We start from the raw sequence: 271,985 nt of genomic DNA on the forward strand, positions 1-271,985 counted from the left end.
AGCATAACTCTGCATCAATGTAATTGTCAACACAACCTTCTTATACATTTCAGCATGTGATAACACTTCTACACGTTCATGTTCTTTGTTTTGTGAAAAAAATAATATATTGCTCTAGGAGAGTGCAAGACTGCAACTCACATTCCCGCTCCCCTTTTCAATATTGCATACATAGGAATAGTTTCTGTTAAGGTAATAATTACAAGAGGTATTAGCTCTGGGCATCTCTGAAGGTCTATCTTCTATTCATGGGAGCATTGTTCTATTCAGAAGAGATGTAACATGCCTCTCTCACACAACATTCTTCCTCAATCGCTCTTCTGTACAATGATGGATAGAAAGAAATGGATTTACTTTTCCCTGGTGACAGTTCTTCACCCCTAATCTCACACAAATATCTCTAGCATGCAGTATTAGCAAATAGTTCACAAAATTCTCTGGACCCATTTAGAAGCATAATTAGTCTTACATATTAATGTGCAATCATAAAGGTCCCATGGAATACAGTATGAAAGGGTTGAAGGCTACCCAGCAAGAAAGAACTTCAGAATAAGTTTCCTCTTATTAATACATGTGCAATCATAGGGAGGATTTCTGCAAGTGATAACCAGTAGCTGTTACCACCAACTGCTGATATATAGATGAACAGATAGATTGGTATTTCACCTTAGGAATCATGTTTTAACCTCTCAACTCCATCTGCATTCACTATGCAGTGTTAAACCACTCATACCTTTGGATCAAACTAAACATTCACAATAAAATAAATAAATAAATAAATAACATAATAACAATAAAAAACAGCCATGTTGCAGTTTCCTTTCATAGGTAGAAGGATTGTTTCTTCCATCCGAACAGAATTTTTTAAGAGCATCTTTTCAAGTTAGCTGAGTGTAACATTTTCCTGGCTTACATGAACTTTCTGATGTCATTACATAGCCAGCTGACTGTTTATGTTCATTTAGTTAAAAACAACCAAAAAGAGAAAGTCTTGAATTTGCTACATTACCAAAAGATACTCATGCAAATGGTACAACAGAAGGCTTAAAGTTCACGCATTAAGACTACAAGAAAATTAATTAAATTCACATAATACCACTCAAATAATAAATCTAAATCAGTTTCAGAAGAAAACAGAGTGAGGGAGCTGGGCTTGTTCAGTCTGGAGAAGAGAAAGTCCAGGGGAGACATTACTGTGGCTTTCCAATACATGAAGGGGACCTACAACAAAGATGGTGAAAGACTCTTCACCAGGGCCCATAGTGACAGGACAAGGGGTAATTGTTTTAAGCTCAAATAGGATAGATTTAGATTTGATACAGGGAAGAAGTTCTTCACTCAGAGGGCGCAGTGGCATTGCACAGAGAAGTTGAGGATACCCCACCTCTGGAAATGCTCAAGATCAGGCTACTTGGGGTTTTGGGCAACCTGACCTAGTGGTCAACACTACAGTCAGTCCTGTTGACTCAGAGGGCCAAACTGCACCCAGATGAGAAGGCTGGCTGCCTCCTGCTTTACTTCCACTTCACTACAGATAAAATCCAGAATCGCTGCAGAGGTAAGACAGGTTCTAATGAACCTCTAAGATTTTTCAGAGTGCAGAAAATGGGACATCCTGCTGAAATCAAAATTGGCATGCTATATATATATATATATATATATATATATATACATACACACACGCTATTTCAATCTTAAAATGTGTAGGAATAACAAACCATTTTCCTCTGAAAAATGGATGAGACTGAAGCACAGGATTTATCTGTGGACAAAGTTTTGTCTCCATCACAATGCAAAGGCTCTGGAAAATGTTTCAGATAAAACAGAATTGCATCAGTTATGCTGTAAACTCAGAAAATTATCTTGGGTAACAACATGAAAACATTTCAATTTGATCAGGGTTTCCTGACACCCATATAACAGTCTCAGTTCATGTAACTCAAAGCTAAGAGACACACTACACACAAAGACACGCAAACTGAGACTTTCATAAAGTTTTTTATTGTTTATACAGTTGGTAACTATTTACTGCTAAAGGCAATATGCACTAAAGGAGTTTTGGGGGTTTTTGTTTTGTTTTGTTTTTTTTCTCCCTTTTTTGGAGTTGATACCACATGCTTCCACAGACAAAAGAAAAAAAATAAAAATCTGTAAAAACCAAAGCAGCCAGATTCATTTTGGAAAGAAGCTTGCAAAATCCCAATGAATCACATCTGCAGAATAACTGCAATACTGAAATAAAGTAATTCCCACTAGTTCCTAGTTCTTGTGTACTAATGTAAAAATTTATTCCTTTGCTTTAACGTAACACTGTCTCTAGCAAAAGCTTCTTCTGTCTTGTCTACCATCTAACTCCCACTGTATTAAAACTGGTTAAGCATTCCCACTCCATCTGTCAATCTAACATCCTCATCTCATGAGATTCTCTGCTGACACCCCTACAGAATTTAGTAAATAAGATGTGACTGGGGCAGCCAAATGAAGCAATAACCTGCAACTCCTGCAGTAAATTTTGCTGGCTTGGAAAGATAAATATCTTGGACTAAAATAGCCCTGCAATGACTTCAAGGAGTTGCACGAAAGAAGCAGCTCCACATATCTGTGCTTTGAGCAGCTAAGCTGTCTCATTTCAAAGCAATTCCACAAGTTGGCTTTAGCTGCAAGCATTTCACATTTTAAGAAGTGCTGTGTTTTGGTTTTTTTTTTTTTTTTTTTTTTTTTTATTGCAGGTCTGCAATAGGAAGCCACACATATTCAGAAAATGAACTCAAGAAGCAAGTCAGACTAGACTTAGCCACAGACTATTCTGAACTCAGACATGGAAGTTTGACAAAAGCCCAGTCTACCTCTACAAAAGCAATGAAAACCCTTGGGAAATCCAGGAAGCCTGTCTTGTCTCTCACTTCATCTGTTCATTGGAGGAGTTGGGGGGAGAATTCCATCTGTGCATAGAAAGTTCCCAAATCCAATACTACAGACTGCATGCTGTTAAATTAGTTCATTAGTACAGTGTTTTGGAAATATGCCTCTAAATTGTGTGGGAAGGAACCACCAGTACCACGAAAAATAATCTTAGATCTCACTCTTATGAACTTCTACAGAAAGCTGATGATCTCAAGCACCAGAGTAACTAGTAGTGCAATTACAAACTCATCATATTCAATTCAATGAATAAACAATATATAAGACATGCCTTCAGAATACAGTTGACTTGATTTCTTGTTAAAGATCTGTATTCAGCCTAGTAAATACAAACAGCTCTTCCTAAATTCAGTTATGTATATACAATGAAGAAGCCCACTTTTTCCAATTTCAGACTCCCGTCTCAGTATCAGCACTGATGCCTCATCTTTATGTTTCCCACTTTTACTTCTTACCCTTAAGTATGATCAGCCATAGTAAGAATTCACTTTCACTCTTCGTGATGGACAATTACTGCTTACTTTGTAGTGTGGCCACATAAAATCATGGCTTAACCTGGCTTTTGACATCCCTAGGAGTTGCTTTCTCTCAATGTTGACTACACTGGCTAAGGTCAGACTCTTGGCAAGGAATGGGATTCTTACCAACTTTTCACTTCATTTAAAGTATTTCTCCATTGGCAGCTCTACCTAAATGGGACAACCCTGCTTACACCTAAGAAAACTTAATTATTTCCATTCCTTGATGTTCTATATAACTTACAGCATCTAATACTACTGTTTTCTTTTCCCAAACTTGAGACCTGAACATTATTGATGCCAGTATTTCTATATACAAATACTTTCAACATCCAGTTTTACACTCTATCTGTATTTCAGTTGCTGATATTCTCATGACTTGAAAACTCCTGCCCACATGTCTTCAATCTGTGGACTGAAGTTTCAAGAATGTTATACTCATCAACAAAAAACCTAATCAAGTCTGGACCTGCAAGCACTCAAGTGCAACAGTGTTCTGCACAGAGATGGAAGTCCTCTGAGTGCAGTAGAATCAATAGGGTGTGTAAAGTTTCTTATGTGCTTAAGCACTTTTGGGTCTGTCCTTAATTTTTTAAGCAAGTTTTCTGCCAAAATTGCAAGAAGTTTCACAATAATCAGCAGTTCTTGGGAGATTTCCTCTTCTTGTTCTAAATCTTATAAGAACAGCTGTTCTGGAGAAAACTTGGCTATATCTGAATGTCCACACAGGCTCCAAAACCACAGGTGCAGGCTCCAAGCCAGCGATGCATATGCAAGTCTCCCCTTCAATAGCATTCAGGTTTTCTCCTTTCTCTGATGACAAAACCACTACAGAAGGCACAGGGATCAGTAACTGAGCTTCAGAGCTGAGCATACATACTGGTCACATTATAGCCAACACTATTAATGAGATTTCAGATTGAGACAGTTTAATGAGACTTTCTGTACTGTTCCCACAGTACAGGCCTGTTGTATTAAGCTTAGAGTGTCTTTGTTTTAGCATTGCAGGTCAGTAGGGAAATGGCCAGCAAAGAACTAGATCATTCGGTGTGTGGGCAAGGTTCTCAGGGGGCAGAGGGCCACCTCACTGTATTACTAAAAAAGACATTTGCTCAAGGCATTGTTACAGTATTACACGTGCTGTAATCAGTAAGCACTGGCTGTAACAGCTGTGAGAGCAATTCCTACTGAAGCTTGTTCTTTGTAAGCTTTAGCAATCATCACTAGACATGAAGCAGACACTGCTGTTTTCCAGTTACCGACCAAGTTCAAGAGAATTCACAAGGCTTACTCTCAGCTAAATTCCTGGGTTAAAGAAAAAAAAAAAAAAAAAAAAAAAAAAAAAGATATTCTCACCTATAGTCTTAGCAATTCCTGCACCACTTCACAGCATACCTGCCTTCGATCTTCTCCAACAGAAAATATGCTATTAGTCAACCTTTCAACAAGCCAGACATTTTTTCCTTCCATACATCACTGAGAACAAATCTGGATGAAGTTCTGGAATTTTTTTTTTTTTTTTACTTGTTCACATTAATTTCTCAGAAAGAATATTAGTTTGCTCATATAAGTTTCCCAATGTATCAAGAGAATTAAAACCGCATACTTATTTGAATCTTGTGCCATGGACACTTTCTCCAGAAGTCATCATAAATCCATGTCAACAGTCAGTATCCAGAAAATGAGAAAGGTGAAACAATTTTAGATAGTAAAGTTATGAAATTATTGGATTTGTGGCTAAATCATTCACTGAGAATGTTTTTCCTCAATCAGTTTAAGCATAAATTTGCACTGGGGATCATCTATATCTGCTTATCACATTGTTGAAGTTTCCAACCATGCTTGTTACACCAAACATTTCTAGTTATGTTTTATTAGATACTAAAGAGACGGTCTATTTCATGATATGACTCAAATGCAACCAACTGCAAATAATAGTCCTAGCTTGAAATACAGTTAAAAAAAATCAACTCTGAAAAACTGCTTATTCAAAACTCAACATAGGCTACTGGATTCAGCAAACAGGAGAAAATACAGCAGCTGATGAGAAAAATGCATTCGAAATATCCCTTACACATATTCCAACAGCTGTAGGTCATTCATATACGCAAGCCATTATAATCTTTCAGGTAAGAGCAGAGTCCAGTAGAACATCAGGTCTATCTGAACTGAAATTTCTATGGCAGCAGCAATTCCTAGAATTTTGCAGTGTGTGAGGTACAGGATTTTAAGTGCTCTCTGATGCTCAAAAAAAAACCAGAAAACCAACACCTTTTAAATTCCTCATTTACTCCTTGCCAGCTATAGAACTTCTATAACCTCTAAGGAGAGAACTTTGATAAGACAACAGAAACTCAAATATGCTTTATGGCAGTTTTTCATGCTCATTATTATCCGCTGTTTCCCTTGAGGCCTAAGTTGCATTGCACTCCAAATTCTACATGAAACGATTAAAAATCAAGAGAAATCAAGCCCCAAACAAGCACCCCTGAGCTCTCTCATACTATTAGGTGAAACTAAAACAGAGTTCATGGACTGCTACAGCAGTAGTGTCAGTAAGTGCATTTACTCGTATCCACCCCATGCAATCCCCAGTCAGAGCTCATCACTGGCAGTGGACAGCAGCTCTGCATCAAATACTCCTGGACTCATCACACATAATTACAGTGTGTTTCTCCTGTCAGCCTGTGGGTGGGAGTGAGACAGGGGACCCTACATGGTATGACTCATTAATTTTCTGAAACATTTCCAGATAGCCAAACCATTCATCACAATCCTCACCCACAACAAAGTCCCAAGTCAATTCTCCATCAGTATTTTCTTGGCTTGCAGCTTCCTTCCTCTGCTTCACAGCAGCAGCGCTAACAGAGAAAAAGACTGCAACCTGCACAGCACAGATACCGCACTGCTTGAACATGGGAAGGATCCAAGAATGAAAATGAAGGGTAAAAACAATTGATTTTCTAAAGGATAAGTGCACGTCAGGATGCTTGGTGCATGTTTACTACAAAGCCTTTACTATAAAACTGACATGGAATTGAGAGCTCAGGAAGACCAGCAAATGCCTAAACTGCAGAAAACAAGTTAGAAAGCAAATGCCATGAAAGTTATGTAAGAAGTTTGTTTCTCCTCTCCATGTTCAAGAGGATTTGTCCTTAGCAAGAGTATTACATAAAGGATGAACCTAACAGAAATGAATGACAGAAGATTATGTCATTTTAAGCTTTGCTGCCAGGGATGTTGTTTTTCTTTCAGTACAGAACTCCACTTAATCAAATTCTTTAGAGCACTGCTTCTACAAATTTCTCTTCTGAAGTTCCCCATTCACATCGAAAAGAAAACAATGCCATCCACCAAAGCTTATACATTGGTCTCATTCTGTACCATAAGAAAGTGTTATGGTAAGGTAGTGTAACAGTAACATAAATACAATCAGCTCACTTATTTCACAACTGAAAAAGAAAAAAGGAATTTCTCTGAGCTTTTTATTTTAAAGTCACAAAATGAAAAAGAGAACGTTTCTACTGACATGACCAGCTGTCATTCTGATATGCCTTTTGTTTAAACATAAGTAACACTGGGAAAAGGGAGAACAGAAAGAAAGGTGGATGTAACATAGCATATACCTACGAGTGGCAACACTCCCAAACCTGCCATATACATTTATTGCATCATCTGTGGCATAGTCAAAATTCATTAGCACTGTATGCACAGTTGTGAGTATAAGAGAGTAAGCGCGCGTATTTGCACATCTGCTTTCAGTCCCTACACTGAGGAAATCCACACAGCACACACATTAAATGTCTTTAGCTACAACCTGAACCAAGGTGTGAAAGAGACAGAACATTAGAAGATATGTTCCTACCTTCCATAAAAGGAGCTGCAAAAATGAGTCACTAAATACTAAGACTGTTTTTCACTTCAATTAAAGTGTCAGAAGTGTCAGTAAAAGTTTGGTTCGGGAGCTGAAACCAGTAAATTAATATGGAAAATACAACAGATAGGTATTCTTCATCGGAAGTACCAAGTGGTATCACACCAGCTTGTTGAGAAACAACTCAAAGCTGAGACATGCTATACCCACCTCCTGTGAAGATAAGTGGGATCCTCTCTTAAATCTGATTAACTAGCTGTAGATATGCAATAAGCAAGATGATCTGATTTTCTTTACGCAGCTGTGTGACTATAATATGCAAACAGAAGGTGCGGGGACTATGGGAGGCCAACTACATTCCTTGTAATGTTAAGGACAAGAAAAAGGCTACAAAGCGCTCTCTGCTCTCCCCATTCACCAAGCTCTGCATCACATAACAAGCCAATTCAGGTTCCAGTGGCAGAATATCCCAGGGGCCAAACGATGAGAGCAGTTCCCAGCTCTAATCCACCTGGCAGGAATCTGCTCTGCACAAAGCATCACCAGAGGGCCTAAGTCACGCTACAAAGCTGATTCAAGCAGTGGTTAAATTAACCAAGGCAAAAACGATACCTATTAATGTCTCTTAACACCAGACTGCAAAAGAAATAACTACTTTGATCACAAGCAACTGCAAGTTAGAGACTGTCTTTAACTTCACTCCCATAAGAATCTCAGTGGTGACAGCATCCTATTTATAGTTTTATAGAAGAGTTTGGGTAGATGATCTGAAAGTCACAGCCAGCTTCACTTCTTTTTATGTCCTATAAAAAGGAGGCCTCCTTTTAAACTTTCTGACTCTATAAAATGTAATTTTGTAATAAGAAGAAAGCCAGACAACTCCCCAGCTCTATTTACACTTAGACTTTTGCATTACTGCTCCATTTCTGGTTTTGAAGCAGCACCCAAGGGTCTGAAGGAGAGTCTAAACAATCAATGGGAGTGGTATTTGAAATCATTCTGTTAGCAAAAGAAAAAAAGAAAGTTTTTGAAGACAAATAATGTACTCCACATCTATTGATATCCTGTGCCTTCAGCTAGTTCTCAGCTACATTAGTAGGGTATTCAAGAGTCAAATCTTCCTACATTTTCAGTTCTTCTTCATGGGGAACTTCTATGCCAAGTCAAAGTCAAGATTAATTTTAATGAATACCATAAATTACTTGGGAGGGAATAAGCAAGGAATAGCAGAAATTTTCAAAACTACTGGAATTCTACAGGCACCAAAAAAAATAATCTCCATGCAAATATTTTCTCAGTCCCTTGCTCTTGTGACATAGCTTTAATTATTAAAGTTTTCCTGGCAGGACAACATTCCTCCTCCAGATCTTTTCATGCCTTGTACAAGTCTCTGGGGACAACAACAACAGCAAGTCATCGGTATACGTGAAATTCAAACAGTCAAGTGACTATTCAAGCTATTTGCCACTGAGGTCATCTTCTGAGTTTTCCCAAATATTCTGCAACACCACAGAGATGTTATTTCACACAGAATGCTTGGAGTATCTAATGATCGGCGCTGCGTAGATGCTGAACGTTGAATAATTCCTAGTCATGACTCTTTACACAATATCAGGTAGCTTATAAGGCAAAAATGATAACATTATCTACAACAGAAGTATTATCTCAATAATAATGTGTTATTTACTTCCATATCATGGTTTTCTTTAGTACAATAAAAAAAATCACTTCTTCAAACTTTTCTTTCCACTTATTACTTGAAGGTGCTAATCATTATTACAAACATGGAACAGAAGCAAAGCATCTGTATATTTATATTACTTACAGTATTATAAATATTTAAGTGCATAAATACAGGTGATTTTATAAGGAAAAAAGAAGCAGGCAATTTTAGCCTCTCTCCTGAGAAGGTCTCACATCTACATACTCAAATCAACTCTGCTCCTTTATCTTAACATCACTGAATACAAACCAAAAGCCACCTTTCCAATCCCAATGCTTAACAATCAAGACCAACATGCAATGACGTTTTTATCAGCAATGCCATTTTTCCTGTCCAGTGTAATTTCCTGCCCCCTATCCCACGGAACCTTCCTGCCAATGTGTGTTCTGACCTGTACGGCTGAAAAAAGCCTAATGCATAAGTTTGATGATGACATTTCACAGCAGCCAGAAATAAGCGAAGCATCCAAGTATATAAGGCCTCCAAATCCTGTTCCAGAGGACATAAGCCATTGTACTGCATCTGGCCAGAAATGCTGGCAAGTACTGGTGAGATATGACTTATGGAAAGTTAAACCTCAGCAATAGTCCAGCTTAAGAGAATTGTTTTCGTTTACAGTCATAGACCAAACATAAATCCATTGTTTACTGCTTGGCTGTCCTTTCCTCAGCTGTCCAGCTTTGAGCATCAGAAACCTTCATGACTACAGGATCCCCCACAAGTCTGATTTTTATTCAGGTCTCAAACTCCCAGAAGCCAGTACTGTGAGAGATTGCGTAGTACATTGGAAGAGATCATTCATGATTGGAACAAACTGAAACACGAAGAGCAGGTAAGAAAAAAAACAAACTATCTGAAGGATTGACAGGAACCACATGCAGAATGTTCTGCAACAACACCCTCCATTCTTAATGTCCTCTTTCAGCGTTTTATAGATCAGATGTCTCAAAGAAGAACAATTAATTTTCCATTTCCTATGGCCTCCTAGCCTTAAAAACTAGTGAGCAGTCTCAATCAAGCCCTCCCTTGAGTTAGTACACATCTACCTACCTGTCAAATGCAACCACACGTTACCTCACCCCTGGCATACCTCACCCCAGCATACCATTATGTCTACCACTTTATCAGTAAGCCATGTAAGGCTTAGTGTGAAAACCATAATTTTGTAATCAGTCTACTAATAATTTCAAAATTACTAAGTGACAATGCATGCAATACAGCTGGCACTCATATTTCCTAAGGTCATAAGTTAGAAACACTTGCTTTGAATACATTGCTAATACTGAACAAATAGGAAATGAGAAGGAAAAAAAAAAAAAAAAAAGAGATAGAAGCCCTTCCGAAGATGAATTATTTGGGACAGTAAAGTTGTGAACAAGTTTCTATTTTTCTATTTCCCCAGTGCTTAAATTACAAGACCTAGAAACTGTAAGGGGCACAGTATCAGCCACAGAGGGAGAAGCCATGAAAGCTTCCAGTATCCCATAGGAAAGCAAGACATCATGGACTAAGGCTTAAGTAACTGCAGTTTCACCGTGTTTTTTCACACCACAGATTCAACACATGTGCCCACTACAGACTCCACTTTACTACAAAGGCCAGATTTATAATCTGAATATTTTGCATTTCTGAAAGACTTAACTTTTTTGTAATAAAAGCTTCAGTGTCATGTTCTGAAAATAGAACATTTTCTCCATCTTTTGGAAAAACATTTGGACTTTGTCATCCTTAAGAGCTGTCAGAATTTTAAACCTATTAGGCAGTTCCATAAGACCTGGGGGATGGGAAACAGAGAAATAAACTAAGGCTGAGGGTGGAGTATGGCATTCCATAGTTCAAATGGTATCAAATATATCATTGCACAGACATTTGTTCCCAGATCTACCAGTTACTGCATGCCAGGAACTACAAGCAACATGATAGCAGTTCCTAAATTTGTCCATAAGAAAGAAGCCATTGGGGCTTTTTGCAAAGGCTTACTGTTAGAGGACAGAAAGAGTGATATAGTCAGAAGTCCCAAACCTGAATTATTTTGAAGATGTCCATGGCAAAAGAGAAAGAGAAACAGCCCTTTCCTACCAGATTAATTCCACAGCTAATTGAGACAGTTCAGACCAACAGCTGTAAGCAACATCACAAGAGGAGCACAGTGCCGCCCAGCAGGACTACCTCAGCTGCCCTCCAAGGGACTGCTCAGGATAGCTTAATGAACACACACACAGACACACACACAAATGTGTACATACACACACAACTGCATGTAAGAACACCTTGACACTCAAGAGTTTCAGAGTTTCGTAACTGCCCCTTAAAGGGGAAAAGAAAATGAAAGGGGAAAAAAAAATAGAAAAAGCCACACAGACAAAAAAGCCCAAACTCCCAATTCCCAAAAGCTCTGACAAGGCAGAGCATCTGTCTGGCATCTGCTGAGTCCATGTCAGAAACTTGCTTCGTTTCAACTGATGTTCAGAAGAAAAGGATGGAGTTGTCTTTAGTTTCCCTGAAACAATGAGTATTTCAGTCATACTCCTGCAGTCTTTTTATTTGCTGTTGTTTCTTTGTTTCCCCAGCCAACTAATTTGTTCTCATCTTTGAACTAAATAGAAAAAGTGTGGGATTTTTTGCTGGCCACCTGAATGTAGGCAAGCTGCAGAGGCACAGAGGGGTACAGGCCAGGGCAGCAGGATGACATCTTGTCAGCCCCTCACCTACACACAGTGATGTTAGGCACTGGCAAGAACTGTACTGATACTTCTTAAATGTAGCACAAAGTGTCTATATACATCATTCACAGGAAAGCTTGACTGCACTACCACTGGAAATCCAGACATCAAGCTGCAACCACAAGAAGACAAAGAATCAGATTATTTAGGACTTGATGCTACTTTTCTTCACTGCATTCCTGGCCCCTACACAGTTCCCACCAGATGTCAGACTCCCCTGACCAAAAACCACTAAGATTTTTGCCATACTTTTTCGCCGAGTACTACATAATTTTCATCAAAATTTGTTTGAACAGCCCAGTGGTTGTTCCCATAGAGGATGCTACTAGTGCTGACTGGAGAATGTAAATTAGTGGCAAGAGAGTTGCATGCTGATTAGCTGTTAAGATTGTCTGTGTATTCAGATATCATCAAGTATCAAGTATTTAAGGACTCAAATACTTTGTTGTGCAATGTCTTCTTTTTTTCCCTCTAACACAGGCTAACGCCTACAAAGCAAGAGATAATGAAAATGAGAGAAAGTGGGGTGATTTTCACACCAGGAGGAATTACCCCCCCTGGGAACGTGCCTCATAACAGTATCAGTTGCTAGGCCAAAAACCACATGCATGAAAATAACAGCAGGAGAAAAAACAAGGGGGAAATATTTTCACATAGGCTCAATGGCGTGGCTGAAAGAGTCGCAAATAGCAGGCTCTTAGCTTTACTGAGGTATCCAGGCACTGCCAAAGGCACCATGCAACAAGAGCGCTTGGGAAGCTTTTGAACAGCAAAGATTCAGACCAGAGGCCTGCCAGTCGCCCACATCAATAGCTGAGCCCATTCTGAGATCCAGCAACAATAAGGAGATCTGTGCCAGTTAAGACCTCACAATTCTAAGGGGCTCATTTTGATCAGTAGATGTACAAGAAAAAGATTAAATCAAGAGTGGAAGCAGAGAATAGTAAAAGGTGTCTCATACCTACATATTCAACATTGTTTATATGGCTGGATGGAATAAAAGCAATCAAAATCCTACTTCAGGCTCTGTGTGTCGTGCTGCTTTGACTCATAAATAATGAGAACATTTCCAAAATAAACTTCAACTGAATATGTCATAATACTGTTATGTTCAAACTCATTTTCCTGTGAGATGAAGATGGTGATGCTCCTCATTCTGAGGGTCACAAAAATCTCCAGTCTCTGAATTCATAGAACAAGTTTAGGCTTTGACACCCTATTTTCTGAGTAAAAAAAATAAAATCAATACACCAAAAAAAATTATTCTACATAAAGCTCAAATATTTAGTTGAAGTGAGCTGAAATCCTATTTGTAAGAAAGTCAAATAAGAAAAATTATAGATTTAGTTTCTTTTATTCACTACATTTACATGCTGGGGGAAAAAAAAAAGCCTCTAAGTGCTAAGATATGACAAAAACTTGAATCAATTTATTCAAATTTGGGTCTGTTACAAGAGTTATTTTTGCAAATCTTTATAGGCACATTTGCCTGCTTGCTTATTTGCTCCTCATTTATATTTGTACTTAGAAACTGGATCCTCAATAATACCGAATGGGTGAACTCAATATAGTATGCCAATAAAGCACTGCTTTTATTTATTTATTTTTAACTGGAAATGCTTTATGTTCTCCTAATATAAAATTAAATAAAAACTTCAATAGGACTTCTGAAGAGTCATAACATTTTCAGATCAATTCTATGAGATCTCCTGCTCAGAGACATCACTGTTAAAAGTCTATGAATGAGTCCACAAAAACGTATTCTACAGTCCAAACTCTAAAACTTGAGGGCTGATGTTAACTACATACAGACTAGTAAATTGTGCCTGTCTTCTCCAAGGCCTTCTGCAGAAGCACTCAAGAAAGCACAGAGAGATACAGTCGGCAGCCTTTTTCCACAATTTAGAGAACAAGAAGCCTGATGGTGCTCATATATGAAGGAATGGGAAAGAAATAAGACCCAGTTATGATGATCACACTCTTGTCAGCAGGATACAGCTACCTTCTTTACTGTATTTGAGGCTTTTTCTAAAGTTAGCATAAAATGAAGTCCAGATCAAGTTAGTGCAGTAGACACACTCCAGCTTGAAAAATCTTCTGCTTAATCCTCTTCTGGTTAGCTTCATTTTACCAGCTCCAAACCTAACTCCAAGGTCAGCTACTTCAGGGAAAAAGGGAGCATTTCTCAGTTTTAAAAGGTACTTTTCTTGGTGCCTGGTTATCAAGTGTCTGCCATGCAACTTTCCACATTCTCCTTGCCATCAACAGAAACCTGCACAAAGCTACCTTGTGCTAAAATCTCAAGTTTCTCCTCATTTCCACAAGAGACACTAGCTGCAAGCATTTTCCCAGGGTTCCAGCCAAAACTTTCATTCTGCTTCCTTGTGCCCTCATTTGGGAGTCTATCGTCTCTTTCTGCCCACTGTCATAGTGCAGCTATTGTTTTGAGAGATGATTTCATGCCAATACACCAAAAGATACTAGTATGATGTAGACCCTGTTCTTCAAAGCCAGACAGATAAGATTTCCTTTATCAACACGTCGTATGAAGATGGTAGTAGAATTCTTACCATGACATCCTAAAACTTAAATATACAGTTTTTCCAATTCCCAGAAGCCTTTATGGAGATAAGTTCATGTTACAATCATAGCACAAAAGCAGATTTAAAAAAACAAACAAATAAGCTTTTGTTGTAGCAATAAGTGTGTCACCATGTACCTTCCACATAGCCAAAATGTTTTAAAACCTGAGGAGTCACCAAGGCAAGACTTGAAGAAACCTTGGACCTGAATTTAATACTACTGCTTTACTGCCTCCAGAGTATTCCAAGAATTAGCTGGAGGGAAGGGTGGCATAATTTTTAAATGTATGGTTGGTGTAGGGTGTGGATGCGTGTACACATACACTCTTGGCACACACCTTCTCTTTAGACCTCCCAGTATCATGATGGAACAGAATGACCAGCAATAGAAGAACATGATCTTATCAACAGTTTGCATCAATTATACTCCAGAAATCTTCTACATGAAAGGTTTTATGTTGAGACAGTGCTGTCCTTTCAAATGCACTGAACAGTCTGTATAATGACAAGACTGGTACAAGCTCAAAGTAGTACTATGGAGACAAAAAAAAGAAAGAAAGAAAGAAATCCCGAGCATGCTGGTTCAGATTGAATATTCTTTAAAGAATCTTTTGTTTTGTCAAATTCCCAATAACTGTTAACTTTAGTGAGTTTTAAATTCAAAATATTGTTGTATTCTGGATCACACCAGACATACCACTTGAACTCTTGATCATACTCCTATGATACTGAATTGATTTGTTGATCATGTATAGATGTGGAGTCCTCAGTATAGGAGAGAAGTAGACATGTTGGAGCACATCCAGAGAAGGGCCACAAAAATGATCCATAGAATGGAACATCGCTCCTATGTGGACAGGCTGAGAAACCTGGGGCTGTTCAGCCTGGAGAAGGCTGAGGGGTGACCTGGTAGCGGCCTATCAGTATCTAAAGGGAAGCTACAGGAAAGAAGGGGACAGACTCTTTAGCAGAGTCTGTAGCAACAGAACAATGGGAAATGGCTTCAAGCTCAGGGAAGGTAGATTCAGGTTAGATATAAGGAAAAAAATTTTTACAGTGAGGGTGGTGAGGCACTGGAACAGATTACCTAGTGTTGTAGATGATGCTCCGTTCCAGGAGACTTTTAAGGCAAGGCTGGATAAGGCCCTGGGCAACCTGATCTAGCTGTGGTGTCCCTGTTGCATTGCAGGGAAGATGGACTAGATGGCCTTCAGAGGTCCCAGGTACAGATCATTCCCTTGTGGCTGCCAGCCCCTAAGGGAGGTTAGGGAGGATGTGACTCCTTTCTGTCCCATGGTAACGTGCTTCCAAGCTGTGCTCCTGGGGCTGGCTATGCTTCTTCACCTCAATCACTGGTTCAGGCTGTGATTTAACAGTTCCCATACACACCACTACAAAAAAATTATATGCATCTGTTCTTGTTCAATACCCAATAGTTTTATGCAGTTTTTAAACGTCATAGTAGAGTTATAGAATCATAGAATGGTCTGGGTTGAAAAAGACCATAATGATCATCTAGTTTCAACCCCCCTGCTATGTGCAGGATTGCCAACCACCAGACTAGGCTGCCCAGAGCCACATCCAGCCTGACCTTGCATGCCTCCAGGGATGGGGCATCCACAACCTCCTTGGGCAACCTGTTCCAGTGCATCATCACCCTCTGAATGAAGAGCTTCCTCCTAATAGCTAACCTAAACCTCCCCTGTCTCTGTTTAAAACCATTCCCCTTGAGTCAAAATCATCCCCCTAGTGTCAAAAGAAGCAAGTGATATTTGTAGATTTAAAAAATAAAAAATAGATCCCTACTTACTTTTGTGGCAAATTTGCCGCAAAACATGTTAGATTTCAAAGGAAAAAAAAAAAAAAAAAAAACCTTGACCCTGAGAATGATGGGTATAAAAGGACTCATTACTTGACTTTTTGTTATTTTAACTAGAGAAGTTAGTGAAGATGTTGTTGAGATAAAGCAGATTTAGAATAGCATAGTGATATCAAGCAGATCCACTACCAAGACAAATTAACAGTATATTTCCACAGCCTCTATGACAGACAAGTTTTCATCTATTAACCTCCACTTTCTGAATTTCAGCCAAAGAATTCCAACAACCTGCATACCAAGGAATTGACGATTCCACACAAGAGCACAGATGTTACTGACTAGTCTGTCCCAGACCACTCCATTACTGAAGGTCATTCCAAAATTCCTAATGTACAGACTCCTAACTCATCGTGACTTCTTATTTCCAGAAAGTGATCATAAAGATGAAAAATGTTATATTCCAGATGAAATGCATACAGTGAGTCACGCTGAAAAATAACTTTGATGGGCTTTATCCAGGAAGGTGAAGACAGAGGGTCTACAATGCTTATCAAAACAATACTCATAATTACAGCAGCTATTAGTAAGGGAAACAAAGCAGGAGGATTCTACCTCGGTAAAATAAAAAAATATAATTCTAGTTGAAGGCATTTCAGCTCTGCTTCCCTCCACTTAGAACCAGTAAGGATTCGCATTTCCAAATCTTGTGATGGCACAGCACCCACACCGCTCTCTCATTCAGGTTAGCATCAGCTTCAAAGCACACAGTCCACTGAGACATGGGAAGAACGTCCCCAAGAAAACAGGAGACAAGGAAACTGCCTGAGAATGATAAAGAGCCAATATTAAAGCAAGAAAAATTCATTAGGCCACTTAGTATTACATCAAAGGAGACAGATTGAGAGCCTTACAGAGAAGCAGTTCAGGCAAGAACAATGACATTTACTTGCTCGTATAATTTGTGTATAGGGAGCACAAGCAGGAAAGAATTACAGGGAGCTGAAGAGATAATTTTATAAGTCAAATAATCACATATCTTGCTCTGAGATTTGACTATACTGGCTTTTGCTACAATACTCAGTAGTGTTTCTTATCAAGTCATTTATAACAAGGTTTAAATAGCTGATCACTAGTCACACATCCCCTAGGAGTGTCCAGAATCCTAGCACATGGAAGAGAGCTGTAGTTCTGCCTCTATAATGCTACAGAATGCCGACTACGCTGCCAAGAATGCAAGGTCTAAGGAGTTGCAAACTAGAATACAGTCTCAAATCAATGTTCTCCGCACCACAGTGCCAATAATGACGTGAAAAAGACTCTTGCTTGCAAAGTACATTTTTTGCAAAGATACTGTAGTGATGAGCACTAAGAGTCTGAGAAAGTCAGTAATTCTGTCCTCAGGATTTGGTTTGAATAACACACAGTAAACGTGGCACAGGACTGCATGTTGAACAGTAAGGAGAAAGTGAAACACTGAATAGCTGTTCATTAAGACCAGCACCATTCATTTTGTTCACTAAAGAGATACTCAGAAGAAAGACAGCAGTGACCACGTATTTAATATGCATGCCCATGAAGGGGAATTGAGCTTGCAGAGACAACAATATTCTATTCTTTTAGCAGGCCTGACCCTGCAAATTTCATCATGTTCTCCAAGGCTGAAAACAGAAACTTGTAAATGTAATTATTCAAATAACCCTCACTTCACGAATGTTTAGCAGTCTTCAGTGAAAGCAGATTCCAAGGCTCTGGGTATTGCATGAGTGAAATAGAAACCCATCTATTTCCATAGCAGGAGTACAGAACGGCTCTTGGTAATTTTCTGTTTTTAAGTTTGTATGTGCAGTTCAGTCTAACAAATGCTGTGAGCACCAGGCAGGAGATGAACAGCCAAAGGACTAGACAGTCAAAGAAAGCATATGCTCAAAAGAAAAACAGTACGGAGAAAAAAAAAAAAAAAGAAAAAAGAAAAAAAAGAGGGAGAAGACTGAGAGAAGCTTTCTTGGGCTGCCCTGAAGTTAAATAGCTTGACTGGGTTTTAGCAGAAGCTAAAACTCCAGCAGCAGCCGGTACACTGCTGAGATATTTACATATACAGGAAATGATTATTTGCATTAATATTCATCCATTTTCTTACGTTTTCTGCTGTTCAAGAGGGCACCAAGCTGGATTTTCTGCACTGTAAATGTGGAAGGTCTATTGGTGTAGAAAGTCGTGTATTCTAAGATGAATACACTGAACCTTCCTCAATTCTGCATAGTAATAAAATTCAATTACAGATTAAAAATACAATAATAATTTTAAATTAACTGATGTATCTAAGAAATGTAAGTCATTTATTTTCCCATACCAAACAACTGATCGTTTATCCTTTGGGTTATGGAATTTGCTTCTATTAACCTAAGAGAAGATAGCAAGGTTACCCTTATGAAGTGCACTGAATTCCTAAATTACGCAGCTTCTGTAAGAGATTAAAGGTATAACTTTAATCAACAAAAACCACTAACAACAAACCAGGAGTCACTCTATCACACTACAAGCATGACCCTAAAATCTGAGTGTGGGAGGACAAAGCCAGCAAATGCCTTAGCTCATTTTCCTGTTGAGACACCACCACCACCACCAGAAATGAGTAAACATAGTCTACCAAAACACACACTTATGAAATATCTCAGTCCAGGATTTAATAGTTAAAAAGGTCATATGCAGATAGAATCTTGCCTCCAGTCTGAGCCACTGTTGAAGGCTGTCAAACTCCAGGTGATATCGGTAACAGAAGAATTACACAGGAATGTCTGTAGGCTTTAGCACACAAATTCAGCAAAGGAGAATGCCAGGCAAAGACCCAGAAAGCCACGATCTATCCATTTCTCAGTAGTTACATATTAAGTCTTTTTGCTCATGACATTTAAGCAAACAATTCCGTTTTCTTTTTATAGACTTCAGTTTCAAAATGTACTTTTGTATTACGAACATAGTAGCAGGAAATATTATGACTAAAATATGATTTAACACTATTCTTTCTTTCTACAGAATGAATCCTTTTGTATCAGATTATATTCATGAACACTCACACACCTACTTACCCAAATATTTTCCAAATGTATATTAGCTTAAAAACCAAACTTGAAGTCTAAAAATACAACATACATCAGCTGAACAGAGTACTGGAAACTTATCTCTTGTTGAAAGGGCCATCAGTTCTTTTCTGTTCAATGCTTTGTTCTTTCTAATAATGAAAACCACCTTTGTTCTTCTCCTTTCACACCTATGATTAAATCCACAAGAGAATTGCTCACCAGAAATATACAAAATTCATTCAGTGCATTCAGGCAGCAGAATAAGCCAGAACAAATTGATGAGGCCAGAGAAAGGGTGTCAGCTTGATAAAGATTAAAGGCATTATCACAATTCTCTAGAATTTTACTGAACATTATACAGACACAATGTGTGAATAGGTGTCTCTAAAGCTGAAATCAGATACAGACTGTGGGAGACCAATACATTCTCTTCACATTCTCCTCATCATGCAAGAGATCCAAGGTCAGTGAAAAATGTATTAGAAAAGAAACTGATGCTTTGAGGGCATGGATTGAATCAGAGATCTTCCTTCTATCTGCTGATCAGCAGCAAAATAATACTTAAGGAAATAAAGCCTCTCCATCCAGCATGGATCAGTGCCAGCTCCAACTAAACTACTGATTCTTGATTTTAATTAAAGGAGGAACACTTGTACATCAGCGTAAAACTGGAGCTCCCAAACCATAGCACACAGAGTAACTTCCAGGTAACTGCCGAGAAGCAGAGAAGAGAGAAGCATGATCATTTGAGTACCAAGGGTCCAAAACCCAAGAAGTACTTCCCTCTAGCTACAACTAGCCCAACTGTGCTGACGAGAACAGATGGTGCCACCTCCATGAGGGGCAAGGAGGAGGGCCATGACCAGCACCATCCGCACAAACAAGAAGTCACAGAGAAGCACTGACAATATCGTCACCGCTATTGAAATAACTTTCTACCCAGGATTATGCTACCTATGTGACTAACTATGGAAGCTACAGTAGCAGTCTTCAGGGAGTGAACAATACAAACACATGCTGAGAGAGACTTCTTGTTGCGGAAAGACTTCACTAAGTGTTTGTGGAACAGCCGTATAAAGAGCCTCAAGCACACAGACAGTATCTGTAGTGCCCCAGAACAAGCAAAGCTGAACAAAAGTCCTGGCTTTTAAGTTTTTGGCTTGAAAATATTGTGGGAAAGAGAAGAGGTGGGGAAAAAAAAAGGTATTTATGGTAACTCTGTACTTTTTGCCCACAAGGTAGAGAGGCTGTAATTCCAAATATGAAGGATGCGAGACAGGTCAAAAATTTTTAAGCAGTGCAGAATTAGTGGTTTAATGGGTCTGCTAAGTGATGGCACGCTCCCAGTAAAGAGTTCTGGCAGCCAAAAGCCTTTAATCCAAGTGAATAACTAACTGGGAATAATGTCAGCAAAACAGCTGTCCGGATGCTACACTGCTCAACTTGAATAGAGGAACAATTGCCTACAATTGGAAAGCAATACATTTCAAACCAACCTCAAAGTGAAGAGCAAGAACTAACACCACAGTTTAACTACTATCTGCCACCATCTTCTGCCTTAAAAACGAGGATATGAAAGAGGACGGCAGAACCAAACCAGGAAACAACTGTTCTCTTCAGAAACACAGCAGCGTAACTCAAGGAGCAACTTGAGAGGTATACAAGTCTCTCCCAAAGAGAAGATGTAGTAAGCTAGTAAATATTCATTCTCAATGCTTCACCCTTTCTACCTCAGTGGAAATGCATACTAAATGGTGGCGCAGAACAACTATTAAGAAAAGAAACAACTTCACAGAATCTGTCTACCAAAGAAGCTATTTAAGAATCTTTTGAACACCTTACTGAAAGTGGCATGGCAATCTCATACTTCCAGCAGAACAACCTGCACCTCCGCTGCATCATGATCAAGCCTGCAGTCCATATGCCAACCAGAGCTCCCCAGACAGGGAGAAAATAAACAACTACTACAATTTTACAGTGAATTAGAAATGCCTGGTTTAGGTTATATTCTCTGAAGTGCCTATTCATTATAGGTTGCCTTCTCTTGATGCTCTTCATCCAAAATCCCTCCTCTTAATCTTTTCCCTTTACAAAACTTTTTTTTTTTTTTCCCCTCTGGACTGGCTTGCCCCAGTGTTGAAAGAGGATAAAGATATTTCAAATGCATTCATCAGAAGCTCCAGGAATAGCAGCTGCTTTGAGCCAAGACCTTACCCACACCTGGTTAAGTGCCAACATACACTACAGGTAATAAGAGATAACAGAAGTCTTACATAAGAATTTTACTCAAGTTCCTATGGTAGCTCTTCAATTGGTGAAGCAGCTTGAACAGTTGTTAAAAAAGAAGTACCTATGCTAAAACACAGGAACAATAAGAAAAATCTTGATAGTATACGCACCAGAAGATACAAGGAGATTGGATGATTAAACACAAGTTACTCCAGAGAGTTTGCAATAGCCATTTTTCCACATAAAGACATCTAAAACACTCCGGGCACATAGTATGCAGCCAGCTGGCAGCATCCATGTGACAAAGATGCACCTTTTGCCACCTCATCTGCTCTGTATTAACTGACAGATTCCTTGGCAGCCATTTACAGAAGGCAAAATCCCCCCAACCTTGCCCACACAAACAGTGAGTAAAATGGCCCAAAGCGCGGAGCCATCCAAAAGTCCGATTTGAAGTCAGACGGGCTCTGATGAGCAAGAAAGGCATTCTGCTTTATTAGCAAGAACAAAGTCATGATTCTCTCAATTTTATTAGTCCAAATCCTCTATCCAGGAGCAAATCCTCTGTACTAGGAGCAAATGCTATACTTAGCACACTCCAGAAATTCCCACATATGCTCTTTCCCTCCAACAGTTTCATCAGACTGCTGGTATCAAGAAATCCTAGTTCTGAGGACAAGCTCGCTGATCCACACACACTGCTCTGAGTGTGTTTTTTGTAGATACTTTCATAGAGATCCATACATGCAATTGCACATGGAGAAATCGTCAGACTGCAGCTCCTTTCATCTCATGCCATTGTCCTAATGACTGCACAATATACTGGTAGAGAACACAGGGCATGAGAATACACACTTGGAGTGACCTTCTCCCTGGACCAAAGGCTTTCTACACCATAAAAGAGTCATTGTTCTAACACACTTTTCATTGAAGAAATTAAACATTTTCCTCATACTTTAAGTAAACACCAAGTACCAACAAATCTCCCTTTGCCAGGCACAGCTCTACTGACACTATCACATTTACTTTACCAACAACTTATGCTTTGTACACAGTTGTAATTACATCTGAAGGCCTCTTCCTCCACAACAAAATAGGAGCTTATGTTTTGCTCCTCCATTCCATTTGGTGTTTCAGATATCCACCTCTTCCCTCTCAATCATAAAAGAAAACCACAAACTTTCGTTTTCTTTATAAAGCGGTTCAGTTTGTCTGCATCAATTGCCATCTATCGCTTTCCCACAAGCTGGACAGAGCTTGCCACCATACACTAGGGCTAGAAATAGTGGCAGAATCACTATGCTGACTTCTAAGAAGCTGCTGAACCTAGGGACTGCTCCTCCAGGAGCCCATGAATAACAGTAGATACTATTACCCTGAAGCTTCACTTCTGTTTGAAGCACCCCTGTCATAAGCACATACTGGAAAACACTTACTACCCATAGCCAGCATCAACCCCCTGCTCTTCAGCAGCACCTATTCCCTTGTAGCATGAGCCATGGGAAGCTTTCACATTGAGGTCCCCATCCTGTGCCAAGGCTACCAGCAGTGCTACTTCTGGTAGCCCGCTTCTTATAGTCATACAGAGTGTGTACTCAGGTCATATAGGGGCATGATTCCCCTTCCCCTGAGCAGACAACCCCTTATACTCCCCCTCCCAAGAGATGCTAAGATACAGGAAAAAAGCAGAAAACAAAAGCTTTCAGCGCAGTTTGAGATCTTTGAAGAAGTCTGCTCTGGCTCTGATGTATTGATTTCCTCAAGCCCCTTCATGTGGGAAGTTAAAAAGCAAGTTTCCTCCACACAGCTCTAAAATGAAAAAGAAAAGCCTGTATGGCATTGTAGACTTAAGCACTGCGCTGAGAAACTAACAAATGCTGAAGGGGGAGTGGGGAACCACAACACCAGAAGTGCCTACAACTAGAACGTGCTCTCAAGCGTCTTGGTTGAAATCCAAAAAAGAAAAAAAAAAAGCAAAGACTTAAAACTATTATACTGCATTACAACTTCAGAGAAACTAGCAAACTACAATGAAGAGAAATTAATGGTTAGACTCCCAAGCTCTGGAAGACTCAAACTGCCAGGAATGTTGTCTCAGAACTACCCCTGTGAATTTCCATGGTTATCCCACAGCCATTTACAGCAGCTTTGCTTACTTTCTCCCCTCAAGCTACTCAAGAGAAGCAAAATGACAGGAAGGAACAAAGTAGCAAAGTATTTATTACAGAGACACACTTTTAAATAACAAATCTTTTTGTTTGGGGTACTCGGAGAGAACCCCAGCACCAACTGAAGCACATCCTTCAGAAGGGCAGCTGCAATTAATTCCGTATTATGTTCTTTGCAGAGCACGGCACAGAGCGAGCCTCTGCTAATGGAAGTGGCTGCTGCTCTCCAAAAGAAATAATCACTGAGAGATACATGAAGGAGGTGAAATTACTCTGCAGCTCCACCAGCTTTATTTTTAACACCCGGCTCCCCTTACACTCGCCTTCACATAGGGAATGTCTGACCTCTCAGCTGTGCTACGCCAATCTAAGAAGCTCAGGATGCCAGGAGGTGCAGTGTAGCAGCCACCACCTCCATGCCAGACGTGGCTATGTGCCACACTGTCCCATGGAGACGTGCAGTTCCTTGTGCCCATGGGCAGAGTGCTCACTCAGCAGCAGTGGCCATCACTCCAGCACTTGGCCGAAGGGCAGTGCAGGCAGGGTGGCACTGATCTGAGAGGAGAAAATACGGCCCCAGCAAGCCTGGAGATCTGCATGTTCGTAATTAAAATATTGTGAGGGTATTTCTGCTTCTCCATAGAAAGGCAAGCTGTTTCTAATAAAACATAATTTGAGTCGCTTGAGCTTTGTTGATTTATGCCTTTTTTTCATGTTACTCCAAAATTGAAGGCCCCTTGTCAAAATAAGAATTGGTTTTGGGAAGGGTGGGATGTGAAGCTAAGGGTTTGTATCATTTCTCTCAGCTTTCAGAGAGTCACCTTTACAACTCACTGACTCTGAGACTTCCTCTTCCTTGCTGGTGCCATTTTTCTGGAAAATAGTTCATTCCCTTGGCTACCTTCAGTCAATCCAAACCCTGACAGAAGATGCACACTGCACATCTGTGCTCCAAAATAAGGACTTCCCTTTTATCCAGACCACCACCTTAAAAGACAACACATCAGATTCAGGAAAAAGAGAAACAGAAGAATTTTTACATACTTGCTGTCTCTTTTTTTTTTTTTTCCCCCCCCCCTGTTTAGATTACACATTTATAGTTATGCTTCTGAACTTAAAGAAAGCTTTGACTTCTCTGTTGCTTTGACTTCTCTGTTGGTACAATACATGCAAGTTAGCCCACTGAAATGAATCTGAACAACATTTACCCACACGGCGTTCAGCTGAATGTTCAGGACACTGCCATCCTTGCCTACAATGCCCTGACAGAGACAAGTCAGCTATTTCTATCTCTCCTCATTCCTCCCTGCCATTCCACAAACCTAGTCAGAAGATACTCACTGCCAAGTAGCAAACTGGGAGGGAATATAACAGAAAAATGTAACCCCCAAATCCATACCTATTCTATTTGTTCTGAGACGTTGTAGGAAGACCTGCACATTCTGTCAGAGCCATGACCTTCTGCTGGAACTATAAGGGCATAACACAGCCCTGTGAGTTCACTGAACATACTGCTTGCAAAGCAAAGCACCATGAAGAGATTTTAATCTCAGCCCTGTGTCCTCTGTAGCCATGCAACCATTCTCCTCCCACTTGCAAACAGTTATTTATGGGCATCAGCCTACTCTTACGCAAAAGAAAGGCTTCTTCAAGTCAGAGTAAAGGTTACCACTATTTGTGCCAATCTGCAGCCTGTTCCTGAAGCACAAATTCAGCTGAGTTTCTTGGCTCTCTAGTTTTAGTTGCTCAGCTTTTTTTCCCCCTTCAATCTCTGCTACCTTTGGAGATGGCAAGTTCCAGTATTAGAACATACACTTGTTTTCATCTTCAGATCACAGTATCTCCAGAAGTCCCATCCTGTGTAAGCAACTTCACGTGATGCAGTACTATCAAGCACTGTCAGTTCCTAAAGGCACTGATTTGCATCCTTGTTGGATGTAACAGAACTGACATAAATTTCGGGAACTGTTACTTGTTATTAATCTTTTTACAGATTTCACATCCTCATGTTGGGGAGAAAAGTCTGAATCACAGCAAAGTACAATGAGGAACAGAAAGCAGGAAACAGCCTAATTTAAAAATTAAATATGTTAATCTGTCCAGAGACTTCACTACTCATGACTGCAATACTGAACTAAAAATTGACCAACGCCTTGAGGAAAGGAAACAGTAGTAAGGTATTCTCAGGAAGAAGACTTAAATTTTTTTGCAGCACACTGAACATATACGACCACTTTCTGTGTAGCTTGTAAATAACCACAGGGCTGGAATGAAGGTGGGAAGATTCTGGAGATTGGAAGAGACATCACAGAGAATTTTTCCTTTTATGCTGTTCCTGAAACTCACTGTGGGATCACAACATGGAAGAATTCCTGTGCTATTTCCAGCATGAACCAGGATCATAGAGAAATGTCTGTGCAGGCGAGATTAATGGAGATAATTTCCCTCTTACCCTACTCATTCAACTGTAGAAAGCAGAGTTAAAGAATTGCTTTTCCATCACGCAGCTCCTCAGTCTGTAAAGTGCCCCATGAATCACTGCCAATGATGCCAGAGCCAACAAGGCACAGCAATATTATTTTTTTTTTTAAATCTTAGCTTGTCAAAGCTGATTTCAAAATCAAACTGTCTCTGACACTAGGCAAGAAATCTAAAAGCAGCAGAACGTAGCACAACAGGGCTTCTCTTCAAATAACCAAATTAAGAGAATTCTGTCCTTTCTTTAACATCCAAGTCACTAGAGTGTTTTAAAGTAATTTTAACATGAGGAGCAAGCATTGTTAATAACTCCGTCATTAAGTTAGGCCTTCTGCTAAGGTAAGATTATTACCAATAATCATTGAATCATTCATAGAATGAATCATAGAATGGTTTGGGTTGGAAGGGAAATCTAAGACCATCTAGTTCCAACCCCTGCTATAGGCAGGGACGCCTCTCACTAGACCAGGCTGCTCAAAGCCCCATACAGTCTGGCCTTGAATGCTTCCAAGGAGGGACATTCACAACTTTATCCACACCATAATATATACATATATTATATAAAACAGTTAACAGTTTTGAGCAAGTTATAGTAGACCTGATCAGAGTATCTATGAAAGCAGAGGATTATTATAACCAACTAATACCACAAACAAAGAACCACTGAAGGATTTAATAACCGAACTCTCAAGAATTAAGCTTGCCTATCATCTCCTCAAGACGCAAAAAGCAAGTGGAACTCATTTTTTATTGGTCAATAATAGTTATGCAAAGTGAATTAAATAACAGAATCTCACCAAGCAAGGCAACCAGTCACGTTTAGTTTTCTAAGATAAAAGAGGTTTAGTAGAAGTAGTTAGATTGAAAGCCAAACACATTTTCTGCTGCCTTGAGGAGTTCCCACAAAGGAAAGCCAGTAGCGTACCTACAAAACACTCATCAAAAGCCACAGGAGTTTTGCCTCCTTAAAGAGAAGATCTTGTTCGTGTAAATAGATGCTTAAATGTGACGATACTGTAAGCATCCAGTAAAGCAGGATTAAAAATAAAATTTAGCTACATTCACTCGTCTACTTTCAAGAAAACGCAGACCCATAGAATTATTCAGGTTTCTGGGGTCCCTGAGGGCCTCTAAGCCCAAACTCCTATCCCACACCAGGGCAGAAGTCAGCCAGAGCTGCTCAGTTGGAGCTCTTTTCAGCTGGGCATCAAGCCACCCAGGGATGGGCAGCCTGCACCAATGCTCAGCTGTCTTCATGAAGTAAGGAGAAGCATCTTTGCTAAGTTAGAATCTTTCCTCTTTTAGTGTGTGACAGGTGTCTCATTCTCCCGCCCCATGCCTCTGTCCTCTCAACAACCTGCCTCAAGCTGCTAGGCTCCCTGCCATGCACTTCTTCCCCAGCGTAGCTCCCAGGGAAGGTACACCAGTCCCAGCCAGCTCCAGGGCTCTCTGCCAATCTCTCTCCAATGTCCTAGTGTCCTTTCTGTGCCGTGGGCCCCAAAACTGGATGCAGTATCGCAGGTGTGGCCTAGCAAGCAAATAACCACTTCCATCAACCTACAAAGAGCCAATCCTTCCTGCTGCCAGAACGCAGCTGCCCCACATTTAGCCTGCTGCCCTGCTGGTCCCCTCCAGGCCCTCCCTGCACTTCCCCAGGCAGCCACTCCCCACACTGCACCACAGCAAAGGGTCATTCAGCCTGTCCCAGGTACACTAAGTACATTTCTGTTTAATAAATAAGAGGCAGTTTAAGTCAGGGTGTGTTCTAGTTCATCACATTCTTACAAACCTACCTCTAGGGCATGTGGTGCAGCCCTTTCACCTGATACTGTTCTCAACATAGCTTGAAGAGGTTTCAGCTATTAACTTTGATATTACAGTACCATAGTAGCTGTAATTATCATGACCAAGGGGACTGAGTGAAGCAAGGGAGCACAGTAGTTTCATTCTTAAATGACACATTGAAGGAGGGAAAACTGAGATCTTCACATTCTGCATGCCAAAATGCTCACACTTCCCCCATGCAGCTTTATCAATCACTCTTTCCAATGATGCTTTCACCCCCAGTAAATCTTGCTTTTACTGTACTAGTCTTACACAACTGTTCTTGTTGGGATATTTACAATATTAATACACAGAAGTGTTCATCTGTGGATGAAGAGCTCATGGACTGGCAGCTTCCGCCAAACCAAAGATAATATAGCTTTTATAACCTGTTGTGAAATAACTCTTCCTTGATTGACTAAAACATTCTAGAAAACAATTCTGCCATACTGACCATCTGCTTATTCTCCTAGCAAGAAAGATTCCAGCTTTCTAGATGATATTTTCCTTTAAAATAAAAAATGTAGTTAACGCTAGCAGAACAAGTGGAAAGAGGTTGAATAGTTGCATCTTTGCAACCAATTAGATAAAGACATTCCATACTCTGGTTTTAAGGGCAGATCTTTTAACTGTTTTAGAATTTTAGTAATGAAAGGAGAAATAAATTCAGTTTAAGGAAATTAGCAGCTCAACCCTAAATTTCCTGACATTATCCCTTTATCAATAGTATTGTTGTTCTCACCATTCTCACCTTTGTGTTAAGCACTACTTGTAACATAGCTTACACAGCTCTCATGACAAGGGAATTGGGTCCATGTACACAGGACACACAGCTGCCATGCAACTCAGGGAGGAAAACATTTCTAGAAGGTGATGGTTTAGTACGTCATAGAGTTTGGACATGTTCTTCCAACCCTTAAAAACAATTTAGTTTTCATTCCACTGAATGACTAACATAGCCAGAATGAAGAACACCCCATCAGCCTCATCTGCCTTCACTAAATGCTGCCCTGGAGATGTAGAGAAAGAATGAAGAATTCCATTCCAAGTCATAATAACTGCAGTAAAATTACTCTGAACACACATCTATCTTTTGACTTTTTGTGATTGACTTACAGACATTATGAAAAATATTAATCTAACTTTAGCTGTCCACAGATTAACCAGCTGGTCCAAGCCATTCATATTGGTTTCTTCCAGTCTGAGGATCATCCTCCTAGAATCATAAAATGGCTTGGATTGGAAGGGACCCCAAGAATCATCAAGCTCAACCCCTCTGCCACAGGCTGGCCTGTCAACCTCCACATTTAATACTAGGCTTTATAACTTCCACCATGATGAGAGATTTGTGACTAGCACATATCAGCTATAGTTAGGCACTTAAAGACAGCCAAGATGGATACTAATCAGTCAATTGAAACTATTTTTCAAAGCTCAAGGACTGTGTTCAATGCCTACTGAAGTAACTGAGAATCTCTGCTATATTTCCCCAGTGGATGTGGGGTTGCACACAGCAGCCTTCCCACAAGCTGGACCCTCTTACCAGCAGGGCAGACATCTTCATTGTACAAAGCTATAGACCTGAAGTACTACCAGGTCAGGCACTGTTGGCCTAGATAACTACACTTGCTCCTTTGAGTTCATTCCCAATACATTATGTAAAGTACACAAGTAAAATACTCTTCCAGTAGGAGAATAAAAAGAAACACAAAGAAAACAGGAAAGACTAGAAACTGAAAAAAAAAAAAAAAAAAAAGTCAGCTGTAGGCATTGTTTGCAACATAACTCACCAACTTTCCTACAAGATTTGCTTAATAAAACCATGTAGTCCTAAGCCTTATTGCACCTTTCTACATCTGAGTGGTTGTATTCAGATACTTTCACAGGCAGTCAGACTGGCTTCTCCAGAGCTGCCTGCTGCAGAAAACATCTGCTGGATTTAATCTATTCCTGAGTATCAACAAGACTGATGGTCCCAGTCTTGCTGGGGCACCATGGTTGTGGGACTAGAGTCCCTAATCAAAGATCTTAAAATCCCCTTGAAAGCAAAGGAAGAGTTGATAGTCTAGACACAAAGATACAATTCTGCAAGAGACAAGTTTCTCATATATGCAGCCAATCAGTAGGCTTAACCAGTATATTCAATAGGAGGAGCTTTATCTCTGATATTCCTCCAAGTCAGGGCATGCCAATCAGTGTCACACTGTATTTTGAAGGCCATATAAACTAATGTGTGTATTCCTCAGGTTCTAGACTCCTTCAGTAGATAACCCAATCCACTTCGTCATATAAGAATGACTTTGTCAATGAGCTACTCCCACTGACTTTTAAGCAATGGGAGACAGAAGCCTCAGCCTTCTAGAACTGCATCCACAGAAGGGAGAGACGTCCTAACAAAATCTTGTTTCCAGACTTCTGATGCAAGACAGTAACATGAAATTTACTTGCCTGGATCACTGTTTTTATACCTCTCACACTGCCTCATAGTAATGGCGGAGCAGATGGTGGCATGGCTGTTCTGCTGCACAAAAGGACACATCTAGAAGCACCAGGTAATACACCTGGTCCCAGTTCTAGAAGCAACCAGCTTAAAGCTGCTGCATTCAGAGAAATCTATTGGAGATAAAGAAAAAAAGCAACCACACAACCAACAAATGCCTCTGGTTCACAAGCTTCTTCCTAACAACACAACTCTCCAGGGAAATACATATGAAAGTGGCAGAGTTAGAAATTACTGCAGTTTAGCGCATGCACATCTACAGGGAATGGCAAAGTCAAACTCCGACCATAGGGGACAGAAAGCATGCCTTGTTTATTGTTACCAAACAACAATAAAGGAAGCATTCTTATCAGCTGGCAAAGTTTCTAAGGAATACAAGTCTATGGAAAAGCCATCCCTAATTGAACCAAGTTTCAACAATGAGGACAGAGCATATTAATGAGGCGATGAGGAGATAACAATACCCTGAGGAGCTGCACCAGTATTAAATGTGGCTTTATTACTGTGTTGCTGTTACGAATCTTTGCAGCAAGAACGACTGTTTATACAGATGTTCTTTCAACCATCAGTTATTGTAGTTTAAGCAAACACACTGGGAACCTTGACATTTTAAAATTATGGGCCATTAGATTAAATTAGATTTGTTATTTTGCTTTAGTAAGCCACTACACTTTACAAGGCTGATACATTCTTTCAGTGAAACTGAGCTGTGTTAATTGAAACAAGATACTGCACCTTTAATAATGCAGGCTGATGGAGCTGCCTCGCAGGGTTTTTCATCTGGTGCCTTTATTTTAAGCCTTCTGAGTGCCACTAATATGGTTCACTTTATCATTAAGAGGGCATTCTTTGTGTAAGTAGCACATGCCAAGTAAAACTAAAATAATAGAACTGGTTTACTGTTACACAGGGGGAAGTATGGCTGATGTTTGTGCAGAACTGAACGTGTGAGCAAGGCTGAATTTCAGTTTCCTACCAACAGTGACTTGTGATCGGAGCAGAAAGTCCACAGAATCTCCACATCCCAGCTCCTGCCACACGCAGATCACATCAAACCTGTCACAACCGTGTCCAGATTTCGGGCCCTTCTGCACACTCAGGTGGACTTCAGTGCTTCTGTTCCATAGCTCAAGGGAGGCACAAAGGGGATGGGACTGCTATGAGGAACCACCCACTTCATTGCAAGCAGGATTCTCCCATTCTTTGAAGAGCGGAATAACAAGAGCCAGGACTTGGATGGTATTTAAACTGGGTGAGGACCCAGCCCTGAGCCACACAGCTGGTTCCTTACCAATAACAACGTGCAGCTTCAGATCTGCACATTTCTGCCTCAGCCTTTTTGTGTGGCACTGCTCTACTGTCTGACAGACTGAGCTCTCTGCTAGCACCCTCACTGCCAGTCCTCCACATCCCATACCAAGGAGGTCAGCAGCCAGCTTACAGCAGTTGCTGCTTGTTTTATTCTCATTTGAGAGAGACTTCCTTGTAAATGCTCAGCACAGAGCTGAAGGCCACCACACACGCGAAGATTGCTAACACCTCTGGGGCAGCACATAGACTTCTGAGGGACAACTGCAGAGCTCAAGGAGGTGAACCTAGCAGCCATGCACGACACAACCTTATTTCTGGTTTTCACTCAAATCAACAGGGCATAGTACCTACAATAAATAGATAACATCTTAGGGATGTTACAATTGATATTGCTTTTCAATATCCTTGGGTTAACGTACCAAGTTCCACACCATTTGCTCAGTCCAAGTCCTCCAGATTTAGGATGGTGAATGCTAACCACACTTTTCTAAGAGGTGTAAACCCTCATACCTTAGAGCTTAACCCAAAAGGAAATACTATGCACAAGGCACATGGGACCACTGCCTTCACAGGCAGCTGACAGCCTCACCACACACATCACACCTTTGCCATCCGTGCATCAAGAAGATGAAAAAAGTGAATAAGGAAGGAAGTGTGAGAGGTTACAACCAGCTTTCTCTATCCACATGGCTCTCCTGGGCCAGCACCAAGTGCAGAAGGAGTTAAGCCTCCTCCTGCTCCTCTTACCGACCCCATCACACCAGCACAGGCACGAGAACTTGGGAAGGCTGGGAACTGCCCAGGAGGGAGGTTTCCACCTGACCCACACTCGCTGCTCCTAGACAGGAAGGCTCGCACTCCCTTCATTATCATCATGCCCGGAGTGATTGCCGGCAGCCTCGTTACCTACCGACCTGCTTTGTTGCCGAGTTCCTGCCATCCTTAGCAGCCAGAACCAACAATCATAAGGCACTGTGTACCGTGCAGGGTCACGTGCCTCCCTCCTGCTCCTCTGTTGTAAGGAAGGATACACAGGGACCACCTCATTCATCTGCCCTACACAGCTGCCTGCACGCACTGCACTTCTCCCTTGAAGTGTACATTGGCACAGAAGTCCTTCTTTCCCCATCCCTCTCCGTTCCCATCTCTGGTCCTACAGCAACCAGCCAGCTATGTCAGTGTCTGACACAGCACTGCCCTTTCAGATGACGTTGGAGTCAACCATTATTCCTGAGAATATACTTGAGAATGTAGGAATCCTACCGTCGCGGTGACTTTACCAACCATTCGCCCAAGCACCGCAGGACAGCAGAACATAAAGCCGCAGATTAAACTCAAAGCCTGCAGCTGACGGGAGCTCTTACCCGGCTATCTCGGTTTATGCCACATTCGCGGGTATTCTGCACCAGCAATACGGCGCGGAACTACTCAAAGCGTCGCTATTGTTACACGCCAAAATATTTAACTACGGCATCTCACCCCCACCTGCCCGTCTGCGCGTTCCACAGCGCGAGCAAACCCCGAGCGGGACCCGCGGGGCAGCACCGCATCGCCCACAGCTTTCGGGAGCGACACAGGAGGGGATGCGGGCAGCCCTCCCACCACGCGCCGTTCCGCGTTACCTTCGCGGCCGGAGGTGCCCCGGGGGGTCTGGTCTCCAGGAAGGCCGGGGAGCCCCGGTGCCCCCAGCCCAGGAGGAAGCGTCGGCTCCAGCACCTGCGCTGCTGTTTACGGCCGCCCCGCTCAGCCCGAGCCAGGGGGCGGGCGAGGGAAATACGATTAAGGGCTTAAATCCGGCGCGGGGGCTGCGGCGCGGATGCCGCAACGCGCAAATCGCGCGCTCCGAGAGACGCCGGAGCCCCGCGGCAGCTCGGGACTGCGGCACGGCGCCCGCACCGCGTTGCCATCGCCTTACCTCGATCCACTTCTGCGCCTCGCCGAACGCCGGCTCGGGCTGCGGGCAGTCGGGCGGGGGCTGCGCTTCTCCCAGCTCCAGCGCGGGGCTGGCCATCGGGGAGCCGCGAGGAGCGCCGAGCCGCCGGCCGGGGAGCGCCGCAGCCTGTGCCGCTGCCTGCCGCGGCGGGGCCGGGCGGCTGAGTTCTACAGCCCGGCGGCTGCGGCTCGCCTGCGGTAACCCCGCGCCTGGTGCCGCCTCGGTCCTTCCTCCCTCCCGCCCTGCCTCCGCCCCGCCCGCCGTGCTGCCGGCTAAAAATAAAACAGACGGACCAAGCGGCTTTGCCTGCAGCCCGGGCACAGAGCCCGTCCCCCCGGGGGCGGCCGAGCCCTCCCCGGCCGTAGCCGGCGTTGTGCCCGCAGCCCCGTCCCTCAGCTCGCGGCAGCGCTGCGGAGGGAGAGCGGCGGGAGATGTCAGTGATGCCCGAGAGCTCTGCGCTCCCAGGTGTGCTAAGAAACACCGCACGTGAGCGTGGGTTTGGGGCGAGGGAAGAAGAAAGGGAAGAAGAAGAAGGCAGAGCGCGTCCTGCAGACCTGCGCGGCTGATAGGCGGTGCGAGCAGTCCCAGCTCGAGCAGAAATGCTCCTAAGCCTGAAGCGAGGCGTAGAAGTTTCTAGAAACTGGCAGGAAAACTCTTTCAAAAGGCCTTTTTAAAACCAAACCCTAAAAAACCAGCCCATTCATCTAGTCGTGTTGGAAAGATGAGCTAAAGTTAGTCGTTTGTATTTATTCCAGCTTAAAAAGATACCCGCTTGCTGGACACCTGCGTGCTGAGCACGGGGGTGGGCGCGCATTCGCCCCCAATCAGTGCAGTATCTGAGCGGGGCTCCTCGGAGCACCTGGCTCAGCCAGTGCTCAGCCGTAGGCGGTGCCAGCAGTCTGCAAGCTGCAGGACTTCAGAGTTCCCTTCGTCCAGGTGTGAGTTTGCCTCAATTCTAAAGGTCCGAATCTTGCTCGTCGTTATGCAGCAGTTAAGGAAACAATGCTCACTGTTCAAATAATCTCAATCTGCATATTTAGCTCTGTTCTCATTCTGAGAGTTTGTTTTCGTTGCATTTAGCTTTGGACTCTGTTTATGGTTTGAAATTGGCTGGAGCAGCAAGGTGCCTGAAATCAGCACATAAGGATTCTTCTGAAAACAGCAACGAGATGAAAACGCTGTTTTCGGTACGCTAACCTCAAACATCTGAAGGAAACTAACAAGTATATTTAAAGTACTTCTGCCAACACAAGCCATTTTCTGATTCTTGTAATATTTAAATAACACTGATATATATCAGGCACAATTAACTTTGTTTTCCTAAGGCAGAAAGCTGACAATTTAAAATCATTATCATCTTTCTTATTATTCTGCAATCCCAACTGTGTGGCTGTGCTGTTCACTGCTCCCCATTCCCAGCTTGTGGAGAGCTACTCGTGGCTGACCACTGCTGCATGCTGTGTCTTGCTTTGGAAGGTGGGCATCCTTCTGCCATTTACACACCCTGTTTGCGTGGATCACTAAAGCTGATGTGCCTCAGTGCTCGTGCACCCTCTTGCATTCAGGTGTATACTTTTTAAATTGCTGAAATCTGCACCAAGATGTGTAATGCAGACCTTCAGAGAGCCCTACTTTGTGTTTAAGAGAATAGGAAAACTGTGCATGGCAGCAGGAATCTGGCCACTTCTTCACTAATCCTAATCCTGAACCTGCTTCCATCCGGTCAGATCTGAGCAGCATCCTTACCTCCCTGTTCCCATGGCAACACGGCTCTAGCATCAGCCCAGCTTGCTTTATTTTTTAAGCCACCATCTGCCTGGGGAGCAGCAGGCCTTTCTGTAAGCCCCTTGACACCAGTTATGGATTTTTGCAAAGGTTTTTCTTTCCCTTTTGCAGCCACCCTGCTGACTGGCATAAGAGGCAAAATATGAAAACAAGCACTTGGAAACTCCAGGAGGGTTTTCTTGATGTCGTTTTGCCACTCCAGCCAAAACAGCAACAAAATAGAACAATTTTCCTTGTAGCTGTTGTTTTAAAATGAATGCTTCAGTTCAGCCCCTCTGGTTTTCTTTCCAGTAAAACCCTAGCTCGCATCTCAGCAGTCCTTATCACCTCACCACAATCTGCATCTGTGCTCATTAGACAGGGGAAAGCCTTTGCAGGAGCAGACAGCAGTGCCAAGCTGTGTGCTTTGTGCAGCTTTGTACAGGTGCACTCGCCCTGCCTGGAGGCAGTGTGCTCACGGTGAGTGAGGGAACTGCGCCAGGGAGCTGTGGGACAGTGTGCATGGGGTGGTCATGGGAAGGTGAAAGCAGAGGAAAGGGGCTCCTGAGTCTGTCAGGGCTTTGCTACCTTGAACAGAAGGGAAAAAAAAAAACAGGCTTTTGTGAAGCTGGTTTGGTACTGGCTGATGTGGTCTGCCACCCAATTTTGTTTTCTCTGTTGGGAAGAGAAACTGTTTTATTCCTGTCAGCAATCAGTCTAATGTCTTTAAGCCTGGGCTGCACCAAATGAGTATCTCTTTGGTTGTTTCCTCGAGCGCTTACATCCATTGAATTGATTTGCTTGTCTCTTCTCCCTTTATCAAACCACTGAATGTCCTGTGGACAACTTGAGCTTGTAGAATACTCATTTTAGAATGAGTTCCTTCAGGGTTCCTTCATTCTCTGGGGTGCAGAACAAGGGTAGGCACATCCAGCAGCCGGTTAGTTGAGGGCCATCACAGTCACAGGACTGCAAAAAGCAAAGCAGCTGTCTGGTGAGTGTGTGCTGACGTGGAACATCATTAATCTGGATACTCCTCAACTCCTCAGGCATCTTAGAATCATAGAATGCTGAGTTGGAAGGGATGTTTAAAGGTTGTCTAGAAATCCCGTCTAGTCCATCTAATACTCCTGGAGATCTGGAGATTTTTTTACTGACTACCGAAGTCAGGATGAGCACTTCAGACCTTGTTGTGCATGAAGGGGTGAACGGAGGGGTAGGCTGAGTGAGCAGCTAGGAGAAACATTCACAGCAGCATCGGACAGAGCAGAGGGCTGTGGGAGAAATCTTCACCGAAAGTTCAACATTTTCTTCATTGATAAAACTAGATTCAAAGATAGTTCCACTCTGCAGGCTGTCTTTGAGAGCAGGTTGGTAAGGGTGTCAATTTAGGAGCTAGAGAAAGCCTAATTTTGAAAAATGACTCAGAGGAAGGCTGTTCACGTTTGAGAGGTTTTTCAATTTTTATTTTTTTTAACATACAAGCTACAATAGAAGTAACACTGGAGCTATTTTTATTTTTTTTAACACACAAGCTATAATAGAAGTAACACTGGAGCTTTAGTTATTTTTGTTTCCCATGACAATCAGTTATTCTGAGATCACGAGAGCATGTTGGTTTTCTCAATCACTCAAGCAAATGTTGTGACTCTGCATTTTATTTAATTGGGGCATCTGCTGTGGCACATTTGCAGCATTCAGCATTTGGCTGACAGCACCTGTCTGTGTGTTCCTGCCGTGCTGCCTTCCATCACAGTCACTTTCTCTGCACTGCCACTCACTCAGCAGCATACTGTCTGTCTTGGCATCCACGTTCTGAGCCATTCAGAGGGGTACAGGGCTGGCTTGGTCTCCTGTGCTTGCTCTTCCCTCTGAGAAAAGCAGCATTACCCCTTCTCACCCTGTCCTGGGAGAGAGCATGCAGCCCTTTTGCGAAGCAGGTTTTCTTTACTTTGTAATTATAGTTTGATTTTTGAAAAGTAAAGCACCTTATTTTACTAATTTAATAGTGGCTGAGCACTATTTGACACTTCTCTATAGTTCTGTCTTTGCATTTAATTATTTCTTTAGATTTGAAAAGCTGTTGATTATTCAGGATTTGATTCACTTTGAAACACGATGCTCTTCAGCCGTGAACCCCACAAACCAGACTGCAGGCTGTTCAAAATGAGAGACCGCGCTCATAAATGCCTGTAAGTATTCAAGCTGAACTCCCCTTCCAAAGCACAATTCTTCGGGCTCTTCTCATCCTCTCTGTTCCCTGTGTACCAAATCCCTGATCCGTATCTCTGTTCTGAGTGCTGATACTCTTTAGGTGTGGGATTTTCCCTGCCCGGCCCCCTCCCTGGCTGTGCACTTGTTTCTCCTTCCCAAGGCCCCAGATCCCACGCTGATGGCTCTGCTGATTGCACGGGGCTGGCTCAGCTTCGCCTTTCATCCACAGCCACACTCGGTTCTCCTGCTCACCCAAACAACCATTTCCTTCCTTCTTTATATTGTTCTCATCAAGACCTGCCTTTCCTCTGGGCTAGGAAGTTCCTATATCCTCTTTAAAAAGCATCATTTTTTTTCACCCCCCTAGCCCAGCTGACTTCCTCCCCACCTCCCACAGCCCCCATCTTGGCTCTGAACTTTGTCCATCCCTGTTCTGCCTCTCCCCTCCTCATGTTCCCAAGCAGTAGGTGGAGGAACAATGTGCCAAAGAGAAGCTGTGAAAACCGCTGAGAAAAAAGGGCAGAAGGAACCCAGTGAAAGAAGTAGTATCACAAGCAAGTGATGAGTGCCTTTCACCAGTGTTATCAGTGATCTTGTTGGACTGCTAAGATAAAAGCTCTGTGCCTGTAGGGCTGTGTACCTGCCAGCATGGTTTCTCTAAAGCAGAAACAGCAAACAGGTATCATTTATGTGCTGAACTGGAAGCAGCACAGAAGGGCAAAGAAGTGTTTCCCTGCCAGGTTTCTTCTGAGCTTGACTACTTTTCAGCTACTTCCCCACAATCTACTTCATTAAGAACTGGAAGTGGACCCAGGGTGTTCTTCCAACAAGAATCTCCACTTCCAGGGTGTACCTGCAATCACCCTACAGCTGATTTTGCACTAAGTAGACAGAGCAGGTTGTTCAGATGTCCACAAACCATTGTAGTGAGCCGTAGCTTCAAATGAGGGCTATAGGGTTGCATTACTTGGGAATGGGAAGGGCTGTCAAGTATGAAACACCATCTAGTGAATAAAGTTGAAAACTGACAAACTGGTGTCAAATAAGATGAAAATCAAATTTCTAGAACTGCAGAAATGGGTGATTTGGAAATCAAGTCTTAGTTTCCAAAGTAAATTCCTGTGTTCTGATACTCATTTCCTTGATATATATTTGTATTAATGGCGACATAACCAAGTAGATCACCAAACTATGCTGTTGTATTAAACGTGCAAAAAGGACAAAAAATAAAAATTAAAAAAATCTCTCACTGGTTAGAGAAGCTATTTGCTAGGTAGCAACGTTTGGAAGTTTGACAAACCTGGAAAAAGCCACATCACTTTCAGCCTTTAATTTTAGCAGTCACTTGCATCATCTAGAAAAAAGTAGAGAAAGTCTTCTTTTTTGTTCTCCTACCAGGTTTAAAAAGAAAAAAACCTATGCCTGGAATTAGTCCTGGGCTTCATACAGACTTGTTTGGGATATTAGCTGATTGATAGTGAATTACAATATTTATTTACTCAAGGTAAAGGAATAGGCAGCTAAAAGTGGAAAATGGAAAGGAAGAATAGGCTAAAAAGTAGTAAAAAAAAAAAAGGTGAGAAAAGTAAAGAGTGACTTTATGCAGGACAACAATTTATTTTAGTTAGAAACATTACAATTTAGTTTCTTGATACAGGAATATATATATTTACCTATGTATTGAATTTTTAAAGGACAACATTTAGCCAAGGACTGTGTTCATCTGGAGGCAAGAGAAAGCTGTGCAGGGTGAGATCTGGGTGAGCTTGCTCCCTGAAGGCAGGCTGTCTTGTTCAATGATCTGCAGCCTGGCAGCCCTTGCAGAACAAGACATGCATCAAAGCTGTGGAGGTGCTTTGGTGTAGCACGTACCATCTGGGAGAGACAGCATCCATCATATCATCACAGGCATGTAGTCACATAATCATAGTTAGGATGTCAAAATCAGACATCAGCCCTAGCTCAAAATGAAGACTCTTATGTTGTCTTTACTTTGCTCCACCCGTTTTAAAAGATAGAGTATTACTTGCAACCCTGTCTGAATTACAGCTGTGAGATGTGGACATCTCCCCAGACAGCAGAATTTCTTGTACATCCATCCCTAAACTGCAAGTACCAACAGGCTGATAAATCAGATTAATATTACTTCACCATTTACACACACACATCAGGTAAAAACTCATTCACTGGAGCTTCTAATGGAAACAGAATGCTTCTTAATATATGTGAGACATTTAGGCATTAAAGAAACACATAGTACCATAGGTATTTGTTGGGCCTTCCGTAGGAAAAGTTACAAAACTTTTAGTGCTTCTCAAGAATTGCTGTTTTCTAGACTTCCTGGGGATCAAACTTCACTTTACTAAAAACTCTGGGACTTTTTCTGAGTCTTGTCCTGCAAGAGTGTGAGTCCAGGAGGGCCTGGCACATCTCTCGGGGTTGGAACTTGTAAGCAAAGGTGCAACACGATCCCAGAATGTAGATTCACTCTGCCCTTCTGCCATCTGCTCAGATGTGAGCCATCTCCAACCCAGGAGTGTCATCACTGCACTGCTGGCCAAGCCTCAGAAACTCAAGTGCCCTGGAGCAAGTTTTGGATCCAAACTGACTCTCTTCATGGCTGCTTTTAGGAATGGATGTGGTGACATCATCTACTGCACAATGAAGGTTTATCTCCTATTTAAATCCTTGTTGACAAAGTATCAGGGAGGAGGAGGATATTAAACATTGTTGAACTGCAGTCTGGACCACTATGATTTACTACTTAAGAGCTGCCCACCCAGATGAAAGTGTAGCTGATGAGATTGCCAAGAAATCACTGCTATTTTGTGTACAGCCAAAAAACTTCATGAGGTCTCTTCTTAAAAAGAAAAAAAAAAAAAAAGCAAAATTGGAAAAAAGAATCCTTTTAAGTTATTTTCATAAGTTTCTCTTATTACTTTTTTTTTTTTTTAATTATGTCTTTCTTTCTAGCCAGGGAAAATATCTGGAGTTTTTCCCAGTTTAGAGGCCCAAATGCTCCTCTCTGAGCCTCTAAAAAAAACTCAAAGGTTAAGAAAACTTCATCTGATCATGTAAAAGAAGGGAAAGAACTTTCTTAAAGTTGATAATCCATGTTACTGAACTGATTTCCAAAATCAGTTGACTCTTATTCTCAGGCTCTTTTTGGCTGCTGTTGGTGCTGCCTATCACACAAGCTCCCGATCTAGTTGGAGGGAAGGAAAGGCAAACCATAGGTTGCACAGTTGTCATACCTGCAGCCAATCCAACCAGCACTTGGGAGGATATCTACATTTTTTCTTTAATCAATGCTTTTCAAAAGAACCTTATTTACTAAGCTTTTTTCTTAAAATATCATATTCCTGGATTATATCTTCTCCATATTGATGATCCATGCTCAGGAATCTGAATAGGGATTTTCATAAGACTTTAAAGGAATTAGATGCTCAGATCCCATCAAAATTAATGGGATCAGGCACCTAAGTCCATCCATGCCTTAAAAAATTCCAGTTCTAAGACACCAGTGACACCATATTTGCTTTGTGTGCTGGCAGGCCAGCAAAAGATCGGAACAATGGATGGCAAGTCTTCAAGAAATTGGAGCACTAGCTTCAGAAAAGCCTTGTAGAAATAAAATCTTCAAGTTTAGGCCAAATAGTGCAGGGAACACCAGCATCACTTTGCAAACTTGGCCAAGGAGTCTCCAGATAATGATGTATTTTTCTGAAGTTCTAGGTTGGAAGGGTCCTTAAAGCTCTTCTAGTTCAAAGCCTGCTCTGCCACGGGCATGGACACCTTCCTCTAGATGAGATTTGTGTCTACTGTACTTCAGGCAAACTTCACTGTAACATTTCATTTAAATGTTTCTCTTCATAGACCACTTTGCAACCAGAATATAATAAAGAGATTTGAAAAGGAGGGAACAATCAACTCAGGAGTACCTTGTGAGACTGAACAGCATCTTACATGCAACAGTAAAACTGGGAAAATACGAGCCCATCAGGGATAAAGACTTTTAAATCTTGTTGGCAGTCGAGACCTGTGGGGTACTTGTTCCAGTGATTAAGGAAAGACATACAACGAGTTCTACAGAGTGAAAGATTTTCCAGCAGTGTGGCTAGGCTATCGTCTGTGGGAGCTCTTCTAACATGAAACTTGTCTTTTTTGCTGCCTTGCTAGGAACCAATGTTGCCTTTGTACTTTGGAGTAGGTTGGCAGCACTCGAGTGTTCATGATCTCAGCCTAGGGGTGGAAGACACTTCAGCAAGGAAAGTGGAGGCTCAAGTGTTGAGAGCATCTCCTTCTAGATAAACAGTGCTTCTTCAAGGCATGTGCTGAGACAATCCGTGGGCATATCCCATCATCACTAGTTTGGTATAGTCTTCTCTTTCCCTTTCTGCAGTAATTATTTCAACAAAATGCTGAAACACTGTAGAAGACTTGAAAACAGACACTGAAAGCAACAGAAGGTGCTCATGGCAAAGAACCCAGCTGGAAACTTGTGGTGGTGGAGGAAACACGTGGAAACATGCTGGAGGTGCTGTGCTGGGGAAAAGGGTAAGAGCTGCACATATGCTCCATTAAGCCTGCCAATTCTTAGGGCTGCTTTTCTCAAAAACTGCGTGACTTTTACTTTCTGAGGCCTTGAGAGTGCTGGGGACTCCAGGAGAAATGTAGGGGAAAGATTGAGATGCAAAGAAAATTCTTCATCTCTCATGTGAGAAGGAGGAGAAAGGAGAGTCATCTTGCTATTTAGAAAGTCGTATTTATATACATTTACATTTGTATCTTTAAATACTCAAGATTGTAGAACCCCCAGAGGAGAGAAAGAGAGATGAGGTTTATGAAGCCTGTCTGCTTCCACAGGAATGCCAGAGTCCCAAAGAGGAGGCCATAATGTCTGGAGAACACATAATAATGTCCAGGATTCACTTCTTATCTTCCTCTTAAACTTCTGGCCCTTGATATAAGAATTGTAATGACTTTATTGGAACACTCTGTGTCTCAAAGCTTGTGATAATACAAAAGCCATCCCATGGCTGATTTCTTATTACAGAAACACTGTTCAGAAGGATGGAAAGAGATGTTTACACCAACAGATATCCTTGGTTTATAACATGTTGAGTGATTGCAAAACTTCAGGCTGAATTCCCAAATCCATTTAAGTTCTCAAGTGATCATAATATAGTTAACATATCCTTTACAGAAAACATGCACAAAAATAAGGAAATGAATGCTTAAACACACAATAAATCTTTCACTCTCCACAGAATAAGTGCACTATTCTTATCAGGTATAAACCATGGTCTATTTCTTCATAATCATAGTAATAAATCTGGCTCAGTTATTGTATATATTGTACTATCTGTGTATTTACTTTCAAAGAATATTGCTGTAAATTTCCTAAAGATAAAGGGATTCACTTTTTTTCATAGGTATTTACAAGTTACCAGTTCTGGTCAATAGTAGCAGGAGTTCTGTTGAAAAGGAAGCTATTAGATGGCAATTTCTCTTAAAATTATGTATGCACCTTTAGTTAGCATTTAATAAGTGGGATTAGAAATGCAATATTGATATTGCTTTTAAAGTCTTTATGTAGTGAAGAAAGAACTTAAATGTTTTGGGGTACTGCTGAAACAGTATATGTTATATAGAAGAGTTGTGTTACATAGAAATATACCTTTTGTTAAACTGTCAGTGTGCAGGCTGCGTAGGATCTGGGACATATGTCACTGCTTGCTACATTGCTTTCAGGAGTGTGGTAGTTGTTTACGCAGAGGCATCTTTCTACCTGAAATATCTATGAAGTCCATTTGGCTGCATTGTGAGCAGAATGCCCCATGGAAAAGCTGGGCTGCTGGGCTGTCTGTGCTTATTTTGTGATGGGTTTTGACTCTGTTAACCAAAGTAATTTGTTTATGCCCCTCTAAAATTTGATGAACTAACAAGGCCTTTCTTGAAGGGTGTTTCAATCAGTGATATTTTTGGAAATGTTTTGTGTTTACAAATGGAGTTGCTTGAACAGGTATTTACCCTGGTATTACTGAGAATGATGTTTGCTGAGCTACCAGTGAGTGCACTGAGGGTGGTGACAGAACTGTTTATACGTGGTGCTTCTAAAATAGAAGTGTCCTTATCATGCAGAAGTTATGTGCAGTGGGAAAAATAATAGAGGACACCAGCTACGACTAGTAATTTTTAAGCAATTGGTTTTAGTTAGCTCCTGCTCCGAGCATTTGGATTTGTGCTCACTCTAAAAAAAAAAGACAGAAGCCATGTTTCCTACAGGACCGTCTGCTTTGCTGTGGATGTTTAAAGTCTACCTGGGTGCAAAAGCAAATGAAGACATTCCCAGAAGAAAAATCTGTCCAGGAACATTAAATACAAAGATACCACATCTGCCCATGTGGTGTCCCTGCAGCTCCTGTAAGCTGGTGCAGCTGATAAGAGCGCACCACTGTGTTTTTGCTCTCCTCTTACATCACACTCCAGGGAATGTCATTGGGATGCCATTGAGACCAGGTGCTTTTTGATCAGATCCAGTATAATGCTGCAGTGTTCTTGAGACTAGAAATCATACTTTTGATTTAAGTTGCATCTCAGTGCTATTGATGTTTTTGAGTTTTGTTTTGTCTTTTACCTTTTATATGTGGGTTATTTATTTATTTATTTGTTTATTTAGAGATAGCTTAGCACTGATAACATCAGACAAATTATAGGCAGGAAAGGAATGCATTTGGAAAGTTACAGTGCCATCTATAGAAGGAGCATCAACCTGCAATCTCAGGCCTCACTGCCTTCAACAACCTTATTTTGTACCTTCAACAATCATCAGCTGTTTTAACCATCAGCTGCAACTAAATAGTATATCCAACAGAAAACTGAGCACTGTACTGCACTCTTAGGCACGACTCCAGTCCTCGCCTACATGTTTGTTTTCCTTCCTCATTCTCGCTCACCTTATCTTTTCTGCCAACATTGTCCTGGTTGTGTTTGGTTTTGGTGGCAGACTTTCATCTCCTGGTAACCCAAAGCTGCCTGGTGGTCTCGCTCACCCTGCCAAGGAGACAGATCATTGAGGGTGCTTAGATGGGGCCTTGTGCAACAGGGAAATTGGCTATACATCAAGCCAAGGAGAAAAGTTGAGGTGCTGACTTCACAGTGAACAGTAAGGAACCAGGTGGAAGAGTCGGATTCAAGTCCGTATTCCAGCAGATATTTTATGGCTTATACGCTTACATTCATTATTGCTCGAATGTATTTACATACAGAGAACATTCACAGGAAGAGAGAGAACCATTCACCACAAAGTGCCAAGTGGTACAGTACTTAAACTAAGTAGCTAATGCAATGCATGGCTGAAAAAACTCTTGCCCCTTGCGCTGGCTCGGGGCAGCTCAGTAGGCCTCACACTGCCCGCATGCTAGCTGAACTCTCCCTGCCTGGCACAGCAGGCAGAAGGGGGTTTGTCAGTGCTTGTCAGTCCCTGAGGGATCAGCCCTGTGTGCTTTTCTTGCAGAAGCTGGAGGCAGATTTGGACATTGGACATTAGGCCTCATTGACCCAGCTCACCTGCTCTCCTCCATCTGTTTGCTGTGGCTTGTCACTGTGCATCCATCAGCTTTGGCTGGGAAATGCTCTTTCTGTGTATTTTAAACCATTAGATTTTGGTGAGGTGGGCAAAAGAAGACCATGGATCTAATATGGTACCATTTAACATCACTGAATGTTTTGCCATTGACTTTGACTGGTTTAGAGTTGGTTGTATGAACTTGATCAAACTGGATAAATTGTTCTTAAACCAAATGCAAGGAACAATTAACTCCAGTTGCTTTTATGAAGACTTCTTCCCCAACCTTGCTTCATTCAGACCCTGATTCTGGAGGACATTAGCTCAAAAAAATTAATTTCACTGCACACCCAAAACAGTGTGCTTCTATTTTCAACACTGGCAAATACCTACTTGCAAAGAAACTCTTAGGATAGAAAAACAAAAGGAAACAAAACAGATATCCACATATATTTTTGAAAGAAAACAGCTTGAAGTCTTTCACCACTGAAAACTACTTTTAAAATATATTTGCTGTTTACAGAAAAATGCTGTTATCTTTACAAAAGCATTAGATATATTAGATTTGGGGAAAATATTTTGAATGAGCAGGGAGAATTGAAATTTGCTTTCTAGGAGTAGGGCTTATGATCTTAGTTCCAGAGGGGTGACAAAATTGTTGTTAAATCACAGAACTAGGCAAGACAAAATCTGGATGCTGCCATTCACAACATATAGACCATTAAGGCTTTCAATGCTGTTCCCTTGTCTATCTGCTAAGTGTTTTTTTTTTCTTTTCTTTCTTAAGTGCTCACCAGTCTGTAGAAAGTAGCACGGAAAGTGTGGCACTTTTTTGCAAACCAAATATCCTACAAGCCAAATTAGGCATGGATTAGTCTTACCCAAGCACTAAAATTTTAAATACTTACTCTTGGTTATATAGACACCTAATGTAAAGTAATTGTCTTAAAAGAAGTAAACCCAATCACAGGACAAGATGGTACACCACGAGAATAAGGGTACGGCAATGGAGTTAGCTAGGGGAAGCCATTGCTTCTCTGTATAAAGTCTTCTTCATCAATTTGGTTGACCAGGAGTTCAGGATGTGCTGTGGGACCTTGACAGCTAAAGCCAGCACCACAGTTTACAGCATGGTCTAATCTTTATAGAATTAAATATGCAATTCAAGCTGAGGTCTTAAACCCACATGGACTTCTTTGGACAGAGGTCCTCATGCACAGTGAAGGGTTTTACAAGTGAGACCTGGAGTGGGAAAAGAGGAACTGTCTTAAGAAGAATCCTGTTCTGGAGAACAGTCCCCATGTGACTGCATCCAGCCACATTGTAGCATACATAATGCTGTGTGACTGCTGCAAAGGAATGCAGAGCTGGGCTGCCTCTGCCTGCTGTGTCTCATCCCAAAGGCTTCTGGACCAGCAGGCTTAAAGATGCACTACAAGGAGTACACTGCAACAACCACCAGGCAGCAGTGAAACTTATCACTGATTCAAGTACAAAATCTGCATGTTGGAGTGCTATACAGTTCTAAATACAAAGGCCAGTCCAGACTGTGAATAATTTTCAGATTAGACAGAGTTCTTAATGAACCACAAATGAGAAGTCTGTCCATCCGTACTGTGGGCAGTGGTTGCATAGCTGAATGCCGTAAGTACAGATTTGTAAGGGCATTGCTGCATGTACTTCTGCTTTCTGGTGGATTTCACTGATCATACCTCACTTGCAAATAAAATATGCACAGCATTTATTTTGCTCTAGATAAGAATGAATATAAATAAATCAGCAAGTGGGGATTGGAAGCCCTTTCTAGCTCCTGTATCACATTTCCCTTCTGAAACAGAAGTCAGCCTGAAAGCTTCAGCCAAAGCTTGCTTTGGAAATAAGCATTTTTGCAGACTGCTGACTGTGGAACTGCATTTACTAACGAGTTACAGTCACACAATGGTTTGCCTCTGTACTATCTGGGTCACAGGCCAGAATTCTCCTGAATGCTAACATTTTCATTTAAGCTGCGTTTGTCAGTGCACAGCAGAGATATTTTCCTTCCTAAAGCTAGTCCTAAATGGGAATGCTGTGTGTCACATCTGATGTCACTGCTTATGGTTGACTGCAGAGTCAGAGATGAGGCCCTCTCCCCATGAGCTCCAGTATGGTGGAGCACCAACCCATAGTGTCACCTCCCACTCTGTAAGGTCACAGTTGTTGGTGCCATTAAGTGACTCCAACAGACAACTAGCCAGGTACCACAACCAAATTTAGCTAAATCCACTCTGCACCCAACTTTAGGCACCTCACTGAAGAGCCTAATTTAAGTAAGGGTACAATAAGCTTTGCCTAAATTCAACACAGTCGGTGACCAATTGACTTTTTGCTCCTAACAAGAATATTCTTCTGAATAGCAGCTCTATCTCAAGCATTTTAAAGGAATACCATGCAAGATCTATTGACTATCTTCAGGTTTTAAGATTTGTATTTAGCATTAAGGGTTTTTTAAAAATTATTTAATAGATTTATCCATGCTGCATGCTGCACCTTTTACACAGTGGGGATATGGTATTAAATCTCACTTAGGAAGAAATGATGCTGAGTCCTGCTGGGAGATTTGTTTAGGTCAGTGCAAAAAAACCTAAAGATGAACTGTGTGACTGGTTTGGTCCCTCGCTGCCACTCTCCTCTCTGGAGAGAGCCTATCCTTCACCTGTTGGTACCTTGTACCTGTTTGTCTGTACGAAGTTATTACATGCATATAACAAGCAGCATATCTTGGCCTGAATGCCAGGAAGAATAGTCGGATCTTGCCACAAACACAAAGAATAGCTGGGATTGGATAAACCATACCCAACTTGTTATTATTTCTTAAGGAGTTCTATAGAGCTTATTTCTTAAGAAGCTTTCCAGCAGCATTCTTATGGAAAAAAAAAAAACCCCAAAGAGAGGGAAGTTGCTCTGTTGGTGGTCACTGCTGATGAAAAGTCTGAAAACCTTCTGTCTGAGAACAACAGCAGAGACAGCCCACACAGGTCTGAGCTCCCCTAATGCACACAAACATTATCTATTATATTGCAGTCAGCAAATATGTTAAAAATGTATACTTTATTTATACAAACTCATGCTTCTGCTGTAGCAAAAAAAATTTTGGAAAGCAGTTGGACTTGTGAACACTTACACTTCAGACCATAGTTACACAGTCGGGATTCACATTTTCTGCCGGGATATAATTTATAAACATTGGATTTAGTCAGGGAAAGTCTTCATAGAGGTTAACTGTAATTTCCTGTTGTAAATGGAGTCTGATGAGTGAGGATATGAAATCTTGGAAAAGTTTAATCATTCTAAGAAAGGCTGTCCCACTTGATGGAGTAGAATTTGTACAGCTTTGCAAAGAATTGGCAGTTTGCTAATTCTCTGTCCGCTCCAGAGTGAAAAAATCACAAGTGAGGGGCTTCTGCTTGAAAGCAAATGGATTTTTGCCCTCCTAGTAGGATGAGATCAGGCTCCGAATCTAAACAGATGTGGAAATATCATTATATTCCTGACCAAGGAATTTATGTCTATTTGTACACAGCCTCAGCTCTATGTGCCCAGGCCCAGCTGAGGCCACTGGAAGTCCTAGACTTGAGTCAATCTTTTCTACAATAATTTGCAATTTTGATTTTTGAAACTCCTCAGCTTTCCCACATACCTAACCTTTCTGTGGGATGGGAGGGGGGAAAGGAGGGAGAAAGTACTATTTCTTGAATTATGATGCAATAGAAATCTACCAAAGATTGAGGGGGACTCAGGATTAAGTGTTAATACAGACCCTCTTTTGCAGACAGACATGAGTTCACCCGACTCTTCTCAAAGCCAGTCAAGCTGTGGTTAGCCTAACAGTCAACTTTAGCTAATAAGCCGTGCTAAAAGGTAAAATATATTAACTCAGGCCCATAGCCAAACTAGTGCAGATATAAAACTCTGCCTGAAAAACAAAACATACATGGTTATAAAATGAGTTTTAATCCCAACTTCGCCATCAATTTCATGTACTACCTTAAGCAAGTCACTGAATCTATGTCTCAGTTCCTTACTTGCACAGTGGGGACAGTAAAAACACATTAAGAGTGGAAGCTGTTCTGGTAAGATTTTGAACATGCTTATAAAGTCTTATAAAGTCTTGAAAAGAAAATGCAGTTCAGTCTAGTTACAGTGCCACAGTTAATAATGCTTCTCAGTCTGACATTGAACAAATGTAAGCAATTGAAGCGTCTTTTTTTTTTTTTTTTAAGTTGTATTGAGTTTAAAATGCTAACCCTACCAAAACACATTAGCCCAGCCTTGTCCCTCCAATGTCATGCAGCTCTCCTCACTTTTTATACCCTGCTGCAGGCCTTGTAATATCTGCTAGCCGCATCTGAAAAGCAAAAACTACGTAAGGAATTTTCAAATCAGTTCTATATTCCTCGTTATCCACGCATTGGGCTCCATCTACTTTTCTGAGGCATAGCAATTTTTTAAGGAGCTGAGAAATGTCATTAAACCATCTTACAGCATTTGCAGTGCTAATGGAAGGATGACCTATGAGAAATGAGCAAGAATTGTCTCTTCTCCCATTTTGCCCATCAAGCATTCTTTGACTTTCTCCTGCACTCCAGTAAGGGTCCTGTACGTCCTCATAAATTGCAATGCTCAGAATATACCTCTGGAGATGGTTTAATCCTATCCCTTGCTCAGAAGTATTGGGCATACTGGATCACATCATCTGTGGCTTTCTCTAGCTTAGCTTTGCAAGCTTCCAAGGCTGGAGATGGGTCATCATTTCTCTGATGACTTTTTCCCAGTCCTGAACCACTTCCCTTTAAACAAGTACATATCTAGTGTCCAGATGTCCCAAATGGAACCTTCCAAGATGCATTCTGTGGTTACTGCTATCAAAAAGCTAGCTTTATCATCCTTGTAAATGCCATTGAAGCAGTTATATGGTACAATTAGATCCTCTCTTAGCCTCTTCTATGCCAGACTGAAAAAGTCAACCTCAACCAGCCCTCCTTGCAGGCCATGTACTCTACATCTCCAGCTGGATCCTCTCCAGATTCCTCCACATCCTCTTTGGACTGAGGTCCCAGAACTAGACATAAGTCCAGGTGCAGCCTCATCAGTGCCAAGTAGTGACGGATAGCACCTTTCCTCCATCAGCCAGCCTCACTCCTTCCAGTAGAACTCCCAGTGTAGTATGCAATTTGTCTTACTTATGATGAGAGCACACAACACGTGGGCTTATATTCAATTTGGCACCTGCCATAACCCCAAGGGCCTACATCCCAGCCTGTCCATACATAGAGTGGCTCCAGCCAGGTGATGAGATCAGCAACTCATTGCATTAAACTGTGAGGTTCTTTTCGCCTCGTGCTCATTTGAGATCCCTCGGGTTTGAAGTATTTGGTGCATCAACCACTCCCAGTAATTTAATATCACCCTATACAATACTTTAAAAATGAAAAAATACAAGTGATATTTTAATTCCTTTGGTCACAAAAGAATTTAAATGCCGTTACTTGGCTTTCAGAGCTAGGATTTTGTCTTCATTTTCTCAAGTTCTTGATTGTTCTCACTCAGTTCATAATCTCACTGAGCTTCAGACCTGTCATCAGTCTCTCCTTAGTTGTTGGTAGCAGCAGAAGAGGGAACCTGTGACAGTGAGGTTTACTGCCATTCTGTCTTTTCTCCCTAGTTCCAGCACACAGACTAAGGGTATCAGCCAGCCACTTGAACTCCCCAGTGCCTGTGCATCAAAAGGCAGCAGACACTAGTACTCCTGTTCCCCTTTTGAGGTTATTTCACTATCTTAAGTATTTATAGATTGATCTGGGCATCAACAGTTGGATGCTACTGGAGTTATTCCCACTCTTCCCTTACTCCTGTAAGAAAATAAACATTGAAATAGTAACATATAATGTAATGGGATGAAGTGGTGTGTTTATTAACTGCAAACAAGCTATGGACCTAAGCCAAAGGCTATTGAAATGCATAAGAGGCTTCAGATGTTGCATCAAACTTGAATTAACATTTGACTAAATGGGTGCTTTAGCTTGTGAGTGGTCCAACTGGAAGGAACAGTATATTTCACATCACACGCACCTTCAAATAAATGAGTGGCTGATCTCCTGAATCACACTTATTGCCATAAGTTTCCCAACACTGCCACCTGCAGAACAGGCTAATTACAGCTCCCAACAGAGAACTGTTAAGAGGTTGAGCGCAGACAACACTGGATATGATTTTAAGTTGCCATGTGCATGCCTGGACAGATAAACCTGAAATCCTACCTGAAAATCCTAAATATTTCTGAAACATTTCTAAGGATGGCTCTTTATGTCAAAAATCCACTTGTGGAAGGCTGCAGAAAAACCACAGTAACTTACTGATTCAAATTAAATAATTTGCACAATAAAATCCTCACATCTGGAAGGTCAGCAGTGGCAAGAACCAGTCACTGATTTCTTTTAGAGATGCATGGAACACCGCTATCAGGCTTCGCAAGCTGCCTGCCTGATTCAGTAGCTGTCACAATGAGAGTTCTGAGGTGAAACATTTGGGGCTTTGGTTGAGCAGACAGAAAGAGCTGATTTAATCATGGAGGATGTGCAGGAAATTAAGATAACAATTCTATTCAGAATTAGAGATTCAGGATTAAAATTGAAGGAAAACAAGCACAGTGAGCTCCACTTGAAGTAGGATGCGGCTAAGAGTGTCAAATTATTGAAGACCATATTTTAATTAAAAGAATGTTTTTTGATCATAGCTTCTTGAAAGAAAAGCCTACAGCAATTTGCACTCCTTGGTCCAACACTTTTGCTAAAGTGTGATGCAATAGACAAAGATAAAAATTGAAAAGCCATTTGCAAGCAGGTAAAGCTAGCTGGAAAACATGCATTAAAAAAAGTTTATAGAGTGTCTATAAACTCAATGACTGAAAACCATCCTTCACTACTTACAATTTATTCTAGATGGATATGAAGTGGTGCATACATGCTTCTGAGCATGCTAACTTTGTAATGTATTAACATACCTTGAACAGTTGAGCTATTAATACACCAAAAGCTCCCATCTATTCAGCTTTCAGATACTTACCAATTGGATCCTTATCTCTGGAGACAACTATCACTGTTCATGAAACTTTGGCTCTCCCTAGTAATTTATCTTCCTTTAAGCAGGTCATTTTAGGGGAGAGTTCAGTGCTTTGCCAGACACCAATGTTAATTTTAAATAGATGAAAACAATCTTGCTGTTGATGTACATGAGGGGATTGCTAGTCTTCCATCTTTTGAAAATGTACCCAGAGCCAAAGGGTGACAAAGTAAAAAGTGAATGCCTCAACACTTTTCCTACTTCTCCAAAAAAAAAAAAAAAAAAAAAAAAAAAAAAAAAAGAAATTATTCAGATGTCTGCCATTCAGTAGACCTGAAGTCTAGAAACCTCAGCAGAAGACTGGGGAAAAAGAAGCTTGATAAATGCCACAGTGATTTCACTAGCTCTGCTAGATACACTGCTAGATTAAAAAACAAACACACACTGATGCAATCACTATAAGAAATATAGTCAGAACTCAAAAGGCACTTTCAGGTAGCTTCAGTATTGCCTACGCAGTAGCTCACAGGCACAGTTACAATAGGTACCCAAGGCAACAGCTTAAACAGTGACACCCCCTGCAGAACAAAAGCACAGTCCTACAGGCATGGCACACAGCTGGCTGGACTCCACTCTTTCTACTACATCTGATGGTTGCTGCTCCTTCCAGCCCCCTGTGATCCTGCCACAAGCAGTTCCCTCTCTGGGAGACCTTGTTGCTAGGCAGCCTGAGTCATAGGGAAGGCAGAGATGGCTCCAGGCCTCTGCTAGTGCAGGAGGCTGTAGCAGAAGTGCCATGGAAGGCCTTCATCCGTGTTTTGTCAGCTTGAGAAGGATGCTGTCAAAGAGTAACATGCAACAGTTTACCTTAGCAGGTGCTTTCAACTTTCCAAAACTGAAAGAGGCTGATGTTTAGAATTGAAGTACTCTAATCTTTTAAGCTTCAGAATCCAAATTTACTTTGATAATGCTTTAAGAGTAGCAATGAGATGCAACTCAAAACATCACTTTCAGCCTACACTTGGCTTTAGACAAAGCTTCTATTTTGAATTACTCTTCAAAAAAAAGCCTGAAAGCCAGGCTTACAGGAAACACGTAACAGCAGCTACCTACAGAACATATGAAGTTACCAAGCACCACAGAACAGAAATCTACACTGCTGACAGGTCCCAGCTAGGACAGTACGTTTGTAGGCCTTGGTTGAAGGACACTTTATTCTTCCCTACAGTTATCTGAAGTTTGAGCAAGCAAGGAGCTGCAGATGAATATGTAAAAAGCTTTCATTTAAGAGGTTCAGAGTGTTGAGGCTAATGAGTGTTTTACCTTAAATCTTTTTTTCCTATCACTTTCTTCCTATTCATCCAACCTGAAATTTCTCCCTACAACTCAAAATTCAGTTACTGTGGCTTCCCAACCTCTCCACACTCCCATTTTCCAGTCACTTTGGAAGAAACATGTAACCTCTTCTAAGGTTCAGCTTAGCACAGTAAGAAGTTAATAAACCCACACACAAGCTGCGTGGATTATGTCAGTATCAGACAAATTACTTTTTGCAACAGGTAGGAAAAAACTGTTCTCATGCTGCCTCCTACCTGAGGATGAAACGATATCAGTTAAATGGACACTGCTGCTTCTATACAAGTAACCTTCCTGTAAAAGCAGATTGTTTCAAGTTGTCATTTCAGCATTCATTCATCCCACCTTACCAGTAGACTGTAAGTATAAAGAAGGATGTGAAATTACAGCTGAAGAGTTTGGGCATTAGGAAAAGCTTTAACAGAAGCATGGTGGAGGCCTGGCCTACATTATCCAGACACAAAGGCATCTCTTGCCTCAAAGGCCTTTAAAGACACTAGAGAAAACATTTGCCTCAGCTGACCTGCTCTCCTTAGGCAAATAGTAACTTCAAGCCCTGAAAAGAACTTTGAGTGGCCTTCACAAAACAAGGTTCGTAGGATGCCACAAGAAGCCATTTTAGGACAAGAGGAATGATCACTGTACTCCGTTTAGTCTTCCAGCAGAAAGTTTTATTCTTGTTAAGGACAAGGAAATATCAACCAACAGCTCCATTAATAGACGCAGATTAAACAAGCCCTGTTAAGCACCTTCTACTCAACATGTGAAAAAACAGAGTCTAAAGACATCATGTGTCCAAACTGTTCACATTAAAACTTGAGCTCATCCTTTATTGTAAGCTCAAGTGATGTTGCTTCTGTGTATAGCAAAGGGTGGAAACAATTTAAGTTACCAGAACAGCTGTGTTTAACAAGTACTGAAGCACTGGAGTTTTGACTGCATTTACTAGTGTGCTATTAGAATGCTTTCCTTCAGAGCCTCAGGCAGACTTGCAGAAAGCCACAGCAGAAAAACGGACTTCTCCTTTTTCACGTTCTGTAAATTGTCTGCAGATCTTAGCAGAATCCTTAAAAGAAGAGAGCTGTTTAGATGACTGGAACACATTTACTTAAAAAAAAAAAAAAAAAAAGACCCTAACTTACTGCAAATTCTCTGGGTCCCCATAGCTAAGTTACATGATCTAATAACACCAGTTAATACATACACTTAACAGATATCTAGCTCTGTGGTATAGTACTGCTTTGTTACCAGCTTGCACAGCAAGTAGGTACAACCACTATACACTGAAAGAGTGCCCCCCATCCTTTTAGAAGCCATACTTCCAGGGAAACAGCAAGAACTTTTACCTTCAATAGCAAGTCATCTGAGCTTGTGCCATGGTTTACAGGAAACGGTAAACGCCCATCTGTGAAAGAAAGGTCCATCACTCACTAAGCTTGAGTATGCATTAGCAGAATTCATTATAGTGATGTAAGAAACCAGTACACAGACTGTGAGCACAGAATAAATTGTCAATACATGTTTAAGTGAAAAGGGGACCCAGTATTCCCAGCTCTACAGGAGATGTCACTTTACAACAGTATATAGGCATTCAGTGCAACTCACCTCCAGCTAAAATTTTTAAGTAAAACTATAAATTGGCTTTGACAATACCATTAGAGAGCTACACCAGTATCAAATTCCTAGCCAGAGACACCAACACTGCTATACAGTGCAAAGCAAACCCTGCCTAACTCCAGAGCACTCAGGAGCTTACCCAGTTCATACAGATGTCCATCCACATTAGCAAACAGGATGAAGTGGAAGTTCACACTGTTGTCCTCAACCTTAGGACAGACCATTAGACACGTTAATTAGACTAAGAAAAGCCTACAATTATATTTAGAAAAATCCCACTTGTAGCTACAAGATAAAGGAGCTGTCTAGAAGAACACAAAATAAAGCATTAATAACCTGATTCAGCTTTAGTAGCCACTGCAAGGCCTCTATACATTACTATATATTAAAGTGCCAAAGCCTTAATATTCAGCCTCCCAGATGCAGCCTGAACCCAATTTTCAACGTGTTTGATAAAGAAATCCTGCATTCACCCATCAGTTATTTAGCCTATTTCATGAGTTGTGACAGCTATATGCCAGACAAGAAATGGCACTGCTCTACCACTTTCAATATCCTCTTCTCCCAAGATTCTACCCATTCATATCTTACCCGACACTGTCCTTCTTGTGCAACAGAGTTGTGGACTTCTTGTATAGCCTTAAGAGAAAGCACACAGAAGTTATTGCATCCCTTAAGTGACAATGCTGACAATTATTTGTGTAGTTCACACACCTTATTATTTGCAAAACGCTTAGCTCTCTCTTCAGGAGACAGATCAGCTGTTTCATCAAGAAACTTCTTCAAGGCAGATCCCTCATCTGCGCAAGATTAAAGATTTTCTTCAGCACAGTTATAGAAACAGTTATAGTTCAAACAGCCCACACCCACTCAATGCTCACTGTGTTAACTAGGAACAATTACTTTCAGCCTGGAACAATCTCCAGTATAAGCATATTACAACTACCACTTCAAGTTACCAGAAGCTATGGACGACAACCTGCACAAACAGCCAGAGTCCAAGTGCCTCAGGGTATTCCAAATACTTGTCTTGAAACAGACTTACAAATAGAATTTGACTTTTTCCATTTCTCCCTGCAGGTTTGGAAGAAGGAAAGTCATGTCTTAAAGAAATTATCCTGTAGCTGGTATCTTTCATTTATGCACACTGTTACAAGACATTTCTGTCTTTCCAAAATTGTGACTCTACAGACATACACGTCACTTGCTCATGCTAAGCTTGCTTTGGCTTTCCAGAGCTTGAATTAGTAGTACAGTACTAAGAGACAGAGTTCCTATTCTTACCTGAAATACATGCTGTAACACTCATCTCATTCAAGAGCACGCGCAGAATTCTTTCAGAAGTAAAGCAATGGGGATCTTATCTTTCTTTCCATACATCCTTTAACTTTGTGTAAGAAATACCACACAACCCAAGGTGTTCAGATTTTCAAGACAATGGCAGGAATTTATTTTATTTTGCAGTTCTCTATTCTGAACAGTAAACACTACCTAGACTCAGTGACAAACTGTTAACAAGAATTTGTAATCTTGTTTCCTAGGAAACAGGAGCTTCCAGCCACCCATTACCTAGACTAGTTTTGTATCTTTTTACATAGGAGAATCAAAACTGTCCTCTTCAGAAAATACACTTCCATGCTATTACCACCCCATATGGCTTTTCTCACAGAAAGGTGGGCATGTTTAAAACTGATTTATAGACTACATCAAGCAAGCCCACTTACACTAGACATAACTAGCATTAAGAACTTTCTGTTCAGTTGACATCAATATCAATGTCAATGCTCATTTCTAAACATAATGTTTCCTACTTGCAAATACATTGGTCAGTCCTGCTCTGTGCCCTTCCCCATCCTGCAATGCTTATCTACCAGGATAGGAGTCAAAATAACTTCACTTCTGCAATTTGTGCTTCTCTCCAGGAGAGGAAGGACGCACTTAGAAACTAAAGTTATATAGTGTATCTTCTATAGTCCACAACCACTCAACTTTCCACTGCTGTAAAAAAGCTGGGAATTCAAGTATTTTAGAATATTAATACTCACCAAGTTTAACTTTGTCTTTGTTATTAGCAACCGCGTGTATCAGACCAATTGTCCCACAGGAGTTACTGACAGTCTGCTTCAGGAAATACACCTTGGAACTGATTTCTTGGTCCTTTATTTTCTCAGTCTGTTGTTTCCTAAAGTTCTCATGCTGTGAACATGTAATTGTTTTCAGTGTTTCACTATAGCATTATCTTTTTGTTGTGCAAAATCACCACAGAGACAGGCATACAGGAGAGCCATTACCAGGACTAGACAGAAGAACTTACCCAGAAAGTCATCTTTGTGGCACAGGTCCAACAAAGCATTATCTGTCTATCCTGGATGCAGGCCAAGCCTTAATGGACTACCTACATGACTTAATCACATCCTAAAGCATTGTTCTTGGTTTCTTCATCTGTGTTGTACACTGGAAATAGCTTGAAGGGGAAGTCATAATGGATAGGCTCTTTATCTCTTCTCTCAATTGTTTTACCTATTTGATGGGACTACTCAGCATATCTATACAATACCTTGCTTTTGTACCTTTACACCACTTTCCTTCATTAATCCATACCCATTAGAACAGCATGTAGATCAACATAAAAGGTTATAACCCTTCTTTCTGAAGATTTGTTAAGCACAGTTCATTTTGAAGTGCACCTCCTTGTAGTTCCTCAGCATGTTGCACTATAGGCATTACCACGCAGCTGTAGCTCAGGCCTCCCTGGACCCAGTGAGTGATTCAGCAGGACGCAGAATCACCACCCCTCACACTCAAGGCCACTAACAGCACTTTCTTTAGTCTGGTACACAGAGAAAAGCACAGAAGGCATGTTAGAATAAGCACCCTTATGTTTTTTTTTTTTTTTCCTTATTTTTCTCTCGTTGGAGCTGACTGGAGGCCAGGCACACCACATCACCCCACTGCAGCCCAGCAGAGCCACACCCACCACCACCAGCTGATGCCGGCAGATCGCTGCGGGCACCGGCTCACAGCAGGTACAGCCCGTCTGCCGACAACGGGTTTTGTTCCAGGAGCAGCAGGGCCGCACACAGCCCCCCCCAAAGCTGGGCACCTACCTGCTCGGTGAGGGGAAAGAGCAGCAGCAGGGCACAGGCCGGGCTGGGCACAGCGCCCAGCGCCTCCTCCTCGAAGCCCAGCACGTCCACGAAGCGCCAGCCGGGGCTCACCCCGAGGCGGGACAGCACCTGCGGAGCACAGCGAGCGAGTGGCGGAGCCGCTCCCCGCACCCCCCCGGCCGCAGCTCCGTGACACAGCACAACGCGGCGCCGCCATCGCCGCCCAATCGGGGGTGCGGCCCCGCGTAGCCCCGCAGGTGCAGCCACCGCCGTCCGGGAACGCCGAGGGCGGAGTGCGAGGGAACGGCCGGGCCGCGGCGGGGACTCACTTTGTTCAGCATCTGGAAGACAATGAGGGGGAGAAAGGTGAGTCAGCGCGATCAGCGCGATCAGCGCGGCCAGCCCACCCCCGCCCCCCGCGCCCGGCCCCCGCGCACCTCGGGGTTGATCTCCATGGGCTGCCACGCCATGGCTCAGGATGGAGGCTGCCTGTGCGCCGCTCCGGCGATGTTCCCAGCACCGCACAGCACCACCTGCTCACCGCTCCGAGCTGTCGTCGACGCTGCGGCGCGGAGCCGCCCACCGGCCGATATATAGAGGCGGGCCGGCCCACTCCGCGCCGCCGCGGGGGGAGAGGGCGGAGCAGCTCGGGGAGGACCCCGGCCCGGCGGTGCGGGGAAAGTGCTAGAAGCGGCCGGCTTCCCCCCGCTGTCCCGGGGCGTCGGGCCAGGTCCCAAGGACCGCAAACGGGTCCCACGCCGTTACTGGGTACCGGCGTCCCCTGACCCGCCTGCGAGTGGCGGTGGTGAGCGGCTCCTAGCGCTGCCCTGGATGAGAGGCCGGCTCCCCAGAGCAGGGCCAGGCCTTGCCCTGTGGCTGCCCCAAAAGCGCTGCCTTGCTCGTGAAACGGGGCTGCGGTTGTCAGGAAGGTGTTTGTCTGCATTGGGACGCCTGGAAATTCAGGCCCCGCTGCATGTGTCATGTGCAGTGTGCATGGCAGAATTGATATTCAACGCAGGTGTTAGATAGTGGCTAAAATCACAATAAGATGATAAGACCGCTGTCATCTGCGTGCTGACTGCAGCCATGTAGTCTGAATCCGTTCCTCAAGAGCAGTCCGCTGTGGTTAATGATAATATACAGGGCTTCTTATCTCTTTGTTCATGACGTGAGGGTTTCTGCATTTCATGTCTTTCATCTAGGATGTCTATGAGCAAGGAAACAAAGCCATCCTTTGCAAGATATCAGGAATCTCATTTGAGGAACCCAAATAACTGCCCAGTTTGCTGGTAAATAGCTAGAGAGAGCCTTGTCAGTGAACTAGGGATGCCTCACCGTTATCATGATAGAATTGCTTGAGTTGGAAGAGACTTCTAAAGGCCATCTAGTCCAACTCCCCTGCAGTGAACAGGAACACCTACAGCCTGATGATGTTGCTCAGAGATCCATCCTGCCTGACCTTGTGTGTCTCCATGGACGGGGCATCCACCACCCCTCTGGGCAACCTGTGCCACTACCTCACCACCCTTATTGTAAAAATCTTTTTGCTTATATCCAATCTAAATCTCCTCTCTTTTTTCTTATATACCCCCTTTTAGATACTGAAAGGTCTCTATGAGGTCTCCCTGGAGCCTTCTCTTCTCCAGGCTGAGCAGCTCCCGCTCTCTCAAGCTGAATCTTTGAAACAGTGTGAATACTGAATAAAATAATCAGCTGAGTATCTTCAACCTGCCTATTTTTTAGTAATTGCTTCCTTTGTTTTCCATCCTGTTTCAGAAAGATTTGAAATCCAGTGCAGCAAAATTTCTAAGCACATACCTAATTTCCAGCAAATCTGTATAAACTTTACATCTACTTTAAGCTAGTGGAGTATCATTCCAGCCTTCCTTGTGTTGCACTCATGTATTTGAACGGAGACTGTTCATCAACCTCACTCTGTTCACAGTGAACTCCTAGGGAAAGAATTTTACAGTTTAATCTTTGACATGTGACTGCAGCGGGCCCAAGATGCTGTGTCACATTGGGTGCACTTGTAGCAAGACCTGAGTAAGAACAGGCAGGATAGCAAGGTCTTGGTATTTTTTATGCAAAACCGGGATGTTGCCAGACATGAGAAAGCCCCAGGCAATCTTGCTAAGTCTGATCTCCCTGCTTAGAGCAGAAGGTCAGTCTAAAGGCATCTTGAGAGCTCTTCAAACTGATGCATCTCATAACGTTTTGATTCCTTCCATCACAGTAAAGGCAAGGACAAAATACACTGTGCAAAACTAAGGAATATGGACGAGGGGGTCACAGTAAGGGGCAGCAGCCTGTATTGCTGCTTTTTCCACTTTTGGGTTTGGCTGAAATTGTTGATATCCATGTGCAAGCTCAAGGTGGTCCAGCATATTTTTTGTGTACATTATATCTCTGACTGCCATGCTTTTTGTGATCAACTGTGCATGTGCTGGAAGATGCAAGTATAGCAAAGCAACTTGAATTAACATGTATGATGCTAATGATTGCTAATACATGTGTAGGAGGGACTGCATGCAGCTTCTCCAAAGCACAGGTCTTGCAGCCTGGAAAAAGGAAGGCTGAAAATGACAAGGAAAATCTTATTTCTGGCTTACTTAATGGCAAATGGTTGTTAGAACTTCAGCTTGTCTCCAGTAATTACTATTACTCAGGTGCTGGATGCTTGGATGCTGGGGTTACAGGCATCCCCGGGATGGCCCCTGTATCTGGGCTGTTGGGAAGACTGCAGACAACAGGGCAGGCATTGTTGCAGTCTCTGAGTGCCGCAAGCAGTACACAGGGGCTGTAACAGGAGTGACCATGTCTAAAGGATAATCTGCAAAATCTATCAACGCACTATTTTAAAGTAAGCAGTAAATATAACTGGTAAATTCTGCTGCAGTTGCATAAAGATGTCTGCCTCTGGGAAGTGACATAAAAATGAGTGCTGTATCATGTCCATTACCTAACGCTATCCAGTACCTACTTCCTTGCAAACAGGAAGTTTCCATACCATCTTTCTTCAGTGCAAGTAGATGTAAATGGCAAGTTTAACCCAGTACATTCCAATATTTCATTAGAATCAACTCACCAGAAGAATCAAATGGAAATATTTATAAACCAAACAGAGATATTAGCTTTGGGTGGTGACAAACTGTCATCTATAAACAGCAGTTTCTCTTCTTCGATTATAAAGGAAGCCTGAGGGACCCAGCTCAAGGGTAGATGTCTACACTATGGGCAGTGGCTTTTAAATATATGAACCTAACCTTAACTGCCTGGAGAGGAGAGAATCCTTACAGTTCACTACAGTTAATTTTCTGATAATGTCTGGTTGAGTATGCATTATGACAGCAACGACAGATGTGGTTTCTGTTTTGGACTTTACAAATAGCAAACAGGACTGCTGTAAGCCTGCTGAAGCAAGTTGTGGTTCACAAGGACTGCACATGTATAACTTGCTTGAAAGCATGATGAGCTGCTAGACTGGCAGTCATGTGGTTGTGAAACAAGACAAGTTCCTATCACTTAGCAACTATTATGCAGTACGGAAAGCTAATAAAGCAGTCTTTATTTTACCACTATTTTCTTCTATGTTAAGATATCTACTCGTGTCAATGTTTGCATCATTGTGAAGGATGGATGTAGAGGAGTTGACCACAACTGCACTTGCATACTGGTTCCACTAAATGGGCATGTTACATTTTCTGTATCACTGCTCCAGCTATACCACATGACATATATAGCTTTTCAAAAATAGAAAACTGGGATTTACTGAAGGAAGCCTTTCTCCCAGAACAGATGCTGGAGAAAATCCTATGTCTGATGCATTAACCCCAGTAGGCAGCTGAGCCCCACACAGCTTGCTCACTACTCACATTGGGATGAGAAAAGGGGAGAGAATCAAAAGGGTGAAAATGAGAAAGACTGTGAGTTGGGATAAAGACAGCTTAATAAATAAAAGGGTGTGAGAGGATAGAGAATAACATTAAAAAAAAGAGACAGAAAATCAAGTGATACTAAAAGCTGTCAGCACCACCTGACTGACAGCCAGCCAGTTCCTGAACAATGGTCTCCTGGAAGAATTCCCTGCACAAAGTTCTTATTGCTGAGTGAAGTGTTACATGGTGTGGGATATCCTTTTTTCAGCTGGAATCATCTGTCCTGGCTGTGTCCCAACACAGCCTCCTGCCCAGAGTACTTGCTGTGGGGGAGAGTGGGAAGCAGAGAAGGCCTTGACGCTCTGCAAGCACTACTCAGCAATAGCTAAAGCATTCTTGTGTTATCAGCACTGTTTTGATCACAGATCCATAACACAGCTGAAGCTGGAAAAAATTAACTCCATCCCAGCCAGACACAGTACTCTATGTTTTAAGGTACCAAACATAAAACATGACAAACATATCTGAAGCCACAATAAAGACAGTGAGCATTTGGTATCTGCATAAGTTCGTAATGCCTCCCTTTTCTTCTAGTAGATTGTTTGAAGCACAGCAGTAATTCATGTGTATTAGTGCCACAGCCATTAGAAGATCAGATGGACCAAGAGGACAAGCATAAATGACTGTTATTATAAAGGGGCTGGGTCCCTGGATATCTTTGTGCAGGACCAGGGATGTGTATATGTATTTCTGAATTGCAGCCAGGTTCTTTTAAATACCTCTGTGAGGAGTTTCAGTGACTGCAGCACAACACTGTGGGGTGATGCATGTCCAATTTGGCACCAGGCAATCAGTAGCTTCTCTCCGTGTCGGTGGGACAGGAGCTATGGTCTAAAAGGTCTCCAGGTGTCAAATGGCAAGCAGGAGTAAGACTGGGAAGAGAAAGAAATTCAAAGAACGTCAGAGCTGAGCTAGGAATAGGGAAAAAAAAAAATCTTTTTTTACTTAATCTTTGATGCTGAGCTTAGAACAGTTACTTTCTCCTATCCCCTTCTCCACAAGGAGGTGATATTTTGGCTAGGAGATGGAATGACTGGGAGCTGCTGATACGGAGAGCTACTCTGGGTCTAACAAATGATGAGGGAGAGGAGTAACACTAAAGCTATGCAGATAAAAGAGTCAGGATGATGGGGTGCTCTGCCAAGGGCTACCTTTCTGCTTATTGAGTACCAGCAATGACTCTGCAATTGCTATGAACTACAGCCAAGTTCTCCAGCATGTGAAAAACAAACAAACAAACAAGAATCTCTACACAGTGCAATGGCTTATCTGGAAATCTGTAGGTGGAAATATTCCCTGGAGTGCTAAAATGTAACTTTAAAGGACTGCCTTGAGCATCTCAGTTCTGAGGAATGTGGCTGTGGTTTTCCTGAATTCACATTTGTCTGGCAGGATGCTTATGATTTTTTACCTCGTAGCAATGCAAAATTGTGTCCACCATATGGTGATGGTGTCTTTCAGAGACACAGCAATAGCATACTTTGTTTCATGGTAGAAGGAGGACAAACAAGGAGTGGCCCTTTTTTCTTTCCACGAAGAAAGGCAGGAGGGACAATACCTGTTGATAAGGGTATCTTAGTTTCCCACCAAATGATATACTATCTGTTTTTATTTGTTAGCTTGTGAAAGCTAGCTAGGCTTCCAACAGATGAGGAAGACACCTGGATAATCAGCACGTCTCTCAATTTCTTTACATACTTTCTTTGAGTGTTGTTAGCCAAACACTCTTTCTTCAGTAGACAAGAACAGTCCATCTTTCCAGTCTGTAGAGGAGAAAAATCCTTCTCTTTGTTAACTTATATATTTGTGGGAGTAGGACTCTTTACCTAGAGATGTAAAATATGCATCTTAAATAAGAGGACCACATTTTATGTAGTGTTTTAGAGTAATACATATAATAGATAATAATGAATTCTTGTTTTGATGTAATGGCTGGATGATAGCTGTGATAAACACATACATAGCTACTTACATTTTCATCCAGTCAATGCTTGCCTCAGATTAACAGGCACAAGAGAAAACAAGATGAGCCATGTGAATTAAGCTGCTGCTTGAAGGAGACATGAATAGCAGCCCTCAACCTGTGCAGTGCACGTTCTTGGACAACACTGAGCCTCTTGCCAAGGGCTATGTTGTGCCAGGCCATCTTACGCTGCTTCTCGCTTGTGATCTTCAATTGTTTCAGTCACAACTCAATTAGCAAGCTCTATCTTTAGGCTTGCTTTGAATACTCTTCACCGATACAGAGCATCCAGAAGGCATCCACAGCCTCTCCTTTGGATTGCTGGAGGAGGTTACCTTAGAGAGACTGAGCTGCTCTTGAAACAAAATAAAAATAATAGAATCACAGAATATCTCAAGTTTGAAGAGGCTCACAGGGATCAAGTCTGATTCCCAGCTCTGCATAGAACCACCCAAAATTCAAACCCTATGTCTGAGAGCACTGTCCATGCCCTTTGACACAGCAGCCTAGGGCTGTGACTACTGCCCTGGGGAGCCTGTTCCATGTCCACTGCCCTCTGGTGAAGAACTTTTCTTAACACCAACCTGACCCTCCCCTGATGCAGCTCCATGCTGTTATCTCAGGTTCTGAGCTAAGCGCTGCCCCTCCACTCCCCTCATGAGGAGCTGTAGACCTCAAGAAGGCCTCCCCTCAGCCTCCTCTGTTCTGGGCTGAGAAAACCAAGGGACCTCAGGTGCTCCTCATATGTCTTCCCCTCTAGAGCCATCTTCTCCATCTTTGTAGCCTTCCTTTAATAAATTTAAGTCCTTCTTATAGTGGTACTCCACAATCAGCTCCTGAGTTGCTCCAAATCAGTTCCTGCTCTGCTCTTATGTCCAATGAGATGTAAGAAAATGAGAGAGCTGAGGAATATTTTCAATCAGTTAGAAGAATGTTGAGACAGTGACACATTTAGTACATTAAAGTGTAGAGATGCACTTTCTCAGGTATAATTGTATGTGGTTCTGAGGGAATGGCATGGGTCACCTGCCAAATTCCTCTTTACATCAGCGGTCTCCATTCTCAAGAATTAAACCTTTACAGGGAAAGAAAAGAATGTATGCCTTAGGGAGCTACTGAGGAGGAACCTAATTTCTGGAGCATGTTTGTTGTCATCTGTGGTTTCTTTACAGTCTAGCTTGGCTGCTGTGTTTCTCAGGGGCATGTGAAGAGCAAATGAAGAAATTGGTGTGCTTGCTGTTTGATGAAGTTAGAGGTAGGGCTCTGCCAGAAGGAAATAACAGAAGCAAGTGTGTCTGCTGCAATGAAGGAGCTAGCTGCTTGCTTGACAACAGAGGAACCTATAGGCAAGACCTCTCTTGTGAAAGAGTTTTATTTTGAAATATTATCACACTTCCAGTTAAACAGCACAAGCCATCTTGTACTGTGTCCAGGAGATCAGATTTTTTGTGAGTGGAAAGGTATGGAGGGAAGAGGGGCTAGTGATGGGATTAACCAAGATAAAAAAGGCTGTCCTTCATTCTATCTTTTCATACAAACATATATTTATACAAATATTTACATTTAGCAGAATGCTAAAGAAGCTGACAATGGAATTCAGTGAACAACAAAGCTGTTCAGCTTAACTTGTTCACAGAATGCTGTAAGATGCCTGCTTTGTTCCAGACATCTTGCATGGTCCTGTTCTCTTGCTGTATCTTAGGAATAGTCTTCTGGTGAAAATTTCCTCTCCAATTTTTATGTATATATTTACCCAAACCAAATGAATCCAAATAAATTCTGAAACAAGGTGTGCTCAGCTCAACACGTTCTCCTGAAAAATCTGTCTTGATAACAGGTCAGGCAGTACAAGTTACCCTAAAATTTTATGCAACAACTAGGACATGCATACCACAATAAGGATTTTCTCCCTAACTTATATGTGCATACTCTTGATAAGTGAAGGGATTTTGTTCTTAATTAGAGAAGCACCCTGAAATGAAGCTTCAGCCATAGACCATATATGAGAAGTTCAAAAGTATTTCTTCTGTTAGAACCTGAACAAGGATGTTGGCACACAGCTGCTGCCAGTGCAGTAGGTGAAGATCAGTGCCAGATTTCCCTGGATTGCCTCAGAACCTGTCTGTGCATCTGGTCATTTCCTTAAGTGGACAGCCTATGCAGAACTGGATGAAAAAGTCATTTTCTGCATATAAGCAGTCCTCTTCATCAATCCTAAGGCCTTTGCATTTCTTAGAGTTTCTAGCCACATAAATATATATTCAGTGTGCAGCTCTTGGGGGCTGGTGCCTTGGGAATGACTCAGTAGCACAGCTCTGGCATTTTCTCAGTGTGACTGCAGCAGATGCAGAGCCTCACAGACCTAGGTCTGTGCTGCTGTTGCTTCTCCACTCTATAGTAGTATGTAGAAGCATTAAACAGAACCAACTCCTGTGTTAATTTCAAATTAAGAGTAGCTATTCACTTGCACTTATTACGAGAAAGCTTTGATTTCAAAACATGTAAGAACAAGTGACTTAGTCCCACATTAATAACCACTTTCCATAAGTACATCTGGCAGAACACAGCCCTTCAATTCAGCTTTAATTCTGTCACAAATTGTTTTACATGTGGTGACCACCCAGTGCATGGTAATGAAAAGCAGTTGTGCTGTACTTGGTGCTTTTACTGGCTGAGAGAGACAGCAGCTCTGGAGCCCAACTGCTCTGGCTCTCCAGTGCATGCCACTGGAGGAAGGTTATTAGCCCTGGCTCATCTCCAAGCAATTACATTAAATACAGAATCACAGAATCACAGAATACACAGTGAAACAGGTCCAATTGCCCCTTCTGAGCTCGCTCTTGCCCTACGCTGCTTGCAGAGAAGCACTATGCAGTGCCATCTATGCATCTCTAAGGCTGGTTGCAAAGACCCCCAGATCATCAGCGGAGGGGAGTAAATGGAGGTTTTCTTCCTCTCTGCTCTAGGAATTTTTCCATATTCTTCAAGGAGGAGAGCAGAGAAATATTTAGACAGTTTTCATCACTAATGGAGAAATATCAGTTTAACAAACACTGTTTTGAAATGTTGAACCAGACCACATATAGTTATGAAGAACATCATCACTGGACCTTCAAGCCTCACCTGTTTTAGTGGAGGTGTTTAGTTTGTGAATGTGCATGCCAAAATAAATTTATTTGTCAATGGAGAAAAATATTTAGATGGTGAGAAGAACTACGTATGGATCAAAACCACAGTGGGACTGCATCATATTCTGGAGCTGTAAATATAAATGCAAAAGATGCCACTCCTTCCAGTGTATGTTTATACACAAAGGGCAAAATTCCCATTGAGTGCATTTATAGCGTGGGCTTTTCTGGCTATATTCAGACCATTAAACACTGCACTTTTGTCTTTCTTGTTTCAGAGAAAAAGCTCTGCTGTTAGTAAGCTTAGCATTCCAACTTTCTAAACCATTTTTTTAATATTTGTTAGTGAATAAGAATGTGTATACATGTGCATATATAAATGATGGAGACAGTCATTCTGGCCCAAGAAGTGGGTTTCCTGATGGTCTCAGTGGGAGCTGTACTGCTGCACACCTCAAATGCACACTGGGAGCCAGAGCCAGCAGTGCAGTAGTTCCAGGGAAACTCCAAGGTGCCAAAGCAATGGGACTGAAACCCAGCAGCTGCTGGTGATGCAGAAGCGTTTGCCTAAAACTTAAAAGCCATGGTTTATTTTGTGTTCTTCAAACAACCACATTCTCAAAATATGGAAAAACTCTAGCCTCAAAAGCAAGTGATATTCCCAAATCTCTATTTCATATTCCTACTTTTCAGATGTAGAAAAATATCAGAGATGATGTTTTGGTGGCCATCAAAAAGCAGAAGTTTATCTCCCACGTTCACTGTAAGTGTCTGAGGCAAAAAAAATCTAGCTCCATTTTAGCTTTGCAAGTATGAGCTACTATCTTTATCTGACTACCTTTAGTTTCTCTCTTAGGACTTCTGAGTATTTTTCAAGTGCCAAAGCCACATAAAACAGCAAAGCTTGCTTAAATGTCAGCTTTGAAAGAACCTACTGTCTTCTATCTCAGTGCCTAAGCAGCTGCTGTCGGATATAGAAACTCTGCATCTTTTCTTACAATTTTTCCTTGCTTGGCTGCTCTAGTTAGAAAGAAGTCCAAAATGTATAGTTTACCTGCAACAATCACTTGTTGTGTCGAAAGACTTGTAATTCTCCTTTTCACATATTTGGGAAAGAAGTCATCCTTCTCACCTTTCTCCAGAACTTACTGGAATGATTTTAAAAAATTATTAGTTCCCAGCTTTATTTCAATATTGGAGTAATCTTACTTGAACTTCTGATGTCTGGCTGTCATTGCTTTTCTGTAAGTGACATGGAGAAGAACCCTACACGGAGAGAACTTTCTTCATGGCAGAACTAGTTCTTCACTATATTTTTGCCCAAGGAGCACTTATCATAAAGAATCACAGCATGACTGAGGTTGGCAGGGACATCTGGAGGTCATTTGGTCCAACCCTGTAGCTCAAGCGGTGACACCCAGAGCAGGGTGTGCAGGCCCATGTCCATGCAGCTTTGGGATCATCAAGGAGGAGGCTCCACAGCTTCTCTGGGCAACCTGTGCCAGCACTATACAAATGGCTCAAGAACTCCAAATAACAAGAAAAATACATGATTTCACACGTGTGCCTGGAGTACTGAAACCTCTCTAAAAAAATAGTGCATGTTCAAGCCTGCAATGAAAAAAATGTAATTCCAGTCCAGTACTTGAATCTTCTAGGTGCATGTGTGTAGTGTTGCTCATTGTGGAAAATCATTTGATTTCATATTTTAAGGGGGAGAGTTGATGTAACTATCAGCCATGTAAAAATGTTAAGAGAATCAGTTCCAAATAAAATCACTGTCCTACTGTAGCAGAATTTTCCTCAACAATTTCCACGTTGGGCTTGGATTTAGGAGTAATATATTCAGCAAAAGGTTATTTGATGTTGTAGGTTATTCTGAAACACCAAACTGCAGTTGCACCGCTAGATGGTAGTCTTGCTTATTCCGTGTTCACCTTTTTTTCTGATCTGCACGGAGAAAAGGCAGGATCACCGCATACTTTTGACTATCCCCCTACAAGGAATAACCCTTAAGTAAAAAAGCTGGTATATAAAAGAAGGGAAGAAACCATTAGCTTCTCCTGAGAGAACACATAGAGGCACAGTCAATCTCAGCGTAAGTCTGTAAATCTGTGCTGTGCAGAGGAAGGGCGGTTGCAGACAGCTATTTGCCAGGAGAAACTCATATGGCCAGTCAGTCCTTACTGCAAAGTTGGATGGACTTAGACCAAAATAAATTTGCAGTCGTGGATCAAGCATAGAAACTGCAGGATGATGATAAAAATATTTTGTTATGAACCAATAATATAGAAAGGTCTCTTTACTTTCTGTTATGTTTACAAATGTTGTTTTACTAAATGGAGATAATAACTGCTCTGTATCAATTCCTTGATTAATTCTCACAACTACAGGCACTCTCCTTCAGTCTCCCTTTCCTTGACTCCTTCTTTGAGACCTGACCTTGAATGCCTCCAGGGACGGGGCATCTACAATCTCCATGGGCAACCTGTTCCAGAGATGAAGAGGTGTAGAGGTAATAACTGCTCTACATCAATTCCTTAATTAATTCCCACTACTACTTGGAAAGTTAACACATCAGATGGCTCTAAAAGAAGGCATCTATATTTGATGAGACTGGCTGAGCCTATGCAGGCAATATATCCACCTGGAAATGTTGCTGAGAGTGAGTGTATTGAGCAGCTGTCCATTTAGGATGTACACAAAATTTGTTATTTAGTTTCCTCAACACTTCACTTTTATGACTATGCTTACTACATTGCAAACCAAAGTACATTACATGGACCATGTAACTAAATGTTAATCATAATCTTAACTGCGTAACAAAAACCACAATGCAGTGCTTTTACACTTCTCATCCAAGGAATGTGAATATACGAGTATCTTGCCTGGCTACTGCTCCAGGAGAACATATTAATAGGGTATTCAATAATAATCTTGGGCAACTCAATAGTTATCTTGCATCTCTTGAACAGAGAAAGTGCAAACTCCAGGGAGAGTTCGGCCCCAATATGCCTTCAAAGTCTCTTTGCATAAAAGCTTTCCCTCCTGCTGGATGATGTGCTCTGATGAAGAGGAAAGCACCCTGATTTGCGGACACTGTCTCTGAAATCTTTGGGTGTCTCAGAACCTTGTCAGTCCTTCCTGAATTGAGCACAGTGATACATTTCTATTGCAGATTTGGAAGGTTTTCTTTGAATATCTGCCATAGTTAAGGATCTGAAGTAATGAATTAAAACATGAGTCTTAGCATATAGAAGTATTGTTCTTTTTATGCAAGCCTAGACTAAATCATGTCCACATTTGATATAAATGTCAGTACCGCCATGAACAAGAAGAATACATTTAGGAGTAATTATTAAATTCCAAGTAATTATTGGAGTATAATTTCCAAGTGCTTTGCTCTGAACTATCGCACCTTTATCTAATTGCTGCTTTTCCTTTTTCACCACTGCAGTGCTTATAATTGCATACTTTTTCCTGTTCTTTAGGCTGACAGATGTCAGCGTGGTCTTCTAAAAACATGAATATTTCAAATTAAAGATACTATATTCCTATTCATCTTAATGGTCCATTAAATTGTACTTAGATCCTCAAAGCTCTGCTGTTACAAGGAGCATAGTTATAAACTCATGAAAGAAAATACCAAAGGGTGTGGGATGCATGGGAAGAATCATCATCCCTTCTAGACAAATAAATTCACCATTAGGAACACTGCCGTAAGTTTTGAAGCAGACTTGGGCACTCTAATAGGATCGCTGAATGTGTTTTCATTTAAGAGAAAATCAGACTGGCCATTTCATTATTGTAATGGTTTTCTTTGACTTCTTAGTGCACGTTTGGTTACTCTGATAACAGCACTGTATTGTAATACAGACTGCTTTGCATCTGTTGTTCCACGGCCTTCATGAGATTATCAGAAGGTGCTGGAGTGAAAAATGTGCTCGTTGCATGCTTTCCACTCAAATGTTACTCCACGTTAAAATCTTTGCTTCAGCACTGAGCAGTTTCTTCCCCCGTAACCTCAAAACCTTGACAGAACAGACAAACCCCCCAAATAATTGCTAAGGATTTAAACAGAAGGAATTTCCCATTAGTGTACTCATTTAAGCCCCACTATTAGCTACTCGCTGCGTCGCTGTGAATCCTACTGCTGCATCTCAAGATGTGCTCAGGGACTCACAGCCCTATCCTGTTATACTGTAACCGTGTTTAGAGCAGGGAGGCTCAGGACTGGCCCTCCTGGCCGTTCTCCGTGCTCGGAACACACCCCGCACCGCTCCTCTGTGGCCGGGAGAGCCCCGAGGCGTTCCCTTGCAGGTGGGAGCCTCGGGCACCCAACATGGCGCCGCCGCCCCCAGCCCGGGCGCCTCCGGCGGCGGCCCCGCCCGCCCGGTCCCCTGCGGCCCGCGGCGCTGGGCGGCGGCCAGGGAGGAGGGAGAGGAGGGGCGGCGGCGGCCGGCGGCCGGAATCGTTTCCTGGGTAAGGCTGGGAAGCGTTTCCGGCAGGCTGGCTGCATCCCGCTGCGGGCTTCGGGCGCCCCGGGAGCGGAGCGGCGTCAGGTGCGTTCTTCCCGCGGCAGGATTGGGAGGGCCCGCTGGCAGCGCAGCGCGTCTCGTGGGGTTGGCGGGGCTCTGGGTACGCGGCCGCCTGCGGTGCCGCGGCTCCGCTCCGCCCGGCGGAGCCCACAAAGGGAGGGCCCGGCCGGCGGGCGCTGCTCGAGCTCCGCTGCCCGTGCGGGGCCGCATCCCTGCCCGCAGGCGGTGTGCTGCAGCCCGCGGCTCCCTGCCGGCGGGGCGAGGGCGGAGCGGGAGCTGCTGCTGTTCCTGCTGCTACTGCTGGCGGCCCGGGCGGCAGCGCGATGCCGGCGTTCCCTCCTGCACAGCTAGGGAGCTGCGGTGGATCTCGCTTTGTTGGGTGTGGGGAGGTAAAACGGCATGAGAAGCGGGTAAAGTGCCTCTAGAAGTAGCTAGTGTAGTTGTTATTATAATTTATTGAATGTTAGACTGAGCTTTTTGAAGTTCGGCTCCGGTTAAATAATACTTGAGGTTTGTACACAGCATTGCGAATGGGAGTATGTAAAGAAACAGTCCTCAGAACAAAATGTGGACCTGGTGTAATTCCTCTGAACTTCTTAGCTTAGGTCTCATGACAACAGTGAAGCTGCTTCCATCGCGGCTTGAGAGAGAATTCGGACAGATGAAATAAAATGAAAAGTGTCATGGTTTGTATTTGTACTTGCTTGCTTTGCCTGCTTGATCACTGTGCTTTAGGTTCTTGGCCAGGCTCCTGCTTGTTAGGGAGAATGACTGTGATTATGTGCTTTAAATGAAAACCAGACTGCGTTCTCAGTGTAGGTTTGCTAGTAGGCATTGTGGAAGCTGCTGGTAGTTTTGCAGGGTGATGATGTCTGCAGCAAGTTGTGCAGGATACCAGTACCTGCAGCAAGTTGCAAGGCTTTGTGTCAGACCCTCTGCGTTATCCCAGAGCAGAGATACAGGCTGCTGACTGCAGGCTTGCTGTGTCCTCTGGTTTGCTGATGTGTGTCTCCAGTTCATTCTAGATCTGATATATGGCACCATTCTGCCATCTCATGCTGTAGCACTTTTGAAAAGCCTCAATGAGTTGACTGTCTTGTCTGAAACTATTTTCTGCCAGCCTTAATTAAGTTTAGTTGAAATGTGTGCAGATGTTTTGGCACTTAAAAGGAGAGACATCCTCATATGATGATGACCTTGTGACAAAATCTTGGCTGAGTAACTTCCTTGTGTAGAGCAGCCACATTAAGTGTGTGGGTATTTTGGTTTTTCCTTTGCAGTGATGAGTGTTTGATGGAGTATTTCTGGGTTCTGTTCTTGTTTTTCTGCTGTTTTAGAGAAATGAAGGTTCGGAGAGGACTCTTCAGGAGGAACACAGGGATGCATACTGTGGAAACTTGGATTACTTCTTTTTCTTGTTTTTCCATTTTTGCAAATATGTTAGGAATCAGTGACCCAAAATGTTCATTTTTACTGGGTCCCGGGTGGATTCTGCTGTCCTTTCTTATCAGGAGGGCAGTGCTTTCCTTAGGAAATGCTTAAGCAGTACTGCTGAGCATTGGAGCTACAGGGAGTTGTGATTTGGGGGGCTGGTTAGGAGAGATTTGAGTACTAGAGATTGCCTGCTGCAAGGATTTCTTACCAGAGGCTGGGCAAAGACTGAAACAGATCTTACTGGGTGGTAGGTGACGGTGAGTAATCAGTGGATGAGATCTCTGCCAGATAAAAGATCCATACTGTTCAGAAGCAATATGTTAGGATGTGCAATTACACTTGGAATCCATGCTGAAAACACACAATACTGTAATGTATTTGTACTGCATTGTATATAGATCTCCTGAGGGCAAAGATGAGATTTTGCCTTTGTCCGCTCTACTGTGAGTGGGACTTTGCAGCTGGGAGCAGCATAGCAGGAGGAGAACTTGCTGGGTGTGTTAGCTCCTCACTGGCCACACTGCTGCCATCCTATTGCTGTGGACAGGTGAATGTGGTGGTGAAGGACTGGTGGGATATGTGAGGGCTCTTGGAGCATGCCGGGTGCTTCAGTTGGGACAGGTGCAGAGGGTAACTGGGGAGAAGAAGCAGCAGTGTTACCAGAGGAGGTGAGAAAAGCCAGGCCCTTCTAGCCAAGCAAATGAGGGCTGAGAGAGGGGATATGATTCCAGTCTGCGAATACAGCAGGGATATAAACACTAGAAGAGGAGAGGAGCTATTTAAACTAAAGAACGATGTTGGCATGGGAACAAATGGATGTAAACTGGCATGAATAAACTTAAGCAGGAATTGAGACTGTTTCTTCCCTAAATGGAGTGAGGTTCTGGAATGACCTTCAAATGGGAGGAATGGAAGCAGGACCCCTGACTGCCTCTTAAAGATATATCGAGGAAGTTTGTCATGTGCTTGGCTGTGGTATTAAAAGAGAGACTTGGTGACTCAGGAAACCTTTTCTGTATGCTGTGCTAACTGGATATAGATTTTCTGTGCCAGTGCTTCTTATTTTAAAAATCTGACATTCAGAAATGACATTAAAATAAAATGCTTGCTTTACAGATTGTATCACTGCTTAGAAAGCATTGCAGTGTGCTTAGTGGATGCTTTCTGAGATATTTTTGCGAGTTTAGGCTTTTTTCTTCCAAAATGCTAAGTGTTGACTTAGTACCTAATCAAGTCAAAACTAATTGTTTTTTTTGTTTTTTTTTTACATCAAAACTGTGCAAAAAGGGACAGTTCTTTAGTCTAAGTGTGACCTGTTTGAGCTTATCCTTCAGGTTAAAAAATAAACTTTAGAAAACATTTTTATTAGTTGAAGTAATTCACAGATTCTCAAAAACAGAAATTGAGAGGGGTAGCAGATCCAGATGGTATGAACTGAGAGCAGTGCTCTAAACTGTGCTGTGGTTAGAGGACTTGGATGAATGAAATGTGAAGTAACTTTGAAGAAAGGTCTAGTGTATGTCATTGCGCACGGGATTTGTTTCACTTACTGTTTTGCAGAACAGCTGAGATTTATCTTGAGTAGTGGTTACAACAGTTCCACTTGTTCAGAAGCCTGTAGACCATTCTAAAAATATTGTGTGTGCAACACTAAATACAACCAGCTGCAGATGCTATGCACTAGGTCCTATGACTCTCATAAGTACATGACAGCTTCTAGAAGATGTAACAAATATAAAAATGGAAGAGCAGCTGCAGTGAACCTACCAAGAGTTAGTCTAGTGCAATGGCCACACAGGATGCGATGCTGCCAGAGGATGCTCAGCGGGTCGCACCCCTGAGATGCCTCTGAGTGCTTCTGCATGCTTCCCTTCCCTTCCTGTCTGCTCTGAAAGAAAGTGGCCTTGTGCCGTCACAGAGAAGAGCTCTTGCAGGCTGACTTATACATTAGGCTAATTTGTGGCCCACTGAAATCAAACGTGAAAATTCACTGAGGAGGAGTGAAGATGGGTGCATTTATGATGTTCTCCTCTGACTCGCATCCCTTTTGTGGGAAGCAGAAAACCCTGGGACGCGTATATCTAGTGTATAAAGGTACAGTTCTTCACCTGGCTCTTCCCGAGCATAAGGGTGCTTTTTGCTGTATAACCTTCCAGTCTACCTCCCCACCAAAAGCAGAGATCTTCTGCTGACCTCCTGCTGCCCCTCTGAGCTGCTCTGTGGGCTGATGGGCTCCATATCTCAAGGGCAAGCACCCCAGCACCACTGGACCTGTTACCCTGTCCTTGTCTTGGTATGGATCTGAACAGAACATTGCTGTCCTCAGAGCTTTAAGAAGCAGGGGTTACCATTGAGAATGCTCTCTGTGGTGTCCTGCTTTAGTTGCCCTTTTTAAAAAAAAATATGTTCTGCAGGGAAAAATAGGAACAGGATGACTTTATGCAGAACCCCCTCTATATGTGCTCTCAGAAGCTCTGGTTGTTCTCAGCTGGGGATTGTTGGAGCTGGGTATACCCTCTGCCTTTCTCAGAATGTCTGGTGGCTTTCTATCCCGAATACTTATCTGATCTGTCTGCAGCCCCCTGGGATCTTATTGCAGGCACCGTGACCTTTGGTCAGGTGTGCTGCATGTCTGGACCTTCTTCAGGTTGTTTGAGATTTCCCTCATTCTCTTTGTTCTTGTCTGGGCTCCTTTGTTTGGCGACTTAGTTTTCAACACATAGGTGAGCTTTGGTGTTACGTAGTGGTGTAACCATGCTTTGTTTTCTTAATGATTTGTAACATTTTATTAGCTTTCTGGATTGCTACCAAGGTAGTTTCCTGGATATGTGAATATTAAGATGTACTGGCGTGTGATCGTTTTGGAGTCCATTAGTTGTGTGAAGTCATGGTTGTACCTTTCTCTTGTACATCTTTTGCCACTTGTGTTTATTTGTTAGTTCACAGCTCGGTCTCACAGGATTGTCTGGAATTCCTCACATCCCCTCCTTGTTACCCAGATAGCTGTTCCATCAGCAATGTTCCTTAGCCCACTGCTCAGACCCCTTCGTGATCTCATGTGTGTGTCGCAGAGCTCAGGTCTCAGCACAGATGGCTACAGAACTTCACTGGTGACTCCTGCTCACTGCAGGAAGAGACTGGGTACCCTTATCCTTACCATTTCCATTTTTCAGCCCTCTTTCTGTCCACACAGGACCTTTCCCCTTACTTCTCTCACCTTAGTTCCCTTAAGAAACCCCTCACCTCTGGGGGAAGGGAATTTGAAGTCCTTTTGGAAATCCATGTAGTTTGAAGCATATGGCTACACCCTATCTGTGTTCGGCACCGTTGAAGAACTTCGGTAGTTCCAGGCCTTGTGCATCTGCAGGCCGCTGCTGAGCCGTGTGGGTCTTCTGTGTGTTCAGAATGAAAAAATGAGGCTCAGTTTAGTTGAAGATCTAGGGTGGATCTCTAAGTTCTGTCTCCTACGGTTGCATGGATTTTCTTTTTTTAAACTGAAATATGCTGAGCTTCTGTCTCCCCTGAAAATGTGGCATTTTTTTGAGTAAGTGCTCAGATTTTTCATTTCTGCTGAAGAAACACTGCATCTTGTATAACACTGATTAGTGCCTTTTAAAGCATTCTGCATAACAGTTAGCATGATTAAAAAGATGCAGATTTCTGCTTTTATCGGTAGTCTGTGTGCTGCAGTTGATAGAAATCTAAAACAGGTCTGAGATGAATGGAGTCAGACATGGTTTACTCTTGGGTATTTCTTCTGAATGTAAACTGTTAGTTTCAGTAATAGTACAGTAAGACTAATGCTGCTTGACAGAGAAAGGTTTGCTACAGAATGTGCAGGTTTTCACTTCTGATCTGAATGCAAGATAACCAATGCTTGTAATTCTGGTTTATTTTGCTTTATGAATAGTGCTGGTGCTGCTAAAGTACTCCTCAGCAAACTTATGTCAGGCTTCTTCTTGACAGCTTAATCTTTTGGGCTTCAGAATTTAAAAACCTCTGCTGAAATCTCAGTGGTGTCCCTGTGTAACAATGCCAGAATAGAGTTGTAGCCTTCCGATTCAGTCATCTAGCTCTTACTGTTTCCCAGTCTTTTATTTTATTTTATTTTTTTTCCTTTAGAAATCTTTCTTTCCTTTGTCTTCCTTGCTGGGTTGTGTTGTACCCCAGGTAATGTATCCCATCAGACAAGCATCAGCTCTGCCTGCCCTCGGGAAAACCCTTGTTTTGGAAGCATCAGGCATGCTCAGCTATGATATGCTTTTGAGCAGTTCTGCAGTATTTAGTTTCTTTGTTGAAGGGTGTGGGTTTTTTTTTTTTTTTTCTTCCCATTAATGCAAGCACAGTTTAATTTTCACAAGGAGCGAAAGAAACATTTCTAAACATCTGCAGATATCCAGTGTAGAACACATGTTTAAAAAACACCCGTAAGCTTGTTACAGGCACTAAAATGTGGTTCATACAGGACTATATTAGAACTAATTTTTCTTGTTTTTGTTAGTTGGATGTGGGGAGAGGTTTCCTGGTGTAATTATTGTGTGTAAAGGACAGATTCCAAAGGGAGAGAAACTGGCAGGCACAAAATGTTCTTTACCTTTATGAATCAACTTGTTAGAACAGAGTAAGCCACCCTAAAGTTTTCCTATTTTGTTGTTGTCTGTTTGTGGAAACATATAGCTTCTTTGTAGCATTTTCAGGATAGGATGTATTCCACTCACTGAATTACAGTAACTTGGTGTGACTAATATTGGCACAAATTAGTTCAGCCTTTATTGGAAACTTCTTAAGTATAATTTCTCAAATGGAATGGAGGGAGGTGCTGCAGGGTGCTTATTGGCTAGCTGCCTAATTTAGAAAAGTAGGAGCTTGACATTAAGCCATCCTATGTATTTAATACAGAATTTCATTATCTGGAACTGGAGGCAGTAGCTTAGGTAAATATGACAACTAGTTCATTGCTACAGTGTTTACATTTGCCTTGTTAATTCTGTTTGCAAAGAGGATTATTGTCAGGAAAGGATGTTTCTCTGCAAGGTATGAAATTGTGTGGCTATGTAAGATGAAAGGAAATCACAAGGCAGAGGAATATGGAGGAGGTGTTCTCTCATAAGGAGAATTCAGTGCTATCCTGATTAAATTGAGATTTAAACACAGCATAATGGAAAGATAGTTTAATTTGATTATTTACACAATACAAAGATATATGTATGTAGAGCGTGATGTACAAACTTATGGAGCTATTTGTCTGAAAGTAAATGCAGTAGGAAACCTAGATGATTTTGGCATGCATCGTACTTAGAAAACCTTAAGCACTATGTCATCATGTAGCCTTACAAAGTATCCTGTGTGCCCTGGATCTAGTTTCCATGGCATGCATATAGGTGTAGGGCCAATAATCTTAGAAGAGGAAGGAGATCTTGCTGGTTGCTTTGCCTTCCCCACCTACCACCACGGAACACCAACGGAGCTCCTGCAAGCCCTGTGATTTCCAGTGGAGCTGGGAGCATGTATTGGGTGTTAGTCCCCCAATTTTCCCAGAGTGCCACATCAGCTTCAGGTTTTTGCAGAAGGCAGAGCTGGTAGGCACTTAGATGTTAACATGAAACTGAATCAAAGGTTGAAGCCTGATTCATGGACAGCTGCTGGAGTGGTGTGAGATGGCAGTGAGAGATCTCTTTGTTAGGTGGAACAAGCAGAAATAATTTCCAAAAGTCATGCTGGCTATCCTGTGGGTTGTGCCTGCAGTCCTCTGCCACTGAAGATGGTGCCCATGGTTTTGCTGCAGGGAATTCTTGCTGGATGCATCACCGGGCTGATCCTGAAAGAAACAAGCATAGGGATAAGAGATATTTATGTTTCTATTGAAGCATGTTAGGACAGAGTTAAATTCCGGTAACCCTTTTTTCTTAGAATGCTGTAAAATAATTCAAGGGAAAGTTATATAAATATCTCTTGCTATTTTCTCTAAAAAAAATCTCACCAGCCATTGGTGCTCTCCTTCCCATTGCTGGGATGGGAGCAGGATTGATCCCGATGGCTGCAGGATGGAAGCCTCTTTGTCTGCCTGTTGGAGATGCTGAGGAATTGAAAACACGTGCAGAGATGTAGAACTTCACAAGATAGCAATGTGCAGAGGGTGTGTGCTTCTACAAAATACAATTCCCACCAAGATTTTCTGTTCATCCAGGCTAACAGGATGAAATCATGCTCTTCATTACTTAGCGTTAAATTCTTATTAAGCTGTGAAACTTGAGAAGAAAATGAAACAGTATGAAACAAACTTTGCCCTTCAGGAAATTAAATTTTATTTTGATATTAGTTTTTCCCAAAGGTACAGATATGAAGGTCAGCTTAAAAAAACAGTAGAAATGACACGTATACTGATGGGTAAAGAAGAAGAGAAAGGTGGTGAAGATTATGTCACTTGAATCTGAATAGTGGTGAGAACTGTGTACCTGAGAAATAAGTCATATTTTTAAAGTCCAGTGAGAACCTACTTGCATGGTTTTGGTATTTTTTTGTTTTTCTTTGTTTTGTGTTTTCACCACACTTCTGGAAAACAGTGAAACAATGTGAGGCCATCAGTATAGGGAGGGGTTTAGCTAACACTCCTGGATGTGGAAAGCTTTGTTTTTTCTGGCAAATAAGATAATTTTTTTTGAGGAATTTAAAATGTTAGCTTAAAAGGCCATCAGATATAAGAAAAATGTTTGAAGAGACTTGTGTATGTGACAACAGAAGCAAAATAACTTCAAATATTCAATCTTTGTTCCTCAGGAATATTTGAGATTGGATTTATTGTTATATAAGTTTGTGGGCTGATGAGATGACTACCCAAGGAGATTAAAATAACTTGGTGAGAAGACAGTATTTGCTTTAAACATGTGCTGTTACTTAAACATGTGCAAGAACTGCTAGCAAACAATGCTTGGCTATATCAATGTGTTCTAGCCTTATTTTTATGATCTTTACATGTTGTTACATCAGCGTTTATCTAACTGCATTTTTTGCCAATTCTTGTTTCTTCTCAGCTTCATTTTTGGTGAATTCTCCTATGTATTTCCCTTTGACACAGGGATATGTTAAAAAAAAAAAAAAAAAAAAGACTAAGCTTAATGATCAGTATATTCTGTATACCAAAACAATTTACAGAAAGCAGTTTGGGGTAGGTGTATGGGCATTTAGAGGCTAATAGGTCTCTCTTGAAGACCTATGAGATATATTCTAATGTGATAACACTGGGTGCAGATCATCAGGCAGTCACATAAGTGGTCCTGGGAGTAGGGTCTGTGAAGTCTGGCAGTGTACTGACAGTCTTGCAGCGAAATATAAGCCGGATGCAGGGATAATGCAATGAATTGAAAGTAACCATAGAATCACAGAATGGCTTAGGTCTTAAAGATCATCTAGTTCCAACGCCCTGCCATGGGCAGAGTTGCCACCCACTAGATCTGTCTTCCCAGGACCACATCCAGCCTGATCTGGGCATTCCTAGTTCCCCTAGTGGGGAGGGTGGTTAAGGGGGGAGAATTGCTAGTCTCCTAGGGACATCAGAGCGCTGTAGGAGATGTGGAGCCAAGGCAGACCAGGAGTGATGGGAACTGATGCATTTGTACCTCAGGTGGGAGTTGCATTTTATTTGTTTCCTGGCCTGTGTTGAGAGTCACCAGCACTGCCACATCCTGGCTGTGAAACACAGGCATGGCTTATGGTTTTTCCAGTGTCTTTGTTCTGGTTGGCAGCCAGTGGGTAGCCACAGATGCAGTGGTGTCTTTTTTTTTTTTTTTTTTTTGGTTGATAGCTAGGAAGAACTTGAGTTCTTCCTAACTCAAGTTTTTGTGAATGTGTTGAATGAAATGGTTATTTTCCTAAATTTAAAGCTTGGATTCTCCTTCTTCGAGTTCTTGTGGCTATAACTGTGATACACCGAAGATCCATTTGAGGACAGATAACTCAAGCAGAAGATTCACTTTGAGGGATTTGACCTGCTCCTCTGCTTCTGCTGTGTGCTTCTGAACAATCTGGAAGTGTAAATATGGGCCTGGAAAAAATAACAGTGAAGCTGGTTGACAGTATTCCAGCTCACATTAGGACTTAAATTAAGAAACATGAGCTTGTGCTATAAATCTGAGATTTGGGCTTGTAACCCCTTAATTTTTGACCTGATAAATCCTGTCACTCCCAGCAAGCTGTTAAGGTTCATCTCACTAAGTGCCAAGGATGTTTTAAATCCATGGATTATTTAAGTTATGCCCGTGCCAAGGTTTAAAATAAGACTGCTAATACACAGAACACGCCAGCAGTAAAACCAGGAGTGGATAGTATGGGATCAGTTCAGGAGACGTAGTAAAACTGGGTTTTGACAGCACTAGGGTTCTTCTCTGAAACGAGATTACAGGAAAATATTTTTGATGTAGGTAAACACCGTGGTGGGATAACATTCCTTGCCAGAGGCGGTGTGGAAACTGTAGAAGAAAGGATTAAGCTGAACTTAGATTTTAAAAAAGACAAAGATACTCTAAGGTGTATAGTGTAAGTGTATGGTGATGCATGTACCTGTGACTCCAAAATGAAGGTACTGATGCTCCCAAACACTGCTCAAGAAGGATGCTTGCCAGTGAACTCAGGTAGAGGCAGTGGCCAGCATATAAATTGATTAATTTTAATTACACAAAGGGGCTGGATGATGAAATGAGCTGCAAGACTCAGAGTGAAATAAGCCAAACTTCCACACACAGAACTAGTTGCTAACCTTGAGATAAAACTGCACCATGGAGCATTAGGAAGGCATGCTTTATACCGAGTACATTATAAGTACCCTAATGATGTTTTGTGTGTATGTGTATATATGTACACATGGATAGTTTTAAAACTGTTGATTTAGTTTTTTGTTTTAAGACCTGTATTAGTCCTGAAAGATTCTAAAAGTAGCTAAATTTGATAATAAATATGAATTGTTTCTGAGAAATGAAAGTTTGGGTCTAGGAATTTCAAGCTATGCTCCTTTGCATTTTCCTTGCAATTCCTAATGTAGAGGTGTCTGTAACATTTATTTACTGCTTCTAACTCAGAAATGTAAGATAACTCAAATGCTTTCATGGTACAGCAGAAAGTTTAAGAAGATCTTGAGAGATGCAGTATAAAGCTAGTAAAACAGTCACAGCTGGATGATAAAAATGAAAACAAAACCCAACATTTTTCAACAAGGTGTTGTCTGGATGTGGCAGGCTTGGGGATGAGCAGCATTTCTGCCTTTCTCAAAAGCTTTTCATTAAAGAATCCTTTTTTTCAAGCAGAGCAGTACACACATTAAAACTTGGCTCCTCTAGAGAAGCTTTCTATAATATGATACAGAAAGTATTTGCATATTGGTAGTGGTATGGAAATAGGTGGTAAAATTACCTGTGCTTTTGAAATGGATGTTTTGAAAGTTGTGAGTTGTAGCTGCTTCGAAGGCACCACGTTATCATCTCAAGTTCAATAAAATGCTTAAACTTAAAGCAAAACAGTTACCCTAAGGAGCTCCAGCTGGGGAGAACCTCTCAGTTTTGCAATTGCAGAGAGCAATGCAACTGAAGCAGGTTGGTGCCATGGAGTGGCCACAGGATATTAATGGGGTTAACCATTGTACTGAAATAACAGTACAGGTCTGGTCCAGTGGTATGTGACCTCCACTAATAAAAGCTTACAGGGACCAAAGAGCTTGCAGAAATGGGATTAGAAGTGGTCAGCCAAAGCTGTAGTTACCTGGCTGCCTACCTGCCTTGCTCAGCGCTCAGGAGGCAGCAGGTGGTAGCCACCAGTGGTGGCTCCTGCCTCCCTGGTGAACCTGAAGTGCGTCATGATGGAGTACCCCCCGAAACACTGATGGGAAGATAGGAATTTTTTTTAACTGCATTAAGGCACTGAACTAAAATGATGGATGTAGATTGTATGTTAATAGTGGTTACGTTACCTGTTGCAGCAGCTGTTTGGACAAGTGGCACAGTGAAGTGGTAGGAACGCCATTGATCTATGGCAAAAAGAAATTGATGCATGCATTCTGTTAAGAAAAATGTAGATGTTTAATTTTTTTTCTTTTGGAGGGAAAACACAAACTGAATTTTTAGCAAAGTACTATGTTTTGGGACTATTAAATGAGAAGCTCTAGAAAAACCTTGTGTTTGCTTGGGTGACCTTAACATGTTGTTTATTCTCCACTTGTACATCAGCCCTGTCTGTACTGAAGAAGTTTTGTGGATTTTCTGTGTTCCATGTTTGTTTGTTTTTACCTTGAAACAATTTTTAAACATCTATATTGCACATTGGGGTGCTGAGTTTTCATTCTTTGCTATTTCTTGATTTTGTTTCTAGTAGAAGACGAATTTGTGCAGAAGTGATTTATTTCCCTAAATGGCACCAGTTGGTGTGTTGGAGGCATGACACTGCGTGTTTACAGAAGAAACAGGAATGTGATATGTAAGGTTTTAAAACAAACGTTGGAGGAAAGAGTAATTAAAAGCCCAAGGGACGAATTGCATTGTAAGTTTATCCATAGGTAGGCTATGTCAGAGTGATTTTCTTTAACCTTGAAATGTGAGTTAGAATACATGCATTGAGTTTGTCAGGTCTTTATTCAAACAGTTGTTATGGCTTGAAGTGGAAAGAGCAGCATAGGAAATATGTTTTTCATCTATAACGTAAAGGGGTTCATCACCATTGTCAGTGATGCCTACTGTGTTACTTGAAAAGTAACATAGAGTTGGGGTAAGACAGGGCTGTGAGGAGTGCTGTAACCATGGCTTACCTATGGTCACTTATGAACTCTTATGACTGTGACTTAACCGTGACACTGAGCGTACTCAGTTCTGTGGAAGACACTGTTTCCGACTTCCTCAGGGTTGTGGGTCCCAATGGTTTGGGATACTGCTAAGTCACCACAGGGATTTTGATTGTCTGGGAAAATGGCTTTACTTGCCAAAAAGAGCTTGTTTATTTTACTTAGCAAGGTGTAATTCTTCTGCCTTGTTTTTGCATTTTAAGCAGTGTCTTAACACCTGTAGGACTTTGATTTGTGGCCAGCTTATTTTTCCCACTGATGCTGATGGGATAGATGAACTACTTCCCTCTGATGCTCCTTAGGCCTGATTCATGTTTCAAAAGCATGTCACTTAGTTCACGTGAACGTGTGTCTTTTTTCCACCTCTACTATGGGATTTATGGACTGTGCTGCCTTTTCCCCAAAGGGGCTGTGAAGGGGGAGCTGTGTTTGGATTCATGTCTCACAACTGTGCACTGGCTGTGGTATGTGTGATGCAGCACAGCCGTCAGAATGGAGACATTCAGTGCTGAAAGCAGTTACAAGGCATCCAAACAAAGGGATGCAGACGTGGATCTATGCTGTGAAGGTGCCCATCTCTGCTCTCTGCATAACTGCATTGTGCTTAATCACAAAAGTATCTGCTTGAATTGGCAGTGCAGAAGAATTTAAGGCATGTTCTAATGTCTCATTTATGTTAGGATTCCTGCATATATTAAATATTTGGTAACTCTGCTGATGTGTTTGAGAGAAAAGGTGGAGGGTTGTGGCTTGAGTAATACTGTGCAATTGGCAGTAAAATAGATTTGCATCTGTCTATCCTTACTGAGCTGTAGCAGGAGTGGAGACGTAGGTGTCCCTAGGCATCATTTTCCTTAGCTCCTGGGGAGACTTCTTCAATGCAAATGCCTTCTGTGAGTGAGAAGTTGCCTATGTAGACAACAACTAATGCGTCAGTAAGTGTGACACATCCAGGAGTGGGGACAAGTGGAATTCATCTGGCTGGTTCTTCAGTTCAGCTCTTAATATAGATCTTGTAAGATGAAGGAAGACTTCGTAAATGACCTGGAATCACTGCCAGAAAAAGCTGACTAGAAGATAGCTTTCTAGCCTCTTTTGAAGTAACTTACATGTTTAATCACTGTTTTTTCCCCATCAGCAATTGCTTTGTTCAGTGAGGAGGGTGAAGCCCAGCAGCTCATTGGCCACTCAAGCAGCTGCACTGATCTGGAAGCCTGCTTCTGGCACTCTGCACTGAACTGAAGCTCTTCATGTTGAAATGAAGAAACTTTCTTGGAAATGTAAGTTTCAAGGCATTTTTGGAATAAAAAGAGACTTTTTTTCTTTTATGTACCTTATTCCCTCGTATGTGCTGTTTGAAGTATGATCAACATTGTGATACATCAGCATGCTTAAATGTGATCCAGAAAATGTATGTGGCTAAGTACAACTGTTTTTTCATTAGTTTCTTGCTCAACTCTTGAAAACATTAATATTGAGATACTCTATTCCAATTACTTTACTCTCCTTAATGCAAAAGTTTGAAATGTGCGGAGAAGTGAAATGAAGAATAATGTGCATCGTGCTAGAGCAAAGCAGAACATGATGAAGGTATTGCAACTCCTGTCACCCATTTCTGCCTTTTGAGCCAAACTTGGCAGAGATGGTGACATGGTTAATGGAGAGAGTGGCACTGGAAAGTGTTTTAACATGACAGCAAACTAATGAGCTGTATTTATAAACATAAGTATCGTAACTATTCATATACATATGATATGATCATATACATATGATATTAGTTACTGATGGTGTTAAACTCTTATTGTTAGAAAATCAGTGTGTGGCACACTTGATTGTAGAAGGGTTCCTTTCTGCTTAGTGCTGCTAACTAAGGACATGTATATTGAATAAGTAAAATAGTGTGGGAGAGGCGTTGCTTGCATTACTTTTGTACTGTGCAGGGATGGCTGCAGTTTATCTCTGTCAAACATGGAGATGCTAATGGCCTTCTTGACTCAAACAGAAGTTGTATAAATGAGTACTTCAAAAACTCTTATCAGCTGTTAAGATAAAAGTTATGCTGTGGTTAATGTGAATTAATGCTGAAGGAATAATGAAGAGAAGAAAAATGGAATGTAAGATATTGTTTTAGCTCAGCAGCTGTGGTCTCTATGATAAAGGCACATGAATTCCTTCACATGAAACAAACCACAGTTGAGGAATTCTTTTAAATATTTTAGCCTATTTTGATTATATATTCCTATTAAAAATACTTTAAGCTCTGAAAGGAAGTTTTCTTTACTCTTCCCGATGCTCTGTGAAGTCCTCTGAGGGAAAAGGAAGGGAGTGTTCAGAAAACTATTTCTGACATTAAATGGCTTCTGAAATGCTGAGTGGATAAAACCTTGAATTTGTGTTTTGGGAGTAGGCGTTTGCAGGGCAGGAAAGGATTTATTTAGAAGTGTCTGGTCCATGCAGGGCCATGGAAGTGTGCATGGGTCTGGGGTGTCCATCAGACTCCAGCATCGATCCCTGGCCTCACTCTGTGCCAATGGTGGGATTGGCAGGGTGCTGTTGCCTAGCTTGGGACTGACTGCTCAGCCACAACCCATCTCCGGTGCTCCTTTCTCACCCCGCGTGCTGTCGAGCTGAACAAATTCCAATGTTAGTGGAGCTTGTAATCAATTAGGCACAAGGTGAAAAGGATAAGAAAGAAATACAAAAGGCAATAGCTGAGTGTGAAGCATCAGCACGAATTCATTAAGGGCAATGTGATTGATGGCTGCCCAGCATCTTGTTTGTGTCTGAGCAAGCTGTGCCAAAGCCATCCGTAGCATACGCTGCACACATTAAATTTGTTTTTATCCCCACATCTAACTATTTGCACATCCAAGGATGTTCTCTACTTCTATAATAACCCAACCTGTGTCACTGCTCTCACCCATGTAGACGTTTGTTTCACTCTCGTGCCCCAGGAATTTCTGGTCTGAAAAAACAAGTTTAATCTGAATTTTTAGGTCTCTTAACTTCATCCTTGTTTAGTTTATATCAGCAATTTTGTACAGCTGTCTGGGGAATTGTGAACACCTCTTACAGTTTGCACTCAGTAAGCTTTTTTCTTCAAAATTTTAAATAAGGCAAATGTGAAGTGTGTGAATCAGACTCTCGAAATGCTTCTGTAGTGCTTGCTGTGGCTCAGTGTGATAGGGGAAACAGAATTCTGGAGGGGAAATCTGTCATTACGGCAGCAGGAATAATTTCTCATTGAGACTTGCTATTCACATGCTGCTTTTATGCTTCCCATTTCAGTCTCTAAAAGAGTCTGTGTATTATATGGTGAACTAAATGGCTTTTTAATAAGCTCGTAACTACTGTCTCCCAAACTCTGTAATTTAGACGCTTAAGTGAATAATAGCACATGATGTATAATAGCATGTTGCCTTCAGTTTTCCATACTCTAATAGAGGGCAATGATGCACAAATGTATAGTTAATTAGGTCTTAATTTTCAGTTCTTTGCAGTCCACTTTGTACAGATATCTTTATTTGTATTGCACTGCTGTTGAATCGCTGGAATAATCTGAGCAGTTAGACTATCCAATTATGATTGCAGCGAGGTTAATAAATGAAACTCCTCCTCCAGACTTTGGTTTTGTTTTGATTAAGGCATACGAGCACAGTAGGGAAGAGCTACTGTTTTTTAATGTATCCTTCAAATTGGTTTAGTATATGAAGGTACACCTAATAAATCTCCGATGGAAGCCGGTTTCCAAACATGGCTTGTATCTGAATGGGAATGCTGGCTCCTAGCACCTGCCGAAGACAGTTGTGTAAGGTCACCCTGTTGAAAAGTAGAGAACAAATTGCATTTGCTTCTGGATAGGACTAACCTGGCACCTCAGTAGAGAGGGATTTGCCAGTGTCTTGGGTACTTATGGTGGATGGGATTTCATGTTCTCATTTTTAGTGCTTTTCTTTATTCTTCCTTTTTTTTTCCCTCTCTCCCAAGATTCTTCTGCAGTGAAATGTTGAATAGATGTCAGATACCTCTTTTCTTATTGATGTCCCATTTGGTTTCCCATTGTCCTGCTTCTTGCAGGCATAGCCTTTCATTACAGCTGATGGGTAGATTTTCTGCTTGGACTATATCATGCTTTCATATCCTCATTTTGCAAGTGCCTGCTCTTTGCTTTTTGTTCCGTACTTGTCCAAGTGGCACCTGCATCCTGAGGACAGGCCTAGGGCTGTTCTGAAAGAATTGAAATTGAGCTGAAAGGATTACTGTTTTCATCAGCAGCCCATTCATCTTAGATTTGAGACAAGCAACTCCATTTTATGTTTGAGTACAGATAGCTGTTTTTAGAGAATTGATCTTTTTACACACAAACTATTCCTGTCAAATCTTTATTTTGTTCCAATCTTGTAAGTTTTAAGTGGCCTCTGATAGACCTGGGAAACACTTAGATCTGGACAAGCCATCTTTTTCTACAAGCAGTTGTCTAAAGAGTTCTTATGTTAGGGAGCAAAATCTAATGCAGCCTAGAGATGAATGTGGAGAGGGTCAGCAGGCAGTGGAGCTGATGAGCTTTGAGAGGAAACAGTGGAGGATTTTCAGTTGCATCTTCTTTACTGATGACGCTTACATCTTCCAACCATGCAGACCTATCGAGTGCTGGTAATTTACTGTTGTGTAGGGACAAGTAGAAAAGGAAATACAGGTATTTTACATATGCACACAGTATTATTGTTGGCATTGCACTTCTCTAGCATCTGTACTGAAATAATTACTGGTGAATTATTTATTGATTGATATTATATCCCTCTCTATGGATTGTCTTCACATTTTGGTGAATTACTGAGGATTTTTTTCTAAGTATGGAGTGGCTTTCATCATGTTTAAGTGTTTAATCTCAGTGGAATTGGTATCAGGAAAGAGAGGGAACCTGGTCATCATCTTTCTGTTGGTAAAGAGGTGATGTCTGGGTTTTTAGTAGTGAAAAAATACGGGTAGAGACACGCTTTTCCCAAGCCAATGTCTCAAACCAAAGGAACTGTTAAAAGGAAATCCTGTGAAGAAGATGGGACGTTGATGACCTGGAAGAAATTATGCACTGGAGAAGAGAGCAGCCTGAAAATGCAGTAACTTGGACAACAGTACTGGTTCTCTTGTAGGTGAAAGGAGCAGATATTTGGACTTGCATGAACGTTAATACTATATTAAAAAAAGTATGAATTTTCTTTAACGATTCCTTTGAGTAGAAAAATGTTTTGAGGAAGCTGCTGCAGAGCCTTGCGTTAGTAAGTTGCTGTCATGGGCTCCTAGAAAGGAGACTTGGGTGGGTCGGGGTTCCGAGTGGCTCTGTGTGTCCAATGGGTCTCAGCAACCGCAAGGTTCCTATCCCAGAAAGATGAAGGCTGCAGGCTTAATGACTTAATGACCAAGTGGTCTGCTTGGTGAAACACGAAGATACACGTGAGAAATGTAACAAATCTTGATGGTTTCAACAAATCTTGGCCTTCAGAGAGAACTTTTTTTTCCATGTTGAGAGTTGATAATGTTTTCTTTAATTACGAAAGGCGGAAAAAGGCTTAGAGTTTTTATTTTTCTTCAGCTTGAAAGAAATTCTTATGGACTCCTCCCAGAGAGCAGTGAAGTGCTTTAATCCATGGGGTATTGATTTATCTAAGCTTCAAGCCAGGACATTAGTTCTCTGAGAAAACAGATCTTTGCCCACTAAATATGCCCTAAATACGTACTTCCTGAGGTGAAAGGGTTGAGATGTCTTTAGCTGGACGTGCAGAACTGAGAGAATTAGTAAGGAAATCATACATTCCCAAATGCTTAATATTCAATTTTCAAAACAATTTAAGCTTCTAGTGATTTACATAGGGGATTCTGTCGTGTCCCCTGTGGAGTAACAAAAAGAGGGGGAGAACTCTGCGGTTTGAGTAGATGGTCTGTCAAATCTCCAGATAGGAAGTGTATCAAAGTGTCACAAAAATCCAAATTCTAGAGCTATGTAAGAAGTGAGTCAGTGATCAAACAGCATTCAGTGGTAACTATGCAGCTCTTGGGTGCTGTTTACATGGCACTGTCTTCCCACATGCATGGATGTTGGAGGTTCTGACAGACTGTGTTCTGCATGAACACAATCTCACAGGTTATCTCTGATCTAAAACTTGCGTTTTAAGTATCTGATTGTGGCTGTATGGTAATTTTTCTGGGTCCTTTCCCAGAGCTATACATATTTCTTGTTTCTGAAACCAGAATGGGTTTAGTAGCATCTTTTGGGGTGGTTGCACACCAGATTACTCTATATGAGTTTGCCATATTGTCTTTTAGAAGGCATTTATTAGAACTTCATTGTTCATGTCAGTTCTGTTCATGCAAGGGTGTGGAATTCATGGTTCTGTTTTCTTTTGTGTGGTAGGTTTTTTTTTTTTGTCTGTTTTAAAACCATGGCTGCATATTTGAGCTTTTTTTTTTTTTTTTTTTTTTCTGAGCCATTCCAAGTCCCTTTCGAGAATTTATGGTTTAATTAAAAATCCTGTAAGGTTTTATAACTTAGGTAAAAGTTAGCATTTCATGTGTATTAATCTACGTTTGTTAATGCTGAATTTCATTGATGTTGTATTTCTTATCCATCCGTATCACTTAATTCTCCGAGAACTCCTGACAGTCTTGTCAGATCCTGCTTTACATCAGCATGTCATCTGCTGATGTTACTACCCTCCGTCTCTCCCCTCACGGCCTTGTTTTCAGTTCACTGATCTGTGAAATATTCTGTAGCACAGGGCTATGGGAGATTGCTGCTAAACTCAGCTACCATGCATATTAAGCCCTTATTTTTCTCACCTTTGTCCATCTCTTGTGTGTGTATCCCTCTTAACTGATCATCCCCTGGGAAAACACATGGCAGTCCTTGTTTCCATCCTCTCTAGACCGAGTAGGGAGCACAGAATGTGCCTTGTTCAAAATGCTTCAGGAAATACTGAATGTCAAAGCTGCTCTAAAAAATGCTCTGCTCACCAGAGTTATTAGATGTGGTGACCAGAAAAATTTGAGCTCATGTTACAGTTCTTGGTGGTAATCAGAGCAATCCAGTTCCTTTGGGTTCTTTTGTGAATTCATTTTGTAAAATACATCTGCACTGATAATCATATGAGTAATGCGGTAGCTCAAAGAATGAAGGCAGGGTCCTGCCTTGGTGACAAGAATTAGGGAAAAAAATATTTTAACTAAAATTAAATTGCTTTTTTTCTTTGGCCAGTGCTTCTCAATTGCTCTGGAAGCACTGAAAACTTGCTCCTGTATTCCAATCTCAAGACTTCCTCTTCCTTCCTTATCAAACTTCATGCCAAGAAATACACCAACTCTGATGACTCAGGCATGAGAACTCTATTTCCTTCCATTTTTAGTTCACTTCTCATATACATGTGCATATTCTATTAACTTTTTTTTTTTTAAGTCAGTTTGGTGTTAACACTGGGCAATAAAGATGAAAGTGTGCAGTCCATTCCATGGTGTGGAGCATCGCTTTTATGTGCTGGTTGCCATCCTCTGGTCCAAAACTGATGGGTAGGGCTTCAGTAGTTTTAGTTACATGATCAAAAAGTATATGCTTTTAAGTACAGCTTTCTGAGCATTTCTGTGCATTGTAGTTAAACTCTTGAGTGCTGAGGGCATAGTTCAATATTAAATTTTAATGATCGACAATGGCATTTTTAACTCAAAATGTATAGTCACTATCCTGAGGAACCAAGGCTCTGTGGTTTTATTAAATATAACATCAGAGCAGAATCCATAAATGTGGTGGACTTGATGTTAGGATGGCAAAAGTCTGATTTGATAAAAACACCAGTTTGCATATAGCTCTGATTTTGGTGTGTATGAACTTTAAAGATTAAATGTTCATAACTATTCTCTCTTCAAATGTTAATAGAAAATTTGGGGTAGCTTCCAACAATAAAATTAAACTGGCTGACTTTCCTGTGAGACTTCCTGTATTTCCTGCTTCTGTTCTGGCTTAAAGTTTATGGTGTTAAAAAATCACCCTTTCTTGTATTGTTTCCTTAGCCAAAATGCAAAAGCAAGGAAGCATTGCACAAGGCTAAAAAGAAAATAGCACTAATACGAACAAGAAAACAAATGAAAAACAAAAAAACACCTTCAGCACAATCACTTTTTTTTTTTTAATGATATTGGTCAGAATTTGAGGTTTCTGCCATTGTTTTTAAATAAAAATGCATTTCTGTGCCTGCATGTTAACATCTCAGCACTTACATGTGCAGAGAAAAGGTTGAGTTTGTAAGAGAAAGGAAGTAGTCAAAAGAAGACGTTCTCTATAAAAAAAATTTCTTGACTTGAGGAACAACTGGAAGATTAGCCCAGATAATGGTGTGTGTGTTACTTACTTCAGGGAAGTTTATCAAGCAGCATGTGAGCACACTGCTGAGATCAAATGGTGATTGAGTGTTAATCAATAATTCTATTCATGTGGGTCCAGTATTTTCCTGCTCTTAACTTGTTTCTGTATATAGTATTCTGATTGGACCCATTATTTCTGTTGCTGTCCAAGATAGTAGCCACTTTCTTCTTAATTTAATTCGTCTTTTCTTTGGACAATCGATGTCAATTACTTTAGAAGCATTGAAAATGTGATGCATTGCATCAAATTGATTCTGGCTTTTATTTGTGATCCTCCGCATACAGTTGAGTGGTGTTCACTCGGGGTAGTTATTTCTTTCTTTTGCAGTGCTTGAAAATCTTGCCACCTCACATATTTACCATTAGGTGATGAGTTGCAGTGGAGGTGGAGGTGTGGAGATGTCTGGAAAAAGAACAGCACTTCAATTTTTGTTATAAAACCATTTGCTGAATGAGAGGAAGTCCTGCAAGCAGACTCACAAAAGGAAATGCTTCATTTTATGAAGCTGGCACGCTGAAGGAAGAATTAGGATTCTACAGATTTTTTTATTTGCTAAACCAGTACCCAGCACCTATCCAACTAAAACACTTCAGGGCAGAATTGCACGTGCTGCTTGAGAGTACTTTGTCTTGTTCAGATAAGTGTTGCTGGAATTTTCCTGCATTGCGCAGCCCACCCACTCTCTGTTATTGTGGGAGGATTATCAGCATTGCACACAACTGTGCAGTGGGTGCAGAGGAGGTCGGAGCTGGTTTCATGTAATTGAGTTCAGGCTAGAAGCACTGTGCTGCAGATTGGGTGGCTCCAAGCAGCCTTAGCAGTATGGGACAGTGCTACATGGGGGTGTAGCTCTGTGCTCTAGAATCAGTGTGCTCCTGTACGTTAGCTGACATTAGCTTTCCTTTTGCATTTACTGTTTAAAAGAAAAGACTTTAAAGGTTAAAAAAAAAAAAGAAAAAAAGAAAAATCACTTGTCAAGGCTGTCAGTGCTTACTGTCTTTACATTTTTACTCTAGTATGTTATAGCACTGTACCTGAAGGTATTTAAGCCTTACTGTTTTATAAATTTTCAGTTTCAATGGGGTAAACCTGCTGATATAGTCATCAAATTTGGGTTAACATGAGGAGGAAGCTAAGACTCCTGAACAGAAATACAATTGTATATAAGAGGTTAGGAAGGAAGCAATGTGTTCTCTGTTACAGTTTCAGAGATCTTCAATGAAAGACAGGACTTATGGTTGTTTTTTTTTCAGGCTCTGAGGAATGCGTTCCCATATAGGTGGGGTACCTTTGAATGCTTCTAACAGCTTAATCAGTGCATAAAAACCACCCCAAAGGCTGCTTTGTTAGTGGAACAACTGTGCTTCTGTGGTATGTGTTTCTGGCTGAGTTTAGGTAGGGGTTTTCTGGAGGCCTTTTGCATTTTTTGTGGTAACCCGATGAACAAAATATGCAGACAGCACACCCGTGCTGTGTTCCCAGCTCTTCAGTTTTGTCAATTATCAGCAGTCTAGAAGAAAGCATATTACTACCTTTTTTCAAGATATGTCTTTGACATGTGTTTTTATGCTCTGCAGTTTGTAATGTAAAGAAAAATAATGGCAGTGTGCTCTTAAAGCATTACTCAACAGCAGTGTAAACCAGATTATACTGACGTTTGTGGTGGTGATGCCTTTTAGGCAAGCTGCTAGATTTGGGCTGCAGTGTTAGCAGTGTGGGTTGCTGCCTAATTGGACGTCTGTGCTAGAAGCAACTGGATATGTTTCATGATTCCTGGAGAAGCAAAGCGTTCAGCTCCCTGGGGTGAATTTCCTCTGATTAGCTGTCAGACTCCTCACTTTCAAAAGCTGGTTCTTATCTGATAGTACAAAACAGTCTGACTTGTCAGGTTGGTGCTGAGAAGCAAGGAAGATCCTGTTTCTGCTTGTGCCTTGAAGAAGCTGGGCACACAATTTATGAAATGCTTCTGAGAGGTGCCTGAATCCAGTTTGTTACCCTGCAGATTAGGGACAGGTGATCTGGACCTGTTGCTGCATTTCAGAATTACTCCTGCTGTGGTAATGGATATATGTTTGTCTGGCTAGCTTATTGTGCTTCATGGATGCTCATGGAAGTAGTTCGTAAAAGCAGAATGCTAATGCTTTAAAAATACTTCACATTTCAAAGGAATCTAAATTTCTGTTATGCAGATATATAGCTGTAGAACCTTCACACTGCCTACAGCTGGCTTGTGTTGTTTGTTTTTAAATCCAGTGGAAGCACAGAGAGACCATTGGTGGCGTTCAGTTCCATTTTCATCAGGAGACTTTGTGGGTGATGATATACAACCTCAAAATCCAAACCCTTTGTGGAGAACAATGGAGCAAAGCACTGGTGTGGTGTTTCTTATGAATAGCCTCGTTCAGTCACTTTTCTTTTTGTCTTTATTATTAAGGATTTAGCCTAGGTTTTTTGTGGTTTATTAAGCCATGCTCTGCTCTTTTCTCTTAAACCAGCCTGCAGTTTGTTAGCTGGGACAGCTGAATTGTGTGTATGTGCACTCTCCTTTCATTGTAACAGCAAGCTAGATGTATTTTTCTGCCTTTTTTTTTGTGTGTGTGTGGAACCATAAGAACTGTGCAGGGATTTTCAGTATGTCCATATGGTTTCTATATTATCTAAGTAATTGGTTATCAGTGACATTAATTCAGTGTTAGGTTGAGTACAAAGCAGTTTATGTATGAAACAGTTGGTCTGTATGGCTAAAAAGCAGGAATATTGGCAGAATCTGACCAACAAAATGAAAACTCTGGCAGAAGTATGCTGCTAACTGAAAAGTGCAAAGTGATTTGCTTTTAAAGGAATTAGTTCTTATTTAGACACTTAAAACAGAAGTTAAGGAAGAAGGCAGGCTTTTGATGCTCACTAAGCACTTTTCAGCTGACTGCATTTCTGTCAGTAATAACTGCTGTGTATTAAAGAGAAAAGTACCAGAATGGAAGAAGTTCTCAAGATGGGAAGAATAAGAGCTTGTTTCAGTTAGTGAGGGAAATTGTGAAGACCAGAGGAAAGGCTAATTGCAGGGAGATCATGTTGTGTTAGTACTGCTGGTGGCCTTTTTATGGCTGTGATTCTGGGGGACTCAGCTGCCATGTACTGTGGAGTTAGAAATTTTATATTTGGATGGAGCTGGGCAGCCTGGTCTAGTATTAAATGTGGCCCTGCATGTGGCAGGGGAGTTGGAGATCTGTGATCCTTGAGGTCCCTTCCAACCCTGGCCATTCTGTGATTCTGTGACCCAGAGCAAGTTGGAGATGTCATGGAACAAAGTGGGATCTGAGGAAGACATCCAGATGTTGCTGCTGGCTACTGAACATCTGTGAAGGTACTCCTGTGCTGTGCAAAGGGAGAGACCAAGTTGCATGGTAAAGTTGTGCAGCTTGGGGAGAATTCAGGCCCTGTTGCTGTTGTGGGAGGCACCTCACCTCACTCTGGAGGGTGAACAGTAGCTGAACTGAGTACTGTTGTGGATAGGTACATGCAGGGGGTGATTTCCCTTATCTATTAATCGGGAAGGGTGCTAATTCTTTTCTGGAGGATTCTTCTAAGTCTGGGCTTTCACAAAACTGAACCTTGATGTTTGTATTAAAAAAAAAAAAAAAAAAAAAAAACAACGAAGATATGAGGTTCTTGTGTGGCTACCTATCCCGCTGTCCAAATTACTTCTCTACATTGTTGTCTTTGGGACTATTGCAGCTGAAATTGAATGAATTGTTTGTAATGCATTTTACTGTTTTGTTTGTTTGTTTGTTTTGTTTTTTTAATGTCTCAATATTTATTTTAATTCTTCATCTCTGCTAACTTCTGTCTTTTCCTTATCTGCAAACTGGATATAATGGCTGTCCCTCTCTAGACATGTTTGTCTCAACATACATAAAAATGCTTGTGTGTTGAAGTTTGCAGCGGCTTGAGAATATTAGCACGCAGCAGTGGGAGCGTACAGGAGGTGCAATTTTAAATTGGCAGTCAGACACAGAAGTACTTGGAGTGGAGGGGATGCCCCAGAGTAACTTTGGAGAGAATGTAGCAGAGTGCCCACCTGAATTGTGGTTTGTGATTCTTTCAGGCATGATTTAACATGCCCAAGGGTAGAGGGAGGAAATATTTGCAAGCTTTGTGGAGTGCTTTTCAAAAGATAGTAGTAGATCTTTCAGCAAAACACATTCTCGGAAGAACAGAAATTTTGAAGCAGCGATGTTCTGTGAAGAACGTTCCAGAAGACTTGGTTTGGAAATACAGAGGTGACTGCAATATTGTTTGCAAAGCATACCTCTGGCTGATGTGTGTCTCAAGGTGTCTGTGATGTCTCCCTGTTTAAACTCCTAAGTTGTGTTTGGTTGGTGAGTAGGAAGTTGAAATACTTTGTTTTCTTTCTGTGATGTTGAGATTAATTGGATTTCTGACACTAAGGGAGGAATACAAGCTATAGGTAGAATATGTTAGGCACAGCAAAACTGTAATACAAACTCTTATTAAAAAAAATATGTGTGTAATGTTATTCTTAACTAGCCTGAATAGTAAGCATTTTAGCAAAACTGAGCTAATTCATAGGCCCTTCAGTCCTGCTGAAACTTTTCAAGTGTTTTCTCTTTCCCTTATTTTTTTGGACTTCTGCCCAATGGCATTTCATGTTCTTGACATAAAGCAGTGAGGGAAAACAGTGTGCCTTTGTCTGTGCTCAAGCAGTGCCATTTTGGGGATGGGGGTTGGCAGAGGAAGTGGATGGCTGGTGCTTACAGGCCTCTGGAGGAACCAGGCAGAATGGTTCCCATTGATGGGGCCTTGCTAGTAAATACCTTTCCAGGTCTGTCACTGCTGTTTTGCTTGGCTCTGTGAATCGTCTCAGTTATTGAAAGCCTCTGGCTCTCGGTACTCAAGGATGTTTGGTATAGAGTCTGGGTTTCTCAGCCTCCTCCCCACCATTTTGTAGTGGTAGTCAGTGTGTGAAGATTGCTTGCTGTGGGGCTGGAGGCAAAATACTGCCTGTCCTGCTGCAAGAACTGCTGAATCCAGGCTGATCATGTGCTGATCAAGTTTTTGGGGCAGAAGGCTTGTGCTTCAGATATTTCTACCTGACACAGCAGTAGTTGACTTTGAGACAGACCACTCCTTAGCTATGACTCCTAAGTAGGCACAGCAAGGATGCCTGGGTTGTCGTCTGCTTCGTCTTATTTCTGGGCATCACGAATGTGGCAACACAGGGGTCTTGCTACATGATGAGGTTTTTTTCTTTCCTCTAATTGTAGTTATTTTGGATTGTCTCGCTACAAGGTAAACCAAGTACTCTTACTGTACCTGGGTAGTTCTCAGAGTACCGTGTAGTTTTACTTGGGAGTTGTGAATGCATTCTAAAACTTGCATCAGGAAGGGGGAGGGTTTTCTTTCTCCTATATAAAAATAGTCTTAGCTAAGGAGGAAAAAGAATTCCCAGAAGCTTGCCTCAATGTAGTGGGCAATAACTGTCCTGTGCAGAAGTGCTTGCTGCAGGCTTGCCTGTGAGCTCCCAGAGAGAATGCGTTCCGTGTTTCTGTGGCAGCTAAGTGGGCAAAGTGGGAGAGAAACAGTCTGCAATTTCTCTGATAGTTTGGAAAGTTAATCTGTGATATTTGAGGCTAAAGACAAGCTGTTACCTTGCTTGTCTTACTTACCTTACTAAGCTCATGGGGCTGGCATCCTCCTGGGAAACAGACACTGGTGTGTGTGTATTTGTTCTTTAGTGTATTAACTCTAAGATATGAAGGTGCAGGGAGAAAGAATGTTACTAAGTTGAGCAGTATCGTCGTTTACTCAGTAATGTTAAATACAAGTGCATAGCTTCATTAAAATTCCCTTCAGCCTTTGCAGGAGAGCTGCAAAACTAAGAGAAAGTTGATTTTCCTTCACTGTTTAGTCTCTTAAAACTTCTGAATCAATATGTGCAATTTTCTTACATAAAACTCACTTCCGCGCATGATTTTTAAGGAAATAAATATTGTTTTCCTTTTTTTTTTTTTTTTTTCTCTGCTTAGGAATATTGTTGAGCAGAGATATTACATGACTTTGCAGATAAGATTCATCTTCCTCATCCTTTTTAGTGTCTCTTTTGCTGACTAATATCAGTGTGGTGTAGGTGCGGTGGCTGGAGCTGCATATTGAGTCTAGAGTGTTTGCAGAAGGCAAAAGCTGCAGGGGAGCTGTTCTAATAAAAGGTATTTCTGGAGATGCAGTCTGTTCAACTTCAGCAGTAACCTGCTGCAGAGCTCTTCTGAGATTAATTGGTGGTGTTAAATAATGAATAGTGCTACCTGCAATGATAACAGCGCTCCTCGTGCAGTAGCTATTGGTTCTCTATTAAGTGTCTAGTCCCCATTTGCTTATGAGCCTGAGAATGAGCTTGTGCCTACTCCTCCTATACAAGCTGTGTTTTAACAGATTGGTAAGGTGACATCACAGCGGAAATGCAATCTTTATGCATTTTGCTTGGCATGTAATGCATGCTTTGCTCTAGTACTTGTGCAGAGTTTCTTTTAGCAAGATAACCTATGTGACTATGTTGTTGCTGTGTTGGAGAACTCCATCTGAAGTTACTCAGTAAAGGTTCAGCTCTATTCAAGTCAGTGATTTGTTTGCTTTTCTTTTCTTCGTACTTAAAATAGTTGTAGTGATTCTGCTGTTTTGGACCATGGGGAATGAAAACATTCAAATTATAAACTGCAGTCCTTTTACTTACCAGTTACCACAAAAATCTAAATAAAGAATGCTTTTCAAATAGTGTAAATACAGCACATTTACAGCTCTCATTTTCTTAAAATGTGATACCGTTGTTCAGGTCTCTTTAGTAATTGATCAGTTAATATCTACTGCACATACTCAGAATAGAAGTGCCGTAAAAGTGTTGCATTAACACTATTTGCAAAGTATTCTCAATATGTCAAAACTTTTCTGCTGCTGATCTACACATCAGTTTGTTGTTGAGATTGGCAGTGATAAATGAGACAGAAAAGGCTGCTTCATTCTCTTTATAGAGCTGCAAAGCACTCAAGATTGTATGGATTCTGTCGCCTACAGAGCTGTTCTGTAATTCCAGTGGGAAATGCAAGCCAGTGACATGCAGAAGTTTAAAGTTACAGCTAGAAACTTGGCAAACATAAGTCTGGAAATGCTCTGCTTCTTCTGAGTGCTTCTTAGACTCTCCCCAGTCTTGCTTTCTGACACCACTCGTATAGAGAAGCTGTAATGCAGGGGAGCTTGATTTCTGGCTTGCTTTGGCCTCTGCAAGAGGCATAGCACTACTCAGACTAGTTTTTAGGAGAGGAGAGTTGCTCCAGGTTTTCCCTCCGCCCTTAGGGACCTGCCAACCCCCTGCTTCATAAGTACTGGAAGGCAATTTTCTGCAAGAGAAAATCCTGCCTGTCTACCTGTGTGTGGCAGCATGGCATTTTTGTCACTTTTCATTGTTTTCAAAGTAAATATTAATGCATTTTTAAAAGCAGTCACTGATTTCAACAGGTTTACATCTGCTTCCAGTCATCTCATATAATGCAAATCACTTTCTCTTTTTTTTTTTTTTTTTTTTTTTTCCCTCTCTTGCTGTCTGGCTGGTGGTAGTAACCTCACAGAAAGGCAGCTAAGCATGTAAGAATTTTAAATGAGTTTCCATCTGGTGTTGTTTTTGGCTTTGTAACAGGAATAAAAATGTTTTGCATTTTTACAAAGTGGAGGATTTTTTTCCTCCTGATAATTAGAAATTCAGTCTAAAAAGCAAAATGGAAATTTCCAGATTTCCTGAGACAGATCACTGAGCTGTGCCCCTACATCAGCACATTGCTGAGGGAATCCAAAAAGCATTTGCACCGTGTGACATATGGGCAACCTGGCATTTTAATAGGTCAGTCTGAGCTAATAAGGCTTTCTAGCATCTCTCTAAGCAGTGTGGACGTGCTCCTAAGCTGTTGAGTTCTTGGAATCTTCCACATTAATTTTACCAATCATCTCTAAAATACAGTCCCTAGGTGTGCATTGTGTTCAGTTGTTAGGTTGGATAATTCCATGCAGCGCTTCTTTAGGCGCTGACACATCCATTACTACTTAACTTCCTGGCATAGGTTTGGAGAAAACAAGGGATACTTCTGGACTGGGAGAGGATTGCCACCTTCTTGAATTCTTTATCTTCTTGCTGTCTTGCCCTTCAGGCTCTGGCTGTGTGAAGTGGTTGGAATTTCTTGTCTGAGTGCTGAGATTTTTGCAGGTGTTGCCAGTTTTGCTGGCTTTGTCCTGTGTCCAGAAAAGCAGGCACCTTTCTAATGAGCAGGATGGTATTGCATAAGGATGAATGAGAGATGACTGATTTTTTTTCTATGTTTTTTATGGTTTTTACACTGGTAAGGTTTAAGGTTGTGTAGGATTCCAGCAAGTTTCAACATTCATCTTGGCTGTGCTGGGTATCAGCTATTTTTTCCATTCTTTTTCCTTCCAACTGGTTTGTTCCTCTTTTGATATTGTTTTGTTTCTCTGGAGGTTTCAGGACTTTGGAGGCTCAGGCAAGGTTAATGCATGTCTCTGGTATTTGTCCTGATACCGAGGCTGTGCTGTTCCAGACAGGATGGTCAGCCTCGGTGCTCCATCCAACATCTGGCAGCAGAGACAACCAGGCCAGCTGAGCCCCAGCAGTTTGATGCAGAGGCAATATAGGCATTGAGGAATTGACACACCTTGGTTGGTTCATGTGGAACTTTGCAGATGGAGCAAGCCCGGAGCCTAGGGTAGGGTTTTGTATTTGCAACCCCAACGTTGCACGGCAGTACTGGTGGCAGGATATAGAAAGGCATTTTACCAGATGCTCAGTTTTAAGATGCCCACTCTTCTTCCTCGGTTACTGTCATTGTGTGATAGGGTGCATGTGGCAGCAGTGCCATTTTGTACTGTGCTCAGCTCTGGTGCCTCATTGGGGAAGGTTGCTCTGTGTGGGTCCACATCACGTCCTAGGGACAGCAAAGGAGGAATGACATAGAACAGATCTCAGCTACAATGCCTGCTGCCTTTCTCAGGTCAAAAGCATCTGGGGAACGAACATGCTTAATTTTTGACAGGATGTATTTGATGATGTTTTGAGTTTGTTTTCTTGATTCTTTGCCAAAAGAGAAATAGTTGTTTCAGTTGCAATTTTACCCAAATTCTGTGATGAGAAAGTAGCTGAACTCAACTATCTTTTTTTTAATTGATTTGCAATTATATTCATTTTATTTCTTGTCCTGCATTCTTAAAAGCCAACTCAGTAGATCTAGCAAGTAACCTATTGGCTGTGTTTTTAAAAGCTTGCAAAATAGTAGATGGCAGAATTGAGCTAGGCAGTTCTTTCCTTATATTTGTGCTAATATGATCGTGCATTTCTTTTCCTCTACTAAGTCATCAGAATTGAAGGCCGTTCTCACTAAGGCCTAGCAGGATAAAGAAAAGTTGAATTTAGATGCGATATTGTTAAATAGTAATAGTCTAGCACTAGTATGAATGTAACTTGAAATATGCTTAATTATGTTTGGAATAATTTCAGCTGTAAACTAATACTATGGGTTTTTTTAAGGCTTAAACATGGTGTGGCTATTGGCTATTTTTCTTTCTCTCCCCACAATTAAAGGAATATATCATTTAATATTTATTAAATTTGTTATTTATTTCCATGTCTCTTCTACAGTTATCTGAGATCATCTATTAGGTTGGAGGCTCTACCAGTTCCTTTCTTCAAAGGAAGTGAGATTGACAAAATAGTGCAGAAATGTTAAGCTGAAGATTGGAGAATAAAAATGAAAGTTTGAAGTCAGAAGCTGGGGACTTAAATGAAAGCAGAGATGTCAGTGCACGCTCTGCTTGCAAAACTTATGAGCTGTGTCCATGTACACAAAACTGATTTAATGTGATGATGAATGAGGAGTTGGAATTCTGCTGCTTTCAGAGGAACAATGCTGTTGTTTTCTGTATTGTTTTATTTTTTTAATTATTATAAATTAGAGTTTTAAGTGCAATTACTGAGCTTTGCAGCACTTGCTTTTAAGAAGTGCCTGCAATTTTGTAAGCCAGTTTGGTTCTGAGCGCTGCAGAAATAAGAGCTTCAACTGAATTGCTTCAATTATAATTGAAAGGGAGAGAGGATGAGTGGGTATTTCTACAGAAGGTTTTCTGGGAAAGGAGTTCTCAAAGACTGAGGGACATCCTTTTAGTCAAATGGCTTTGAGTGGGAGGAAAATCAGTATTATAGCTACACTGCTGGTGGGTTACTTTCCCTTTTTTATTTTTTATTTTTTCCTTCTTTTTCTCTACACCTTGTATGACATTACCTTGCCTCCTTGTTTCTGCAAGCTCTGGAACTTTTTTTAATCCAGCGCCAGGAATTAAATATACTATCAAGGTTCATCCTATTTCCTCTGCCCCCCTTTGCATTCTTCTGGGTTATTTCCCTATGTAGGTTCTCTCTAGAAAGAGAAATCGCCTCATGTACAGAACACTATCTCTAACCTAGCAGCAAAGTGAGCCTTTTTTCTTTTAGAGCTTTTTTTTTTTTTTTTTTTCTGAACCTGTTTGTCTTCCTATGATGAAGTAAATATATGCTTATTTTCATGTTGATTACCTGGTGCAGTTCCTTTATTCACTCTAAGTTGCAGCAGTTCACCACCTTAAGGACCTACGACACCAGTTTGGCCTTGTGTTTTTTTTAGGCATCAAATATACATTGTACTGCAGTAGTCTGTCAAGAGAACATGTTGCAAAATGTGAATGGATTTTGAGAGTAAATGCTACTAATACTTCTCTAGTGTAAGCACCAGGAGTACAAAGGTATTCTGCTGTGCAAAACTACTGTAGCTGCTATCGGATTTAGTTCAATCACTGCATTTGGCAGCTGTTCTGAGAGCCGGCTCTCACAGCTGGGTGCGCTGCTGCAGCCTCTGCAGAGAGAGCGGAGCTGTTGGATGTGAGCTCAGGTCTCTCAAGCCGTGCAAAACTTACTCTCGTGCAACTGCATCAGTGTTATACGGGCTTTTCCAAAGCATCTAAGTAGATGAGTATGGGTAGTTTTATTTAGTTCTCATAGGTACTGTCCTTTGAGGGTCTGGTTATACTCTGCAGGACACAGAGTGTCATTTCCTGTAAATGCAAAGGGAAAGAATTGATCAGTCTTGAGGTGTTCTTCCGTTCCTGAAGCAAGAAATTGTACCAGCTTACTGTGTGTTTGCTTGCAACTCAACCGTAACACAAAAGGTGGTGAGGGTCAGAACTGTGCAGTCTTGAGAGGTCTTGCTGTTGGAAATTGATTGTGGCGTTCACTACTACTGAGCTGGGGCAGCAGTTATCTGAAACACTGGCTGTGGTAGGGAAAGGATTGCTCCATATATACTTCAGCTGTGGGCTGTGGCATATATTATTCCTTGGTTTGTAGATTGTTCAGTTAGAGGTTTATTGTTGATAATAGTTGTATTCTATCAAACAGAGTAGAACTACTGCGTGGACTACTTAAGAAAAAATGCTCTTGCTTGAAACCATTTATAGACCCCTGGGTTTTCTATTGGTTAAGATTAATCTTAATGTTAGCTTTATGCTAATATTATGTGCTCTACTCAAACATGAGTATTTATTACCTGTTTACTCATATCCTTTGGAAGGTTAAACTGATGCACATAAATTACACAATATTCCTGCTTCACATTTAGGGAAAAGAAAAAAAAACAAAACAACTTATGTATAGCTTTTTTTCTGTATAGCTTTTTTGTTATCAATTACTTTACCTTGATCTGAAATGAAGGAAACCATAAGAACACAAAACAACATGTATAGCTTATGTTTACTGGGGGGAACATGTTCTCGGTGTTTTATCTTTTTATCAGAGGTTCTGGAGATGTTTTGCAGACTTCCAACAACACTGTTTCATCCTGTAAACTAGGAGCCAAGCAGCACGATTTCAGACAGCAAGTTGTGTTACAATAGTAGGTGACACTGCGCTCTTCACTCATCTTGCCTGCCTCGCATAGGCTGCTTTGGCTGAAGTCCTGAAGGTTTGTCTAAGCTTGCAGAGAGGATTTGGTGTAAGAGTTGGGATGTGAGTCACATCCTTATTTGTGAGTAATAGGTGACTTTGTTCTTGTATGGCTCTTATCATGTCCTACTTGCTTGATTATTGCGTTATTGTAGGGGTCACTGCTTTCCATGTAGCTCGGAGCGAACAGTGCTGTCTGTGTCAGCTGCTGCATTGTCTTTCTGGATCTTCAGTGGAAGAGGATCTGTTGTCTGTGCTGAAATTAGATCCTTGCTGACTGTCTTGGAACCCTGTCGGAAGTTCCTACAAACCTGTATGTGGATTTCTGTGAGCTTCAAGGAAGGTTCCCCTCTCCATTTTCAAACAGCAGTGAATAATGAAAGCACAAGTTGGCCAGGATATGAGTTATGCCTGCTGTTGAGGCGCGTATGTCATCTGAGTCCTTAGTGCTGACAGTGTTCTTGGCCCCCTGTGGGCTTTAGACATGACATCTTTCAGTTAGGTTTAAAGGCATGGCAAAGGATTATGGGCATAGTTTCATACCACTTTAGACTGCTCCAGATTTGTTGTTAAAGGCTGTTGTTGACAAAGCTGTCAAAGGCTGTCCATATTGAAGTTACTGTGAGACACCTGATCCTTGTCTGTGGCACTCTTGTGGCCTTCAGTACAATCTGACTGATTTGAGGACCCTAGTGTAAATGAACCCCTCAAAAAGGAGAAGGGCTTTTGGTCTGCCCAGCACAGATCTGACTTATTGTGGTAGCCCTGAAGCCAGCAGAAGTGGGGAAATTGATCCTTAACAAATAACTAGATTACTGTGTTGATTACACTGTCCCCACCAAAGAGCATCAACACAACCCAGCTCTTACCTGGACCAGCCATTGCTTTGAAGCCTCCTGCTTGGGGTGGGGAGAGGGATTGCCAGCAAGAGAGGAAGAACTCAAAGATCGATTGGGATGAGTGGTGCTTGGACTTGGACCAGCCATAGAGATTCCCTTCTGGCAGTGTCACTGCAGTCAGACAGCTGAGCCATCCAAAGGCCAAGTCCTGCTGGAAGGGACAGTTGGCTTAATGTAGAATAGATGAGAAACTCTATGATTATAGGAAGCATTTCACTTTGCTGAACAGCAACGTTTACTTTCTGTGGATGAACGTATATGAAATAATTCCTAAAGCTGAGACTGTCATACCCAAAGTTTATATTGTTGAGCTCAGGACTCTTTATTCAGTTGAAGTTCTGCTTTGTGAAGTTTGACATTTCCAGCTTTTGTTTATGCTCCTCTTAAGTTCATATTGTGCTTTATAGCAATACTAACTTTCACTGTTCTTGTTGACTACAGGAGTAAGCTGGTTTTTAAATGAAGGTTCAAAGTTGGTTGGCCTTGCAGACTTCTCAGCTGTGTGTGTAGATCCATACATATAAAGACGTGCATGCACAGGTGTTATTTTTTAAAAGGAAGTCTTGGAGCCACTGGCTTCATCCCAGGGGTTATGAATGCTGCCAGCTTCCTCTTTGGGTAAGCTAGGAACAGTGGGAGTTCTTTCTCTAGGCGGCTGTGGGCTCAGCTGGGACTGTGAATGCTCATTTCTCACAGTGTTTTCTGTCAACTCCTGATACCTTTTAGGCTTTCGAAGTATCTAGTATCTAATGTTTTAGCTTCCAGCCACCTCTATTAAGTCTAGGTGATGTTGTAGCCAGGGACATCAATCCTAGAGTTTACCGAAGTCTTCCTCAAACTCTTATTAGTACTTCAGCTCAATTTGCTTTATTACATATTTTGTTTCTTGTTGTGGAACATCTTTTTTTAAATGTCATAATGCATGGTATCTTTTGTCACAGTTTAGTCTGAGAGGATCAATACGCAGAAAGCTCCAATTTTTTTCTGTCTAAAACAGTTATTCACATGCTTCTGGTTATTAGTGGTTCTCATTTATCGAGTTGGACCCCTCTGCCTCTGGTGAAGAGGTCACATTTTTTGCTATATTGATTAACTTAACCATTTTGAGTAAATTTTACAGCTCGTGGCTGCTCTTGACCCTGGATTCCTGCAGCACCTCCAAACAAGATGCTGAGCATAGTTTGCATTCCTGATGCTACACAAATGGGTGTGTTGTGAATTCGTGGGCGCTAGGACAAAGCACAGAAATGTGTATCCAGGAAAGTCTTTTATTAAAAAAAAAAAAAAAAAAAAACCAACAACAATGAAACTCAGTCTTATTATGTGCTGAATTTAATTTGGACTCACTGTGTTGACAGTGAGGTTGCTCATGCTATAGTTCTATGTGATATTTTTTGGTTTCTTATGGGAATGGATGGCTCTGCATGAGTAGGGAAACGTGTGTGGGAAATCAGTGCAATTCTTTGGAACTAAGATCTTATTTAAAACAGCAGGATTGCAAGAGGTTTTAATTGTTTCTGGTGATGAATAGGAATATAAGTGAGCTAGGGTTAAAGTGAGGGAACATTTTCATTTTTTTTTTTTTAATGTAGTCTCTTTTTAGAGCATGTGGTCATAGCTGCTGTCAAGTCTGTTCTGACATGGTATTTCTTGTGTTTTAATGTGTAAATTATTGTAGCAGTGTACGGAGTATTTTACTGTAGTCTCAACAATATAGCAGCAAGATACTAATTCTGTAGTTCTTCTTTTTGGTATGGATGTGAAGTGTAAATATAGCTATTTGGCAGTGTGTGTGCAGTGTCCTGTGAGAAGACTTCCAGTTCAAGAGGAAGTTCATTTAGAAACTTCCTGTTGTAATGAAGTCATAGCCACCTCACACATGTGTGATTTTAGCTATAAACACACACACGTCTTCTTGATGAAATCTCTGAGTCTTAAGACTTTAAGAATGGAGAACTTGGAAAGAATCTAACTGAGCATAGTATTATAATTGATCTACAGGCTTACTGTTGTTAATTTGTTAAACACATTTTAAGTGATTGTTTTTTGGAAGAACTTCCCAAGCAAACAACCTCATTTATACTTTTTTTGAATAAATGATAAGAAAAAAGATCTTGGAATTTTTTGTTTATCTGATGAATAATTGCCACGTTCTAACTTGTGAGCATGTATTGTATTTCTTGGCTGTCTAGAGTCGTACACCAGCAAAGTCATTACTGACATGTTGTTCTTAACGAAGTAGAAGGACCAAATGCAGTCCCACAGCATGTAACTCTTTGAACATCATACTTTCTATTTCAAATGAATTAAGAGTATACTTGTGTGTTGTGTGATAGAAGCTGGCTAAATTTATGGGAATAAACTTCAGAAGCCTAAAGGCAGACTTAAACAACACTCTTCTGAAGTCAGAAGTGCTACTAAGAACAATGGAAAGCACTTGGTCCAAACAGGATGTAAGTGAATGAGTAATGTCTTGGACAAATGAGCATTGAATTTTTTCTCATCCAGCAGTTGTCCATGGAGTTTGCTCTCCAAGTTTCTTCTGTTACTTCTGTTAGCGATGGTTTTGTGTCTCCTGCCTGCCTGTTTTTCTGTGGGAAATATGTTTTCCTGTTATTATTACATTAGCTAGTGATTTTTTTTTTTTTTTTTTTTTTGAGGAGAAACTGCAGGATTTCTTCTCAAGCGTGTTTTAAAAAAAAAATAGTGCAAACTGTGTGGACCAGCTGGTGGCATTAGCCTCATAGCAGATCCTGTGATGCACTGGAAACACATTTGGTTTTTGAAGGTGATCAGAAAATGAATCTTTCTTTCCATCAGGCAATTCCACCACTGATGGATCTCCCTATCATAGGCGAGGAATTGGGCAAATATGGCAGAGTGCAGTCTTGACTAAGAAAAATCAATCTAAACATATTTAGCTCAGTGAGAATTGTGAGACTGCAGCTGCTGTATTTTCTTCATCCTTTTCACTTCCTTAAGACATCAACTCTGATTGGTGAGTCAGCTGGCCAGCAGAGGTGACCAGGAATAAAGGAATAAGCTAAATAGGGATTTTTCTATTAACCACAAGCTTTTTCAGCTAGATGTATTCCCATGTCCCTCCTAAAACCCTGTTTTGTTGTTTCTTATTTTATTTTTTAAATTAAAATCAATTGTTCTGTTGGAGATAATGGAGATAGGACAGGTCTGATGGTTACTCCTAACAGTGGTCCTGCCGTAATTCTACTAAGTCCATTTAAACGATATGTTCCAAATCCTCCATAGGCTTGCATGAGATCTTTGATGCAGGAAAAAAACGTAATGTTGCTGCCTTCTCCTGTCCCCAAACTGAAGTAGCCGGTGCTTGTAAGGGAGAGGAGAAGATCTCCTGTTACAGCTAAGCAGCAGTCCTGCAAAAAAGTTTGGAAAATGTGGTCCCAGTGTGCAGACACAGTGTAGTGGTTTCTATTACTACACGCTGCAGAAGTTGTAGTTAAGGGTTTTTTGATTGTCTTTTGGCTGGCTATGAAGTCAAATTTGTGAGGGCTTGTAACAGTGTCATTACAATTGATTATGGCTGAAACTTGAGAGACCTGAGCCTTTTATTTTGCATTTTTTCAGTTCACTTAGTTTAAGTGAACTGAGTCTGCCTGATCTTTCATGAAAGCAAGATGGTCTCCTGTTGGGCAAACTTGCATGCATAGATTTCCTGAGTATATGAAAATAACATAAAATAAAGGGTATATGAAACGATGCACATGCAGACAGACACCCTTCTAATAGCATCTTAAATGTGTTGTGTGAATGGATGCCCAGGCTGATGTGAAAAGCAAGTGAAGGGCAGCGGTAATGGTGGGGGCTGACCAAGCAGGACACAGACAGGCAGAATGGGACTGGGAGGCCAGGCAGAATGGGTCTGCTGAGTGCCTTGTCACAGGTCTCCTGGGCTCTGTAGGTTGCCTGTATGGGCAGTGACAAGGATGCTCTGAGATAAAGCATCCTCTTGCATGCTGCTTGAACTGGAGAGTACCAGAGAATGTGGGGGAGGAGGGTAATGGTGCTTAGAGCACAAGTGGTAGTGCATTATTTGGTGTTTTTTTGTTTTTTGTTTTTTTTAAAGGAGCTGACTCACACAATCAGATTCCAGTGCAGTTCGCTAGTCACAAGTTAAGACTGAGTGTGACTCCATCTGAATTTGTCCTGATTTAGCTAATGCTTTGTGGGATTGGCTTAATGATGGGAAAGTACATCTCCTGGGAGCTGTGAGCAAAGGACTGCCTTGTTAGAAATTGGCAATTCTGGCTTGGGGAGCTCTGAATAGAGTAGATGATGTATTTTAACATCATCTTGTGAGAGGAAATGTTGCGTTTCTGTTTGTGTCCCGTGTCCTGGATCAACTCTCCCTGTTTTGCTGGGTTCGGTCTGTTAGTGTATGTGCAGAACGGGAAGGGAAAACTTTTTTTTTTTTTTTTTTTTAAAAAAAAAAAAAAAAAAAAAAAAAGGTGTATTGCACCCTAGAGGGGATGGATGGCTTAGGCGGAACCGCTGCTTCCTTCTCCCATGGGTATGATGTGTGGTAGAGTGACTGATCTGCATTATTCATCACCTCTGGCTGCTGCTGTGATGTGGGAGTTTATCACGTGAGTAGTGATGCTGTGGATTGCTGCAGGAAAGGTGTGTGTGACAGGAATGCTCATTGCCCTCAGGTCTTTCTCCAAGTGACAGATAAGATCTGGCCTCAAGTATGGTATGTCTGGTGAGCAGCTCAATCATTTGGAAATGCTTTTATCACAAACACCTTCTGGATTAGCATCTTTAGTTGCTTCTATCTCTTCTGTTTGATTGGTCTCTGTCACATACTGGCATGAATTCTCAGACTTTCCATTTCTCCCTTAAAAATTGATGGTTCCTAACATTTATTTGGAAAATTGTTCAGCTAGGTAAGATGCATCCCACTGTGTGGACCATTAAGAACAAGATCTCTAAGAGGAATTCCAGGCTACTTTGTTTACAAGCATTGGTTAAGGTTTCCTCTTTTTCACTTAATTTTTCTCCTTATTTTCTACTCCTCCAGCATGAGCATTTTCAAAGCATACCTGTTCTGCTAGCGAAGCATTAGCAGCTGATCATGCCTTTGTCTTCTGTAAACTTTAAAGCTTGGGTCATGGAGGGGTAAGCAAGCAGAAAATAGACTTGGTTGCCATCCACTGGGAGAGAATGCACTGTGGAGGTGTTTGGGCTGTTCTGCAAGTCAGTATTGAGCAGTACATCCCCTCTGGGGATCATGCTGTGCTTTCTGCATAGTAACCTAGAGCCATCAGCCTCAGTCCAGGTGTTTTCTATAACAGTATTGTAATGGCAGTTTTTTGTCTATTCTATGCTCATCTCTTGTTTTTGTTGTTGTTGCAAGTTCAACAGCAGACATGGTTGTAGATGCTGAAAGCTGGAGGAAAAGGGTGGGCCTGGGGATCGGAAGTGGGAGGAGAAAGGTTCTTTCTGCCTGGGGGATGCTGGGCACACTGCAAACCCTATCCCAGAGTATGGTACTTGTACATGGGACCCCATCAGTCAATCAGTCTGCAAAACGTGATTGTACCTTGGATGTGTGCAGGGCTTTGCCCGGAGGTTCCAGTCTTTATTCTGGAGCAGGGAAGCAGTGTGTGGCAGAGGCGCCTAAGGAATACCTTTATATGGACAAAACTGCGGTTCTGGCTGGAAAATATTGGTGGATTTCTACTGGAGGTGTTCAGGAAGAGTATGGGGCAGGCATCTGTGAATTCCTTCTCCTGAGGTGGAATCCTGACAGGAGTCAGTCCAGTGGTTTTCTTCTGCTGCTTCAGTGTCTACGATGTAGTACAACTCAGTGAGAGGTCAGAGCGGAGCAAAGCAGTAGGTTGTGCAGTCAGGGGCCAAAATAATGCCCTGGTGTTTGGGAATGACTGCTGGCAACCAGAAGGCGTAGGCATCACTTGACTGTGAAGGGCTGGAGTGAAGTTGCCAAAACGAGAATATAGATTTGGTCCAGAGTGACCTGAAAGGCAAATCTCTTGGCTCTGCCCTTTCTTCTCTTTCTCCATTTGTGCAAAACTCTTAAAGAGGAAAAAAAACCAGAACCTTCCAATTTCCACTTTGAGCATTTTTAATAAAAAGAATCACAAAAACAAAGAGGACAGGCTTGGGTGTGATTTGTAAATACTGAGCCATCTCTTCTGTGGTGGCCTTGTGGCTGCCATCTGTGTGGGCAGGCAGGAGACCCATCCCAATGTTCAAGCCTGACATGGGATATCCTGGCCCACCTCTTCCCTTCCCAGGAGTGTGTCCTGGTCCTGGGGCTTCTGAGCCCTTTATGCAGTGTCTCCTGTTACGTGTACCCCGAGCCAGAGTGTGGTGATGGATGCTCAGAATGGGAGTGAGAGCTGGCTCACAGCACTGGCACATAACATAGAGACTGTATTTCAGAAAGCCTTGATAATTCCAGCAGATCGGATCGGGAGGTTGTTGTCCAGAATACTTTTTTACTGGGAAGGGAAAGGGTAGGACTTCACTGTAGATGATGGGTAGCTGAAGCTCTTTATTGATTGTACTTTTCAGAATTTATAAATAGCAGCATGTGTATTTTGTTGTTTAGGCACTAATTGTGGAAAAAAATGCTTCTGAACATAGTGAAATATGATGGGGTATGTCAGAGCCTCTTCCCCTACGTCTTCCTGACTTTCAAAAACTTGTGAAGGTTAAATGTCATCTAAATGATGCTCTCTTCCTTTCAGCCCTCTAGGGCACAAAGTGAATTAATGTGTAAGATTCTTCCTTCTGTGGGTTTGGCAAAACCTGCTGTCAAAGAAGCTCCAATTTCTTTGCAGAATAAGATAGATACTAAAAACGTCAGGAAATTCTTGAGGCAATGACAGCAGCTTTCTCCCTTACCCCTTTTTAATGACTCTTTTTACCCTTCAGTATGTCATGAGCATCCTTGACTTGTGTCAGACTGAAGCTCAATGTGATAATACAGCTGGCAGCTTTCATACTTGAAGGAAACAACAACTTGTTGTTGTTTAACTATTTCCACACTAAAGCCCCTAGAAACTGCAGAACAAAACTCAGCTCCTTCTTCTCACCTACTTTTCCTTTTGAGAGCCCCCAGCAGACTAGTTACAAACAGACAGTGTGCTTTCTAGAAGGAAAGACAGAATAATTCATCCCTAAAATAGCTGATAATGCAGTACTTATTAAATATTGATGTCATGCTGGACTCTTTCTATTCTTCTATTTTTAAACTAGGGGAAAGAGTGGAAAGTTTAAAAGAAGAGTAGGTGAGATCCTTCAGTCCCTGCTTGAAAGACAACTTAAGGCAGTTCTCAGTCTGGTAACAGGAATGCAGCATACCCTGCATGTCTGCGCAGAGAGAACTGGAGGACAGTGCCTGTTACTGCCTTCATACTGCTGTCATTTCACTCATCAGTGTATAGGTAATATCCTAAATATCATGCAATCTCTTAACTGCTTCAATTCTGAAAGCGTGGAAGATGGTCTGAGGGTCAAATATTGCAAATTGCAGGGAGGTGTCATCAAGTAGATGTCACTGTTTTGAGAGAGCTACAAAAGCAAGATTTGCGCTAACATTTCAACAGCGCTGATAGCTCCCCAAATGTTTCCTTGCTGGCTGCTGTTACTTATTTCTATTACTTCTAGCAGAGATGCTGTGATTTGTGCAGGGTCCTGTTGCTTGGTTTCTAAGGCTGGTTGAAGAGCAAGACATAGGTCCGTGTTGTACGGAAAGCCAGGAACATCTGGCTTAAGCATATATGGCTGTCGCTCCATCTCTGCAAATGAAGGAAATAGAGACCGTTGACATTGCTTAACTTGCACCTGGTACTTCCTCAAGCTGCCAGTTGTTTATTTTATTGGTTGCAAGAGTGCGTCTCTACTTTGTTGCCTGTGGGTGTTTATTATGTACTAATTCAGTTCTGAAGATGATAGTAGATTGCCCCTTCCCTGGAGTTGTTCAAGGCCAGGTTGGATGGGGCCCCGAGCAGCCTGGTCTAGTATTAAATGTGGAGGGTGGTGGCCCTGCCTGTAGCTTGAGGGGTTGGAGATTCATGATCCTTGAGGTCCCTTTCAATCCAAGCCATTCTGTGATCAGTGCCTGCATGTTATCTGCCTTCCAATTCACTGCTTTTAATGAAGTCCTAAATAAATAATTTTGTTTTGCGTAGGTTTGCAAGGCAGCTTGCTGCGCTGTTGGCTGTCCAAGGTTTTCTTTGAAATACTAAGATATGTGAGCAGGAAGCAGATTGCAAAACTAGTCCTGTCTTCATCCCACTATCATTGTTTTCAGACCGGACAGTTTTCAAAGTAGGCAATATGGTGAAAGCATGGGTGGAGAGGTGGAAGAGTCCTGCGGGGTGTGGAGAGAAGGGAAGGACTGCTGGGATGGGAAAGTTCCCAGCTGGAAATCTAAAATGCTGGTGTGCACTGCTTCAGGAATTTGTCAGCGTTATATCCCTCTGGATTCAAAGTCAGATGTCTCTTGTTGGAACTCACAGTTGCAGCTTCCTGCTGATAACTGTTCATGTGAGGAAGAGCTCTCCCAGGCACTTTGCAGAGGCACTGCAAAGCTCACCTTCCCTGTGGGAGCTGGCACTCAACTCCAGTCTCCTTCCATCTCCTGTCCTCTGCAGGAAGGGAACAAAGCCACTGTGGGCAGTGATACGTAGCTACTGCACTTTGACAAAGGCTGCCAACGTTGCAAAATGTCTCTAACCAAGGCTGCAGTGCAGCCTTCTGCCTTGGCTGTCTGAGAGCTCAGTTACTCCCACCTTCAAGAGCTGTATTTGGTATTTCAGACTTTTATCTCAGAACTGGCTGCTGAACCTACATCAGTTTTAGTAAAAAAAAAAATTTCTCATTTCAGACATAAAATGCTTTTTGAGTTGTTGTCTGGTTTTTATTGAATTAAGCACTGTTTCTGCTGCAGTTATGCTAGGCTTGATCTAGGGCAAATTAAGTTTCATGTGCAGGGTGAAGAGGATTAATTATAAGAAGAGCCACACCAGCACAGATGGATGCATCCATTTGTTTCTCTCAGGAAGAAAACCCTTAGAATGAATGGAGAATACACTAGCCTGTATGCCCGGTCTGTGGAGAGGATTGAGGTTCTCATGCTTACCCCAGAAGGTCTTTTTATGTAAAGTCACGAGTCTCAGACAGAAGGAAATGACGAGTTTCTTGGCTTTGCTGGCATGAGGATGTTAACATAATACATGTTCTCTCTCTTACACTAAAGTCTGATTGCCTGATACAAAAGTCCACAACTGTGCCCATTAGATTGGGTTAGAATATTAGCCTAACGAGTAGCAAGCATTGTTCTGTTTCCTTCCTGCCCTCTGGAGAAGGTGTTCGGATATTTCTTGTTGTTGTTAAAGCACAGTTTTATTCAAGTAAAGTTTCTTGAAGAAATCAAGAAATTACAAATCTTAAAATAATTTTTCACCTTGTTTATAGAAATATTCCTTTCTTAAGTTTCCAGATAACACACGATTTCAAAGAGAATGTTTTTATCTCTCTTAAATGATCTCTTCTGTCTTGGTGCTTACTGGGATTTATGGTTCTTGAATTCCTCTTAGAACAAGGACAGGAAAAAACAAATCTCTTTGAAATGGAACATGATTTGCCTTACTTTAGACTGGCTTTCACTTTTTAAAAAAATGTTTTTGAAGCTGTACAGCAGATGAGATTTCTATCTTCGGTCTTTTGCATATTTATTTCCCCCACATCTGGAGAAAATATAAAGTTGAATACTTTGAATCCTAGAGCATAGCCTGACTGACAGATCTGCTGCTGCTGCTGCTGAAGCAGCTGCTGATAGGGAGATAACGTCACTTCCATTGCTGTGTGGCAGTAATTCCGATATATTTTTCAAGACCAAATCCACAGCATTAATGTGGTCATTTATCGGAGGATGGGCAGGCTGAGGTCTGACTGTTACAGCAAACTGAATTTGCAAAAATAAATTATATACCTGTTGTTTACTGAGCACTAGCATAACTGAGAAGATGTTTTGCTTTAATTTTAATTTGTAAAGTGAATGAATGTGCTGTGTAGTGAGGACTTCTTGCTGCTTTTTTCTAACCTGCGGGCTCATCTCCTTCATCTGAATTCACTTTCTGACCGATGCTTGGCATTATGCATACAGAAACCACAGCTCCATGGTGCAGAGTGCAGGAGAGTTTAAAATCCCTCCTTGATTCTGCCATAAACAAAAACTTGTAAAATGTTATGTTTTTGCTTTGCAGCTTTCTTCGTTTCTTCATTGTGACCTGAGAGAGTGCCGGTGCCGAGGTACCAAAGACTTGGTGTTCCAGTACAGACTTTCCACTGGCGAGCTGGGAAGAGTAAGTCTCCTGCTGCATCTCGTATTAATGAATTAAATAAGTGCTAATATGTCTGAGAATCTACTGGGGGTGGAGAGGGAGCTCCTTCTGTGCACTTCTTGTTCCATATCTCAGATGATGTAGCCTCACACTTCTTCCAGCATAGACAAGAGGTACCATAAGTACTGGGTAGAAATATGAATATTTTCATAATGTTTGTTAGTAAGGATGTCCCAGATCCTCTAGTACAAAAGTAGTAATCAGTTTCTTTTCTCTTGCATACTGTAGCTTTTTTGGCTCTTTGTGCAAAAAAGCACTATAACTTTGCCTTCTCATGTGAGAAAGGGTTTTATGCATCAGAGGTGTCTTATGGTAGTGCCATTCCTCTGTAGTGCCCGTGTATCTGCTGATGTGGACACTCTTGGTGGATCTCAATGTTCTTTCTATAGCAGAGGTATGGTTTCCTGTGGTGTGTTTTGAATGCTTGTAGTCTTTAGTAAGATTGTGAGTGCTTGCAGTTGGGCTAAGATGGAATCTGATTCAAAGATGGAATCTGAAAGCCCTGGTTTATGAGTTCCTGATTATGTGCTGTAGTTTCCCAATTAAGGTAACTCTAAGTAGAATAGTGACATTTACTAGCCAAAGACTTGAACTTGACACGTTGAGTAGCAGAACAGGAGGAAAAGCTGGAGGGCACAAATAGGAAACCTGGCTTTGTCAGATGCGGTGTTTGTGGCAGAAGTCATAGTAATTTTTGTCCAATCCAAAAATTCAAGAACCTATGCCCATCATATGTGGGAATAATACTTGCTGTTGAATCAAGTAGCAAATGGCTTTCCAGATGAGCATGAAGAGGTGCTTGATGAGCATGAAGCAGTTGAGCATGAAGCTGAATCCAGCCGCTACAGTTCTATGATTCTGTGAGAGGTTGTAAGTAGTAATTTCCTGCTGGGGCACAGTGGTTGTGTATGACCCCTTTTTCCAGGTAGTTTTTCCAGAGGAAAAACCTGGCCTAGGATTGGAAAAACCCAGGCATATGATTTTAATAATTTGGACAGCAGTGTTTTGTTTAACTAGTTCATGCTTGATGTAACTGTTTGAGTTTTTAGTTAATTTGATTATTTTTTTGAACCATTGGGAAACTATTGAAGGAATAATGACTAATTTGATCAATAAGTATTCTGGGAATTCCTCCTTACAAATGAATGCTTTTAGACTAAGGAAGGAAATAAGAGTTATGCAGCAGAGTACTTACTTCTGGTTTTATCTGACAATGCTACAGTAGTCAAATTCTGGTGAGGAGGTGCTTGAATTTGGAACAATTGACCTGTTTACCATTTCACATCAAGCTTTTTGTGTCACCTTGGAGAAGATGCGTGGTTTTGCTATTGAAAGGAGCTCTTAAGTCTGTTTGCTTCCCCAAATTGCAAACTTTTGACTTTGCTGAAAGTGCGGTGCTTAGACATTGCAGAATCTAGTAGCCCATAGAGACTACCAGAGCCATGATGAAACTGCAGTGCAGTGACCCCAGGAGCAGGACTGGGTGTGTGGCCCCAACGGGGACACAGCCTTATAGACACTCATCTTGCTGCGTAGATCAACATAGTCAGGAACACCCAGCTCCTGGTGTAATTTGTGCAAATGCAAACATAGCCTGTGCCTTCCCTCAGTCCTATGTCTAGCTGACCAGGAGGAAAGTTTTTAGTGGGGTAATATGGATATGTCCCGGGGCCAGGGCTGGCCTTGAGCATTCCCGGGAATGTGGCCAGATCTCTGGCTGGAGAATTGTGCAGCTGTGCATGCTGTTAGTATTTACATATGCATCAAGTGTGCTATTTATGATATTTGCAGGGTCCAATTGAGTTTCAGAAAAGAAATTAGAGGAGTATAGAGGCAAAGGGTGTAGGGGAAGGTCAAAATCATCTGCTCCTTTGCAGGAAGGTGAAGCTTATGTATTTAATCCATCCAGAAGGCTGTATTGGAGTCCTGCTCTGCAGTAACCCGAATGAGCAGCTAAGCCCAAATCTTGCTGCTTGCCTGCTCCTTCCCAGCAAAGTGGGGAGAGAAGTGGAAAGGCAAAGTGAGAAAACTGGTGGCTCAATAATGAAGCAAAACTGCGTGTGCACGTTTCCTGCTTGTACAGAGTGACTCCATCAACTCTGCAAAGTGGTCTGGTGAGCTGCTTTCCTTGGCTCGTCTATGTGTCACATCCAGCCCATGGGATTCTGGAACAGCCCTTGTAAGGGCTGGGTTAGTGCCTCTGATGGGGTTATTGCCATCACTTGCCATTCTACATCTGTTCTCTTTTCTGTGTGAAGATGAACTTCCTGTCATGTAACCTAATGTGCACCAATGCTTATCTGCTTCACATGAGTGTTTCTCCCAGGCATTTTATCTTCTGACACAAAACCATAAAACCACAACATCTTGTCCTTGCTACATGCATGGAATATTTGTGATTAATGTGGCCTTGTAGTTACTTGAAAGCGGAGCACATGTTTAACATTTCTACAGCATATGCTTTAAGATTGAAGTCTGTGCCAAGAACAAACTCCAGGTGGACACAGCAATAGCTCAGGCTGTGCTTCAGATACATCAGCATCTGCCTCTGTGACCCAGTGGCATCTCTGCTGCTACTAAAGGAGTTCAGCTTGCACAGCTGTATTTCTGCTGAAGAGTTAATTTCTTTAAGATGCGGGCCTCTTTACTAGAGACTAAACTAGTTTCTTGTTTCAGAGACTCGGCAGAAAATCAATGGTTGCTCCTACCTCAGATTGCATGACCTCTCCTCTAGTTAAGCCGTTTCTTATTAAAGGCTCATTTAAAATTACTGAATACAAAGCTATACGGTTGGTGGAATCTAACCTTCAGGTCCAAATGTGGTCCAAAATACATATATTCTGCCATATTTCATAGGGAGGCCAGGAGCTGAGTTTCTTGTCCCATTTCAGTTGACTTCATTTTGGCCTGCTTCTGCACTTGCAGCAGAGGAGCTGAGATCTGACCAGCTTACCTGTAGCACTTGTTGCTTGGCGGGGGGGTGCAAGCCCTTTCCTGTGGCTTAGCAGAGCTCCGGAAAAGCTGCTGCTGTCTCTTATCTTCACTTGAGACTGGAATAATAGCCACTTGTTTGTGGGAAGTTTATTTACAAAATAAAGTTTTGTAAATAATGAAGTACAAAATGTTTTCTGGTGTCATAATAGCAGCACTGTACAGTGGGATGTAAAGGGAGCCTTGGGGAAGGTCTTGGTTTGCAGCAGGTAGGTGGGATGGACTTACATTACCACTGTTATCATGCTTCATTACTACCTTTTCCAACTGGTACTGGCAGCAGAAAATGTAACAGTGGTTAGTGCAGGACATGGCTCAGCCATTTTTAGAAAGTTGGGTATATTGTGCTTCCACAAATAAATAAATTTATTTCTGCCATTATCAACTGACCTTGCAAACCATGGATATAGCACTCATCTTTCCAAGGGCATCATGGAGAGACTGGACCAAATCTTAGCTTGTTGGTTGGTTTGAGCAGCTGGGTTTTCACCCACCTGTCTCCCTTTTTTAACATTGTAAAATGGTTCCCTGAGATTAACTATACTTTTTAAAAGCATATTAAAAAAAAAATAAGTTAAAGAACCAAATAATAGCATATTTTTTTGTTATCACTTGTAAGAGATAGTAGGACTAAACAAGTACTTTGGCAAAAAATCCTGTATCATTTTCAGTGTAATTACTACTTGGTAAATTTTTTCAGAATTTTTTTTACAAAGTTCTAAGATTTTGTTGAAGAGTGCAGTTGTAGTCTATAGGTATAGTTTCTGTAGCTTCACTGTACGAACATGTGTTTAAAAAAAAAAAAAAAGTTGTATGGCAGATAGAATGGTGTGTTGAAAAGGACCACAATGACCATCTAGTTTCAACCCCCCTGCTACATGCAGGGTTGCCAACCACCAGAGCAGGCTGCCCAGAGCCACATCCAGCCTGGCCTTGAATGCCTCCAGGGATGGGGCATCCACAACCTCCTTGGGCAACCTGTTCCAGTGCGTCACCACCCTCTGTGTGAAAAACTTCCTCCTAATATCCAACCTAAACCTCCCCTGTCTTAGTTTAAAACCATTCCCCCTTGTCCTATCACTATCAACCCATGTTAACAGCCTTTCCTCCTCCTGTTAATATGTTCCCTTCAAGTACTGGAAGGCCACAATGAGGTCTCCCTTGAGCCTTCTCTTCTCCAAGCTAAACAAGTCCAGTCCCCTCAACCTTTCTTTAGATGTACAGCTGTTAAGTCAGTAGAGGTGTATGAAAACGCTCTATCTGATGGCTCTACTACAGAACCAGCCAAAATGGGAAACAAAGGAGAGTTTTATTATACGATGCTCTATTTTGTGATGCTGCAGGGCTGTTGTCCATGTGAGTTCCTTGTGACTTTCAGTTTCTTTTGTATCTATGTGGGGAAGGAAAAAAAAAAACAACCCAAAAACCTAACCAAACAAAACCATCAGCACCTTCTTCCCCGAAATGAAAAAGCAGGACTGAATCGTTTTCATTTCCAAGATGCAATCTAGTTGCTCATTCCTACATATAATCTGTATTCCTTCATTAAAAAAAAAAAAAAGTACTGCTAATAATGTTAGAGTGGTGTCTGTTGTCTAGTACACGGCATATTGAAATTTCAGATGCTTCTTTCTTCACTACACCTAGACAAAATGCTTTTAAAATTAAAAATAATTCTGAATTATGCTTCAGAAACAGTTTGTCTGCTTTCAGTCATTTCTGGTTTCAGCTTCAGAGAAATAAGTTGTGCAGAAGGCAGACCAAGTAATCTGTTTACAAAGTTTTTTCCAAATCCTTTTAGGTGAAAAGGTGAAAGTCATCTTATGGTTTGAAATTTGATGCTCAGAATTTTAGTTATCTTGTTTTCACTTAGTATTTGTTCACTGGATGTGCTTGTTATTCAGTAATCATGCAGTTTTATAACCCCGCTGGATTCTTGTCTTCAGGTTGTGATTGAGATTCTCATTCACCTCTTGGGGAATTCCACAACTTGGAAACATTGGTTTCACAAAAATAAAATTAAATAACTTTAAAAATCACCCCATGGGACTAAAACTCTGGAAGGTATCTCTCATTTGGGTACTTAGCCCCATCATATTATTCAGTTCAGAACTTCTTAGATGAAGATCCATTACGTTATTGTAAGCTAATTTTATACCCTTTTGGAGGTGTTCTTGGACTGTGTCTCTCTGATGTGAGGTATGTTCTAGTTTTCAACCTAAATTTAGTAATGACTGCTTTCCATGCTCTTTCTTCTTGTGCCAGCATTAAAGTTTTTGTTGCTTCTCTAACCTTCATTTTGCTGTAAGCCAAGCTCTTAATATCCTTGTACAAGATAGAAATCTGTTACCTTGATTATTTTCCAATTTCCTGTGTTTTCCATTAATCTCTCTGGTGTGTGAGGGACCAGATGCTGCTGCACTGCTTTGGATGAAGTCTGAGCATTACCTAGCACAATGGTACCAGTGTTTTCCTAGCTGTAACCAGAGAACAAATTTGCCTTCCCCATGGATGCATCCCACTGGAGGCTAAGCAGAGGTCAGTGCCCTGCTGATGTACCTAGGTTTCATTCTTCCATCGTTTCCAAACACTTGCATTGTGGCTCAGCACTGACAGCAGAATTTCTTGTTGATCCCCTGAATGACTGACCTTGTGCTCTGTGTTATTTCACTTAATTACTTTCCTATTAGACTTCAGCTTTCAGTTTTCCTTTTGGGGACTGCATCTTTTTCCTTGCAGAAGAGCTTCCACATTTTGTATCAAGCAGATTTCAGTAATGCCTTTCATGACAAGGTCATTAATGACAACATTAATTACAATTTTTTTCATCATCCAGTAAATTCTACTCTTTTGTATAATTTGTATTTCCCTTTTTCACCTGATTGTAGCAAAAGGTGACTAGAAGTTCCCCGTTTGCTTGCACTGAGCCATTTGTTTGGACCTTTCTTTGTGTTCCCTCTTGTTTACTCTTAAGGCAAATGTTTTGTGCTTCCCTCTGTGCATCGGAGTTCTTCACAATACCTTTGATAACTGTCCATTCCCTAAGATCTTTGAAAAATACCATGAGTGAATTTGCCTTGCTTTGTCTGGGCTGCTGAAGTTTGCCTAAGTGTCTGAGATCAAAATCACGTGTGAAGAAGACCTGTGCTAATATCTTCACATAGTCTTCCATTGCCACAGGTAAAAGAGAGGAACAGTTGATGCTGTGGCTCTTTTGCATTGCTGACTGGATATATAATGCACTGATTTAAATAAAAATAGGAATTGGAACTTTGGTGACAGGAGGAATCAATAATAAGATTTGAACATAATTTTTGCATTAGTGTTTCACTTTGAAGGTAGGAAGAGTAAAGACTTCTTGGGATAGTGCCAAAAGAAGTCAGAAGGTAGCTGTGTGAGTTGTGGTAGACCAGATACTCCGGGGTAACCATTTAATGAAATCCTGGTGCAGGCTATATGCTCTTATCGCACTGCAGCTCTCCTATCCTTGCACTCTGGAAAGCAGCTGAGCTTAGTTTCACCTTGTGCTCAGCTTGTCTTTGGAAGACCTTCCAGTGATCCTGGGAGCAGCTTTGGCTTGAAGCCCTGCTCTCCTGGTAGTGTGTTGCCATGCTTTTGCTCTGCACAAGGGTGAAACACAGTGAGCACAGCTGAGGTAACATGGATGGAAATGGGCAAGCTGGATAAACTGTTTTGCTGAAGTCATTCTCCTGTTTATGTTTCAGTACTTAATAGAGGACACCAAAATGAGAAATGTGATGGTTTTGTTCTTGTTTTCGCATTTGAACAGTTAATGAACTTTTTTAGATAAGCATATTCATCAGCTTGGAGAAGTGTAGTGCATCTCATTAGTTAATTGAGAGCTGGCAAGCCTAGGAATAAAGACATTTTCAGAGGTTTCTAATCCTGCTTTGTCTCCACTTCTAAGTTTTGCATCCATTCTTAGAAGGACAGCAGCAACACTGTGTTTATTTATTCCTACAGCATGCAGGAAAGATGGTGGGGAGTGATGAAATGCTGTAACAGAAACCCTGGTTGTGCTTGAAAACTTCCCACAGAAAACAAAAGCATACAGGCACCTGCAGCTTCAGAAGAAGTGAACATCTCTGATTTTGGTGTGAATGAGATTCCAAAATGACCATTACAACCCTGAATATTGCCCACATGTTTCAGCCTTTGCTGGCAGAGCTGTGCTGGCTGATGCTAACTGCTGCTCTACTAACTGTGCTCTGTATGCAGCGGGGCCTGGCATAGCCTGTACAGCTTGCTGGGATCCCCAACTTTGCATTGTATATGTACAAATGTACAAACGTAACTGTACAAACACTGTATGTGTGTATGCAAACACGCCTTCATTAATCTCAGAATGAGCCGCTAGATGCATAGTGTGAAAATTTTGGGATTTATTCTTCTTTAGTGCCTGAGCTCTTTGCTATAGCTGACCTATCTGTGCAGGGCACGTGTGTGGATTTTGAAACAATGAAAGGCATTCTCTTCCCTGTTCCCAGCATAATTATTTCCTGATATTCAAAGCCATACTTTTCAAGGCAAGATTGTGCTTTTGTCAGAATATCACCCCAAGAGTATGGGAATGTGATTTCTTGAGTAGCCGTCTCTTGAGAAACTTCACACAGCTCTTCTTTCCTGCTGTGCAGCTGCTCATTACAGCTGCTGGATGATGGAGGGAGTCTCACTTGGGTGACTTCTGTCATTTCCAGTCTTTTGTCTTTTTTCTTATCCTTTTTCTTAGACTTGTGACAGTAGGTCTGCTGGCAGTCTGTTGTATGAGCTTTAGGTAACCAGTATGCATGTATGTAGACCTGTATTTGAATGCACACATAATGTTGCCTGTGGGGGTCTAGGGAAGGCCAAGGAATTAGTCAACAACCACTGCAAACTCTCATAACTAGCAGTATAGCAACATAGCAGGCAAATATATAGAAGTGAAAACTGATATAGGTTTAACGTTCATTAGAAGTGTGGAGGTTAGATTGTTTATCCTGGAGGCTGTACTGAAGCAAACTTGACCTATCCGTCCAGTATTTGAACTCATAATAAATTTTTTTTTTTTGAAAAAAAGAGAACTCTTTTTTTGTTCCCCACTGGTATTGGAAGAGCCAGAGTAAAGTGAACTCTTATACAGCAGCAATAAGAGCTGCAACAAGCTCTGTAAAAAAAAAAAAAAAAAAAAAAAAAAAAAAAAAAAAAAAAAAAAAAAGTGGTAGCCTGAGATGAAAGTTGGGGCAGCCTGCTTTGTGATGTGTGCCCTTGGCTGCACAGGATGAATGGCTGGAAGGTTTGTCTTACAGCTCTTAGGAAGGCCTTGGTATTGAGTAGGTAGTAGGTAGATAGTTGTAAAATTCATTCAACTGCAAAGATCTAAAAGTCACTATGAGGCATGAAAAAGAAGCCATGGGATTTCTTCTCTTCAGACTAAAATATTTTATGCTTAGTATTTTATTGGCTCAGTAGCATTTTGATTGAGGTTTAGGGTTTGCAGCATGTTACTCTGGGCTGACCCCAACACATGCCATGCATTTCTTGGTCACTTGGGGATTTTGTTACTGTGGGAAAACTGACACACTAGTGTTGGACTACATTGCTGTAAAGACAAGAATGGTTTTCAGAAACAGATTCAAAGCAATTGGCATTGTGTGGCATGGATAACTTTTGCTTCCATAGTAAATATAGAATATTGATAAACTTGTTGCTTATTGATTGTTGCATGATAATTAAAATGACAATGCTGTTAAATTTCACCTGCTGTCTGGCTGTATTTATAGCTGAAAGCAATTTCTGTCTTGCAGTGTTTTGTTTGGATGGCATTGTGGGCCGTATTAAGTTGCTGTATGACCTGAGACATCTCTGTGCCTTCAAATTTATATAAGCTTATTAATGGAGGCCAAGCACTAATAATAAATTTATGCTGCATGTATAGCACAACAGTTCATCTACTCTCACAGCACGGCCATGAATAATTTATAAATGTAGTTAGCCTGAAATTTGTGAGGGTCATTAGCATTTTAATGAAAAAGATACAGCTGTTGTACTAAATCTGTGCTTTCCTCCTCCCCCAGCTGAGCGTTTCGATCTGTGCTGGGAGCAGCTGACAGCGCGCGGGGATGTGCTGACGGCATTATGGGCAGGCGCTACCCAGGGGCTCACTATCGGCCAAGCAACTCATGTATGTATGCAATTGGTCTCATTTATTGGTCACTTGGTTGCTTTTGAAGGCTAAGTTCATAAATTTTGAAGAAGTATTTATCAAAGGATGCTGACATATTGTAATCGATGCCAGCTCTCCTGTGTGTATACCCAAATGGTAAGTATACTGATTAATGGTCAAATTGCAGAGGTGTCTTTGAGAACTTTAAGAAAACTTAGGGACTTGAGTGAGCCTGCTGCGTTGTGCTGTGTTTTGTGATCAAGGTCTCTATTCATTTATTGTAGCATTCAAAAACTTAGCTGCTGTTTCTCCTTGCTCCCAACACAAGTGTTCAGTACCAGATACCTTCAGATTGGCAAACAGCTTGAACATCACTGTGCACAATTGCTTTAACTGCTTACAGCTTACACTAACAGCTCCAGTTCAGATTATTTATGTATGTGAGGTCAATCTTATTCACACTGAATTTTCCTGAATTACATCCTTCTGGATTATGTTTATGTTGGGTATTAATGTTCAGATATTGTAAATGCTAACACTGGGAGAATAAATGGCTGTTACAACTTTGAGACATCTCTGGTGGTCACCTGCAGGTCTGTTTGAATCACTTGATGTTATCTCTAGGTGCTAGCCTTTTAAGCCTGGCCTCCCAAGCATCCTGCAAGGCATGAAATCTACATCTCAGCCTAAGCTTGAAGTTCAGCTTTGAAATGATCCTTTGTAGCAACAGGTAGTAGGATCTTTCCTATTTCTACCTACAATAAATGGCATTTATTTATTGCCAGAAGAGCCTACAATGTGTTTCTTGTTGTCTAATTTAACACCTGCAGGCAGCGAAGAACTGGCAAAGTTCAGAAATTTGCATCAGGAACAACTGATGTCAGAACTCCTTGTTTGAGGGCAAGGATACCAAAATATCTACTTCATTATAGTTTTATTCTTTTGTTTATCCAGGTTTTCCCTTCTCTTAACCTGTCACGGTTATTAAGTCTCACTTGTTTTCTTTTTTTGTTTTGCTGCTACTTCCTGGTGCCTAGCATAGTAAGTGCTTTGGGCATCCATCAGTAGAGCACTGAAACTGACCAGTCTTTGGAGAATTAGATTTCTGGTAGCACCTTAGATCCTGGTGAAAGTACTAGTAAAATGTATCATTTTGCTTTTGCTTTCTTTGCATAAATAATGAGTAACGGCAGCATCTCAGTTATTGTATTTCAGTAATCACAGTTGTTGCCATTAAAGGAAGAACTTTACCCTCACTTTCTGATGTTTATTATGTAGTGTTAAGGAATTGGGGCAGTTTTAAACCTTAATCAATGACTTTCTATTTTGTCTATACATATGTGTATAGACATACTACTACCGTTCTGTAAATAAATAAAATCTGTGAGGAGAAGAATTAGGCCCATGTGGAGTAGGGCACTCTTGGCCATTTATGATATTGACTGTTTTGTTGAATGATTTCATAACTGTAGTGAATATAGAGCATTGCGTACTCTTAGAAGAGTAACAGAAGGTTTTATATGCAAAGAAATATAACAATTCAAATAGAAAACAGCTTATTTGAAGCCCACTGCTAGGAAACATAGTTGAAATGCAGATGCTGAAGGTAGAGAAGAAGCAAGATGTTTAAAATGTAGAACTGAAAGTAGTGAATTTAATAGGTACCTGCTAATTTTGGCTTTTTAAACATCTAGTTAAAGAACAATGATGTTGCCTGATTACTGGCCATGAAGAAAACAGTCTTGGGTGTATCCCTGGCTCTACTTAACACTGCTTGTGTTGACTTGATGCTCAACAGGGAGCCTCCCTCCTTGCTGTACTGTTCTTGTTGTTTTTCTTATGAAAATTATGGACGTGAGACTGGAAAGTCTCCAGCATGGAGAAGCCTGGCTTTGTAAACAGTGTTCCCCTTCACAAATTTTCCTGAGCTTCGTTCATATTTTTATCTCTTCCAATATTTACTCATAAAACCACTTTTCTGCATCAGTTGCAGTAACTCTCCTGAAAAGACAGGAACTGTGTTATGTAGCTTCAAATTTACTTTCATACTATGGCTAAAATCTTGGTTCTGTGCACTCTGTTAACAAAGTCTTCTGTATAACTGGAAAAACTTTCTAATGGGATGTTGGCATATTCTGCCCCCAACATAATCTCATTTGCTTTACGTGCTTGTAGCATTTTGTATGATACTGGAATCAAAGCAAAGGATTTTGTCGGAATTGGTTGCAGTTCCACTTTGCTGCCCTGCATGCAATCAAAGGCATGGATGGGCACAGTTTAAAACATAATTAAATGCACAGCAGTTATATTTTCTTAGAGTGATATGAAAATGCAAATTAAAAAAAAAAAGCCCTCCTTTTTTGTTTTCTCAGAGGACAAGTGAGGAAAGGCAGGAATTTCTGGGTGGTAGTTTTGGTAGTCATTGACCTCTGGAGCATGCTGGGTGGAGGCCCAGTCCCATGGTGGCAAAGACCTGCTCGCTTCTGCAGCTCTCTTCAGCCTTTGCTTATGCAGAAGAGAGCACCATGTCTGCCTTGCGCAAGTCACCATGGAGGGCAGAGGTGGAATTTTTTTTCCAAAGTATTAGGCATGTTTTATTTAAAAACTGCTTAGACTAGTGTCCACGTAAAATGATTTATTGATAACATTTCTGCCAATACAATTAGTAGAGTTGAAAGAGGTTATATTTCAGAAACTTCTGATGGAAAACCTTTTGGTGGAAATAACTTTTTAATGAAATATTCATAAATCAAGGATGAGAATGAAAGGAAACATCCCCTGTGGGATGGCACTCCCTGGACTGTGGAGGGGAGATGTTTGGGTCTTGGTTCTTCTTGACTGTCTCCCATGCTAGAGCTCTTACAAACAATTCAAAATACTTGAGGGCAGAGAGAGCAGGATTGATTTCATAAACCTGGGATTTGGTTTTCCTCCGGAATACTCAAAGTCCTGCTCTTTCTATTTCTCTTCAACATTGTCAGGGAGTGCCCAGCTGCAGCCTTTTTTGCACTGAGGTGTTCTCCCACTGCTAGTCTTCCAAAGGAATATTGATGAATGAAAATACTGAAAAGCTTTAGCTTTGTTGCAGTAAAATAAGGAAACAGATGCTGCAATGACAACATAAACAGCAATAAAACTCAGGATAAAACCTGAAGTTTACAGTCTTACAGCCAATCTCAGCAATTACATCGCTATAGTGATGTACGCAAGCTGGTGTGAGAACTTTCATGGCTTTGCACATTTGGAGTGGAGCCCCTGCTAAAACAATACAAAACCACTCCAGGAAGGTAGCCTGACTGTAGGAAGTGTACAGTTCCTGGTAGAGGTGTCCTGGTACCTCTCTGTCAGCAAAGACCTGCCGCATATGTCTTGGTATTTCCAGGCGTTGGTCTAACAAGCACCTGAGTGAGTGTCAAGTGTCACCTGAGTTCATGCTCAGGAAGGGCAGTTTTCATAAGGTTGTTGAAAAGCAGCTCAGAATCATTGCTGAGATGTGGAAAAGCCAGAAATACAGACAATTAAAGGAGTAAAATTTACAAAAGCACTCAATGGCATATACGTTGCTCTCTCAGTTGATGCCTCTCTCATTTGACTTTCTACCATTCGTAGAAACCTGTCTGGAGACTTGCATGACAATTTCTTTGATACCTCTTGAGAAGTCCTGACAAAACCCAAAGATGTTCTGGATCCCACAGATAGGAAGTTAGGTCTGCAGCACTGACCTCCTTTGACTTGGAGTCTACAGAGGGAGAGGTTCCTTTGTGAACCACATGGTGCCCTGGATGCATAGTGTCACTTCTGCTTTTTTGTTTCTTAGCATGGTTAAATACTATACCAAGTCACTGCAGTACACCTCTGGCAGTTCCATTTCTTTTTAACAATAGAACTGTTCTAAAGCTGAAGGTTTTCTGTAGGACCACACATTATGGAGTTGTATGCTGTATGCTTGTCCCATCACAAGAACTTCAGTTCCCTGTAAACTGTACCTGTAAAAGCACCCTGTGACACTCAATGAGTATGTGGGTAGTGACAGCACAAAAGGAAGGAGTATTTTGGTTAGCACATCGAGAACTTAAGACTCATTGAAATCCAGGCCAGTTCTTTCTCCACTCGTTTGAAGGCTTTTACAGCTAAGTTTGTTGAAACTGAGGACACTTTTAGCCATACTTTAGAGGAATATAAATGTCATTCAGAGCCGTTGCTTTTTTATGTTCTCCTTCCACTTTATTATGGATTGATCCATTTAGTTTATGGCGATCATAAAGCAAGTACACTTTGATTTTATTTATGAACGTGTTTTGTTTTATATATGAGCTCTATGGGTAGAAGTTTCTCATTGCAGCACAACAACATTCTCAAGCAACTCTGCTTGCTTCAATAGGCTGAGATTAAAGTTATTCCTATACTCTAGTGCCATAATAACATTTAGGAGAGTTACTATAGAGTATGGCCCCCTAAACAATCTCTCAGATGTCCGACAGCTTTAGAAGAACTGCAACAATTGGTTCATAAACTGTTTTCCTATTTGTCCCATTAAGGTTTTGTTGAAGATAATGTGTAGCCTTATTGGCAAATGTTGAGCCTGGCTGAAATTGTTCTTTCTATGATAAACTTTACTATAGCTTAGCTTTTAATGGAAGAACAAATTATGAACTAGAAACGTGGGTATGTTTTCAGGTTTGGTGAAACCTCTGCTCTGAAATGCATTCCATTACTAAGACAAGGGAAATGTGGTAAGGACATATGAGTCCAACTTGAAGATGATTTCAGCAAATGTATTTAACAATGATGTAAAAATATATGATGCAATAGCCTTGCTTAGGTGAGATACAGAATGTTTTTAATACATGGAACAGAATTCCATAAATCTGTAATTCTTTCTTCCTGATAGTCCATATCATCTTATTTTATGAAACCTGGTGATCAGTGCTCTTTTCTGTTAGTAAGACTTGGACTTTAATTTTGCTCACTTGTCTCAACTTACTGTTAGTGATTTGAAGTTATTTGCAAACACTGTGATTGAAATGAGGAGTTTTGATTCTTCATATTTAGACTTTTGATATATCAATATTTTAATTCTTGTCTCTTTTCGTATAGAGTTGCAGAGTCTTCTGAAAATTGGCCCATTAATTTAGTTTTCTGATTTGCATTTTTAGAGCTCAACTTAACAGTAAGTACAATCTTGTGGTAATAAGAAAAAAAATTCAAATGTATTTTGGGATCTCAGCTTTGAGAACAGTGGGTAATTGCTGGTTCAAAGCTATTACTGCCAGACTAGGTAGTTTGAGGGTAAAAAATGTTTCTGGTTAACCTTGATAAGAGTGTAATGTATAACTAGCCATAAACTTATTATCTGCAATTCAGGGGCCAGCTGAAGTTGTTGCAGGTGAAATCCTGAACCCAGGCCATCAGGAATTTAATTAGTAACATGCATTAATTTAAAAAGAGAATCTGAAGTGTTTGCATTCATATGCATGCGATTAGAAGCTGATGGTGCTCACGTGTATGCAGTGCTGTTTGTGGGAATGGCAGAGTGTTTGCAGGCTGCAACAGCAGGGCCACAAACAAGATATGTGGGAGGGGTTAATGATGATCATTCTTTAATTTTTTTGTTTTGTTTGGTTCAGCGCAACTTAGCTCATCCATCCGATCTGATAGTGTGTCAGTTTGTGGGTTTTTTTTTTTTTCTTTCTTCCTTTTGTTACTAATGCTGTGACCTATGCTCAGTCACATTTCTACTTTCACTGCCCATCCCTCCTGACCAAAGGGCTTGGTGTTGGACTCGTGCCATTGAGAACAGTTGGAACACTGATACAGGCAATAGATGCTGCCAGTTCTTCAGCCCAGTTTGGGAATCAATCATCTCTTTAATAGTTTTACTTCCTGATTTAGGAGTTGTCAAATGATCCAAGTTACACTGATGTGGAGGCTGAAAATTCCTTGCTCTGAATTTGATCTGAGTCACCATAAGTCAGTTTATGTGCTCAGCTTGTGAGCACCGATTCTTTTCCACAGTTTAATGAAGCACCTGCATACTCTGTTCTACAGGGCATGTTGGTTGCTTTGTTTCCCCAGAGACAGATTTATTGTAGCTTTCTTTTTTGTATGTTATCATGCTTCGGTTTTGGCAATTCCAATCAGATTTAACTGCATGTTGTTTAGCTTAAGGGACAGTAAATGCTATTTTTGTGTGGCACTCAGTACTGAAGTTTCAGAATACAGAAGATTAAATCTATCTTGGTTTATTGATCTCAGCTTCAGAAACCTAAGTTACAATTTCTGAGTTTGTCTCTGTATAAGAGGAAATGAATGTGTGTTCATTCATGTAAGCTTGTTCTCTAGAGTAAAGCATTTATTTAAAGTAGAGCTCTTTTTAACTAACAAAGTCTGAAATATGATCTTTACTGTAGAAACTGAGTGATAAATACATTGATTTTTTTTTTTTTTTAAAGAGAGAATATTAAGGCTCTGGATTTTAATTTACACACCAGGATTTTAAAAAAGACAGGTTTAGTTAGCAGATGTGGCTATAACCACATAGCTTAAATGGCAGAAGGTCCTGATAGCAGTGCTTGCCGTAGCCAACAGATAACGCACACTCCATCTCCTTGCAGTGACAGCACTGATTGTGCCTGCCAGACTCTTCCATTCTGCAGGGGGGTGGAGGGGGAGGGGAAATCTGATTAAAGGAAGAAAATCAAATTTGAAGAAGACTTGGTGCCTTGTTTTTGCAGCACTAAATGCAGGCTTAATCCTGATTGCATGCTGTGGATACGCAGTATATAAATGAAAGTGCTGCTCTTTGTTTCTGCAAGTGATTGCTCGACTCAGGAGCACTCTGAACAGCATGAGTTTGCCCAGGGAGTCCACAGCACTATGCTTCAGGCACTCAGATATATGCTGATTATTTACATCTGTCGGTCTTCATAAAATTATGAGGATGTGAGCAATAAATCTAGCATTTTTCTTGATAATATTTTTTTTTTCTTTGTAGGTGTTAGAATCTGTCAGTGAAAGGCATCTTGTCCTTAATTCTTGCTAGATAAGGAATCTGACTGGAAGGATGGGAAGAGGAAGAGAAAAAAAGACAAAAGGCAGTACCAGAACTAATGGCAGGACTTAAAATTGTCTTTTCCTTAAAAACAGTTTTTAAAGATGGATCAGCGTTATGGGTTTCTGTTAATAAGAGCATCACAAGAACATATACCACTGCCAGGCTATTGGCAACGTGGTCGGCTCTAACAGGAGAGGTGTGATTCTGAGGCAGCAGAGGCTGGCAGCGAGCCTCGTGGGGAAGTGGGAGCAAGGCGGGAAGCTGGTTCCTGCATTAGCAAGGACTGGAGGGGTGAGAACAGCCACCAGGGTGGGGCAGGGAAGGCAGCCCAAGGGGTGCCCTGCTTCAATGATGGCAATGGAGTACATGGTCTTGACAGACCACTCCTGTCCTCAGCAGCTCTGTGATCTGCATGGAGCAGCCTGCAGACAAGTGAGAGGGCATGAGCAAGCTGCTTGCAGCTCAGCTCCTGCCCTGCTCTTGTGTTCCCCAGCTGTGCTGTGGGGTCAGGCTGTGGAGCTGGGCTTGCTTTGCTGGCTGTGCTGAGCTTCCTCCTCCCACTCCCAGCTGGGCCCAGCAGAGAAATGGTGCTGCAGGAAGAGAATCACTTCCCATGGGAGCACCTTCAGTTGCTCTCCTCTACCATAACTCTTCATCCAAGTGTTTTTCTTTCTCCTTTTTCCTTCTAAAAACATTCAGTATCCCTTGGATATTGACCTTTTTGTGTAGGTGACGCTTGACAGAAAGGAAGCTGTTAGTCCGCGTTCTGATGTCAGCTTCATTAGTGTAAGTCTGGACTTCACAAGGAGGTTTTCAGCTGATATCTAGCTTTTACCATTTTGCTGGTTCTAACTGAGGAAGAATGCAGATGCAAGAAGACTGCAGTAGGATACTTAATTTAAATTGGTGTTTTAACCAGGTATTTACTCTTTGAAACTCAAGGATTAGCTAATACCGAGTTGGAATCGTTCTCTCCACCTGATTAGGCTTTAATGAGGTAAAGTCCATAGGACTTGAGGCTGTAGCCCCACTGCTTCATTTTGTCATTGAATGTTTTGCCTTCAGCGGATATCTTTGCAGATAGGATTTCCTTGATGCAACTGTAGTTGCAGGTGTATAGAAATGTGTATGCATTGTTTGTATCCAAACCAAAGACCCTAAGGCAAAAATAGCTTACCTCCAGAGAGATGGACCCACACAGGAGGCCACTACCCAGTTGCTTGTTAGAATTCTCTCCTGTTGGATCTGCCCTGCAGACTGTGCTCACTAGTTTCATGTGCTGGGTCTTATTCTGCAAGTCGTTCATGTGTTGATGTCTTACTGCTAGGTTTATCTTACCAGTGCTGGTGTAGTTTCCTGGGTAAGCAAGTGAAGAATTACTGGGGAAAACCCCCAATTTTCTAACCATTTTTTCCTCTTGCAATGTGTTGTGTAAAACTGGAGACTATTGTAAAGCATAAATTAAGAAAAGTGATGTTTGTGTTAGTTTTAATTACTTGGTCTTATTAGTATCTCCCATACTTTAATGCTTTTCAAATAGCTTTGAAAGCTCCAGAGATCATCACTGCTATGTTACCAGAGTTTGTTTAGAATACTTAGCCTTTTGGGAGCTTCTGAAATGTGGATTATTTTGTATTTTCCTTTGTTTTTAATTCTTACATGATCCCTCTTTTCAGATTTCAAATTATAATCTATTTCCTGATGCATTGCTGACGCCCCCGTGAGCCATGTCAGAAGTACTTCCAGGTCAGATCCCCTTTAAAAGATTCTGCTTTGCAAATATATAAAACTTTCTCATTTTTCTTCTTCTTCCCAGGCCCATCTTTTGCTTTCATTCTGCATTTACAAATGAAAAAGAGCAAAACCTTTCATTTATTATTGACAGCACCTTTTTGAATAAACTCCCAGTTTGGCTTTTTAAAATTAATTCCTATACAGAAAAGCCTTATTTCAGTTAAAGGCAAATCAGTCTAGCATTAATGTTTTTTTTCTGTTTGTAATGGCATTTTCTGTCTCTTTCTTCAAGCTCAGTAAGGCACATTACGTGATTGAAAAACATAAATAAAAGCCATTCAAGTAATAGTGTTACTTATATTATTGTTATGCTTAATGAATTGGGACTTCTTCCTGTTAAGCACATTACACTGGTGAAAGTGTATAGTTATGCTTCCATTCATTGAAAGTATATTTCCGGGACTGATATCTTATGAATAGCAAGCCAGAATAATTAATGAATTGCTATGGTAGATCCTCAACCTACCAAAATACTGTCTTAAAGCACTTCAATGTTGATAATATTTTTTCTATTGTTGGTTCTATACCAGAGTCGAGTCTTTTTCTTCTTGAGATGCCCTGTTTTCCTTGCTTACAACTTACTACTGTACATGTGCTCTTGCTGCAATATGTATCATTGCAGTCATGCTTGATCTGCTTGTCCATTTTTGCTCGTGTTTTAGCTTAAAGAAAGTTGATTACTCAGGCTCTGATGGGAGCCGTTGCTCAAATTGTCTGGGGTGCAATTTGTACAGCTATAAAATAGAGTGTAATAAAACTAGGTTGGGGCAATTGGAAGCACCCACTAGTCTGGCAGGGAAATGGTGTGCCCATCCTTTGCTTTGCTCCTCCCTTATCATGAGTTGAGCCATAATCTCATTGCAATGGGAGCACTGACCTCTTGAATGCTGGCATGGCTGAGATGGTCAGGAGTAAGTGAAGGCAGTGCAAGCCTTCCCAAGTGCTCCTTCTGAGAAGTTTGTTTCCACACCAGAAATCTTGTCTGAAAAGCCAGTGTTATGTGACTGACAGGAAAATTGTAATGCACATATTGGCACTTCTGGATGCTTTGTTACTGATGAAGATGTAAAGAAGAACTCTCTACAGGAATAAACTACCAGCAACCACCATAAACCTAAGAACAGAAACACATTTCAGAAGTGAGCAGAAAGGTAAAATCTGTTTACGGTGCCAGATGCTCTGGCAGATGTGACAGTCCAGGATTGAGCCCTGCTCCTCTCCTAACCCCAGTCAAAGTCAGTGAAGGTGGAGGGGCAGATCTCATGCAGGGATGAAAAGGTTTAGCACGGACACAACTCCAAAATGTCATAGAAAGCCCTAGCTGGGTGCTGCTGCTTATTTCTGTTGTCTGCCCCATGTGGCTCATGAGCAGAAGTACAGGAGGAAGGTGCATTTCCTTGAAATTTTTAAATATAACGCTGAGATGGGCGTCCTCTGTGAAAAATGAGGGTATTTGAGCATCATGGTGCCCTTTTTTTTTTTTTTTTTTTTTTAAGAAAAAGAGGAGTGGCAAGCTAGCTTTCTTTTTCCTTGTGCTGTTCTGTTCTGCAAGTTAGAGTTTCTTATGATTGTTTAAGCTTTCCCTTGCATTTGAATATTTTCCAACACTTTACTTAATCCTGGTCTTTCTGCCCTTGAGACCTAAGTGCTGACTTTGTATTTTATCTCTTTTCTTCTCTGTTGTAGTTTCCTTTCTTCCCACCTTCATTTCTCATTGAGAGAGGTTGGTGCCAGCTGTGCCTCTTGTGAAGCCTGATCTGGTGTGCAGTGACAGGAGGGGATGGAATGTTCCTCTCTGCATACACCTCCTGCTGCTGCTGCTCTGGGAGGCAAGCTGGTGTCCAGCAAAAGTTTCATGTGCACATTTTTCTGCATATGATCAGAAAGCAGCCTAATTTAGTGCCCACTTTATAAACAGTGCTTGGTAACAAAAGACTTTAGGTGGAGCCTCTGGAGGCTTTGCTCCAGTCCTTGAGCCACGTGCCAGTGTTTGTCGTAAACCAGTGGGGGAGCTTCATCAAGCAGATAAGCAGAAGATAGTACATGCTGCTTCAGTGTCTCAGTGAGCTTATACTTAGGGTATTTTTGATATGCGAAATGCTAGCTGCAGGAGGCCAATGAAAGATAATCTGACAGGCAGATACTTAAACTTTATCTAGGAAGATTATTTTTTAAGTAACTTGTTCAGTGGTGGAAAATAGCGGCAAACGTTTTATACAACAAATCGCTTGTAGTCGAGGATGAGAATAAATGTCTTGTTTCAGATTGAGGCTGTTTTATTTACTGATGGAAAAAACACCTCTGGAATGCAAAATAAAACATAATCTAGCACAAATAGGTACTGTGCAATTCCATGAGTGCAGCAGATCAAAATTACTCTGCCTTAAAAAATTTGTTCTTATTTCCAGAATGTCAGATTTTAACTGATTCAGGACAAGAATTTAAACAGCCAGTCTGCAAACATGGGCTTCTCCATGCTTTTAGATTAAAACATGTGCTTTGATAAAAACTACGTTGGATCAGACGTGAACTTTCTATTTGCACTAGTCTTGTTTTAAGATGAGATGCAGGAAGCGATGTGTACTGATGCATTTGAGATGTGCACTTAGAGAATTTCTTTCAGTCTTATGATGGCTGTGTTTTAGAAATCTTTTGTGGCTAAAACTGAAATTGGCAATAGGATGTTTAAACATTACCTAAACACAGGCTGTTGCAGTGTGCATGGGCAGTTCTGAAGCTTTTGCAGTTGAATACAGAGGAGGCAATACGGGCAACTGTATACTCATTTATTAACATTGTGAAGTGCTCCTTTTTGCTCTGTGTTTATGCTGATATGCTTTTAAAAACCAAATGTTTAATCTCCTGCAAATCTGTACAGTAGTCTATTCTGTCGTGTCAGATGTACAAGATGCAGCACAGCTCAGCAGGAATGATCTGTCATCAGCTAGCTCAAATGATAATTTTTCATTCCTAGATAAGCCTCAGACATATTTTTATGTGCAGTACAAGCAGTCGGTAATACTTGAGAATTAGGAGCAACAGAAAGGGTGCTTCATGCTGCAGCAGATGGGAGAGATTTATTAATTGGTGTCTTACTTGGTTGGCAGGTGTCAAAAACAGTCACTACTACTGTGTGTGTAAGTTGAGGTGCTCATGGAGTATTTGTACATATTAGTGGGAGCCACAAATAGGCAGTAAAGGAACAAATGATGGTTTAAACGAAAAAGAAAAGCGTTTCTTCATAATCTAAAAATCTATTCCCTGAAGAAACTTCATATTTTTCAAAACGTGAACTGTACCTCAGCTGATCAAAATCAGAAACTTGCCTACAAGTAGGCAAATAATGGTTTCTATTTAATACTGAAATATATGTACTGCCTCTTAGGATGCACTTAAGTTTGAAGTTTGCAAGCTATAGAAATAGTAAGCCAAGTTCATCTCTGAAGTGGACCTCTTTTTTTCTTTTCCTTCTTTAAGCTGATTGAACTAGAGCAGGATATTTTATGGAGGGATCCAAAGCACTCCACCCTGAACTCAAATACAGTTTTGTGTAATACAATGCTGCATCAAACAAGATGCACCAATTGTTTCTTCATCGTTCTGTCTTCCTTGTCCCTCCTCTGCTGTAGAAGCAGAGAATCATTACGGTTGGAGAAGACCTTTAAGATAATTCAGTCCAACCATCAACCCATCACCACCATGCCCTCAGATATATAAAATAATTACAGGGTTACTGAGGAATTACTGTACTATGAGTAGCCCTTCCGGCCATAAGGGACCCAGTAAACACCCTCACTAAGAGCCTGCAATGCTCAAAACTTCCATTACCCTTTCCCATAAAGGGGTGGGAAAAAAAAAGTGAAACTTCAGGTGTGAGGAGGCAGTGGCTGAGTGGGCAATCATACTGACAGTAACTGAAGAAGGAGCAACATCTGTGCACAATCTATTGAGAAATGTCTCTGATTTACTGCTTCCTAGTAGTGGGCACCAGAGAAGTTCTTCCCCTTTCGCACCCCCCGAGGTAGTGGTGAAGTCCTGGAATGAGATGAGAGCAGGGGGCAGCTCCTGGGCCTTGATGCATTTGCTGAGGGCTGTTCTCCTTGTCCCCAGCCAGCTGGGCATGAAGGAGCTCAGACATGAAAAAACACATCACTGATACAGGGTCAAGCCTTCTGCTTGTATTCTCAGCTTCGTGGTGATGATCTCTTTCTATTTCTCTGCCTGTTTTTCTCTATTTAATAAGCTAAGCTGTTGTTTTTTTTTTTGTTCTCTTACCCACTTAGATTATAATTATTTTACCAGAAGCCAAAATACTGTATAACACAAGTGTTTCATCGCTGCCTCTCTTGCTTTCCTAGTCGATTCCAGTGTGGACGCGCTGGCGGTGTTTATGGCAAGCAGCAGCACGACGGACGTGGTGAATCGCAACGGCCCCGCCACGCCACCCAACACCCTCAGCCTGCGCTCCTCTCACAACGAGCTGCTGAACGCTGAGATCCGGCACACCGAGACCAAGAACAGCACTCCTCCGAAATGCAGGAAGAAGTACGCGCTGACTAACATTCAGACAGCCATGGGCCTCTCAGACCCGGCAGCACAGCCCCTCCTGGGGAGCAGCTCTGCCAATATGAAACTGGTGAAGAACGGAGAAAACCAGCTGAGGAAAGCTGCCGAGCAGGGCCAACAGGATCCCAACAAGAACCTCAGCACCACAGCCGGTGTCAGTGTGACTTCTGAGAAGTTTGAAGGCAAAGAGCCGATCCCACAGGACTCCTCCAGCTGTGAAATATTGCCCTCACAGCCCAGGAGGACCAAGAGCTTCCTGAATTACTATGCAGACCTGGAGACGTCTGCCAGAGAGCTGGAGCAGAGCTTTGCTGTGATGGAAGATAAATCTGCACAAAGCAACAGCCAGGCTTCCACCATTATTGTCAATGGGGAAGTCCTGCCCCGGAAGCAAAACAAGCAGTCAAGTCCAGAGGACGGCCAAACTGCCACGGTATCCTCGAGCCCTGAGACTAAGAAGGACCATCCTAAAACGGGGGCCAAAACAGACTGCGCACTGCACAGGATTCAGAACTTGGCTCCAAGTGATGAGGACTCCAGCTGGACTACACTGTCCCAGGACAGCGCTTCACCAAGCTCTCCTGACGAAACAGGTAGGCATCGGCAGCTGCTTAGTGTTCGGAACATGGGGCTGAGCCTTCCCAGCTGGCAAAAGGAAGGAGTGGGGCAGTTCTGCAGTGTTTTTATAGGGGTGTGGATTGCATCCAAATGTGGATGCTGCTTGGCCAGCACACAGGTCCCTTCCATTTTGGTCCTTTGGTCCCTTACAGTTTGGTTTGGAAAAGGCACCATCAAATGCTTTAGGTGGGATCCTAAAAGCTGTGAGACCCAAAGTTTCACTGTAACTCCAAACTGCTTCAACATTGTCAGTAATACGGAAACTTCACAACTGCCGTTTTATAAATAATCACCCCAGCGTTCAGTGAGTCTGTGTCGTGAGATGTACACAATTGCCTGGAGATGCTCAAGTATTGTTGTTTGCCTGCAGATGGCAAGGAAGAACTTTTCTGAGTATGAAGTGTTGCTTTTGAGGAAATATTTTCAGGTTTGGTAGAGATTTTAGTTTTCTAATTCAAATCTTCTTGAGCCCTCAGTCATTTGATGATATGCTTATATTTAAAAGGGAAAGAAACTTAATTTGGGTCATTTAATTAATGTGTTTCATTGTTGTGGTTTTTTTTTTTTTTTTTTTTTGTTGGCAATGCAGTTTCATGAAGTAATTCAGAAGTTGAAATCATGGCATATTTTGAAATTCTGGGCCCATTAATTACTGGAACAGTAATGGTGACTGTTGCATGAACTTTGCTGTGATTTACAACATGTCTTTATTATTTTTAAAACCGCAGAGCTCTCATTTACCCTAGTTAATGGGCTTCATCACTTAACGCTTTTTTAATATCCAAGCCAATCTTTAAAGACACAACTTTATCAGAATGAGGGGAGGCAGTGTAATTCTTGAGGGTGATGTGGAGCTAAACAAATTTATCTTAACTTGTTTGTATTTAAAGTGATTTCATTATTACTGTATATAAGTTTTGTACTGTTTGGAGGCTACAGTGATCCAAATTCACAGCTTCCTTACCTGTCTGTAGCATTTGTGACAGCGTCCTTTGGATGTGATTGTAACAACAGTGAGTTTGGGTTTTAGTGTGAGAGTTCAGTCACAGCAGAAAGTCCCTACTGCTGTGTGGCAAATAATGGATCTTTCGATCTTTTTTGATGTGTGACAAACCTTTGCTACTGTAGAATTTTTTGTATAGTCATCTCTTCCTGTGAAAACTGAATGTGTTTTCCATTTACTGAGATTGCTGTTTGAATTAGTATTATTTCTCAAGATATATGATATGCATGCCATCACTGATAACATTTTCTGGAGAAAACATCAGTATGTTTTAGATAACAGTGCTGAGTTTGTTAGCTCTGTCTGTGCACTTGCCCAAGGCTTGACAATGGAAAAATATGGATAGAAAATTTATGTTCAGTGAAAATTAAATTAGCATAATTCCAAGTAACTTAATTAAATAAGGGTCAATCAGGATGAGCTAGTACAAGTTTTGTCTCTTTTAATTAACGTGTTTAATTTCTTCCTTCTGAGCTGTATGTTACCATTGTGTGACATCTGAGCTCTTTTGGCACTTGGAAAAGAGGATTTTCTGAGCTCTTTAGGGTCTTTCAGCTGTGCTTGGACTTCATAGGATGGGCACCACCGGTCTCCTCACTGCCACCACACCTGGGCAGAAGGAGAGCATTATGTATGGTCTTCAGTCCTTGTGCTTCTGCAGTAAATGCCAGCAGCCAAAGGAAGAAAGGCATCCAGGAGAAAAATCTGCAAAAGCAGACAGCTTTAGTTTATATGGCTTCTGGGAAGGAAAAAAAGATAGAGTTTCAAGAACAGTTAATCCATTAAATAGTGCAGTGCAGCAGATGCGTGGAGAATTATTAATGTTCAGTCCAGAGATTGTATTTAGCACTTTAGCATACATAGGAATGTGATAGAAATACCATTTACTTCTCAGTACATGGTTGAAAATTGCAATATACTGCTTTCACGTCTTTTAAATTGCTTCATCTTCTTCCTCCCTCTGTGAACAAGTCACTATTCAAATCTTGGATAACTGAGTGATTGAGGGTTTGCTTGCTTTGTTTTTGGAAGTATGTTACTCAAAGACCCTGAAGAATTGGTTCTTATTTTTTGTATGCACTAGGAACACATTCCTGTTAAGACAAAATCCAAGGCAGGAAACTTCTTTGTGATCTAATGGAAAGGTGCTTTTGAAAGATTTGACACTTTTTTGAGTGGGGAGGGAAAAAATGAGACAACCAATTCAACCTTTCCACTGCAAGAAGGAAGGCCCTTGGCAGATGGATTTGTATCCCTAAATGAGAATATGAATCAAAGAGAGGAGTCAAAAGGCCAATTCTCCTCCTTTCGGGCAGCACTGCTGCTGAATGTGACTGCTATTGAGCAAATGCTTGCCTGCTGCTGCTATCTCAAATCTAGGATGTCAGTTTAATGGCTGGTTACAAATAAACAAGTTCAGCTCAGCACAGAAATGGCAGCAATGAGACTCACCCTTGGGGAGGGAGAGTTGGGATCTTGCAAATGGAGCCTGATATTCTGAAATAGTAGTGTGTGTGTGGATAGAACGGCCCTCTAATACAATAAAAATTGCAGCAAATCAGGAACTAGTCAGAAAGATTTATACCAAGGCTGAATTCTGCCCCTGATTTTGACCTGCATCTTGGACAAAATTAAAATGAATGTCCTTTAAAAGCTTCAGTTTTCCTTTGCAGTACCTATCTGATAGAGACAACAAGGATGTTATTTAGTACAGAACATGTTTTCTGTGTTCCTGAATGTAGAAAATGATTTATGGTAATAGAAATACAGTCAATTATGCTGTAGATAAGCACAAGTCCTGTAATATAGGGGACAAAATATACTACCATTTGAACAATTGTAGGATTCCAAGTAAACATCTGACTTTAAGAAATAAGAGGTTTTTGGTTCATACCCACTGTGCATCCTAATAGCCCACAAATTTAATAGCAGGCAGTCCTTGTTTTCTTCTTGTTTTTTTTTTTTTTTTTTTAATCCTGCCTGATGGTGATAGCTGTGTATCAAGAACACAGGTTTTATAGTCACAGACTTGACCATTTGCTTGCAAAACAGTAAAGATGACTATTGCTGCATATCAGTATTTGTACAGGTACCATTCTATATGGGGAGTAACTAGTTGTATGTTTATATTCCTCTTAGCTGTTCCTGGGAGAGGATTTTGGGGAAGAAAAGGCAAGTCAGTTTAAGAGGAAAAAAATGCCTGAAGGGTCATGTGGTTATTTATACAGTGTTCAAAATAATGACCAGCATCCAGAGTCTACTGGTAGAGGGTAAACTGAACTTGATAGTAAACTGAACTTGAGAGGTGATCAGGTGACAGAGAGCTGTTGGAGAGGGTCCAGAGGAGAGCCACAAAGACGATCAGGGGACTGGAGCACCTCCCTTACAAAGACAGGCTGAGGGAGCTGGGCTTGTTCAGCCCGGAGAAAAGAAGGTTGCGGGGGGACCTCATTGCAGCCTTTCAGTGCCTAAAGGGAGCCTAAAAACAGGAGGGGAATCAACTCTTTGAAAGGGTAGATAACAGCAGGACAAGGGGAAATGGTTTTAAGTAGAGGGAGGGAAGATTTAGGTTAGATGTCGGGGAAGTTCTTTACAGAGAGAGTAGTGAGGTGCTGGAATAGGCTGCCCGGAGAGGTTGTGGATGCCCCGTTCCTGGAGGTGTTCAAGGCCAGGTTGAATGGGGTCCTAGGCAGCCTGGTCTAGTATTAAATATGGAAGTTGGTGGCCCTGCATGTGGCCAGGGGGATTGGAGATTCATGATCCTTGTGGTTCCTTCCAACCCTGGCCATTCTGTGATTTCCTTCTCAGTGCAGTAGCTGAATCCTTGGCTTCGGTGCTCAAGTAAGTGCTCTGGCTTGAAACCCAAAGTTTCTGTGATAAAACGGGTGATGAGCAACCTTTTGAATTTGGACAGCTAATAAAAATAGATGTATAAATTTAATTAATGTTGTGGCATGAATTATTGCTTATGTAGCTAGAGTGTGTGGTGAGGAAACACAGGAAAGGGAATGCTGGAATTGCACCGCCACCAGAGTGAAAGCTATGGAGTAGTTTGCAAGATTTTCAGATCACTAAAAGTAGCATAGTGTCTCTGTAGTGTAGTTTACATTGTTTTGTCATGTTGAGGAATAGCCTAACATGCTTTTCAAGCAGGGCTTATTGTATCTTTAACAATGCAGAAGACTTTTCTAAGTGTCTATAGGGAAAACTTGAGTTTTAGAAAAGGTAAACTGCTTAATGTCTCATACTTTACTTAATAAACTATTTTCAGAAGCTTTTCAAGCTTCTGTTGTTTCAGGAATGCAAAAGTGTAATCCCAGAACCTGTGTGTACTCTCACGGTATGAATGCATCTTCTTGCTAAAGTTCTTCTGTGCCTAGGGTTGTGTTTCTTTTCCAGATCTGCTCTGAGACCGTGGAAAGAGTTGGGTTTCAGGCAGACACATGACCAAGCAAAGAGAAAGGGAAAAACAAACTAAGGAAGGGAAATCAGAGAAGGTAATGGGAAAAGTCAGATCCTAATAGCCCTTTCAGAGGGATGTTAAGAAAGATGCACAGAAGAAAATCCACCAGTAACTAATAGCAGACTAACAGTCCCTCCTTAGGGGGAAAAAAAAGTTTTCAATTCATAAAGTTGTGAAAGTGATCACAAATTATGACCAAAATTGATCCAGCAAATCTCTGTCTCAGCACTTTTTAATGGTGCATAGAACTCAAGCCAAGTTTCAATCCACCTGATTGATGCTTTAGAAATGAGTGTAAAAATCTATACGGGAGGGAGGGAGAGCTTGTTGTTACCTTTGGAAGGACTCTCAGCCTGTGGACTGCTGTTCCTTAGGGCAAGCTGAATGTTTGAGAGTAGCTGGCAGCAGAAACAGGTGGGCTGCTTGGGTTTTGCGTGCTGACCAGGCACACCAGATCTGGCTAGGTGCTTGTTTGTTTTTAGTGCTACAGCAGATGTGATAGAGGAATAATACCGCCATGCAGCAGGAGTCCCTCGTCATTACGTTGTGCCTGTTTTATGGAAGCTCATGCAGCTGATCACACTCAAGTTCAAGAGTGCTGCAATGCAGGGGGCAGGTATAATTTTGTGAGTCTCCCAACTCGGAAGCAATTCCTGCCTCACTGCCAATAAAACCCTTGTTGAGTGCAGATCAGAGCCTGAGCTTCTCCAAGCTGATGCAGCAATGCCAGCATTGGGCCCCAGTAGCAATGGTGGCTCTGTCTCTCTCTGTTCTTGGTGGAGGAGGAGTTGTGGGATAGGGAAAAAAGTAGAAAGATGAGAACGTGGCTTGGAGGCTGATGAGAGAAGGGGGGAGGCAGGGGGGGAAGGCAAAAGGATTACTGCAGTTGCAGAGATGAATGAGGGCCTGGCAGTAGCTGGGAAAAGCTGGACAAACCAGGAATCAGAAGCAGGAGTGTTGGTATTTATTAAATTAGGCAAATAGGGCTACGCAAAGACAGTGGTTATAAAAAGGATGGTCCAAAACTTGCTTTGAACTCAGCCCTTGCTTAAAATTGGTATTTGGTCCCTGCCTTAAGGGACATGAAGCTTTTTTCATGCAATCCCATGAAAGCACATACATTTGCAATTAAGACTCAATTGCTTGATATCAAGATGTGTGAAGCCCCTGGGCGCTCAGCATTAGGCTGTAAATGTCCAATACCAGGATGCCACAGAATTCAAGATAATGATATTAAGAAGGCTTCCTGTACTGTCTGAGATCTGGATTTCTAAAGCCTAGCAGAGCATGTCCTTCTGTTTGTTTGCACGGCAGATTTATCCTTGATACTTCAGAGATGAGAAATTCTTGAGCTGCGGGGGATAACAGCCCCACATCTCAGGCACGTATTTTTGCTGTCTGCTTGCTGTCTCTGGGGCATTTGGAACTTAAATCCATTTTTATATGATATTACGTTACTGGGATTGTTTCTAACCGCTGTTTATTATGTTGTTAGTGTTATGCCTATATCATTTCATATCCTGGACTAATTTATTACTCAATATGTAAGTCTCAGAACTTCAATAAATTGTCTTAACGCAGCCACTTTTTTTTTTTCCCCCCAATCAGTGAAGTAATTTAACTAAACTCATCCTCCTGTTTTCTTAGTAGCTTTTCAGTCGAGATTGTACAGGGTTAAATTTAAAAATTAAACACTTCCTCAATTATTAATTCAGATATGGTTGTGATACACTAACATAGGTACAGTAACACTGTCACTACACTGAAGTAATAGTTATAAATCTATGGAGTTCATTTGTTTCTTGTTTGTGTGCAGATGAGCATTGCAGGGTAAGATACTCTACATCGAAGGCTATAGCTGCTTTCATGTTTTAGAAGTGGATTTTGGCCTTTCTGTGAACCTGAGAAGTTTCCAGTAATGAACAAAAGAGCCCTTCCCTCTTCCCCTTCTCAAAATAAATGCACAACTCAGACTGCCCAAATTAGTTTTTAAATTAGAATATATTCCCACCCAGACTTTAATTTAATTTTACCTTTACTCGGCAAGAAAAAGAAAGTCAGTTGCCCTGGTCATTTTGGCTGATATGATTCTTGGCTTTGCTTAAATTATTGATTATAGTAAGGGGAGGGACTTTCTGATGAGAACAGTGCTCTCGCTAATAGAAGCTTTTCACTAAATCAATTTCTACCATTGCTGCAGTGCACCTTCAGGGAGTTGGAGGTTATCAGCCTTAAGAAGAATTTTGTCCTCAATGAGTGGATCTTTGCCGTACATTTTTCTAAACCTTTCCTTTTCACATTTATGTGGGCAACTAAGGAAAAAACCCACCATAAATATATTACCAGGGTTGGTTTGCAGGGTGAGGGGCTGTTCTGGTCCAAAGTTGAGCTGATTAAATCTTGATGTGATTGATATCTGAGTGCTTGTGGGCTGAAAGTACTGTTTCAAAAGCTTGTCTCCTGAGCAGAGTCGGTCAGAAAATACATCACTGTCTTGCAAGCTGGAATCAATTCAGTAGAGAGTACCCTGAATGCATACACTGCTGCAGTTTCTCTGTAGCAGACTCTCTCAGGTTTTCCTGGCTTACTAGAAAACAGCAGTCATTTAAATGGTCAACATGTGGTGTTTCCTCTATTATTTCTATCTTAGTTGATTGAAGTGGCTTTTCTTTTCTCCCACCCAAAGCACTGTTTCTTGTTAGACTAATTAAGTAAGTGTCTGGTTAAGCATAGCAGCATATTTTCCATATTTGAGCTGGAGACTGATTTGGAGGTGCTACACAGAAGGAGAATATGAAGCTGTTGGGACGTGTACAGAGCAAACTTTAAGGATGCTGGTAGCAGATAAGTACATGTTGAACTGTATGGGAGCATCTGCTAACTGTAAGTAACACTTTCTCTTCTACTTAATCAAAGCTCTGGGTTATAACGTCTCTTAGCTCTAGTTGTTGAATAGTTATTTGTTAATAAAAATTTAACATAAGATCAGCTGATACCTGACAAAGCTTAAGATGCAAGATAAATACTGTAGAGTAGTGTTTCCGGCTGCTTGTCAAGTAGTGAATTGACAAGTGATGTTTTAGGCTTGTGTTCTGTAGGACTTAAAGGTTTTTACATAGGTTTAAAATCCATGATGAAATGGACTTCTGTTTTCTCCTTTACATGTCACAAATAGCTCCCATGGGGCTGCTTTATTTAATGCAGCCCAGGGTCAGAGGGGAATCTGACTAGATAAAGTGCAGCACCTCTGTGCATTCCCTGCAGTTCAAGGTAATGCAACTTACGGTATACAGAGTGAGGTTTTGGGGTTAGAAAGTTGAGGTGTTTTACAGTATTTGATTGGTATCTCTCAATGAGCATTGACTAGTATCTTGGACATGTTTCTGCTAATTTTTAATGGACGCCAGTTTTGCCAGTCCTAAATCAATCAGTTGAACTTGGTCAGAAGAATGATCTTTGGTCTATACAAAACCTTACTATACGCAACTTTGTTTTCATCTGTATTCACTCCAAAGGAGTAGTAAGAAATAGTGATCTATGTTGGCTTTTGTATTTAGAAAAATAATAAAACAAAAATTAAAATGCTTCTCATTCTTTCTCTGTAGGCAAGCCAATATAATTTATCACGCACTGTAGCCATAGCAGGTTTTCGAGGTAATATTTTGTGTTAAATTACCTTGTTTTCCTTCATGCTTAACTAAACCAGAATAATGAGATAATGAGTCTCCCCTTTTTTTTTTTCTTTTTCCCCCTCTGGAGCCTGTCAGCGTATCAACCAAGGAACTTTAGTCTCCTGACTACACAAATTTCCCTTGGTTAACTGTTCAAACATAACCAATGCTTTTTTAACAAAGGCATATGAAGAATAGGAAGAATACATAAGAAAAACAGAGATTTCAAGACTGAGCTTCCACTTGCATAGAATAAGAAGTTTGATTTTTATTTATTTAGTCATTCATGCAGAATTTGTGGTTTGCTGGGGCTTTTTGGGCGGTGGGATGGATGGTTGTTGTTTTTTTTTTTTTTTTCAGAACTGGATGTGCTGGGCTTCATAAAATTCTGTTCTGTGTATGTATAAGAAGCAAGGTTCTTTTGCAATTATGAAAATGAATGTGTGATCATTAATCGAAAATATTTTTTCTGTATTTCTCTTGATTTCATATCATCGTGGAGTTCTCCTGAATAACTGTATTCTGGATTTTCATACATTAACTATACCCAGTGTTTAACTTTATGGGAAGTTCTTCTACACTTAGATTAACTAACCCCAAGACTGCTTTATAGGGAAAAGTGCAGTTTCTTAAGATGATTACGTAGGGAGTAGGTAGTTGCCCCATTGAAGTTACCCCATTCTCTGTTCCTCTGTGACTTTTGTCCACTTCAGCTTCACAAGGTTTTAGTTTCAAGGAGCTGATCCAGAGAACAGCAGAGCACAGTTCAGCATGCTTAATGTTTCCCAGAGGAAAGCTGTCTGTTCTGGGTGTTGAGGTGCTTCTAACCTGGGAAGCAATTCTTAATCTTTGACAAGCTTCAGCTGCAACAATGCCAAATGAACGGATGGGCTGGGACTCCAAAAGAGTAGTGGTTTCCCAGGAACAGTGTGGAGAGGGGAGGGCTCTTTCTGAAGTCTCGGCCAGAAGTAGATTGAGATGCCATGTTTGACCAACCACTTCTTCCAAATCTCATTTACTTTGGTATAATAATTATTTACCAGTATTTTAAAAAAAGATGACAATCTACCACTGATTTAAAAGCTGCACTCCCTGCAGAACACATCAAAAACAGCCTAGTAATAGTAATTTCTGGTTCTATTCAGGCATACAGCTTTACTGTAGGTGAGGGATTACGTAGAGCTTTTGCAAAGCAGGTCTGTTTTGTTTCCCTCAAATGCTGCTCTTTTTAGTAACAACACATTTATTTTATTTTATATCCTCTTTTTAATCGCAAAATAATGCTTATAGATATCTTGCATTTATAAAGGCTGTTTGTTAGTACTGGTGAATAAGAATGGTTGTTTCCATTTACACCAAGGAACCAAAATGAAAACAGAGCTGTAACGTTTCCCTTGAAAGAAAAACACCCTGACCCCAAGCAGTAGTCTGAAAAGTGTGTGTCTTCAGAAACAAGAGTACATTTAGGTCATTGTGCATCTTCTAGGATTAAGGTAGTATTCTTATTTAATTATTTCATCTTTTTTTTTTTTTTTGGTAGACATAGGATTTTTGTAGACATTCTACAGTTTCTAGTGAAATTTTTCTTTTTTTGTGTGTGTGTGACTATCTCGAGATTTTTCTCTTAAATTTAGGAGTTGGGGACTTAAGTATCAAATATCATGATACAGTATGAAATTCTAAAACTTTCTGTCAGTGCTGAACATGAACATACATTTATAAGAGTAGTATTTTTTTTTCTGTTCATTATTTGGTGTTTTAAAAGGAAACTTTTTGAACGTCTTGCAGCTTTAATTCTGCAGTGGGAACAAATGTAATACCTCATGCTATAATAGACTGAAGGCTTTCTGTGGAGCATGGTTTATTTTATGACTTACTGATGGGTAACGTGGTGGTCTGAGTTTAGAAGAGAGAAAAAAGACTCATTCTGGTTGCAAATAGGTCAATTTAAAGTCAAGCAACTGAGGTTATTTTGCCTTCAATTCTTTTTCGTCTTGGCTTATCACTGTACAGACGCTATGCCAGGATTGTATATTGTGCTGCCCATGGTCTTTTATCTGGGCTAAACCTGTTCAGAAGGTGACAGGATTCACTGGGAAATCACCATCAGTGAAGAAACAGTGAATTCCTAACTGCATCTTGCATCCAGTATCTTGCTGTGATCTCCTTTCTATTAATTTTTGCAAAACACAAATAAGATGAGAAGCAAGCCTATAAAAACTTACTGATGTAGCTCTCTTGAACCATAATAATGGTCTTATGTAGTAGCCTGTGTTTTAAGCAGTTAATGACATTAGCAATCATGTAAGGGGAAATAGGTGAAGTTAATCTCTCCCTCTCCACCAAAACACCTAAATGTATTTCTCAAGCAATGGGTTCTGCATTAACCAGTAGATCATATCTGCTCATAGTGCCTGTTCTTCTGAGCGTTTCGGACACAGTCTTTTCCTGGTTCATATCCATGTTTAAACGAGCTGTATATATTTGCCCGTGAAAAAATGTCCATCTATTAAATTGTTCTGTACAATTTAGTGTAAAAGTAGTGACGTCATCCTTTTAATCATCCTTTTAAATAAGTGCTAATATAAAATTGAAAGTTAAAAAAATGTAGAGGGATTATAATATTCAGTCCTATAACTCCTGCATTTCTACTGTCCACTTTTCCAGTGCAAACACTACGCTGACTGAAAGTTCAAGCTTGCAACTGTGGGCTATGGGGACTGCAGTTCAGTTTTGTAACTCACTGGGTAGTTCATCAGCTTGTAAGGATGGCCATTCTGTCAGAAGCAATCCACTAAAGGAGACAGTAGCAAAAACTTATGGGTGGAATAGAAGTAAATTAAAAACAAAACCAAAAACAGAGCTAGTGTACAGTGAGTGGTTCTTCTTACATCATTTCTGTTTTAGCAGTTGCTGGTTTGGGGCTTTCAAACCTGGTATGTCATTCACTTTATCTTTTAATTGCTATAGATAGACTTTTCTAACATGAATTTATTTAATCATTTTCGATCTCATTTGTACTTCTGGCATCCACAATATCCTGTGACCATGAGTTCCACAATTTAATTATGTGATGCATGAAAAAGTACTTCCCTTTGTTATAAAATTGCTCTCTGATAATTTTGTTAGGTGCCCCTTGCTTTACTGCTATAGGAAGCAGTAAATAACAGTGAATGTTCATTTCCTTTCCATCCTTGCCTTCTTCACACCCTCTGTGACTACAGATCAGTGACATTCATCCCTCCTTCCCTTTTTACTCTTTCTCCAGGCTCTACCACACTCAATGGCTTCTTCTGAAGAAGCACTTTTATATTTGTGTTATCTGTTTTTATGCTTCTTCTAGCTCAGCTACATCCATTTTTATAATAGAGTGAGTGGATTAGTCCCATGGTAGTGCCAATGCATGTTAAAGCTGCAGGCATAAGGGGTTCTGTCTTTATCTTAGTTTATAACATAAAGTCAAGCTATTATTTTCAGAGTTCTCTATGACCTTGTTCCTTCCAAAGTAACAGAAAGTAATTGATTGCCTGTCACTTTGTATGAGTGTTTTAAGTAGCAGTAAAGGAACTTTAAGAAATTAATAAAAACCAGGACTCAGAAATGTGTGTGGCCAGGAAACTGAGGCTGTGCATTAGAAAACATTACACTGTTTGTAACATCTTGTGATGACAGTTAGCCATGTTTTTTCCATAATGTTAATCAGTCTGGATGTCTTGAGTATGTCACGTGCTGGAGATTTCTGTGTATAGTTTTGACTGTATGTTGTCAGATTTACATTTCCGCGAAGGAAGTGTTTGGTTGGAGGGAGATTCGGGTTTCACAATAAAGAAACTTTTGTTCTTATGTTTCTGGCATAAGCAACTTTAGGGGAGAGCTTGTGCAGAGTTTTTCAAAGCAAGTGGCTGTTTGGATAATATACTTAACATCAAATAAGAAAGCAGGAGGTGCAAATTGCAAGTGAGATTCTGTTGTGATTCTGCAGAACTGAAGAATTCATCCTTTTTTTCCTTTCAAATGCTTATCCAGTATGAGGCTCCAGCTAATGGGTGTTAGGTTTGTTTCTGGCTAATGCTTATTTAAGTTCAATTTGCCAGTATCGTCTGTGACACAAGCTATTTTTGAATTTTCTTCTGATTCTTGTTAGTGGTTATTTCACCAATATTGGTTGTCTTTTAAAATCTAAATTTCTGAATCTATCTTCAGTTATGTTCATAAATCCATCCCTATGAAAAATAAACACGAAGTTCTAGAACTGGGGTAACATGTAATAGAAGAATGCAAATAATGACTTGTGCTGAATGGGTTGTATTTTCAAGACATTATTTATATTTCTGAGTTTGATTAATGCCAAAGATATCTGTATGTTATGAATAAAGCCTTAATAGAAAGCTTATAACAATGTAGAGATGGGAAATAGTTACAGAAGCCTCTATGCTATGGTGGCCCCTTTGTTCCATCAGCATGCTTCCCTCTCCCATGAGATGTGTATCATTAAGGTTAGGAAAGACCTCTCAGATCATTTACTATGCCTTCTAACCCTCAGTGTCACATCTCCGTGTTTCTTAAGCACTTCAAGGGACAGTGACTTCACCAGTTCCCTGGCCAACCTATTCAATTCATTGCCATTCTTCCTGAGAAGAAATATTCCCTAATATCCAACCCGAACCTCCTCTGGCACAACTTGAGGCCATTACTTCTCATCCTATTGTTGTTACCTGGGAGAAAAGTTCAACCTCCACATCACCACAACCTCCTTTCACGCAGTTGTGTAGAGAGTGATAAGGTCTCCCCTGAGCCTCTTTTCCAGACTAAACAATCTCTCAATAAGACTATTACCTGAACCAAGAATCCTTTTTGTAAAGGTTATAGTTTAAAAGGAGAAAAAAAGTCTCGAAGCTGGAATAATTGGAATCAGGTGTGTTTAGAAGCTTCAGCAGAGCCTTAGCTCCTGGTGTGCCTGAGTTTTTCCAGAACATCTTTGTTTTAAATGAGCTCTAGGCCATGAGGTCTATAATGCACTGCTTCCTTGTGCTTGTGCATTATTTTGTGTTCATGTGCCTCTAATTCTAAGAGAGAATTTTTGTCATAACTTCTTCTGTCTTTTTCTTTGGAGTAATAGATAAATAAAATAAGGAGATGTGGGAACATTGGGTTTCTGGATTCTGTGTTGAAAAAAGGAACCCTTCAGGTTGTACTCTAATGCGCATTTGACTATAGCCTTAAAGTTGCTAAATAATGCATTATATAGATCATTAAAATCCTGTTAATGATGGCACTAAATTGGGTAGGATGTGGTAGGAATACTTTTTTTACTGTGGAAGGTAGGACTAAGTTTAAAGAGCATCCCTTTGTGTGGGACAAAAGGGAACCCAGTGCTTCAACATGCTGGGAGGGACAATGATGGGTCTGTCTTTGTGCCCTTATCTTACACTTGGGTTTGGAGAGCTTGTCCATGGCTCTGGGCAAGCAGTTTCAGGCATGTCACACCTCTTTTCCTTCCCCTTCCCCACTATGTTTAAAATTGGGTTCCAAACCCTCCTGCTGTGTGGGTAAATCCATTGGTTTTGTGGTATTCTAAAACAGCTGCCATACTGTGCCATGCATCCACATTGTCTGAGGGATGTGCAGAGCTTGTGCAGGAGATAGGAAACAGCTCTTCTTGGAGTTTTTACTTATTTTCCAAGTGAAACATTTAATTTCAGAGAGTAACTCAGTTGTAATTCAATTTTATGTTCTGTTTTCATTGAATCATTAAATTCAGAAGAAGATATTTTTTCTGAGTGCATTTGCACAGTGCTGTGAATGAAACTATCAAAGATCAGTTTCAGCCAAACCATCATTGGAATTGTATGTCTGTGCCACTGGCCAACTTCAGTGGCTCTTAATTAGCCAACCACATGCACAAAACCCACTTAAGAGAACTTCTTTAAATCTTCAGGCTATATCAGTGTATTTATGCAATACATTCTCCAGAGCAATGCAGTCTTGCCTTTGATTCTCTACATTGTTCCCTCCTGAATTTGGTAGGCTTCATCATATTTCACATTAAGAAAATTATCAGCTTCCTGGTACCTCGCTTCTTATGCAGGTTTTTTTTTTTCCTGAAGTTTGTATTCTGAAGGGAAAAGAAAATGCTGACTCTGAATTCCTTATTCCATGCTCTATCTTACCATTTCTGTCATTCAGACTAAAAAGATTCACTAATGTCAGCAAATTTAAACTCCTTATATTCCTCCATTGGAACAGATCTGTTACCTGTGGCAGCACAGTGGACTCCATCGTTTCGGTACGTGACAGCAAGTATATGGTAGTGAGGTAAGGGAATAAAATTACAGAATCACAAAATTGTAGGGGTTGGAAGAGACCCCTAGAGACCACTGAGACCCCCCCTTCCCCCAATCTGTCCTTCATGGTGTGTGTCTGGTTCAGTAGCACCAGCAAAGAGCTGAAGGTCTGAGGGAGACCCCAGGACCCCTCATGTCTTCATTCAGTCCAAGTCAAGCAGAGAATTGTGGGTCAGGAGGTGCTGAGCTTGGTAACGTCTGGTACTTGTAAAACAGGCTTCTACCTGGACTTGAAGCCTTGTGGTGCATTGCTTCCTGTGTGGAGAGTCAAGGCTGCTGAGGTGCTAGCACAGCTCTATGCTGCACACGGGCACCACCTGAAGCCTCGCAACACTGCTGCAGAAGGTGATGCTGGCAACGCAGAGTCCCTCTGACACAGAGCTTCCCTCTGCTCTGCAAGCATCTTCATGTCAGGACATCTGAGTTTAACTGCTTCTTGTGTTAGCATTATAGGCTGAATCTTGCTGTTTGGTTTGATTGTTCCAGATTATTTTTACTCACTGCTCCAAATGAAATAGTTAACAGTCTCTTCTGTGAGTGGCTTGACATATATCGATTTGCATTGATCAGACAGATTCAGGCTCTGTATTTTAGTAGAGAAATACATAAATTCAGAGGAGCCACTAAACTGATTTTTCCCTGCTTTTCTGCGAAATAATTGGCAGCTGTTGCTAAGACATGAATTTTCTGGGATAGGATTCAGGGTGGGAGGGGTTTACATTGGGAAGGCTGGGCTCTTGTGCAAATTGATTTTCCTGTGCACATGGAGTATGCTGCGGCAGAGCATGTGCAGGCAGCTGCATGAGTCCTGCATCCCTGTTCTGATGGCTCATCCATTTTTTGTCATTAGATCAGACAAAAAACCCTTCCAAAACAGTACAAAGTAGTTGAAGAGCACATGCTTCAGTCTTGCTCCCTATGGGAAGTGTCATAGGAAAAAGAGGTACTGTGCAAAAATCAGAAAAGCAGATGTAAAATACTGCTGGATCATTTTAGTCCTGAAAGCTAATTTACAGGACCACTTCTACTGGTTTGTTGATGAGGAAAGAAAATATTGATCTAAATGAATTTTGTGTTGAAGAATGCCTCAGTGTACTGCACCATGCACACTCACCATGGATTTAGAGCATATTAGACTGCTGTGTTGAACAATTGTTATTTTTAATTAAAAGCTTTTGCCACCTAGTGGAAAGAACTAGTACTTCAATTAAGCAAGAAATACATAATGCTGGTCACATACAACGTATTTTTACTAGCAGGAATAACTTTCTAAAACAAATTATTCTGATTTCCTGCAGAATGTAGAAGAAATCTTCCAAGGGGAATGGTGCACTTTGTTCACATGCTGTTTGAGGCTGTATCTCATTTAAGCACAAAGTTCTTAACAGGGCATTCATTTGTGCGATGCTCTCTTGTTTGGGTCTCCTTTTTACCCACTGCAGAGGTATCTGTCTGCTCTTCCCTGGATTCTGGGCTCAGCCACTGTGCTGAGTTCCTCAGCAGTAGGTTGACCCTGACTGGCAGCTAAGCTGCTCATTTGCCCCCCAGCAGGATGGGGAAGAGACTCAAGGGAAAGTACGGAATAATCAAGATAAAGATAGTTTAATAAGTTAAGAAAAGCAATGAAACGAGTGATGCAAAAGCAGTCACTCATCACCTCCCACTAGCTGACCAATGCCCAGCCAGTATCTAGCTGCCTACACCCTAAGAGAAGCAGAGAAGGCCTTGACCCTGTGCAAGCTCTGTTCAGCAACTGTTGAAGCATAGGTATGTTACCAGCACTGTGTTGGATGCAAACCTTAAAAATAGTACCATATGGGCTGCTATGAGTCACAGAATCACAAGAGCTGGAAGGAACCTCTGGAGATCCCTGCTAAAGCAGGTTGTACAGGACATCCTGGCAGGTTTTGAATATCTCCAGAGAAGGAGACTCTGCAGCCTCTCTGAGCAGGCTGTTCCAGTCTCTGTCACCTTCACAGTAAATATAGGAAATTAATTCCACCTCAGCCAGACACCCTCACAGTTGTCTGACTCTTACCAGCTCATTTATCAAAAGAAAGGGATCTCTTGTGACGCTATATAAAGCTTTTGCAAGAGCTGTAGAACACGTAGAAGGAACTACTGTGCCTTCAGGCAGTGATTCCTCTGCTTTTGCTGAGGTGCTCCTTCCTCCATGTCATCATTTCCTGGTGAGGCATGGGGCTGTGCTGTCATTGTTGTGCTCTCCTCCATCCAGGTGGGATGCACCTTACCAGAGCATCTCCTTGGCCCACAGCAACCCTTTGGGGCACCTCCAAGTCTTATTTCCTAACTTTGTCAGATTCTGCTTGTTTTGTGGATGTTTTTTAGTTAGCAGATGGTTAGTCCTTTCTTACCTATTTGGGCCCATTTTCCTAGATGGAGCATGTGGAGCTTTCTTCACAACATTTCTGAAGTACTTTTTCCAGCCCCTGCTATTAGTAACAACTATTACAAGTGCAGAAGAGCTAGTTTCCTGTAGCTTCACCTCTGGTCTGCAGGCTGTATTGCCCCAGAATTCTTCGTCTTACACAGAACAGGCAGTGCTGTCCTGGATGGAGCCACCATCAACCAATACTTAAAGGACACCGAAGCTTTCTTCTCCCAAGGCCCCTGGTTTTCTTCTATTACCGTGCTAGTTCTATGGTTCTTGTATCAGGGTTTTGGTATTTGAAAGGGAGAAGATACCAGGGCATGGAAACGAATGGGTTGAATGTTTTGTGTTGTTTTGTTTTTCTTTCCTTTAATGTTTTCTAATCTGCTTTCCTTTCTTCCTTGAGATTAGTCATGTCTGCTTGAAGTCCCTGTATGCCTGTAAGAACTCAGCAGGATAAAGAGCACACCATATTTTAAAGAAGGAAAGAATAGCACAGGTGCTTAATCCTGAGCTTCTTTAGGATTTCTAAGTTATCAGGCTCTTCTAATTATGGTTTATGTTGCTGGTGGTCAAAATGGCAGTTCATCTTGGCACAGATTGTGCCTGATTATAGGCACGTCTGTAAATTCTGCATTTCAGCACTTCTTCCTGGAACCTCTTTGGAAATCTACCTCTTCTGAGTTCCCAAAATGCTAGCAACTGGTTCTGCAGTTTGATGAGGAGGGCTGGGTTGGCATGACAGCCCGTTGCATGCTGCGAGGAAAGATCGCACCAAATGACCAGCTTCTGGCTGTTTGTCACTCCTTGTTGAATAATGTTCCCCAAATTAGACAGGTTTTTCTGATTTATAACTATTTGTCCTAGTGACTTGCGTTTTTGCTGCACTTATGTCTGAGATAGCATCACTGCAAGAAGCATGAATGCTTGGGAGAGGCTACCTGCTGGCCGTCATTACTGTGAATTACGAGAGTGAGAGGTATTGTGAGTTATGCTATAGAGCAGAGTGAGAAGAAAATTTGTCTTTTGAGTGTATTTTCCTGAGCAGCCTACATTTGCACATTGAGCCCACTTCAGGCAATAAATGTTATAAAAATATTCAGGGTTCATGTTCTTACTGTTTTGCTGTTTCACAGAGAATGCTCGTTTATCTTTGCCTACATTAATTAGCTCAACATATCTTCCTTTCCTTTCTTATGTCTTTCTTGATGTTTAGAGTGCATATGAGAGTAGATGGAGGGAGTAATGTGCTCCATTTAGGGTAAAAGCCCAAATCTGTTGAAATCAGTGGGATCTTCATGACAATTTCATTTCAGGTCTTTTCTTTCCCTTTAGCTTGATTTTTCTTTAGGCCCAGGAGATAAAAGGAAAACATTTTTATTTCAATATCTTGGAAGTTCTGAAGAGTAAAAAATGCTTTCCTCCCCCTCTTTCATTTTTAATAAAACCTCTTTATCCCCTTCTCTTCTCAGTTCCTATCCACTGTGCCCAGAAATACAGCATCTGCAACATGCATATTCTGTTGTCAGCCAGCAGTTTCCTGTTGCTTTCACCCCAGCAATGAAAAATGCCATCAAATTTTAAGCTAGTTGCTTCCCATTGCTGCCAGAACACTATCAACAACATGCTGTTGTATCCTGTCACCATCCCTTTCTTTGCAATTTTGCCATTAGAATCTTTTACTTTACTAATGAGGCTATGTTGTTGTTGTTGTTGTTGTTGTTTGTTTGTTTGTTTTTAATTTCTTTGTTGACACTGTATGTGTACCAGCTGCTGGAATGTGAGCAGTGGAAGAGCCAGAGACAGAAAAACGGATTTCTGAGTTTAATATTGGCCAGACTATTTTTTGTAGATTTGGAGAACTCTGAATATGTCCTGGGTTGGACCATTGTGCTCCCAGCCTGAACACCGAACACTCCAATTAACATTTCAGTGTGGAAATATGCTCCTGAGAGTAGCAGTTAATCAAAGTCTAGATCAAATCCTGCATTTGGATGGTATCTCTTTTCTTTTGAGAATCATTATAGGTAGAACAGATATAAAACAGTCCTAAGAACTGGGAGAGGTAAATGAGAAGTAACTACTTTCTGAAAGGAGAAAAGTGAGATCTCTCATCTTTGTACAGAATGGGTATTTTATTTCCTAACCTATTTAGATAATTTGGATCAAGTGCTTAGAAGTATTGTTGAGTCTTGCAGGTAAATGGTCTCACTTGGTCATTCAGCCACCACACAGTGAAAGGAACCCTTCTTTGCTGAAAACAGGGACTGAAAACCAGACACTTCAACAATTCCAGTTAAGCTGCATTTGCATCAGCTAGAAACTGCATTTACATCATCAGCTGCTTCCAAGTACAAGAAATTATGCTTATGGAAATGAATCTTTAAAAAAACAAACAAAAAAAGCCATGCTCAAGGACTTCAGTGGAGAGGCAGTGACCACTCTGTTCCCTAGCACCTTGTTTATCATCACTTCAAAGAGAACTTGGTGGTGGCTCATTTCCAAAAACAGAATATAAGAATGTGATTCTGTTTCTTACAGCATATATGTGCTTTTGGCTTCTAATTCTTTTTTACATGCTTCTTTTGCACAGTAGTTTGCAGTTATTAGTTTCACTATGATTTTTTCTAGGGGTGTATGTCCACCTGGCATAGCCTCACATCTGCCTTTTGGAAGGCACAAGTCATCAGGATATCACACAATGCTGCAGCAGCAGCCTGCAATTCTTGGTGTATGAAGTCAAAACAAAACCTTTCATCTGCAAATCAGTGAAAAGCATGGAATAGACCGTGAGTTGCAGTGTAGAGCTTCACCTCTGGGTATGACTAGGGAGGTACAGCAGAAAGGTTCCCAATGGTCATAAATCGTTTGGTTTTGTTGCATGCAGGTTGTGAGATGCTACATCAACATACAGATTCCTGCTTCCTTTCTCCCCCATCTTGTGGCTGTCCCATTTTCCTAGAAGATTAGAACTGAAAAGACTGTTGAATGTAACAGAGTATCAGTGTGGTCCCATTTTTTTTTTCCTCAGTGTCCTGAACTCTGCTCTGCTAAGGGGCTGTTATTACTGTGGACTGTATAACAAGTAGACATTTTGACTCAATATCATACTGTTTAGCAAGATCTTCGGAATTCAAAGGAAAAGTATTTTACTACACATCATTCTATAGTCAAATAAAGAAAATTTGTCTCCTGTAGTATGTTTCTGCTGCAGAGCATTCATCTATCCTGTCAGATTTTGTACGTTGGCTTTTGCTTACATCTTCCTTGTGTTCTATATCTTGTGATGGGTCATTACCTTCCACATGCATGGTGAATGCTTTCACCTGTTACAGAAGAGGGCAAGCTAGGTTGGTTTTCCAGTCTGTGCTGGTAGGAAGTCACAGCCTGTGAGCAGATTAGCCCTGTGTGATCTTGAGGTGTGTTTGCAAACTAGTTGTAGGTGGGACAAGGTTGCGTTTATTTCAAGTAGGTTTGCACAGCTGACTTTTGTTTCCTTAATTGGCTAGTTCAGTAACTGGTGTTTCAGTGTGAGCACCTGTGATCTGGCTTCCTCCTGTTCAGCTGCATTAATCAGTTGATGATTAAATTTAACTCCCTATTTTATCTGAGAACACACGCAAGCATATTTTTGTATGTTTTTTTTGTTAATGGATAATTTTTTGAGTAAATAACTAGTACTCAGCCAAGTGATATTTTCTTACTCCAGAATGCACCCAGCTGTTTTACCTGATTTCTTTCCAAGTGCTCATTAATGCACAAGTGAATTTATTATATTCTGGCTAAATGTTACACAAATATTGTTGTTTTTAGTCTCTGGATTGACAGTTTTCCTCTGCTGCTAGTTTTGTACAGTTATACTTCAAGGTCACTTCAGTTTAGGTATTTCTGGTAGTATATTGTTGCGGTAAATAATTGTGTTGTTTGCATCTTTGGTTGATTTGTTTAAAAGAAATAATTCAGCCACATCATAGTACTTCACAAACAGCATATGTAAATACGTGTGCATACATATGTACGTTTATATGACAAGGACAGAAGCAGTGTATCTCTTCTTAAAAGTGAGCATAACGACATTTCATGTCACGGCACTGTTGAGGTATGGTTGTTTAACACTAAACTATATAAACCTGAACTAATGTGAAACTGTTCCTCGTTGTGTAATAAAGGCTTATCACTTTTCTGTTCCAGCATACACTGAAAGGCCCAATATGTATATTTTATGAACACTAGCATTATTGTGATATTTTGGAATTCATGAACCACTTGTTTAAACTTACTCGTGTGTATTTGGTCTTGTGCATACTTCACTGTGATACTGAGATAATTAATCTTTGTACATAACAGTATTTTGCATGATGCAGTTAAGTTATTGAAAGTTTTGTTTTTTTCAGTGTTTTTTTTTTTCTTTTTTTTTGCTAGAACAGTTTGTATGCCAGTGTCAGCCCCTCAAGTCTGCTTGAGAGCTGGCGAAACGTCAGTCCAGGAGGTTATTGCAAGTTGACAGCCCTTAGAGCATAGCAGCTGGTTAACACGTAACATAATGACACCTCCACAGCACTTTTAGCTGGGAGGTTTTAAAGAGCACTGGCTCTCTTCCCAGCCTCTGGAAAGCATGTATTCCCCAGGAGAAAATTGCCCTTGCTGAGGTGCAGCTGTTTTTCACATAGATTATAAAGGCAGGTGCTTCTGCCTTTATAAAAAGTACTGTATTTTTTTTTCCACTGGTGACATTTCTTATACGCATTTGTAATCTCATGTAAATTTGGGAGTTTCTCTAATTATGATATGAATTGCTGGCACATTCTTCAGTTAATAAGAGATTTTTCAGCAGAGCCAGCATTTCATCCCTTTGTTGGCACTGCTGATTGAGTTTGGGCTTTTTTTTCCTACCCTACTGTAAAACCAGTTCAAAATAATGTTACTTCTGACAGCCAGGGTTGTATGCAAAATGGTCACTACGTTCTTTTATTGGCATTGTTTTGAGCAGGTAGACTTTTGGATGTTGTAAGTAGAGGCATTGCAGGTTCTGGTTTTCTGTTATTTTTTCTTTCTTTTGATAAGCTGATTTTGATTAGCAGAAATGCAGGCTCTGCTAGCATGCATTGACAAGGGAAAGAAGTGTAACGAAGGGAGCAGAACAGGTTGCACCACAATTCCAGATATTTCTTTATATGCTGTGTTTTAATGTACCTAAAGCTAAACATTATTAGAAAAGCTAGTTTATAGGGTAACAGCCATATTGGAATAACTCTTTGTTAAGTTGTCCCTCTCATTATAGGTTAATTCAAACTTCAGAGGCTTTCTTGCCTTGAGATCAGTAAGTCAAGGTTTTTCTTTGGTGTTCCTGTCCATAGGAATAGTACAACAGTAGTACCTGCTGTGCTTTGTTTGGATCAGGTGAAGACCTATGAAAAAAAAATTCATATTTTTTTTTAACATTGATTCATTTTCTTTTTTTTCTTTTTTTTTTTTTTCCCTGTTCCCAGCAGATATATGGAGTGATCAATCATTTCAGACAGACCCAGACTTACCACCTGGATGGAAAAAAATCAATGACATTGCTGGAATCTACTACTGGCACATACCTACGGGAACAACTCAGTGGCAGCGTCCTGTGTCTGTTCCAACAGATCTTCAGGGCTCAAGGAAAGGATCACTTGGTTCCATCACTCCATCTCCTACTCCAGAAACTGAGGTAACACGCTGTCCTGATGTGTGCTGTGTACCATTAAAAAAATAAAAATAAAAAGGCATACTTTATTGAAATGTTTGAACGTTCCTAAAGTAAGCTTTAGAATGTGAGGCCTGATGCTATTCTGAAGTATAGCTTCTTGTTGACAACATATTGTAATTGCCTACTTTTCATGTGTATTTTCTAATGGCTATGCCTCATAAAGCATCCTAAACTTTGGATGTGTAGGTTGAAATCAAACATCATATCTCGCGTAAGTAAGTCAGTGCGTGATTGATGTGAAATGACTGCAGTTGTCTAGTATGTGCTGAAGCGTTACTCCATTATATGGGTACATAAAATTTCTGCACATTATAGCTATCTTTTTGCTAGACTATTTGTAATTGCATCTTCTTTTTGGTTCACCTAGTAGAAGTAGAGTATCACACAAAAAATTCATTTGAGACACCAGCTGCTTTACAGGGTAGTTGCTATTAAATAAATATCAAGTATTCTCCAGTGTAAGCCTCTTAACATCTTGTCAGTACAAAATATCTGCACGAGTAGATCACTGTGTTGCAGTCAGTCTTTAACTAGAAACAGAAAGAAATATGTTCTCTTTTTCTACATGGGCTGAAAGAGCAATATATGATACTGCCTTTTAAAATAATCCTTAAAGGCACAGTTGAGAAGGTTGATTGAATGTCGTATACGCAGAAGTATAAAATAAATACTGAGAAGGAAGAGTATGCTTCAAAAATGGAATCACATTGGTTTTTAACGTTGAGTTGACTTCTGTGGAATGAACCATTAACGCGATAACAGATTATTTTGAAACGTAATCCTTTTTTGTTCTACCTTTCCAGAAGAATGTCTACAGCTTTATGGAATCAATTGAAGTCTTTGTACTAGCTTTGATTTTTGTATCAGGCAGTATTTGGTTATTATTTTTTTAATGTATTTAGGTATGACATTTTTTGTGTTTTTGAATTTATTGGTACACGCACCAAAATAACTTAGGTGAAAGGCAAGGGAAGTTAAGGACATTCAAATGTGTGTTACAGTTTTGACCCTGAAACTTTAATCCTGTATAAGCTTAAACATGCACATTCTTGTTTATTATTTCAGAAAGATTGCTTCCACACGTTCACAAATGTTACTCATAAGGTTGCCAAACTTGACCACACCATTTTAGTTATGCTTCACATCAGTAAGGTGCCTGTTCACCAAACTCATTGGAAATCATTTCTGAGAGGTTCATGGAGAAAGAACATCGATTGATATCAATCATGTAGAAAATAAGACAAAAAATCAGAAATGCTCCATATAAATTCCTGCAAATTCTTCCAGCTTCAAGTTTCTGGATTGTATGAGTGAGGGATATAACTTCAACATTAAATATTTCTCTAGAATATGGACAACATATGGGCTTCAATAGGGAAGTTGTAGACGTCTTTCATGACTACCCAGAAATCAGTTAGGTTAGTTAAATTGCAGAAGGAGAATGCATATATTCTTTGAGTTATTTTTCTACCTCTGTTTAAAATGTCTTTGCAATGAAAATACTAGACCTGCTGGTAATGTGGCATATGAACCTTTAATCTTTTATAATTTTGATTTCTTTAAACAGAGATTAGTTGTAGCAGCACAGATCTTAGTACAGTGTGAATGTATAAAATAAGACACTTGAAGAGCTATTCTAAAATGCCGTATATATGAGTATGTAATAACTCATATTAAGCTTATTTAGATTTTGATGTGGACGTGCTAATGCACTAAAGAATTTGATCCAGTCAAGCATATGCATTTCTATGGCAGGATCAATACAATATACTGTATCTTAAAATATTATATAGAAAATAAGCAAATTCCTGATACTTATATTGATATGTTAATATTATATGCCTATTTTAATTGTAGATATAAACTGAGGAATTCATCTCTTCAAGGTTTCTATGTTCACCAATAAGCTTCTAACATGCTACTATTTAAATAATACTGATTTTTTGGCTATCATTACTAAGATAGCACTGCAACAAAATACCAGCACACTGATAGAATTAATTTAGAAATCTGTGTCTGTCAGTCTGACACAAAAGACGTGGTATTTGATCTAGAATGAGGCTCCCAAATGTCTGTGTCCTGGTGCTGCCATTGGCAGCAGTGGTTGTGGTGGACAGGTTCCAGTTTGAGGCTGGAGCACTTGTGAGCTGTGTACTGCTGGTTCCCATAGAGCTGCTCGGAGTACAGGCTTCCAAAATTATCTGTCTTGGAAGGGCTGCCTTAGTTCAACCCTATGGGCAGGACTTTGTATTGTTTTCTTCTGAAAACCTTTTTGATGGATGAAAGGGCAATCTAGGATTGAAGGTTGGTGTGGGTAGCATTTCTTATTTGTCCTAATGGGCTTTTGTCACTCCATAACAATTATTTTATCACTTTCGTTTGTGAACCATCAAGTGCTAGTCTTGAGTTTGTTTGGGCTATTCCAGCTTTTAGGTTAGTCAAATAAACGTACAGAAACTTTTTTTTTTTTTTGTTCCCTGAGTAATGCTATTTTTACCTTTTGTCTTGTTCCTTCTTTATTTATTTATTTGTTATTTATTTTAGCTTTGTGTCCCTGTCTCTTAAATGATGTGACATACAGAAACTTTGCTTCATTTGGTAGAATGTGGCTCACAGCTGAGAGCAGTCAAGAAAGATAGCCAGTTTTATTCCATGCCTGGTTGCAGGTATTTAGCATGAAGTACAACAGTTACTTAGCATTGAACAGCAAGTTACAAGAAAATGAGCATGGAAAAATGGTGCCGTAATGCGCACAAATGGCACAAAGGGCTTTAAAAAATGAAAAATACAAAAACGTCTTACTCTTGCTTAGGCTGTAAGACAATTTTGCTTTTCAAGATAATTGGTGAATTTCAATCCAAACCAATTACAGGTTACACATGATATGAAAATTCTGCACATTTAGCAGAAGTGCTAATAAACACTAAGTATGGCTAACCTGGATTATCTCCAGGATTTCTACTCCAGCAAAAGCACAAAACTATGGACAGACGGTTAAAGTTCACTTAGTTTTAGTTGGCTCTTTTCTTCTCTGCATTGATGAATGACTTCCTTTGCAAATCCTCATGTTTTGTATGTTTTCTTCCAAATTTTAGAGAAATTACTGCCTTTTTCCCATTTCCTGTGCAGAGAGAAGGGGGTTTAATTTTCAATAAGAACTTCTTTGAGGTCCCAGTAGAAAACATGGTGATGGTAATTGTCTTCTTAAAGTCTGATTCATCACACACCTGGATCACCTCTAGAAGTTCTTCCATAGGTAACATAATTGCCAACAGCTAATAAATTAAAAATGAGGGGCTTATTAGAAAAAGCTAACAACTATTAAGTCAGAGGCATGTTTGGGAGGAGTTACTAATGGGAGTTGTTTGTAACCAATAATTACTCCAGGGGAAATTTCCTGAGAGCACTTCTGAGATGTAAGATCCATACTGTGAATTAATGCATTCGGTATGTGGGTGCTGCTTGGCCTTGGTGCAGAGCTTGTCTTGGGAGGGGCTATTATTAATTATGGGAATTCTTGATGATTTGGGGAGCTACAAGAAGGTGGCTTCCTTGTGGGGGAGGAAGGGGAACAACTCCAACATTAGTTGCTCCTCCCAGGCTTTGCAGGGAAGGACAGAACTCAGACTGCCATAGTGTTAAATGCACTATTGCCTTATTAATTGCACCACTGAATGCATCAGAGCTATTAGAAAGTTAAATGAAAAATGAGAGAGTGGATGGTTTATTTTGTTTTCTTAAAAAAAAAAAAAAAAATCCTAGATTTTACAAAGGTACTTTCTTAGCAAAAAGTCTCTCTGCACTCCTTATTAACCCTTCTTCCCTTCACTTTGTTCCTCGTGCTTTTTCCCTAGAAAATATTTGATCTTTACCTTGTATGTATCTTCTCCTTTTATATATCATTGTATTGCAGTGTTTCTAGTTCCAGTAGCATTAGTCTCTTAACAAATGTGCCAATCAAATGGAAACCCTTGTGTTTCCCCTAAACTGCTGTTTACCAGGCTGTAGCAGCTGTGGCCAACATTCATATTCAGATTTATTTTGCTTGCTTTTAAGATCATAGTTAAAGAATAATTTCATTGTTCGTTCCTAATTTATATTAACTTTCCTTGTTTCAATCATTTGTTTTGGTAAGTAACTGTTAGAAGCATGTCTTCTCTTCCCTTTCCTCCAAATGCCATGGTATAGTAATTAGCTGAAGTTTGAGGTGATCTGTTCCCTAACCCATCCTGTAAATATCAATGCTAACAACAGTGTCTTGTGTTTTTTTTTTCTTTTTCTTTTTTTTTTTTTATCAATGTGCTTCTTCCTGTGTGAATAATTATGTGTCTAGAAACAGCCATGGAGTGATTTTGCTGTACTGAATGGGGGAAAGATTAATAGTGACATTTGGAAGGCAAGTATATTGTCAGATTTTAGAACCTTTAATACTATTACCCTTGTTTTTTGCATGGCAGTGGCTGTTTTTTCCCCTTTTATTTTTCCATGAATGTCATTCATAACTTAGGCTGAAGTGAATGGGGGTACTGCTAGGGATGTGTAGCTCACAAACATGCTGCCTTTTCTGATCTTTCCACATGGAATGGAATCAGTCTAAACTTGCAGGGCAACTGCCATGATATAACAAATAAGATGCCTGCACTGAATGAAATGCAGCTTGAGAATATATATGCATGCCTCTTTTCAACTTCAGCCAGAAATACTGTCGCTTCTTTGCAGGGAGGATTTAATTTCCCTTTGAAATAAGAAATAACGTGACGGTGTCCTTAATACTGCATTGACCAAACTGCCTTTATCTCTAGGACCTGCATGCAGCCACTGTGAACCCAGACCCAAGTCTGAAAGAGTTTGAAGGAGCAACATTGCGCTATGCCTCCTTGAAGCTCAGGTACAATGACTTCAGAAATTCCCATGGAGTAACCAGTTTCATATGGTGCTTTCCTTAATTTTTACCTTATTTTTAAGTTGATCTTTGTTTGTTTTTTCTTTAACAGAAATGCTCCACAGTCTGATGATGATGATTCTTGTAGCATCAACAGTGATCCAGAAGCCAAGGTCTGTAAGAAAATACACTGTGAAATAACAATTAAAGATTTGCAATTGTGAACGTAACTTGCAAGCTGCAGAATGTCTCCCTAGGTTGTGAAGTTTAATATACTCCTCCTTTTGGCACAATATAGGTTGACCATGCAAGACTAATTTTTTCAAAGGAATTTGCAATTTAAAGTTTTATTCCATTTGGTCAGGAAAGTGTGACCAAGAGCCAAGAAATTGCATGTTACAGCTGAAGAGTAAGTGGTAATAACTGACCCCTTGCACAACCAGGAGAGTTTTCTGTTCTAAGTAAGAGAGGGGCTTGTTTTTTGTTGTGCCTGGACAGCTTCCTGGGGCTTTCATTGATGGCAGTGGCTCTTTATTCTCAAGCTTGTCTCCTCTTTAAATACTCCTTGCTCAAGTGGCTTCTTCAGCTCTCAGATACTAACAAGGAAGCTGCTTTTTAGAAAAAGGAACTTTGTATTTTAGAGAACAGAGAATGCAGTCTAGTTTGAGGATAAAATTTATGGATAAAAATGAGACTACTATGTGAACAAGCACCATAATTAAATCAGGGCCTTCAGTGATGTAATCTAAACTTTCTGAGGAGAAGGAAGCAGCAGGAGGTTTTGAAAGCTTGTGCACGTCTCCAGATTGGCCTTATTGACGGTTTTGCCATGTGCTTGCATCCATTTTTAAGAATGTATGTGAATCTCTAAAATTGGAAATCCAACTAGTTTAAATGAGTGCCTTTGCTGCCATACACCTGCAGTGACTGACAGGAGCAGAAGCTACTTAGATGCAGAAAGACAGTATAAAACAGATTTAATAATTATAATAGCATTAACGATGTATTTTAGGAGAGAAAACAGACTGATCAGGGTACTTAAAAGTCTTTGTCATCTTGATTATTTGGCTTGTGATGTTTAAATCAGATGTAAATAAGTTTGTTTCGCTTGGCAGGCTGGCAGTTAAAAAGCAAGGCTTCAGCTGCTCTCATTACAATGACAGGCACAGTAAATGGAGTGGGGGAGTGATGAGCATTAGGTACCAGTCTTCAGAAAGCTGTTCCTTTCAAATGTCTTACAGTGTGGAAAGCATTGCAAGTAGCTGATATTTTGGTCTAACTCATTACTGGATGATTAGCACTGGGGGAGTCCTTGTGTGGAGTGTTTGTGTGGACAAGGAACACTGGTCATCATCTCCCTCCTGTCTGACTAGCTATTTAGCTACCACACAATTTGTGAAACTGATAACCATCCAGTATCAGCAAAGTGAAATGAAGCCAAGAGCTTGTCCACAGCAACTGGCTTTTTTTCTCCTGTGTAGGCCAAATTGTGCTGATGATGCTTAAATGAGTAATCTGAAACATTCACTGAAGTGGCTGAAAGGAGCAGGGCAAGAAATGGAGTAGAATTATACAAGTGTTTTATGTTTATTGCATCACTTGAGCACTGATGTGCTATCTATCACTGCCTGACGGGGCTGTTATAGTACAGCTCAGCCTGGGCCTTACTCTGCAGCTCCAGAGGCTGAGGGCAGAGCTGCCAGCTGCTGTATGGCTGTACCTTGCAGAGATGGGAGGTGGGTCTGGGAACACCAGGAAAATCTTTGCCTCTGGAAAAAAATCATGGAAGGGCGGATGTGGTAGGAGGGTTCCTTGTTAGTCCATTTTATCCAACTTATTGTGAGAGTAAAAGAAGTGCAGTAGGATTTAAAACAGATGACCTAACACTTGGATAAATCAGATTTCTAGCTTCTTCAGCCTCCCTGCCACATCACTTGCCTCACTGCATTGGCTTGAAGCTTGCTTCTGCAAGGCAGCAAGCACAGCCTCAGAGAAGGAAGCTTTGTAACTCATTAAACTCTCTGTTGCAAGAATTTGTCAAAATGGGCCTTGTTAGAGAGATGCTAGAGACTTTAAATCTGTTTAAGCCTATTCACGATAGTGGCCAGTACGTTAAAGGAAAAATAAAATTAAAAATGTCTTTAGGTACACAGATCAGTGCTGCCTTTCAGTAAAGGGAACTGTGCCACCATGTGGAAGTCTCTAGTAGTTCCCTTCCCCGAAGATGGTCTGCTTCTGAAAGGATTGTAGTGTTGTAAACAAGTCAACGTTGGGAAAAGCATGTCATAGAATTCATGTAGTTCCTGTAAGAAAAGTTATTTACTCAGCTTTGAGTTGCACATCCTTGGCACGTTGGTGCAGGTTTTCTGCACAAGACCATAGAAGGGAAGGGAAAGGGGAAGAAAGAGGAGGATGATTAGATTGAGCTTCTCCATTTCAGTGATTTATTTTTGTAGGAATTTCTTGAAGAGATGGCTCGTTGTACTTGACAGGGATACTAATTCTGCATGTGAAACATGTGCGGCTGGAAATGAGTTTTGAATTGGTGCTTCCCAGGAGACAGATCATAACTTTCCTGGTTAATTTATTCAGAAACCTGTGCATTCCTACTTGAGTTTCAAGGAAGATGAAAAGATGCTTTTATGAATCCTGGACTATAAACTCATCTGGGCTATGTCTTGTTTTTTTTCCCTGTGCAGGTGCAATCAAACTGAACCTCTTGGGAAATCTGTCTCTGTCCCTAGGGATGGGATGATAAATAGAGGAGTCGTGCAGCTCAGTTTCTCCTGATTCTATACAGAATCAGCCTATTTGACTGGACATTTGAACCTGCCTTTATTTTTTCCATTTAAGTGTGGTTTTCTGCATAGGCTTAATGTAGTCTTGTATGGATTTTCTAATTTCCTGCCTCCATATTAGCTTGTTCAGCAGGGCTCTACTTTTCATCCTTGCCATTTTAAAGTAGCTATATATTGATATCTAAGAATTGTGAAAAAGTATCTATACCTGTTGAAGCACTAGGCAATTGCTTCAAAAGTCTGTTTTCTAATTTTAAAGCCAGTAAGTGTTTAGGATCTTGAAAGGAAGAAGAGATCATTTCTACATTTTGTAGAGGTGCGAGATGCTGCTCAGTACTTGAATGTACTGTACAGGTACTTGAATGTGATGATTTACCCGTAAGTGAATGGAAAGAAGCTGAAGGCGTGGAAAGTGATGAACGTGGTGATGAATTGTTAAGCATACTTGGGTGTTTTGAGTGACATGAGGCTGTCTTGTGGTTGTCATGAATGTGGCCTGTAAATATCACTATTGAAATAACTTCTACAAAATACTAAGTAGCTCCCAAAGAGTTATCATCTTTTTGATGTGTCTATTGCTATGAAGGTAGGTGTTGTGTCTTTTGGAGAGATCCCATTTCTGCATGTTTCTTACCTTCTCCAGAAACAGATATCCTGGGTAGACTCAGGGCCACTAGCAAATAATCAGTCTGTCCCCATGATGATGGAGGTGGGCTAGAGATGAGTCAGATTTCTGATGCAAGTGAAGATCTAACCAGAGAAAAGTACTTTTTGTCATGTCTAGTAAGAACAAGAAAGGATAAACTTTCCATGTTAAAGGAATCCCATTCAGAATAGCTTCTAGATTATTGGTGCAGACAGGAAATAGTCAACACTTATCCAGTAGGTTCACCTCATACTGCATCTAATTTTCTCATGAGCATATGAAGCTCTACAGAAAACTTTAGTTCAGTCCATCTCAATTAAAATCTGAGGTTGCCACCTTCTTAAAAGGTGAGTACCTGTTTCTCAGACTGTTGTAGCAGCTCTGTGTTTTTTGGCTTTAATGTTTAGCAATGTTTGATCAGGTTTGTTACTTCAGATGAGTTTTTTCCAATATTATGTAGAATAGATCTAAAGTATTCATCCATTGGGGTGCATTAAAAGGAGTGTGGCCAGCAGATTGAGGGAGGTGATCCTCTCCCTCTAACTCTGCCCTGGTGAGGCCACATTTAGAATACTGTGTCCGGTTCTGGGCTCCCCAGCCCAAAAAAGGTGGGGATCTCCTAGAAGGATTGCCACAGAGTTGATAAAGGGCCTGGAACATCTCCCATATGAGGAAGGCTGAGTAACCTGGGTCTGTTCAGCCTGAGAAAAAGAAGAATGAGGGGGGGATCTGATTAATCTTAATAAATATCTGAATGAAGGTGAAAAGAAAATGGATTAGGCCGGGCTCTTCTTGGTGGTGTGCAGTGATAGAACAAGGAGCAATGGCCTAAATCTTGAACGTAGGAAGAACTTCTTTACAGTAAGGGTGACCAGAGCATTGGAACTGGTTGCCCAGAGAGGTTGTGGAGTCTCCTTCTATGAAGATATTCATAGAATATCTGATGCCTACCTGTGTGACGTATTGTAGGGTGTGTGCTTTGGCAGGGGGAGTGGACTCAATGACCTCTTGAGATCCCTTCCAAATAATCTTGCCAGTAGCTGAAAGTTTCTTGTGAGCAGCAGAATTATATATTCTGGGGATTAGCCCAAGGAGTACTTATAAAGTTCTTTCAAGACTAAACTTCAGCCAGTAGAACACCCAAGTGCATCTTTAGAAGTGCCGTTTTTTGCATTGATGGAATACTCAAAATAGAAGAAAACATAATATTCAGTGCATGTGGATCTTCCTTAAACAATGTTTGTGAGTGTTTTAAAACAGAGGAAATAGAATATGAGTTAAGTAGTTTCAAAAATTTGTTTCTGTTTGCTATTGGCTTATGTTAGACTTTCAGGAGGTAGCATGATAATTTGGAAATAAAATATTTTAAATAAATAAAATCAACATAAACATTTCAGAGAAATTTGAAGAGGTTTTGGGGGGTTGTGGTTTTTCCTTTGTTTCAAACACAAAAAGGCGCCCTTAGCTACCTCCTCTTCTCACTTTTCAGGTAGTCATTTCAGTAGCTTTTAGAACTGAATGAAAATAGATTTTCTGTTTGAAACGTCCAGTGAATAGTTGAAGAGAGGTCAGTCACAACAATCATTATAGCAAAGCAAAAGTTTATCTGTCTTTCCTTCTTTGCAGCCTCTCAGTAGAAAAGGTGAGCAATGAGGAAAGCAATTCCTAAGCTGCTTGGTTGCTTCTGAATTTGGCTGCCTGCCATGAGCATTAAGGCACACTCCCAGCTGTGGAGATGCTGCAGATAAATGATGCAGGTGTGCTAAAGCATTCTGCTTCACAAGCAGTTTTAGAAACAGCAGACTGAAGCACTAAAATACATCACTTCAACTTTTTCTTAATGCTTTTTCATTTTGTGTATTAGATGTCTCGAAGAATGTGTCTGTGTGTTCATTCTTTTGCCATGACTGACACATTTTACTACTAACATCTATTGTATCATTAGATGATGCTGTAAGTAATCATGTTATAGTGTGATATATATACTTACACAGATTTTCATCTATATGTTATTTTCTTCCACCTTGTCCTAAATGTAGTCTTACTTTATAATCAAATACAAAGATTAGTCCAAGAAAGAGGAAGAAACAAGTGGTTTTTCCCAAATCTCAGCAACTGACTTTTTAGTGATACAAATAGCTGCAATAAGTTTATCTGTTACAATATATGCATAAATGTCTGGGATAAAATATTTTAATTTCACGAGCACTTCAAGATCCTGTGGTATGTTGCATGTCCTTCACTCCTAGAAATCCCATCTATCTCTGGGATCTTAATTAGATGTGAGCCTGTTCTGGTGGATCAGGACATGGATGACTGAGCAGCAGGAAAGATGTATAGAGAAAGATTTTCTTGAAGCCTTTCTCAGAAAAATGTATATCTAAAAAAAAAACAACATTCTTTGTGGGGAAAAAAAATGGAAGGTGCTTTAAAATTTAACATAAATCTCCAGGTTTGTAGATCAATAATAACATCTTGAATTTCAGGATATTATCAGTATTTTATTTTTTAAGATATACTGTACAGAAGGGTTACATCAGGCTGCTGCATTTCTACAGGAGTGGGAAAAGAAAAGATGAAATATGAGCATCCTTTTGTCTCAGGTCATGCTTTTCCAAGTGCCATGCAGTCTACGTGTGGCATAGGTTACATGGGCATGCAGCACAGGCTGGCTGGAGCTTCCTGCCTGCTCCCAGCAGGACTGTTGCCAGGTGACGGTGTTCCTTACATTTTCTTATTTTTAATTAATCATAATTTATTTGGTACTTTGCAGCACAGTGTCAGCTCTTTCAGGGCTAGCATACTTATGTGTATAACTTATAAAAGGAGTCCTTGAGAGCAGACAGAAAGTGGGAGCAGAAGCTGTCTCAATCATATTCATGTCCCACGAGTGGAAAGCTCCTCATCTGTTCTGGGATCAATAGATTCAGTGTGCAGGAAGCTCCCAGTTTAGCTCAGCCTATGCTGCTATTGCTGGCCTCTTTGCTAATACATCGATGAAGTAATCACAGCTTGCAGCCTTTCATACTCCCACAGGAGACTGATTATTTTACCTCTAAAGCAATGTATAGCCTCTGCCAGCTCCAGCTTTAGAGCAAGACTGTTGGTTGTGAACTAACTTTTGAATATCTGTTCATCACGTTACTGCTACAAAATGAACTGATCAGAAGATAAATTTGTGTTTCTCTTCAATTATTCATATTAACTTGCCAGTTCAGAGCAGCTTGGAGAAGCAGCCTTGGCTTGCCTGTTATGTCACAAAGTTTATCATTCTTTAATGAAAAAATGCTGAGCATGTATTGATGTATATATGTATTTATGTATGTTATGCATATACATGTGTATTACGTATACGCAATTTAAAAATAGCATGGTTAACCTTGGTGGGTTATTTGTCTGTTGTGAAAACAAGATTTATGGAGGAAGTTAATTTAAGAATAAATTGAAATGGAACATAGTGTTGTATGACAGAGCAATGTTTAGATAGCTCTAACCTGTATGCAGATTTATTTTGGTATTAGTTCTCAGTTGCACTATAGAGTAAAAGAAGTTTCCAGTGCCAATATTTCTTGTATTTCAACAAAGAAAAAAGGAGTGGAAGGTAACAATTATCACTTAAGAATATAAAAACTTGAGATATACATTGCATAGTGATACTATGTCACTCCTCATCGGGTGTACAACATTCCATAGCTCTGCAGTGCTGCAGGGAGACAGTGGGACAGTGAATGGGGCCTTAGGCATGGGAAGCCACAGGGGCTTGTGACTCAAGGTTTTTCGACTTGAGATTCATATTCATTTGAGTCTCTTTCAACAAGTGGAATGGATCAGAAGTGATCTAACTCAATGACTTTGCATGCTGTGATAAATATAATTGCTACCAAAAAAAAAAAAATTGCTCTTAAAAATGTTTCTGCAGACATGAAATCTTGACAGCTCAAGACAAGTTTTTTTTACTATGGATTCATTACATTTGAGAGTTCACGTAATGGCTTATTCTTTTAAATTTTTTTTTGCCTTTCTGTGTTTTTTCTTCAAGTTGAATATCATGCATTCTACCTTTGAAAGTATGTATAACTAAGTGCTTTGAGCTGTATTAAAACCTCTTACATCCATCAGCCTGCAGAATAGAGCCCTCATCAGAAAAGTAAATATGTAACACTTACGGTTAAAGATAACAAACACAAACATTACTTCTTAAGAAATGAATGCACGCATTCTTCCGTACCTTACAAACTCCTGCAGGGCTTGTCTTTACAGACAAAGGAAATGTGTATTTGTTGGGGTCTCTTGTGTGTTGAATACACAAGTTTTGCTCAAGTTAGTCTACAGTTCAGTTATTCTACAAGATAGACCCTAATTTGAGCTTTTTTTAACAATCATCCTTTGTTAGTTTCTGGTGAAAAGTGTCTGCCTTTTCTTTACAGAGGAAGCATATTTGTTATTTCACTATAATGAAACTCAAAACACCATTTGTAGCTCAAAGCAGAGTCTATAGGCCCATTTCTTTAGGGTATGAAGTCAAGGTAACTGCGGAGCATCTGAAATCTAAGCCTATTTTTTACTGAGGTGATGTTAATTTTCTCTTCAGAACTGTATTTAGCAAATGGTATTAGTAGAGAATAATGATGTCTGTTCCATTCTGCTCAACTGGCTAGGTTTTCCATTTGATTCAGAAATACCATAATGAAAAGAAATTGGGATTCATAAAAATCTTGAACCAGCACAATGGTCCTGCAATGCTTTCTTGCCTTGATAGAGCACATTTGACTTCTGGCTGTGAGCCAGAAAGCATCACTGAAACAAATATTAAACTGGAAGAGAGCCACTGCTGTCAGCCTACGTGTTGGAGTCTGAGTGTCTGGAAAAAATGGGGCTGCAGTGTCTTGGAGAAATGACAGCAAGGGACTGTCAAAGCAGAGAGTTCAGTATTGACCTGCTCTAGAGATGTAACATATTTAAAAGGTTTATTTATAGTGTTATTAAAGCCCTCACATTTTGCTCCACAGAAGTTGAGTTTATTGTCATCTGCTTTCAATAGCAATTATTATTTCTTAATTCTGTTGTGATTTGAAAATGTACTCTTGGTTTTGTATGATACGCATGTTTTCAGCAATTCAGATAAACCATCATGAACTGAAAAGCAGAAATGTTGAAAAATGCTTACTAGTATTGTTTTGATTCTGCAGTTTGAATTTTTGGTAATTAAGAATTTTCATGTGACAACTGAATATTTGGATATGCAGCAATCTGTTCACATTATTTGAAGTACTGGCTTGTTCATTAATTGCGTAGCAACATCTCTTTATTCTTTTGTTACTCAGTTTAGCTTTGATCATTTCTAATACTTTCATCTGAAATCAATGCAAGTTTTCTTGATGTGTAGCAGGCAAATATATTGGAACTCATTTCCCAGGATACAGTAGCTATATTTTATCTTCCAAAGTATAAAGCAATGTGTTAGTTTGCTTTACTTTTAAACAGTTCAAGATGATGTAAGTGGAATTTTCAGAAGTGTGCTGGCTGCACAAGAAGCGGTTAATTATCTGACCTACATGCTGCGGCACAGGCACAAGTCTGCTCAGTGGCCTGTGATAAAAGACCTTATTAGATGCTGTAATGATTTACTCGTATGTTTATCTGCAGACAGATACAACCTTTAAAAAGGAAAAGCATGAAGGGAAACAAAAGAAAATTGCTCATATTAAAGTCCTGTGGAAGTAGAGAAGAAATTAATAGCATAGATTTAAATCCCCAAGGAACATACACTCAAACATAGTTTTTCACAGCACATACCAGCAGCTGTGTGATCTAAAAGCAATTTAGATTGCATTTAATCTGTGTTTTAGGCATGTCCCTTAGTTTGTTGTTCTCAAGCTGATGTTCTAATGTAATTTTTCCTTGTCATTTGATCTGGTCTTCCCGTGCCCTTATGATCCATCCAATTTCCCATACTACTCTGACTTCAGTCTTGCAAAATTGATCTCTTGTCCGCTGCCTACTGGAGGATTGTATTTGCTTTAGTTTTCCTGATACATTTTTTTTCCTAACAGTACCTGTTTAGCACTAGCTAGAATGTGCTGTTGCTTGTGTGCAGAGATGCATCATGATTCCACATACCTGGAAAAGCTCTTCCTGGTGCTCCCATTGAAAGAGCTCTCATGGAGCAGAACCGTACCTGGTGGTGGAGTGGTCTGTGACACCAAAGAGCAGGAGCATGAACCACCATTCACTGAACTCATTCAAACCTCAGCCTGGGTGGATGTTTCAGGGCTGACCTGCACTGCCAGAGAGGTTTACAGTGTTTTACAGAGTTTAGATTACAGCATTTATGAGTTTGATGCTTTGACTACAGGCCATTAATATTAATTAGAACATTAATTAGATTTGCATCTATGCAGACATATGCTCCCTGGTACTGGGAAACTGGGTGGGGATTTCTGTGTTTTCCTTTCTGCTCATCTGTTTCTTCATGGGGCAGAGTATGTTCAGATGGCTTTCTTTGGCTGTCTTTTCTTGCAGCACACCCTATGCACTCTGCCTAACAGGAAAAGTGAAGTCTCCACCTGAGATGAGACTGTTGTCATACTGCGATTTAAACATTTACATTTAGCTGTCTCAGACATGCTGTGCTCATAGAATCAGACAAGATTTCTGAAAGACACAGTTGGGATGAGGAGCAAGCATTCTCCCTGCACATCCTCTGCCCACTTCCAGCCAAACCAAGCATAAAGCTTTGTCCGTGTGATCCTCATACAGTGCACCATTCCTAAGTCTGCCTTTTTTCCTGCTGTGTTCTTCAGCTTTCTTTACTTTGCTTCAGACCTAGTTTTCTTTGCAGCTCTTGGAAGGAGTCTGGGGACACTGGATTAATGCAGGCAGGAAAATCATGTTCTATTTATTCAGATACATTTTTCCAAATTGTTCTTTTTAGACATCAAAATGTACAATAACGCAGAGTGTCCTGACCTGGAAGAGAAAATTATATGGTGTTATTTTGTAAGTTAATTGTGAAAATATGTAACGTGATATAAAGGCTATTTGTTAACTCCCTGTGAGAGAAAAAGAGGGAGTCACTGTAGGCCAGAAGTTAGCTTCTGGATTACCTTGAAATTATGATTTGCCAATAATTAGCTGTGAGCATTGAGCAGGGGTAGTTAACTAGCTGAAGTTACCAGGGACGGCTGCTTTAATGAGCCCGTCAACTCTTAGCCAAGGAGAGCTGCCCTCAATCCTTTTCAGCGTGGCTGGCTGTGACTGCACACATTAGTTCCAGGAGAAAAGAGGGTGCATTAGCTAAGCTCACTCAGCTCAAAGGCAGCATTTTCTCTCTTGGCTAGTAAATGTGGCTGATGGGAGCTGAGGAGCTGTGGTGCCACATTACAGTGCTAAGAAAGCAATGGTGCTGTCATCGCTAACTCAGCTGACCCTAATTTAAGAACTAGGTCACACCTGAAGGGAGAGACTGGGTAGATTGTTTATGTTGGGTTTTGTTTTCTTTTGTTTTAAAGAGTACCTCTAAGCCAAATAGTTAAGAAAACAAGCAAAATCCCTGCAAAACAAACAAACAAAGGAGTAAAACACAAAGTGGATCTTTTGTAAGATTTTTAAAGGTACTGGCAATACACAGAGGGGGGAATGCAGCATGCATGCGCCCACTTTTTCTGCTATCCCCTTTGTATATGTGTGTGGGTTATATGCTTTTATTGTCAATTAGACTGATGATAAATGAGCTGTGGTATGTAATGTACATTACTCATATTACTTAGTGCAGAAATCTGCATGAAAGTCTATTCTGAGTCACACCAACATGTGTTGGAGCCAACCAAGAAGAGTTTTCTTTTTCAGGTTAGGTTTGGAGCAAACAAGCACTTGTTTATGTATGCTTAGAGCCACAGGCATCATGATACTTCCTAGGCAGTGTTGCATCTTTCTGGGTTTTACTAAGAGGTCTGCTTTTTTGTTTGTAGGGAGTCGTTGGGAAATACGCTTTTTTGATAAACTTGTTGTGAGACATTTAATTTGGTTAATATAAGAGCTTCTTATAAAAACAAAGATTTGCCTGGTGTCAGAAGCCAACTGGTTTTCCCTCACGTACCTGGCCTGGACACACTGAGAGGGACTGGAGACAGGAGAGGATCCAAACCCTTCACGCAAAGGGGGAATACATGGCATGGACAACAGAGAGTCCCATTCAGCTCGCTCTGCTGTCATTACAGTGAGCTGCAAAGGGAAAGAAATACAGCAGGTACCAGCACTGGAGAATTCAACATGAGAATAAAAGTGCCCAAGGGGAAAAAAAAACAACAAAAACAAACAGTTCACCATCTTTACTCATAAGTGTGCTTGCTGTCAACTTGAACTGCTTAAGATATACTCCATTCAGTACAGCTGTTTTTATCTCTGCAGTTTGAAATCAGCTTACATATTGCAGATTGAGATACGGAAAATAATAAGGAAATAAGGAAATAATGTGTTTATTACATATATTTAGTTTTTCACTTCTAACCTGATTTAGAAAATTATTCTCCCTGCTAATATTCTGTGATTCAATGCAGTATTGAAATATGTGTTAAAAAAAAAAAAAAAAAACCACCACCACCACCAACAACAGAACAACCTTCTGGAAAAGTAAAAATTCTGTATCTAAAAAGCTTGCTGATATAAATATTTAATACCCCAATGGGCATCACAGCACTTTCAGCAAGATTCATGAGCATCTGATGTGCCAAAAATAATTCTGCAGTCTTACAATTGGGTGACCTTAATAATTGCTAAGAAGTGGTTGTCCGAGTACCTTTCGTAGCCCTGAAGTGAAGAGAACACTTTAGCGGTGACTCCTCCATTATTTCCTCCTTTCTCCCTCATCTCTTTTTTACCTGAAAGTCAATGCTTTTGTGGCTTTCCAATAGGCTGCATAGGAGGAGAATTTGCATATTAGTTCCCTTCTTTCTTGGGGGGAAGGGAGAGCTAATAAAAATGTGGAAGCATGGGAGCTTCAGTTTCTGTTGGCTGCTGCCTTAGTTGAGATGCATGGCTATACGTAGTCAGAGTAGTTCCAGGGGTGCAGGAGGCAGGCTGCATGCTGACCTCTCAGCACTTTTTAGGAGAAAACAAATGAACATTCAGCATCTGCTTTAGCACCACATGCTGATTTCTTTACTGCAATGAGTGCTGGCCTCTGCCATCACAGGGTCAGCATTGTGCCCAGACCTAACAGGGAATCAGATTTCCTGAAACAGTTGTGAGTCAGTTTGCCAGAACAACATAGGATTTAAGGACACTGGTATGTTTCAGAAGAAACACGTCAAAGCAGAGTGCAAGGGCTCAGTACTAATTAAGTTCAAACCTTGATCTGCTCTGGAAAGGGGAGGCAGAGGATGAAAAAACAGATACACTACAGCAGATTTTCAGTGATTAATTCCAAATTGTCTCAGTTCTGCTTTTATAATGTATGCCCCCAAATCCTGCACCTCCACAGCGCAGCATCATGGTTTGAATGCAAGGAGTGCAGCTTCATGTCAGCATGAGACACCACCCACTTACTGACTCAATTAAAAAGCTTCTTTTTGTTACTCCTGCAAAATTGGAATGAAAAGATGGGATAGGATTTGGTCTGCTGCCGTATAAATACCTAGAAAGTAGCAGGAATTGGATATTGGCTCAGGAACCAATACTGATGAACCTTTTAGGGACCATCACAGAACTGTGGCGTATCTGTTAGGAAGGTGCATCTTTTGCAAATGTGGTTTGGTTTGTGCTTGTTTTTCAAAAATTAATTTTTTTTTATTCTCTACCCCAGTAAATCCCAGTAGGGTAAAGATAGTGCCACTGAATTTCTCCCATTCCGTTTTGATTGCGAAAAGCACCGTATGTGCAAAGTAATACTGCCTTGCATTGTTCTGCCAGCTCAGTGCTCTGGTTGGCTAAACCAGAGCTTAAAGAACTATATAATTAGTTTTGTATTAAAGGTCATTTTAAATTTCTTCTGGAAAAAAGCCTGCTTTTCCGTTACGATATTTTATTGTTTTTTTAGGTCTTTGAATTGTTTATTGTTAACTACCTTACTTAAACTTACTGTAAAAATGATTGCTGTAATCTACAAAAAAAAATTTTTTTTGCTTAAAAGGTAGACATATACTGTCTGTATACATAGATATACTGTAGACATGTATCTCTACAAGGTAGAGATATACTGTGAGTGTAATTTTTGCAACATACATAGTCCAGTAGCTCAAGATGCTAGCTTAACTTTCCTTTGTGCTCTATCTATGGCTAGGGTTTTTCCATTATTCCTATGTGTGTGTGTTTGTCACAGCAGTCAATGTGTTGTGTGCTATGATTCGTATTCAGATATTTTTTTGTTCCTTTTTTAGTGCTTTGCTGTGCGCTCTTTGGGCTGGGTAGAAATGGCAGAAGAGGATCTTGCTCCTGGAAAAAGTAGTGTTGCTGTGAACAATTGCATCAGACAACTCTCTTACTGCAAAAATGACATCAGAGACACCGTTGGCATTTGGGGAGAGGTAAGAATATGTGAATTTCAACTCTTGGAATATGCTTCTTGTGTTGTAAAATAGTTTGAAAGAACAACTCTAAAGACAAATATTTCCGTATTCTGTGTTTAGATTTCCCTGTCCTAGTTAGCTCTGTCGGAACTGTTCAAGGACAGTGCTGACATGTTTGTTCCAAACTGCTCAGGACATCAGACACCCCCAGAGACATCCCTTCAATGTTTACATCTTCACTAGTACACACCTGTGTGGAAGCAGAGTTGTGGACGCACAAGCAAAACTTGAATCCAGTGGAATCCTCCTGGCTGGAGATTTTAGAGCAATGCCCTGGAAAACATTGTCACATGCTTCCCAGTGACAAAAAGGCTTTAAAGAAACCCAGACTGCTGTGACCGTGCTTCTAACATGTCTGATGAAATTGAGAATGATGGACAGATGGCTTATTTTAAGATGATTACATATCAGTCTTTCAGAAGGAAATGAATTTCATTAATTTCCCTGTTGTTTCCTCTCCAGTAACTCTTGAAAGCGTTAACTAGTGTTCCTCAACTTGATGGATGTCAAATTCCCACAAACTGAGGAAAAAACAGAGAGCTCAGTTCTCTTTACCACTCTCTTTGCAAGTTTGTAATCCCATCCATTTTTCAGATGACAGAACTCGAATTAACTTGAAATATATCAGTTCAAAGGCACGTTTTACTTTGATTTAAAAGTTAATACTCACATTTTTCCATATTTTTCTCTATCAATTGCATTGGTCTTTATTCAAAACTCTTGCCAGTTTTCAAGCCAAACTGGTGAAAAGTTGTGTCCTCTTGAAAGGAATTTTTAATTAATTATTTTTAATTTTCATTTAAAAAGTAAACATTAGCACAATGAAACAGTAGAGACTCTGTGTTTGAATTGGTGGCCTCTGGAGTAAATTGCCATCTTGATTTTTAAAAGAAATCTTTACAACATTTTTTTCTGCTGACAAGCTACTATTTCAAGAGTGATTGAAAGAGGCACAGTTTAGAGAGGAATCTGAAAAGCATGTGGTTATCACTGGCACATCACATAAAGCACATACGGCAGAAATCTATTACGAAGCTAGGGTTGATGGCTGCACATAGGGGTTTTAAGATTGCCTCAAGATTTATTTTAGCTAGAATGTAATGAAAGTGAAATTGAGACTAGGATCATCCCATGTTTTCATGATTAAAAAATCAAGAAATAGAATAGCAAATCACCCTGAATAAAATTCTGACCCTACAGAAGCTTTGTCACTGGCTTTAATGTGAGATTTCCTGTCACCTTTGAAAGAAGATCTGTGTAAGTTTCTAACTTCCGCAGTTCTCTATGATGCAAAAAAAAAAAAAAAAAAAAAAAAAGCTCATTTGTTTGTATTGCTACTTTGCCATCCATTACATTCTTCTACCTCATAAAGTCACTTACATAAACAAGACTTATTGTTGCTATTGGCCTGTATACCACCATACATAGCACCTCCCTGAAAGCTGTTGGACCTGAGTCTTTCCTATATTCACTTTCCCTTTCTAATTCTTCCTGTGAGAACCATCCTCAGCGTGCAGCTTCAGGTTGGTCTCTGAGTCAGTCATGTTTTGAGCTCCCCATGTACCTGAATCACTTCTTCATGCCCTTGTGGTATTTCCATCTTTGAAATACCTTCAACATATAAAGGAACAAAACTTAGCAAAATATATTGCTTCTGGCTGCAGCTAATCTATCCCTTGAGCTGCAAGGATAATTGACTTATGTTACTTATCTGCCCATTCTCCAATCTTTTCCAGCTAATTTGGATTTCATTTTATTACTGTAATCCCAATGTATTTTGCATGATGAACAGATTTTACCTTCTTGTAATAATTTCCTTCTGGAATAAATACATAAGTAGAAAATGGGTCCAAAAAGCAATCTTTTAACACTTGGTAATACTCTTTGTACAAACCATTTACTGCTTCTGACCTCCAAGCACATTTCTTGCTCTTTTTCTTTGTGGTTATTCTGTTTTCCGTTTGGTTTCATCATCATTCCCATCCACCTATGCTATCCTAGATTATTTTGTTTCCCGTGTTTTTGTCTCATTTACACACAAGGTTACTACAGCTAAACAACATCTTTGTATAGGCACCAGGCTGCATACCAGCCCGCATCCCTTTCCCCTCCTGCAGCCCTCTCAGTACTTGTGTTGCAAGCTCTGTGTCACAGTGCCCTTTGAATGCTCATTAGAGGACTTGGGGCTGGGAGAAGTGTTCAGCCCCATGAGAGGCAGAAAACAAAAGCTGGGCACCTGTGATTCAACACCTGTGGTTCACTACCTTCCCCCCATCAATGGGCAGTGTCTGCCTCTCCCTGAACTGGCCTTGAATCCCTGAGGTTAGGGTGGCATCAATGTATGTCATGTAAAAACACAAAAATCACACATCATTAAAACTTGAACCACAGTAAGCAGGCAGAGAGAGGGTTTCTGTGTCATTGAGGTGAACAAAAAGGTCATTTCTGAAACATTTGTCAGTGGGATGTCAGAGCTTTTCCATTCTTTTTGTTCATTTATAGATTCTAGCACAATAGAGGAAAAACAAATTACTCCATATTTAGCTCATAGTTCCCTCCTTTTTATCAGCAGGAGCTTGTCTTAAGTCTCAACTGTGGGTCCAGGATCATTTCCATGAGATTCCACAGTCTGCAGTCTCTGAGAAGAGAACTATTAGATGTGGCAGAAGAAGCAGCAGACTTTTTGCAGATGCTAGCAATAGGAGGAAGATTAGCATTTGTGAATTAGCATCAAAAGGAAAATTGCTTCTAAATTTGTTTCCTCTATGGGGATAAGCATTCTCCTTGTTCTTATGCACCAGAAGAGTTAGCGAGAAACCCTGGCTCCAGGATTCTGCAGTTACTGGCAGAATTTTTGTTCATTCCTCACTACTAGGTTTTCCTCTTTAAGTAATATTTCTTTAAAGAGTATCATATAAGTAAAAGACAGCGTACAAATAGCTGTCTGTTCCCATGGCCCATTGGCTAAAGTTTATGGAAACAAAGCACGTACTGTGTGAGAGACAGAGCTTTGCCCTAGGTGTGGACAGGGGCTCATGCAAACATTTACTAGTAACGTGTGGTTCTTCTGTATTTGAAAGAATGCATTGAAGATAGGATAAACAAATGATTTGTTGAATAACTCGCTAGATTGCATTTAAATGAGTCAAACAGTTGCATTTAAAAGTTAGCGTTTTGTGATTGGGATCTTTTAAAAATACATTAGTAGCAGAATGTTGTCTTAGGTCTTTTTCATGTTGGAACCGAGCAAACGTGTTCTTAATTGCTTTTGGAACAAAATGTAAGTTGGCATCAATTTAGAGGATGCAAGGCTTAACAACGTAGGCATAACTCCTTAAAACTAATCAGTTTGAGAGGAGGACATGCTCTGTAACTGTACATTTTCTGGAGTTGCAGGGCAAAGACATGTACCTGATATTGGAAAATGACATGCTGAACCTGATCGACCCAATGGATCGTACAGTTCTTCATTCACAGCCCATAGTGAGCATCAGAGTCTGGGGAGTGGGTCGTGACAATGGCCGGTGAGTCTGCGCTCTATTTGTTCCTACTAATTTTGTGCTTTTTGTGACTTGCTGATACCGAGTACAGATATGCTAGGAGGAAGTTACATATCAAACCTATTGAGTAATTGTGACTCAGAGGCAATGAAAGGATGGGCAAATTCTTCTTTCTCTTACCTGTGCTTTTTTTTTTTTTTTTTTTCTAATTTCTACTCTTCATAGTGTATCACTGTTATTCTGTTTTGCTAAACCTGTGTTGAACAAGCATTTCAGATGAATTCAGCTGTATGCATAAAACTGCATGTGCAACTTTACTTCATTTATGTATGTAATACTTTTTTACATTAAACCATGTTTTCAAATATGGCCCGATATTTCTCATGGCTCCTCGTTTTTCCATGACTTGTATGTGTTTGTTTCCACTTTCCACTTTCTTGACATATTTGATTCAACAAAAGGAAAAGTTTGATTGATTCTCTTGTCATAAGAAGCAATCCCAAATGCATGCTTCAAAGCTTTTCTGAACTGGAACCTGTGTTCCACTAGCTCTCATTCCTGACTAGTCTTTTGGAAACAACCTTGCTTTCCATGTAACACTGGCTGCAGGAGCAGGATTGTGAAGGTGGCTTATATAGAGCAGGATAGCAAGTTGTTTCTCTATTCCAGTGATTGTTTTGTCTATCAAAAATGTTTCCGTTCATATAGAGCAATTCCAGAATTTTCAGACAGTACCCATTCCAAGTAGTAAGGATTTAGACACAGTAAAGAACTTGTTTTTTCTGCCTATGTTTGATTATTTGGATGCTCAGTGTGAAAGTATCTATTTTTTGTCTCTGATTTTGGCTAAAATTGTCATATTAAACCCTGAATTTTTTTTTTAGTATGAGATTTGGCAAAACAAAGTTTCTGATTATTTTTTGTTTAATTTCCAAAAGGAAAGATACTGTTTCTGTGACCTGATTTTGTCTTTCTAAACTACTTACTACTACGAGTGACTGGTGTGGATGTGTTCATTTATACATTTATATATTTCTTTATTTTACTGTTTTTTGCTTCCATTGGTGCAGATTTTTGAGAGATCTGGAAGAGCAAATCCACTTTGAAATGGTGGGAAGTAAAGAGCTTTTTACTTCTTATGAATAAACCATTACAATGCTTTGTTTGCTTTAGAAAATGAGAGCACATTTCCCTTCAAGTCAGATTTTGTAGCAGCTTGCTTTGGTCAGGAAATAAGAGCATTTTAAGGAACATCTGAATGTGATACAGCTTAGGAAGTTAGCTTTGCTTTTCATTAATATTTTTGAAGAATTTTCAGTTCTCTTTTAAAATACTTAGATTTCTCTTGAAAATAATTGGAAAATCATTTTGTTATGGTTATAAAATAATGTGTCACATTTATCCAGGTTGGGTTCCTACTTCTAAAGGCAGAACTAGTCATAGAAACATTGATTCTGAAAGGGGGCATCTATGAGAAACGTGTCTTTTGCCTCCTAAATGTGAATGTAAGCCCCATCAGTAGGACAGGAACATGGTGTGCGGAGGTCAGACCTGCAGATTTGCCATGTTATCCTCCAACACCGATGAAAAGCTATGTAAAGTAAATAACATCTCTGATCCCATCCCTCCTAGTTTTGTAATGTACCTGGGGACCAAAAATAATTTCCAATTCTACTGAGATTTCTGCAGAAACTCACCTATTTAATAAGAAGGAAGTCCTAGTTTTAAGGAATATGTATACGAATTACACATCCAAGTTTAAAAAATAAAAATAAAAAAAAATAACCCCATCAAACCTGTTCTGCCTCTTGGTCATAAAATGTAAAAGTTTCCTCTACTGTTTACGCAAAAATAGATTTTATTTGGGACATCAACAGAGAAACAGCGGTAGAACAAATAAACTAATCTTTTCTCTTTCATCATCAGGAGAGGGATTTGGCCAATTTGTATTGAAACCGAACACTTCTTAACTCTAATTTTTCTTGTTTGCGTGCTGCAATATCAGCAAGAAAGCACTGGTGTTTTTTGTGGATTACCCTTCTGGGAAGCTGAAAAAGTCCTACTTTCTGTTATGAAACTCTTCTGGAAGATGTTGCTCATGAATGCTGTTAATTAGCAACATTTTGTATTCCAAGAGCCCATATAATAAAATCTAATCAGATTTGTTCTGAAAAGAAGTTTTAAAATTTTAAAATACTGTAGAAATGTATGTTTTCCTCTATATTGACCTTTCTGAAACCCATAGTGATCCCCCAGCTCTCATTTTGAACTGCATTTTACTTGTAGTAAAATAGGGATAGATTTTGCTTTGGAAGATGAAAAGGTTTTCTAATGACACCTGACCAGATGATTTTCTAAGCAATGCCATAATGAAAGATTGATGAAATAAAGCGATCTGCTGATGAAAGTTTAATCTGAGGATATGTCTGGTAACTCACCTCAGGCAGAAACATCTACTGGAAGGCTGTAATAATTTTCTCTATACGCTACACTATTATCTTGACCTCTAGAGTTACTTTTTTTCTTTTTTTACAACAGTTGTGTGATAAGCAAAAGCTTCATTGTTTTGTTGACCTAAGCTATGTAGTGATTTTGTGTTTTGAAAGGTAGCATCCCTTGTTTCCAACTAATCATTTAGTAAAGTATATTTGACCTTAAGAGATACCAGAATGTCTCGGTAAAATTGTGAGCAAAAGCAGGTTTCTGCAAGAGAAGCTGGTGGTTATACATGAATATGTGCGTAGACTCTGAGCTCCAATGTTTCATATGCAGTATAGGCTTTAAAGGAAAATACATATATTTTATCTGAACATCCTTTTGGTAGACCATATTTCTTAGGTGGTGTGATGTTTTAAAAAAGCGATTGTACTTCGTTACCTTTACAGCCTTCCTCCCCTTTTCTATTTTTCAAAAGAGCCATGACATTTCATTTAATATTACTTGTAAATGAGAGAAAAATCCTAGTACTTGCTTAAATAGTTGGATTTCAAGATCAGTGACGTCATTGCCACATGAAGAATTTGTGGCACCGCAGGTATATCAGTGAATAATAGACAGTGCTGCGTTTTCTTAACAACCAGTCCTTGGCATGGATTTTTCTGAAAAAGCATCTTGAAGAATATCAGCCTCTTAAAGCTGTTGAAGGATTGTTCTTTCCAGTTGTGAGCCACAGGAATGTGCATTCATCATGCCTCAGGTTGGGTTTTGTGTCTCCTTCTCAACTTCTGGCGCATGCCTTCTGCCTTTGAGCCACTCACTAACAAGGAAGGGAGAAAAGGTAATGTGCCATCAATTCTGTACAAGGGTTTCTGTTAGCACGTTTCCCTGAATCTTCCTTTATCTTCATTACTTTTCCACCAATCCAAAGTCCAGCTCAACTTTTAAAATCTCTTTGAGACTTTAATTGCCTGTGGGAGAGCACAGTGCCTTCTCTGGTGGCATCTTCATACAAAAGCATTTCACTCCAGCTGTAAAATGGAGCCATTTGCTGACAGGATTGCTGTCAGCGTGCTCAGGAGACAGCCGTCACAGACCTAAATGTGAGTGGTGAGGGCATTTAGAATGCTGCACAAAACATGTGGCACATTTCTCTGTTCACGCACCAGCACTGTCATAGCATAATTCAAATCTGCTTTTCTAGTATGGTATGTGTACTTCCCTAGAGACTGAGAAGGGAGGGCAATTGCTCTTGGTTCTTAAGTGATGGCTAGACAGTGCAAAGTGTTGTGTTCCCTACTCTGCCCTAAAAACACTGATTTTCAAAGATGATGGTATTGAGGACCTCTTCAACTGTGTGGAAATCCATTGCCCCACTTCTTTGAACTGCTGCTGGTTTTCTGCTCCCTAGATATAGAATCATGGAAAATCCCAAGTTGGAAGAGACCCACAGGGATCTTCAAGTCCAACTCCTGGCTCCACACAGGACCACCCAGAATTCAAACCCTGCGTCTTAGAGTGTTGTCCAAATGCTTGATCTTTGGCAGCTCAGGACCATGACCACTGCCCTGGGCAGCCTATCCCATGCCCTCTGGTGAAGAATCTTTTCCTACTGCCAACCTGATCCTCCCCAGCACAGCTCAATGTCATTCTCTTGGGTCCTGTTGCTGTCAGCAGAGCTCAGTGCTGCCCCTTTGCTCCCCTCTTGAGGAGCTGTAGGCTGCCATGAATCTGAGCTAAGAAAACTGTTGGAGTTACGTGAGAGGACAGGACAAGCCTGTGAAAAGATGAGGAGGAATGGCCTAAAATGAAGCTCAGATTCCACAGACTCTGCAAAATTTTGCTTTTTCAACAGCTAAACAAAAATGTCCTGATATCAGAGGTGTTTAGCAGCTACGCTGTCCACTGGTGTCAGTGGAATTTGTGTGTATTAAGTATCTTTGAAAATAAAGTGGCTAAATACAGATCTGGGAATCTTTCTCAGGACATGCAGATTTGAAAGTTTTTGCTTGAACAGCATTTTTCTTTGAATAGTGAGTGTATTATCAAGCTAAGAGGGATGGAGATGGGTTTGGGCATGAACTGGTTTGTTTGAGGACAGAAAGCAGTTGAATGGGGAATCTGCAGGGTGCGCCGCTGCAAGGAAGGGGTTATAATCCATATTTCCTGGCTAAGTCTGCATGTTTACACAAACTACCTGAGCCCCACTGCACATCACATCGTATAGATGTGAGATTTTTGGAAGGATACCTGGCCTTAATGAGGGAATTTAAAGCTTAGTATGGACAACAAAGGTAAAGTTAGTGTGCTTGGAATATCCTAGTGTATCTGTAATTTATCATTCTCCTTTTCAGAAAATTGTGCAAGCAACACAATATCAGGCTTCAGTGATGTATTCAGTAATGTGGCTTATAAGAGCATTGTTCAGGGAGGTGCTGAAGGTTTGCTTTTCCTTTGAGATGATGATTGAAACCTTAAGTGCGCTGTGAGGTCAAGTCTTTCCCCAGTTCTCTGAGAGAAGCTTATTGAGTTGTAAGAGATAACAAGTAATAAACTTTCTGTTCCACATTAAAGGGACATGGTCAAGAAAAGCTGAAAATAAATTAAAACTGAGATGGTGTATGCACCTGCTCTTCTGAAAAGATAACACCCTTCAAAGCATGTGTAATTCCAGCTGAACTCTTCAAACGCAGAGACACCACGAATCAATACTACCTATTCCCTTTGGTCCACATAACCTTGGAATAAGGACAAAAAATACAGTGAGGAATCATGTAATAGGGCATAGGTGAGGGATTATACAGGAAGAAAAGGATTGTACTGGCTTTTCTGACCCATATTCTTTGCTGAGTTTTGTAAGTAATCTTTTCCTTTCTCCTTTTCTCTAAGCCAGGTGTATCTGAACATTCCTTTCCATATATTTTGATAACATTTTCTTCTCACTAAACAATAGTTTAGGTGATTATCTATACAAAGCTTCAGTTAATGCCCATAAGGCCTGACATTACTATTTGCAAGTGCAGTGCTTTGTAGGAAAGGGTAATAATACAATATGACTGTGAAGGGGATGTAGTTAAGCAGGTGCAAAAAGCTGTATGTGTGCATTCTTACTTTGATTAATGAAAGTAGTTCATTTTAATTTCAGGATTTAACCTAACTGATAGAGTAGATGGAAGGTGAGTTAAAATACCGCCATACTAACTTCAAATAAGCACCTGTAGTTTTGCATTGATGTACAATGTATTTTGTATTAATAGTGGCTTAAGCTGTGTGTGGGCAGCATCCCTCTATCCCTTCTGCCTAATTCACTAATGGGATGAGAAATGATTTTACGTGACAGTAAGGGACTTTTTTAAGGATGAAGTGCTTATGTCTGATGAACTCACCCTTTGATAACAGCTGAGGAAAAGGATATGCTTAGGTAGATAGACTCTTGGCCACAAAGCTATAGATATTTGGTAGCCTTTGAAAAACTTAAATGCAGGAACAGCAGATCAGAAGCAGCAGTGGATTAGCAAAAGTACAGTGAAGTGTCACAGAGGAAGACAACTGGGACATGTGCCAAAATGGGAAATTATGAGGATTGCTGTGGTAGGAGATGGGAATGGAGAGAGGGGTGCAGAGAGCTCAGGACGATGCTGTGGCATTGCACTGGGAGGAAGTGAGAAAAATGGCAGGAGGCTGCTCTTTTCATTAGGAAAAACAGACACTTAAAAAGTGTCGCTTGCTGCATTAGTGGATGAGAGTGACCAGTAGTGTTCAGTCAACTTAAACAGAACCCTGCTTAAGTATTTTATTATAGTGTATCTTTAGTGTTCTATATTTATTTTCTAGAAATAGTGGGAAATATGTACATAATTTGGGAATTGCATGTAGTGTTTCTTCTGGGGGTCGCACTTGAAATGATGCTGGGAACCTTAAACTGTTAATCTTTCTCATAGTTAATTTGAATAATACATCTATGCCAGGACTACAAATAGCTGCAGTGATGCAGCCAAGTTATCTCAATCAGTAAAAATAATGGCGTGCTGACTTCGTCCCTGGTTTACTGTGTTTCTCCAAGTTTGTGCTAGAAAATCTCCACACACTTGCTGTGACTCCAGCTATTAAACTCAAAGGCTTTAGGATACAACCAGGGTAATCTGTGTGGTAGCCATTTAAGTTTGCAGGTCCCTTGATAGTAGCTGGGCTGCCTGTGAAGCTACTGTCTGCCATTTTGATGTGGGAATCTGATGCTTTCTTCTGTTATTCTTTTCACTGCATGTTAATCAAGCAGGTGCTATGCCCCGGCTGGATTCCTGTATTTATTTGCTTTAACTCCATGGCAAAGCACTGATGCAAGTGATGCAGACAGCAGCTATTTTTCTGCTCCATAGCTGCGAGCAGAAAATGTCTCACTGCCAGGCACTCTGCTTGGCCTTCTTGTTTTCAGCACCCAGATAGGAGCTTGGGTCTTAAGTGATTTAAAATTAATTTATTTACTTTGCCTTGTCATGTGTATGGGTGCATGTGCAATCAATTGCTTCCTGACAACAGAGGCTATGCCAACACAAAGTAGCATCCTCTTTCAGAAGCCAATTGGAGTCAGTTAAGGCGCCTGCCTTTCACCTGCAGTGGCACTGAATTTACACTGTTAGTTGCACTTCTCTAAGATGGTCTGTGAAGACCAGGTCTGTGTATAGGAGTCACCTATGGAATAAATTTTCCTGGCATAATTAGGTTTTGATCATCTTATGAAAGCTTGAAAATGCTTCCAATTTGATAATACTTTTCTTCCAAAAGCAAGACAAAACAAAAAGCAAGAAGAACCTACAGCGTTCTTTCTGTTCTCAAGACTATGTAAAGACTTAAGTCTTGGTAGGAGATAAAGGGGACTCAGTTAGTGGGCCAATGACTTACATTTTGCTAGTCTACTTTATATTGAAGCCATTCCATTACTAATAAGGTGGGCATACAAAAACCTTTAGAGGAAAAAAGGCTCAGAGAGCATAAGTCGCTAAAAAAACAAGTGGTGTTTTAAGAAAAAACATGTTATTGTCATACTTACAAGCCCCATGCTGGCTGTAAGGTTTGATACAACTCTTTGTTACCTTGACTAGAGCATGTTTTCATGAGCATTATCAGACTTTCTGTCTGTGGCTTTCTTGGAAAGGTCAATGTTTTGTAAGACCTATTTACTTCATCTGTTTTGTATTGTAGGCAAAAACTTGACTTCCTAAAATGATTACTGTAGTGGGCAAGTCATTTCTGAAAAAGTAATTCAAATGAGAAAATTTCCTGTGCAGTGGAAGGGGTTTAATTTGATTATCTCTGCACTACACTACTTAATGAAACATGGGACTTTCATGACTTGCTAATGCAGCAAATTAAAGAGCCAAAATGTGGACAGAAAATGATCCACCTCTAGTTTCAATTTCTGTACAAACAGTTTATATACTGTACTGCAGAGTCATAGATGGGATGTTTCTGTGTTTACCTTCACTGTGTAAATATTTATATCCACCTACATAAACACAGTTTTAAAACTTACATCAGTGTTACATTCCTGATACCAAGGGAACCTGTGAAATACCTACGTATTTTTAGACCTTCAGTGGTCTTCTGAAACTTGGCATACTCTACAATAAATTGAGGTCAAGATCTTGTCTTTTGTCTCTTTCTGAGCATTGACAAAAACTTAACAGAGCTGCACCAGTACATTAATTTGGAACTTACCTCTAAAATACAAGAAGATGTGCTTTCTGTCAGCTTACCACTTCAATTATTTAAATGGTGTATCTGCCTCAGGACTCCTTTCCATGCTTGCTACTAGCTGACTGTGATTCAAATATTTATGTGCAGTATGTCCCTTTGTAAATCATAGTGTATACTGTCTTATATGTATTTAGAAAGCATTTTCACTTTACGTTTACAATTCTGAGAACAATGTACTGGCTTGTTTCCTAATACTAACTGCACCAGAGAAAAGCACCTTTGTTTGGCAGTGGTATTCAGGTCATTGCCCTCTGGCAATGGAGATAGGTAGCCTGCTAAAGTCTCCTTAATAGATGCAGATTGATTAGCAAAAACTTGCACACTCATTTAAGTAAACTAAAAGATTTTTTTTCAGTATAAGATTCAACTGTCTTAAATATTTAAGGCTTTTTGTTTTACTCATGTAAATGTTGACTCATTTCTGTGCTTTGATAGTGTAACATGAATGTGTTTGTGAAAGAAGAAAATTGTGCTTGATAACACTGAAAAATCTGCATTCATTGTGATGTTTCACATAATTTCTATTCATCTTAATTCAATGCCATAAAAATAAATTCAATTTATAATTTGAAGGATGTATTAAATACAAAACTCAATCATCTCTAAAATTTATTGCCTGAAGTTCCCCTTTCCCCACCCCGATAAATTTCAGAGCTGACTAAAATGATGCTCTTGTGCCCTCTGAATCTGACCAGATTCTTATTGTAATTAATGGAAAGATTTCATTAACTTCAACATGAGTTGGGTTAGTCCATAACATACAGACACGAGCTTGGAAAACTTGGGTGTTGTTTAATATAACCAATGTAATGCCTCTGGAAGCACCCGGATAGCTTTCTTAGCAGGGCTAGGGTGGTTCTTGTAGAAGAAAAGAACAGGTGGAATACCGAGGAGCATATGATGAATCTTAGAAGAATATGAATGGGTTTGAGAGCTGTAAGGTCAGGCAGGGTGGCTGGTTTAAGTATTTGATTTGGTATCTTGCTGATCTTATCTTTAACAAAGATGAAATAAGTGAATTTTTCTGCTTTAGCCAAGCACCTGTGAAAACTGAGCTTGTGTTTGTTCTGCAGTGTTTATACTGACGTGTCAGTGTTTGGGGCGATAGTGTTTTTGTCAGGAAGATGCATAAAGAGGAACAGCAGATTACTTAGGGAACAATTTTTCGGTAGCCCGAAGTGGTTGGTCTGTCTGAGTCCCTGTGGCTTGTCCTCACATTTGCAGACAATCTTTTAATAGTGAAGGTGCTTCTTTTGGTAAGCTGATAGTAGGCCGAGGTCAGTTTACTAAGAATAAATTGAATTTGTAGTTGATTGAGAAGTCTTTGTTGATTGAGAAGTTTATTTTCTGCATGTTCCTTTTGGTGCTGTCTGAAGAATCTAATTACATTTGCATGTCTCAAAAAAATGTAGATACACATTTAATATAAATATCCAAAGCCACAAGAAAACAGATGCACTAAGAAAGAATGTTTTTGGCATTCTGTATTTTATTATGAAAGTTGCCTTTAATCTTGCTATTGCACAGTTACCAATAGGAACATAATGAGATGAACTAGACAAAGCAAACTCAACAATTACTCGTGCCCTCTATTCATTTCTGAAGTGCATACATAGCTTCAAGGGTCTCAGTGTAAAAAACAAAGCAAGCCCCTATGGGATATTGCCAATCAAGGCAATTGTAAATGGTATTCATTTTGTCAAATTTGAGCCTTTAGGATTCAAGGTAGCATTTCTAACTTCCCTCATCTATCCCTGCATGTGGGAGTTGTGTTTTGTAGCATGTATGGAGATTCTTGTACTCCTATCTGAATCCAGGATTATGAAATGTTCCCTCACCCATCCCTCATATTCTCCTTCATCTTTTTGAAAACAAAATGAAACGTCAGATAAATTAGAAGATTTGGCAGTGCTATTGCTGCTTGATAATTAATGATTATAATGATTTGTGAATGAAATTACGTAAGAGGATGTGTGAGAATAGGACTACAGCTCTGCTGTAATTTGGATGTGCAGCCTTGTGTTATAGCAACGTTCCATAAAGCCATGCTTCTGAAGATCTGCCAGCATCTCTAGGGTGGGTCCAACAAGGATGTCAGCTGCTGGTAATGTTTACCTTTCTTTAGTCCAGCCGTAGCTCTGTGATCAGGGCTATGTGTGATGGGATATGTAGTGTTTTGCTCTGAGATAAATCAGCTTCTGGCCATGCAGTAGGAATACTTGATCAACTGAGGAAAGTGTGGTCCCTTTCCTGTACCTGGAGCAGATGCTGAGTTCTTTTAGTAGGTCACCCTGCTGTTCACCACCAAAGTAACAGGGGGGCCTAGGCAGACCATCACTGCTAAGTGTGTGGAGGTCTGCTCACTTTCTTTGTGGTGTTAAATTTCTGTTCCATAATTTTTAGCTTAGCTGAACCTTGTCTCCAGTGAGGAACAGAGCAGCCTGGAGATGCATAAACTGGCTGGGGACCCAGGAGAGCAAGCATGTATCAGCTGGGAGAGGCTGGAATGATTCATGTTGTGTTTCCATACCAGGTCTACCCCAAAACATCTCTGCTTGAATTCAGCACGTTTGGCAGTGCAAGAATTGAATTTGTTGGGTGCTCATCAGCTGAAAGCTCTCTTGAGTAGTTTCTACCTTGCCAGGGCTGATAATGGGACCCATTGCCTGCTGCAAGCTTGCTTTACCTGCTGTGTGTAGGTACACACAGCACAATACTACGCTATCGACAGCCTTCCTGTTCCTTTCTAAGGGATTTGGATACAAGCTTCCTTCCTTGGCTGGCAGTGGAGAATGTGGCTTGGAACAGAGTTTGTGCTAAAGTTTTTCTACCTAATTTCTGGTAACTACTGTTGATGGGGAAACCCTGTAAGCCAAGCACAGTGCTGCTACATTGACTTGTGTCAAAACCTGCGTACCCGATGAGTATTCTTAGAAACTCAGCTTGTGAATAAAACTTATGTTTGAGCTTCACCTTTCATTTTCTGAGTACATATATGTACTAAGGAATCATCTTAGAGAGCTACCACCCGAAGACTATATACAAAAATTTAAATTCACATTCACAGTCAGACACTTCACAGTTTGGGTGAGACTGAGGACTGGCAAAGTTACGTTTTGCCAGAACTATGAGCATGAGGCACAGCTGTAGTTCCTAAGCCAGTGATGTATGATGCACAAACTGGAAGGCATTGGGCCCAAGTTGTTTTTTTCATATTTAGGAGCTGCCTGTTCACCAAGCCTTGGAAGATTTTCCAGTTGCTGGTGGCAGAGGTTAAGCTGTTGCCATTTCCATAGACAACAACCAGAAGGAGCAAACTTGGAGGAGAAGAGAGTGTGAGATGAGGTGAAGGGATGCTGATTCCAGGGCCCAGCAATGAAGCTAGCATGTTACACTTAGCCATACCTCAACTGAAAGGTGCATTGATTGTAAGTATCATATACCAAAACCAACATAGGATTAAAAATTAGTCCCAGGTTCATTTCTGGATAGCCAACTTGAAACTTCAAGCCTGGGATGTAGTGTTGTCTTTGTTTTAACATATTTCCAAGGTTCTACTGAATCTCTTTTCTTGTTCTGACGGAAGGTTCAGGAAGTAGTTGTTCTCTCCTATAAACTGTTTCAGCATATTAAAATAGTGAAATTTGGCTTCCCTCTTTGGAAGCTTTCAAGTTGGTGTCTAACATTGTCTCACAAGTGCTGTCACTTGGCCAGCTGGAAAAGTACCATATCCTTTAGTATTCTGGTTTTTGAAAAAGAAGGAGGAGAGCAGGGTAGTTGTCAACAGCTATCAGATTAATTATCTTCATTTTCAAGGTTAAAAAGCTATGTGGAATGCATAATGGGACCAACAGTATATAGTACATATACCTTACAACATTTAGCCACTTTCAAGTGCAGCTTTGCTTGTCCATGAAAATGCTACTTTCCTTCCCCACAAATGAGGTTGTGTACTTAAGTCAAGCCTTTCAAGAACTTATTTAGGTCAGTGCCAAAATTACTACATGGCCTTGAATTCTTGTGAGTGCTGGGCCTCCAGCAGGTCCAGGAAAGAAGGAATTGGATTTGTTTCTTCTTAGACAGCATCAACAGATTTGTTTATTAAATTCCAGCCTGTTAGTCCCATGGAAATCAATGGAAAACTTTCAGGATAGCATAGGTTGCCACTCGAACATAATTCATCCTGCCAAATCTTGTGCGTGACACACAGGAAGGAAGGAAAAAGTCTCACTGGACTCTCAGGGTATATTTAGGCTGTGAACAAACATCCTGCTCCAAGTGCATCTGCATGGCTGGAAGCATTGTCTGCCAGCAAACTGTCCTTGACTGCTTGTCACTCTCTCCTGTCTGCTGGTAGGAATACCCATGTTTGTGTTCCCTGCCTTGCTTTTCAGCTCAGCCACTGCAAAGAGACTTGTGGTGTACATTAGCCATACTGGCTCCTTGTCCATGTGGAAGACAGGGCATGATTCCAGGAGAAGATCCATGGGCACATGAAGGAGAGTCTCTTAAATGGAGAAGAGTGCTTAGCAGGGACAAGACCCACCCATGTCCAGCAGGCAAGCTGCTCGAGAGCTGCAGTGGTGTGGCTGTGAATGCTCACTGAATGCCCCGGGATGGGACTCACGCAGCTCATCCCCTGGCTGCTGCCATAGCCAGCCAGCAACAGCCACAATGTTGGCATTGCCACAGGATGTTGGTGCCATTTGTTCCCTCAGCTCCGAGAAGTGTGTTTGGGGGCACCGACTTCTTTCATGTTTGCCGAAAGAATAAAAGCTGGAGCTTGAGAACACTGCTTTTACTGTCACTGTTACAGCAAAGGAACCCCTCTAAATTAAAATTATTGTTACTGCATGTGTCATGCAGTTTGGGAAATAGAATTATTTGGGGCATTTGTTTTTTATAGATCAAGGATAAATCCCCCTTCTAGCATAAGCAGGTGTAATTTCATTGAAGCAAACACTGTTATAGTCCTGTCCAAATTCTTGAATTTGGCAGTAAATCCTGTCTGCCTTTTAAAGAGACTTCCCTGCTGGCAGTCAGCTGGAATCACATTGCAAACGCGTTGCTCTGCTTGGGGAAAATTGGGAAGGGAAGAGTCCTGCGTGCTTTAGCTTCCTCCAAAGACTGCTTCTGTTGGAGTGGATTGCTCTGGGAAGTTCGCAGGCTGGAAATACACCGTGTATCGGTGAAACCACATTGCAGAGGGAGGAGAGGGCCTGCTTGGCAGGTCAGAGTGTGCAAATGGTGAATCCAGCGGGAAGGGAGGAGAAGACACACCCACCTCGGTGTAGCTGTGCCCTTCGGGGAGCACCTGCTGGCTCCCAGCTGGAGCAGGAGCACAGGCATGCACAGTCCGTCAGGAGCGGGGAGCTGGCGCGATGCGCTCCGGCTCGATGCAGAATGAATGAGCTGCTGTTCTCGGGGTGAAGCGTGAGTGCGTGGCTGCATCGAGCACACTGCATCAACCAGCTCCTGGATACACGCTGACGGCACCGGGCAGCGCCTTGAGTTGGGGGGGGTGTGTGTGACCTGCGTGGCTTGCGTTGCTGTTGGCTACAAGAACGAGGTAAGAAACTTAAAAAGTGACATGAAAAACCCTCAGCCCGCCCTCTCCCCGCCCCCCCACCACAGGCAACAGTCTCATGGTAGGATTAGCCTTTGTCTCTTGCTGTATTTTCAAAGCTACGGTCCGTTAGCCTAAAGCCTCTGTGTGGGTGCCTGTAAGGCAAATCACAGCTCCTGGTGTGACAAAAGGCAAGTCAGATCTCTTTTCTCCAAGAGCTGCCACTTAAAACCTTCGGAGAGCGCCGTGGCTGGGCTGTGTGCTGAGCGGTGAGTGTTTGATGCTGCTCTCCCTCCTTTATCCCCTCACACACTGCTCATTTGAGCAAGAAGCTAACTAATGGATCTTGATGCTTAAGGATCTTGGTGAGGGGTGCTATGTATTCAGCTCAAAATTTCATGTTCTCAAGCTAGCTGCAATTTACTGACTGCATATTGACCAGCCTGATACTGTAGAGAGTGATCATCAGCTGTTTTTACTGGTAATGTTGCGTTAATAACCAAATAGATGCTGTTGTTATGAAAAGCAGAAACCTTGTTTACTGAAAAAGAAGAAACTTCCTGTGTTTTTCTTAAAACAATGCCTATATAATGATTTTTGTGTAATTCCCAGCTAACTTCTAGCCAGCTAGTCTAGGCTTCTTTAAACTCATAATTGCCAATGGAGATTGTTTAGTTTGAAATTTTTGTAGAGGTCCAGAAGTCTTTGACATTTTTAAGAACAGAAGTGTTACACAGTGTGTAGGCATGCATGCATGTAAAAATATATTTTGTTGAGGAGAAACAGTTAATGGCATTTCTGACAAAAGAGGAAACTTCATGATTTAAATATAATATATTGCCTTGAGGTCTCTGCTTTGCTTAATCCTTTCGTATTCATAAAGAATTTGCAGCAGGAGAAATTTCATTGATTTGCTAATTGATATATAGCTTTGAATCCTCATTATGTTGCATACTGAGGGAAGGGAAGAGAGACAAGCACATTCATCTTTTTCTTTAAACTCAGCAGCTTTGCTCTTAAATTAGGTCTCTCTTACCTTATGGAACCTCATTGCTCTCCTGTGCAGTAGTGTTTTGCTTTCTTAAAGGATACTAAACATTGCTGACTCTTTATATTTATCAGTGAAATACACGAAGTGTTTATTCTCTTAGAACTATGGCTTTAATTATGTTTTTGTAGCTGTTGCTTCACAGTTAATGTAATTATAACAACTTGTGAGTGAGGAAAATAATATTATTTAGCCCTGAAGCATTTCTCAGTAAGAATGGGCTTATTTGTTTTCATAAGGATTTAGAGGAAAGAGAAAGATCCTGTGGTTTTATTAAGTAATACCAGTTGGCTTTTTTTTTTAAGTACAGATTAGTTTTCCTTTCTACAATAATGGATGTATATAGATGCGTTATATGTATGAAGTTATCTTAAACGCCAATCAGTCGAAATACAGATGAAGGTCAAATGAATTGTGGAGTTAGTATTTTAGATAATGAAGGTGTGTGTCTATTAGATGTCTCTGCTGTTTGTCGGGTTGTTAAGAGTCTGTTGGGTGTCCTGTTCAGCAAGCTGTTCTGGTTTGCCATTGGAGTTGCCTGTGTTTCATGACACAAAGTAAAACTCTGTGTTACTGTGGACAGCGTTCTGGTCTAATTGACATCAGAGTGCCTGATATTGATTCAGTTGCCCTGTGGAGCTTTGATTTGTGGCAGAGTGCGGACTTTACTCCACTGTAGTTTCAAATAGTTTGAGATGAGTGAAGTCAATCCAGGTCAAAAACTTAAATTTAACAATTCTAAATCAGGGAATGTCAGTTTGTTAATAAGCGTTCAGTTGAATTTCCTCTTATTAGAAAATAGCTGCTGTGTTGCTGAATTTGGTTTGGTATCTGCCAAAGAAAATAACATATTCATTTTTCTTGTTGTATTGTGCTGTAATCTACATGCTTTAGGAAGTTTCCAAATTGATATGCTAGACTATCTTTGTGTCTGAATTGAATAATTCTTTAAAAATTAAAACAGAAAACCTCATACCCAACTGGTAGATCTCAAATGATGGTCTGGAAATTTGGGAAGAGTTGGCCTGCCATTCAAAGTTCGGTTCCTACTGCCAGAAAAAATGTACATTTTCAAATGTGAAACATAACATTTCCCAAGGAGAGGGAGAGCGATGGTCTGCAGTGGGTTAGGAAAGTCCCCCAGAAGAGGAGATGCCTGTGGTGGCCATCTGCTGTGTGAAGCTATAAAGGACACATCTCTTTCATCACAGTTGCTGTCATTTAGTGTGCACAGGTGAGGGTAACAGTGAAGAAATGGTGAAGTGACCTGGGATTGCTCTGTGGTTATTTATGGAAAGGGCTTGAGGAGCAACAAGGAACCAGCTTGCCTGTTAGGTATCGATGTAATGTGTAGCACCCAAACCATCAGTGTGATTTAAAAATTCAGAGCCTCCAGTCTTAAGAGTAGAATTCAATTCTTTCAGAATGTGAATTCATTTAATGTGGCAGGTTGCCTCTTATTTTCTTCTTTAAAAATAGAACCTGACTGGGTTAATGCAGTCTTCATAATATATGAAGCAACAGAAGGCTACATGAAGCCTTCAATTTTTAAGCAGAAATCTTCTTTGCTACCAGTGGTGAATTACTTAAAAATTGATGGCACAATCTGGCCCCCAGCAAACAAGGGATTTCTGGAGAGGGTGCTTTGCTCTGTCCTTGTGCTGTGGTGAGAGGCACAGAAACACAAGGCCACAGTCTGTTGGAATAGTCTTGATACCCTTTGGAAGGCAAAAGTCCGTAGGATCATTTATAGAAAAAGTTAAAGATTTACTGAACCCTTCAAAATATTATAAACCACTGCCAATTTTCTTTCAGTGAAAGCAGATCCATTTCCCTAATGGCATGCATAAGTGGAGAACAAAATCATTCTCTAAGCAACAGAGAGAGTTTCAGATACGCAAAAAATGAAGGTTGCTCCCTTTATTTGTTCATGTTACATTGTTGAAGTGTAAGTACATTTTACATAAACGTCTTGCTGCTCGGAGTGCTACTGTACTTTGTAATCACAAACCAGGAAACCAGAGTAACACCTCTTCTGTGCTTCAGCAGGTACGCATGGACAAGTATTTACACCTGTAGATAACGAAGAAAGACTTATGCCACACATCATTATTTTTATCCAAGTAAAATGTGTTTAGAAATAAAATCCCCAGTAACTGAAAGCAGAGAAATTTCAGTTGGTCATTATCACAAGAGAGGCTGCCAGCGCTGACTGCTGTGTGCAGTCCCACACGAGCTGTCTGAGGACTGTAGGGCTTGTGGTGTGGGTGACATGTGGTAGCTGTATTTTTTTCAAAAAAGCCAACTGAGGAACATGCAGTTAGCCAGACTCCAAGGGAAGCGACAGTAATGAAGATATGTAAAGTGTTAACCTCTCTACACTGTTAGCTGAACGTGTCAGTCACAAAAGTGGTTAGGCTATATGTTTAAATTCACTCTATCAGATACAGGGAAGTACTAATGTTTGCACGTGTAGTGTCATGCTTCTTTGCTCCAATCTGTCTCTCTTCTGAATTGCTGAGCCCAAACTGGTTGCAGAAATGTAGGTAGGGCCTCATGAGCGTCAGGTGGAAGGTATGGTTTGCAGAGCTGGGTGTTTCCACTAAGCCACACAGATTATTCACCTGCCTATAGAGCTTGCATTACGCTTCAGCTTGCCCAAGGGTGCAACTTGCATGTTACTGCTGTGCCAAACCCGAGGTTTTGGGGGATAAGTAAGAAGGAAGTGTCCATTTGGGGCTGTCCCTGGAAGGGGTGCTCCTTTCTTGCATCTCTGGCTACTGGAAGGTCATACTCTGTTTTTCTCAGAGGTCTTGGTCTTTTTCCCTCAGAAATGAATCTCAAATGCTGCAAAGCAGTCCTCATGTGATTCTCTAGATATCATCTTCTCGCATTATTGTCAGGCTCTAGCTCAACCCTTTTAACTCAATCAGCATAGAAAAGAATATAGAGCACCATACTGAAGAACTTACACAGCTGCATTTAGGGCATTTCTGGCACTTTGAGCCATCAGTATAATCTGTCATGAAACTGAAAACTTTCCATGGCTAGTTCTTATGGTGCATTTCTTTTAGTGTTTTTTTTTTGTTGTTGTTTGGTTGGTAGGTTTTGGTTGGTTGGTTGGTTGGTTTTTTTTAAGCTTAAAGACGAATCATTCAACTCTATTTGAATTACCAGAATGTAAAGGGAGCGCAGGCAAGTAGTTTTCTGTGTGAAATTAATTCATTAATTACAAAGCACTCTGTGAAGAGCTACTGGATTAATTTGAAAGCTGTAATTAACTGGTTAGAAGCAGGCTGCATTCCTGCCTGATGTGCTTGCATCCCACTGTGTGAGAGTCTTACAGCCGCCGCCCAGTCATTCCTCACTGCCTGGGGAAGCCCAGCAGCCTGGCTGATCGTATTTTTCTGTCACCTTTCTGCATTTCCTTCTCTTTTTTTCTGTGTCTGCTCCTGAAGTTACAATGGTGTTTATTCTGTACAACTGTTCATTGCTTAATGGTAGAGGAATTAAAAGATTTTCCTTCAAGAGTTTGCACCAGCAGGTCATGTTTTGTATTTAATTCTGTTATGTTCAAAATCTGCTAAGTCTAAGACATTTCTTCTCTCTCCTTTATTTATTTATTTTTTTTCCTCCTAATACATTGTATCTGAATTGCTGAAAGATTTTTCCAATGAAAGGCTTTGTTCTGAGAAGTAATCACTATTTGTCCAGTTCATATAAAGCCAGTGATTAGTGCATGAAGAAACAGACTATATTCTCCTGGGAAGTTAAAATAATGCTATTATGATTATCATTATCAAATTAGCATTGAAATACAGAATCCAGGGCTGTCCATGCTCAAAAAATCTTTCAACATTTGCAATATTGAGATCTACTTTTAGTGTCTTAAATTATCAAGTGTTTGCAAGAGGCACGGTGAATCCTTATTGATTCTGCAAAGCCCAGTAGAAAGCCCATGGAGCTGAAGTGAAGGTGGGAGCAGGATTTCAGTTGAGGAGATCACTACAGGTCACCACTCGATATTGAAAAGGAGAAACTGCCAAGTTCACCACCTGGAAGGAAGCAGAGTAGAGGGCCCTGGGTTATTTCTTCTTTGTCATGAGACTAAGGCTCATGTTTCCATTGTAAAGTATCTGAGAATGATCATTACAGAAATGCAGATACAGATCTTGTGTCTGACTTGGTTGCTTCCACTAGCTACCTTGTAGAGTGTGTTGGGCAATGAAGATACACCACTGCTCTGTAAATGCTGAAAACAGTTATAGTGAGATGAAGGAGTCCTTAAGTAGGGAAAAAAAAAAACATTGCAGGATCAGAAAGTAACTATAACAATTATTTAAATGGCTGAATCAAACCTTTATAGAGCAATTTGTCATCAGCTTCTCTTAGGAGCAGCCTCTGTTTTCTTTTGACTAGGAAAATAGGTCAGAGATGAATTGTGTTCTAAAAGCAACTGTATGCCAGCAGCTTAAGGAGCTGCAGCCTTTCTTTCCACTGGGAACTTGGCCTTCTGCTTAGAGAGAATGAGTGAGTCCAAGAGAAAAAGGAAGCCTGGATTTGTTCTTAAATACAGAGGTCACAATTTAGATCCTACAAATGAAGAAACAAAAAAAAAAAGTTATTAAGGGGCAGGAAAAAAGAACAGGTCACGGGGTTTCATTTGAGAAAGATACATTCGTGCTTGAGGCCATTTTCTGTGTGCTGAAAACTGTGTACCCTGCTCTCTGGCAGCGGAGGACAGCAGCCAAGATTCCAGAGCAGAAGAGCTAAGTGCTCTTTCTTGCTTGCCTAAAAAAAAATTAATAAATAAATAAGCTGGGGAATTCTTGAGTACGCTTTTTTTTGTGCATACATTTCACACTATTTTTGACAGTAGTCCTAGCTCACATTGGCCATTTGCATTCCTCATACCTGGTGGTAGTCTCTAAAGCATCCCAAAATTTGGCATGTGTTTGCTTAGGTATGTCGGAGTTTGTGCACAGTACCTTACAAGTTTGATCAATGTATAATATGCACATGCTCAAGAAGTGCCAAAAGAAAAATACTACAATAGTATTTGAAGGAAACCTGGGAGAGAGTTAATGTTCTAAAGTTTGTGTATGATGTTGTGGTACCTCGATAAAACTGGGAGATGTTTATGATCAAAGCGTTAATAAAGCCAGAATCCTTTTCCAAGGATGTTAATTTCTATTGGCCGCCTGTGTTTACTCTTGTGACATAAATGCGTAACTTAATGGAAGTAGGATTAAATGAGGGAGGATAAGAATCATAACATGTAGAGCTTCAGCAGTTCTTAATGTCATGCACTATGAACTGTATCTGTCAAGCTTACTAATTTTACTCCTTTGTGTAGATTCTGTCACTAGCTCTTCTCAAATGTCACTGCTGAAGTAGACACATGCTTCTCTTAAGCCTGAAGTTTCAAGCTCCTGACTGTGACATGTTTTTTTTTGTGTTGAAAAAGCATGTTTTAAAAATACGATCCAACATTTCCTTTAAACATTATTTAAGTGCCACCATTTTGCAAAAGGCTCATGGAGCTAGTATACAGCAATTAAACCCTTAACTATATACGTATGCATCCATGCACAGCTTCTACTCCCACACTGAATGGGTGCATTAGCTAACCATATGCACATTTAGTTAAAACCTGGCTTAGAAAGCCTGCTTTTATTCCGAATCTACTCATTAAGCCATTCCTAAGCAACAGATCAATTTCTGTAAGCTTCACATACTCACTGAAGTGAGATGTCTAACAGGAGTCAGTTTCCTTCCCTTCTGCATGCCATCTTTAGTCCTGCCCTTAAGCAGGAAGGATGATTTTTCCGCTTCACTACTTTTTTCTCAATCAGAGCTAACTTGGATGATGTAGGATCCCACAGGTTTGTGTACTGAGCCTGAATGATGCTCAGGTGGTCACTAGAGGTGAGCTCTTATAGGAGCTGAGCTCTGTAGTGCCTGGGGAGAAAGGGGAGTAGAAGATACTGTTTGCAAGGACCTGTTGGAGGGCTGGATGCACAGATGTGCCTTGCAGCAGATGGCTCCTCAGCACATGTCTTACTAACATTAAAAGTTGTGGAAAGTAGCTCTCCTCTTGAGAATGGTGTTTACCCCCATAGGGCCAGCATCGCCATGTGCGTGAAGTGCTGTCATGCTTTCAGGGAGGGCTGGGGAGAAGCAGGCAGCAGCCTATTTAGTTTCCCAGTGCGGTTACCCCTTTGTGGGAATGTCACGCGAAACCACATACTGTCTTTACTTGACATCTCCACGCATGAGTGGTCCTGTGCTTTCCTTTGCCCCACCTGAAGCAAGGCCAGCAGGTGGGGAGCTGTGTCCCAGCCAAGGAGCAGCAGCCCCAAGCAGAGGAGTCTGTCCCTGTCCTTCAGGAAAGGGATGTACAGAGAGTTTGAGTTTGCTGCAATGCTTCAGGGATGAGGGTGCCCAAGGATTTTGTACTTTTCCTGTCAACTCAGTGCCTTCATGAGGAGGTCACCCAGGCTGTGACTTCTGCAGCGCATGTAGCAGCACAAGTGAATTCAGAGCCTGAGCTTGTGGAAAAATCATTCAAAAAACTCGTGCAGATCTGTATACTCCTTCAATTTAGACAACGTAAAGTGTTCATGGCCTGAAGAATTATTTGTTTGTTTTCTCTTTGCTTTAAGTTGTTTGTTTGTTTGTGTGCTTTAAGTAGTGTCATTTTGGAAGAAGGAGGGTTCATGCACTTTGTGTATCCATTTATGCTTACCGCTTACTACTTCCCTATCTGTGTGTGATATTTTAAGCTCGGTTACCTCGCAGTGCTGATATGTCTGTCCTGCCTCGCTAAACTCAGCTGATGCTTGTTGGCTTCATTGCATGTTGCCAAAAATACAAGCTTGAGAGCAACGGGATTCAACCTAAATAAGCGTTGAAGGCAAATAGTTGCAGGACACTTAGATACACTGTGCTACAAACAAATAATGAATATTAAATGTACAGCACACTTCAGCTACTCTGTCTCATCTTTTGCTGGAACTCTGTCTGTGTGAGTGCTTTCTAACTTGCTCTTTCTCTTTCTTCATGCTTTCGTGGATTCAGAGAGAGGTAAATGATTTTCATTTTCCCATTATTCTTTGTGTTTATCTTTCCAGCATGCACCAAACAGTGCTCATATCAGTTTGCTTGTGAATACTGTCATTCAGAAACTCAACTGCAGTGAGGTGCATTTATGTCTCTGCCACCTTTTCAGCTTGCTATTAACAGTATTGTCAAGTTGAACTGTCTGTTTTTTTCCATATCTCAAGCCCTCAACTACTAGAACAATTTAAATTTATGCTATGCAGTGGATTTTGGTATTGACTTCTGGTATTTGAGTTTAGACACTGTCATTCTGTGTGTACTGCAATGAAGGAAAATTCATTATCTCTTCTTTAAGAAAAAAAAGTTATACAGACTGCTGGGGACTTTAAGAACTAATTTTAGCAACAGTTGCAAATGTTGACATTTAACTTCCAATTTTTGGCATTTGATTTTTGAATGCAGCTGGGTTGGTCACTTGTCCTTGGAGTCAGATGAAAAGCTGTCACCAGCACGTTTGATTTGTTTGGGTGCACAAAGGAACCCTTTGGGATTCCTGACACTGTTTCCCGCTGGTGGGAGCACACACAGCGAGGCATTGTAGTCCCGCGCTCTGCAGCGCAAGGGCTGCAGCCACGCCAGGGCTTCCTGCTGATAGAATCATGTCTCGTGGATGTGGCGCGGGTTTTGTTTGCTCTTCTAAATTGTAAGGACTTGATGCTGGGACTGTGTGGAAGGAATGTGGCTGAGAGATGCGGGCAGACGCTCAGGTTTGCTTTGTGGAATATAATGAGAATGCTTTCCGGGCTTGACTGGTTTTTAATCAGTTCTTTAGGCAGCATTGGCCTAGGGAAATGTTTGAACTTCTTTCATTATGGCTTTGCAATCTAATGTAGATTTCATGCATGTAGGAAGTGATGATCCTCCCAGACTAACACTAGCAGAAGTGTGCTGCAAGCAGATTCGTGGGTAGTGTCTGTGCATGATTGCTTGTTCTCTGTCTGCATAATAAAGAGCAAAGGAGATCTAGTGAGTACTGCTTATAAAGAGATTCTCAGTGGAGAGATTAACTGTTCTAGCGCAGTCTGCTGTCTTCTTCACTGAAATGTGTAGTAGTGCTTTGAGCTCAACTTGATGTATTTCTTTATTAAATCTTCAAATATTCCCTATAAACAAAAGCCTACATCTTCCAATTAAATCTGGAAGATAGAAGTGTTGTTAAAAATATCTAAATACTAATTTGTCAAAATAAATTTGCAGGATCTCCTGCAGAGAGGCTGTTTAGAGGTTCATAGGCATAATAACACATTCGTCTATTTTAAGGAAATTTAGCACTCACAAAGAGTGCTAGACTGGCCATCCTGAGGAGTTAAACCAGCAGTCTGTGATGCTACCAAGTAGAAGCAGCAGCTGCAATGGTCTTGACAAGTTGCTTCATTTGTGTATTTTCTCCTTGAAAATCATGCTGTGCAGGGTAGCCTCCTGCCCATGCATATTTCATTAATATTGTGAAGCAATTAAGCAGAAAAAATTTCACCGTGAAAAATTGGTGGCAGTAAAATGTCAGTGGTCAGTGTCTCCGCTGGTTTTCATAGGATCTGTCGCTGAAGGTTTGTCTTCATTTCAGTTTTTGTAAAAACTGGGCCGAGGCCAGTTTTTGAAGAGAAGCTGCTGCTCCTCTTATTGCCTTGCCATGTCTGCCCAGCAGCTGAGGAGCAACCATGATCCACACCTGCCCTAAGCTCTGCGGGGCGTGCTGAGGACCTGCAGGCATGTGCTGTGGGAGTACTGCGTGCTCCACTGGGGATGGCCTGTGCCACTGGCCTTACTCTCATCAGTGTCTTGCCAGCACTTTGAGATGGACTCTCAAGGGCAGTCTTGGTGGTGACCCCAACAAACGTGATGGACTGTCCTCTTTGTCTTGTCCATGAAAGCAGTATTTTAGCCATGTGATCATGAGATGAGGCTAGCAAGGAAAACTAGCATGGAGCAAAAATCTTAACTCTGTGGTATTTGTTGGTGTGCTTTGTTGACACGGTGAATAGATCTGGAGAGTGTGGATATTAAGTCATGCCTTGGCACAACTCAAGACCTCGACTTGTGACATGACCATGTAGATCTGTGTTTCTCTGAAAGGGTGGAATGTAGACCTTGGTATTAAAAAGGGGCATGGTTTGTAGCATCCTTGTGCTTGGAGAGGCAGTGGCAGCAGGCCTGTCCTCTGCCCTGCACAGTGAGGTGGAAGCCAGCCTTGGCACATAGGGAATGGCTTCTGCAGCTGTGTCAGGTTCAGGATATTGGAAGGAAATTGGAGTGGAAATTGTGCAAATAGTTTCAAGCCTGGAAGTGCTGGGCTCTAAAGGGCTGGGTTTTGGACACATTGGTTCCAGGAAGGTTTTAACAAACTAACTTGGGTGTGCACAGAGCTGCGGCAACGATAAGACATCAAAGAGTAACCGGGAGGCTGTATGTTTTAGGGTTGCCAGATAAAGCCTCTGAGTATTGCACAAAGCTAGCAAGTGACGTTGTCAAGAAATGAAGCACACTCAGCTTTTCAGCAGAGGATAATTTGCACTATGCGTTTTATGCATGAATTAGAAAAACAAGCTACATTGTTCCAGTGCCCTTTCAGGAGAATTTAATAAGTGCAGAACTGATTTATTGCTTCCAGGGTATTGCTTCCAGGTTTTTGTTTTTTTTTAAAGTTCTGTGAGGACTGAAATAAGAAAAGACTGATAGAAGTCTTTATCTGCTTCAGAGAGGATCTTAACTACCTAGGCCAAAAACTCATGACCAGGATGTGTAATGGTGGACCTGGTTGGAATTGGGCAGCAAGAGCTCTGCAAGCTGGAGCTGTTGGAGTAAAGAAGAATTGCAAATTTTGTACATTTTTAGAATTGCCAGAAGATCTTTTAATTTTTGTAATGTATCTTTACTGCATGGTTTCCTGCACCTAACCTTGCTTGCCATTTGTGACATTAGAATACTTGTGTCTTGGAAAAAGCCTCTTGAAAGAATGAGCTTGTCGGTGTTAATATTTATCCCCTTTTCTTCTCATGTGACCTCTCTCACTTTCCTTGCTTTTCTCCTTCTCTGCTCATTTATTCTGCTCTCATGGACACTGTGTTGTCTATCCCACGGTGTGTGAATGGCAGCCTCCTGCCAGATGGCTTCTGACCCCACTCTGCCATTGTGGCGGCTGCTCTCCCCTTTTTTCTTCTTTTTCTTTTTTTTCCACAACCCTCCCCTCTCCCCTTTCTCCTTCCTTTTCCACAAATCTCTGGGCAGCTGTTTGCAGTAAAGCAAAGCAAAAGCTGAAGGTTATGGGCTCAGGAGCCTGTTTCACAGCAGCCCAGCAGGGTGTGCTCTTTGATCCCACAGACACAAGACATACATACAGTGCACACTGATATATAGACATAGTCATATTCTGGAGGCACTTTTGGGTGAATTTGAATCAATTTGAAGCTGAGCCTAGAGGATATCATTTTCTTTTTCAAGGATTCCTGTTAAAATTTGTGATACATAAATCTGCAAAGCAATTTACATTTTCCTGCATATGTATTATTTTAATACAGTTGTTCTAAATACCTGCAATTCAATTATCATTGGTAAAAGTAGAAATTTCCTTATTTCCAGGTTCAGGGCTAGGCTTTTTTTTTTTTTTTTTTTTTTTAATAAGTGTTCAATTCTACACTCCTTTTGGAAAAGTAAGAAGAGGCGTTGGAGAATGCAATGTTTTTTCAGGCCGTACTTAATTGGGATGTCTCCTAGGACTGTAGCCTAATAGTGGCAAATGGCCATGACTGCTATTCAAACAGAACAGCATTAGCATAAATCACATTTAGTGTGATTATATTCATCCAGGGTTGAGCAGCTAAGTGATGCCTAGCCAGGTGTTAAATAGGTATGGCTATCTAAGTTCTAGTCAATTACTGTAGACATTTGCCAATTAAGGAGGGTAAAGGAGCAAATAAAAATGAAATTCCATTCCACTTAGCATCTTGCATTATCTTTGCAGTTCTCTAATTGCTTTTTAAAATGTCTCTCAGTTGTATTTTAAACTATTCAGCAGAGCCAGTCTTACCTGCTTGTGCAACAAAATAAATTTTCTACCTGTTTTCTGGCTTTTTCCAGGCTGCTAATTTACAACCAGTTCCTCTGTCCTGAAATGTACTAGTACATATAAGGTACTATATGTGCAAATGATTAGAAAATAAATCCCAGTGCCCCTTCTCTGTAATGCCATACCAACAGAAACGATCTGCTTGTGTTGTGAACTTGAAGGAATATAGAGATGCAATACACTGATCTTCCACTAAATGTCTTGCTGCTCTTCCCACTGACATGAAGGGAATTTTACTGGGAGCTGTGGTTCAAATCCTGCTAATTTCACATGTGCCCACATCCCATGGAGAACGGCAAGGCTCCATCTGGATGAGATGGGGATCTGTTCATTTTGTGCTATCTTTGTATCCTGCCCTGGATTTCTTAAAGGCTTCTCAGTTTCTTCTTTCCCGTGTTTCCCTAGCAAGATGTAAAGGCAAGGGAACGGTGTGAGGAGGTATTTGCCCTTTTCCGTAAATTTCTATTGCAAGCACGTTACTCAGCACTTCTTCATTGTTGAAGGGACTGGTTGCCCATAAATCTCACTTAAATGTTAATCAGCTTCAAGTGAGCTGCTGTGGAATGAAGGTTTACAGAGTAAGCGACCCAGAAGGGATCTGAAGTGAAAGAAGCATCAGAGAGCAGTCGTGGGGTTTACTTGGTATTCAAGGCTTTGGACAAATAAATTGTTGCCTTCTGGTCCTGTGTAGGGAAATGTTGCTCCAGAGTTTTATTCTGTTAGCCACGGTTTTGGGAGCAGTTACTATCGAGTGATCAAAGCCATGCCCTTCTTCCCACAGAGAGCTCTGCTCTCCCTGTGCTTCAGAACACCAGGCTGCACCAGGTCCCTGCTGCCAGCCTGCCTGCTGGGGTGCTTCTCAGAGCATGGCAGGTAGGTGACTTCAGGAATTAAGGGAATCAGTGGTATTGTTTGTGCTCTGTCAAAACAGAAGTGGATGATGTGCTTGCTAATTTTGATTGATGACTTGGAAACATCTGGTGCTGGCAGGGTTGTGTCTGATACACTGCCATCGGTTTTGAGGAGCTCGGATTTCCTTCTCTGCCTCAGCAGGCTTACAGATGATCATCTAAAGGTTTATGCGTGTTCACAATTTCCATATGTAATTAGCTGATTTACTTTGTTCAAGCTGTTCAGGTATTTAAAGTAAGGCACTGGTGTGTGTGTCTCAAACACCACTGCACGGGCTTTGTTAGCTCTCAGTAGTCAAGATTGATGTGCTAGCTGGCGTCTCATTTGCTGCTGTAATTGCACTGTAATTTCACACCACCTTGCTTATACATGTGTCCTCTTAATGCAGGAATATTTACCGTAGCAGCAGGAGCAGACACCACTGTCTGAGGCTGAGGCCTCCTGGCTGCTTGGTACACACAGCATCCCAGCAAAAGGCTGCTTCTTCTGCTCCTTCAGGCTGATGGTGCCTGAGTAGGATTTCACAGGGTGAAGAAAAGGCATTTCTTGGTATCCCTGGGCAAATGCTAGAGCAAGCAGGAGGGGCATGAAGACATCTGCGGTGCAGAGTGCTTCCTGATCTGTGTGTGGAGGCTTTGCCTACCAGCTCTGTCATTTCACCACTGAGCAAAGGTCAAACCAGCCATTCTTAGGCAGCTTGAACTTGGCTGGCAATGTAATATGTCATCCAAACCTCCAATACTCGCTTTGTCCCATCTTATTTTTATTAACGACAAGTTTCTAGCCGATAGCTTTTAAGCTACCAGGAGGTGCAAGTTATGCTCTGTGTCTGTGCAGCCCCTCACAGGTGATGGCCCCATCTCATCCTGATGCTTCACAGTGTTCCTTGGGCTTCAGGTTTCCATTTATTTGAATGGGGATCTGCATAGCACAGGCAACTCAGCAAAACAATGCGGGGTAATACAACTACTCTTCTTGTAAAGGAACCCGTAAATCGTTCATTTACACATCCTTGAAGGAATATTATCGATTTGAGGTTAATGCTTCCAAATAGTGATAAATAGCCATGTCACTCCAAAAGAACAGGCCTTGATCCAGCAATGAGGTATGTGCAGCAGGTTGCTTGCTTATGCATCTTTGCTAGCCTGCACCTAAGATCACAGCCAGCATGTTGTTTTGCATGCAATTCCAGATGGAAATCTCTATTTTATTTTCAAAGTTTTCAGGAAGGAAAGAGCCCTTCTAAGGAAAGGCTTTGGTTGCGTAGAAAAAATACTTCAGTTGTTCCCAGAATGCTCAGTGTCTCAGTGAACTTGCAGTGCAGCAAAAGGGAAGAAAGTAGTGAAAGGCTCTTGTAGATTGTGACTGAGGTATTTGGGAGTGGGGCTGGAGCTAGAAGACCTCCAGGCATCTTAACAGACAACCTCTTCTGGAATTATTGCTGTGGGATTTGCCACAAGTCATGAGTCATTGAGTTAAGACATGCCTATGTCGTTACTCCAGCACTGTCCCTTTGTAGGGTGCCTGTGTCACTCATGCAGACACACCAAAGCAGAGGAAGAACTTTAACCTGCCTGTAAGCATCCAGGCTAGGGGCAGCCACTCCTTTGTTGTGAGGATTCATCACTGACAAAACCTAGTGCTGCCACACTAAATACAGGCAATGTGCTGAACTTCAGGATAGTGCTCCTGTCTGCTGTGGGGCTGGAAGTCCAGCTCTCTGTCAGCCATCAGCATCCTGTGCTGCAGAACCAGCCTCAGGTTCCTCCTCTGTGAAAGGGTGAATTAGCCTCCATCCCAGAAGGGTCATGAAGCAAATTAGCACTACAGGGGCAGAGTGATGGGCTCTTAGAGCGGAGGCAGTCCTGAATTCAGTATCTAAATGGAACATGTCCAACCCTGACGCTTTCTTTACGCCGTGCTCATGCTCTGACTTCTTCAGAAGCACATCAGAACTTAAACAGCCTGAGAACGAGGAAGCACCATACTGGCTTTGGAAGGCTGTACTCTGTTGAGGCGACTAGTTGGAACAGTGCAGAAAATCTCTTTCATAGGGAATCCTTATTTAACTTTTGAAAAAATAAGGTCAGATATTTAGGCCAATTAGTTTGAGCAAAGCTCAGCAGGTTCACATCTCCCTTATGCAACCAGATCTCTAATTACTATCTGCATGTTTTAAACACTTTTTTATAGTTCTTCAAAATGCATTCTTTTTCTACCTAGACCACCATTTGCCATTTTTCATTTTTTTAACATTTAAAAGCTGCATGTATTTTTTGTCTTATACTGTAATTCTCTTTCTCCTTTTCCTTTAGTAAGTACATATTTTTCTCTATATTTACAGTTACTTTTGGAGTTATGAGTGTTATGTTCAATAAAGTATTGTGAAACTGTAATGAGCTGTTTAATTATATAGATTAATCATCAACGCTTATGTATTTTTTCATAGGTATGCAATGTATTAAATTTGTAGATCTGCATTGTCTAAGATGTGTTTTATTCTCTAACAGCTGAAACATACACATGGTAAAGGAGGGATGACTGCAGGTATTACTGCTTCTAATGTGTCGATTCATTTTGTTTGTGCAGAGACTTTGCATATGTGGCAAGAGACAAAGACACCAGAATTCTGAAATGTCATGTGTTTCGATGTGACACACCAGCAAAAGCCATCGCCACAAGTTTACACGAGATCTGCTCGAAGGTAAGTGGATGTAAAGTCATCTGCACAAGTTTGCTAAGAGCCTCAGTGTAATATACACAGTCAGCAACCTCACACTGTTAGCTTTATATCTCTGGCAGCCAGAAATGATACAGGGAGTTTGTAAAGGATACAAAGGAATGGGAGTAGTGGGAGGATATGCGTTTAGATTTGAGGATGGTAATACTTGTATTTCATTGATAAGCGTATATACAGAGAGTCTTCTTGTGTAATAAAGAAGTTGTGTGTTGAAAGTGGGAAAAGAACACATTCTTTTAATTAATGATCAGTGGTGGTATGTAGCTTTGTAAATAAATTAGACCTTGTTTAAATGGTATGCTTCGAGCAGGACAGACATGAAAATAGTTGCCAGTGTTATGCTGCCCAATTAAAATAAATCAGGGAGGAGAGGAGAGTTAAGCTGACAAACAACAGAAGAATCTTAGTTCCCGCAGCAGCACTGTCTGTAATACTGGAGACAACTGTTCTCTTCAGTTGTTTTACGTTAATCTGCCAACATTCCCTAGTTATTAATTTTGATTTTCTTGCGTGATCAGTTCATGAGTGTCCTCAGTACAGCAATGTCTTGTAGTGCTGTGACAGCACATCCTTTACAGCTGAAAAAAATGTTTGAAAGGCTTTATAGGGAGATACTTAAGCCAGAGTGCTTGAAACTGTTTTTATTTCTTTTACTGAGCTATGGATTTGAGGCTGCGTTCACCTTTTTAAAAACATGCTGACGGGCTGCTCCAACTGGCGGTGGGGCTGGGAGTGGCAGAGGCCATTCTGGGTGACGCTGGACAGCATCACTGCAGCAGTGGTTCACTGGAGATGTCTGGACTTGCTGTCTCTCATCTTTCTCCTCGAACTCAGCTCTCACAGATTTTTCTAGCAAGCCTAGCAGGGAAAAGTATGTCCCTACAAAAGTTTCTTTTGTCCAGTAAGCACAACATCAAGTAATTGCACAGAGTATCTGACTTCTGCTGTCAGAAAGGCAGGAAAGCTGTCATGTAATTATGGCATGAAATTCCTGGCAATATTGGATCATAGAGTGACTGAACGTTTACAGCTAATAGTAACAGAGAATAAAAGAGAATGGTGCTGTTGAGCAGAGAGTTATTCCTTCATAATTCAGCAGTAGATGCAATCCTGATTCAGCAAAGCACCTGGCATCTGCTATCTGACACACTTGACCTCTTTACTGAGCCAGGGCTTCTCCCTAAGCTAGCAAGTATCATTTTTCATCCTCAAGTGGGATACTGCCATGTGTTCCCAAAAAAAATAATACTTCCAAAATATGAAACCTAGCAAAAAAAAAAAAAAAAAAAGTAAAAAGGAAGAAAGGAAAAGTAAATAAAAAGATAAATTAGCCAGAAGTATCTTCAGACCAATTGTCATTTACTGGAACTCTAGTCATCTCTATATCTTAATTACTGTCAACAGTCATCAGTGTTAAAGAAGCAGATAACAATATTTCATATTTTGGAAACCTCCCTTCACTTCCCTGGGACCCTTCCCAGATGTGTATTTGTAGGGAATGATCATCCAAAGTGATTGTTTTGAAGTGTTTTCCTCTTTTGTTAGTATTGTGGGAGAGGAACGTGTTGCATTTTTCATGGAATTTTTAATGCCAGAAGAAACATAAAAATGGAAGAAAAAATTACATGCAGCAGAAGATAGATCAGAGAGGTACATGAATAATGAACATACTTCTCTCTGTGTTAAATATTTGTTTCTAGCAATATTACTCCTCACAATTTTTCTGTTGATAAAAATGGCCAGTTTTTTAACTCTTGCATTCTTCTTTCATCTGGTCTTGAACATCTCTTAAGTACATAGATAAGGAATGGTGAATGAGCCATGGGCAAGCCGAAGTAATTTATGAAGAATAACTTGTTTAGTCATGTAGTTTCAGACTAATTTTGGAAATTACAGTTCTAATAGGAGTGGACTGATACTTGGAGTTACTATTTTACAACATCTTTGAAAAAAAATGCTGCATTATCACTTTCTTATTCAGATTATGGCTGAACGGAAGAATGCTAAAGCTATGGCTTGCAGTTCAATGCAGGAGAGGACAAACGTCACCCTTGATGTTCCTCTGCAAGGTACCATACATTACTGCTCATGTCCGCGGGATGGTGCTATTTCAGATATGTTTCATTTCTGATGCTGTTTCTGACCAAAATGGTGCCTGTTGGTTGGAGAGTCTTTTAACCACTGTCTCTGACTCTAAGCTGGTATTGTATTAAACATTTTTACGTATTGATCCTGTTCACAGTAACACAGTCCTGCTAAGTTATGTCAGTTTGTACATTGTCTTTAATTTTAAAATACAACTTCTGCAAACACAGTTTGTCATACTTGTGGCTACTTGCATATATTGTCCAGTTCATATCAAAGTACTTTTTGAGACAAATCAGCCAAATTTGCCCTAATAGCAGAATGCTCCAGTTAATCATATGGATTCACATAGGACTGCTCCTTCCAGGTTTCAGCACAGTTTTGGTAGCTTCCGAGGCAAAAGATACAAGTGGGTTGTCATCCATCTTGAAGGTCTTTTGCACACTCTACTACTGCATGGGAAAAGAAAGTTGCCTTTGCATGCCTTAGTAGTCAAAACTTAATAGCTGCTGTTTAGAAAATTCTCCAGGAGAACAGATGTACCATGTATTAGCTTTACAGGAAACTAGATGCTTTCAGATGCAGCAGTTCATCCTGATTACCTTACTTCTAATCCATACATCAACTTGTGTAATTTTCTGCTAGACAGCAGTATTGATTACTCATAGCTTGTGTTGAACATATTAAAATGGATGATATTAAAAAGATTCCAGATTTTATGTAGTTATGCAGTGAAAAATAGGTCTGTATGTCTCAAAGGCACATTCATTTATATTTTTTGTTGTTGTTGTTGTTTTTTTAATATGCCAGTAGCATAATGTGACCCTATTTTTAGTGTAGATGAAGAATTAAATGATGCAGCATTCTAATTCCCTTAGAAATTATTTGGCATTAGTCTTGTCAGAGGGAGTGGAGATTTGTTTTAATTAGTACAATGCCTTCAGAGTATAATTACTTGATAAACTGTTTTAGGTTATTGATGAAATGAAAGTCTTTTTCCGAGCTGTGAGTAGCAATAAATAGAAATCTATATTTGTTCCCATGCAGTAGACTTCCCAACACCAAAGACAGAACTGGTACAGAAGTTCCACGTCCAGTACCTGGGAATGCTACCTGTAGCTAAACCTGTGGGTATGTGTTATATATTTGTGACTTCAGAGGGAACTTGCATAAACTCTTAAGGGCTGGATTCTGAGTGGCCAAGGGTAAGAGCATGATTTTGGAATGGGAGCAGTTCCCGAGCTTCAGAGTCTTAAGAGCCAGAGATGAAAATGTCTAGCATTCAGCGCTTCAAATAAATGTGTGTTGTGCAACCAGAGTACTTTGGGAGCTGGAAAGAAAGCATTTTCTTTTTACTGCTTTCTCTGAATATGAGCTTTGTTACTAATGAGAAAGGCCTCAGATGACTGAAATGGTGCAGTAGTTAAACAAGACGCTAATGTTTTTTTAATATGTGAGAGGCACCTGATTTGCTTCTGCAGATGAAGAAAACCAGCTTTAAAATCCATCATCATATTCATTTTACCAAGCTCAAAACGATTTACTACTATGTACTACTGTGTGAAAATAATATTGTTTACTCATACACGTTTGTTTCTGTTTTAGGAATGGATACTCTGAACAGCGCTATTGAAAGTCTGATGGCTTCTTCTAGCAAGGAAGACTGGATGCCAGTTACCATGAATGTTGCTGATGCTACTGTCACAGTCATTAGTGAAAGAGTAAGGCAGAATGTCATGTTCAAAACATGTTTAACACAAGTGCCGAAAACCAGGAACTCATGAGCATTAGAAGAAAGTGTTCATTCTTCCTGGACCTCATTTGCCTTTTTTGCATTTCATTTCTTTGCAGGGCTTTATCGCTGTTTTATAATTACTTGTGTCAGCTTCAACTTTATTTACCGTTCCAAGCATGTCCTTAGAAATATAAATTATAAGTAACCTTTAGATGCTTAAAACAAACACGGTATTATCCTTCCTAGAAATTTTGAGTCTAAAATGTTGTAGGTTAAGCTGTAAGGAGCAATCCTAAGTTCTAACCTGTATTTTATTTATTCTTTCTATGAAAGCCAAGAGTAAGACTACAATCTGTGTTTCACATCACTGTCCTTTAGTAGAGCATTTTTCATAGAAGTTAATAAAATGAAACTTTCAAAGAATGTTCCACATCTGCATCTGTTGATTAGATCCTAAAGCCACATCTCTACATACCAGTAATAGGGGACTGTCTTTAGAAGTCACAATAGCCATGCATTTCTTCACCAAACTGCCACATCCATTTTAAACATGCAGTACTACAATGCATGATATGCTTCAGTTCTAAGGCTTAAAGCCCTTGTGTTCTGCTGGTAGCCTAGAAGGGAGGACTCAGCCCAAGCCTTGCATACCAGGTATACACAGATTGCAGAAGAAATTTGACTGTATCGGTGTTCTCTCCCTACTTAATCAACCTAACACTGAAAGTAAAATTTCATAGAATATCTGATAGTAACAGACAATCATTTTATTCATAACCAGAATGAAGAGGAAATCATGGTGGAATGTCGTGTGCGGTTTCTGTCCTTCATGGGAGTAGGCAAAGATGTTCATACGTTTGCCTTCATTATGGACACAGGAAACCAGCATTTTGAGTGCCATGTGTTTTGGTGTGAACCAAATGCAGGCAATGTATCAGAAGCTGTTCAGGCTGCTTGTATGGTAAGTGACTTTCTTGAAAAGGCGTCTAATAGTACTTAGATTTTCTACTACCTCAGTGTATGTATTTCTAAATGTGCAGTTAATTTCCTGACATATAATAAGATAAAACCTAGCAATTTGGATTCTGATTTATCTGGTAAATTGAAAATAAGCTTGAAATGTTGATTTAGTGAACTCTGGTCTTTTAACATCTGATCTCCTGAACTCCTCAACACCTGTGTAAGATCTGTTCTGTAGTTACAGAAGTTATCTAACACTGGAAGAATATTTCTGTGTAACCCAGTGATAATGTAGTAAAATGTAGTCCTTGTTTAACAAAACTTATTTTTCAATTTTCAAAGAGTTGTTGCTATGATGTAGTGTCTGTCATGTGCTAAAGAACAGTTTCTGCTAAAAGTCTAACAGACCTCATTAACTTCATCAGGGTTGTTTGTCACAGCCAAAATGAAAGTTTGACTGTATTTCATGAGCAAGTATTTGAAATGCCTTTTAAATGCACTGAAAGTAATGGCTACAGTAAGGAGTGCAGAATGCTTCTGCTTTGTTGCAGTTACGGTATCAGAAGTGCTTAGTGGCCAGGCCTCCTTCGCAGAAAGTTCGGCCTCCCCCACCACCTGCAGATTCGGTGACCAGGAGAGTCACAACCAACGTAAAGAGAGGAGTGCTGTCCCTCATTGACACTTTGAAACAGAAACGCCCAGTCACCGACATGCCGTAGCTGCGTAAGAGAGAAGGTTCTCCTAACATTTAACTGCAGATAACAGTAGCTACACTAAGGGAAATGAACTGATGGTGTTTGACCTTCCATTCCAAATTGCTGATGCTTTGTCTTAAGAGAATTTATCCGTATCAAAGCAATGCTAAACAAGCATGTTATCTCGTTCTTGCCACCATCGTTTGATATGAAAAGAAGCATGAATAATTTTTTTCCTGTCAGTAAGTTACATCATGAGCAATGGAAGGTCTGTTTGATTGTAAATATGTGAACATTACCTGAACTCACACAAAGAAAGAATATGACCACGTCCTTCCCAGTGAACTCATAGTAAAGTCCTTGGAGTGAATGACGCTTGAGTTGATAGTTTCACCGTCTTGAGCTGGATTTGTCACAAATAATCTTAAGTCCTACAGCACTTCAGTTCTCAACGCTGGAGTAGATACCAAGGATCAGCTACCAATGAATTACTGCAGATTAAATACCAAGTTTTATTTTTTACAGAACTAACCTGTTAATTTTAAATTGTTTGTCAGCATTGGTCTGCCTGACATTCATGTGAATCGTTGTCATTTGATCTCTGTTTGTACATTACAGTTGAAGACAGGAATTGTTTGATACCAAACCAATGCTGAAAAATCTGGGAGTGTTTTCCATAATTGAGTACAGGGTGATCCATGGAAGCTTTTCATCTTTAAACATACAGATGCATGTGTTGGATGTTAAATATGTCATCCCAAATTGTCATTAATTCATCAAAAATACTGTTTGTTCCACATAGGGCTCATACTGACCAAGAAAGAGTTAGTCAGTAGTTTTTCTGTCTTAAAACTCTCACAGAAGCAAAAATGTTACAGATGTTTTTCTATATGAGTGTTTGATCAAATGTTCCATTCAGTGTTGGGTTGCGCTACTCCCCCTCTGAGTTTGCTACTGTTAGCATGTCACAAAAAGAACAATCATGTTTCTGATTATTTACTAAATTCAATAGAAATTCTTTTTTTTTAACAGTCTGTGACAAAATCGTGAGAGTTGTTTTCTAACAGGATGTTGTTTCAGGTGGGTCAACTTCATGTCAGTGCTTTTGCTCCAAAGGTCTCCTGTAATAGCCTTGATCCACACAACTGCAAATTCTGAAGGTCAGCACAGTAATGCCCCTTTAAACTTTTGTCTTGTACTGATCTTCAAATGCAGATATGCATCTTTCTCTCTTTGCCATCTTCTGTTTAGACTTGCAGATTGGTACAAATTTTGGAAATGGAACATAAAAGATATTTTTAACTAATGTTAAAAATGTTTTGCCTGCATTTATATATATGTTCCAAACTGTATCTGTCTCCCAAGTCTGCAAATTTGGTCATGCTGTAATTTTAGAAGGACATTGTCAACGTTGTTTTTACAAGAATCATTTTTTTACTTTATTGTTCCAGAGATTGTTGTAAACAAGATTGTTATGAACAAATAATGATTTTTTTTTTCTTATTTTAAAAAGTCAACAGCAATACCTGGGCAAAACATGTTAAGAATACAAGGGGAAAGAGTGATGATTCAAGAAATGCCTTCATTAGAGATGTAGAAGAACTATTAAAACATACTTAGCCTGATGTATGAGCAAATGTAGTGAAGGCTAGCCATGCAGCTGTAATATTCTAAACGGAGCTCTCTAGAATATCTTCTAAGGAGCTGATCCTCCACTATGTTCAAGAAATGTTTAGATGTTGTCCTGAGGGACATGGTTTAGAGGGAAATGCTGTTGATGGTTGGACTGGATGATCTTAGAGGTCCTTTCCAACCTTGGTGATTCTATGATCTCAAACTTCTGTGTAATAGAGTCTTTGCACCCTGCGAATGAAGCAATTCTGTCCCATCCCAAGTCTCACGTTCCTGCTGCCTCCTTTGGACCAGCTCCATTACTTGTGCAGTTGGAGAAGAAAGCCAGTCTGCATAATGTGAGTAAACTCCAAAATTGACCCAGCTGGCCACACGGCTGTGCAGATGACAGGGAGAGCAGGAGGGGAGGTGAGGCAAACCCCCCCCTTTCAGCAGTAGCAACCTTTGAACTGACCACAAAGCCAGATTTCGAAGCACGGAGATGACAGCTTGTGTACTGGCTTAGTCCTGTTTCTCCAGGTTCTAGTGCTGAACCTACTTAAGCCTGGCGGGAACAGTGTAAAAAAAAAAAATATCGCTTCCTCTCGTGGCTGCTATCAAAATGCAGTGGCTCACAGTGTCGCTTAGTGAGATCATGAATTTAAAGGATGTTTCCTTGTTAATCGTAAGACTACTGAACCAAACTTTGTTTTATGTACTGAAAATATTTTTTGGCAGCGTCTTTCTTTTTAAAGTTCGAGATGGAAACTCCAGGATTTTTATTTGTTTTACAACAAAGAATTTTTAACAGTATAATCAAGTTCAGTAGTGTTGTCTACACAGTGCTGCTTTTCCCCAAGAGAGAAACAGCCCATGTTTAAATCAAACCAACACTTGGGAAACAGCAGTGTAAAGGTAAGAAGCTGTGTCAGGAGTCTTTACACATCTGTGTTGGCAAGGCTCTGAACACAGAGTTTTTGCTGGCAAAAGCGTGCAACTGCAGGAAGGGCTGAGGGAAAAGAGAGAGAAAGGTGTTTGAAAAGCTGTAGGTCCCCTGAATTTCTTGTCTGTTACCAAAATGCTGTTGATTTTGCAAATAATTACGTAGTTTGCTTAATGGGCCAAAATATTTGGCCTTTTGGCTTCAGTCGAACTCCTGAGTTTCTAAAGTGTTAAATATACACCCAGGTGTTTGCAGAATCAACACCTAAAATTGCAGAGCTCGTTGTCTTTTATCAAACAACGTACTGAGGCACTCTTTAACCATGGCCAAAAATGTATGTATGGCATACACGTGTCTGAGTAACTACCACTGTTTTATTTGATGTTATAGCAACCCTTCAGTTATCTATGCATTTTTTATAATACCTAGCGATTCTGTAAGCAGGCAGCCATGCGTTCACTATGCCTTGTATGTCTGATGCCATATTTTAAATTAACCTGTTAAATACAGCTTAAAATATTTTAATTTTATTTATTCTATTTTTACTGAAATATCCTGCATTATGATGTCGATGTATTGTCTTTACTGGACGTGATCTTGTAACATTCTCTATGCTGTATACTATAGGTTGCCTAAAAAAAGGCAGCTTTGTAATTATTTGTAGTCACATTTCTATTGAAGTCTGTAGAAAAATCATGTAAAGCGAAGCTAATTTCTTATTTTTTTCAATGCAAGTAGTAAACTAGAGGTAAGTATCACAGATCACTCACGTCATTAATGTGCTCCCTTGCAGAAGCAAGGAGATTTATATTCACCATCAAAAATAAGAGATAAAAGCCTTTCTTTTGAAATCCGCAGTGCTGGCTGTAGGTTTTCTTTAAGTCACTGTTTGTTTCACTTGAAGGGGGGAGAGAAGTGTTGTGGGAGGTACAAGGCTACAGAGACAACTATGGGGACTTTAAATAAAAATAACAAAAATTGCATAGAAGTGGCCTAGCACCAACTCAATAACAGTGTGTGGAGATACCTGTGCCTGCTGAAGCAACATACCCTTTTGTGACAGGAAGAGAGGCTCTGGAGTGTCTGGCAGCTTATTGCAGGTCAGGTCTGTGTCATTTCCTCAGAGTTCTGCATCCCTTTTTTTTTTTCTTTTTTTTCTTTTTTTTCTTTTTTTTTTTTTTTCACTTTTAGTTTTATCAAGTATTTCATAGGTGATTATTTTATTAGGGATGTACAGCTGTTGGTAATGCACACATGCAAAACAGCGCTTTTTTATTTCAGCAGCTTAAGTGGGTTCAGCCTTTAAGCCATTATTCCTTCCTTGGGCAAGTTAATTCATATGTTGCTAAAAACCTGTGCTGCACAGTCAGCAAAAGTAGGTGGACCCACACCCACTGGTTATTAGCAGAGCTCAGCCTTGCATATAGCACCCAATTGATGCTGAAAAGTGCAATTTCCCCTGCTGTTGTCCACTTCTACACATTTAAATGTAATCTGTTCTGAGAATAAATTTGGCTGCATAAAATAATCGTCTCAACTGTTGCTGGTCCATGGAACTGGGATATTCTTTCTTTTCTTATTCCAAATTGAAGGAAAGGGAAAAATATATGATGGCTGTTTAGAGTCAGTAGCAGTGCCATGGAGGCTTTTGTATCTATAAAACTGAATCAATGGCTTCTAGATGAAAATTACAAATACTTAACTGGGATACTGAGAACTAGTTATATATGATACAGTTTTACTACACTTTATTTTTAAAAAGTGTTTAATTGAGCATTCAGGCTCCTATCCACAAGCCAGTTGAAGTCAGTCCCAGATGTTGCCAGCAGGTGATGTTCAGTGCTCACCAAGCAAGCTGGTAAACCTGCTGAACTAAAATCTTCGCTGCTAGTTCTTTTATATTCTTGGTAAGATATCAAGGCCACCACTGGTTTGGTCTCCATAACATCTGAAGGACTCAGCTCCCTCAAAACAAGATAAAAGGCCAAGTGTGGAACACCAAGCGTAAGCCCAAAGCACATTCATTTTGGAGTCATTTTAATCAATATTTAATAAATGAGAGACATTGATCCCCATTTTTTAAAATATTCAAGTTCACTTCTCTAATTTAAGAATCTCTTAAGCTTTTTTTAGGCATGTAACAACCATATTAAAAAACAAACAAAGCCTACTTTCCATTCCTTTTGTCTATTACGTAGAATCCTCCTTGGAGGTGGTTTGAAAGAAGGTGGGATTTTTAGTTTTTGTTCCATTTCTATACACTGCAAACAAACAGGTCTAGGTAAGTTTGTTCAGAAACAAAAACAGAGCTTTTCCTTTTATTGGACCAGGTAAGGAGCATAGGTTACTCACAGAGATGTACTGCAGGTGAGTGATACCTTTGAGTACAACAGGCGACTCTGGTTAAAAACATGAACAGAATTTTTCACTGATTCAGTGAAGTAGTAATATTTATCTGATGAAGAAGAAGCAGTTCTCTATCCTGATGGTATAATACATCCCTTCTTCTAAAACTCATCCATCTACGTTGACTGATGTGGACAGGAAGAAAATAAAGATGTTAAAACATTTTCTCTGCATGGGTCTAAATCCTTAAGATTCCATAGCATATTGCTGACACTTGGCGTGTTTACACTGAATAAACTGTTACCAACTGTCATAACGAATGGTTGCTAACAATTCCTGAATTACTTTTTCTGTTTATACTGCCCATATTTAATACTAAGTCACTTATTACATTGTGCTCAGATTAGAAGAGAAATGTAGATATTCACCATTTATTCTGCATTTGTTAGCAACAGGGAACAGGTTAGATTCCCACTGCTGATTTCTGAACAGTGGCAAACTTGTTCGGTCCTTGTGTTCAGTCATTATTCAGATAAATAGTTACACTATTTATAAAAATAACTTACTTGGATAATAGCTCTTTCCACATCAGATAAGCTGCTATGATATAGACTGATGTTACTAAAAATACTGAACTGACGTGATAATGCATCGTAATATTTATATAGTTTCCCCTTATAATATTTTTAAGCACCTGTGAGTGGAAACCAAAGGAATTGGTACTGGAAAGGCTATGGGTTCAAATGTACTTGGTCAGCTGTTTGTAGAAAAATTCACATCCATCTTGAGAGAGATAAAACTGAACTAACTTGCTTACTGTGCAAGGCTTAGTTTCTCTGTGTCACAGTCCAAAAGGTAAATTACAAAAACGGTATTTTGTAACTTGTCATTTTAAAGTCTATAGCAAAAAGATGCAGTATTTTTCACCTGACTCCCCCAGTGGTTTATCAGCCTTATGCAACTGGGCTGCATTTACTTTAAAATGTAATTTTTGGTTTTAAATGGCTAACATAGCTATTTCCATGCAAATATCTGAGAATTAGTCTCACAGTAAGATTCTAATGAATAAAGGTATATTGCAATCTAGATGCATGAATAAATATATACAGGAATCTTTACCTTTTCTAAAAAGCTAGGAGAAAGTTTGAAGATTCTTACAGCCCTGATTGAGAATTTCTAAGCACTGTTGGTTTGACCACTTTAGACACAGGAGGAGGTTCTCTAGCTTCCCTCAAACTTCGATTCCTCTGTCTGGACTGGAGCAGAGAGATATGAGCTGGCATCCTGGATTGGTTTCCTTGCGGACATCCATATGGTGATATCACTGGAGGAAAAACAATTTCCACTAGCTTCACTGCAAGCATTTTTCTACACTCTGCACGTGGCTTTCTAGTTTGTGTCTGCTTCCGGTGCACCTTGACAACAGATGTTTGCTTCCGCACTTTAGGAACACCTGTGTCTGAAACTGGGTTGATGGTAGGTTTCTTCAGCTGAGTGTGACCGCTTGGTTGGATGGAATTCTTTTTCTTTCGTTTGCTTTCAACTTTGGATACTACAACTGCAGCTTTCTTGTTAGATACAGCTTCAGGGTGAGGGACCTCAGCAGTCTTCGGCTCTATGCGAGTATGAGCACGCTGTGTTACTTTCTCTTGCTTCTCTTTTTTCTTTGATTTACCTGGAATGCTGTCTAGTAGTAGTCCTTTTGCTGCAGCGTTAGACAAAACATCTTTAGCGGATACAGTTTCAGAAGAGTCTGTCTGCAAATTTCAAAGGAAACAATAATAAATTGAAGAAACAGCTGTAAAATCAATTTGGTAAGCCCAGATTCCCCAATATCTACTCCACAACAAAGGTATGGCAGAATCACTGTTTTCTTAATAAGTAAAGGACCTGACTGTTGTGTGAAGTGGTGTCTGAACACTTGCTTCCGGAGACTTTGCCCTCTATGGGCCAGAAGAGGAAAAATGAGTTCTGACTTCAGTAGATGAATGTCTGCACAGCATGATTATTTAAACGTTATGGGCTTGGAAAGCCCCTCCCCCCTTTTTGGTGAAAAAGTTCTACTTTTCTCAGCCACAAGAGGAAAAGCCTGACACTTAGAAATGCAAATCATCCTTCTAAGGTCTTTCCTCAGGAAATCATGCTAAGGCTTTGCATATAACTTAGTTTAGAAAGGAGACATTCCTATCCATTTAATACAAGTTGCAATGCAGTCTTAATCCATACTGGTGACACTGCCTGCTTGCATTACTGGCACATCCTGATGATACATACAGACCTAACCAATAACTTCACTAGACACCACTTAGAACAAGTCTAATCCCAAGCTGTGTAGCTCATTCCAAGGTTTGATACAAACATTTCCTCCAAAATATTCCTTGCAACGACCTAGATAAAGAGATTCCTCTGCCCACAACTGCTCCAGAAAGAAAGTACATGTGGAAAAGCTGTGCACATTTCAATTAGAGGTACTCCTAGAAAAGCTGTAGCTTTGCTCACCAATTCTTTGGTCTTTTCAAGAAATCTTAAAAATCAACCAGGTTTATTTAATTACTTTCACATGTTCCATTTATGCATTCTTTTTGTGGAAAATGACAGTTGTTCTCTTCTGTGAGGATTTTAAATTTTAGTTTTCTTACCTCTCTTGCTATAACAGCCAGAAAACAGCCGCTGGAAATTTCCGATGGTTCTATTTTGAAAAAAGAATCAGTGCAGGACTCTGGATTGGAGCATTCAGGAAGGACAGGAGGAATCACTCTGACAAAAAGAAAGAAATGACCAGGAAATAAGAATATACAAGGAAAAAAAAACACAGATACATTAAAAGTGATTTGTAAAGTGTGTGTTGCAAACGAAAGTTTTATAAAACCTATGTTCATTCTTTTTTTTTTTTTTTAAAAAAGGGCTACTCAAGACATGAGAATTAATCATTTTAGAGTTATTTTCAATATTAAATTACATTAACCACCAGATAATGAATGTATATCAACATAATTAAGAACTACATTCTTTCTTGAGTCTGCCATAGCTGGATAATCGAATTGTCCAGGAACTTGGGAATGCTCTGAAGGCACTCAGCAGTACATAGAAATTATAAAGAGGTTGACTTTGAGTCAATAAGTAAGCGTATCTCTTAATAAATAATTTATGTAAGTAAGTTAAATATCCTATTTGCCATACTCAACAACCAGGGCTCCAGTTGGTTTTTTTTCCAATTTACTGTTTTGAGATGTATCAACAAGGAAGGAAGGAAGTCTCCTTTTCCCACATTCCCCCTACACTCCAGCAATTCCCAGCTGTTACAAAACAGACAGCAGTGATTTGGTTTATAAGGCCAAGAACAAGTCTGTCACAAGACAGAAGAGTATCTGTGATGATCCCACAGGACATTTTATCAGCATGACTTGTTTCTTTCAGAGCTGCTATACTCTCAGCACAGGTGCTCAGAATTTTTCTGAGTTCTGTATTTTTCTAGTAAATTGAGTTACCACATGCTAAGAGAAATGCATGAGGAACCATGATAAAGAATACTTATATAAGGAAAGCTTGAGCTTTCACCTTAAGACAAGCATGATCACACTGTATTTCATTTATGACATTCTGTTACTGCTTTATTTACACTGGCTGCCAGCACCTTCGTGGTACCAGGACAAAAAGCCAAGATCGGTGCATGACAGTGAAGGATGAACTAATTCTAGAATCATCATTTATGAAGTTTCACCTATCCTCAGCCACAAATTTGCTGAGTTCTGCAAAAAAATCCAATGCACTTTTACGTTTCTTATTATCTGTGATCATCCAGTATTTCAAAGCAAAAATGTTATGTGGTGGTGATGTGACAAGTTTCATGATATTTCTGCAAAACACTGAAGAGGTTTTAGCATTTCTGAGAAATTTTCTTATGGGAAGTTTTTGTCTTAGACAAAGGGGAACTTTTTTTCTGGAGAAAAAAATCAACGCTCCTGAAAAAAAAACACCTCTTTTTTTTTAATGAATTAATTCTGTGATATAAATAATGAATGTGTATACTGTTTACATTCAAATAACTCAGAGACCTTAGAACTCAAAGGTCCTCCTACTTCCTCCTCCATACAGTAAATTCTTCATAGACATTACAGACACAACAGAATTACAATTTTTTCATACATATTTGTATCTGTTATGATTATTCAGGATGCTTTTGGTAATGCAGCCTGATCCCTATATCCTCCCCGAAGTCACTCTGAATACAAACACAAGCAATGGAGCAGCAGAGGTTGACATTCTTCTATTGTTCTTGCAATTTAAGACTTAGTTCCTTTTTCCTTTGGAACTGATCATTCCAGGTCAGAAGCTGGGTGCAAACAAGCAAATTCCCTGACTTCCAGTCTCCACCTTGTCTTAAATTAGTTTTGTTCTCTTCTAATGGGGGAAAACAATAAATGAAAACATTAGGAGTACTACATAGTATCTCTTAAGATCAAAAAGAATGGAATCAGAGGCAGTTGAAGATGACATTGTTAATCTAATACAAGACACAGATTGGACTTGGATAAGAACTATGCTACTTCAAGTTTTCCATAGACAAAAGTACTCATGACATACCTGAATGGTTTTAGTTTTTTTCCTTTCACACCAAATTCCAGTGCTTTTTGCACGACTTGTTCATTCTCTTCTGGGTAAACTGAAGAAGTGCAGTAAACAATCGATTGTACTTGAACTACAAAATAAAATTTTAAAAGATTTCAATGTTAAAATCCTCGATACACAGTGGTTTGGTAAGGACTAAAACCAGTATGAAAATGATGCTTGTATGCTATTTTTACCAATAAAGTACACTCTCCTGCACGTGAGCTTTTTAACAATTGAAATCTTTTCAAATACTGGCAGATTTCAGCACAAATTCAGGGCTGTCTTTTCACACATCTGCTAAAGGAAAGGCAGAAGAAAGTGGCAGTTTGATGATGGACTACATTTACAACTTAGCCAAAACTGAGCCTGACTCAGGCAGTTGTTTATGCAAACCCAAAGGCTGTTGTATTAATAGCTGGTAAATATCACAACACAAAAACCCTTAAGCTTGAGCAAATCGTTATTTGGAGGTTAAACATCTACTGTTAACTCAGACAAATCGGTGTATTTTTAACAATATAAATCTAGTTGCAGTACAATCAAATTGACAGTATAAAAAAATCTTTTCAGGAAACTGACTGCCAACACACTTACATTTCATTGCATGCATCAACTCATTCAGCTGCCTCTCAGCGAGAACACAGAGTTTATCCTTAGACACAGATCCTTGGTAGAGGTCTTTCAGCAATCCTGCATCTAAATGCAAAAAGTTGTCATTTATTAACATGGCTGCTCTTGGTCTTGTCTTAACATTCTGCTTGCGGAAAAAACTTTGGTAGCAGACCTGGTGGTCGCTGGTACAGCGAGAAGGCAGGCCTTATGGATTACAGTACCACGAGAGTACCTAAGCAATTCTTTCCTTGTCAAGTTTACCTCTAATTGCTGCTGCCTCTTCTTTGTTTCTGTTTAATGGAAGCTGAACAATGAGTATTATAAATAGTCATTAAAGGAGTGTGATTAATAAAAAGTTACATACTTGTATATTGACATAAATTTGCTGTCTTTTTGCTTGAAAAGAAAGGCAATATATGCTCTTCTCCCCAGAACAACCTTCAAACTTCATACCATTGACTGGAAATTGCTTTCACAAAATGCTCCTAACCCTTCAGTGCCACACAGAAAGATTTTGTTTTCTTATTAAGAATTCTAAGGTAGGACAAATACATTCCTACTCACTTTCTATGGAAAAATCTGAGTAATTGATTATACATTAATCTCTTTTGTTTTTCCATTGTAGTCTGCATATACGTCACACACAGAGAATTATGCAAGTCATTAATATATCTTTTATAGTAGTTTAAAGGAAGTTTTGTGTAAAAAGATTGCATTTTATCAGAGCAGCTGTATTGTTCAAATCACAATACCTAAGGAAATATTCCTACCAGAAAGCATGCATTAGCTATGGTATCAGAAGTTACCTCCATGTTCAGTCAAAATAAAATCTATTGGATTACTAAAACTGAGTCCAGAGCACCGTGGTGTCAACAAAATAACTTTTGCATTTTGAAGTCTGGGATCTTTTGGTTCAATCTCAGTGAAGTCTTCATATAACAACTGAATATCTGAAATAAAAAAAAAAGGGGGGTGAGGGGTTTGAAACTCAGCAGTTCGGTCCTAAAGCAAGCCTGCCTAATTTTAAAGTGATGGGGTTGAAGAGACAATAGTGTTACACAAAATTCCACAAAGCTACAGCCTGCTGGACCAGACCCCCCAGCATCCCACTGATTTCAGGCAGACTGAGGGATTAAGCCTTAGCATCTTCCACTGAAGAGATTGCTAATTGGTGGCCATCTTGTTACTGTTTGATCACAACCTCTGGGTAAACTGGACAAATGTATAAATTAGCAATCTCAGAAACAGGCAAAAATCAACCTGAAAAGCAACAGTAAAGACACCAGATACACGGATGCCACAGTTTGCAGATCCCAGCCATTACACAGGAACTACTTATGTGGAGAACTTCTTTGTAACATTTCAGGAATCTGGCTAATCTGCAACCTTGTTGAGCCTGATTGTAGCTAAGGAGTTGTCAATTCACTCTACGACAAAAAAATCTATTACTACCCTCCCAAACCTTCAAAGAAGGATCTCTAAATTCTGATAGATTTATGACCCATTTATAGTTATCACAAACTCTATCAAAATCTATTTACAATACCTTCTGCATACCAACTGTTTCAACACATACTTTTACATCCCATGTGACTGAACAAGTCTTCCAGTTCAGCTGCTTTTGCAGAAGTTTTTACACCACAAACAAAGACTGTGGCTGTGCTGTGACTTCTCAGTGCTGACATATGAGCGACGGTGAGGTGGGAGCCCAGGTGAGCCACAATAACGTCATCATCTGTATTCAACAGTGCCTGTACAGAATGTACAGCAATGCTGCGAGACTTATCCTACAAAACAGTGACACAAAAATTCAGTGTTACCAACTATCTGGGTTTCTCTGAGCACCAATCTTCTTTTCCAAATCAGGAAATTAATTCACTATTTTCATGATAAATAGAAAAGAGAGGAGAAGAAAGAACTAATCACATATAGCTGCTAATATGGAATTTTTAAGAAGACAAAATCAAGCATCTTAAGTCAAAAATCACTAAATTTCACTTAAATCAGAGGGCTTTGGGCAATGTGATCATGCAATGTGCCCCTGCCCATGGCAGGTTGGGTGGAACTGGATTTTTAAATGTCCCTTGCAACTTCAACCTTCCTATGATTCCTGTGATTGCATGATCTTTCCAACCCGAATTATTCTGTTCTGTTTGTCATTATCCCATCAGAAATATTCATAATATTCCTCTTCAGCTACAGAATGTGAATATTTGCATACTGGCATCTTCTAAGTGGGAATAGTGTACTGAGTTACACAGAAACTTGCCTCATATTTTCAGAAGTGCAGCCACATTTTCAATCACTTTTGACAGTTTTAAAATTAATTTTACAACATTTTATTACTTTAATTATGAACTATGAGTACTAGTATTTTCATGCAGATCTTAATAAATGAATCTGTTTCTGAACTTCTGATTTTTAAACATGTCCAAAAGCTTCTCAGAGTATGTTTCTGCCTGCTTGATGTAATAGGGCAGTCACACAGTACGTGACCTTATTTGAATGTAAAGCATCATTTTGCTTTGCAGGTTCATATTACTCACTCAAGGGTGGCACCAACTCACCTGCAGTAAGAGTTTGCAATCTGCAAATAGATCTAAATTAAGCAGTTCGTCTTTAAGAGAGGAAGGGAAAAACAAAACGTTGTGGCAATGCTGGTCCAAACAGTAAGTATAACCCTTGAAGTCTGACATAGATTCAACTTCAGTGAATCCCTTACTCTTCAAATCTCTGAAGACATCTTGAAGGCTGTTAACATACAGTTCTGACCATTAAATATACACCACCTTCATAAGCAACATAACTCGCATTGATGTTGATCACTGACTTTTATTTCTTTAATGTCTACATTGGTGTACACATCTCTACACCTGTGGCTGTGTAAAACATATATTGCATCTGTGTATAAAACGTTTGTATAGATTACACACACACACAAGTAAAATAGTAGCACTATGTGACATAGGAGGGGAAATCACACTACTGCAGGCTTTGAAGTTCTTGTTTTGACTCTTAAGTTAGTAAGTGCGATAACACAGATGAAGAAGGACGTGTGTGTCTCCAGAGAATGATTCAAAGCACTGATATGTCCTTGAGCTCAGGAGACCCTGTAACAATTTTACTGCCAGAATTGCTTGGTTCTTTCAATTGCTTTCAATGTATCCCAGTTGGCCAATGAATTTAACAATTACTATCTGAAGTAATCCTTGTGTGAATGTAATAAAGGCATAAATGCTGAAGTTTGAAATTCAAATATCATGAAGATTTAAAGGCATATATACCAAAAACTTGTACATTGAACAAGCAGTTCTAAACAGTGCTACGAGCTTACGTGATGTTTTAAAGGCAGGGTCAACACTGCAGCCATTAAATCTCAGTCTGAGCTAAAGTGTGAAAGATTGCAGTCAGACACTTTATCTTAAGAAAACCATAACCACCTATAAGCATAGAATATTGGTCCGAGACAAAAGTATTGAAAACTCCTGAATACATGATAAAATGCATTATTTGTATAACAGAATGGATAACGAGACTGGAAACACCAGCGTCACACACTTGATGTCACAGTGAATGATGATTAAAAGAATCATTAGTAGTTGACACAGTCTTTACATAATAAACACTGCTTTGAAGTATTTTATCTGTCTTAGCACCCTTTGCCAATGTTATTGTTTATACCAATATGCACAGAATGGCTTAAGTAGGAAAAAAACCTTAAATAGCACCTGCTTTTTTTTTTTTTTTTACAAAAGTTTCTCTGTTTTTCTTCATGAAATTTACTTGCCCTCGTAGGGAGATCAAGTCAGGAAAAAAACTACTCATTTGGTGAATATCCACATAATCAATAGTCTATAACAAATCTTTTGTATCTTCCATTTACATTAATGGAAGTTCATTAATGGAAGTTCATTAATACAGTTAGCGTAATGTATAAAACTTTAAAACAAACAGCATAGTCCAACATTGTTCTACTAAGCAGGACTTTTATAAGAAACTTAAATTATCAGCAATCAACTAGCCTGGAAATTTTACAAGAGTGCAGCAAACTATCCAATAATGTATGTAAAAGCTAAAATATTAGGTGACACTTTTAAGATGTTACCTGGTCTTCAGTGTATTTATCCAAGCACATAAAGGCAAGGCAGAAGCTCTTTGTTCATGCTTCCTTATAGTTTCTGGTAGAAAGTATTCAATTGAAAGAGCATCATACTTGATGCGACATCTTGCCAGTGCAGCTGCCAATTTGATCCTAAACCTAAAAAATATAGTCATAAGCTTACTATGTTTTTTAAAATGTTGGCACCGACTACTTACAGGTAATATTTCTGTTAAAACAGACTCTTGCTTGGAAACCAACAGCGACATCTCGCTTTGCAAGTTCATAGAGAAAATATATAGGTATAGGTATTTTACTGTAGAGTAGTATGACTGAGACTACTGTCTTTGAGCATACACAGGCCTGGAATTATGGCAGACAAGTCTCCAAAAGTTGTAAAAAATAAAATATTAAAAAGTGGAGGGGGAGAGAAAGTATGGATTTGGAACTGCAATCTACAGAATATAATCACACTTTTGCTGGACATTCAGTGATTGAAATATAAGCACGTGCATAAAGAAAGGTGACCTCTAACCAGGTAGAGAAATGACAGAATTGTGATGGCAGCCAGCAGGTGGTTTTGTTATTACATGAAAGTGTCAGACTAAATATTTCTGGTCTTTTGTTCCCAAAAGCTTTATGCCTATTTTTGACGTGTGATACTTCAAAACAAATAAAATTTATTAGTGTTAAGGTATATCACTGCCTGCCCTCCATAAACACCTTGCACATAGGATGCTCGTGAAATTTTAGGGCTATTCTACATCTAGCAGCAGTACAATTCTGTCTAAAAAATGGCAGCAGACTTAGGAAATGTTCACTTGAACACTACTTAAAATGTTTATTTTACGTATTGTCTTTTTTTTTTTTTCCTCTAATTACTTAATATGTATTTAACAAAGTTTCATAATAGCAGTATTGCTAAATAAAGGAATGCTATTCCATTCTATAACCCTTTGGCCCTTGACTTTTACATTCACATTTTTACATTCACATTTCTGAGTGTAACGTTTATGATACACATTGATGCCTTCTGTGCAATGTATTTATGAATATTTAGCAAATGTATAGTGAACTGTACAATTTATGAACGAGTGTAGACATATTTATGAATGTCTGCTAAATATTTCATTTATTTTTTCCTAAAATTATATGAAAGTAGTTTCAAGAGCTACAGAATAAGCTACCTATTTCTAGTAAAATAATTTGCAATATACGCTGTTAGCAGTGTTTTTCGTATTACAGGAGTAAGAAAGTTTCCCTTCAAATCACTTTCTCATCAAAAATTAAAACAAATTTTGCAAGATTTCAAGATAAAAGGTATCTGTAATATTCAAAATCAGTTGCTATAAAATTCTGTATTTCTGCTAATATATACCACCGCCAACAACAAAATTCTTAGTACATGTACCTGAATAGAAAATTCTCTATTTCTCGAACTTCTGCTATAGGTTCCTCCTCACTGGATGTCACTCGTGCTTCAAACTCTCTGTCTTGCAGGTCATAAAGCATCACAAGAAGCAGGCTGGTTAATTCATCCGGCTGCAACAGAAGAACAGCTGAATAGAGAACAAGGCACTTTGCCTCATTTCTGGAAAAAAAAAAGTCCATATCAAGCTGTGTAAGACACAGAACAACTCCAATGAAACACTTTTTTCTATCAGTTTCTTTCATAGGATTCTTTGGATATAGTAACTGATGAGCTCAAGCCATTACATTACAAGCATTCAGAACAGTGGTAAAAATCTCTTTCCCATGCCTAAATGTTCAACTTAGGCAGCAACTCCTTCTTAAAGACAGGCATTACCAGCACTTCCATTACTCTTGGATACATCTTACCTTCTCACAAGTATGAGTGATACAAGCTAGAAAACTCAAGTTACTAGAGGCACACCATCAAACACAAAATGTAATTGCTTAAGTCTCATCACCTTGCAAAAACAAGCTGAAAATCAAATGTTACTGCTGGATCATCTGCCTGATCATATCAATCTATGCAATTATCATCAGTTCAAATTAATGTAATTATCAAAAAGTATCAAAGGCACCACAGGATAAAATAACAGGTTATTCTGCCTTCTCCAGATTTTTTTTTTTCACAACACAGTTTGCCCAGGAAATGAAACCTAGGTTCAGTGTTTTCTTTTGTCTGCTATGGTTCACTCTACTCTTTCCACTCACAAGGGGACTCAAGTGGGATGGAAAGCGCTGAGTGCTGTTCTTTATTTTATCCAAATCACCATTCAGTGTAAAAACAAGGGGAACCAAACTAGAATCCAAAAGCTTCTCTTTGCTCTTCAAAAGCCCCAGTCTCTGTACTCGGGCAATCCTTGCTCTTTGTACTCAGTAAAACTGGACAAGTCATACACTGCATTCAACAGAGAGCTTCATATGAAGGAGAAGAGAACAAAAAGATCTTTGCCTGCAGGATTGGTTAGGATGCTCTTGGGAGCTTGCAAACAAGATTTTGAACTACCTTGTATTGTTCAAGAAATAGGCAGAATCCAAGAGTCAAACTCCCTGGACAAGTGCCATAGTTGCTGATATCCTATTATGTGACTTTTCCTGGCTCACGGACAACATTGCACAGCTAGTAAAACAGTGCAGTAAGCATTATGGTTCGCTCTCAGTTTCTTTCTCTGAAGATAATTCCCAGCACTGGGATGCAACACCAAAAAATCTCACTAACAGCTCATCTAGAAGACTGGAGATTCAAAGTTTGGACAACTAATGAAAAAGAACAGAAGTATTTTGATCTCAGGTTACCGTATGTAAAGAACCATCTGAAATAAAATAAAATGTTCACTTACTATTGAATGACATGGGTAAACATGACTATCTAGCAGTATTTCTTCAAGGAGATCTTGATCTGAAAAAAAAAAAAAAAGAAAACATTGACAAGTTATACTATGAAATACTAAATTATATGCAAGAACAGCAAATATTTACAAAATTGTAGAGAAAAATCTGAAAGTTCGAACATCATAAAAATTAAGTGAAAGTTTACTCATGTACAGTAACAACACTAATTACCTTAAAAGAAAAAGTACAGATTTTAAATGTTTGATTCTATAAAACATAACCAACACTTAGTTATATTTAAATATTTGAGGTATACTACTAATCTACTAGTAAATTACTACTCAGTTTACAAAAGATTACCCAAATCTCTGTCATCAGACAGAAACTACATAGTTTTTGTTTATATACTTCTCTCTGCCACATCATTTCTACTGGCAAATCTTGGAAAAGTTTTGTACTTACATTTCAGAGCACTGAAAGCTAGTTCGTAAGATAAACGCTGGGAATACTCATCTTTAAGAATCAGCATGGGAGATACTGAGTCATCACCATATCGCACTAACATTCTATCCTTTGGCTTTTTATTATGGATGCCTTGAAAAATCTTAGCTGCGTTTATGTATACAGAATCATGACAGACATTCTTTTTAATCAGAGTCATTGTTCTTTTCTCAGCAGCTCCTTTTTCATCTGAAATTTTCATTTCACTCAAGTCTGAAGTATAATTTCTAACATTCTCATGAAAAGATACCAAGTTACTTTTAGAACCTGGCACTTTTCCAGTTGTTGATTGTGCAAGTGCAAGTCACAGTCCTGGAAAAAAAAAAAAAAAAAAAAGAAAAAAAAAGTTTGCATTGAATTGTGAAATTTTCTTTCACTAAAATACACTTTTACCTTCATTTTCAGGTTTTCAGTAGTATTTATTTGTTTTTAGGCACTAACTCTGCAAATACATATATACTTGTGTAAGCCTATCAACTTGCATACCGTAGAGAAATATTTTTAGTAGTTTGCTTACCTTATTTATTTTCACTAATGCAGATACAAAGAAGACTGGTTACTCGTTTCCAAGAATCTAGTGCTTTATAATAAATTACCCTAAAGAGATTATAGAGATCTGATTTACCCTACAGGCTTTGGTTGTTGTAATGTGCATTTATGACAATGCTTAGAAGTCAGTCAAATGTTCAGAATAGGCTAGCTATGCCAAGGCAAATCTAGTGATAGAGCAAAGATATACATAAACTAGCTTACCTGTCTAGGGAAGAATACCAGAGAACAGAAACACATGAGAACCATACTGAATTCTAACACAAAAAAATAGCTGTGTGTATCTTAGCTCCCCTAACATTTGAGACAAATTACATGCCTCTTCTCCTGTGATAATACTTGCTTAGCATCTGGTTTTCCTCTACTCCTTACTCTTCCTCTTCCCATGCACAAAAAATGTACCAGAGAACGAGGAAAGTAGCACACTGACTGGGAAGAAGAAAGACGGAACATAAACTGTTCCTTCTCTAGCAGGCAGCCATGAAATACCCCTGGCTAAGCCAGCAGTCCCAAGCTCAATCTCTTTTTCCAGTCTTGGTGATGCTCAGGCCATCTCTCCCCAACCTCTCCAAGTCTGGCACAAATCAGCGTCTGTCCAGGACAGCCCATAATTCCCTAGCAAATGACTTAACATAATGCAAATGACTTTTGCATTCTGGTAGCTCATCTGGAGGAGGCCACTTCTCATCCTGCTTCGCCAGGGCATATTATTTGTACCCCAAAACTGAGAGCTGCTAACCCTGCAGAGGTCCTATGCCTCAGACCAACGGGTTCCAGTGAGAGTCCAGCACCACCATCATGCCCAGTGTGAGGTGCAGCACGGAGGGACCCCTGGAGCAAGCGTAAGTGTATTCCATGAAGTCATACTGAAACAGAACAAGTAGTGCTATTGGAAGAAAGCTGACTCCTAAACTAAACCAAAACTCTTGCTTTTAGAAAGTAGAAAATTCTTAAATGTTCTCAGGATACTTTGCACTGATGCGATCTGAAGACAAGTTTCCATGATTCCACATAACAAGGCTCAAGCCCCTCCACCAGCTGAACACAAAATATTTCTTTTGAGAATAAGCAGCAAGTGAACCAACATCTGTGGCATCAGGACTTTAAAGGCTTGCAGAGTTCCTGGTTATTATTTGTAAATTTTTTACTAAGGTAGTCTTTGCTGAGGCTGCTATCTCAATGATTTGATGTATACACTTTCTCCAAAGACAAATGCCATTTTAATAAAAATGACAGCACTCTGCTTCTTGTAGACATGCCTCATAGTTGCAGTGCTGTTAGTCACAGCTCGTGTGCCAGGCAGAGAACATCAAGAAAGATTACTCTGAAGTACAGCTGGGAATAAGTAGAGGAAGGAGAAAAGATCCATTCCATTTGTGGAAAAAATGAGCTGAACCTCAAGCAGATTACTCAGTGAAGAAAGGAAAAATAAAGACAAGCCCCAGGTTCCCAAAGATGCAGCTCAGAACAATGTTGGTTGTGAAAAAGCTCAGGAAGGCGTCTCCTCACCTTCTGCTGGGCATAACCCACTGACCCAGTTACAATGATCAGGAAGTTCTGTTAGCATAGCAGTTCCATGATTATTACCCGCAGCATCACAAAGCAAAAGGGACATTGGCTGTGGCCATTATCTGCGCAAATGGATGGGAAAATTTCTTCTGAAATCATTGGTACGACAGAAGCAGGCAGCTTCCCTGCCCGCAGTTATTGTTACCCACGGACAAACTGCAGCAGGAAGGTAGGAAGGCTGCAGGCTTCCAGAAGAGGGTGGCAAGCACAGAGCTGTATGTAAGCCAGATGGGAAGGAGCGATCTGCTGAACACCTGCCCGCTGCCCCATGGGACGCCCACTCTGTACAACTGCCTTGAGACCAGCAGGTCCAAACGTTTAAAGATTCTTCAACCATCACTTCCCAGTATGAGAGACACGCTGCCCTGTCAGCCAGTACACTTACCGATGGAGAAAAATGGGCACAGGCTCCTCCAGCAGCCATGGGAGCGAGCAGCCGGCTGGCCCTGCTGGGTCCCAACAGCCCACGCCTACAGGTGCCAGCCCAGCCTCATGCTGCCAGGCCAGGACTGCACCACTCTCCAGGGCTGGGTGGGGAGGGCAGAGCTGGGCTTTCTCCTGGCAGCTTCTGCTTTCCCAATTCCCCACTGGGGGTGGGCCGTGGATGAGACTGTGATGTGAGGGGCTGCAGAGGCTGAGCTGAGCTTGCGCTGGGGCTCTCCGTGGTTCACATAAGGCACCAAAAAGCCACAAAGCAGTGCCAAGAACCACCCTGGCAACAGCGTGCGTGTCCATGGGAGCTGTGTTTCCCAAGGGTTACCATGGCAGGAGCTCTGCAGAAGTCCCTGTATCTCAGTGGTGAGAATGTCTCTCACTCTCCCTTTCTTGTTGTGGTGTTGGTTGTTTTTTTAACATTTAAATCTCCAAACAGCACAAATTCCTGTAAATTCAGTGACTGCTTAAAAATATGCATCTTATCCACACTTGAATAGATAATTGCATTAAAACACCACAGTGACAAGGTTGGAATTCCCAAACAAACAGGAATAGCCCCATTTACCAGCCCTATCACTATCCAACTGCACTTGAAATTAGCAGCTTGCTCACACCTTTCTAATTGCACCAGTGTCTTAACTATCTCAACCTCTGCTTTGATTCGGTCTTGAAGCACATAGACAAATCAGGCCTTTATTTGCATCCAGACTTTCCAATTGTTCACATCAAAAATCTTTTATTGAAATTATTCCTAATAATAAGTGAGCCATAACCTTGCCAAAAATACACTTCACTCCTATAAACCTTGTTCACTTTACATCACTGTTCTTAAGGGCAAAATTGAGATTCTGTTGAATAAAAGAGAACAGTTAAAAAAAATCCCTTTGATTTGGTTAAAATCCACATCCCAGACTAAAAAAAAGAAAGCTGAAAAATGTAAAACAAAAATTATTTTTAGTTTGCTGATAGTTCAGTTGATTTTCTCTGTTTTGGATCTGCTGGCTGTGTGCTCTGGAGACGGTGATGCTGTTACAACAGCAGCAATTGCAAAGGCAGACATGAAGGCTGGGTAAACTTTGCATGCAGCAGTTCAAACAAGTATTGAATCCCTTCTGATGAAGGGGAGGAGTACGTGGTGACTGTGTCGCTCGTATCAGTGAAGATCTACATCAGTAACAGTATAGATGGAAATGAGGTTTTTCTGCTATTTCCTTTTGTCCAGATAGATAGGGCAAGACTATTTAAAAGCCTGATTGGAAATGGCTACCTGATTTCACAGCTGTTTCTGTACTACTCTCACAGTCAAGGTACCATTTATGAAGCATACAGGTGATCCACTGCTTTTCTGCTCACCAGGGCAGGTGCTGCTGGCCATCGGCTAGGACTGGCTGCTCTCTGGCCTCTGCAGTACTCTGCACACTCCACTCCCTTTCTGCTCATACTGCTGTTTTTCTGCCACTTTTTGTTCACCTTTATTTTTAGCACCAAGGATCTCCTGTGCAGTGATGGATCCCAAGTTGCCTTTTTAAAGGCAATAAGGATTTCTTGTACTAAAATAGAGGATTAAGCCCTTCCAGAACTAACAGGAATACATCTGAATTCTTCAAAAATATGCTATTGAGACACTAAATCATTTGCAAGTATCTGAATAGTTTAAATATTGAAATAATTTCTTCAGATTCATATGAGCAGAAAATTGAAAAAGGATTAGAGAATAGTTTTCCTATTCAAACATCTGATGATTATATGAAATCGTTACAAGTGTTCAAATTAAAGCATAATGAAGCGGGACATGGCAGAACGAACAGGGAGATGCTGATGAGGATCTAAAAATTCTCTTCTTCTGGTAACACAACGCATGCATTGTAAAGCACTGCTGCACTGGCTTAGGCAGAGAAAGGTGCTTGAAAGCAGACTTGCTTGGACTAACTAGGAGAAAGTGAAATGTTTCCAGAAAATAGAAGAAAGCAAATAGAGCCAAAGTTGCTAGACAGAGGCTATCAAAGAAAAAAAAAAAGCAGAAAATAATGCAGCCTTCCTATTGCAAATAAATAAGGTAAAAGGCCATCATTAGTAGTGATTATATATTTTGGCACTAATGACCTTAGCTTTCCAAGTTACCAAATGGTATGGTTAAGGTTTGTGGTAAAAACACAGCCAGTGTATTTATTTATGTTTAATTTCATTGGTATATAATGTATGTATATTTCTTTTTTATTATTTACCAGGAAAAGTGCAAGGCTAAGTTCCTTGGTTCTGATGGTTATGAACTTGAACTAATATAGCAATCTTTACTGCTAATTTTAGGATTCAATAGTGATTTTCTATTCACAGATACTTTTCATGAACATTTCCATCACAGGGAAGAACTCCTTTTGGCATAAATGGGTAAGTCTCAGAATAATACTGTTCAACAGATTAAAGTTTGACTTATCCATACAAAATCTTTTAAGATGTTCTTAAAATAAATGCAGCAGCATTTAGAACAATATTCCTTGAATTTTAAAACAGGAAAAGAGCAACCAGTACAAATATTTCCTTCTGTGATCTAATTACAGCTCAAATATAAAGATCTGATGTGTCACATCAATTGTGAGTATTTGTAGTATAATGAGAAAAACAAAACTTTGTATACAAACCATAGAAAACCCTTTGTGCAAGACAGTATTTTGAGTTGTGTATGTACTAATAAAGCTGCAAAGATGTTAGCCAGGAACATCAAGAAGATCCAGTAAAAAAAATTAAACCACATAATTTACATCAAAAAAAGTAGTGATCATGCAGTTTGCCAATATGTGAGAGAGAAGAATTTTTCACCTGTCAGGGACAACATATTCAGGTTTTAGTCACATAACTCATTTAATCTTCATCTTGTACAAAGGTGAGCATATCTATACAGAATAGAAAGCCCTGAAGCTATAAATATTTAAAGAACTGAAGCTTAAAAGATTTATGTCATTACAACTGAAAATAAAATTATAACCTGCCTTGTTAGAACAATTTTTGTGGAATGTGTTTTAAGTGGCAAACAACACTACTTTCTTCCTTTTTCCTATAATGTAGATTGAGCAACAATCCTTAAATGCCTACAATAACTGGAGCAGGAGACTCCTTTGTGCTTCCCCAGTACCTCCCCAGTACATAGCAATGGAAGTCAGAACAGATTTTGGCTATTAGGATCCTGGCAGCCCTCCCTCTAGAAGTGAGTATTCAACAAACTAAATTTAAGTATTCCTACTGAGTTCACTGATACAGGATAAAGAGTGTTACCTTATGCCTCTGCCCAGTTAACATCCTCCAATGATGCAAGCTTGAGATCCTTAGTGCATTATGCAAGTCGCCATTCCCATTCCACTCACAAGGAAACTTAAAGCATCCAGTTGCATGGAAGAACTGACAGCGTGAGGTTATGCACATTTATTTCTCCACTCCAGTCTTTCACTCTTGCTGATATCCCTTTCATAGTGAGGGCAGAGTTTCCAATTTGGTACATATAGAAATCCAAATTAACTGCTGTCCACATCTCTCCTCTGGTCTTGCTTCTTTTACAATAGTCATGTCAAGATGAAGGTAAGCTATAAGTAAGACATTAAGATATCCCTAAATCTAAATCAAGTGAACACACACCTACTATACACAAGTACCCATTTTTTTTTCTAGGTTTAATTTTATTGTTAGCATAATGAATGATAAGCCCAAGAATCCTCCTGAACATGGCTCCCTCCCTTTTCTGGAGGGGAATTCCAGTTTTCAAATTCCTTCAATCTCCAGCTGAGGCTCCAACCTTTTACTTACAAAACCAAGAGGAGCTGTCTGCCAGATCAAATAACTCTGCCTGTTTATACAAGGGCACCCGTGCCTGGCATTGGGGTGATTCAGCAGATGTGCCCTGCATTCCAGTGATCTATCCTGTGTCTCACTAGCATCTAGTAACATACTTTTCAGCCAAGATTATTTTCACGTGCCTCTTAAAAGTTTGTCATATATTAGGCAATGTTAAAAAAGTGAAAATTGAGAAGATGGAGATTCATACTTCCTGGGCTCAAACTCTCACCAGCTTGTGCGTATTACTGCAGTCTTACTGCAATCTTGTGGAGTTTACTGTGTCAAACTATTAACTGTAAGCTAAGTCAGAAAATGACCATCTTTGTCATTATTCGCCTGCTTTCTTTTCATACTGAAAACAATTCGTTGAACAGCTAATGCTCAATTGAATGTCAACATACCGACTTTGCCATTGAAGATGCAGGACATCTTTGCTATGGAACATCTTTCTGATTAAAAGCATTCACAGTGCCTGCACAAATTTTTTCTCTGGTAATGAAGATGAGCCCTGTTTCAGAAATCTCAGGCACTCTGCAGACATGAACATTTTAAAGAAAGCCATGATTCTAACTCTTGTTGGAATAAAGCCAACCACTTTAAACCTCAGAATTAACTTAACTCAGCCCTATTCACAAGATCATTCCATTATATCTGAAATATATTTTATATGAGACAGGTTTGTGAGAGCTGCTTTTTGAGCAATACAATTTAAATGCAGATACTGTGGCAGTATATGTGCATCACTGGATCTTCAGCTGGAAATGAGGTTGCTTATTCCAATGGCAACATAATGGATCAAGAAACACACTGCACTGCTCTGTCACTTTTTACCATCTGCAGCTGACTTAAATGTCTTTGCATGAGATTTGAAATGCTTTGTCACAGTCTTCTAACTGTAATGACAAATCAGTCAGTTAATAACACATATTGACAAGTTTTTTTTTATTATGACCATTCCATTCTGCAAAGTACTTTCACCATTACCCAGTAGAGATAAGGAAAATGTCCTGACAAGTCACAATTACATTTTCATATTGTTGAGCAAACAAAAGTGATACAGCTCTCCCAACCAGGGAGGAAAAAAAAAAAATTAATTCACTCAACAAACAGAGGATCCATAGGAGTATTCATCAATATTAGGAAGGTAAAGAAAAACAGACTTTTTGTATCATAGTTTGCACTCTGGTCTTTTGCTGGAGTTAAGTGTTGCTCAGGACATAACTTGAAATTAGATGAAGCTTGTCACTGGGCGCCTTCTGTCTTGTCACAGATTGGTAGCTCTTTTTAGACCTATTGTCTGTCAAACACATAGCCTGCATACCTCAATGACTTTCAAAATTGGCTTTTTATTATCTAACAGCACAGATCCCGCTAAGGCTTGCAGCCTGTACTCACAGTGCCCATCCTTTCCTTTCTTTATGTTCCTCACTGTGTACCTTTTAAGGAACAAAGAACAGCAGTGGCCTGATATAAAGTCTGGCACTTACCCAGCCTCCATTCCACACTGTTTAAGTACTCTGCAAAATAGGGCAGGTTTTAGAAAAGAACCTTTCCATTGTTTTCACACCTCTAATAACAGCCTTGTAGGCAAGAAATAGTACACATGCCTCATGTAAGTGATCTCATTGTTGAAGCAGATAGAGACATACAAGCAATAAGCTCAGAAAAATCATTTTAAAGGCTGCTGGTAGGTTTTGGTTTGTTCTATAGAGACTGAAGGCATCAATTCAGTATTGAGTTTGTCAACATGGAGTGAGAAAGACAGCTTTTTTTTTTTTTACCAGCAACTTTACATGAAAAGATTTACACAATTGCTCTTACTGTTCTTATTGTCAGATGGACAGGGGATGGAATCTTGCACTTCATGATTTGCTTCTTTATATTCCTTTGTTGATGTTAGTGTATAATCTGAGCTGTTAAATTCTTTAGTTTTAATAACTAGGGCTGCAAAATTCAAATTGTGTGTCACTGTGATCATACCGGGTCTCTGAAAAAAAAAACTTATTGGAATAAGAATACCAATGCGCTTATCTTCCCTAAATTAAAACAACCATATTGTATATATCCCATGCAAAATCTCACTGATGCTGTTTTGTATGCCAATCTGATTCAAGTCAAAGGACATTGTGTGCATTAACATTTCAGAAGTGAGTAATCACTCTCAGACATTACGAGATCCAGTAGAGGCTGTTGAAATTAGATTTGGTATTTTTGATGGAAAAAAAAGTGGTTCTAGTCAAAATACAAGGAAACTAAAAGGAAAACACTGAACAACAAATAAAAGCATATTGTCACATTTACCATCCATCTCATTTTTCCAAAGCTTTACCACTACAAGATTCTTTTTGAAGTATTCATTTTATTTTACTAGTGTAGGGTATCATAACATGAATTTGTAAAAAAAAAATCAAACCAAAACAAAAAACAACAACATAAAAAGCTGTGTTTACTCAGTTCTTTTGAGTTATAAAGCTTTTGAGTTATAAAGCTCAGCAGTAGCATTAATGACAAGAGAAAGACTTGGAGGTCTGAGTTTTGACCTTGTTGATGAGATGAATCTCTACTGGTTTGATATAAACTTAATTTGGAGGTTTTGCTATTAACAGTAGTTTTATATGTGCTTCTGAATTTCCCTGTACCCATAGAAGCATCTGTGAAAGGAAAATAGATGGATGCAAGGGGAACCATATTTTTTTCCCCAAAACAGAACTGCAAATAATTTTATACTAAAATTATAGGACAAGACCTCTACTTTGTAATCTTTCTTTTCCAGTTTTTTGAATCCCTATCTTGTTCCTTCAGATCAGCTCCCCTTGGCTTCAGCAGTGTATCAACGAACACAGAAAGCCCTGGCTCATCTAGTTCAGGCTAGAACTCTATTAGCTCTAAGTTTGAATTAAACATGTCCATAGAGCTGAGACACTTCTTCATTTATTCATTTAGACAACTGACATTTATGAAAACTGATAAGAGTTCCTAGAGCAAATGAAAAGCATTTTACTTTTGCCTGAGGATATTCACCCAGCAGCTTCATGACACTTAGTGTATCTAACTTGGGGTCTGCCAGTGAAAATACCAAATAATTACAGAGAAGTCAGTTTCAGTGATATTTCTGAGATTAACCTGAATCTTCTATACAGGCATCAAGTTCATCTTGAGAAAGCTCCCAGGTTTAGTCTCTCAAGTTTATCTTTCAAGTTAACAGTGCAAACAGCCAGGTGACAGATTCAGAACTTTGGGCAAAATTTCTCATACTCCTTAAACACATGGTGGCTCTGATGTTTGCCACTAAACCCCACTCATGTCAAAGTTCCCACCATTTCTTGAGAAATTCCAGAGGAAAAACATTATTCCAGAGCTTAGTTTTTCCACATTAATACAGATTGTTTTAGATTAAACTTTACAATGAAATTCTGTGACACTACACTAAATGTACTCCTCAAAACATTAATATAAATTCAATGGAAGATATTGTTAATCTGATAATGTTTGATCAAACAGCTCAGTTATCAGATTGCATTAATGCTATATACCCAAATTCTCCTTGTTGTCTTTACATCTCTCCCTGTTGGAATCCAAGCCCTGAAGTCAAATAATAAAATTTCCCCTACTCTTTGAAAGTCTTGGATCAAAGCAGTGAGTGACAGCCGTGATCTGAGAGTAGAAAAGCTCTCATTTTGGTAAGAGTAGAGATACAACACGTGGTAACAACAGCATTAGAGCCAATTCTTGAGATCTAGATCTTCTCCCAAAACTAAACTAATCATGCAATTACTGGCATTAGTTTTCACATTCAGCCCTGCATCTAAAACTGCAAATCTAACTCATTCAGGTTTCAAACATTTTTAAAAGCATGATTAAAAGCCTTAAGCTTCTTTCTAACTGAAATTAATTTAGTCAAAGCATCTCCAAGACCCACATTCCTATCTGTTGTTTGTTGTCCCCTCCCCTACCCCCCAGATTTCTGGTCCACTGTTATCATTTCTATTGCTAAGAAATAACAGCACCTGCAATCAGATGGAACAGCATTGTTAGCCGATTCAGAAAACTCACAGGAATTGATGAGATCTGTCAAGTGAGTTCTCAATGTTAGCTTAGGGAGAACTGAGTTCTGTTCCACTGTTGTGAAGCTGGGAAAAGAAACGGTGGCTTAACTTTAGCTATTGTGGAAAGTGGTTCAAGCTAAGCTGCAGGGTTTTCATGGATTTGTAGGAAATGCCATATATTTCTCTTTCATCAGTAGAACACATTCAGAGAGGGCAGCACACAGCTGGAAGCCACGGCACTGTGGATCTCCAATACTATTTTCTGTGACAATTTTGTGTCTGATTTCTACCTTGTCTTTGAGTATGGCCTCTTTCCCTACAGGCTTTTAACGGAGTTGTTCATGAAGCTTTTCTCATTTAAAGCAGAGTGAAGGACTCTGCATTTTGAATCTTTCTCAACCTACCATGGACATAACATTTCAGCATGAAGTTTAGAAAAATGTGTTTTTCCTTGTAGTTTTACAGATACATTTTCTATTTAAGTCTCAGAAATACTTCAAAACATTAAAATGCTGGGTGGTTAATAAATACAAGAAAACCAGCAGAAAAATAATATTGTTGTAATTGTGTGACCTTTCTCCTAAGCTGTTGGTTGGATGAATATGCCCAGTTTTACAGCAGCAGAGAAGCTATTTTAATTAGATTTTTAAATTATATTTTGTGGACCTGTGAAGGTGGAGGCAAATAGAGGCCAAAAGATACCCTGACCACAGAGAAACAAATCATTCACTGCCAGCATTCTGGTAGCAAAGATAATTTTCTATAGCCTGACTACAATGCAGGAAAAAGCATTGCAAGCTCTATCTCAGAAGGAATGCTCGTGTGAAGACTTCTAACTAAGAGGCATACTGAGGTTCTTTATATATTTTAACACCTTAGGAAAACATCATTTTGGAATTTCTACATCAGGAGCTTTAGATGCAGTTTTCTAAAGTAAAACCTTGCTTAGCAAAGATTTTGTGATGTATTATGGCAAAGCTAAGGCTAGCTTATGAATGCTTTTGTCCTCTGGGTAAATAGTACGTGTTAGTCTTCAGGACTGATAGCTCAGCATTTTCATCACCTTTCCATTATGAACATGTTAAATGTAGGAAACACTGATGGGTCTGCTATTTCTGAAATAGAGCAGTAATCACAGCTAAGAGGCAAGCTTCTCAGACATGGTTTCCTCCTGGATGTGGGTCATGAGCCTAAAAATCTAACTACAGAGAGCTGAATGTGTAAATACATTCTGGGTCCAAGCAGTAATTGGAAACTTACATGTCAATAGCTGTTTTACAGAGCTATATTTTAAGATATATTTTTTCAAACTAGTCACCCGAGTGCTGCAAAACTTGTGTTTTGTGATGATATTTGTGTTAGTACTGATGAATGCGTGTACCACTGTTATTATCAAATCACTGTACTATTTTTTGTCATAGCATCATCTCAGACTACATAACAAGCAAGGAGCCAGAAGGCAGCATTCTTCTGCCAGAAGGGTTGAGGCATATACCACACTATTTTAACTCAGCATTATGGCTTCATATATTTTCAGGTATTTCCCTTTATTAAAGGACGAAAGGCTTCCTTCAGCTGGGAAAAATGATTTGTCTTGGCAATTACTCACAGCACAGAGAGCAAGGAGCAACTCCTGTACTTTTTTAAGGTCTGCATATCTACAGTTTGTCCACAAAGGGGAGTTGTAGGAACAAGGCAGTCAATTTCTTCCAAACTTAATCCTGAAGAAAAATGCCTGCAGTCACTGGTAAGGCAGATTCCCCCGTGTAAGCTACTAGACAACAGTTCAAATGTAGGAGATTCATGAGGATCTCATTTACTATCTGCTAATTTATTCTCAGTTTTGCTTAGTTCTTAATTACTGAAACAATATTTCAAAACAAAGAGAAGGGTGTGACAGAAGAAAAGGAAATTAAAATGGCAGCTTAAAATCATTGACTTTGTAGAAGAGAACTTTGTGCATTATAGTAGATATTTTACAACTGATAAAAGTCTATCTATTCACCTACCTTATTTATATATTTTCTATTACATACATTTCAAAATGTATGAAATCATGTTTTTATATCTTGGCCAATATTCTTGCTCTTTTTTATGGAAGTTTGTTTCTTACTATTCACTTATCCAGCACAATACTCTGCTAGATCCTGCAACAAGACGTCCGAGTTTGATTTCAGTCCTACCCCTTGGCTGCAAACTCTTTTGTACTTTTTGGAGCATTAGGAATGCAAGTAGACCAAAGAAGCAATGGCAGCAAATAGACAGCTTACTTACTTACAGTTAGCAAATGCAAAGCTCTCTGTATGACATCGGCCTTATTCTTATCAGGTTTATCCAACAGCTTCCCTCTGGCTAGGTTTTGCCAGGTGGTTTGATTGTTATCTTTGTTCTTCTTGACTTTCTAAGCACATAGTGTTACAGTGGTCTTTTTTCCCCTCCCTCACTAAATATTTCTAAGACCAAGACTTTATCTCATATTCATCAAAATGGGCACCCTAATAATAAGGAAAATATCTGGCCAACTTCTAAAAGTATTATACATTCATAGAATACCCCAAGGCAGAATAGACCTACGAGAATAAAGTCAAACTCCTGGATCCATAGGACCACCCAAGAAATCAGATCATTTGTGTAAGAGCACTGTCCAGACACTCCATGAACTCTAGCAGCTCATGGCCACAACCACTGCCCTGAGGAATCTGTTCCAGTTCCAGCCACCTTCTAGTGAAAAGTCTTTTCCTAGCACACAGCCTGACCCTCCCCTGATGCAGCTCCATGTTGTTACCTTGGGTCCATTGCTGTCACCAAAGAGACGAGATCAGTAATACCCTTCCACTCCCTTCTGCTGGCTATGTCAGCCTGGCATGTTCCTAAAAACAGGTAAAGAACTAGCTGAGGTGAAATTTGTCTTATCTGCCTACTACATCATGTGGTCATCAGGTATGTCAGCAACCACTTCACCGAGTATAAATTTGTGTAGGTCTTGCCACAAGAGTTACAACCATCTAGAATTGTTTCATTCATACTATGGAAAAGAAATCTCCTTTTCAAATAACAGGTGAGGCTAGACCAGAAGCTTAACCTGGAAACATCTCAAGCCAGACTAGGTTTAACATTAGACTCTCTGCTTCCTTTAATCCAAAAGATGAACTTCTGGCAGGTATCAGTGTGAACATGCTTATTTTTTTAGAGCTATTCAGTCAAGTGCGAATGGGAAACAGCCACATGGGTCAACCACAGAAAGCCTGCAGAGCTGTGCAAGTCTTGAAGAAAGACTACAGAAGGTGGGTCCTGGCTGCCTTTGCCTCATAAGGCAGGATTAGGAAGCTTTCACACCAGAAGCTGATGTAGGGAGACCATGGCTGCACAAATGCCATATTAAGTATTTTATAGGAATTCTTCCACATCTGCCTTCCTAAGTTCCTGATAAATGTAAGATATACCACAAAACTGACTTTAAGAAGTAAATTGCAGATCCAGTGGTTTGAATATCTTTTTGGAGGAAGTATTCTGACCACCTTCAAGAATCCTTGGCTGCAAACAGGACAAAGCTGAAGAGTCATCAGAAAACGCATGAATTTAGTTCTACTTCAAAGTCCAGGTGAGAGCCAGGAATTAATGAGACATTATCTCCCTCACACTCTTTTTCTTCCTTTGTTTGCCCTCTCCCAAAACAGAACTTATCTGCCACCCTGTTTAGACCACAAAGAATTTGATTTTCCTTCCCTTTCATCACTTGTGTTTTTTCAACTATCCACCTTATCTCCAGCATGAAAGGTGGGGTAAGTTTTTCCTTCATTTAAGTATAGCTCCAGGCATCCACCGAGAACACTACAGAGCATGTGTCAGCATCTAGTAAAAGCAGTGATCCTGCTCCATAAATTTAGGTTCAGTATAGGTACATTTTAAAGGTTTGTGACCAGTAATTGTCTACCTTTGAAAGACAGTTATTTGTCTTGCCAGATTCTAATAAAAAAATAAGGATTATAAAATTGCAGGCTAAAACCACCTACGGCTTGGACAAACATTTTAATCACTGATGTTTTAATTGTTTAAAATAGACGGGATATAAACAGGAAGCATTTCTTTTTCATGACTAAATAAACATATATGTAAGAATTATGTGGTGTTTCATTTACAAGATAAGTCATGTGTCTTCAAATATCAGGTGATCTATGAATCTGGCTTGGATCACAAATCAAAGGCCATAGAATCTATGTTCATGGACTAACATTTTAGCATTGTTGACAGGTAGTACTGCTAAGAAAATGATATCTGAATCTTTTTAAGCTACATTTGGATTGGGAGAATTTGCAAAATTGTCTGTGTAAAATTTCTGAAGAATTGTTGTCTTGGATATATATATATATATGCCATTATGTTCCTCAAGCTTACTACCAATTGCCTAGACCTAGTAAACCAGAAAAGCTTGGATTTAGCACTGAAAGGATAACAAATATTCTTTTTTGATACAAATTCAGTTAGCAAGAAGATACATCAATCTGAAGATGACTCTTGTTCTAGCAAGAAACTCTAGAACAACAGCTTGCTTAGTGGTAGAGAGTTTCTATTTCCTTTCTTCCTCTGAAAATTATAAATTTCTGCTGTGTATTTACTACAGTTTTTCATTTTCTTCACTATGTGCCCTTTAGCTCACTGATAGGCAATTAATAATATATTGGGGTTTCAGATATTTTTATTTGTAACATGTCTCTTGAGGGATCATAGCTAATGTGGACTACACTTGACCTCATTTCCCAAGTTACTATGAGAACAAGGTTATTATTCTTTAGAATTCTGAAGCTAAGTAGAACATTAATGATTTCAAAGTAAGGGCCACAAATTACCTCCCTACTAGCACTCATTTGTTATTTTGTTTAGTGGAGTTCTCTAGTGACTAACTGTAACACAGTAGGAAACGCAAGATGGCTGAGCAGCAAGGTCTTCGGCTATAGCAAGTGAGAATCTGCCTAGATATGAGAACAGTAAGCCCAGAAATAAGAGAAAGACACTACTTACATTCAGAAGGTCCATAAAGTCCACAGATAACCAGTGATCTCCAAATGAGACACCCTCACCTCCACTGCCAGTCCTTAAATTAGGCCTGGGAATGGGTGGATCCTGACTGCACCTCTTCCGTTTGCATGCACGAGCTCCCCTAGGTTGGCCCTGCCTTCCCACCAGTCACTGTTTCAAGCCATGATTAGCATCTCCACTACACTAACCTAAGAAGTTAGTTTTATGATCTGGCCTCATAACATTTTCCACTTGCAATTTTGCTCTGACATAATGAGAAACGGTGCTGGCTTTGTCAAAATATGGTCATGTCTTTGAATATTATTGCCAATACAAGCTGGGGAATGAAAGGATTGAGTGCAGCCCTACTGAAAAAGATATGGGGTGAACTAGTGGATTGGAAGCTGGATGTGGGCCAGCAACATGCCCTCACAGCCCAGAAAGCCAACCATATCCTGGCTGTATCAAAAGCAGCATGGCCAGCAAGGTGAGGGAGGTGACCCTGCCCCTCTACTCTGCAATGGTGAGGCCTCACCTGCAGTACTGTGTCCACTCTTCTACAAGGACAGGCTGAAAGAACTGGGGCTGTTCAGCCTGGAGAAGAGAAGGCTCTGAGGGAACCTGACAGTGGCCTTTCAATATCTAAAGGGGAGCTACAGGAAAGAAGGGAACAGACTCTTTAGCAGTATCTATTGATAGAACAAAGGGAAATGGCTTCAAGATCAAAGAAGATAGATTTAAAATGAATATAAAGAAAACACTTACAGGGTGGTGAGGCACTGGAACAGATTGCCTAGAGAAGAGAAGGCTGATGCCCCATCCCTGGAAACTTTCAAGGCAAGGCTAGATCAGACCCTGGGCAACCTGACCTAGCCGTGCATGACCCTGTGCATTGCAGAGATTGACTAGATGACCTTTAAAGGTCCTTTCCAACTCTGAGGAGTCTGATTCTATCAAAATCACACATTCCTTAAATCATCAACACACACATGCATGTACACCTGTATGCATTCAGGAGGGTAAAAGCTTTGCTAGTTTAGTAAGAGCCATTGAAATGTCACTTATTAAATAAAGCCTTAAAATGCACCTAATAACAGTAATCTCTACTGAACTTCCAGATGCATTTTTGTGCATCATCTGTACCAACATGCCTCTTTTTTTTTTTTTTTTTAACCATAAAATCAGCAAACAACACCTTTTTAACATGGAGGTAAGGTAGAACATTAGTTTTTTTGAGTGGAATTTGGGGAGACCAATTACAATAACACCCAGAAGGCTTTTAGTGATCTATAAAGCTGTGCATCAAGGTGTTTCCTTTTGTTTCTCATTCTCACAAAAGGAAGCCACAGATGTACTTGATGTATGGAAGGGTTTTTCCTCATTCTCATACTGCACAGAGTGCAGTTTACTAGCTTCCTATTGCTGTCTCAGTTCTCTGTTCTTATCCTCACACCAGTAGTGCCCCTGCCACAGATCGCTTCTGTTTACAGGTAACACATGCTACCTGTTGCCATGCAACTTGCTGCCCTTCAGAAAATCCTCCAGTTCCCCTTTCTCCTCAGGCATAAGGCTGGGTGCCAGCAGCTCCTCACTTCTCAAGTTCCAACCACCTAGGTTGTGTAAGAGCATGGCATTGCACACCAGTGCCTTAGGGGGGTTCTGTGGGGGTAGCTCTCACTATAGGACAGTGAAATCTGGATGAGCAGGTTTCAGATCTGTTTCTCAAAGCAGTCATTAGTAGTCAGGAGTGAATCAATACAGCATAAGTTAATGAGCTGCCTGAGTGGGCTACACAACCATTCCTCCACATCCAAAAACGTGAAGCTGATCCTGCAATTCACTAGTACAGTAACCCGCATTTTTTTTTGTATTTTGTAATAATTTGAGCTTTTTTACTTTGGAGGTCCCCACTGATGGCGACATTACAAATGGAGATTTCTTAAGGAAGAGAGCCCACCTTCCTAGTCTCTTACTCTCCAAACGACCTCTTGGAGGTCGTTAAAAACCACTGAGAAGTTGCGACACCATGAACCAGCTATAACCCCTTCTGCTAAAGAGAAAGGGATTCAGGAAATCAGTGCAACCTTCTTCTGTGCTAATCTATGGTGTATTTAAATCATCACTAAGTGCGCCCACAAACTTCTATGTTGGTTGATCACAAATACTTAGCGAATATATCTGTCTGATACCACACATGCAGAGAAATAATACAAAACTATGTTCCTGAGCCTTCCCAGAACTGTTTGCCTTTGTGTTCTTTCCCTTCACATCACTCTGGCTCTACTTTAAACTCTTAGACTGGAACTAACATTATGCTGACTTCCAGATAAGTTGTGATACATAAAGGAGTTGCTAATGATGCCAAATGGGACTAGTAAATTATTAACTTCACAAGGTGGAATGAGATAGGTTTGAAAAAGTTTCCCAAAATGTTGAAGTGCATTCAAGTTCAAAGTGTGGTAAACTCATGAAAACTATGAAGTGAAAACTATGAAGTCACTTTAAGTCAAAAATCAGGAATATCCAGTCAGCATTATATTATGGCAGAATTTTGCCTTGCTGGACAGCACAACCACCCCATAAGCAAAGAAAGGCTACTTTATGCTACTAATTAGCATACTTGAGTTCCAGTATGTAGGTAGGAAATGAAAAATGGTAACATGCTCAAGGTGCTGTGAAGGGACTCATAGCAAAGCTTCCACTGATTGTAGGTAATGCAGAGTAATACCTTGGAATAGGGAAAGCCTCTCACCTACCTGCATACTTTGGATGCAGTAGTAATTAGATAGATAAATACAATAGGAAAGGTGTGATGATGAAAGGACTAGCACAATAGAAAGGTGCTAAAAAATAAAGGAAAGGAAAATTGCTCACCTGTACCAGAGGATCCCAGGTTCACAGAGGAAAGCTTCACCAAGGAGAGATCCTCAGAAAGAAACCCTTTCTCACTGGCAGTCAGCCCTTAAATGAGTTCTAAGAGAGGTGCAGCCAGGCTCCACCCCTTCCAGACACACAGGTGAATTGCCTTCACCTGTGCTTCCAGAGCTGATTTGGTCTTTTCCCCAGGTGCTCAATCAGTGGTTCAGGCTGTGACTCAGCAGTTCCCCTACAGATGCATTTACACGTTCTGTTTTCTGAACACTGTCTTGCCTCCAAGATGCAGGTTGGTGCACTCCTACCATAGCAAAGAATCCATATGGCCTTCATGGGGGTCTGTAAAGTACAACAGAGGTGATGATAAAGTTTTGGGTTATTCTGGAAGCTTCCTCAGCACCCTACTTCATTTCTCTTTTGCAGAGTGTCCCTCCTTCTGCAAAGACATTTCCTTGGAATGGCAGCTGTGGCTGAACTGCCAAACTGACTGACAGCCGGTACCTAGCCTTGAACCAAAAGAACTGCTTCCAGGAAAAGCATCCTGTTCTGAGAAATCACATTCCAAAGCTCATGAAGAATTGCGTGTGAGAATCTCACACTGAGGCTTATGACATTTTTTGGCGTTACCGATGTGTTTTCTGCAGTTCAAGATGTCCAAAATCTTCCATTTTATGTATTCATTCTTTTACTGTATTTGTGGAGGAAAGGTACAGAATTTCTTGACCTGTTTTGCCTGACACCGATAGACTCAACACGTCTTCCGTTAAACTTTATCCTCACCACTTTTGTATAGGATGTTGCAGGATGTGTGACAAGGACTTTGCCACTCCACTGGATCAGAGGAATCAGTCCTAGAGCTATCTTAGAATAGTTTGCTTGTCTGCATTCACCATCTATCTTTCAACAATCAGCAGAAAAGAAAAGAAGCCGAGTAATGCTGCTGGTTAGAAGTTTTCTTTTCTGCTCAGTGAAAACGAGCACATAGCCTGAAGCCAGCTGAGAGGTCTGAGAAGAGTGAATACAGTCTGCAAAATTGTAGGTTCAAAAAAAAAAAAAAAAAAAAAAAGTGACAGCATAATTTTTACAGCTCTGAGAAGTAATTTAATAAAGGTATTGTGTGTCTTGCATGTCTTTTGTCTTTCTTTCAATAAAGCTTCCCCAAGTACTTCACAAATACTTTCTTTAGCTGGGGAATTTGACACTATTGTTTAATACAATGATGTGCTTGCAACACTGGAAAGTAATGTTTGTCTACAAGGAAGGGATTTTTTTGCATGGCTGTTTTTTCACTTTTTGCTGTGAGTGAGACGATCTATACCTAGGTCAATGCTTTGGAATGCTTTTTAAAAATGTTTAAAGAAAAAAAAGAAGAAGAAGAAGAAACAAAACCCCATCTTCTACATTTCCTATATAGTAGATCCCTTTTACTCCTTTGCAAAATGCCAGGAACCTAGACAAAAGCCTGTCTATAAACAGAGCTATCAAGCCAAAAATGGCCCTACTGAGCTTTTATTCACCTGCTTTGTTTTTCTATAGTCCTTCATGAGAGCCATATTTCTGAGTTCTGTCATTCATACACTTTATGGAAATGGCTACCTGTTCGTTTGTGTGCTGAATGCCTGCAGAAAAGAGAAGAATGATCACTTTAAAGACATTTGTAAAGGTAATATTAAGCTTGGTATTTTGTTGGTTTTCTTTTTTCCCCCTCCATCTAGTTAATGGCAAGGCTTAGTGTGTACTGTTCTGCTCCCAGAGTGTTTCTGGAACGCATGAAGGCTCAAGTGCCTGCAGCTCCCTCTGCTCCCCCTTTCCCCAAAGAATAATCATCTACCAGTGACAACAGAGGTCTTGCAGGAAAGCTGAACTGAGTAAGTACACTTTGCATATACAACACAACACCTGCAATGGCAAAGGAGCACACCACTCTTGGTTTTGATTGCCCTGACACTCTAATGAATTATATCATTATTATGTGATGTGGCCCGTTCTGAGGAAAACAACGTCACTTCTATGTAACCTGAAGTTTGTGAGTTATGTTGTTTCTGCAAAACGTAAGTCTGATTTAATAATTTTGCCTTTGAAAGTAATGTAAATAATTATTAATGGATGCTTATGGGTTTGTTTTCTTTTGTTTTTACACAGGATTTACATTTGATGGGTGTTCTCTGGCCTCTTCATTACATTGTCAGAGTTCATATTCTGCTGAGTACTAAAGGCAGCTCCTGCTTCTGAGCAGCTCTGCCATGCCATCAAGTTAATAAAACAGTACTAATATTCACTCTGAAAACCAGATGAGGTAAGGTGAAAGGAAAAGGAAAAGAGAGCTTTTCACTCCCTCTTCCGTTTCTCCCCAGATAGATTTTTCTAGCACAGAGAAAGAAAACAAAAGGCCTGTCTTGTTCTTTCATATAGTCATAATACAGAGTTTGTGGGATGACACCATGGGAGTTCATCTGGGATAACATCATTGCAGAAGAACCACGGGGCAGCCTGCCAAAGGGTTTGAAGGAACATTTAGGTCCTTAAAAACAAAAAGTCATCATCATCCTGGTTTAAGGGGCAGAAGGAGCCAGCACCTGGCAGCTGTAACACTGCAGGAGCTCCTGAACAGCTCCTCCTGGCCCTGTTGTTCATACATGCCACCAACAGAAGGTTGCACAGGGAACCTTGTTGGCTGTGGGCTGCATCCAAAACTCATCATCTCACATCTCTGGGCTGTGATGCAAAAGGTCTAACCTGTCCCAAGACAAGGCACTGGGCTCCTGGGTGTGGCAGAACACCTGGATGTGGTAGAAATCTCAACTGCCCTTCAGACTGGAGACTTGGGATATCACCTTACTCTGGCGAGGCTGTGACTACTATTCCCTCTCCAGGGTATGTTTGAACCCAAACATGCCGGTGCTTTCACTGCAAGAGACATTTAGAATAAGAAGATTTCCAGGCTTTTATATTTCCCCCTAAGCCTTATCCATTTTCTCTTGATTTTGTCAGCATCTGTTTGTGTTTCTGTCCTGCAAAAGCTTTGCATCCCAATACGAGTGTCATTAGTGTCTGCTAGTAATAATTTGGTGAGCAATATGGAGCAGAATATAAGAATTTTCACAAAGGCATTGGTTTTCTGCTTTTTCCTAAGGTGATGGCTGGCACTTGGCCCGTGGATTCAAAACACCAGGCCAGAATGCATGGAGAAAATTACAGCACTTTTTTTTTCAGAATGCCTTTCTCTTTAGGTAATTCAAATGAATCAGATTCCAAACATGAGGTTTGTATAAGACAACAGGCCCAGATGAAGTGCCTGTACAGGAGACATCAAGTTCAGCTGGAAGGAGTTTGCAAATGGATGTGTAAATCAGTGGAGACTCAGGACAACTTCCCAATACAAAAATTTTGAGATGCTTGAAGTTCAGACAGCATTGCTGGATCTTTCTTTTCTTCAAGTCAATGGATGCTGCTGACATTGTAAAATATACATGCAAATTGCAAGTGGTCAGGTTTGACTGCATTTCTCATACCAGCCCCACAAGTAAGCGGAGTAGAAGTTATACCAGTACCACTTGCTGGAGTTTGACTGGTGCATGCCCCTTGCAAGACCTCACAATTAAATGCATGGATCACTCTTCGTTTTTGTGATGTTTTTAAATATAAGGTGGCATTATATAAACAAACAGCATTACTCAGCAGTTTTCCACAAATAATAGGCACTTTATTAAAAAAATTCCAGTACAGCTTACAGCTTAACCGCAGTCATTGACAACCCTCATTAACAACAAATGACTACTTCTCAGAGAATGGGACTTGTGCACAATATTGAAAGATCAAGTCTGTGACTGACATACTTTGTAAAGATCTTAAAAATTAGGTACTTCACGTATCTTCTCTGAGCTTGCATTAAGAATGAAACATCTGTTGAGTTGCAGATCCTCTTATGAATGTAGTTTGAAGTAGCTGTTATAGTTTATAACCAGAGGAAAACAATCTATAGATAGTATATAGTCTAATAGACAATTAAGAATTCTTTTGCTGGTAGAATTGCCAACCCACTGGCTTTTACTTGAACAGGCTAAGTCATTAATTTTACACTTCTTAAAACATAGCTAAACTGGCAAGATCTTTAAGCACCATCTGTGCTTGTACTTACTTAAAAGATAAAGCAGAAGCATCAGAAAATCCTAAGAATATAAAAAAAAAAAAGATTTAAAATATCTAATAGCCTTTCCTTTGCCTTTTACTTGTATGCCTTCCCTCAAAATCAAAATTTGCAAGAAAAATGTAGGCATATAGGCCTCATTTTTACATTGAAATGAATGGTTTGGCTGAAGCAATATGTAGTATTGTGATGTTTTGGATAACTGAAATGTAGATGTTCTTTCTACTCTTATTCTGACAGCAGGACCACATTTGTGGTGGAATCATTACTTGGCAGGGTAGCTGGAGGAGGAACTGCTGGGGAGGGATCTGGGGGCTGAATCATAAAATCATTAAGATTGGAAAAGGCCTCCAAGACCATCTTGCACCAAGTGCAACTGTCAGCCCATCCCCGCCATGGCCACTAACCATGACCCTTAGTGGCACATGCACGCATTTCTTGAACACCTCCAGGAACGGTGACTCCACCACTTTCCTGGCCATCTTGTTTCAACGTATTACTACTCTTTTTGAGAAGAAATATTTCATAATATCCAACCTGAACCTTCCTGGTAAAATTTAAGACTTTCACCTCTCATTTTATCACTGTTACATGGGAGAAGAGGCTGACACCCACCTCATGACAAATTCCCTTCAGGCAGTTGTAGAGAGCAATAAGGTCACCCCTGAGCCTCCTTTTCTTCAGACTAAACAACCCCAGCTCCCTCAGCTGCTCCTCATAAGACCTGTTCTGAGACCCCCTCAACAGCTTCGTTGCCCCTCTCTGGACACACTCCAGGGCCTTGATGTCTTTCTTGCGGTGAGGGGCCAAGATAAACTAGGGACATATTAATAATTTTATTTTTTTTTTTTAATCTATAGGTTAGAGTTTAGAAAGCTTAATGTCTTTATGCAGCTACAATCCCTCTATCTCTTCAGCAAGCACTGATATAAATAGAGAAAGCATTCATTTCTTTGCATACAAAAACTGATTGTTTGCTATGGTGTAAATACATCCTCAGCACAAAGGGTGGATGTTTCTGCCTTCACGAAAGAAAGCCAGCAATCCGCATTAGTTGAAGGTAGTGGCTGCATTTCATGTTTTTTTCTCTTTTCCAGCAACACGTTGTTCCTGGAAACGTCTTGTTCTTGGAATAATCCTGGCAGCCAAGGAGACAAAAATGGCTGCCTGTTGGCTGATGTCCCTGACGGTCTCAACCTTAGCATGCCACCCATGTTACCATTTACAGGGCCTTCCTCTGGGGACTGGAAGTGCTGATAGCTTTGGTAACTCCTGAGTCTTGAATCCATCATTTCTCTTTGAATCGTCAGCAGGGAAAAGCACTTTTTTTCTCCCAGTTTTTCCTCACTAATCTGATGCAAACTAAGTTTGCAAATGCAGCTTTTATTCTCAGAAAGAAGGAAACTTCTAGAGTAAGATTTAAATTCATGTTGCCATTCCTGCAATTAATCCTAATTCAAACCGCTTTTGTTAACTAATAAGTAACTTTAAGAAAGTTTATTTCAAAATTTAGGTACCTAGATATTATAGTACCTACATACTTCAATCTTATAGGCTACAGCTAATCTATACTCTTGGTCACACTTTATGAGTGTATGAGGCCGTTCGTGTTTCTTTTCCAAGATCTTCAGTAAGAAATAACAGTAGATCACAATATAGGTACTATTTCTAAGCATTATGGACTTAATCTTCCATTCTGCTTATAAATCTATGATAATATTTCTTTCTACTTTTAATTTTATATGTTCTCTCATTTTAGAAATATGATATCGCAGCTCCTTCTCTGTCTTTGCAAAGAATATTATATGCTGACAGAATACAGGCTGACCTCCTCACGCATTTTGCATTTTCAAAGTTTCTAGAAATGCATTCTATAGATACCTCCCTAATTTAGATAAAAACTAAAAATTTTGTTCAAAAAGCAACTGGCAACTTTGAGTATTTGCCTCTTTCCCCAAATCTGCTTTTTCATTGCAGATCACAGGTCTGGTCTGCTTCTCCATAACAGCAGCAAAACAACCAATTCCTATTATATTGTCACAACTGTTTTTTGTCTCTTTATCAGGAAATATCTTCCCTTGGTTTAGCTCACTTATAACTGAGCTGAGAAAACTCATGCTAAAAAAATTAAAAATAAAGTGTATATATTTCAGTATAAGCTTTGGTGGAAAATCTATTCACATTCAATAGCACTAGTACAGTTTGCCATCAGAGAATGAGGGGACAGTGGCAGAGAAAAAAACCTTTCTCCTCATGTAATGAGTGCAGAGTGGTGCCCAGGAGCAATTCTGACAGCAGTGGACTTCATGGTACCCTCTGCTAGTAAGCCAGCTCAGTGCAGCACCCAGGCCCGGATCTCCCTCTCACCCCTGGCTGTAGCCGTCTCTCTGACCAGGGCAACATCATCTAACAGCTCAGGGCTTCTGAGCATGCTAAGGAAGCTAGAAGAGAACTGTTTCCAGGAGAGAGCACTGGAATAATTCGCAGATAAGCTGTTCCAGTACCCCAACATCATTCATTGTCTCAGATGATCAGATTTTACTCAAGGTAGCATTTTCTCTAGCTCTAAACAGGGATTAAAAACAAAACAAAACAAAACAAAACAAAACAGATATTACAAAACTAAATAAATCAGTTCTTTAATTACTTCTGGACAACCAGACTCCTCCTCCAGCACATTAAAGCTTCAGTTCCGGCCATACCTAATGTGTTTGTTTGCCCAGTGCATCATGCAGGTGCTGCATCCCTTCAGTGATCTGCAGCATTGTGTTTGCAGCTAACCAACCTCCTGTCTGCCTGACATTCACGCACCCAATCTCCATCAGCAGTGACTCCTGTCCTGTTTATCATGGGAATCAACATCAATCTGTTTGCCGTCTAGTAGCCTCAACTCTCAAGATTACTCCCAATTGCGGGAGTTGTCCCAGAACACCTCTTCTGTTGTGACTGTATTAGCCAGCACCTCTTTGAAATGCAGGCTCCAGGTGATTGACTTCCAAGTAAGTGGAGCTGAATGGGTTTAGGCAGATTAACATTCTATCAGTGAGTGGCAGTCATTCCAGAGAGCTAAATCAAATTCTCAAGTGCTCATTAGCAACAGAGGGGGAAAAAAATTAGTTTGAGAACATATAAAAGAATCAACACATAGTGAACAGATTTGGAAGAGTCTATTTTCTTCACTAGACTTTTTCAATGATAGCCATCTCCTTAAAACATCAGATCACGTGGCACTGCTGCCTGGCATTTTTTTATAACAGGGAGCATGAAGATGCAGCTGAACCAGGTTCACCCCAAATTCAGAATCAGCCTGGTAAGGCTTGCCTGGCACATCACACATTAGCAACGTTGTATTTCAGCAGCATGATGAAAACTGCTGCAGCTCCCATTTGCTGTCTGGTGTTAAAAGAAGTATTAAGCACCCCTGAGTAACAAAATAAAAGCCTGCTGTGATGATTTCTCTCGGGTCATCCAGAGCACTGTGTATGCTCATAATAATTTGTCTGTTTGGAGTGTCCTAATAGAACATAATTGCATAAATTGCTGTGTGGAGGAGGTAAAGAGGATGTTCACCACTTAGCAATCCAGACACAAAATATGCTCTGGCTCAGGGCATGTAGGGACAACGGTTTCATTGCAGGTCTGTAAAGGTATGGCAGTGCTAGCCATTTCCCAACAGCATGCTGGCAGTGCTGAGCAGGACTGAGGAGCACTGTGTCTGCTTGCTGGCACCCATGGCTGCCTGGTGACCTGCAGCCTCCCACCTCAGCTTCTGGTGACCCATGACATAAGCATGAGTTCTGGGCCTGTGTCTTACAGTGAGTGAAGTAGTTTACATTAATTAAAAATATGTACCACTTTTTATTAATGCTTGTTTTCTTAGAATTCTAGGATATGTGCAGATTTTTTCAGTTTGGGTAGCCACACTGCAAAAGTTCACCTGTTCTCACTAAAAACGTAATAAAAGACATAATCAGGAAAGATTTGAGATGATTTGCAACTCCTGCTATCAAAGAGAAATCACCTCTAAGTGTTAAGGTGTTCCATGCCCAGCACAGCACTGAGACATCCCTGTTTGCCTTTCCCACCTCAGCCCCAGCAGAGGGAAATCCCGCCTCATGCCCTGCTCTCCCTTGCTGCTCAGTGCATTCCCAGAAATATTTCCTCAGCCCACTACAGGTAGACATAATGAGTCCAAAACATTCTGTTGAGCAGATGCTGGGCAATGCCCTGTGTCTCTGGTGGCCTGGAGGGGAAGAAGGAAATAACTGAGCCATGTAGCCAGTATGTATCCTTCTGTTATGAGCGCTCTCCCTTGGAGATCTTCAGAAGCTGCCTGAGCACCTGCTCTGGCGTCCCTGCTGGAGCTACCGCTGGGCCAGAAGGACACACAAGATTCTGCCAGCCTCAGCTGTGCTGTGCTACTATGAAAACTGCCTAAGTGTTAGATTTAAACCAGGTACTCAAGGCAGATTCCTGCTCCCAACTTTGCTGGGCTCTCTGAGGCCACATCTCCTCTTTCCCTGTGCTCCCACTCCCCACAGCAGTGTTTGCCACCAGCTGAGCTCTGCCTAAGCACAGAAAGCATCCCTAAGGGAAGTGCCAGGATGCTGGTAATGGAGTCAGTGTGAGACCTGGAGGTTGCTTGTTTCCTGACCAGCATCAACATTTTCACATGTTTTTTGAAAGCTGCTTTGGCTTATTAAAAAAAGCAGTGGAGAGAGTAACATGTCAGGAAATGCTTTTGCTGACTTGATGCGAGGAAAATACTGTTTTTATCCAAAACAGCAGAAGAAGCTGAGTAAGCCACTTCACCTTCCTTCCTTTCCTGCTCTCCCTCACTCGAACTTCTATCTCTGTAAAGAACATTTATTCAACCCCTTGACATCCTTTCTAGCACCACTCACTTTGTCCTTTACAGTTTCTGGAACCATTCAGAACTTGATAGCAGCCTTTCAGTATCTAAAGGGGAGATGCAGGGAAGGAGGAGACAGACTCTTTAGCAGAATCTGTTATGGTAGGACAAGGAGAAATGGTCTCAGATAAGAAGAGGGGAGATTTAGACTGGATATAAGTAATAAGTTTTTTTACAGTAAGGGTAGTGAGGCACTTGCACACATTGCCCAGAAAGATGGTGGATGCCTCATCCTTGGAGATTCAGGCTAGATGGGGCTCTGAGCTATCTGATCTAGCTGTAGGTATCCTTGTTCATTGCAGGGGAGTTGGACTAGATGAGCTTTAATTGTCTCTTCCAGCTCAAACAATACTACAATTCTATGAAAACAACAGATACCTCTTGAGTTGCCTGCCTTCAGCCACCAAAGAGGAGTCCAGATCCACTTGTGCATAAACCATCACCACCAACACCAATGAGCACAGGTCCCCAGGAGCTCCTACTGCCACCACCCAGGCACAGCCCAGCCTCCTTCTGGGACCCATCATGCACACAGGGCCATTACAAGGCTTTCTGCAGTGCTCCAAAACCAGAAGTCAAACTCACAGAAATCAAATCTTTCTTCCTGAGGCTCTGAATCACTCAGAAGCCTGAAAGTCTTGATAGCTTTCAAGCAGCAGTTTTGTGGACCTAAGCCTATGCAGGAAAGAGCTGCATACTGGAAAACTCTTGAAGGAATTTGAGTGTTTTCTGCTAGGAAGCATCATACATTGTCCTCATAATCACTATTAAAAACCACACTCCTAATTAAAAAAAAAAAAAAAAAAAAAAAGACAAGAAGCACCTTTGTACTCACAGTCCTGTTATTTTACTAGTGTAGATGTATATTTCTTTCCCACCTTCTTTGTATTTTTAACTCCTCTAAGCCAACACAAGTAAGGAATAGTAAGATGGATCCATTTCCTTATGAAATCGCCCATCAGCAGGCGCTTCATAAATCCTAATTTCATACACCTGCACAGACCACTCTGAAAGCTCTGTGGGCTCTAGGTGCTCCCCTGGATCATTATTAACAGGGATGGTGAGCAGGCAAGTATCTGTCACAAACAGCGTGTAAATAACTAATGTTCCTTTTAGGCTGGGGGATGCACAGGGTAATGTCTCAAAGCCTTTTCCAACAAGTGTGTGATAACAGGAAAAAGAAGTTTGTGTTCCGAACAGCCCACCATTTGCAGGACTGCAAATAGAAGCAAGGGAATAGCAGCAAGGGATAAGCCTCTTCTTACTTACGAGCAGAGTTCACTGACAGGTGTGCAAAATTGCAATGCAATAGCCCCAAAAAACACTTTGCTTCACATACAATTTTCAAAAATAGTTGGTAATTTTCTTCTGAAGTATTACTACATCTTACTTTTACTATGAGTTTGTGGTATTTTTTCTAACAACATGCTTCCTGTTCAAGATGGTGCTTTTTGTGATAGCTGTAATGTACAAGACTGGAACTGGAGCTTGGGTGGCAGCAGCTGTGCCACATCCTAGGTTAATGCTGCCTGTCAGAATTCAGCACAGGTGATGGTTCCTATGTGGCAGCTGTTTCTCAAGAGCAGGGCAACAATTTTCCTGCTTCTCCTGGCAGCGCCAGGGGCTACTGAAGTTGATTAGGTGTCTTCATCTGAACTACATTTGGCAGTGCTCATGTGATACTCTTTGTTGCCTAAACTCCAACTTACACTGAAGGTGTGGTAACATCTGTGAGGGAATAGGCACCTCTGAGAGTCCTCTAGGTTATTGTGTTTTATCTGCCTGTAATCTTTCCACAGCAGCTCTTGTTGTCTCCACTTGCTTTGGTGCAGTATCTGTGACTGCTTTCTCTGCAAAGGGTTTGTGATTTCTATCACCTCCAAGTTAAACTGATGAATTCTGAGATAAGCTGGGGCAGAATGGATCTGTCGGAGGGAAATAATAAAAGAAAATAAAGAAGTGAAAGATGGTAAAGATTTCAGAAATAGAAGAAAAATGAATTAAAGGACAATACTGTGCTGGAGAAAAACTAAAAAACGTTAAAAAGCACCTTGGCCATTGTGATAACAAGTGCTGCTGGTAACCCCACCATAACAGCACTGGCTTGGGGGGAGGAACGTCTGCCTATGGATGTACTATACTTTTCTCAGTCTATTTTGCTTGCAACAGTTCTGTCCATAATGCTAGTAGATATTTTGGCTTTGTCAAGGTTATTATTAACAAACCACAAATTACTAAGCTAATAGTATTAAAAAAACAATTAAGGCCTATAAAATTCATATAAACTCTCTGTTTTTGTAGGAACAGTTTGGCAAGGATGGTGGAGTCCATTACTCTCATGGCGTGCTTCCAAGCAGCGTAAGTCATCAGGCCTGTGGCAACATCTGAACAGAGCTGGGAGGGAATCTGGAAAGCAGGTGAGTGCAAGACAATAAGAGCTAGCTTCGAGTTTATGTTTTGTTTTATAGATGAAGGAGATGTTTGATTTTAAAGCACTTTGATTAGTATTAGGTCTGCTGTAGCTGAGCTGAAGCAATTCCTTCTGATCTAGATTTCATTTTGGTTAACTTGAAGAAGACATAGAAATGCTAATCCAGCAAATGAACACAGACAGCACCAGCTTATTTTTGAACTGCTAGATTAGATGTAACCCCCTCGTCCTCTTCTCCATGTCTCTTCCTTATGTATGTCCATGATGTACCTCTACTACTGCCAGGACTGAGAGAATAATTTAAGAAACAACATTTCTGCCAGTGCAGCACTGCATTTGTTGGTAAGAAGCTGTTTTGAAGCACACAAATGTGTTTGTCCTTCTCTTACTAAGACTAGTTTCTCTTCTAGTGAATCCCATTAATCATCCTAATAAATATTTCATTAGGATTCCTGATAGGAAAACCTACATGGTTATCACCATTAGTAATGCAGCTTGTCTCGCTGTAGAACTGGACAGATTTGGCTGTTGATCTGGACCTTGTTGTGCAAAGTGCTGCAAAATGTGGATCACACCCCACTTTTCTCCCCACAGAACTTCACTTCTGAATAGAAAATGCCCTTTGCGTTGTCAGTCTTCCTCAGAACAGAGTATATCTGGACAGAAAACTTTATACAACAATAATTACCTTTCTGTTATTACTTATATTTATATAAAAGTCAAACCAAGAGTACCTGTGACCCAGTTTGTGACTGTATACAAACATTTCCAATTACTATGTATAGAATGAATCATAGAATGGCTTGTATTGGAAGGGACCCGAAGGATCATCAGGTTCTAACTCTGGTACCACAAGCAGGGCCACCAACTCCCAGATTTGGTACTAGACTAGGTTACCCAGGGCCCCATCCAGCCTAGCCTTGAACACCTAAACCTAAGAGGCATCTAAAGCCTCTCAGGCCAGTCTGTTCCACTACTCACTGTGTACTCACTACTCTCTGTGAAGAACTTCCCCCTGATATCCAATCTAAACCTTCCATCCTTGAGATTAAGAGGGTTCAAGAGAGCTATGTATGTGTCAAAAGTCAACAAAAGTACAAGCTTACCATTATTTTGAACTTGTTATTTTTCTGCATAAATTGATACATGCAATCCCCATCGCTGCATTAAGGTTTATGTCTTGAAGAACAGTGAATTGCAACAAGGTCTAAAATAATATATGAGTATTAGTAGGCTGTGGTTTTTATTTATGTATCTATAGCTTTTGGTTTTCATGCTGGCTGGGGGAATTTTGCTTTTATACTGTACATTTTAATAAATTTTCAGCTAGGGAGAATTCAGTTCCACTTTAGAACAGACTTGTCTGAACCCTCAGATTAAGCTGAAAAGGTGCTGGGAAATACTGAAAAAGAGAAAAAAAATAAAAGGTAAAGATGTTCATCATGGAGGTACCAAATGATTCAAAATCAGCTGTGAACTGTTTCTTTATAATTTTCTGTGGGCAGGAAGAAGCAAATCAAACTGGGACTTCAGGGCTCCTTGGAGTACTCCTGCCAGAGCTGCTCCTGTCCCTGGTCTGCATGAGGCTGACAGGCAGGCAGAGTGCTTTTAACGGTGCTACACCTGATTGAGACAGCTTGTTTAGTTCCACTGTGTCTTGTGATACACATTGTTCTCCAGCACCACATAAATTATTTTTTTTGCTGTTTCTTTTGGAGAAAAGAAAAAAATAAAAAAGAGCAGAGAAACTTGTGAGCATGAAAATTTCCCCATCACCCAGCCTTCTGTGCAGGCTCAGCAGCAAGGCGTGTGGGTATTCTGCCATGCTGAGCATCCTGTCCATTCCTCTTGGTGGTTCATGACCCTCCTGGCATTTTGCTCCATCATCCTACTCCCTCCATGCATTGCCAATGTGTGATTTCTGTGCTCTCTTTGTAGCTGGCTCAGCCTCAACCCTTGGGATTTCCTCACCAGTGCAGCTCCTCAAAGCCTGGAATGAGGGAATCATAGAATCACAAGATTGGAAAGGACCTAGAAGAACATGAGTAATGTTTGATCAGAGGTGGTCAAGGCCCTAATCCCCTTCGTTGTTATTTTGTGTTTTTTTTTTTTGTTTTTTTTTTTTCAATCATCTCATCATCTCATGTGGATATTTTAAGGAACTGCTTTGAAAGTGTGTTACATCTCATGGATGGTGGTGTGCAACAACAACCAAGCTTTTTTGAATACAGTTATCAGAGACGTTTAGGCTCTTCTGTGATGGCTGGTAATTGAAACAAGGGCAGGTTCCAAATCTGAGCATCATCATAGAGCTGTGCTGAAAACCAAGACAAATTGTTTAGCCTGAAGGAGGCTCAGGGGAGACCATATTGGTCTCTACAACTCCCTGAAAGAAGGTTGTGGCGACAGAGGATTGATCTCTTCTCCCAGGTAACTAGTGGTAGGAGGAGAAGTAATAGCTTTAGGTTGCACCAGAGAAGTTCATGTTGGATTTTAGGAAACATTTCTTCTCAAAAGAGTGGTGATGCATTGTAACAGGCTGCCCAGAGAGATGGTAGAGTCACTGTTCCTGGAGGTGTTCAAGAAATGTGTAGATGTGGCACTGGGGGACATGATTAATGGACATGGTGGGGATGGGTTGATAGCTGACTTGATGTTTTTAGCAGTTTTTCCAATCTTAATGATTCTATGATTCATGAAATGCAAAAATAATGACAATTTCTTGCTGAAATTCATCTTTGGGCCCTCTTTCTTCACCCGAACACTATGTGGTTGTAGACTGGAGATGGCCAGGGGCTCAGGAGCTGTGAGATGGCATGCAGGACAGCAGACAGCCCATGGCACGCAGGCAGAGACAGCACTGTCCCTGGGCATCCATGCAGGGAGACAGTCCTACCCGCAACCTGCAGAGCCTCCCTCCAATGTAGTGTGATCTCTTGCTGCAAACAGAGAAACTGTTCCGAGATTATATCTCCTGTGTCCAAGAAATCATGTGGTTTTATATTCTTGCAGGTGATCTGAATAGCAATAAATGTTCCTGGCTCTATTAGAAGTGATGATTCAAAAATGACAACAAAAACAAACAAGCAACAAAAACCTAATCAAACAAACAAAAAACCCTTTAACATTAAGAGTAGGGCAGGAACATCGTGTATCTGGGTGACCTTCCTGTTTCACAGGCGGTTTCCCCCTGTACAGCCCTGATGCCTGCATGCACACTGGCTTTGTGTATATCACATGTTACTGCTGGAGCACTTCTGTCTATCCAGAGTGCAGGGGGTTCAGCTCTCATTATTTTTGAGTCACTGAGCCACTTGCCTGCACATTTTCTGCTAACCATCCACAACTATTATGGGATGTGTGCAAACACCCCCTGCCTTCACAGGCACAGACCTTCCTCCTCCTTCTCTGACCTCTGCACAAGCTCACACCCACTGAGTGCACAAGTGTGTACATGTGTATGGCAATACCTGCTGTTGTCTTGGGGCCTCATTAGAGAGACAAATTGTGAAATTAGGCAGCTCCTTTTGTTTTCCTTTCCCTCTTTGCAGGGATTAACAAATGGCTGAATTCTTGGCTTGATTTCTTTTCTGTTCTTAGAGCTTGCTTCAGTATGTAACGATAATTTCCTGCTGAAATGCTTCTGCTGCACTTTGCCTGTTTCACTTCCCTCCAAAAAGAAGTGACTGGGGAGCACATGGCACTCGGGACGCCTCTCAGCCAGGGTTAAACCAAACCATATCACAGTGTGTGATTTTTACCCAGCTTCCAATTTCACCAGCTGCAGCTTCCAGTTTTGAGAGAAAGATTTATTCTTTGTGAAGGCTGTGCCCAGGCTTTAGCCCACGAATTCATGGCTTTTCACAAGGCAGAAGACACCTCCAAGCAAACTATCCACCCTTTTCATCACAGAGATTAAGAGAGAGGGACAATATCACGTTCAGAAACTTTTATCTAATCATTTTCAGGTTCTCATTTGATTATAAAATTCAGAAAACTTTTTCAAATATGTGAGAGATTTCAACACATTGACACCAGAAAGGACAGTGCTATTATGTCTGTGGTGGAGGAGGTATGTTAAAGCACAGAGCTGCCTTCCTCCAGAGCCATACTAAAAGCGAGAGGGATGAGGAGCAGCCGCTCGCTGCATTTCCCAGCAGCTCTAAGGTTAGAGGTGCAGCCTGGGTTATCTCAGGGCATGTTTATGTGGAGCAGAGGTGTACCATGCGCAAGGCCTGAGCAGAAATGCCCCAGTGTGCCTCCCCATCTCCTGGAGCCCCCAAGCAGTGTTTAGTGGCCAAATGCAGCAGGAACACAGGCCAGCTGTCCCCACTCCGCCAGGCACGAAAGACGAGATAGAGCCTCTCCTATGGAAACGTGTCATTGCTGTGACATCCCTGGTGCTGCAGCTTGCTTGGTGAAGCATTTAAGAACAAGTTAGCAGTAGATTTCTTACTTTTAGCTTGGGGACTGTATTAGGTAATGGGGTGCTAACTGTAGAAAAGTGAGTATCTGTGTGATCTGCGTTAGCACTGCCGGAGTTGAGGCAAAGCAGAGTGCTGAGATGGGCAAAAGGTGAGAAAGGCTGGGACATGCAAGGCTTAACTGAAAGCTTGAGTGTGGGAAGTGTGCAGATAGAAGGGGTTGTTGGGAGGAGAGGGGTGGTCAAGCGGGAAAGCAAGATACACAGTCTGGGAAATCACATCAGCTGCTGCTATTTCTCAATAAGTATACCATTCATCCCTGTCATTTAGATTATCAGGAAAAATTCAAGTTACTCTGTGAAATTTCTACACCCAATGAGATGAGGTGTCTTTTATTTTGGAAATAATAGTATTTCATCAGCTGCTTTCAGAAATGCTTATCCTCCAACCTTTAGCTTCCACTAGGAAAAAAGTCAAACCCTCTAACATTTAAATCTGGAGTTAATTGCAGTATGTCTTTGCTTCCCAAATTACGTACAAATGTCTAATCATTTACTGGGAAATGTTCTGCAGTAGAAAGTTTAAACAAAAACTTAGAGTTGAAACAGAGATTTTTTAGCTGTTTCTTTTTCTAACAGAAATAACAAATATTCCTTAACTCTCCAATCAGTTTTCTGTTATTAAGAAACATTTCACTCCTGGGTACCACATTTCTCACTTGTATTTTCATAGTTTCCCACTTATTAAAAAAATTAAGAGAGGGGGAGGTTTCATAATCTCCTACATGAAATGCAGCCACCAAACCTTCAACATGTGGTTTCTTGCTGCAGTAAAGTCAGCTCTTGGCACTAGTGATAAACTGTAAAATAGTTATTGCACAACTGGCACCATAATAAGCTATGTTCAGAAGGAAACGTTACCAACCAGGAGAATTC

The 271,985-nt window shown here is 40.5% G+C and overlaps 4 protein-coding genes across 27 annotated transcripts in view; 1 reads left to right on the forward strand and 3 right to left on the reverse strand.

The window, feature by feature from the left end:
• Nucleotides 1-33,953, reverse strand: part of LIMCH1 (LIM and calponin homology domains 1) — a 161,816-nt gene extending 127,863 nt beyond the window's left edge. For 3 of the 9 annotated variants that reach the window (XM_085223245.1, XM_085223243.1, XM_085223242.1), the window contains exon 1: nucleotides 33,667-33,952. In XM_085223245.1, coding sequence (XP_085079371.1) covers nucleotides 33,667-33,762 — 96 coding nt within the window. In that variant the 5' untranslated portion in view covers nucleotides 33,763-33,952. Of the gene's footprint in view, nucleotides 1-33,373; nucleotides 33,431-33,666 lie in introns of those variants that run through there. The other 6 variants (XM_085223251.1, XM_085223250.1, XM_085223246.1 and 3 more) reach the window with 4 other exon arrangements.
• A 20,385-nt stretch (nucleotides 33,954-54,338) lies between these two features.
• UCHL1 (ubiquitin C-terminal hydrolase L1) lies at nucleotides 54,339-59,003 on the reverse strand. The gene is made up of 9 exons (XM_085223253.1): nucleotides 58,851-59,003; nucleotides 58,743-58,754; nucleotides 58,414-58,542; nucleotides 57,352-57,502; nucleotides 56,021-56,106; nucleotides 55,898-55,945; nucleotides 55,446-55,515; nucleotides 55,036-55,094; nucleotides 54,339-54,755 (listed from the first exon to the last, which is right to left on the reverse strand). The coding sequence occupies exons 1-9, from the start codon at nucleotides 58,881-58,883 to the stop codon at nucleotides 54,669-54,671; spliced, it is 675 nt and encodes a 224-aa protein (XP_085079379.1). The 5' UTR covers nucleotides 58,884-59,003; the 3' UTR covers nucleotides 54,339-54,668.
• A 12,844-nt stretch (nucleotides 59,004-71,847) lies between these two features.
• On the forward strand, nucleotides 71,848-222,702 carry APBB2 (amyloid beta precursor protein binding family B member 2). 12 transcript variants are annotated; one of them, XM_085223258.1, is made up of 19 exons: nucleotides 71,848-72,004; nucleotides 85,372-85,513; nucleotides 115,854-115,952; nucleotides 125,060-125,166; nucleotides 130,246-130,318; nucleotides 133,879-133,948; nucleotides 138,355-139,155; nucleotides 161,543-161,751; nucleotides 166,124-166,186; nucleotides 166,593-166,678; nucleotides 166,785-166,845; nucleotides 180,493-180,639; nucleotides 184,078-184,205; nucleotides 213,672-213,786; nucleotides 215,804-215,891; nucleotides 216,955-217,038; nucleotides 217,513-217,628; nucleotides 218,424-218,603; nucleotides 219,154-222,702. In XM_085223258.1, the coding sequence occupies exons 6-19, from the start codon at nucleotides 133,930-133,932 to the stop codon at nucleotides 219,319-219,321; spliced, it is 2,265 nt and encodes a 754-aa protein (XP_085079384.1). In that variant the 5' UTR covers nucleotides 71,848-72,004; nucleotides 85,372-85,513; nucleotides 115,854-115,952; nucleotides 125,060-125,166; nucleotides 130,246-130,318; nucleotides 133,879-133,929; the 3' UTR covers nucleotides 219,322-222,702. The 12 variants fall into 12 exon arrangements, with proteins under 12 accessions (XP_085079384.1, XP_085079383.1, XP_085079386.1 ...); XM_085223257.1 differs by lacking the exon at nucleotides 130,246-130,318; XM_085223260.1 differs by lacking the exon at nucleotides 130,246-130,318 and having other exon boundaries at nucleotides 161,546-161,751.
• Nucleotides 222,703-222,966: 264 nt separating this feature from the next.
• Nucleotides 222,967-239,660, reverse strand: NSUN7 (NOP2/Sun RNA methyltransferase family member 7). 5 transcript variants are annotated; one of them, XM_031553151.2, is made up of 13 exons: nucleotides 239,326-239,660; nucleotides 236,784-237,134; nucleotides 236,330-236,388; nucleotides 234,931-235,061; nucleotides 233,526-233,678; nucleotides 231,988-232,171; nucleotides 230,997-231,207; nucleotides 230,227-230,370; nucleotides 229,403-229,504; nucleotides 228,782-228,896; nucleotides 226,837-226,954; nucleotides 225,317-225,954; nucleotides 222,967-224,382 (listed from the first exon to the last, which is right to left on the reverse strand). In XM_031553151.2, the coding sequence occupies exons 2-12, from the start codon at nucleotides 237,022-237,024 to the stop codon at nucleotides 225,352-225,354; spliced, it is 2,061 nt and encodes a 686-aa protein (XP_031409011.2). In that variant the 5' UTR covers nucleotides 237,025-237,134; nucleotides 239,326-239,660; the 3' UTR covers nucleotides 222,967-224,382; nucleotides 225,317-225,351. The 5 variants fall into 5 exon arrangements, with proteins under 5 accessions (XP_031409011.2, XP_085079390.1, XP_085079393.1 ...); XM_085223264.1 differs by having other exon boundaries at nucleotides 222,967-225,954; XM_085223267.1 differs by having other exon boundaries at nucleotides 222,967-225,954; nucleotides 237,090-237,134; nucleotides 239,326-239,659.
• Between the last annotated feature and the right edge of the window lie 32,325 nt (nucleotides 239,661-271,985).

Source organism: Meleagris gallopavo, chromosome 4, assembly GCF_905368555.1.
Source record: "Meleagris gallopavo chromosome 4, MGAL_WU_HG_1.1, whole genome shotgun sequence".
Taxonomy (NCBI): Eukaryota; Metazoa; Chordata; class Aves; order Galliformes; family Phasianidae; genus Meleagris; species Meleagris gallopavo.

Bases quoted from the DNA above. Each gene is read 5' to 3' on its own strand.
- UCHL1 (XM_085223253.1), bottom strand. From the start codon at position 58,883: ATGGCGTGGCAGCCCATGGAGATCAACCCCGAG. The intron at 55,946-56,020 runs GTGTGTGAACTA...CTTTCTCTTAAG, and splicing joins AGCGTTTTGCAAATAATAAG to GCTATACAAGAAGTCCACAA. The intron at 55,516-55,897 runs GTAAGATATGAA...GTCTGTCCTAAG, and splicing joins CACAAGAAGGACAGTGTCGG to GTTGAGGACAACAGTGTGAA.
- APBB2 (XM_085223254.1), top strand. From the start codon at position 125,121: ATGGGCAGGCGCTACCCAGGGGCTCACTATCGGCCAAGCAACTCAT. The intron at 215,892-216,954 runs GTACCATACATT...GTTCCCATGCAG, and splicing joins CCTTGATGTTCCTCTGCAAG to TAGACTTCCCAACACCAAAG. The intron at 217,629-218,423 runs GTAAGGCAGAAT...ATTCATAACCAG, and splicing joins TCACAGTCATTAGTGAAAGA to AATGAAGAGGAAATCATGGT.
- NSUN7 (XM_031553151.2), bottom strand. From the start codon at position 237,024: ATGAAAATTTCAGATGAAAAAGGAGCTGCTGAGAAAAGAACAATGACT. The intron at 231,208-231,987 runs GTGAGTTGGTGC...ACTGTTTTGTAG, and splicing joins ATTGCAAACTCTTACTGCAG to GATAAGTCTCGCAGCATTGC. The intron at 228,897-229,402 runs GTAAGTGTGTTG...TTTATTTTGTAG, and splicing joins GTTGATGCATGCAATGAAAT to TTCAAGTACAATCGATTGTT.